The sequence below is a fragment of the Erinaceus europaeus genome, chromosome 16, assembly GCF_950295315.1.
Source record: "Erinaceus europaeus chromosome 16, mEriEur2.1, whole genome shotgun sequence".
NCBI lineage: Eukaryota > Metazoa > Chordata > Mammalia > Eulipotyphla > Erinaceidae > Erinaceus > Erinaceus europaeus.
This window is the reverse complement of record NC_080177.1, coordinates 27,827,318-28,115,675: the sequence shown is the minus strand read 5'-3', so window position 1 is coordinate 28,115,675 and position 288,358 is coordinate 27,827,318. Positions and strand designations below refer to the sequence as shown.

The 288,358-nt window shown below is 43.0% G+C and overlaps 7 protein-coding genes and 1 pseudogene across 15 annotated transcripts in view; 3 read left to right on the top strand and 5 right to left on the bottom strand.

Annotated features, from left to right (window-relative positions):
* SPTB (spectrin beta, erythrocytic) overlaps positions 1–7,424 on the bottom strand; it is a 191,124-nt gene extending 183,700 nt beyond the window's left edge. The window contains exon 1 of the mRNA XM_060175718.1: positions 7,170–7,424. The gene's annotated coding sequence lies outside the window, so the exon portion shown is untranslated. The remainder of the gene's footprint in view (positions 1–7,169) is intronic.
* Positions 7,425–60,812: 53,388 nt separating this feature from the next.
* Positions 60,813–73,906, top strand: CHURC1 (churchill domain containing 1). 2 transcript variants are annotated; one of them, XM_007531726.3, is made up of 4 exons: positions 60,813–60,968; positions 64,133–64,268; positions 68,343–68,413; positions 73,623–73,906. In XM_007531726.3, the coding sequence occupies exons 1-4, from the start codon at positions 60,930–60,932 to the stop codon at positions 73,713–73,715; spliced, it is 339 nt and encodes a 112-aa protein (XP_007531788.1). In that variant the 5' UTR covers positions 60,813–60,929; the 3' UTR covers positions 73,716–73,906. The 2 variants fall into 2 exon arrangements, with proteins under 2 accessions (XP_007531788.1, XP_060030807.1); XM_060174824.1 differs by lacking the exon at positions 73,623–73,906 and adding an exon at positions 69,346–69,557.
* Positions 73,907–83,841: 9,935 nt separating this feature from the next.
* GPX2 (glutathione peroxidase 2) lies at positions 83,842–89,321 on the bottom strand. Its single transcript, XM_007531725.3, has 2 exons — positions 88,977–89,321; positions 83,842–84,521 (listed from the first exon to the last, which is right to left on the bottom strand). Exons 1-2 carry the CDS (start codon positions 89,196–89,198, stop codon positions 84,171–84,173), a joined length of 573 nt encoding a protein of 190 aa, XP_007531787.2. The 5' UTR covers positions 89,199–89,321; the 3' UTR covers positions 83,842–84,170.
* Positions 89,322–93,107: 3,786 nt separating this feature from the next.
* Positions 93,108–123,683, bottom strand: RAB15 (RAB15, member RAS oncogene family). Of its 3 annotated transcripts, XM_060174821.1 has the most exons (8): positions 123,287–123,420; positions 101,093–101,221; positions 100,714–100,774; positions 99,687–99,747; positions 99,165–99,242; positions 98,400–98,489; positions 95,871–95,936; positions 93,108–95,684 (listed from the first exon to the last, which is right to left on the bottom strand). In XM_060174821.1, exons 3-8 carry the CDS (start codon positions 100,758–100,760, stop codon positions 95,526–95,528), a joined length of 501 nt encoding a protein of 166 aa, XP_060030804.1. In that variant the 5' UTR covers positions 100,761–100,774; positions 101,093–101,221; positions 123,287–123,420; the 3' UTR covers positions 93,108–95,525. The 3 variants fall into 3 exon arrangements, with proteins under 3 accessions (XP_060030804.1, XP_007531785.1, XP_060030803.1); XM_007531723.3 differs by lacking the exon at positions 101,093–101,221 and having other exon boundaries at positions 123,287–123,671; XM_060174820.1 differs by lacking the exons at positions 99,165–99,242; positions 101,093–101,221 and having other exon boundaries at positions 123,287–123,683.
* Positions 95,943–98,300, bottom strand: LOC132533429 (small ribosomal subunit protein eS28-like). Its single transcript, XM_060174822.1, has one exon. The coding sequence runs from the start codon at positions 97,150–97,152 to the stop codon at positions 96,943–96,945; it is 210 nt and encodes a 69-aa protein (XP_060030805.1). The 5' UTR covers positions 97,153–98,300; the 3' UTR covers positions 95,943–96,942.
* Positions 123,684–143,813: 20,130 nt separating the features above from the next.
* LOC132533648 (U11 spliceosomal RNA) lies at positions 143,814–143,924 on the top strand (annotated as a pseudogene).
* Positions 143,925–147,419: 3,495 nt separating this feature from the next.
* On the top strand, positions 147,420–236,502 carry FNTB (farnesyltransferase, CAAX box, beta). 2 transcript variants are annotated; one of them, XM_007531722.3, is made up of 12 exons: positions 147,420–147,769; positions 162,854–162,918; positions 180,234–180,306; positions 185,749–185,840; positions 194,336–194,482; positions 194,584–194,667; positions 200,567–200,653; positions 216,134–216,263; positions 220,977–221,109; positions 232,328–232,439; positions 233,160–233,274; positions 234,811–236,502. In XM_007531722.3, the coding sequence occupies exons 1-12, from the start codon at positions 147,626–147,628 to the stop codon at positions 234,940–234,942; spliced, it is 1,314 nt and encodes a 437-aa protein (XP_007531784.1). In that variant the 5' UTR covers positions 147,420–147,625; the 3' UTR covers positions 234,943–236,502. The 2 variants fall into 2 exon arrangements, with proteins under 2 accessions (XP_007531784.1, XP_060030806.1); XM_060174823.1 differs by lacking the exon at positions 200,567–200,653 and having other exon boundaries at positions 147,536–147,769.
* Positions 236,503–252,374: 15,872 nt separating this feature from the next.
* MAX (MYC associated factor X) lies at positions 252,375–278,551 on the bottom strand. 5 transcript variants are annotated; one of them, XM_060174817.1, is made up of 6 exons: positions 278,408–278,551; positions 278,203–278,262; positions 277,451–277,477; positions 267,986–268,093; positions 255,087–255,210; positions 252,375–253,893 (listed from the first exon to the last, which is right to left on the bottom strand). In XM_060174817.1, the coding sequence occupies exons 2-6, from the start codon at positions 278,236–278,238 to the stop codon at positions 253,706–253,708; spliced, it is 483 nt and encodes a 160-aa protein (XP_060030800.1). In that variant the 5' UTR covers positions 278,239–278,262; positions 278,408–278,551; the 3' UTR covers positions 252,375–253,705. The 5 variants fall into 5 exon arrangements, 4 of the variants coding, with proteins under 4 accessions (XP_060030800.1, XP_060030799.1, XP_060030802.1 ...); XM_060174816.1 differs by lacking the exon at positions 278,408–278,551 and adding an exon at positions 272,848–272,905 and having other exon boundaries at positions 278,203–278,401; XM_060174819.1 differs by lacking the exons at positions 278,203–278,262; positions 278,408–278,551 and adding exons at positions 272,848–272,905; positions 277,820–277,889.
* Between the last annotated feature and the right edge of the window lie 9,807 nt (positions 278,552–288,358).

Sequence of the window (288,358 nt, the reverse complement as noted above, 5' to 3'; positions counted from 1 at the left end):
TTTCTTATGGCTAAGAGCTGGCACAAAGGGTTGAGTACTCACATTACTATGTACAAGGACCCAGGTTCAGCCTCCCCCAGCACACACACACACACACACACACACACACACACACACACACACACACCGCCGGCTCCCATCTGTAGGTGGGAAGCTTCACAAGCAGTGAAACAGTGATTCAGGTGTCTTTCCCTATCTCCTCCTCCCGTCTCAACTTCTCTCTGTCCTGTCAAATAAAAATAGAAGGGGAAAAAAATGGCCACAGGAACAGTGGATTTTCTGTGTAAGCACCAAGCCCCGGGAATAACTTTGGGAGCATTAATTAATTAATTAATTAATTTAAAAATCAGATTTCTCATCACCCCACACAGCATCATTATTTTCATTCTTAATTCTCCACAGTTAATTGATAAATTTTAATCTGTAGATCTGGGGTTACAAAAAAAAATCATTATGGATAATGATGAAATGTATTTCATATCATGTAAAAAACGCCCACCAGTCCTGTTTCCTACCTTTTCAGGTCTTGAACAAAGAGAAAAATTTTGGTTTTGATCTCTCTTATGTTTTTTCTTTTGTTTTTCTAATATTTATTCATTTATATATTTTTAAATTATTTTATTTTATTTTATTTTATTGAATACAGAGAGAAACTAAGAGGGAAGTGGGAGGGAGAGAGGGAGAATGACTTCTGCAGACCTGCTTCACCGCTTGTGAAGCTTTCTCCCTGCAAGTGGGGACCAGGGGCTTGAATCCAGATCCTTGTGCACTGTAATAGTTGTGCTTAAGCAGGTGCACCACCACCCAGCCCCCCTTTTTTATTTTAATTTATTTATAAAAAGGAACCCTTCTTGCTTTTTAACCAGAGCACTATCTGGAGATTTTACCAGGGATTGAACATGAGACCTCAGAGCCTCAAGCATTAAAAGTTATGCTTGGGGGTCAGACGGTGGCACAGCAGCTTAAGTGCATATGGCGCCAAGTGCAGACTTAAGGATCCCCGTTTGAGACCCGGGGGGGGGGGGGTGGAGGGCCGGGAGTCTCTTCACAAGCGGTGAAAGAGGTCTGCAGGTGTCTATCTTTCTCTCCCCCCTCTGTCTTTCCTTCCTGTCTCAGTTTTTGTCCTATCCAACAACAATGACAACAATCAACAACAACGATAAAACAAGGGCAACAAAAGGGAAAAAATAGCCTCCAGGAGCAGTGGATTTGTGGTGAAGGCACAGAACCCCAGCGATAACCCTGGAGGCAAAATAAATAATTTTTAAAATTATGCTAGGGAGTCCGGTGGAAGCACAGCAGCAGGTTAAGCGCACGTGGCGAGAAGCCCAAGAATCCTGGTTTGAGCCCAGGGCTCCCCACCTGCAGGGGAGTCGCTTCACAGGCGGTGAAGCAGGTCTGCAGGTGTCTACCCCCACCCCCGCTTCCCCTCCTCTCTCCATTTCTCTTTGTCCTATCCAACAGCAACGACATCAATAACAACAATAATAACTACAACAATAAAACAAGGGCAACAAAAGAGAAATAAATAAATTAATTTTTAAAAAGTTAGGCTATCTCCCTAGTCCCTGGTCAGTGTTTGATTTTGAAATGTGAAACAATACACTTCAAAGCGCAATTTGGTGATTGAGTTTAAACAGTAGTCGGTATTTGGGGGTCCAAGAAATTCCCTGAGTCCTTTCTTTCTCTACTGCACCATAAACGCTAAATATTTGTCTATCTTAAGAGCTGTACTGTCAGGGGCCAGGCAGTGGCACACCCAGTTAAACGAACACTAGTAGTAAGTACAAGGACCCAGGCAAGATACAGGTTTAAGCTCCCTGCTCCCCACCTGCAAGGGAGTCAAGTCACTTCACAAGTGGTGAAGCAGGTGTCTTTCTCTCCTCCTCTCTGTCTTCCCCTCCTCTCTCCATTTCTCTCTGTCCTATCCAACAACGACATCAATAACAATAACTACAATAATAAAAAACAAAAAGGGAATAAATATTTTTAAAATGCAGTCCTCTATAAATCTAATAAATACTGGGAAGATAGTAGAACAGTTTAATGTTGTTGTTTTTTTCAGATTCCTTTTTTAAATTTCTGCGTCATTTTATTTTATTGTCTGAAAATATTCTTACTTTTTAAATTTACTTGGGGATTAATGTTTTACATTTGACAATAAATACAATAGTTTGTACATGCACAGCACTTGTTAGTTTTCCACATAACAGTATAACTCCCACTAGGTCCTCTGTCATCCTTTTTGGACCTGTACCCTCCCCCTGCCCCCCACCAGCCACCCCAGAGTCTTTTACTTTGGTGCAATACACCAACTCCAGAACAGTTTAATGTTTAATGCCTACAATTTAATGTCTAATGACTCCTCTCCTGCCTACTTCTAAAAAAAAAAAAAAATTGCCATCATTGCAACACTGGCCAGCTCCTCATGGGGCGTGAGCGCTTCCACACTACGATCATCATCTCTGGCATTATGCTATTCCACTGCAGAATACTGTGCCCCAGTATGGTTCCGTAACCCCCATGTCCACTTGGTCGATTCCAAATTATATTCCTCCATGAGGATAATTTCTGGAACCATCCGTTGCACCCCGGTTCCATGGCTGCCAGTTCTTAGCAACATCGCCCCGCCAGATATTCGTCGGGATGCGGCATCATCTAAGTTCATCTCCCACGTCTACGCTCGACCGGACCTGCCAATATACGCGGATATCTTCGCCCACCCTGTCCAACACTTGACGTCTCGTCACCCAATCTGGTCCCCTACGCCTACACTGAACTTCTCTGTTCCAGTCTCTTGGAAACAGAGTTGGCAGTCAGCTGAGGTAAAGAACAAACACCTCATCACAGACCCCTGCAAGCGTCAACCCGGCTTTGACCTAGCACGTTATGATTGGGCCCTCCTCAATCGCTATCGAACAGGCCATGGCCGGTGCGCCGCTATGTTCCATCGCTGGGGAGCCAGAGACGACCCAAACTGCCCCTGCGGCTACAGACAGACTATGACCCACATAGTCAACGACTGCCACCTCTCCAGATTCAAAGGAGGTCTCGAAACTTTACATCAGGCTCAACCTGACGCTGTTGACTGGCTACGGAAGAAGGGCAAACGCTAGAAGAAGTGCAATCACTACAAATCCACTGCCTCTGGTGGCCATTTTTTCCACTTTATTGGATAGGACAGAGAGAAATTAAGAGAGATGGGGGAGAAAGGGCCTCTTGGCCCTAACTTTTCCCTAACAATCTCTTCTCAAACTCCTTCAGTGGCTTACAACAACCACCATGGAAATAAATAAAGGCCAAACTCCTGTTCTTGTTGAGTGAGGGAAGAAAACAAATGCATCAATAGATACTTAAATCTATTTTGTAAATAAGAAAAAAAGAAAAAGAGGGCGGGACAGATAGTATAATGGTTATACAAACAGCCCTTTTGCCTGAGGCTCCAAAGTCCCAGGTTCAATCCCCCACACCACCATAAACCAGAACTCAGCAGTGCTCTGGTAAAAAACAAAAAAGAAAAGGAAAAAAGGTGGGGGGTCACCGGGTGGGGTGGTGGTACATGTGGATGAGTATACATGTTACAATGCACAAAGTCTCATGTTCAAGTCCCCAGTCCCCACCTGCAGGAGGAAAGCTTCACGAGTGGCGAAGCAGTGCTGCAGGTGTCTCTCTTCCTCTCTGTCCCCCCTTCCCTCTTGATTTCTGGCTCTCTCCAATAAATAAATAAAGATAAAAAAAAATTGCCAAGATAAAGCTACATATTCTCACAACCTCTCTAGAAAGAAAATTTTAGTGGTTTAATTAGGCAGAATTACAGGGGATAAATCCAAAACTGATGTTGAGAAAGAGCAACAGGCAAGTACCTGCACAGTGGGCCAGACTTAGTGACCTCCAAGTTCTGTTCCCACTCTAACAGCATTTGCCTCATGCTTCTTTTTTTTTTTAATACAGTCATTGCTTGTCCTATCATATTGTTCCCATGCATCATCAAGTCCTCCTAGCTACTTCCAGGGCTGAAAGGAAAATCTGTTTTCAAAAAAATCCATGCTTTGACTACTGCCAAAATTATATAGTTCTGTCCTTGAAACAATGACCTGGACATAATAGGCAAGGCTAACATCCTCTCAGAAAATGTGCCCAACATCCCCCATCTTCAGGCAACATTTTTAAAGCATCTAAGATATAAAGCGAACTGTCTCCCAAAGTCTTGATTAGGGAACTAAAAGACAATCCTTTAACCAAATCTTTCAAATTCAAACTTCTGAATCTCCTGCTCAATGTCTAACCCTAAAAAATTGGGTGGAGCTAGACCGCTAAGTTTGAATCCTGGCTCCACCTCTCATCTGCTATGTGATGGGAGGCAAACTAATCTCCTTGGTCCTGTTTCCTCATTTATAAAATGCTGATAACAGGAGCTACCTTGAAGAGCTACTGTGACAGTTAAACAGGAGAATACTCTAAGCATGTTTGTTCAGTTCTTCATTTATTCACCAAATGAGTGATTAACGGTGTGCCCACAACCAACTAGACATTCAGGTAGAACTAGTGCATAAAAGAAAAAGAAAAAAAAAACTTTCCAATTACCAAAAACAGTATGTGTGGCAGATACAGACAAAACTGTGGCAGAACTCTCAGGTTCTGACTTCAGTTCAAAACTTTCAGTCACACCTAGTTTGTCTTAAAAAGTCATTTTTGTTTTGTCAAATATCATCCCAGGAGGAAGTCTGCCACCTGTCATAACTTCACCTGTCCTAAAGCCCCAAAGTAGAACACCCAGCAGGTGTTCTGCTAAAGGACACCTTCAGAACCCTTGGAAGAAGCAAAGACCAGAGCAAAAGGTGATTTTCCAGCTCTCAGCTAAGCAAGCCACTGAGGAGAACTTGATAGGCCTGTGCCACCAGGCCTACCCTGGATGCCTGGGAGGTCTGGGGTGCTTACAATTCCACCAGTGTACTTTAAGTCTTCTGAGAACTTGGGATTAACTGGACTGCATCATCCCTCCAGTTACTGTTGCTGAGCCACTGGTAAAGCTAAGAACAACAGTTAATGGATTTAAAGGCCACAATGCCATAACGTAGGGTTTGTGTCTCTCAGCTCTGCTTTAGAACTTCTTGGGTTCTGCATAAATGGCCCATCTCTGTGGGGTCAACAGGTTTCAAGGCTGGTGGCTTCTTCATCATTGTTGACCTAATATTCTTTTTCCTAACTAACCCACAATCACCAGCAAAGTGCAAGCCTAGCTGTGGTGAGTGTTGGGCATACTGTGGAAAACAAGCATTTTTGCATTTGCAAAAAAGAATCTTCAAAGACATGCTGGAATCCAGGGCTCCTAACAACAATAAAAGTCTAACCCTGGAAAAGGAAATAGCCTGCATGTGATCATGGGGTGGTGGGAATGGTCAAAGAAGGTATCCTAAAATAAAACTCAGAACTATCTGTGAAGCTAAAGATTGCTTATTAGTGTGGCCCCAGAAACTCAGGCAGGCAGAATGCATGCCTGAGACCTCAGGCTTAATATCCAGCACAGCATATGGCAATTTTCCTCTCAATAAATAATCTAACTTCTTTTAAAGCAAAGTGGGATCATGGACACAGAGGTCACTAAGGGGGGCTAGGTGGTGGCACACCTGCTTGAGCACACATGTGACTATGTGCAATGACCCAGGTTCGAGCCCCCAATCCCCAACTACAGGGGGGAAAGCTTTGTGAGTGGTGAAGCAATGCTGCAGGTGTCTCTCTGTCTGTCTGCCTATCTCTCTGAAGGCCCTCCCTCTAGATTTCTGGCTGTCTCTATCCAATAAATAAAATAAAGATAATAAATTTTTTAAAGAGTTAACTAAAATTTTTGATTTGTAAGAACCTCTCAGTCAGAGTTACCTGAATCACTGTCCTTAGAAACTGAAGCACAGGTCATGAAGACCTCAAGGCTGTAGGTTTTGTCAGGCTGCCTCCTACCTAGAGGTGACAGCCTGGCCTATGCGAGTCACAGGAGTTCTTAGTGCAAAAAATACTGTCACTATACTCTCCTCCCCCCAACCGAGGCATCTAAACTGTACAAAAAAAAAAAAAAAAAGAAGCAGCAGCAGCAGTGGCTTCATTTTTCTTCAACGATTTAAGTGTGTTATTATTAACTCCTGGCACCTCTAATTGCTCACTGAAAATAGTAGTTTGGATATTAATAGGCTACAAATCAAGGTCCTACCTGGAGCTTGTTGTCACGGAAACAGTACTCAGCCTGCAACTACTTCCCCACCCTCCAAGTCTGGATGAGTTAGTGGGAGTTAGGAATTCTTTTTTTTTTCTTTATTGGGGGATTAATGGCTTACAGTCAACAGTAAAATAAATAGTTTGCACATGCATAACATTTTCACGTAACAATACAACCCCCACTAGGTCCTCCTGGGGATTCTTTAAGTGTTATTTCTCCTATTCTGCTATTTGTCAAGGCCAAGTTGTTGGAAAAGGCAGGGGTAGGGGATAGAAGACTGGCCCATTCAGAGGCTGTGGGATTCTCTGGGAGGACGAGTGGGGGTTCCTGGAGTATGGCTTGGGGCACTGGTATTTCCCATCCCCGCCCCCTTGGATGTGCACCTGGGTGCCCTCCCTTCAGAGCGCTCCTAGCGCCCAAAAACCAGACCCCCCCCCCTCCGCCGCCTCGCCCTGCGCCCCCAGGCCGGGCTGCCCGGGAGTGCGCAGCCAAGTTAGCAGAAGAGAATCTGAGCCGCCCTGAGACAGAGAAACCCCGCGGCGGGGGAGAGAAAGTGGGCAAGCGCAGAAGCCAGCGGGACAGTGAAGTCCTGGAGAAGGCGGCCCCTACCAAATCGCGCACCTCCCCGCTCGCCGCCCTCGCAGCGCCCCAGGGCGACGCTCCACGATCCCACTCTCCAGAGCTAGCGCCCAGCTCGCCCTGCGCCTCCGAAGCTCACACGGGTTCCCGCGCCCCGGGGTGTTCGCTGCCCCAAACTCAATGGCCTCCCAGACCCCGTGGGCCCCTCTTCAAACCCCACACCGGGGCTGAGTCCCCAGTCGGTCCCCAGGGCCCCGTGCGTCACGCGCCCCTGGGCCCAGCGCCACCCCTGCGCTGGCGCCGCGCGCCTCAGGCTTGCGCACCCGCACCCGCACCCGCACCCAGTCCCTCGCTCGGGCGGTCGGGCCCTCCCCGGACTCACCTGCGCTGGGGCTGTAGCGACGGCCACCCGGAGCCCGGGGGCGACAGCGGCGGCGCAGGGGGAGGAGGGCAGCGCGGGGCTCCTGGCACAGCGGCCACCGGGCGCCTGGTGCTGCCGAGCCACGGACCCGCCCAGAGATATAAATAACATTATCTGAGGAGGGACATTCCTGCCGGGGGACATCGCTGCTGCCGGGACCAGATAGTCCCGCGGCGGGGGCGGGGAGGCGGGGCCGCAGCCTCCCGCAGCGCCAGGCCCAGCCCCCACCTTCCCCAACCACTCCCGCACCTGCCAATCAGCTTCGGCGCTAGGGGGCACCTGCCTGGCCTCCGCCGAGCTCCTCCACCTCTCGGCAGACCTCGGGGCTCCCGCACTCCAGAAGCCCGCCCGGACCTCCAGCTGTGCCCCTGAGGCGGCTCACCTCCCGTGACCGCACGCCACCCCGAGCCCCCCGTGGCGGGAAAGGGGGCGGAGGGGCTCTGCGGCTCGGGCCTAAATAGAGCCTCAGGAGCGGCGAGGCGGGCCGCGGCGTGGATCCCTCCACTCTTCCGTCCCCACTGTGTGCAGTTAGGTTTAAAAGATGTAAATATAAATTAAAAGGCGCGCTTAGGCTGGAGGGCGGCAAGGTGGGAGGGTGGGCGAGGCGGGTTCCCGGGCCGTGCACCCCCACCACGTCAGGTTGGTTTTGGGGTACAAAGTGTTCGACTGGTGTGCGAGCGGCTAGAGGACCAAAAGGAGCAGCCTAAGGCCCCTGTCCCCAGCCTGCAAGCTCCGTGGCACGGCTGTTCTGTCTGCAAATCCCTGTCCCGAGCCAAGCTGGCTATGCTGGGGGCGCGCACTCTGCAGTCCCTTAGCGCTCACACGTTGCTGGGACTTTATCAACAGGCAAACTGCCACACCAGCTCACTGACACCTCCTGGCGGGTGCGGGTCGTCAGGTCTGCAGGGGCTTCCTCACTGCCAGCCAGGGAGGAATGAGGGTCTGTAGGCCTGCTACAGAGAAAGACAGGCACTCCACTTTGCATTGGCAATCCACTTCTTTGACTTTTTTTCTTTCCTGGATGCAAGGTTATTTTCCTATAAGCCTTAGTGGTACACTTTGTAGCTTTCATCTCTTTTCTCCATATGCCAGGGATGGTTTCGCACCAGTCAGCACCCCAGGTAATCTCAGGTATTATGGAGATGGTGGTAGAGATTGCAATTACATAGATGCAAGAAATGAGTTTTAACTGTGATACTGCCTGGTATTCTTAACAACAATGCTCTTACTCCTGAGTTATTTGCCTGGGAGTATAATTATCAGTTTTCTTGGATTCACTCGTAAAAAGATCTTTAATTGCCAGATGTGTGTGTGTGTTTAGAGCATATATTGAACATATTCAAAGACATTTCTGCTTTCTACTTCTACCACACTTCCTGAGAGTAAGCAAATTTAGACGCTGAGATGTACTAAGTAGGACAAACCCTATGGATATAACAAATGCACAAAATATTCACCCCTACCCCCAGTTAGCTGAACCCTTATTACAATTCAAGTTCCCAAGAGACGTAGTAATATCAGAAAAATAAGAAATTCCCTGGGCAGACGACCCCCCACCTATGTGTCCTGGAGCCCCACTTCCCCAGAACTCCGCCCCACTAGGGAAAGAGAGAGACAGGTTGGGAGTATGGATAGACCTGTCAACGCCCATATTCAGCAGGGAAAGCAATTACAGAAGCCAGACCTTCCACCTTCTGCACCCCATCATGATCCTGGGTCCATAATCCCAAAGGGATAAAGAATAGGAAAGCTATCAGGGGAGGGAATACAGAGTTCTGGTAGTGGGAATTGTGTGGTATTGTACCCCTCTTATCCTATGGTTTTGTCAGTGTTTCCATTTTATAAATTAAAAAAAAAAAAAAAAGACTCATGCCTGAGGCTTCAAGACTCCAAGTTCAATCTCCAGCACCTTCATAAGCCAGAGGTAGCAGTGCTCTGGTCTCTTTTCTTCTGTATCTTCCCCTCTGTATTTCTCTCATTAAAATTAAATAAATAAGATATATAAAAAGAAAAAGAAGAATGTTAGTGACTATCCATTAGATCAGCAATGATTTCACACACCCCCATTCTGATAACATTTAAGAAGTTGTGTGTTTATTACTGTGGTAGAAATAGAAAGGACTTTTTTCATTTAAAATTTATTTAAAAACCAGTTTCTATCAAAATAAGCACAAGAAAAAGCAAGACAACTTCAAAAGTAAACGTATATCTGAAATAAAAAATCTTTTTTATCTATTTTGAGAGAAAGGAATGGAGATAAAATATGTATTTGTGTTTTTAAAAACCTTTGTGAATAAATTTACTAAACAAATTCATAATTTCCTAGAATTGTAGCTCTGCAGTTACTTAATTATAGACTACATGAAGCAGAAAATGCCTTAGCAATAGGTTTGTGACACTGAACAGAAAACTTACATACATCTTTTCTTTGTAGGCTTAAAATTTATAATTTTCAACCAGAAGGAAAAAAATTAATGTGATAAAAGCACCAAATCATTGAACAGATTACCCCAGGATTTTACAAACCAGCTCAGCTGCTTTAGTTATCTCCACTTTAGCTGAAAGCTAAATAATTCAATACAACCTCATTTGCTACAAAGCCTGTTATCCTGACAGCATCCTCAAATTCTTTACAGCTAATAGAGTTACAATGAAGTGATAAATCAGAACTGAGGGAGAAAGGATGTGTAGAAGCAGAGAGAGAAAGGGCACTGTCAAATAAGAAGAAAAAAATGGCAGATCATAAGGAGTGGGGATAATACTTTGAGGAGAGTGAAAGAAGGTAGAAGAAAAGCTGATGTAAGAGTTCAAAATCAAAGTCATTGTTGTGGAGCGAGAGGAATTAAATCTTCAGAGACTTTCTAAGATGAGTATGGAATGCCTCCAGAATTGTATGTCTGAAGAGTGGGAGACTGGCCTTCATCTAGGGCTGTCCTCTAAGGAGTTCTACCTATGTTGATACCTCCGTTTTCTTTTTTTTTTTTATTGTTGTAGTTATTATTATTGTTGTTGTCATTGTTGGATAGGACAGAGAGAAATGGAGAGAGGAGGGGAAGACAGAGAGGAGGAGAGAAAGATAGACACCTGCAGACCTGCTTCACCGCCTGTGAAGCGACTCCCCTGCAGGTGGGGAGCCGGGGTTCGAACCGGGATCCTTATGCCGGTCCTTGTGCTTTGCGCCACCTGCGCTTAACCCGCTGTGCTACAGCCCGACTCCCTATACCTCCATTTTCAAGCTCCTCAGTGAGTCCCCCAACAAGCAACCTGCAGTTCTGAGGTCAGAAGGGAAGGTGTGCATTTGAGACTAGATGTTGCCAGTTAGGAAGTTAAGGGAACCCCTCACAAAACTGTCTGCCTGACTCCAGCTAAAAATCAATAGTTGAGGCCACCATAATATGAGTCAATATGTGAACAATCTAAAACACGAGGGAAATTTCACTTTCCAGATCTGTGTTCTCTAAAAGTTTCACATAGAGCTTGTACTATTTGATGATTAGTAGAGATAATAAAGATATTTGAGGTTAGATGGAGATAATAGATACAGCATGCGCAATTACCTTCTCTTCCTCCAAAATATCATGAAGATACATCTTTTTGAGGGGGCTGGGTGGTGGTGCACCTGGTTAAGCGCATGTAGTACTAAGCTTAAGGAACCACTCAAGGATCTGGGTTCGAGCCTCGAGCTCCCCACCTGCTCTGCTATAGATGTGACCCAGGTTCCAGCCCTGGCCCCCATAGCATTGAAAGAAGCTTTGGTGCTCTAGTCTCTTTCACTGCTTTCTCAGTTTCTATCTTTAAAAGGGGGAGGGGCTGGGCATAATGATTATGTAAAAGACTTTCATACCTGAGGCTTTATGGTCCCAGGTTCAATCCCCAGCACCACCATAAACCAGAGCTGAGTGGTGCTCTGGTCTTTCTCTCTTTGTATTTTTCTCTCTGTATCTCTCTCATTAAAAAGTGAAATACATTTTTAAAAGTTACAAAAGGGGCAGAGTAGAAGATAAGAATGAAAAAGAAGAATAAAATTTCTCAGAGTTGGAGGAAAGTTCCACTGCATTTAGAGCAAGATGGAAAGTTTTAAATTTAGTTGCAGTCTTACGTACAGTTTAAAATTTATGCATTTATTTATAAAATTCAAGAACTTGAGTAAAATTAAATCATAAATCAAAACCTATAATGAAGTAGACTCATTTTCTATGCCTTGAATTAAATTAATTCTGTAAATTTATCTTGACTGAGTCACAGAACCAAAGTTATTTATTTGGATTAAATTTTAAAACCACTTTGAATGAGAAATGAACACATATATCAGAAAAGTGCCAAAAAAAAAAAAAACAAGAAACACCAAACCAAATAAACTTGAACCTACCTGATTCATTCAAATTCCTGCTAGTAACATTAAAGGATTTAATAATTTCAGCAGCCTGGAGGTAGCATAATAGCTGAGGGTCAGACTTGTACGTATGGGGTCCTGAATTCAATCACTGGCATCACATGCACCACAGTGGTGCTCTGGTTCCTTCTCTCTCATTAACATACACGTTTTTAAAAAAAAGAAAATGGAAAACCAGGCACTGGCACTAGTTCATCCTGTAGAGAGCAAATATTATCAAGGACCCAGGTTCAAGCCCCCAGCAACCACATGGGACTGCATGCATGGACCAGGGGAGGGGAGGCTTCATGAGTGGTGCCTCTGTGTCTCCCTCTCCCTCTCCCTCCTCCCCTCCTTCCCTATTTCTCTCCATTTCTTTCCCTCCATGAAAAAAGAAGTGACTACACAGGGAGTGGTAAAATCTTGCAGGCACTGAACCCCAAAGATAACCCTAACTGCAAAAAGGGAAGGAAGAGAAAGGGAGGAAAGGGGAGGGGAAGGGAAGGGAGAAGAGGAGGAAAGGGAAGAAGTAAATGTCATCAATATTAAATTTCTCTCAGCTAGAATAAAATTTTCTCTCAGTAGAATAAAGCAGTGAGCAAATCTTATTTCCTGTTATCCACTACATGAAACAACTAAGTAGACTTTCAAATGATTAGGCATCTTTACTTCAGAGGATGTTTCTGAACTTTTCCTCCCCTTTAAGGATTCAATTTCTTATTACTTAAAGGATACAAGCTTCTTCAGATACATATGTAGTAGTGACTTGGTGATAAACTGATACCTTTTATATGGTCTTGTTCAGGTTGTATTAGTTTTTCAGAAACACCATAGCAAATATTACATATTGGATGACTTAAGCAACAGAAACTGTTTTCTCTCAGTTCTTAAGGCAAGAAGTCTAAGATCAAGGTATCAGCAGTATTATTTCTTTAAGGTATTTCTGGGTCTGTATATATCTTTTTTTTTTCTTTTTATCTTTATTGCCACCAGTATTATCTCTGGGATTCAATGCTAGCATGATGATTTCACCACTCCTGGAGGCTATTTTTTTCTTTTCTTTTTTTCTTTTATTTCATAGAATAGAGAGAAATTGAAAGGGAAGGAGGAAATAAAGAAAAAGAGACAAGGAGGAACACCTACAGCCCTGTTTCACTGCTCTTAAAGTCTCCCTCCACCCCTGCAGGTGGGAAGTGGGGCTTGAACCTGGGTCCTTATACATGTAATGTGTGCACTCAACTGAGTGTGTCCCTGCCTTGCCCCTGTAAATGTCTATCTCCCCTCTATATCTGCATATGATCTTTCCTATGTATCTATATTCTAACCTCTTCTCCTTATAAGGACACCATTTATATTGGATTAGGCTACTCACATCACCTCATTTTCCCTAAATTGCCTTCTTAAAGGCCCTACCTCCAAATAGGTCACTTGTGGAGGCTCTAGGGGTTAGGATTTCAATATATGAAAGCCAAGGTGCCTTGGATGGGGAAGGGGATAATTCAGCCAAAAACAAAGACCTTCTCTTTCTCACATTGCTTCTGTAAAACTTCTTTTTTAAAAAAAAAAAAAAGAATTTATTTATTTATTCATGAGAAAGAAGAGAGAGAAAAAAACCAGACATCACTCTGGTACATGTGCTGCTGGGGATTGAACTCAGGACCCCATGCTTGAGAGTCCAATGCTCTATCTACTACGCCACCTCCCACACCACAGTAAAACTTCTTAACAGCTCTCCCATTCCCTAGTCTGAATCTTCTTCAATTCTTCTATCACATAGTAACTAAAGTCTACTCTCTAAAAAAGAAATCTGATTATGTACTTTAAACTATCCAATGGTTCTCTATTGCTTTCAGGATATAATTTTTATTTATTTATTTATTTATTTATTACCTTTTTTGTTGCCCTTGTTGTTTTTATTGTTGTTGTAGTTATTAATGTTGTCATTGTTGGATAGGACAGAGAGAAATGGATAGAGGAGGGGAAGACAGAGACAGGGAAAGAAAGACACCTGCAGACCTGCTTCACCGACTGTGAAGCGACTCCCCGCAGGTGGGGTGCCAGGGGCTGGAACAGGGATCCTCACGCTGGTCCTTGCAGTTTGCGCCACATGCACTTAACCCGCTGTGCTACCGCCTAACTCCCCAGGATATAATTTTTAAGTGTCCCAGAACTTAGCACAGTACCTGATAGTAAGATGTGCTTGAACTTTTTGACTACATTTATTATGCAGAGGAAGACCAGAGTACCACTCTGGTATGTGGCAGGAAACAGACCAATATTCCCCAAAATAACAAATATCTACAACTATTGAACTTAACAAAACTCACCAACTACAGCTGAGACATCCGCAGAAGCACTACAGCCTTGGGAGGGGGGTATGTGGAGAATATATTTAATACTTCTCTAACTGCCTAGACCATAGCTCTGAGTATAAGTATTTTCTTTAAAAAGGGGGCAGTTATGTACAAATGTAGACAGATAGTTGTAGAGATGATAGTTAACCCATGTCTGCAGCCTTGGGAGAACTGCAGTGGTTTGCAGTGGGGGGACTGGGGATTCAGAACTCTGGTGGTGGGAATGATGTGGAATTATACTCCTGTTCTTCTAGCATTTGCCATTCTTCCGTAGCCAGTCAACCTTGTCAGGTTAAGCCTGATGTAAAGTTTCGAGACCTCCTTTGAATCTGGAGAGGTGGCAGTCATTGACTATGTGGGTCATAGTCTGTCTGTAGCCACAGGGGCAATTCGAGTCATCTCTGGCTCCCCAGCGATGGAACATAGCGGCGCACCGGCCATGGCCTGTTCGATAGCGATTGAGGAGGGCCCAATCATAACGTGCTAGGTCAAAGCCGGGTTGACGCTTACAGGGGTCTGTGATGAGGTGTTTGTTCTTTACCTCAGCTGACTGCCAGCTCTGTTTCCAAGAGACTGGAACAGAGAAGTTCAGTGTAGGCATAGGGGACCAGATTGGGTGATGAGACGTCAAGCGTTGGACAGGGTGGGCGAAGATATCCGCGTATATTGGCAGGTCCAGTCGAGCGTAGACGTGGGAAATGAACTTAGATGATGCCGCATCCCGACGAATATCTGGCGGGGCGATGTTGCTAAGAACTGGCAGCCATGGAACCAGGGTGGAACAGATGGTTCCAGAAATTATCCTCATGGAGGAATATAATTTGGAATCGACCAAGTGGACATGGGGGCTACGGAACCATACTGGGGCACAGTATTCTGCAGTGGGATAGCATAATGCCAGAGATGATGATCGTAGTGTGGAAGCGCTCGCGCCCCATGAGGAGCTAGCCAGTCTTGCAATGATGTTATTCCTCGCGCCCACCTTTGCTGCAGTTTTTATGAGATGTTCGTGAAATGACAGAGTGCGATCGAGAGTAACGCCAAGATAGACTGGCTGGGCTTCATGCCGGATTCTCGTATCGCCAAGCTGCACATTAAGCTCACGCGAGGCTGAGGCATGGTGTAGATGGAAAACAGATGATACTGTTTTTGCAGTGCTAGGGATTAGTCGCCATTTTTTACAGTAATCAGATATCAGAGACATGTCTTTCGTGAGTGTTTCCTCGAGGATGTCGAACTTGGATGCCTGAGTTGCACAGCAGATGTCATCGGCGTAGATGAACTTCCTTGAAGAAGTTTCTGGGAGGTCATTGATGTAAATATTAAATAGCGTAGGAGCCAGAACAGAGCCCTGGGGGAGGCCACTTGAGACAGGTCTCCATCTGCTAGACTTGTCACCCAGATGCACCCAGAATCTTCTGTTTTGGAGAAGAAACGATACAGTGTTGGCCACCCATGGAGGCAGGCATCTTGAGATCTTGACTAGGAGACCACGGTGCCAGACCATGTCATAGGCTGCTGTGAGATCAACAAAAACAGCACCTGTCTTTAAAATTCTTCTGGAATCCATTTTCAGTGTAAGTTGAGAGGGCCAGGGCTTGTTTGCAGGTAGATCTTCCTGGGCGGAAACCAGCTTGGGCGGGTGATAGGAATTTCTCTGTAAGAGGAGAAATACGTGACAGAAGCAGCCTCTCAAGGAGTTTGTAACACACGGAGAGGAGAGAAACTGGTCTATAGCTGGCGGCCAGTGTTGGGTCTTTCTTTGGTTTCAAAACTGCTATAATCTTCGCACAACGCCAAACTTTGGGCATAGACTCAGATTCCAAGATGTGGGACAGGAATGAAGTGAGCCACTTCTTTGCCGCAGGACCCAGGTTAAGAATGAGTTTTCGGGTGATGTTATCATAGCCAGCAGCTGTTCCCGGTTTAACCCTCTTCAAAGCGTCTTCCAGTTCAGACAGTGTAAAGGGAGAGAGTTTTGGAGATGGACAAGATAACCGGAAGTGGGATGACCACTCATGGGAAATTTCTCTTTTCCAGACTGGGTCGATCTTAGCACGTCCAACTTGAGTTAGGTGACTGGCCACTGAGTTTGGAGATACGGGAGGATGGGAGATGGGAGGGGGTTGGCTACTGGCACCCAGTCTGTGAAGAAGCTTCCAGGCCTTCCTACTTGAGTGGGTGAAGTTCAGACTTTCCGTGAGTTGTTGCCAGCGGGCTTGGCGTGCTGCATCCAGGGAGGCAATGAGATGGTCAGCCACATCTGGGTCGCCCGACTCATCATACTACTTTAGTAGTTGCTCGCATTCAGCATCAAGACAAGGCGTATAGTTAGCACGTCTCCCACGAGGAATGGCTTGGGAAGCTGCTTTGAAGATGGCTTGGCGGAAGCGCCTGTAGGAATCTTCAGAGGGGATAGAGTTAATTGGAATTGCAGGAATAGATTTGTTGGTAAGATCACTGAACAGACGCCAGTTTGCTTTCCGAAAGTTCTATCTTAGTTTCTCGAGCACAGAATCAGTGGGAGCTGGAGACCAATGTGGATGATAGCTGGGTGGTGATGACTGTGCGGGAAGATCTTGAGAACTTGTCTCGTAGCGGGAGAGGCTTGGCCGTTGACTGTGCTAATCCAGCACAGGTCGGGTGACGAGTCTTTATTCTATCTAGCACTGTGAAAAGAGCCTGGCTGTTTGGGATCGTATAATAGGGAGAGGTCATTCGCTGAAGCCCAGTAGGCTAAGATAGAGCCGTCAGCACGAGTGGAGGAATATCCCCAGCCTTGGTGATGACTATTAAAGTCTCCAACGTAAACGGCTGGGTGATTCGGGCTAGGCAGGACCTCATTATCCCATGAGGCACTGGGAGGCTTATATACGTTGACGAGCTGAATAGTTCCAATAGTAATGGAGTCGTAGAAGGTCGAAGAGGCCGTGTGGTAAACGTCCGCAAGACACGATTTGGCGTAGATGGCTCGGCCGTGTTTAGGATGGAGATTATAGCATATTAAATCGAATCCACTAATGGTGAATCGAGCAGCTTCATCGACTGCTATATGTATGGGATGCATTGGATCGACCTTCCCATGGTGCATCCCGTGAGTACCCATTCATTGGGGAAACTGACGATCCTTCCTAGCCGACTGAATCCACATGGATCCCAGTCACTTTCAAAGCCAGCAACAAGCAGCTCCTGACAGCTTTCAAGCTGTTGGTCCTGCTCTTCGAGTCCTCCAACTTAATGTTGAGGGGTTGTCCTTTGCCAAATGCGTTCTTATACCCCTGTAATCTTGTAAATCAACATTACATCACTAATAAAATTATAAATAAATAAAGTTTTTAGCCTAAATAGTTAATGTTTCAGATGTGTAAGATGATCAAATCCTGATACTGGACTTAAATTATTCAAAGAACTCTAAAAAATTATATATATATATATATATATACTTATATATATATTAATATCTAAGTTAACTATAACCTTAGGCCAGATAGATCAAAACCATTTGGCCCTGTCAGTATCTAAGATACAGTGATGATTAAATAACCCAAAATGGTACAAAAATGAGCTCATGTATATTTCTGTAGATCCTAACCTTTGGATTTCCATAGAAAAACAAATGCCCACCTAATTTGGTTGTAATAATAATCAGCTATTGCTGTTTTAAACTTTTTCTTTTTTTGTTTGTTTGTTTTTTGAACCTGGGACTTTAGAGCCTCAGGCATGAAAGCCTCTTTGCATAACATTATGCTATCTACCCTCTCACCCTCTTAAACTCTTTCTAAGACAACACTGAACCCTTCCTATTCTCTTTAAAATCCTCATTTCTCCTAGCCCTGGAACCTCTAGGATTATGCCTCTATTTCTTGATGTTTCTTCTCTCTAATTCTTACTGCCATACTACTTCTGTTGACCTCAATGCTACCAGTGCTGCTATTCCACATTATGCTACTACTAATTTGTTACTGCAGATTGTTGTCAGAGACACCAAGCCTAAAACATCAATTCCCTAACTCCTCTAATCTGGTGAGATTTTTCCTAACTCATGGGGCTACCTAGTTCCATTTCAGATAGTACATTATCTAGCAAAGTTACAGATACTAGATACAGGCTAGGATTTAGGGTACTGGATACAGGTGTACATGTATCCATAAGCAAGGGACAATTATGTAACTCAAAGTAAAAGTGCTTAGTAGCCCTCCATGAGTAGACTTATACCTAATAAGTCTGGACTCCTAACGTAAGGACCTAAAGCAGGTATCATAATTTCTCTAATTGATCAAACTTAAACCAAACAAGCTTGGCAGTCTAGTAGAAAGGACCAAAGAAGACAGACCCCAAAACCTAGTATTGGTTGGATACAACAAATGACACTCAACGTTTTAACAACTGGGAGAAAGTCTAAGCACTAGATAAAGAACTATAAAAACTGAATAAGGGCAAGAGGCTGGCTCACTTAATAGTGGTATTTTTGGTCAATACCGGACCACCCCATCCTCTAGGGCCCTCGTTAGGGAATCCTTGGATTCCAACACAGATATATTGGGCCTAGACCTCTTTTCACCATGACTGGCCACTTACATCAGGAACATCAGCATAAACCCTTTAGTGAGCTTATCCAGGACCTTGCCCTCACAATAAAATAGCAATGATAGGAATTTTCCCACTCTTTGAAGGCTGGGTCATCCTACCCTGCCACTCAAGGAAGTCTGGTCCTGAAATGGGTGCAGCCTAGAATGTTCCCAGCTGTGGCCATAAGCTTTAAGCTCAGACTAACAGGGACTCAGAGGTTACACAGGGGAGTCGGGCGGTAGTAGCACAGTGGTTTAAGCGCAGGTGACACAAAGCACAAGTACCCGCGTGAGGATCCCGGTTCAAGCCTCAGGCTCCCCACCTGCAGGGAGGTCACTTCACAAGTGGTGAAACAGGTCTGCAGGTGTCTTATCTTTCTCTCCTTCTCTCTGTCTTCCCCTCCTCTCTCCATTTCTCTCTGTCCTACCTAACAACAACATCAATAATAACTACAACAAAAAAACAAGGGCAACAAAAGGGAATAAATAAATATTAAAAAATCAGAGGTTACACAGGCTCCTGTGTTAAATATAAATATATATGGGCCCTGGGTCAGGTACGTGGGGTAAACAGTTAATTTTATTCATAAATTTTCTTCAAGATTGTGTGCTACTCTCTGCCCTAATCTAACTTTCTAGCCCTATTCTCAATTCTGACACTATTTTCTCAGATAATATTCTTGCCCAACTCCATGTTAGCTATCAAACTCAAGCAAAAACTATGATAGTCGTCGACCCACTGCAAACTCCAACTCCATCAAGACCTGGAGAGAGAAGAGGAAAAAGGGAGGGACATTTGGAAATAGGAATAGGTGTAGGTGAGCCTTGGAAAGAAAGAGAAGATGGGACCAGGGGGTTGGGGGGTGAAAATGTGGATAAAGAACTCTGGTGGTGGGAATGGTCTAGAATTATACCCCTGTTGATTTATAATTTTATAAATCAATATTAAATATTAGTAAATTAAAAAAATTTGAAAACATGAAGGTTGCAGTCTTGGAGATCAACCAAAGAAATAGGCTATTTAAAATAATTTTTTACTTAAAAATACATATTTGTGGCATTTTCTCCCAGAAGACTCAACTCAGTGTCTATGTTTGAGTAAGTTTAAAATAGGGGGAGATAGCATAATGGTTATGCAAAGAGATTAGAATGCCTAAGGCCCTGGAAATCCCAGGTTCAATCCCCAGCTGAGCAGTGCTCTGGTAAAAATAAATTAAAAAATAGATATTTTTAAAAATATTTATTTATTTATTCCCTTTAGTTGCCCTTGTTTTTGTTTTTTTGTTGTTGTAGTTATTATTGATGTCGTCGTTTTTAGATAGGACAGAGAGAAATGGAGAGAGGAGGGGAAGACAGAGAGGGGGAGAGAAAGACAGATAACTGCAGACCTGCTTCACTGCCTGTGAAGTGACTCTCCTGCAGGTGGTGAGCCAGGGGCTCGAACCAGGATCCTTGTGCTTTGCGGTCCTTGTGCTTTGCGCCACATGCGCTTAACCCGCTGTGCTACTGCCTGACTCCCTAAAAATAGACATTTTTTAAAAAAGAAAAAAAAAAGTTTTCTATATGAATTATCCTTCCCTGGGACACCTGAATCTGAATATCAGCAGTTCTTCAGTCAGCTTGACATATTCATACTTAATTGTTGATCAGTAAGAAATGGGGCCAATTGTGGCCTGGGAGGTGGTACAGTGGATAAAGCATTGTACTCTCAAGTATGAAGTCCTGAGTTCGATCCCCGGCAGCACATGTGCCAGAGTTCTTTCTGTCTCCTCCAATCTTCCTCATTAATAAATATAAAAGCTTTAAAAAAAAAGAGAGAGAAAAAGAAATGGGGCCAATTAAGTAGGTTATATGTTTGCACCTACCACCAAGTTCACTTATCAAAATAGAGCCTGTCATCTCCCATAATCTAATTCATAATAAGTTAAAGACAGTAGCACATGGGGATGCTACATGGGCTTTTGTTTCTCTTCTACTTCTTACTGTCTTGTCCTGCTCCACTCCTCATACTCATATGCCAAAGCCTGGGGCACAGAATTAGAACTTAGAAAGGAGGATCAAAAATCATTACAAGCAATGTGTTGATGCTGTTTTGATATTAATATGCCATCTTGAGTACTCTACAATGTGGATAATATATATGTGGATAATCAAGAGCACCTAATTTAGCCCAGAGCCTTTGTTCTCTTACCTTATAAATATGTATCAAGTGAAGGGGAGAAATTTAATTTAAAAATTAAGTTTGTTAATAAGAAATGACAGAGTTCTATGAATTCAACCAATTAAATATGTTTGTGTTTATATGGTAATTATTGTCAGCAGAGATAGTCTTTTATTTGCTGTCAAGCAAGTTTTCAAATTCAATGTATTTTTTCATAATATTAACCAAAACCTTTGGGAGATTTTGAATAAAGTTAGGAGAGACATTGCAATAATAGACTTCATTTTCTCTTCAAATTCATCTTATTTTCTTTTTAAAAAATATTAGTTATGTATGAGAAAGATAGGAGAAGAGAGAAAAAAAACAGACATCACTCTGGCACATGTGCTGCCGGGGATTGAACTCGGAACCTCATGCTTGAGAGTCCAAAGCTTTATCACTGTGCCACCTCCCAGACCACTAATTCATCTTATTTTCTATGCTGTGTTTTATTTCCACAGCTTTTCAACTTCTGTTTTAATATTTCTTCAATGCTTTGAGGTCTCCAACAAACTACAACTCAATTCAAATGTGATTTATTTCATAGACCAACCAGTTCTTACCAAATATATGATTTCCCTTGTTTCCTATGTGTTAACAAATTTTACTTTTAAAAGACTATAAAAAAAGACATTTTATTATTTTCTTTTTGCCAAAAGACATATAATCATTTTCATTTAGTTTCATAAAGCAAATTGCTATCATTAGCCTTATCACTAGATAAACCACAAAATTCAGAGTTTAAACAATTTTCCAAAGATCATATAAACTCCAAATTTCCTGCTTATTCAGTAACTATTTATCCATGAAACAATATTTCATGAATTTAAAAGAATAGATTCTCAAAATATTTAATGCAGATTACCTCTACTAGGTAGTCTAATATTTAAGTCAAAAATTTAGTCAATAAGCTCCAATATACAAAAATTAATTTGACTTTAGCAGTATATGAAAGCTTTGTGTCAAAGATAACTACAAAGTAGAAAGTTAAGATTAAATTATTAAGACACCATGAAGTACCTAATGAAATAGTCTCTACTTAGACCTAGATACCCTCCTCACCTACCTTCTATTGCACATCCCTCAATCACTCCAAAACTAACCTTGTCAAAGTAAGGACTACAAAAGCTGAATAAGGGCAAGAAACTGGCATACTTTAATGACTCTTTAGTCAATAACAGGCCACCCCATCACCTGGGGCCCTAGTCAGGGCGTCCTGGGGTTCCCACACAGACATGATGGGCCTAAACCTCTAACAGATCCCTCTCACCACTGTCATGGGTCATCTCCATCAGGAACGACATAATGAACCCCTCTGTGGGCCCCTATCAGACTTGGCCCTCAATGTGAATCAACAATGGTAGGGAATGTTCTATTCTCTGAAGGGAGGTTGGATAGCATACTCTACCTCTTACCTGAGGAAGATGGGTCCTGAAATTGGCGCAGCCTGGAATGTTCCTAGCCATGACCACAGACTGTGAGCTCAGACATACAGGGATGCAGAGGTTACATAGGCCCCTGTGCTGAACATGGGCCCCAGATCAGATCACTGGGGTTTACAGTTAACAATATTTATATACCTTTCCCATATTTGGGAGCTACTCTCTTCCCTGATCCAGCTTTCTGGTCCTTTTTCAAACTATGACACCATCTCTCCAGACAATAGTTTAGGTCACCTGCACATAAGATGTCAGGTACAGGCAAAAACTAGTAAAACCATGGGCCCCTTGGAATATACCTAAAATAGAACTACTAGCTTTTTCCAAAATCTCCATCCCAAATATTCTTTCCTTTAGGTTCATAATTAGTCAACAATTTGCTCTGCTTTCTATCTTAACTCTTTTTTCAGCCACCAGGTTCCAGATGATACCATGATGCCAACCTGACTTTCCAGGACAGACAACTCCATCATGTGTCCTGGAGCCCCACCTCCCTAGACTCCTGCCCCACTAGGGAAAGAGAGAGACTGGGAGTATAGATCAACTTTTCAGCTCTGGTTTATGGTGGTGCAGGAGATTGAACGTGGGACTTTGGAACCTCATGCCCCTGTTCCACAGGGAAGTAATTACAGAAGCCAGCCCTTACACCTTCTGCACACCATAATGAGCTTGGGTTCATATTCCCAGAGGGTTAAAGAATAGGAAAGCTATCAGGGTAGGGAATGGGATATGGAGTTCCAGTGGTGAGAATTGTACTGCTCTTATCCTGTGGTCTTGTCAGTGTTTCCATTTTATAAATAAAAACTTAAAAAAAAAAAAAGAGAGAGAGATAGAGAGGGAAAGAGAGAGAGGGTGGGGTAGATAGCATAATGATTATGCAAAGAGGCTTTCATGCCTGAGGCTCCAAAGTCCCAGGTTCAATCCCCTGCACCACCATACACCAGAGCAGAACAGTGCTCTGGTAAAAAAATAAAAAGAGAGAGAGAGAGAGAGATTACATTATTATGGGGGAGATAACATACATAATGGTTATGTAAAAGACTTTTGTGTCTGAGATTCTTAAATCTCAGGCTCAGTCATCATAAGCCAGAACTGAGCAGTGTTCTGATTAAATAAATAAGTAGATAAATAAATAAATAAATGCTTGCTACTTCCTATCCAAGACTGTTTGTCTCTATATAAATGGAAATCAACTCTGCCCTCTACTGTCTTGTGATAGTATTATGACATCATGAATGAAGCACTCTTTCAGCTGTGTTGACAGAAGCTGATTCTATTAGTTTTGTTGATTACTTTAGAGGGTTGGTCTTCAACCAGCCCTGGTTCTGCTTTATATCTTAGTGCTTTTCAGCCACCAAGTTGCAGATGCTACCACAATGCCTATTTGACTTCCCTGGGCAGACAAATCTCACCAATGTGTCCTGGAATACCACCTTCCCAGACCCCTGCCCCACTAGGGAAAGACAGAAACAGGCTAGGGGGTGTGGCTCGACCTGCCAACATCCATGTCCAGTGGAGAAGCAATTACAGTAGCCAGAACACTCACCTTCTGCACCTCATAAAGATTTTGGTCCATACTGTAAGAGAGATAAAGAATAGGGAAACTTCCATTGGAAGGGATGACATACAGAGCTCTGGTGGTGGGAATTGTGGGCAATTGTACCCTTCTTGTCCCAGAATCTTGTCAATTATTATTAAATCACTAATAAAAAGAAAAGAAAGGAAAAGGAAAGGAAAGGAAAGGAAAGGAAAGGAAAGGAAAGGAAAGGAAAGGAAAGGAAAAGAAATCCCTCACTGCCTACATTACACCCTGACAAATTAAATGAGTATTTCTGGGAATAAGGCTCAAATACCAATTTTTAAAGTACCCAAGTGGTGAAGCAGGAGGTGGTTTAGTGGGTAGAGTGTTGGACTCTCAACCATGAAGTCCTAAGTTCAATCTCTAGCATCATATGTGCCAGAGTGATGACCTGGTTCTCTCTATTACTATATATTTACAATCTAAGCACCCAAGAAGCTAACAATGTGTAGTAAAGGTTGAAAAGCAAGTGGTGAAGCAGTGCTGCAAATGTTTCTCTCTCCTTCTTGATTACTCTCTATACAATAAATAAATAAATAAATAAATAAATAAATAAATAAATAAAATATTCTTAGAATCATTCTGCAACCCAGGAGGTGGTACAGTGAATAAAAGCTTTGGATTCTCAAGCACAAAGTTCCAATTCATTCCTGACATTTCATAAGCCAGAATAATACTCTAGCTCTCTTTCCCTCTCCTCTTTCTCTTATAAATGAATAAATAAATCTTTTTAAAAATAATTGTAGGGAGTCAGGCAGTAGCTCAGCGGGTTAAGTGCATGTGGCGCAAAGTGCAAGGACTGGCGTAAGGATTCCGGTTCCAGCCCCCAGCTCCCACCTACAAGGAAGTTGCTTCATAAGCAGTGAAGCAGATCTGCAGGTGTCTATCTTTCTCTCCCCTTTCTTTTTTAGAATTTTTTAAAAATTATCTTTATTTATTGGATAGAGACAGCCAGAAATCAAGAGGGAAGGGGTGATAGAGAGGGAGAGAGACAGAGAGACACCTGCAGCCCTGCTTCACCACTCGTAAAGCTTTCCCCCTGCAGGTGGGGACCAGGGGCTTGAATGTGTGTCCTTGCGCATTGTAATACATGCGATTAACCAGGTGCCACCACCCAGCCCCTCTCTCCCCCTTTCTGTCTTCCTCTCCTCTCTCCATTTCACTCTGTCCTATCTAATGACGATGACATCAATAACAACAACAATAATAACTACAACAACAATAAAAAACAAGGACAACAAAAGGGTAAATAAATATAAAAATAAAAATAAATAAATAAATAAAATAAAAATCCCAGGTTCAAGACCCCACACCACCATAAGCCATAGCTGAGCAGTGCTCTGGTGTTTCTCTCTCTCTCTCTCTCTCTGCATCCCTCTAAAATAAAATAAAATAAAATAAAATAATAATTGTAAAAATAAATTTAAAAATCATTCTAAGAAGTTGTTCTTCCTCGACCATAAAAGTACCATTTTAGCAGCCATGTAGATGGCTCAGTAGGTAGAGAAATACACTTTACATGCATGAAGCCCTGGTTTCTATCCCTGGTACTGCATATGACAGATGGGTGTTAAGGTTTCTCTTTGCCTCATAAACATTAAAAAATGTATTTATGTGATAATATAAACAATGCCTACCAGAAGTAAGTTAATCCATCAGCTTTAATACCACAGCTCAGAATTAATTCTCTGTTGATAGAATTTTCTGCTGAAGAAGCTCTAAGGTAGCCAAGAAAGCTGGTCCAAAAGATGGGACAAATGAGGTACACTTCGTTGCATTAAACAATTGTTTTCTTTTTCTTTAGGCCTTATGGGCCTGTTAATAGAGTTTATGATATGGAAAAGCACTGATGTGAAAACCTAGGAAATCTACTGGAGTTGAAGTTTCACTAATTGGAACATTAACTAAATTAAATTACTGGGTGGGTATGAATCCCAATGGGAATAAGAAAGGGGAACTATAAGAAGACTGTGTGATAGTCAGTAAAAGAAAGTTAGCTTTTGCAAGAAACTATGAAGCAGGTTTGTAACAACAACAAAAAAAGTTTGCATCCTGGGAGCTGGGTGGTAACACACCTGGTTGGGTGCACATATTATCATGCACAGGGACACAGATTCAAGCCCTGGCTGCTCACCTGCAGGGGGGAAGCTTCATGAATGGTGAAACAGTACTACAGGTTTCTCTCTCTCCCTTTCTATCTCTCCCCCTCTCAATTTCTCTCTGTATCTATAAGAAATATATAAATAAAAATGTTTTTTTAAGTTTGCATCCTAAATCCCTTTTCTTTTTTAATTTTTTATATTAACTTTATTTATTTATTGGATAAAGACAGAAGTGGTGAAGGGCGGAGTCGGGCGGTAGCAGTGGGCTAAGCACACATGGTGCGAAGCGCACGGACTGGCATAAGGATCCCGGTTCGAGCCCCGGCTCCCCACCTGCAGGGGAGTTGCTTCACAAACAGTGAAGCAGGTCTGCAGGTGTCTCTCTTTCTCTCCCCCTCTCTGTCTTCCCTGCCTCTCTCCATTTCTCTCTGTCCTATCCAACAATGATGACATCAACAACAACAATAATAACTACAACAATAAAACAACAAGGACAACAAAAGGGAATAAATAAATATTTTTTAAAAATTAGAAAAAGAAAAAAAGAAGTGGAGAAGGGGGCGATAGAAAGGGAGAGAGACACCTGCAACACTGCTTCACCACTTGTAAAGCTTTCCCCTTTGCAGGTGGGGACCGGGGGCTCAAACCTAGATCCTTGCACATTGCATTGTAGCATGTGCACTCAACCAGGTGTGCCACCACCTGGCCCCCTAAATCCCTTTTATTTTTTTTTCTTTCTTTTTTTCAATTTATTTATTTATTTATTTATTTATTTATTTATAAAAAGTAGACATTGACAAAACCATAGAATAAGAGGGATATAGCTCCACATAATTCCCACCACCAGATCTCCGTATCCCATCCCCTCCCCTGATAGCTTTCCTATTCTTTAACCCTCTGGGAGTATGGACCTAAGGTCATTGTGGGTTGCAGAAGGTGGAAGGTCTGGATTCTGTAATTGCTTCCCCGATGAACATGGGTGTTGGCAGATTGATCTATACTCCCAGTCTGCCTCTCTCTTTCCCTATTAAGGTGGGGTTCTAGGGAATCGGAGCTCCAGGACACATTGGTGGGGTCATCTGTCCAGGTAAGTCTGTCATCTGTCCAGGTCGTCATCATATTAGCATCTGGAACCTGGTGGCTGAAAAGAGAGTTAACATACAAAGCCAAACAAATTGTTGAACAATCATGAACCTAAAGGCTAGAATAGTGCAGAGGAAGAGTTGGGGGGGGGTCCTCCATTTTGTAGATAGCTAGTAGGCATATTTTAGTTATATTCCAAAGGGCCTGTGGCTATACTAGTTTTTTTTTTTTCCCTGAGCCTGAAATCTGATATGCAGGTGGATCCAAGTTATTGTCTGGGGAGATGAAGTCATGGCTAGAAAAGGGACCAGAAAGCTGGATCAGGGAAGAGAGTAGCTCAACAATATTTATACCCCTTCCTCATATTAGGGAGCTACTCTCTTCCCTAAATCCCTTTTCTAAGGGTCATCAGGAGAAGCTAATAGATCTAAGTCTCTGAGATTGGCCCTGTTAGGATAGATTTTATCCCTCTTAAACACTGGAAAGTGTGGAGTTGGTGAGAAATGTGGACATGAGCAAGAAGGGGTCTATTAGAAATTTTGATAATGAGCATCAGGGTAAACATCCCTTATGAAAAGAAGCTTCCTGATACTCAAAGGAAGAGAGAAAAATATGTATGTGACAGATAGTAAGGCCCTTATATACCATAAGGGGGGTTACATTATTAAGCTTCAATTCACCCAAAAGAAAGATTCATAGTTTAAGTGCGGACAGAGTAGAAGTTTGAAAGCACATCAGGAATTATTCAAAGCAATTTTATCTGTACTGGTTCTGTTGTTTGTGGAATGACTGTGGATACAGTAAATAATTTCTGTACCAAAAAAAAAAAATAGGGACATAGTAAAAGGCATTTCCACAGGTAGAGGGATCAATAATTCATTAAGAATGATTCTTAGTCTTCTCTGAGTAACAATCCCTAGATGCAGTAAAAGATGTGGACCAAATTCCCAGAGGAAAATGAAAGAAGGAATGGAATGGAAGAGGACATGGACAGCTAATGGCACTGGAACTTTGGTGGTGGGTATAATAGTGAATTATATACACATATATGGTTGTGAAAATGTATCTCTAAAATTTCATAATGCAAACTCACGTTAGATCAATAATGAAATAAATCCCATATTTAAAAATAAGATAATGGGGACCAGGCAGTAGCACAGCAGGTTGAATGCACATGGCGCAAAGCACAAGGACTGGCGTAAGGATCCTAGTTCGAGCCTCCGGCTCATCACCTACGGGGGGGGGGGGGGGGGTTGGTCACTTTACATGGGTAAAGCAGGTCTGCAGGTGTCTTATCTTTCCTCCTCTCTGATTTCCCCATCTCTCTCAATTTCTTTCTGTCCTATCCAACAACAACAACAGCAGCAGCAATAGCAACAATAACAATAACAGCCACAACAAAGGGCAACAAAATGGGGAAAATGGCCTCCAGGAGCAGTGGATTCATAGTGCAGGCACTGAGTCCCAGCGATAACCCTGGAGGCAAAAATAAACAAATAAATAAATAAATATAAGATAATATAATGCTGGAGAATGAACTCAGCACCTGGTGTGTGCATGACGCCACTGATTTGCCTCTCAGACCCCATTTTTTCTTTCTTTCTTTCTTTCTTTCTTTCTTTATTATTATTATTATTATTATTATTATTATTATTATTAGAGAGAGTGATTGGGGGCAGGGATAGATAGCATAGTGGTTGTGCAAAGAGACTTTCATGTCTGAGGCTCTAAAGTCCCAGGTTCAATCCCTGCACCACCATAAACCAGAGCTGAGCACTAATCTGGTGAGGGGGGTACAGAGAGAGAGTGACTGGAGTGGTCCAGGGAGGCGGTGCAGTAGATAAAAGCATTGGGCTCCCAACCATGAGGTTATGGGTTCAATCCCCAGCCACACATGTACCACCAGAGTGATGTCTAGTTATTTCTTTATCTCCTCCTATCTTTCTCATTAATAAATAAAATGTTTAAAAAGAAGAAAGAGAGAGTAGAAAGACAGACACAAAGAAAGAAGAAATACTTCAGCTCCCCTAGTGCCATTCATGGTGCTCCCATGTGTTGCCTGGGTTTGAACTCAGAGGCTTTTGTTTAGCATATTAAGGCACAAGCTCTACTCTGTATGTTATGCCAACTAAGTATTATTATAAAACATTTATTGAAAAGAAAGTTTTAAAATATTTATTAAGAGCTTATGTACACAGTATTTTAATTAAATATGCCATCCACACAAGATTAAAGAGTAAAAATATCCTGTTTTCTAGCTATTTACAACCCAGCATACATAATGTTATCATAACTATGTGAGGGACACACAGACACTACACTGAAAGTAAAAGCACTTGCATCTTCACAGGAAGGGGACAAGGACATGCTGAGAACTGTTGGCAAAGGCAGAGATAATTAAGAACCCACAACTTCCTTTCAGTAGTATAATCAGAAATTATTTTAAAAGTGTATTGAGCTACTGAGTTGGTGGCTGAGCAAATAGCATTCCTAACATTCACAGGGCCAGGGTTTGAACCCCGACATCTCATATGTAGTGGTACTCCGGACTCTGTTTCTCTCTCCTTCCTTCTTTCTCTCATAAATAATTTTTTAATTAATTAACTTTTTTTTGCCTCTAGGGCTATTGCTGGGGCTCAGTGCCTGCTCCATGAATCCTGCTCCTGGAGGCTATTTTTTCCCCTTTTGTTGCCCTTGTTGTTTTATCATTGTTTTGGCTGTTATTACTATTGTTATTGACGTCATTGTTATTGGATAGGGCAGAGAGAAATGGAGAAGAGAGAAAGAGACACCTGAAGACCTGCTTTACTGCTTGAGAAGCGACCCCTGCAGGTGGGCAGCAAGGGGGATGGAACTGAGATCCTTGCTCTTCGCACCATGTGCGCTTAGCCTGCTGCGCTACCGCTCCGCCCCCAAATAAAAACTTTAAATATATCAAAGGGTGGGTGGTGGCTCACCTGGTTGAGCATGCATGTTATAGTGCCCAAGGACCTGGGTTCAAGCCCTTGATCCCCACCTTCAGGGGGAAGGCTTCATGAATGGTGAAGCAGGGCCGCAGGGCTCTCTTTCTCTCTCTACCCATTTCTATCTTCCCCTTCCATCCTTATTTCTGTCTTTATTCAATATAAATAAATACAATTTTTTTAAAAATGTAAGTCTATTGAGCCTCTATGTGTAAAGAATTGTGCTAGACCCAGGAGGAATCAAAGATGAAGTACTTAGGGAAAAAAATTATATATATATAATTATTATATATAGTATTATATAATTATATATATATTCTAATCAGAGCACTGCTACCTCTGACTTATGATGGTACCTAGCTAGGGTTGAACCTTGGGGACTTGGAGCCTCAAGCATGAAAGTCTTTTGCATAGCCATTATGCTATCTTTCCAAACTCAGGCTACATTCACTCTGTGGGAAAGAAACAGAAGAAGAGGGAGTCGGTGGTAGCGCAGCAGGTTAAGCGTACATAGTGTGAAGCACAAGGGACCGACTTAAGATCCTGGTTCAAGCCCCCGGCTCCCCACCTGCAGGGGAGTTGATTCACAGGTGGTGAAGCAGGTCTACAGGTGTCTGTCTTTCTCTCCCCCTCTCTGTCTTACCATTCTCTCTCCACTTCTCTCTGTCCTATCCAATAACAACAACAATAACGGCAACAAAAGGGAATAAATATTTTTTAGAAATTAAATATATATTTTTTTAAAAAAGGGGGCGGGGTAGATAGCATAGTGGTTATGCGAAGAGACTCTCATGCCTGAGGCTCCAAAGTCCCAGGTTCAGTCCCTGACACCACCATAAGCCAGAGCTGAGCAGTGCTGATATTTCTCTCTTTGTTTTTTCTCTCTCTCCATCTCTCTCAAAAATAAAATAGATAAAATACTTAAAAAAAAGAAACAGAAAAAGAAAAATGAGTTTAATAGAAGAAAGAATTTGGAAATATAAACATTACAAACAAGCAAAACACTTGAAGGGAAGATTCCGACAGCAAGACCACATTTTGGGGGGGTTTTCTAGGGTTTTTTTAAGTACTTATTTATTTATTCCCTTTTGTCGCCCTTGTTTTTATTGTTGTAGTTATTATTGTTGTTATTGATGTCGTTGTTGTTGGATAGGACAGAAAGAAATGGAGAGAGGAGGGGAAGATAGAGAGGCGGAGAGAAAGACAAGACACTTGCAGACCTGCCTGTGAAGTGACTCACCTACAGGTGGGGAGCCAGGGGCTCTAACCGGGAGCTTTACTCTGGTCCTTGCGCTTTGCGCCACCTGCACTTAACCCACTGCACTACCGTCCGACTCCCAGCAAGACCACTTTTAACAAAGTGTGGGGAAAAGATGACCTCAGAACCTGTGTCTTCCTTCCTCTGTGAACCTCTATTGTTTTCATAGGTGTCATTTCATATTGTCTCTTTTTCACTCATACATACCAGTTTGAATATAAGAAAATTATAGAAATAAAAACACAGAAGGTAGACCAAAGTCATATTATATCTATCTTTAAAAGCCAGGTTGAAAAGCCTATAACTAATTCAGTTGACAATGGAAATTTGTTCAGGCCTTTTAGGGACGGCAGATAGGATCAAAACTGCACTTTAGGAAAATTAATCTGACAGTAATGTGTAATATAACTGAAGTGAGAAGACACAGGACACAGGCTATTACGATAGTCAAGTGTTGTGGTGGTGGTCTGGTGTCGGGCTGCACCGCGGAGAAGATAGCGGACGTCCAGAGCAAAGGGGTACACAAATCTTTATTATAGGATGGGGGGGGTTGGTTCAGACCACGTGGATCCAGCCAGCAATGGCCGACTATGGGGGGAGAGCAGGGAGCAAGACCTCAGAGAGGGAGAGCTGAGAGCCCAGAGAGAGAAGGGGGGGGTGAGGGGGGCTTTTTATTGGGCGACAACCAGAGGTGACGTGTAGGGCCAGGATTGGTTGAAGGGGGCAATGCTAGGGTTTCGCGCTGCGTGGTAAAACCTGGGGGCAGAGACTGCATCAGAATAACTCCTCAGCAACATCTCCTCCTATCCCTTTATATCTAAATGGACACAGTAAAGAAAAATGGAATGGAGCAGGCTTAAATGTTTTAGAGGAATGCCATGCTCAGGTGGGAAGATGTAGGACTTTCTGTGGAGGATGGAAGGCTTAAATGGCTGTGAACCTTGTGAGATTTATGCATCCTCCTGTGCTCAACCCCTCTTTAGAGAGAGAGACTTACCTGGAGAGACTCATCTCATAGGTTTAAGCGCAGCCTGCTCAACCATCTCTTCACAATATCTCTACATCTTTTCTATCTTTCTATCTAGTAATTGCATAAGATGTACAAAGTCTGTAAAAGACTATCATGGGGCAGAAACCTTTTGGGCATAAGCCTAAATGATATAACAAAATAGGAAGGGACAAGTAGGGGAGAAGTAAAAGCCAGTGTGGTCTGAAGGGAGGGATTGGTGTGTAAAGGAACATTCCCTGCTTGGGTGGGGAAAGGGGCAAGGGTACATAATGAGGGGGAGGCGGGAGGCATGACCCACCAAACAGAGGGGCTATTTGGCATTGTATAGTCCTCAAGGCAACAGTCTGTAAAGTCTATGAATTACTCAGGATCAGTCTATGAAAAACCAGCAGCGTGAAGGGAAATAAGCTGCTTCAAAATTGTGTAAAATGTATATAGGGTATGTCAGAAAGTCCGATACAAGTCTCAGTCCGAAGTAGATGGCTAGGGGAAGAAATTGGCAGGGGATGCAACGCTGCATGAGGGAGGTCAGCTGCTGGAATGTTGCTTTTCTGTAGATAGCCAGCTGGAACTGCCAACACGTAACAAGCAGGTCAGAAGCAGTAACGGTAACCAGGCATGAAGAAAGTTCAGTCCTTGGAGTCTGTGTATCAGGTTCTTCAGATCGCGTTGAGTGACTTCTAGGGTTTCGGGGGGTGTGCCACGGTAGTCGTGCCATGTAGTGGGTGACGTCAGGGTGTGCAGGGGTTCAGATGGTTTTTCCGGGATTCCTGTGAAAGAAACACAAACAATCTGCTTCTCGTGGTTAATTTGAACTTGTAACAAGTTATAGGTTTGTTATAGTTGATACCTCGATGATTATAATTGGTTTAGAATCTCTTTATGATTTTATTTAAAGGTCATCTAATGTGACCTCCTGTAGCAGCCTCTACCGCAGGATCTTGAGACCAATTTTAGCTAAAATATGTATTTTAAACAGACTCAAATTGCTTAGAGAGTTAACGCATATTCGTGACAATGATTTTAACGTTTACAGTGCCAGATTGATGCCAGATCTGTTGTGGATTAATTTCCACAAGATAGTTTACAGGGCACCTTTGGGGGCCCTTCAAAGGTGTCCTGTATATAAAATTTATATAGTTTAGTTTTGGGAATGAATAGTCACGTTGAACATTTAGACTTTTACCTAAATAGTAAGTTACCTTAACAAATTAATTTTTACCTAATCTGGTAAAAGTGTAGCTGTAGGGCTACACTTTTGACCGTTAAGTTAGTGTTACCAAACTTGAGACATACCCGTAAACATTTAGTTATAACAAACTGGAGGCAAAAGAACTTTTGTTATAAAAACACATTATTTAAAAACAAATTTAAATCTGTCATTAGTCACACAGTTTAAGACTAAACACTTACATATATACCAAAACTATATATAAAATTCAAAAGAGGGAGAAAGAAAAAAAAATTTGGAATGTTTCTGGACGTCTCCAGAAACTTTGGCTGCGTCCAGCATTTTTATATAAAGCCAATTACCTTTTAGAGTACTCCAAGCAGATGGGTCATGCAAAAAAAATTTTTTGTCATTCAACACACTCACTCACAAAAACAACTGGTCAGTTATAACATAAGACATACAGGGAAAGGGTAGGAGAGAGGTCTCTGTGAGCCAGATTTTGTAGGTTCTGCCATGTTGTATTACGTGTCCTGGGATGTATCCTGCAGTCAAGAGGAGAAGTAATTTGGCCACAATTAGGGTGGTGACTGGGAAAGTAGAAAGCAGGACAGATGTCAGTTAGTCAGGAAATTTGTAGCCCACTGAGGATTTTAAAAACAATGACCAGGGGAGTCGGGCGGTAATAGCTGGTTAAGCGCAGGTGGCACAAAGCACAAGGACCGGCGTAAGGATCCTGGTTTGAGCCCCCCTAGCTCCCCACCTGCATAGGAGTCGCTTCACAAGTGGTGAAGCAGGTCTACAGGTGTCTACCTTTCTCTCCCTCTCTCTGCCCTCCCCTCCTCTCTCCATTTCTCTCTGTCCTATCTAACAACGATGACAGCAATAACAACAATAATAACTACAACAGGGCAATAAAAAGAAATAAATAAATATTAAAACAAACAAAGATCAGAAAAATAGCTCACTTGCATGATGTGTTACTTTGCTGTGTGTGAGATTCAGGTTCAAGTCTGGCCCCCAACTCATTGAAGGAAGCTTTGGTCCTGTGGTCTCTTTCACTTTCTATCTCTCTGCTTCCCTGAAAACAAGTAAACACAAAATGGGAGCTGACTGGGAAATTTAGAGAACATCAAAAAACTACTACTACTCAAGCTCCTTATTGTTTCAGAGATAACTTCTCCTACCCTAATACATATATTACTATAGATATATATATATAGATAGATAATTTCTGCCTAAGTAGAACTACTAGGTCCATTTTAATCACTTGTGGATAGCTAACTAATGAATCCCCTCACAGTTCTCTTCCTATCTGTAATTTTTTTTCTCCCTGATGCTAATAAACTTCTCATCTGGATTTTGGAAAAGGAAAGCACTGTGAGACTGAAGTGATAGTATAATGTAAAAGACTTTCATGCCTCTTCAGGCACCAGAGATGAGTGGCACTCTAGTTTAAAAAGAAAAGGGGTGGGGCCAGGTGGTGGCTCACCTGATTGAGTGCACATGTCAACAATGCACAAGGACTCAGGTTCTAGCACCTGGTCCTCACCTGCAGGGGGAAAGCTTTGCAAGTGGTGAAGCAGGGCAGCCAGTGTCTCTCTGTCTCTCTCCCTCTCTATCTCCCCCTACCCTCTTGATTCCTGACTGTATCCAATAAATAAAGATAATAAAAAAAAATTTTTTTAAAGAAAAGAAAAGGGCTGGGTGGTGGCACACCTGGTTGAGCACACATATTACAATGTGCAAAGACTAGGGTTCAAGCTCCTGGTCCCCTCTTTCAGGGAGAAAGCTTTGCAGGTGGTGCAGGTGTCTCTTTGTTCTCTTCCTATCATCACCTTTGGCTATCTCCATCCAATAGATAAATAAAGATGATAAAGAAAGAAAGAAAGAAAGAAAAAGACACTAAACAACTTGAAAAAAGTCAGAATATATATATTTTAATTTTTTTAATTATCTTTATTCATTTATTGCATAGAGACAGGTAGAAATCGAGAGGGAAGGGGATGATGGAGAGGGAGAGAGACAGAGAGACACCTGCAGCCCTGCCTCACCACTTGTGAAGCTTTTCCCCTGCAGGTGGGAACCAGGGGATCGAACCTGGGTCCTTGGGCATTGTAACATATGCGCTCAACCAGGTGCACCACCACCTGGTCCCTCAGAATATATTCTAACCAAAACCAAAGTACTATTTATAGTCAAACACTGAACACAAATTCTTTTTCATATACTAAGTTTCTTCCTTAATTCTGTCCATTTCTTAATATATCATAATTTTTCAACTTTTATAGTCACACTTCTGACAAGATAAGCCTCTGTTCATTATCTTCCTTGACTCATCAGCTCTCATTCCTTAATTCAAATAATATGTAACCAACCTCTACAACTACATTAAATTGTACCCTCCAAAGACTCCATATCATCCTCATCACCAAAAATTGAATTTTCTTTTAGTCTTCTTAAATTTCTTAGTCTTCTTTTTCCAACATTTGCTTCCATACTTCAATCTCTCAAGCTTAAAGCCTTTTTCTTTTGGTTCTCTTGGTTTCCCACTGTCCTTTTTCACTCCACCTCTGCAATCCCTCTTCTATAATCTTTTCTCTCTGTATTCCTTTCTTCTCTAAAAACAAACAAACAAACAAAAAAACACCATTACATTTGGACTGGAGTTAGTGTATTGCACTAAAGTAAAAGACTCTGGGGTGGATGGTGGGGAGAGTTCAGGTCCTGGAACAGGATGGCAGAGGACCTAGTGGGAGTTGTATTGTTGTGTGGAAAACTGAGACATGTTATGCATGTACAAACTATTATATTTACTGTTGACTGTAAGACATTCATCCCCCAATAAAGAAATTTAAAAAAACAAACACTATTACAAGCCAACTGATAGTTTTGGACTGTTTGCTACCTATGATCTTGAAGAAGAAAACTCTTTTTAAAATTTTATTATTGGGGAATCAATGTTTTACATTCGACAGTAAATACAATAGTTTGTACATGCATAACATTCCCCAGTTTTCCATGTAACAATACAACCCCCACTAAGTCCTCTGTCATCCTTTTTGAACCTTTATTCTCCCCCCATCCACCCACCCACCCCAGAGTCTTTTACTTTGGTGCAATAAGCCAATTCCAATTCAGGTTCTACTTGTGTGAAGAAAACTTTTTCTTTTTTTGTTTTTTTTGTTGTTGTCCGGTTTTTTAAAATTCAGAAACTATATATGCCATTCTCATTCTGTAGAATGTTTTTCTTTTTTTTAGTTGTTTTATTTTTTTATTAATGTTTTACATTCAACAGTAAGTACAATAGTTTGTACATGCATAACATTTCCCAGTTTCCCATATAACAATACAACCCCCACTAGGTCCTCTGAATCCTTCTTGGACCTGTATTCTCCCCACCCACCCACCCCAGAGTCTTTTACTTTGGTGCGATACGCCAATTCCATTTCAGGTTCTACTTCTGTTTTCTTTTCTGATCTTGTTTTTCACTTCAGCCCGAAAGTGGGATCATCCCATATTCATCCTTCTGCTTCTGACTTATTTCACTCAACATGATTTTTTTCAAGGTCCATCCAAGATCAGCTGAAAACAGTGAAGTCACCATTTTTTACAGCTGAGTAGTATTCCATTGTGTATATAGACCACAACTTGCTCAGCCACTCATCTGTTGTTGGACACCTGGGTTGCTTCCAGGTTTTGGCTATTACAAATTGTGCTGCCAAGAACATATGTGTACACCTATCTTTTTGGATGGATATGTTGGGTTCCTTTGGATATATTCCCAGGAGAGGAATTGCAGGATTATAGGGTAGGTCCATTTCTAGCCTTCTGAGAGTTCTCCAGACTGTTCTCCACAGAGGTTGGACCAATTGACATTCCCACCAGCAGTGTAAGAGGGTTCCTTTGATCCCACACCCTCTCCAGCATTTGCTGCTATTACCTTTTCTGATGTATGACATTCTCACAGGAGTGAAGTGGTATCTCATTGTTGTTTTTATTTGCATTTCTCTGACAATCAGAGACTTGGAGCATTTTTTCATGTGTTTCTAGGCCTTTTGGATCTCTTCTGTGGTGAATATTCTGTCCATGTCCTCCCCCATTTTTGGATGGGGTTATTTGTTGTCTTGTTGAGTTTGGCAAGCTCTTTATGTATGTTGGTTATTAAACTCTTGTCTGATGTATGACATGTAAAGATCTTCTCCCATTCTGTGAGGGATCTCTTGGTTTGGGTAATGGTTTCTTTTGCTGTGAAGAAGCTTTTTAATTTGATGTAGTCCCATAGGTTTATACTTGCCTTAGTCTTCTTTGTAATTGGATTCGTTTCATTGAAGATGTCTTTAAAATTTATGTGGAAAAGAGTTCTGCCAATATTTTCCTCTAAGTATCTGATAGTTTGTTGACAATTTCCCAGCAGTTTGTGGTCTAACATCCAAGTCCTTGATCCACTTGGAATTTACTTTTGTATTTGGTGAAATACAGTGGTTCAGTTTCATTCTTCTGCATGTTTCAACCCATTGTTTCCAACACCATTTGTTCAAGAGACTCTGCTTTCCCCATTGAATAGTCTGAGTCCCTTTGTCAAAGATTAGATGTCCATAGGTGTGGAGGCTCACTGAAGAAAACTTTTTATTCAATAATTCAGAATTCCACAGAATTTCCAAATATCCAATACTAGCATGACCACCTTTCTCAGCCCTAGTTCAGTATTTATTGCTGTGCACTGCCAAAAAGATATCTCAAACTCAGCATGTCCGAAGAAGAGCTTTTCTTTTTCTCCAAAAGATCTAACCTCTTCTCTCAACTCACCTACATTCACCAACTATACCATCATTTTCTCAGTTATTCAGTTTTTAAAGCTTGAATCATTCTTGATTGTTTCATCTCTGTGCAAAGATAGCCACCCCACCACTCCTGCCTTCCTGCCTTTGAAAACGCTCTCAACTTCATCTTTCATAACCCTTCACTCTGTCTTACTATAACTCAAACTCTTCTATTTTTTAATATTTATCTATATATTTCCTTTTGTTGCCCTTGTTTTATTGTTGTAGTTACTATTGTTGTTGTTGTTGGATAGGACAGAGAGAAATGGAGAGAGAAGGGAAGACAGAGAGGGGGAGAGAAGGATAGATACCTGCAGATCTGCTTCACCACCTGTGAAGCAACTCCTCTGCAGGTAGGGAGCCAGGGCTCAAACCCAGATCCTTACTCTGGTCCTTGAGCTTTACGCCACATGCACTTAACCCGCTTCACTACTGCTCTACTCCTTATAACTCAAACTCTTATAATCTCTCTCTTAGACATTTGCAAAGCTTTTCAAATTGAACAAGTTCTCCCCTCCTTTTTTTTTTTCCTTCTCCTTTTTAGCACATTGAACACTGTAGTTAGGAATATCAGTCTTCCAATAACATGTTGTTGTAGATATTATTGCCTTAAATATCTATTTAAATTACAGGATAAAAAATTAAATATCTTAATCTGACATTTAACAGCTTCCACTATCTGTTCTTTTCTTGCTATTAATATCTCATACAAGTCTCTAACACAACTCTCTTATCCAGCTAAAGAAAATCTTCCAATTATTACCCAAATACAAAATGCCCTGAGAACCAAATGTTTGCACAAAACAGAGGCACCATTCATAGACAACATAATGTAAATAGTCTCCCCTGGACCTAGGCTATGAAAATACTCTACTCCATATCCATTTGGATACCTTTGTTCTTGATATTCCCCTTGTCAAATGGTCTCCTTTTTCCCTCAAACCTAATTCTTACAAAAAGACCCAACTCAAATTCTACTGGTCCATGAACTTACTGCCTACTGCCCTGATCACTGATAATCACTCTCTTTCCTTAATTCCTAGACCACTATTCTGAGCATAGGGAACCATGTAAGTCTTCATCCAAAGTGTAAAATTTGAGAGTCAAAGGGGGCACAATTATTCTGGGATAGCAGGTACAAAATTAGATTGTCACAACAAATTGAAACATATTTAACCTACATATGTAGCATTTATTTGGCACTTAATGTGTTACCTGAAGGTTTTTACTTGTTACTTAGAATATATGTATGCATTAAAATATACATTTCAAGACTTCCGGAGGTGGGGCTACGAGCAGCAGCAGATGTGTTCCTCTCCTCTCCTCTCCCGGATCAACTAGGAATACCAAAGGAGGCCACCTGGGACTTAACCCAGACAGAACTAGAAGGACTTCAGGAACCCATCAAATAACCTGAGTCAGTGATTAAGCTAAGAAACCTATTCATAATTTAAAAGCCCTCAGGCTCCCATAACCTACAGGGAAGAAAAAGCACAAAAGAGGCTTTTAAGCCACTGAGCTCCAAATCAGGGATTAAAATATTATTGAAACAACGGTTAACTTCCACAACTATGAACCATTTAATTACCTTACTTAGACACAAGTCAATCCAGGCAATAGTGATCAGTAATTTGAAAAGTACTGAGAGAGGGAACTCATAACATAATATATAAAATGGTTAAACAAACAAGAGAAATGAACCAAGACAAGAGTCCAGGTTCATTTAAAAGCCCCCAAAGGGTGAAGCACAAAATAATGAGGTCAACATCCAAACACTTATTAAGGAAATAATCAAGGAGTGAGTAAAGAGTTTGAAAGAATTGCCATCAGAAATGCAGAAAAAGATCTGTTTCTCTCCTCTCCTCTCCCAGATCAACTAGGAATACCAAAGGAGACCACCTGGACAGGACTAGACACACATGGCTGGTGACAGAGAGGAGCCTAGGGAGAGACTAAGTAAAAGTCAGAGAGGCTGGTAAAAGTCTGGCGGTTTATGAGTTGAGACACCACCTCCAGTCTGTTCCACCAAAAAGGGGACAGCTGAAGGGAGGAGAGGACTCCCTGGAGACTCACCAAGTGCAACTCTGAGTCTCCATTGCTACTGCCCTCAGAATCTGAAGCAGCGGCAGGGAGGGACACCAGGGGACAGAGATCTAACCAGGAAACTCAGGAGAAGACCTATACCTCAGTGGCATAGCTTGTGGGGCTGTGAAAGTCTTTTTCCATAACCACTGAACTATCACTGCCACACCCTGCCTTATCTCTTGGTCAGTAGTCAATGATTAAGCTAAGAAGCCTACTTATAGTTTAGAAGCCCTCAGGCTCTCATATCCTACAGAGAGAGAGAGAGAGAAAAAAGCAGCTTTTAAATCACTGAGCTCAAACTCAGGGGTTAAAATACTATTGAAACAACTGTTAACTTCCACCACTGTGAACCCTTTAATTACCTTATTTAGACACAAGTCAATCCAGGAAATAGAGATCAGTAATTTGAAAAGTACTAAGAGAGGGAACTCATAACATAATATATAAAATGGTTAAACCAACAAGAAGAAATATTGGAGAAATGAACCAGGACAACAGTCCAGCTAAAAACCCTCCAAAAGGTGAAGCACAAAACAATGACTTCAACATCCAAAATTAGCTAAGGAAATAATCACAAGAGTGAGTAAAGAGTTTGAAAGAATTGCAATCAGAAATACAGGAAGAACAAATGAGACTCTGGAAGAAAATGCTAACTATCTCAAGGTTATTAGAGAGCTGAAAGCTGAAATAAGAACACAACTAGCTGAACAAGCTAAAACAGTATCAGAACAGGGTAACAAAATAGATGAATTCCAGAAAACACTATAGGGCAGAGAGAATAGAATCAATAGGGCTGAAGACAGAATTATCAAGATAGAGGATGAATTAGAGACAACTAAAAAAGAGGTAAGAGATCTCAAAAAGAGATTAAGAGATGCTGAAAACAACAACAGAGACCTGTGGGATGACTTCAAAAGAAATAATATACGCATTATTGGCCTACAAGAAGAAGAAAGAGAGGGAGAGGAAGAAAGCATTCTTCAGACCATAAGAACTGAAAACTTCTCTAGTCTAGACAACATCAAAGACATAAAGGTTAAAGAAGTCCAGAGGGTCCCAAACAGAATTAACCCAGACTTAAGGACACCAAGAGACAACATATTTAAAATAGAAAGGAATAAGGATAAAGAAAGGATCCTGAAGGCTGCAAGAGAAAAACAAAAAGTCACCTACAGAGGAAAACCCACAAGATTAGCAGCAGACTTCTCCACACAAACACTACAGGCCAGAAGAGAATGGCAAAATATCTATCGAGTGCTCAATGAGAAAGGTTTTCAACCAAGAATACTATATCCTGCTAGACTGTCATTCAAACTAGATTGAGGCATCAAAGCCTTCTCAGACAGCAACAGTTGAAGGAATCAACCATCACCAAGCCTGCCCTGAAAGGTCTTCATAAACAGTCAGATCATCATAAATAGGACATATATCAGAATACTCTAAAACTCTACAAGCATGGCTTTAAAATATCTTCAATCTTTGATATCAATAAATGTCAATGGCCTGAATTCACCTATTAAAAGACACAGAGTAGGTAGATGGATCAGAAAATATAACCCAACAATATGCTGTCTACAGGAAACCACCTAACTCAATAAGACAAACACAGACTTAAAGTGAAAGGATGGAAAACTATCATACAAGCCAATGGCCCACAAAAAAGGGCAGGAACAGCTATTCTCATATCTGACATGATAGACTTTAAAATAGATAAGATTTAAAAAGATAGGAATGGACACTACTTAATGCTCAGAGGATGAGTCAATCAAGAGGACTTAACAATTATTAACATCTATGCAACCAATGAGAAGCCATCTAAGTACATCAAATGTCTACTGAAAGAGCTACAGTAATATATTAACAACAACACAGTCATAGTAGGGGATTTCAGCACCCCACTCTCTGAACTTGATAGATCATCCAGACAGAAAATCAATAAAGACATGAGGGAGCTAAATGAAGAGATAGAAAAACTAGAACTATTGGACATTTTCAGTTATTCATCCCAAGAAACTAGAATACACATTCTACTCAAGTCCACATGGGTCATTCTCAAGGATAGACCATATGTTAGGACACAAAGACAGCATCAGCAAATTCAAAAGCATTGAAATCATCCAAGCGTCTTCTCAGACCACAGTGGAACTAAACTAACACTTAACAATCAACAAAAGATTACTAATAGTCCCAAAATATGGAAGTTCAACAGTACAATTCTTAACAACATCTGGGTCAAAGAGGAAATCAAGGAAGAAATCAAAATGTTTTGAGAGTTCAATGAAAATGAAGACACAGGCTCAAAATATTTGGGACACAGCTAAGGCAGTACTGAGAGGGAAGTTCATAGATATACAAGCACACATTAGGAAACAAGAAAAGGCACAAATAAACAGCCTGGTTGCACATCTTAAAGACCTAGAAGAAGAACAACAAAGGAACCCTAAAGCAACCGGAAGGACAGAAATCACTGAAGTTAGGGCAGAAATAAATAACGTTGAGAATAAGAAAACCATACAAAAGATCAACGAAAGTAAATGTTGGTTCTTCGAAAGAGTGAACAAAATCGACAAACCTTTAGCCAGATTCACAAAACAAAAAGGAAGAAGACCCAAATAAATCGGATCATAAATGAAAGAGGAGATATCACAACAGACACCGCAGAATTTCAGCATATCATGAGAGACTTCTATGAACAGCTATATGCCACCAAGCTAGAGAACCTGGAAGAAATGGACAATTTCCTAGATACCTACCAACTTCCAAAACTAAGTAAAGAGGAAGTGGATAACATGAACAGGCCCATCACAGCTAATGAAATTGAAACAGTTATCCAAAATCTCCCCAAAAATAAAAGTCCTGGACCAGATGGTTTTACAAATGAATTCTACAAAACCTTCAAAGAAGAACTAATACCTCTACTTTTAAAAGTCTTCCAGAAGATTGAAGACACTGGAATACTCCCTGCCAGCTTCTATGAACCCAACATCACTCTGATACCAAAAGCAGACAGGGACACAACCAAAAAAGAAAACTACAGACCAGTATCTCTGATGAACATAGATACTCAAATATAGAACAAAACTTTAGCCAACCAGATACAGCAGGATATTCAAAAGATTGTTCATCATGACCAAGTAGGGTTTATCCCAGGCATGCAAGGTTGGTTTAATATACATAAATCAATCAATGTGATCCACCACATCAAAAAAAGCAAGACCAAAAACCACATATCAACAGATGCAGAGAAAGCCTTTGACAAAATCCAACCTGCCTTTATGATCAAAACACTACAAAAAATGGGAATAGATGGAAAATTCCTGAAGATAGTGGAGTCTATATATAGCAAACCTACAGCCAATATCATACTCAATGGTGAAAAACTGGAAGCATTTACCCTCAGATCAGGTACTAGACAGGGCTGCTCACTATCACCATCACTATTCAATATAGTGTTGGAAGTTCGTGCCATAGCAATCAGGCAGGAGCAAGCAAGGAATTAAAGAGATACAGATTGGATGAGAAGAAGTCAAACTCTCCCTATTTGCAGATGACATGGCAATATACACAGAAAACCCTAAGGAATCCAGCAATTATTTTTTGGATATCATCAGACAATACAGTAAGGTGTCAGGGTACAAAATTGACATTCAAAAGTCAGTGACATTCCTCTATGCAAACACTAAGCTAGAAGACATTGAAATCCAGAAATCAATTCCTTTTACCATAGCAACAAAAAACAATAAAATATCTAGGAGTAAACCTAACCAAAGAAGTGAAAGACTTGTTTACTGAAAATTATGAGTCACTACTCAAGGAAATTGAAAAAGACACAAAGAAGTGGAAAGATATTCCATGTTCATGGGTTGAAAGAATTAACATCATCAAAATGAATATACTACCCAGAGCCGTCTACAAATTTATTGCTATCCCCATCAAGATCCCAACCACATTTTTTAGGAGAATAGAACAAATGCTACTAATGTTTATATGTAACCAGAAAAGACCTAGAATTGCCAAAACAATCTTGAGAAAAAATAACAGAACTGGAAGAATCACACTCCCAGATGTCAAATTGTATTATAGGGCTGTTGTCATCAAAACTGCTTGGTACTGGAACGTGAATAGACACACTGACCAGTGGAATAAAACTGAGAGCCTGGAAGTAAGCTCCACACCACCTATGGACATCTAATCTTTGACAAAGGTGCCCAGACTATTAAATCGGGAAGGCAGAGTCTCTTCAACAAGTGGTGTTGGAAAAAACGGGTTGAAACATGCAGAAGAATGAAACTGAACCACTATATTTCACAAAACACAAAAGTAAATTCCAAGTGGATCAAGGACTTGGATGTTTGTTGGTATGCTTCTGAATTTTGCTTCTAAGACCCCTTCTGTTTCATTGGTTTAATCCCCCCTGCTTAACACTGTATTCTATTTACATAACCACTGTTAACTAAGCACCGCCCTGCCGCCAGGGCATTGGTTTAATCCTCACTGTTTTGCACGATTTTTCCTTCTCCCAACCCTCTATCCTACGTACATCCTCTTTGGACCTGACACTTCCGCCTCAGGATATATAAGGACAGGATTGTGATTAGAGATAGCTTAGATTGCGCTGCGTTCCACATGAATAAAGACTGAACTGCGTACCACTCAACCATGAGTCTCTGGTCGTCTGTCTCCCGTCCGCGAAGCTAAACCGGCAAATGGAGCCTAAACAGGGACTGGCAGATGTTAGACCACAAACTATCAGATACTTAGAGGAAAATATTGGCAGAACTCTTTTCCACATAAATTTCAAAGACATCTTCAATGAAACGAATCCAATTACAAAGAAGACTAAGGCAAGCATAAACCTATGGGACTACATCAAATTAAAAAGCTTCTTCACAGCAAAAGAAACCATTAGCCAAACCAAGAGACCCCTCACAGAATGGGAGAAGATCTTTACATGTCATACATCAGACAAGAGTTTAATAACCAGAATATATAAAGAACTTGCAAATCTCAACAACCAGAAAACAAATTACCCCATCTAAAAATGGGGGGAGGACATGGACAGAATATTCACCACAGAAGAGTTCCAAAAGGCCAAGAAACACATTAAAAAATGCTCCAAGTGTCTGATTGTCAGAGAAATGCAAATAAAGACAACAATGAGATAACACTTCACTCCTGTGAGAATGTCATACATCAGAAAAGGTAACAGCAGCAAATGCTGGAGAGGGTGTGGGCTCAAAGAATCTCTCCTGCACTACTGGTGGGAATGTCAATTGATTCAACCTCTGTGGAGAACAGTTTGGAGAACTCTCAGAAGGCTAGAAATGAACCTACCCTATGATCCTGCAATTCCTCTCATGGGGATATATCCTAGGGAACCCAACACATCCATCCAAAAAGATCTGTATACACATATGTTCTTGGCAGCACAATTTGTAATAGCCAAAACCTGGAAGCAACCCAGGTGTCCAACAACAGATGAGTGGCTGAGCAAGTTGTGGTATATATATATACTATGGAATACTACTCAGCTATAAAAAATGGTGACTTCACCATTTTCAGCAGATCTTGGATGGACCTTGAAAAATTCATGTTAAGTGAAATAAGTCAGAAACAGAAGGATGAATGTGGGATGATCTCACTCTTGGGCAGAAGTTGAAAAACAAGATCAGAAAAGAAAACACAAGTAGAACCTGAACTATAATTGGCGTATTGCACCAAAGTAAGACTCTGGGGTGGGAGGATGGGGAGAATACAGATCCAAGAAGGATGACAGAGGACCTAGTGGGAGTTGTATTGTTATATGGAAAACTGGGAAATGTTATGCAGGTACAAACTATTGTATTTACTGTCGAATGTAAAACATTAATTCCCCAATAAAGAAATTAAATATAATTTCACGGGGGCTGGGCAGTAGTGCAGCAGGTTAAGCCCACATGGTGCGGAGCGTAAGGACCTGGGCAAGGATTCTAGTTCAAGCCCTTGGCTCCCCACCTGCAGGCTGGTGAGGGGGAGAGAAAGATAGACACCTGCAGACCTGCTTCACCGCCTGTGAAGTGATTCTCCTGCAGGTGGAGATCCGGGGGCTCCAACCGGATCCATACTACGGTCGTTGCACTTCAAGCCACCTGCACTTAACCCACTGCGCTTAACCTTTTCTCTCAAATTTTTGGTGAGCTGGGTTTGACCTCTGCAATATTGTCCTGCCTTAGTACTTAGTAAATTATTACCTTATTACCTAATTATTACCTTATTAGTTAGTAAATTATTACCTTATTAGTAAAACCTTTAGTCTCTGTCTTTTTTAAATGTCTTTATTGAGGGATTTATGGTTTACAGTTGACAGTAAAATACAATAGTTTGTACATGCGTAACATTTCCCAGTTTTCCACATAACAATTCAACCCCCACTAGGCCCTCCTCTGCCAGTGTTCCAGGAACTGAGCCCTCCCCCCACCCCCAGAGTCTGTTACTTTGGTACAATACACCAATAGTCTCTATCTTGACAGCATCCTTATTCTGTTGCTGTCATGACACCACACAGAAAAAAGCTAACAGCCCCAATAAAAGGGCTTACATAACTCACATCAAAAGAAAGCTGCATCAAAGAAAATGCTGCTGTGGCTAACTATCCTGAAACCAAATATTTGGAAGTTTTTATTTGCTTGACTTATCTTGCTTAATTAACATCTGGCCCCTGTTTAGAATTATCCCTGCTAGTCTAGCAGTATCCAAAAGAGAAAGAAGTAGACCTAAGAACAGAGAAAGACAGCAGGCAGTGATGATAGCTTAGGCTCCGAAAATAAACTAGAACACAAACTGAAAAATGAAAGACATGTGGGAAAGAAGAAAAAATTAGGACAGACTCGTCTGTCAGAAGTAAATAAGTGACAGCATGTTACCAAAGCACATCAAGTCAAAATCAAGTGGGGGTATGAATGGACGTTGAAAAGCTCCTGGAAGTAAAGGCATTTTGTTCAAGCTAATGATGAATTAGCTCTCTTTTTTTCTTTTTCTTTTTTTATATTTATTTTATTCCCTTTTGTTGCCCTTGTTTTTATTGTTGTAGTTATTGATGTTGTTGCTATTGGACAGGACAGAGAGAAATGGAGAGTGGAGGGGAAGACAGAGAGGAGGAGAGAAGGATAGACACCAGCAGACCTGCTTCACCGCTTGTGAAGCGATTCTCCTGCAGGTAGGGAGCCAGGGGCTCAAACCGGGATCTTTCTGCTGGTCCTTGCACTTTGTGCCACATGCGCTTAACCCACTGCGCTACAGCCCGACTCCCCCTTTTTTTCTTTCTTTCTTTCTTTCTTTCTTTCTTTCTTTCTTTCTTTCTTTCTTTCTTCCTTTATTTTATTTTATTTTTTTAAATTTTATTTTAACCAGAGCACTGCTAACCTCTGGCTTATGGCGATGAGGGGCACTGAGCCTAGCATTTGAGAACCTCAGGCAGGAAAGTCTTTTCACATAACCCACCCTTGAATTAGTTCTTACTAAAATCTCTCCTACCAAGGAGGAAAATAGCACTGGCCAGCTTCATTATTTTTATATGGAATAATATCAGAAATGTGTCCTTGACAATCGCTCTAAAATTTGGTCCGCAGTCAGATTTTATCTGTAAACCTTTGATTTTAATGGCTTTGCTTCAAGTAGCAATCTCTGAACACTACCTGGCATCAGCAGTCTTAATAAACACAGTAATCTCTTTAGAGATTCTCTTAATAGTCTCTGGAGTTTGATTAGGAGCTCCTTAAAAACACTCCCAGAGGAAGCTTTCTTCCTTCTATTTATAATCTTTTTTGTACCTAGACCTCCCTTGGGTTGTTGAACAGATGACTTTTAATTTGGCTGGGGTTTTGTTGTTTCTTTTACACCTCTAGGCAAGCACTGCTCTTTCAGATAGAAAGAGACAGAGTCAGAGGGGAGAGGAAAAGACATCACAGCACCAAAACCTCCTCCAGGGCTGTGGGGGCCAGACTCAAACTTGGGTCATGCACATGAGAAAGCAGGCACACTATCTTAGTGAGCTATCTTGATGGCCCAGGTTTGTTTGCTGTTGTTGTTTGTTTTGTTTTGCTTTTTTCATTTTGAATGAACTTTAAGCCAGAAATAGCCAGCTAATGGCAGACATGCCACTGATGTACATCTTACTAAGGGAGATAACATCTGGCCTGTATTTTTAAAGTCTATTGAAATATCAACTTTTCTGGAAAATCTCTGCTGACAGTGTGTCCCTCATCTCTCTAATCTCTCCCTCACTGAAACATCTTCCCTTTCTCTGGGTTCTAGTACTATCTCTAAGAGCAGTTATTACATATATTGTGATAATTGGTTTTTCTTTCTCTTGGAATGTGCACTGCATGAAAGTAGGAATACAGCATATACTTTATTTTTTATTTTTATTTATTTTCCCTTTTGTTGCCCTTGTTTTTTATTGTTGTTGTAGTTATTATTGTTGTTGTTATTGATGTCATCATTGCTAGATAGGACAGAGAGAAATGGAGAGAGATGGGGAAGACAGAGATGGGGAGAGAAAGATAGACACCTGCAACTCTGCCTCACTACCTGTGAAGGACTCCCCTGCAGGTGGGGAGCCGAGGGATTGAATCAGGATCCTTACGCCAGTCCTTGCGCTTAGTGCCACAGTGCACTTAACCCGCTGTGCTACCGCCTGACTCCCACAGCATATACTTCAAACATTATAGAAAATAAGTCAGGGGCCAGGTGCTGGCGCATACGCGCATACACACATACGCACATCACTGTACACGGACTCAGATTCAAGCACCCAGTCCCCACCTGCAGGAAGGAAGCTTCACAAGCAGTGAAGCAGTGTTACATGTGTCGCGTCTTGTCTCTTCTCCCTCTTTCTCTCTCTCTTCTTCTTCCCTCTTAGTTTCTCTCTGCCTCTACTCAAACATAAATACATGTAAATGCAATATTTTTTAAAAGAAAATAAATCCTATTGAACGTTTGAGTCTTAATATATAACCTCTTCTGGGTGTATTTACATTTTAGCCACCATTTTAAATTTTGTAATTAAATACTCACTGATATATCTCAAGTATTGTATGAATGAAACTGATGAAAGAGGCCTAAGAAGCCACACTGAGGAGAAAAAAAAAAAAGTCATGGGACCAGGCAGTGGCGCACCTGGTTGAGTGCATGTATTACATGCACAAGGATGCAAGTTCGAGCCCCTGGTCTCCACCTGCAGAGGGAAAGCTCTACAAGTGGTGAAGCAGTGCTTCAGGTGTCTCTATGTCTCTTTCCCTCTCTATCTCCCCCTTTTCTCTTGAGTTCTAACTATCTCTACTCAGTAAGCAAATAAAGGCAATAAAAATTTATGAGAAAAAGAAAAAGAAAGTCACCACCCTCCTCCAAATCAACAACCCATTATGAATCTAACTGCCTATAAATGAAAAATGCAAAGTAGTGGTATAAAAACAATTGAAGTAAAGAAGGTGTTGCTAAATTTTCAGGAATGAAGTGACAAGCTGAACTCTAAGTTTACAGATCATTTCCTAGATAGCAGTGAGGTGTTAAATTGAATGATATTAGGGTGCGTTGCTCTTGTTGAGTCACCCAGGCCTCAGGCAGAATATTCCTGTCGGTAGGCACAGCATGAAGATGTGATTTAGCAATCAATTCCTGGTGAGTTATTGAAGAGGAAGGATGTTGAATTTAAAGCATTTTTTTCTTTTAGTTTTTTTAAATTTTGATCTATTTATTTTGAAAAGAGACAGAAATTGAGAGGGAAGAGGGGTTTAGAGAGGGAGTGAGACAGAGAGGCAAGTATAGCCCTGCTTCACCACTTGTGAAACCCCCACCACCCCCACTGCAGGTAGGGGGTTGGGGCTTGAACTCCAGTCCTTGCACTCTATAAAGTATAATTAAACAATTAAAAAAAAAAAACTAAAACTTTGTTCTCCTCAAATTTTAAAACCTTTGGGCAGAGGGTAGATAGCATAATGGTTATGCAAAAAGACTCTCATGCCTGAGGCTCCAAAGCCCCAGCTTCAATCCCCCCGCACCACCATAAGCCAGAGCTGAACAGTGATCTGGTAAAAAAAAAAAAAAAGAAAGAAAGAAAGAAAGAAAGAAAGAAAGAAAGAAAGAAAGAAAGAAAGAAGGAAGTAAAAAAAAAATTTAAACCTTTAAAAACAATGACCTAGACTGAACAGGACAGAGTTTAAATGAGATAAGTAGAAAGGTTGTTGCTCCTGGCAGAGGCATTTGGGGTAAGGCGGTAGAATGGGTAAAATTATGTTTTCAGCTTTTGTAATCGATCAAAAACATGTTATGAGTGCTCACTGTGCCACAGGCATAATGCTAAGTGCTGGGGAAACAAGCATAATTCTCAGAGAGTTTGCAGTCGAGAGGTGACTAAACATTCCATAATAGGGAAAGGAATAAAGTATCATTATAGGAGCTTAGAATAGGAAACCGATACCCAGTGTTTGTAGAAGAGTGATGACGAGTGATGACTGTATCATGTCTGAGAAAGATAGACCATTCTTGGCAAAGGGGAACACACACACACACACACACACACACACACACACACACAATGGAAATATTTGGTGTAGATAGGGTCATGAGAAGTTTTGGTGAGTCTATAGATAGTGTGTGCTGATAAGGAAATGGAAGCAGAAGAGGTAGAAAGCTGTAGGGCATCAGGCAAGAGAAATGATTTGAGGCCAAATCTTAAAAGATTTTGAATTCTGTAGTAAGAAACTTAGTTTTTTATTCTGAAGGTAAGAGGGACTCGTGGAACCTTTCAAGCAGCAACAAGAGACTTACTATGATGGCTACTGTCTTATGTAGTTGCCTAATAATGTACCCCAGTTCTCTTAAGACTTGGAATGTACTTTCATATTAGTATTCTCTCTGCATATCTATTTATCTATCTATCTCTCCCTTATTAGCAGGGCTTCACCTTTTCAGAGACACAAAGAGAAAAAACAGGCAGAGATAGAGAGGGAAAAACAATGACACCACCAAAGTTTCTTCCTATGCAGTGGAGGGTGGACTCTAACCTAGCTGCAAAACTTACTAGTTCTCAGAGAAGACCTTGTCAAGAGAAAGAACTACAAGGAACCAGAAATATGGCTGGCAATCTGTGACTAGGTATGAACCCAAAGCAGGACTTACACAGACATCTCTATTTCTTGGTGCTGTTAGGTAGTTTTCAAATTCTGCTACTTAGACAAGCTTGGCTTTTTTGCTCTCTGGCCATTTGGCTCTGTTACAATTCTTTCCCTCTAGTATGTGTTCATTCGTGTCATTGTTTTACAGACCAGCCAATATGGTCCTACTGCTATTAAGGTGCCATCAGGACCAGAATCTAGCATTTTAGTTTTAAGTCACTAAGTTATCCCCCCCAAAAAAAAAATGTGTTTGTGTGTGTGTGTAACCAGAGCCTCATGTATGAATGATCCCACTGCTCTGGGGCTATTTTTCTTCCCCTTTCCTTTTCCTTTTCCCTTCCCCTTCCCCTTCCCCTTCCCCTTCCCCTTCCCCTTTCCCTCATCCTTCCCCTTTCCTTTCCCTTTCCTTTCCCATTCCACTTTCTTCTTTCCTTCCTACATTCCTTTCTTCCTTCCTTCCTTCCTTTCCTTCTTTCTTTCTTTCAATGTTCAAAAGAGATAAAAAGAAAAGGCAAGGAGGGAAAGAAAGGTACCATAGCACAGCTCCACTATCCATGCAGCTTCCCCCAGTACCATGATGTTCCCATGTGGTGTTAGGGTTCCAACTGAGGTAAAGAACAAACACCTCATCACAGACCCCTGCAAGCGTCAACCCGGCTTTGACCTAGCACGTTATGATTGGGCCCTCCTCAATCGCTATTGAACAGGCCATGGCCGGTGCACTGCTATGTTCCATCGCTGGGGAGCCAGAGACGACCCGAACTGCCCCTGTGGCTCCAGACAGACTATGACCCACATAGTCAACGACTGCCACCTCTCCAGATTCTAAGGAGGTCTCGAAACTTTACATCAGGCTCAACCTGACGCTGTTGACTGGCTACGGAAGAAGGGCAAATGCTAGAAGAAGAAGGGTTCCAACCAGGACCTTGAGCATGGTGAGGCAATACACACTACCAGGTGAGCTACCTCTCAATCCCTCAGAATATTCCTGAAAACTTCTACATACCCCTTTCCCATTCCAAATCAGAACTATAATTTGCTAAATTACCCAAGCTTCCTTATTTCTGTGGATTTTGAATCCTTGAAGTAAACCCTCCCTTCTGACCATATTCCTGGACTAATAGGAGCCTCTTGACTGCACTTTCCTTACTACCTTGGCTTCTCCAAAAATTCCAAATTCTTTCACCTCTCTGAGTAGATTCAGGTGGTAAACAAAAGTCTGCTCTGTGGTAAAAATGAAATGAAATGAAAGCCTACTCAGAATCTTAATATACCCTAAGGGTACACATTGAAGAGACAATAAAAGTCTGTGAAACAACCAGTTGTGTTTAGATTATTAGATCCCATTCATGTAAATTGGAAAAGCTACTTCCCCAAAGGCCACTCCAACAGAGTTTGACTCATGTGAAGAAAACTGTATATGGAGCTGACCATCTATTTGAGAAAACAAAACTGAGGAGATGGGAACAAAAGCAAAGGGGAACAGTGGCTAGTCCCTTATTATTTTTTAATGACATGTAAACTGGAAACCTAGAGTTATCATTTGAATAATATGAGAATCCTAGAAGGTAGAAAGTCCAAATTGGCTACTGAGCTAAACAAAGAATAATAATGATGATGATAAGACTAACCCTGAAGTCTTAGGGACTCTTTTATCCACCCTTAGCCAGGCTCATCTGTGCTGTTAACTTAGAATTGCTGCAGGTGACACCAGGTAAAGACAGCCACTCCAATTTCACACAGTGGAAAAAATGACACATATCTTCACCAAGCAGATGAGCTTCCCTCCATCAGTGCAGCAGACCTGACAGTGATACCAGAAAGAAAAGACTCCTGAGTATTGCTTTATCTCTTTAAGCAAAGGATGAAGAGTCTTGGGTAGGTGTGCTCAGAAGTGTATGTATGGCTCCTGCCTTTTGAGTAACATTAAAGGCTGAAGCAGAAAAAGTGTTAGGTGAGGGTGTTTTAAAAAAAATGGGAGTTAGGCGGTAGTGCAGTAAGTTAAGCGCAGATGGCTCAAAGTGCAAGGACCTGCATAAGGATCCCGGTTTGAGACCCCGGCTCCCCACCTGCAGGGGAGTCGCTTCACAGGTGGTGAAGCAGGTCTGCAGGTGTCTATCTTTCTCTCCCCCTCTCTGCCTTCCCCTCCTCTCTCCATTTCTCTCTGTCCTATCCAACAACGATGACATCAAGAACAACAATAATCACTACAACAATAAAACAACAAGGGCAACAAAAGGGAATAAATAAATAAATACATAAATATTAAAATAAAATAAAGCTGCCCTCATGAGAGAAAATTTTAACCCTGCCTCAGGGATGTTGCTTAACACAAGTAATTGAACAGTTTTGTTTTGTTTTTAACATTTAGAGTCTCCTAAATCTATTCCTTTTACCAGGAGTACTCTCATGCATGAACAGCAGTGCGTGGGTATGTTTGCTATATACTGACACTGACACTGCATGTTTCTTAAGAGACTATTGTGGGCAGGGTATTGTTTCAGGGAACTTTTTTTATTGAAAATAGCCTTAAGTGGTTCCTGAAAACTGTATTGTATGTAATTACCAATAAGACAAAAGAAAACAGTGACTAGAGAGATAGCTTACTGGGTGGGTTAAGGCATGCCTTGCAATGTGTGTGGCCCAGCCTATAGTCCCAGTACTACACGGGAGAATATTACAGCACTAGGGGAAGCTCTGGTGATATGGTATCTCTTCCCCTGCCTTTGTTGCTTTTTGAGTCTCTTTAATCTGAATGAAAGAAAAATTGGCTTGACCCAGGCTCAAAAAAAAAAAAAAAAAAAAAAAGATGAGGGTAGAGAAAGAATTGATTTTTGAGTAAAATTTTTGCTTATTTTTCTTGTTCATCCTCTCAGGTGCTAATCTGCTTTGTAATGGCTCTTTCTTCCTTCCACCTGTCAGTCTCAGATTTTCATATTGCCACAATCACACTTTCATTTTTATCCTCTCTACTTCCTCCCACCAGTCTCGTTTGCTGCCTCTCTTCCCCAAATGTGGCTAGATTTGAATGATAAATACCACAGGATGGATAGCCATTACCTCTGGACTTTTTTTCTTATTTATTTATTTATTTATTATTGCACAGAGACTGAGAGAAATTGAGAAGGGAGGGGGAGGTAGGGAGGGAGGGAGAGACTGAGAGACACCTGCAGCCCTTGCTTCACCACTCATGAAGCTTTCCCCCTGCAGGTGGAGACCAGGGGCTTGAACCTGGGTCCTTGCACACTGTAATGTGAGTGTTTTAACCAGGTGCACCACCACCTAGCCCCTAGCTCTGGAAATTTTGTACACATGTGTGAGAGCATCTTTTCATTCACTTTCTTGCTTAACAAGTTGCCCTACTATTCTGAGAAAGTAAAAAAGATGCTTGTAAATATGTCAATTGTGTTTCATGTCTCAGAACATAAAATCTGATGTAAAAGAACCTACTCTTTGAGATCATTGACTGAAGTATACTTAAAAAAAACTAGGGGAGGGAAAAAAAAACTAAACTACATTATTTAAGGAGTTGCTTTTCATTTCACAGCACTATTAGTATTAGTCTTAACATTATTTAGCATCACACAATTCAGGCATGGACTCCTTTGCACCCCCCCCACCCTTTTTGTTGTTTTTGATGGTGGTGCTAGGGATTAAAACTGAGAGCTCAGAGTATCAGGCTTGAATGTTGTTTGCATAACCATTATGCTATCTCCCCAGCCCTGCAGCATAAGTTTTTATTCAATTTTTTTATTTCTGCATATTCACTAATAGTTTTTTGTTTGTTTGTTTACCAGAGCACTGTTCAGCTTTGGCTTATGGTGGTGCGAGGGATTGAAGCTGGGGCTTTGGAGCCTCAGGCATGAGAGTCTGTTGCATAACCATTATGCTATCTGCCCTCAGCCCTCACTATTAGTTTTGAGGCTGAAAGTTATATATCTCCCCCTTGTGGTTCCTGTTAGTGCATGAATTTCACACATATAATTTCTTCCAGTTTGAATCAGTTCCAACAAAAAGCTGCTGAAATAACTATAGTAAACTACAAATTTCGATATCACTCTCCTGCTTCTTCTTCTTCTTCTTCTTCTTCTTCTTCTTCTTCTTCTTCTTCTTCTTCTTCTTCTTCTAGCGTTCTTCCGTAGACAGTTAACAGCGTAGCAGGACCAACAGCTTGAAAGCTGTCAGGAGCTGCTTGTTGCTGGCTTTGAAAGTGACTGGGATCCATGTGGATTCAGTCGGCTAGGAAGGATCGTCAGTTTCCCCAATGAATGGGTACTCACGGATGCTCCTGCTCAAACTGAGTAACTCCCTATCATCTGCAGGATAAAATTCAAACTCCCTGAAATACTGATACTAAAACTTTGCTTTTTGAAATTCTGTTTTTCTTTTTGTATATATGTATTATTGGATAGAGATAGAAATTGAGAGGGGAGGGGAGACAGAGAAAGAGAGACCTACAGCCCTGCTTCACCACTCATGAAGTTTTCCCCCTGCAGATGGGATCTGGATCCTTGAACCTGGATCCTTATACACTGTACTGTGAGTGCTTAACCAAGTGAGCCAACACCTGGTCCCAAAATTCTGTTTTCAAGATTCAAAACCCTCTTCCCCAAACCCCAAGATTTTGTGCCACTATCCTGAAATCTGCCAGTAGGTATCTCAGACTCTATTGAGATTTCTATATGGATTCAGACTCTATATGGATTTCTCAGATTCTATTGTAAATATCTGGAACTTATATAAGGATAATATATATATATATATATATATATATGTATATATATATGTATATAAACTAATTTATTCCCTTTTGTTGCCCTTGTTGTTTTATTGTTGTAGTTATTATTGTTGTCGTCATTGATGGATAGGAGAGAGAAATGGAGAGAGGAGAGGAGACAGAGAGGGGAAGAGAAAGGTAGACACCTGCAGACCTGCTTCACCACCTGTGAAGTGACTCCCCTGCAGGTGGGGAGCTGGGGGCTCGAACCGGGATTCTTACACTGGTCCTTGGCACTTTGCGCCACTTGAGCTTAACCCACTGTGCTACCGCCCAACTCCCCCTTTTTTTACTTTTTTATTTATTGTTGGATAGAGACAGAGAAATTAAGAGGGGGGAGGGGAGATAGAGGAGAGAGACAGAGACACCTGCAGCCCTGCTTCACCACTCATGAAGATTTCCCCCTGCAGGTGGGGACCAGGGGCTTGAATCTGGGTCCTTGCACGCTATAATGTGAGCACTTAACTAGTTGCACCACTGCCTGGCCCCCGAGAAAGACAGCATTTTCATCTTCCTGTTGCTCAGACAAAATTTTTTCACAGTGAAGACATTAAACAAATACCTATGCAAATGGGTAAAAAAGCTAACAGTGGTTAGCAAAATTCAAGTATTCTATTGTTGCAGGAAAAAAAAAAGACGCTTTTTTATTGCTGCCCTCATTTGTCAGCTAATTTTTTCTTACAAACTCCAACCCTAGTTACATGTAATCCATTCTGTATCTTATCATGATTCCTGTAGATAAAAATACAAGACAACCTGTAGATGTCTTTTCTTTCTATGAAAGGAGCTGCTATATACACATGAGCACACGCACAACTGGGAATCAATGAGTTTATTGTTCATGGTAGATAAAAATTAAGCTTGCATAAAAGTTGGGCTAATTGGTCCTGGACTCCAGACTCTGTTGCCTTGACTATAATAATACAGTTTGTCATTTACTCTGTACCAGGCTAAAATGAGGAAAATCTATTTGAAGGTATCTTGTTTGTAAACATTTGTCAGATTCTAATTTTTTCCTTTTTGTATTAAAATTCAACTATGGTGTATACGAAACAAAATAGAGATGATTTTTCTCCCACAGATGGTGTCTTTGAAAAAAAAAAAAATTCAAGTATTCAACGGCTGGGAGACAGCATAATGGTTGTGCAAAAGACTCTCTCGTGCCTGGGCTCTGAAGTCCCAGGTTCAGTCCCCAGCACCACAGAAGCCAGAGCAGTGCTCTGGTCTTTCTCTCCATGTCTTTCTCTCTGTATCTTTCTGTCATTAAAATAAAATATAATATTTTAAAATTGTTAGCGAGCATAAATCAAACCACCATCCACTGTAAGGAAGCAAAGATGTTTATTGACGAATTGCAATCCGGGCCGAGATGGTGACTGGTGTTAGTCTACCAAGCTCGACCCCGAACAGGGCTCAAACAATACAATTTATAGGAATTCAGACTACACTCAGGGAGGGGGAGCACATCACCTTATCAACCTACATCCAATAACAGGCTATAGCAAACACAAGATCCAATCATTTCAAACTTAGCAAAAAGCAGGGTCCATACAAAGCAAAGCGCGGGCTAGTTTCAAATATAGTAAGATCACACAACCAATAGAATTCAACCAGGCAGGGTCGCCACATCCTCCTGCCATCAGCTATGACCACCCATCCGGTAGACAGCACACCACAAAGTCTGTTCAAAGGTCCTGATAAGGCTTGTCCCCAGGCAGGGTCCTTCGAACAATGGGTGGCCTTACTGATTAGGTCCTGTTTATTCAAGGGGGAAGGGGCAAGGAATTTTCCACCTCATACTACAAGCAACTCATACTAAAAGCACTTAACAAACAACTGCATAAAAAGGGAATTTCAAGGCTACTGCCTTTTACAAAAATATTAAAAGAAAGAAAAGGAGGGAGGAAGGGAGGAAGGAAGGGAGGGAGGAAAGAAGGAAGGAAGGAAGGAAGAAAGGAAGAAAGGAAGAAAGGAAACTCAAGTCTTAAAAAAAAAGTCTTTGAGACCTCAGTCCCCACCTACAGTGGGAAAGCTTCACAGTGAAGCAGTGCTGCAGTTCTCTCTCTCTCTCTCCTCTCACTCTTCCCCTTCCCTCTCAATTTCTCTGTCTCTATCCAATAAATAATAAGTATTTTTTTTTAATTCTAAGTATTTGTCTTTATGGAGAATTATTTAAAATGTGCCAAGAGAATCAGCTCAGCCCTACCCAAGTACAGATGTAATGAAAGCAACATGTACAATTTAAAGTGTTTTGGTTGTCAGATTTTTTTTTAAAGGTTACGTTTTTAAACATACTTTTATTTTAGCTCAAGCATTCAACATTCAATCAACATAAACATTCTTTTTTTTTTTTTTGAGATTTTATTTATTTATGAGAAAGACAGGAGGAGAGAGAAAGAACCAGACATCACTCTGGCACATGTGCTGCCGGGGATCAAACTCAGGACCTCATGCTTGAGAGTCCGAAGCTTTACCACTGCGCCACCGCCCAGACCACTCAACATAAACGTTCTTGATGAAATACTTCACATCATTTTTTTCATGTCATGCCTTCTAAACCTAGTGTGCACGTCGTACTTACAACATATCTCAGCTCATATTTTCCTCATTAAAAGTGCTTTATGGGGGCCAGAAATATGGCGCGAAGCATAAGGACTGGCTTAAAGATCCAAGGGTCCGGTTTCAAGCCTCCCCCCTCCACCTGCAAGGGGGTCGCTTCACAAGGTGAAGCAGGTCTGCAGGTATCTTTCTCTCCCCCGCTCTGTCTCACCTTCCTCTCTCAATTTCTCTCTGTCCTACCCAAAAACAGAAACAGCAATGGCAACAATAACAACAACAACAAGGTTTAAAAATGGAGAAAATAGCCTCCAGGAGCAGTGGATTAGTAGTGCAGGCATGGAGCCCCAGCGAGAACCCTGGAGGCAGAAAAAAAAAAGTGATTTATAGGGTTGGCAAAATAGCCCACTTTTTGTTTTGCCATGAGAGAGAGACTCAGGTTTGAACCTGGCCGTGACTGCATTGCAGGAAGATTTGCTACTGTTGTTTTTATATATAGCCACATTGTGGGTACTGGCTATTTCACTACAAAGAAGACTAGTAGAAGGCATGGACTGATTCCTACTTTTAGCTGACTACAGAGAGGTTTTGTTACCATAGACAAATTTTCTTAGTCTATGTTACCATAGACTATTTTCTTGTTTTCCTCATCTGAAAGCAGAGGGCATGCTTTTCTTACCAATTGGTTGTAATAGGACAAAATTAGAAACTGAAATGAGGACACTTTGAAAGGTTGAAAATGTCACATAAACAGAAAATGAAATTATTCCAACAATAGCATGATCTCTGATGCCATTAGTTCCTGCAGTATATATATCTTAGCATACCTATGATTTTTATTACTGTTGCAGATTCTTACCAGAAGTTGAAATATTAAAGATTACAATTTCAGTACTCAGTGGAGATGTAATTCCCATATTATCAAACTCAATTAAATTGACTTGCTTTGAAATGATTATTAATCTCTTAAAAATCTGAATCCCGGGAGTCGGGCTGTAGCGCAGCGGGTTAAGCGCAGGTGGCGCTAAGCACAAGGACCGCATAAGGATCCTGGTTCAAGCTCTGGCTCCCCACCTGCAGGGGTGTCGCTTCACAAGCGGTGAAACAGGTCTGCAGGTGTCTATCTTTCTCTCTCTCTCTCTGTCTTCCCCCTCCCCTCTCCATTTCTCTCTGTCCTATCCAACAACAATGACAACAATAATAACTACAACAATAAAATAACAAGGGCAACAAAAGGGAATAAATAAATAAATAAATAAATAATCTGAATCCCAAAGTCTCATATGCTCCCAGATTTTTCTTGCTCTTACTAGTCTGTAGTAAATCAGTTAAAGGATGATGCCAATGGTCCCATTAATTATCTCCACTAGAGTAGCTGGGTGAAATAAAGACAGGTTACTCAGAAGCTAAAAGACAGATTTTGGAGACTTGCGTGGTTTAGTTTTATTACTGTGGATAATAATACGCTTTTCATATAGAATGGAAGGAAGAGGCAGGCATTAATCACTACGCGTTTTTGAAATCCACAGGTTTGGGAAATGACGTAGGAATAGTAGACCTGGACAGTTTCTATGTACACAGTGCTTGTCTGACTTGGAGGACACACCGGGGTGGGGCATGGATCGCTTTATTATGGTTTCCAGAGGTCCCAGAGGTGGTTATTTATTAACAATTTAGCTTCTTTGGAGCCTCAGGCATGAGAGTCTGTTTGCATAACCATTATGATATCTACTCTCCGCCCTTACAATTTAGCTTCTTTTTAGATTTTTTGCAGAGCTATTAAGTGCCTCTCCCCAAATACTTAGGTTATGTTCACTCACCTGCTGAGTTTTCATCAATGCCTTAAGAAATGGTACCGAAAAGTATTTACTATTAAATTTTCACCTTTATATATGGAATAAACCGAGCGAGATCTGCCTCTCTGTCACCCTCCACTCAGGTAACCTCTATGCCTTACAAGAGTTCCTTCCCTTCCCTGCCATCGGGGGAGCGGGGGGAGCTCTCCTTCCCAGGTTTTCGAATCCTCAACCCTTGGGCGCCACGTTACCCGGGAGATGGGCAGGCCCTAACAACAGTTGCTAAGGGGGGCGGAGCCTTCGGAAAAGTACCCGAAACCCAAGATTCCAGGGTCGTAGAGTTGAGGCGCATGCGGAGACTTTCTCTTAGATCTCGCGATGTTGTTGCCTTCCCGGAAGTGCTGAAGAATCTTCCCTGTTGACAGGCGTCGCGATGTGTGGGGACTGTGTGGAAAAGGAATATCCCAACCGGGTGAGCGAGTGCGGTGCTGAGGACTTCCCGCTTCTTTGATCCCTGGTCCCCTCCTAGGGCTTCTCATGCCTGCGTCTGGCCTTCCCCGAGGAGAGGGGCGGACTCAGTGACCCGCCCTGTGGCTGCATTTAGACGCTTGACAGCAGGGCGGCCCGTGACTGTCTGTCCTGTAGCAGCGCCTGGCTTCGGCCCGGGGGTCACCCCACGTCTCTTAGAATCCAGGCGACGACCAGGGGAACCCTGCCACGAACGACAAACTGTCCACACACCCCCACCCTCCTCCTGGCCTTCTTCTCAAACTTACTTTGATGAAGCTCCAGTTGTCTTCCTTCTAGCGCTGGAAGAAAACTCTATGGTCATTTGTTCCAACCCAGTTTTTTCTTTCTTTCTTTCTTTCTCTCCTCCTCCTCCTCCTCCTCCTCCTCCTCCTCCTCCTCCTCCTCCTCCTCCTCCTCCTTCTTTTTTGTTTTTGTTTTTTGTTTTGGTTGGTTATTACCAGAGTATTGCTATGAAAACATAAGCCTCTTCATGCGAATTTAGCAAAGAAAAAGGTGATAAGATGGTGGTAGCAATACAGTCTTCTCAGTCAGAACTCATTTAAAAAAATTGGCAGAGAAAAATAATGGATTAGAATGTCTACTGCATGAGTAGGTTATAACTACTTAGTTATGTTTGGCTTCACAACATTTTCTGCAGTTTTGCAGTCGTTTTTGTTTTTATTTTTCCATAGACTAGAAAGACACAATACTGAATGCCTGACTGAGCTGTGGCCTATTTGCTTGTAACTTAAACTCAAACATGAATCAGATTACTATTACTCTTACTATTCAACTGTATTTGGCTTACTCACGTTTTCCCCCAAGAATCATCTCAAATCAGTACCTTGTTCTTATAAGATGGAAATTTTATTTACCAAGAGGCTTTTCTCCTTTTTATAGTTAAATGAATGTACTATCTGCTAGCTATCCAGGTACCTTCCTTCCCCCCTATTAGTATTAACTTCTTCCCTAAAGCATAGTACTGAGGAGCCACTCTAAAGAGAGAGGGTGATTGTGGTTCTAGAAATACAGGTAGACTTTGTTCGGGCATCACTTACAGTGGACCTTAATTTCCCTGGTACTTTATAAGCTCCTTAAAGGTAGAAACATTTTGTAACTCATTCTTTAGTCCTCCACTGTGCTTTACACAATGTCAGACACATAACTGCATTAAAGGACTGCTCATTTCGATGGTTTTAACTCATATTAACTATTTAAAATATCCTTAAATTTGTTGGTGAGAATGAAGTTGAGCTAGATTACATAATAAAATGACTTAGTTCTAAACAGTTATCAGTAAGCCTTCAGCAAAGAGCTCCCTTTAAGTCAGGAGCATAAGTTATTTATAGTTTCACAGTGATGAAGCAAAACCCTTTCTCCTTTGAGAAAAGAGTTGCAGAACTTGCCTTCTCTGCCGGAATCACACATTTCCTGAAAGACTGACATTTGTAAAGCTGACATTTTTCTTTATTTTGTAGTATTTGTAAGGCTCAATATAATGCTATTTCATGGGGCCGGGTGGTGGCACACCTGGTTGAGCACACATGTGACAATGTGCAAGGACCTGGATTCAAGCCCCCTGACCCTACCTGCAGGGGGAGCTTTGTGATTGGCGAAGCAGGGCTGCAGGTGTCTCTCTGTTTCTCTCCCTATCTCCCACTTCCCTCTCAATTTCTGGCTGTCTATCCAATAAGTAAATAAAGATAATTTTTAAAAAATGCTATTTCATTAGTCAACCGAGCATCCTGGTAAGATCATTTTTACCATTGCTCAGTGTTTCCACTTTGATTGGATTTTAACTCTAGTTTTACAATATGATTCATTTAATACTGTTGGTTATTGGACTTTCTAGTTTTTCCTTTTCAGATTTTATAAATTAAAGCTTCATTAAGTTGTTTCTAAATATCCATTTGCATTAGTCCTCTCTCTTAAACACAGATACAGTCCACAGAGACTTAAGCTCTAAACACTGCTTTAATTTTATTTACTATAAATAATCCTTCTGAAGAAAACCTAGTAGTCTCAAAATTCATTTGTTATATTCTTTTTTAAAATTTTATTTATTTTACTTTTGAGAGAGATGCAGACAGAGAGAGAGACAGAGAGACAGAAACACCAGAGCACTGCTCAGCTCTGGCTTATGGTGGTATGGGGGATTGAACCTGGGACTTTGGAGCCTCAGGCATGAGAGTCTGTTTGCATAACCATTATACTGTCTCCCTCACCCTCATTTGTTATATTCTTCAGAAAGTAAATTCTGGACATTTTTTTACCATTAGATATTTTAAGTTAATCATTTACACCAAGATTTTCCTTCTTTTTTTTTAATAATGTTAAATCACTTTTTAAAATATTTATTCCCTTTTGTTTCCCTTGTTGTTTTATTGTTGTAGTTATTGCTGTTGTTGGATAGGACAGAGAGAAATGGAGAGAGGAGGGGAAGACAGAGAGGGGGAGAGAAAGACACCTGGAGACCTGCTTCACCACTTGTGAAGCAACCCCCCTGCAGTTGGGGAGCCAGGGGTTGGAACCAGGATCCTTATGCCTTGAGCTTTGCACCACCTGCACTTCACCTGCTGTGCTACTGCCCAACTCCCTAAATCACTTTTTTAAAAAGTATTTTATTTTATTTTTGAGAGAGATGCAGAGGGAGAAAGACACAGAGAGAAACACCAGAGCACTGCTCAGCTCTGGCTTATTGTGGTGCAGGGGATTGAACCTGGAACTTTGGAGCCTCAAGCATAAGAGTCTCTTTGCAGAACCATTATGCTAGTTACCCCCGCCCTTTTTTTTTTTTTTCTTTAGCCAGAGTACTGCTCACCTCTGGCTTATGGTAGTGCTGAGGATTGAACCTGGGATCTCAGGTGCCCCAAGTTGTTGCACTGTTGATGTTACTAAGTCTCCCCAGCCCTTCAAAGATTTTGAAACATAAGAAAATTAAGTTCCACAGCCAAGAAAACAGCTCAGCAAATAGAGTATAGTACTTGCCTGAGATTCTTAGTTTGCTTCCTAATGCTTCAGGTACTAGAGTAGTGCTGTGGCTTTATCACTACCTCTTAGATGCTTTAAATAGTAAGCCTTCAAAAAAAAAAAAAGAAAATTAAATTCATATTTTTGATATTTTAGGGTACCATCTGCCTGGAAAGTGGATCTTTCTTGCTGAACTTTACAGGCTGTGCAATATGCAGTAAACGAGATTTTATGCTGATCACAAACAAATCTTTGAGAGAGGAAGATGGAGAAGAAATAGTTACCTATGACCGTAAGTAGATATTTTTTTTTGCTCTTGTGAGTCTGCTCATGTCATTTTGGAAATTGTTGTATTGTACATGTACTATAAGGTCTTTTTTTCATATCATACTTTAATACTGCAACATGTTAAATTTTTTAAAAAATATTTCTTTCTCCCCTTTTGTTGCCCTTGTTGTTTTATTGTTGTAGTTATTATTGTCGTTGTTGTTGGATAGGACAGAGAGAAATGGAGAGAGGAGGGAACGACAGAGAGGGGGAGAGAAAGATAGACACCTGCAGACCTGTTCACCGCCTGTGAAGCGACTCCCCGGCAGGTGGAGAGGCTGGGGCTCGAACGAACGGGATCCTTAAGCTGGCCCTTGCAATTTGCGCCAGGTGTGCTTAACCCTCTGCGCTACCGCCCGACTCCCTAACATGTTAAATTTTTAAGAGGAAAATACATGTAAGATCTCATTCATCTGGCATCATCAGATAATCTAAATAAATGCTGATAATGGAAGCTAATGATTTAGGTACTCATTTTCTTTGTTTTTTTTTATTATATTATTTATTATTGGATAGAGACAGAGAGAAATTGAGAGAGGAAAGGGAGATAGGGAGAGAGACAGATGGACACCTGAAGACCTCCTTTACCACTTATGAAGCTTTCTCCCTGCAGGTGGGGACCAGGGGATTGAACCCGGGTCCTTGAGCACTGTAATGTGAGTGCTTAACCCAGTGCACTACCACCAAGCCCTCTAGGTACTAGTTTTTTTTTCTTGCTGTTCTTTAATATTTATTTCTTGTTGTTTTATTGTTGTAGTTATTATTATTTTTTTAATTTTTTAATAGTATTTATTCCCTTTTGTTGCCCTTGTTGTTTTATTGTTGTAATTATTGATGTCGTCGTTGTTGGATAGGACAGACAGAAATGGAGAGAGGAGAGGAAGACAGAGGGGGAAAGAAGGATAGACACCTGCAGACCTGCTTCACCACCTGTGAAGCGACTCCTCTGCAGGTGGGGAGCCAGGGGCTCAAACTGGGATCCTTACTCTGGTCCTTGCGCTTTGCACCATATGCGCTTAACCTGCTTTGCTACCTCCTGACTCCCTCGTTATTCTTTATACCATCTAAAACAGGATGCAGAGACTTTTTTTTCCTTTGACCTTAGCGTCACATAAATCTTCACTTTCTGCTGTAATGTCATATAGTGATATCCTCCAACAGCTGTGTTTAGGGCTGTTTGCTTCCCTACTGACGACCCTGAGTTATTATGGTATTTGGGGTCCTGATTTCTGCTTTTGTGGTTTTTCTTCTGTCCTTATCTCACTGTTAAGTCTGTTGATTCTTTATTTTGCTGTTGTAAATATGCTACTTTTTAATTTTATTTTATTTCTTTAGTATTTTATTTTAATGAGCAAGACATTTAAAGCAATAGAGGCCAGAATACTGCTCAACTTTGATTTATTGTGGTGCTGGGCAAGATTACTATTGTGCTATATCTCCCTAGCCCAAGTCTGCTACGTCATTTCTTCAGTAGTGGAGAATTGCAGAGGTAGATAACATAATGGTTATGCAAAGAGTGTACTGCCTGAGGCTCCAAAGTCCCAGGTTCAATCCCCTGCACCATCATAAACCAGAGCTCAGCAGTGTTCTGGTTAAAAAAAAAAAAAAAGTAGAAGAGAATCAAATAAACTATAATAAAAATGAATCAGTTATAAGATTGACTCTAACCATTTCTATGAATAAGTAAATAAATAAAGTGAATAACACGGTCATAGAATGACAAAGACATAAAGAACACTTCTCATCCTGCTTCTCTGATGTATTCTGAATATATGAGAAATACAAGTGCAATAGTATTTTGAAGGAGGAATTTGAAAGATACTAAGTCTTTAGAATAGTCATACAAAGACCTGGCGGTGGCGCACCTGGTTTAGTATACATGTTACAATGTCCCCAAGGACCTGGATTTGAGCCCTCCAGTCCCCACCTGCAGGGGGCAAACTTCACGAGTGGTGACACAGAGCTGCAGGTGTCTCTCTGTCTCCCCGTACCCTCTCAATTTCTGGCTATCTCTATCCAGTAAATAAAGATAATGATAAAAATAATAATAATGAATAGAGTCATACTATAAAAACTGATCAAAATTAGAAGATTTTTTTTTTCTTTCTTTTAGCTTATTACCCTTTGAACTCTTTTTCACCTAAGTAGTAGGGAATAGTCATTAAAAAACAAGGGATCAGCAAGTTGCAGATGCTATTACAATTCCATCTTGAACTCCCTGGGCAGCCAATCTCACCAGTTTGTCCCAGAGCCCTACCCTACTAGGGGAAGATAGAAACAGGCTGGGAGTATGAATTGGCCTGCCAATGCCCATGTGCATCAGAGAAGCAGTTACAGAAGCCAGACCTTCCACCTTCTGCACCCCATATTGATCCTGGGTTCATACTGTCAGTGAGTTAAAGAATAGGAAAGCTGGGGGTCCCGCAGTAGCGCAGCACTTAAGCGCACGTGGCCCAAAGTGCAAGGACCGGGTGTAAGGATCCCGGTTTGAGCACCCGGCTCCCCACCTGCAGGGGAGTCACTTCACAGGCAGTGAAGCAGGTCTGCAAGCTGCCTTTCTCTTCCCCTCTGTCTTCCCCTCCTCTCCATTTCTCTCTGTCCTATCCAACAATGAATGACATCAACAATAATAACCACAACAAGGCTACAACAACAAGGGCAACAAAAGGGGGGAAATGGCCTCCAGGAGCAGTGGATTCATGGTGCAGGCACTGAACCCTGGAGACAAAAAAAAAAATAGGAAAGCTATCAGGGGAGGGAATGGAGTTCTGGTGGTGGGAATTGCACCCTTCTTATCCTGCAGTCCTGCTGATCATTATTATTTTTTAATTATCTTTATTTATTGGATAGAGACAGCCAGAAATCAAGAGGGTGATATAGAGGGAGAGAGACAGAGAGACACCTGCAGCCCTGCTTCACCACTTGCAAAGCTTTCCCCCTGCAGGTGGGAACCAGAAGCTTGAACCCAGGTCCTTGCACATGTAATATGTCCACTCAACCGGGTGTGCCACCACCCAGCCTCCGATCATTGCTAAATCAATAATAATTTTTTTTTAAAAGCAAGGGCTCTAGAGCCTTAATGTTTGAGGCCCTGTTCTATCATTTCCTAACTTGGTAGTCTTCTAGTTACATAACTAGAATGTACCTTTGTTTCCTTATCGATAAAAAGGGGGTAACAGAGTCGGGCGGTAGTGCAGCAGGTTAAGCGCAGGTGACACAAAGCGCAAGGACCAGCTTAAGGATCCCAGCTCAAGCCCCCGGCTCCCCACCTGTAGGGGAGTTGCTTCACAGGCGGTGAAGCAGGTCTGTAGGTGTCTGTCTTTCTCTCCCCCTCTCTATCTTCCCTCCTCTCTCCATTTCTTTCTGTCCTATCTAACAATGACGACATCAATAACAACAACAATAATAATAACTACAACAATAAAACAAGGGCAACAAAAGGGGAAAATAAATAAATATATATATATATAAAAGGGGGTAACAATAGTCTACCTCATTGGGTTTTTGAGAAGATTAAGTAAATAAATATATTAAAAATATTTAAAATAATATCTGGCAGTTAATCCTAGTTCAGTAAATCACAAGCCCTAAATAGGTAAGTTATTATACTGTTTTTTTTAGTCTTGCCACCACTCAATTCACTTCAATACCTAGCTTCTTTTTATATGATTGATTATAGTAGCATAATTTCAACCACTCCTGAGAATAAAAGAATAAGAGGTTTTTTTTATAGTTAGATCCATCTAGCTAGTTTAAAAAGCATATTTGACATATCTATTAACTGATGACCTTAGAGAACTTACAATGAGAACTAATACCTGCACTTTATGTCTCTTAAGATTGGATCCTTGACTTTGTAGTATTGCTTTGTGGGAAATGCTGGATTTTTTTTTATCAAGGTAGATAATTATAATGGGCTTCCTGCTGTATTAAGTGTGACAGAATTGAGATCCTTTTAAAGCAGTGCTATGCTGAGAATAGAAAATTTTCTGTCTTAATTCATATTCCAAGACTTAATGAAGTCTCTTTGTTTCTGCAGATCTCTGTAAGAATTGTCATCATGTAATAGCCAGGCATGAGTATACATTCAGTGTCATGGATGAATTTCAGGTAAATGTATAAAATTAGTATATTTTTAAGGGGGAAGGGATAAAATGAGTACCCTTGAAAATCTAGATTTAATCTTCATAAATAAAATCTTAGCAAATATTTGACAAAACCATCCTTCCCTTCTACCTGTGTATGTTGAGAGCAGACACGTTAGATATGGGTGAATCTGTTTAAAGCCTTCTTCACACGAGTCAGAAATCAAAATGGGGGTGGGAGGAAGGCAGAGCATGGCAAGGCAGAGGTGCACCCAGTAAAACACACACGTTACCATACATAATGACCCAAGTTCAAGCTCCTTTATGGAAGGAACGTGCTATAAGTGACTTTCACTCCCTGTCCGTCCCTCCCACCCCCTTTCCTTCTAAATTTCTGTCTTTATAAAAACTAAAATCAAATTGGGTTCCTCACAAATGATATTGGTCTTGTCATTTCTGTTTATAAAGAATAATATGCTATATGACTTCTTATATAGTTTTGTGTTTGCTTTTTCTCTACCCAATTACATAGTTACATAATATCATTTGTTAAATAAAATGGCATGTTGAAAGAGAGAAGTTGAATCACTATTAGGATAGAGAATAAGGATTTATTATAAGGATTAGACTTTATTTGGTTATGAAAGCATATGAAGAATTCCACAGCCAGGGGAGTCGGGCTGTAGTGCAGCGGGTTAAGCGCAGGTGGTGCAAAGCATAAGGACCAGTTTAAGTATCCCGGTTTGAGGCCCCGGCTCCCCACCTGCAGGGGAGTCGTTTCACAAGCCGTGAAGCAGGTCTGCAGGTGTCTATCTTTCTCTCCCCGTCTCTGTCTTACCCTCCTCTCTCCATTTCTCTCTGTCCTATCCAACGACAACAATAATAACTACAACAATAAAACAAGGGCAACTAAAGGGAATAAATAAATAAATATTAAAAAAAAAATTCCACAACCAGGTCCGGGCGGTGGCACACTGGTTGAACACACATGTTACAATGCACAGGGACCCAGGTTCAAGCCCCCGGTTCCCACCTGCAGGGGGAAAGCTTTGCAAGTGGTGAAGCAGGGCTGCAAGTGTCCCTCTGTCTCTCTCCTACTCTATCTCCCCCTTCCTTCTCGATTTCTGGCTGTCTGTAGCCAATAAATAAAGTTAACTTTAAAAAAATAAGGACAATGATTAGTACTTAAAAAAATAATTCCATGGAAGATTGTTCTAGGTTGAGGTTGCTGGTGATTCAGTTTTATTGTTCAGGAAGAAGAGTTGTACAGAGAAAAGCTGGGAGAAGTACAGTCTGAAAACCACAAAGACAATGGAACCTTTGTTTTTCCCTCTCTGCCTCTGCTTTTCAAATCTTCAGATTCAGTTACTTATTTAAGTGACATGGCAGTCCAGGAGGTGACACACTGTATAAAATGTTGGACTCTCAAGCATGATATTCCAAGTCAGTCCCTGTCAGTTCATGTACCAGTATTACATTTGTTATATTACGTTTATTTCTATCACTTATTTCTTCCATAAAAAATAAAAGTATTTGGGGCCAGGTGGTGACACACCTGGTTGAATGCACAGGTTACAGTGCATAAGGACCCAGGTTCGAGCCCCCCTCTTTGGCTGTAGGGGCAAAGCTTTGCGAGTGGTGAAGCAGTGTTGCAGGGGTCTCTCTGTCTCGCTCCCTCTCTATCACCCCTTCCCTCTAGATGTCTGGCTGTCTCTATCCAATAAATAAATAAAGATCATAATTTAAAAAAAATAAAAATAAAGTATTTAAAAGATAAATGCTGAAGTACTTTTAACAATCAAGAGTTGTTTTTTTTTAATTCTTCTCATTCAGGCATTACAATAATGAGGAAAAAGTCTTATAGAAATATTCTTATAATAATAACTGTGGTCCAGGAGGTAGTGCAGTGGATAAAGCACTGGACTCTCAAGCATGAAACGCAGGTAGGGACTGTGGGTTGAATCCAGGTCCTCAAGCATAGTAACATGTGACATGTGTGCTCTAAGAGCGACAAACCACCCAGTCTCTCAAGGGTTTTTTTTATTTGGACCTCACCATTCCCATTTCTCCATACAAGATTAGTTTGAAGAAATCCCAAACATCTCACTATCTATGTGAACATTTCAGTATGTATCTCTAAGAGACAAGAATTCTATTTTTAAGTAAGCCTGATATTATTGGACAAGGTAGGATTTCTGTGGCCAGGAGGGAAAAGTAGAGACAGAAGTGCATGTTTTAAGTGGGAAATATAAATAATCTCGGTGTCTTTTATTTTTTCATGTTACCCTCACAAAAAAAAAGCCCTCAGAAGGACTATATGCCTAGGAGTCGGGCAGTAGTGTAGTGGGTTAAGCGCAGGTGGTGCAAAGTGCAAGGACCAGCACAAGAAGGACTATATGCCTGTTGCAGGAAGCAAGAGGGGAGTTACGAGATTATTTTCTGTTTCTCTGTGAAACAGAATAGAGGGAAAGTTAGGGTCATGGTCAGATCGTAAGAGAAGAAAAAAACTGAGAATCCCTCAGGATAAAACAGAATCTTTTTACCTAAAGGTGACTGTGCCCATTCATCTTTGCTTCCAAAAGCTTTTGAGGGTCTCTGTAAATGATTAGTGTGGGGGAGAGGGGATTATTTTTCCCTATTTGGCTGGATTTGATAAAAAAGTATCCTAATTTCATTCCTGGAAGCACAGGGAGACAGACATATATATTCCTGGCATCCCAGCTTAGAATGCTTGACATATTTTCCTCCAGACTTGCCATATATGGTCAGATTCTATAGAACTTAGACAATGTAAATTTAAGAGAGACCCCTGCCCTGTAGATTTCCCTGGGAGCCTGAATTCCATGCACAGCATTTCTTCTGTGAGAAACCAGTTCTGAATTCCTAACAACTGACCTACAATGAAATTTAGATTCCAGACTGCCTATAAATCACAGATTGCAGATGTAAACACTTGACTGATTTAATAATCATACCAGAGTATATCATGTGTAGGTTTTTCCTTTCTCACAAGCTAGATGCTAAATTTTGCAAGGTAATGTTAAACATTACTTTGCCTTGTCATGTCTTTACCTAGCACACTGCAGAGAACTGAGGCACTTGATAGCAAAGTTGCCAGTGGAAAGATTGGTTGAAACTCACATATGTCTCTAGTTTCATGCATTTTCTCATTATTGCTTTTTTCCATCTTAATTTCCAGTGAGATGCTGAAATTCTACTAGTAATGTCTGGTGGGTAAAAGCAGAAGTATAAGAGACCAGTAAATAACCTTGAAAAAAAAAATAGAATTTTTGGGAGTTGGGCAGTAGTGCAACGGGTTAAACACACATGGCACAAAGCGCAAGGACCAGCTTAAGGATCCCAGTTCGAGCCCTCGGCTCCCCACCTGCAGAGGAGTCGCTTCACAGGTGGTGAAGCAGGTCTGCAGGTGTCTGTCTCTCTCCCCTCCTCTCTCCACTTCTCTCTGTCCTACCTAACAATGATGACATCAATAACAACAACAATAATAACTACAACAACCATAAAAAGAAAGGGCAACAAAAAGGAAAATAAATATAAAAAAAATTTTTAATGGAATTTTATTTTTCATTCATGAAACTTCTATTTGATTGCTGAACTCTAACTCCCACTTATCTCTATACTGCTAAGTATATCTACTATGTGTGTAGACTTTAAAATAGTGTGGTCTTAAGAGGTTTCCTGCTGAACTCACTAGTAGGAAATGGATAGTTGCCTGCTTCTGAGTCCTTTTACTGTAGTCATTGTTTATATCTGTAAGACTTTTTTTTTTTAACCAGAGCACTTCCCAGCTCTGGTTTATAGTGGTGCAGGAATTAAACCTGGGTGCTTGGAGCGTAAGGCATGAGAGTTTGTTTCTTTGTTTCTTTCCTTTTTTTTTAACCAGAGCACTGCTCAGCTCTGTCTTATGGTGGCACAGAAGATTGAACCTGGGGTTTTGGAGCCTCAGGCATGAGAGTTTCTTAGCATAACCATTATGCTATCTTCCCCTGTCCTGTGAGACTATATCTTTTTTAAAATTTATTTATAAAATAAAAAATATTAACAAGACCATAGGATAAGAGGGGTACAGTTCCACACAATCCCCACCATCACAGTTCTGTATCCCATAACCCTCCCTTGAAAGCTTTCCTATTTATCTATATGGGAGTATGGGCCCAGGATCATTATGGGGTGCAGCATCATGAAAAATGGAAGCTTCCTGAGCTGTGGTGTAGTATCTATCCTCCTCTCTCTGTTTCTCATCTCTTCTCTTGAGAAAGGAAAGGGAAAGAAAAAGAAAAAGGCCAACAGAAGCCATGGCATCATTTAAAGCACAAAACCTCAGTGGAGTCTGTCATAAATAAGTAAATAAATAAAACTTTGCCCAGGGAGTCGGGCTGTAGCACAGCAGGTTAAGCACACGTGGCGCAAAGCGCAAGGACCGGTGTAAGGATCCCGGTTCAAGCCCCCAGCTCCCCACCTGCAGGGGAGTCGCATCACAAGCGGTGAAGCAGGTCTGCAGGTGTCTATCTTTCTCTCCCCCTCTCTGTCTTCCCCTCCTCTCTCCATTTCTCTCTGTCCTATCCAACAACAATGACATCAGTGGTGACTACAATAAAACAACAAGGGCAACAAAAGGGAATAAATAATTAAATAAATAAAAAGACTTTGCCCAAAACAACATCCCTCCTGTCACCAATCTGGACTTTTGTTAAGTCCAATGAACATAAAATTCCTTAAATAGATCAAATTTTAGACAACTAGCTATCTAAATTTGAGGGATAACACAGTAGATAAAAAGAGAGAGGGGGAGAGAAAGATAGACACCTGCAGACCTGCTTCACCGCCCGTGAAGCGACTCCCCTGCAGGTGGGGAGCCGGGGGCTCGAACCGGGATTCTTACGCGGGTCCCTGCGCTTTGCGCCACGTGCCTTTAACCCACTGCACCACCGCCCGACCCCCTAAGTGTGTTTTTTAAGAACAAGAAATAGCTATGCATTTCCAAGATGCCATGCTTGTATACATGCTAAATAGAGTTTCAACATAAACTCAGTTCATAGAAACAAAAGGTTCTTAGGGAAAAACCTAAGACATTGTTGATTAGGTGTTGAAGAAACTGATTTAATGTATGGAAAGAATTTGTGGAGAACAGGAGAACAGCTTTACTACAGTTAAGTTACAAAGCATGTTTCTCCTTGTTCCTCAAGATAATTATGCACTTTATCTTGTCCTAGGAGTACACCATGCTGTGTCTGTTATGTGGCAAAGCTGAAGATACTATCAGTATTCTCCCTGATGACCCCCGACAAATGACTCTGTTATTCTAAGGATCCTTCTGCAGTTCTGTTGTAACTGTGTTGTAGTGGTTTACAATACAACAAGTCTAATGGTTTGCATCTCTTCATTTATGATGAAAAATACTTGCATTTTTTTTCTGTATAAATTTACCTATTATTTGAAGGGAAAAAAAGTGTTTTCCAGGACTGCTTGTCTCCAAATAAACTCTTCTGCTTAAGTTCCCAATTCATATCATTACAGTGAGATTAGCACATTATTGTTAGAAGTTATGTGGCTAAAAATAACTAGAATAAGAGTACACCTAGTTTATCATTACAGTGAGACTAGCACATTATTGTTAGAAGTTATGTGGCTAAAAATAACTAGAATAGGAGTACACCTAGTTATTAGATCTTGGTTTCAATAAGAGAAATGACTGATTCTAGTGCTGGGTAGGGATATACAAGATGAGTTCAGAGCATGTTTTATCATAAAAGGAATACATGCACAGAGACAGCAGTTATAAACAGTTGGGAATAAGTCAGAGGGACAGAAGAGTTCATGAAGGAGTTCACAGTGAGTAAAAAAACAGCAACAAAAAAGTAGTAATGGATTATAGCCCAGACTATAAAATACATATTCATGATTTCATACTGATGTAAGTGATTAAAAAAGTACATGAACTGGAAATAATTGATAAATTTCCTATTTACCAACTTCAAATAATCACATAGATATGTCCTTTTCCTTCAGGGTGGGGTAGATGTAACAATTTCTTCCCTAGGTGTATAATTTGGAAAGAGGGAAACAGTAGCCTTTAGTGAGGGAATCCTGAAATACACTATGTCTGGTGATCAGGATTAACAGCACTGATGACAAGCCATGTTGCTAGAATGTATCTATCCTTGATAGAAGATGGTCAGAATGGCCTTTTTATTTATTTATTTTTTTACTATGAGTAATTGATGGTTTACAATAAAAAGGAAATACAGTTGTTGGTACATGTGTAAAATTTCTGTTTTCTACAAAACACTGTAACCTCTCACCTAGGTCCTCCTCCACCATAGTGCACCAGGACCTGAAAGCTCTCTCCACCTCTCAAAAATGGCATTTTATCTCTGTAGCCTCTGCAAAAGCCACCCATAACCCCAATCTAATCATGAGAAAAATATCAGGCAAATCCCATTTATGGAATACTGTACAAAACTGAAAACAGTTAAGGTTATTAAAGTTTGAGAAACTCAGCCATAAAGGAACTTAAGGAAATGACAACTTAATATAGCGGTGGTGTATCCTCAGATAGAATAAAGAGCCTTTGGCGGCCAGGTGGAAGCACACCTGGTTGAGCACACATGTTACTGTGTGCTAGGACCCAGGTTTGAGCCCCAGGTCCCCACCTGCAAGGGAAAAGCTTCATAAATGGTGAAGTAGTGCTGCAGATGTCTGTCTGTCTCTCTCCCTCTATCTCCCCTTCCCTCTCAATTTCTGGCTGTGTCTATCCAATAAATAAATAAAGATTAATTTAAAAAAATGTGGTCTGGGAGGTGGTGCAGTGGATAAAGCATTGGACTCTCAACCATGAGATCCCGAGTTCAATCCCCAGCAGCATATGTATCAAAGTGATAACTGGTTTTTTTTCTCCTCCTATCTCTCATGAATAAATAAATTCTTTAAAAAAATAAAAATAAAAAGATAGTGGTCCGGGAAGTGGCACAGTGGATAAAGCATTGGACTCTCAAGCATGAGGTCCTGCGTTCAATCCCTGGCAGCACATGTACTAGAGTGATGTCTGGTTTTCTCTCTCCCTATCTTTCTCATGAGTAAATAAATAAAATCTTTTTTAAAAAAGATTTTTAAAAAGTTTTCAAAGGGCCTTTGTACAGACTGGATAAATTTGAATAAAATATAAACTTTAATTAATATAAATGGTAATTTCAACTGCTCCAAAGAGATCTTAGTATTATCTTTCTTTGCATAATTGGAAGAACACTGGCTTGGGTATTGTAAACTGTGGCATGTAGACCTTTCTGCCATTTTATCACAATATAACTACCAAGCAAAGCATTACTCTGTATTATTTCTATAAAGTTGAGCTAATAAAAATCAATATTTTGATTTTTATTGGGGAGTCGTGCGGTATGGCAGCGGGTTAACGCAAGGCGCAAAGGCCCGCGTTAAGATCCTGGTTCGAGTCCCAGGCTCCCCATCTTCAAGGGCGTTGCTTCGCAGGCGGTGAAGCAGGTCTGCAGGTGTCTGTCTTTCTCTCCCCCTCTGTCTTCCCCTCCTCTCTCCATTTCTCTTTGTCCTATCCAACAACGACGACAACAACAATAACTACAAAATAATAACAACAATAAAACAACAAGGGCAATAAAAGGGAATAAATAAATAATTTTTTTTTAAATCGATATTGGGGCCAGGCAGTGGCACACCTGGTTAAGTGCTCACATTACAATGCACAAGGACCCAGGTTCAAGCCCCTGATCCCCACTTGCAGGGGAAGAAGCTTCACAAGTGGTGAAGCAGGACTGCAGGTGTTTCTGTCTCTTACCCCCTCCTCCCTTCTCAATTTCTCTCAGTCTCTGTCCAATCATAAATAAATAAAAAGATTTAAGAAAAGTTAATAATATGCTGCCTTCAGAGAATTGTTTAAAGATCTAGTTTAGTAAAAAAATATAAAGTTCATCTGTTTGTTTTCCAGAGCACTGCTAAACTGACCTCTGGTGGTATTGGGGTTTGAACCTGGAACTTTGTTGCCTCAGCCATGAAGGTCTTTCCATAAGATAGCATAACCACTATGCTATCTTCCCTAAAAATGGAAAGTTCTTTAGAAAGAATATGAAGTAGGGAATCGGGTGGTAACGCAGTGGGTTAAGCGCACGTGGCGCAAAGCGCATGAACCAGTTAGGATCCAGGTTCCAGCCCCCGGCTCCCCACCTGCAGGGGCGTCGCTTCACAGGCGGTGAAGCAGCTCTGCAGGTATCTCTCTGTCTCTCTTCCTCTCTATCTCCCCGTTCTCTCTCAATTTTTCTGTCTCTATCCAATAACAAAATAAATAATAAAAAAAGAAAATATGAAGTGATTTTTCTTTACATTTTTAATAGCGATTTACGAAATTATAAGATAGTAGGGGTATAATTTCACACTATTTCTACCACCAGAGAGTTCTGTGTCCCCACCCCCCCTTCAGCAAAAGCTTCAATAGCTCTCCCCAGGTCACTTTTTGCCCATATTCATTCAACAAGTACATCATAATTGTGGTATTGGATGATGCCAGGTAAGTTGAGACCAAACTTGAAAGCTCAGGCATTAGAAACCAAATTGTTTCTTCTTCATATATAAGAACTTTAGAAATTCTGACCTAAGACTTTGCTATAAGGAAAAAAATGGCTGAGCAAAGCATTCATTGCTGATACCAAGGGAGAGCTTTGTATTAACAGGAATAACAGGTGAGGTTTATTGAGTACTTAACTGTGTTACATCCTTGTGAGTTAATTCTCATTCATAACCCTATGGAGCTATTCCAGTTTTCAAGCCAAAGAAACAAAGGCTCAAAGAAGTTAAGGAACTTGCTCAAGGTCACATAGTATAGTGATCCTTTCTGCAGTAGTGGTGAGTACACATGAAGTATAAAGGTCTGGTGGGGGAGGAAGAAGTTGAGAATATTGCTGATAGCACTCTGAGAAATCTGGGCATGTCAGACCAAGATTTATTATTCTGAAATTTTAAGTCAGCTGCACTCCTTAGGGATCAGTTGGTTTATTCCTGGAAAATGCTTTCTACTCTTCTGCAAATCTATATCTGACCTGCTGAGGAAATCATTTGGTAAAAATGAATTCAGAAAGCAGAGAAAAATGTTTCATTACTTTAAATAGCGACACTAAACCCATTATAGCCTTTGAATTGTCCCTTCTAGGAGTTTGCTAATGTTCCTGACATAAGTCATTTGAAACTCAAGAGTACAACTTTCTGTGCCCCTACCAGTGTCTTCATCTATTGTGGACTGTATATTGAAAGAAATTTAACTCTAGCAATAACCCTGGAAGCAATATATATATATATATATATATATATATATATATATATATATATATATATATATATATATATATGTATGGACGATAGAAGGGAGAGAAAGAACCAGACATCAGACATCAATCTGGTACATGTACTCCCAGGGATTGAACTCAGGACCTCATGCTTGAGTCCAGTACTTTATCCATTGTACCTCCTGGACCACTATACATACTGTTCTTTATGTCAATGTTTCAAGAACTCTTTGGGGAGACTAGAAAGTGGCTTACCTGTTGAGCTCCTAACTACCACATGAGAGTGGCTGCAGGGGGGAAGCTTCACAAGCAATGAAGCAATGCTGTTATCTACCCTCCACCCACATCTTTCACCCTTTATCTAAAATAGAAGAGAGAGAAAAAAAAAAAAAAAAAGACCACTGGAAGCAGTAGAGTCATGCAGTCACCAAATCCCAGTGATAATTCTGGTGGGGGGCAAAAATAGTTCTTTTGGTTTCATTCTTTGAGTTTATAATGTACTTGGATGAAATTGAGGCTCTCAGTACTAAAATGTGTCTATAGTATAAAGCTCTAGATGGCGGGTGGTGGTTCACCTGGTAGACTGCACACTTTACCATGTTTGAGTTCCCAGCTATCACATGGGAGTATCTGCAGGAGGGAAGCTTCACTAGCAGTGGGGTGGTGCTGCAGTGTCTCTCCTTTCTCTGTTTCTCTTTTCTTTGTCTCTCATCTACTGGAAAGGAGGAAGGAGCACACCAAAGATGGAATAATTGTGCAGGGTGGTCTGGGAGGTGGCTCAGTGACTAAAGCATTGGATTCTCAAGCATGAGGTCCCAAATTCAATCCCCGGCAGCACATGTACCAGAGTGATATCTGGTTCTTTCTCTCCTATCTTTCTCATTAATAAATAAATAAAATCTTTTTTGAAAAAAAAAAGAATTGTGCAGGTATGAGGTCCCAGTGATAAACCTGGTGGCAAAAATAAGGGGGAGGAGGGAATATGGTATAATTGTTATGCAAAGTAACTCTCATGCCTGAGGTTCCAAGGCCCCAGGTTCAATCTCCTGCACCACCAGAAGCCAAAAAGCTGAACAGTGCTGTGGTATAAAATTAACTAAAAATAAATAATGTTCTTTTAAAAAAATAATACACCAAAGTAAAGGACTCTGGGGGTCCACCCAGAGTCCACCCAGGAGTTTAGGTTCTGAAGAATGGTGGTGGAGGAGGACCTAGATGGGGCATTAGAGTGTTAGACAGAAAGCTGAGAAATGTTACACATACACCAATTACTATATTTACTGTTGACTATGAACCATTAACCCCCCCCCAATTAAAAAAAAATTTAAACTAGAAAAGAAAAAGAAAAATACTCTGGGCTGGGGAGATAGCATAAATAGTTATGCAAAAGACTTTCATGCCTCAGACTCCAAGTTCCCAAGTTCAGTCCCCAGAACCACTGTAAGCCAGAACTAAGCAATGATCTAGTATCTATCTTTCTCTCTCATTAAAATAAAATAAATAAAATACTTTTAAAATAGCAATTAAAAAACTATTGCAGAGAGTTGGGTGGTAGCGCAGCGGGTTAAGCGCATATGGAGCAAAGCTGAAGGACCAGCATAAGGATCCCGGTTTGAACCCCCGGCTCCCCACCTGTAGAGGAGTCGATTCATAGGCGGTGAAGCAGGTCTGTAGATGTCTTTCTCTCCCCCTCTCTATCTTTCCCTCCTCTCTCCATTTCTCTCTGTCCTATCCAACAACAACGACATCAATAACAACAACAAATACTAACTACAACAATAAAGCAAGGGCAACAAAATGAAATAAAATAAAAAAAAAACTATTGCAGTACCATGCTGGTATGGCTGGGGAGAAAGAAAATCAAGAGACTATCCAGAATTGAATTGCTATGTGGAAAACTGGGAAATGTTATGTGCATGTACAAACTATTGTATTTTACTGCCAGTTATAAACCATTAGTCCCCCAATAAAAAAATTTAAAAAAGAAAAGAAAATCAAAAGACCATCTAAAGTGAGCTTTGCCACCTGCTAATGGTAAGACATTGGGTAAGTTACTTATCTGACTGAACCTAGGTTTCTGGAATGGAAAAATAACCATACCTCTCCTTAGGGTATATAAGTCAAATGACATAACATAAAGAAAAATGTTTAGGTTATGCAGTGCTTGTTCAGATGGCTGTCAGAACTCGCGAGGAAGCACTGTTTTGCTGTTTGGAGTCAGACCACACTATTTACTAGTTCTTTGTCTCCCCCCCCCCCTTTTTTTTTGTTTCTGTTTTTTGTTTGTTTCACTCTCTTTCTGGCAGTCGTCTTGCTCCTTTTACTTTCTCTCTTTTTTTGTTTTTGTTTATTTGGTTTGGTTTGGTTTGGTTTGTCTTTGGGGCTTCACCACTCCAGGTTAACATTTTTCAGATAGACTCAGAGACTGAGACAGACAGAAAGTGACAGACTCTACAACACCAACACGCCCTTCAATACTGTTGGGAGTCAGTCTCAAACCTGGATCATACTCATGGAAAGCAAGCCATCTATCTAAGTAAGCTATCTCCCTGCCCAGTTGAGTGTTTCTTAAACTAAGGAGATAGTTATGGGAACACAGCTATGGAATAATCATCAATTTTAGTCTTAGTCCTCTAAAAACCACTTACTCCAAACTCTATTTTTTTGCAAAAGCCATCAGGAAATTATTCTCTCTGTATCCCTACTCTAAATTAAGTAGCATTATCTCAGCACTTCTGGGAAAGCTTGTTTATGAGGCTTCTCCTCACTTCCTGAGTGCCCTTAGGGAAATTTGATTAAAAAATTGTGTTGATCTAGGAAAGCGAGTGGTTATATTAAGCTCCGCCTTATCTATTTATGACCATAAGCTGATATGTCTGAGGAGGTAAGAGGGAACAAACAAGATGAGGAATAAAGGGACAGAACACTTTCTCATTTCTCTTAGTTTCCATTTACAACTAAAGAAAAATGCTTTTGTAAAACAAGTTTTTCCAGCTCTGCCTTCCTGATCTCCTCTGGAGCCAAATGGGACAGGTGATCTTCTGGCCAAATGAGGAGCCCTCTGTGTAGCAATGTCACCCTCTCAAATACTCTGAAGGAAAAAAAAAATCACTTACACTGTAATCACTTATACTTCTTTGAGAGTCTCGAAATACTTTTTCGACTTAAGCCTCAAGGAAAAGCCCTAGCAGTTTACTGGCCTATCAATCCTTAGAGTCTCTAAGTTGTCTATAAAATAATGCCAACATCCAGGATAGCTGATTCTGTTTTGGGGTATAAGAACAGGCTATTAGCAAAATTGAGATGATGAACAACTTAGGCTGGGTAGACAGCATAATGATTCTGCAAATGAGTTTCATAACTGAGGCTCTGAACTCCCAGGCTCAAATCCCAGCACCACTATAAATAAGCCAGAGCTCTTGTTGGTCTCTCTCTTTTAGATGTTAAAAAAGAAAAATGAGGGACCAGGTGGTGACACACCTGGTTGAGCACACACATTACAGTGTGCATGGACCCAGGTTCAAGTCCCTGGTCCCCACCTGCAGGGGGGAAACTTTACGAGCAGTGAAGCAGGTCTGCAGGTATCTTTCTGTCTCTCTCCCTCTCTATCTCCCCCTCTCCTTTCAATTTCTCTATGTTACTATCCAGTAAATAAATAAAAGGAAAAAAATTAAATGGTCCAGGAGGTGGCACAGTGGATAAAGCATTGGACTCTCAAGCATAAGTTCCTGAGTTCGATCCCTGGCAGTACATGTACCAGAGTAATGTCTGGTTCTTTCTCTCTCCCCTCCTAACCCTCTCATTAATAAGTAAAATGCTTTTTTAAAAAATGTGAACAACTCAAACAAAAAGTAATATTGTTTTATTTCCTCAAGGACGTAATTTATCTCTGCAGTTCTTGCTCTGAAATTTGGGAGTGATTGATCCTGCTTACCACCACCACCACCCCATCCCCATCCCCCCTAGTATTGACTTCAAGAGCAGGAATCTTGCAAGGCTTGAGTTTCCAAGGGTCAAGTTAGGAGCAGTCTTAATTTAGCAGAAAAGGATGCCAAGGGATTCCCACTGTAACACTCAGGTTACCTTCTATAATAAAGCACTGTAGATGGCATGGCTTTAGTTGAAGATCAGTGAGGATACTTACTTTCTGTTCCATATGTACTCCTCAAATATTCCACATGTACTCCTCCAAACAAGTGCTAAGAGATAATTACGGGAAGATTATAGGAAAAGCATTTTCCCTACAGCATTGGAGTCGCCAAGCAGTGGGTCCAGAGAACTAGCTCTGCAAAGCTACACTGAAGAGAAGTAAAATGTACCATCTAGTGGTCAAAAATGGAAAAATAAAATGAGAATGTTCCAGGAAATGGTTTATGGTGCAGCTGACAAGGTGTCTTTCCAGAACATGATAGGACTCAACCTTAGTGGTTGTGAGTGATTTTTTAGTATGTCCGTACTTGTGAGGAATCTAGGGCACTGTCTTTACAAAGCCACTTGGCAGAACTCAGCTTCCACAAACAGCTATCATGCTGACCAGTAAAAAACGATCTGTCTGGGGGCTGGGTAGTGGCGCACCGGGTTGAGCGCACAGGTTACAGTGTGCAAGGACCCAGGTTCAAGTCTCCAGTCCCCACCTGCAGGGGGAAAGCCTCACAAGTAGTGAAGCAGGGCTGCAGGTGTCTCTCTCCCTCTCTATCACCCCTTCCCTTTCAAGTTCTGTCTGTCTCTATCCAACAAATAAATAAATATAATTTAAAAAACATCTGTCTGAAGGGAGGTCTTCTCTTATCCCTACCCTGATGGAAGAGCAAATAATGAAACAGTCTTTTCACACCTCAACTTGCTTGTCTGGGGCTTTGGACTTTTGAATTTATGAATGCGTGCATTTGAGGGGATAGACTGGATAGAATTCGGAACTTTAAAAGAGGAGGGAGGGAGCCTGGCAAAATAAATTGCCTGAAGAGTGTACCCAGGTAAAAGGCTGGGCCCCACAGCCTTGGAGGAAGCTTCAGTTCTATGCTATTTTTCCCTTTTTCCTTGTCTCTGTCTCACTCTATCTGAAAAAGTCAGCCTGGAACAGTAGTCTGGCTGACAAAAAAAAGAAGAAGGAGAAGAAGGAGAAGGGGAAGGGGAAGGGGAAGAGGAAGAAGGAGAAAAGTAAAAGAAAGGGAGAAAGAAAGCGGGAGTAAATGGCATAATGGTTATGCAAAGACTCTCATACCTGAGGCTCCAAAGTCCCAGGTTCAGTCCCCTGCACCACCAGAAGCCAGAGCTGAGCAGTGCTCTGGTTAAAAAAAGAGAGAGAGAAGAAAGAGAAAGAAATAAAAGGAAAGTAAGGAAAATAGAAACAAAATAAGAAAGGAGAGTCAGTCAGTCTAGCAAAGAATCAAAAGCATATATTACTCCACAAGATGATCAGGAAAAGGATAAAGTACTCTTTGTGTTACCACTAACTGCATCCTCCACTCCCTTGCTATCAGTAAAAGTTGACCATATTTACATTCTAGGAATGTCTCAAGGTACAGGTAATATTTAATTAACCACAGTGATGGAGACATCTTCCTGACTGCAATTTTTTTTTTCCTCTAGTATTATCACTGGGGCTCGGTGCCTGCACTATGAATTCACTGCTCTGGGTTGCTTTTTTTTTTTTTTTCTTCTTCCATTGGATAGGACAGAGAGAAATTGAGAGAAGAGGGAAAGATAGAGAGGGGGAGAGAAGGCTAAACACCTGCAGACCTGCTTCACCACTTCCGAAGCGACCTCCTTACGTGGATTCTTGTGCTTTGTACTATGTGCACTTACCCCTGTGCACCACCACCCAGCTACCCCTGATTGGAACTCCTAAATTTATTTTCCAGTACTCTGAACCAAAGGGCCCACTAGCCCTCCTCTATTATCGCTTCCGTGTCCCATTTTAGAGAAGAATCTTAAAGTAATAATACAATTCACATTTCTTAAAATTCTACCTGCAACTGTAGACCTTGACCAGAGTCTGCTTTCCAGACCATAATTTTTTCCCCTTACACATAAGCCTCCCTTTCTTAAACCTTTGTGTGCTGCCAGATCCTCTGTCCTGTCCACATTTTGGTACCTCTGTCCATGAAGAAGACACAGAGACGCTGGCCATTCTTACATCAGCCCTTTATTGGACGCACCTAATAGGTTTACTTCAGGCCCTTCACATTTCTCAGACACCATCCCTATAGGTTTAGGAAGGTGCTATCATTCTGTGAAGGTCCAGAAACCACCCAGCTTTGGAGGCCCAAGTTTAATCTCCAGCCCAAAGGCTTAGTAGGGGAAGGAATGGAAAGGAAGACTGGAAAGGGAAGACTCTCCAGTAGAGGGGGCAGATGCTAAGGGAAAGCTTAGCAGTGTCTCCTGAAGGCACACTGAGTCCTGAGGAAAGGTACCAGGGGTTGGGAGGAGTAGATCTGTGTGCTGAGCTGCTCCTGTCTAAATGGCTACTTTGAGGAGGCGCTTGATGTCTGCCTCTATGTTGATGGTGGGGAAGGTACGGCTGTAACGTCGGAAGGGCTCCCCCTCCGGCCCAATGAGGAACTTCTCAAAGTTCCAGGCCACATCTGAGCGACGCACGGGGCTCCAAATGATGAACTTGGGATCGGTCAGGAGGGAAAATGGGTCATCGTAGGGGTAGGGGAGCTTGTCCTTCAGGTAGGCGAAGACAGGATGCTCATTCTGACCATTCACCTCACACTTCTGGGCAAGGGTGAAGGTGGGCTGGAATCCACCCCCAGGGCGGACATACTTGAGACTATTCAGGATCTCCTCATTCTGACAGTTCTCCTGGGGGAGGAAAAAGACAACATGGAAAAGAGAATAGGAAATGAAGGGGTTACAACATGCAAATGTTTCATTCTTCTGTATTCCCTTCCCAGGATCACTCTGTTTTTAAATATATGTATTTTTTAATTTGGTAGAGAAATTGAGAGGGGGTGAGGAGATAGGAAGAGAGAAACACTTGCAGCACTGCGTCACTGCTTCTGAAGCTTTCCTCCTGCAGGTGGGGGTCAGGTGGGCTGAACCCAGGTATGTGCTCACTGTAGCATATTCTCTATCAGGTGTGCAACCTCCTGGACCCTCCCAGGATCATTATTTTCTATGTATTTCTTTTTTTCAATTTTTTAAAAATTTATTTATTCCCATTTGTTGCCCTTGTTTTTTATTGTTGTAGTTATTATTGATGTCCTTGTTTTTTCTCAGCTCTGGCTTCTGGTGGTGCAGGGGATTGAACCTGGGACTTTTGAGCCTCAGACATGAGAGTCTCTTTGCATAACCATTACGCTATCTACCCTTCACCCCTATATATTTCTTTCTTTATTCCTTCTCATTCTTTATTTGCCTTGCCCTACCCTTAGAGGTTTCCCTCTCACAACTATTGCTTGGTGGTTTTCCAGGCCATATCTGAACATTCTTAGTCCATAGCTTGACTATTAGACTGAAACATTTAGATCTCTTCAGTTATTATTTCTTCAATATCTCCTAAACCTTTTTATTATTATTATTATTTTTTTTTTTTTTTTAACCAAAGCACTGCTCAGCTTTGGCTTTTGGTGGTGCAGGGGACTGAACCTAGGACTTTGGTGCCTCAGGCATGAGAATCTCTGCATAACCATTTTACTATCTACCCCCACCCAGCCTTTTATATATATGAATGATAGGACAGAGAAATTGAGAAAGATAAATATCTACAGGCCTGCTTCACTGCTTGCGAAACACCCCCCTTGCAGGTGGGGAGCCAGGGGTTCGAACAGGGATCCTTGCTCGGGTCCTTACGCTTCATGCTATGTACACTTAACCCGGTGCACCACTGCTCAGCCTCCAATCCGAAGTCTTTTTTTAGGGCATCTGTCTGAAGCTTCAAGGGAACCTCAAAGTACAAGGCATTAGAAAGTGAAAAGAAACTTGGAAGATACAGCCTAAAACACCTTTCCATTTACATCTACGCATATATATTTAACTTCACATCTACATATAGATATTTACACACACATCCTGCCATCATCTTCCCCACCCCCCATACTGATTTTGCCTCCATTACTTTAATTATATGTGAGTGCCCAGTATAGTCTTTGCTTTTGTCACACTCTACTCCTTAAACTATAGGTGAAATTGAGGACTAGACGGTTGGCATGTATATAACACACACACACACACACGTGAATGACAATTTCATGTTGTCTCATCTTAGAACTGAAGTTCAAGTGGAAAGAAGATCTGACAAAAAAAGATGCCGCCCTCCCTTCCTTTCCATTCCCCTTCCTTCCTACCTTCCTTCTTTCCTTCTTCTCAAAAAAAAAAATTAAAAAAGGAAAAAAAAAAAAAAAAGAAGATGCCCATCCGAGGAAGTAGAGATTTTATATGTCACAAAGGCAAAGTTATAGATAATAATAAATGGGGGCTGGGTGGTGGCACACCTACTTGAGTGCACATGTTACAATGCACAAAGACCTGGGCTCAAGCTCCCAGCCCCCACCTGCAGGGGGAAAGTTTTGTGAGTGCTGAAGCAGTGTTGTAGGTGTCTCTCTTTCTCTCCCTGTCACCCCCTTTCCTCTCAATTTCTGAATGCCTCTATCCAACAAGTAAGCAAACAAGCAAATAAAAGATAATAATGAATGCACTCTTGAGCTGATGAAACAGCTCACTTGGATAGTGTGTTGCTTTGGCTTGTGTGCATCCCAGTTTTGAGCCCAGTCCCCACTGCTTTGAAGGAAGCTTTGGTGCTGGGGTCTCTTTCACTACTCTCTCTCTCTCTCTCTCTCTCTCCCTCTGCCTCTCTGTCTCAAAAAGAATGCACTCTAAATAGAATTATTCAGAAATCAACAGGAATGAACTAAATAGAAGATTTACATCATTGTAGAATAGATCAAGGGAAGGGAAAGTTGAAGAAATAAATGCTTGAGGAATAAAGGTTGTGAATGTGTAATTACCATTCCTTTTACTTCTAGACTATGTACCAAGTCTCTTACACCTCATACTCAGGTCATACTTACACCTCATACTCATACTCAGCTGTGACTACCATTGTCCTGAACCTGCCACCTAGCTTTCCCTCCCACTGTCATTCTTGTCTTATACCCATTCAGAATCCCTTACCCCTTGACAGCCCATGGAAACCTTTATTTTCCACTGTTTCCTAGGCTGAGTGTCAGATATAATCTCCAGGGAGAGAAGTCCCTGCCTCTGCCTCCTAGAACCAATTAGTACAGTCAGTTCCAGGCCATCATGACATCTTGAGTCCTCTGTAGACCTCTATTAGATTTCTTAACTCTTAATGTAAATGGATGACTGACTACTGGTAGGTGGTGGAATCTCTCTAGCAACTAGCTAGTCTGAAGTGATGGTGTAAAGTTGGAAGCACCCAGATAATTGGGGAGACATCTCCAAAAAAGGGTTTGCCCTTTGGTCAAGCCAGTAAAAAGAACCGAGACAGTAAATGCGGTGACAGTTTGAACTCAGATTTATTACAAAGCACTTCCTGCTTTGCTCTCTGTGAATCTCTTCCTTGCCTTCAAGCCACTATGTATTGAACTAGAGGGATTATAATTAGAGAGTTCACTTGAGAACATTTTGCCTGCTTGTACTATTGAAATCCTAAAGGAAAACAGAAGAATTCCTAGACGGTAGCTTGAGGTGTACAGACTGAAGTCTTTTTTATATATATATATATATATATATATATATATATATATATATATATATATATATATATTTATATTTATTTTTCCTTTTGTTGTCCTTGTTATTTTTGTTTTTGCTGTTTTTATTGATGCCGTTGTTGTTGGATAGGACAGAAAGAAATGGAGAGAGGAGGGGAAGACAGAGAGGGAGAGAGAAAGATAAACACCTGCAGACCTGCTTCACCGCCTGTGAAGCGACTCCCCTGCAGGTGGGGAGCCAGGGGCTCGAACCGGGATCCTTATGCTGGTACTTGTGCTTTGCGCCACGTGTGCTTAACCTGCTGTGCTACCGCCCGACTCCCCAGACTGAAGTCTTGTAACAACTTGATCTATAAATCAGAGATGGAGAGGAGCATGTGATACCCAAAGGAGACATATACACATTGCAAAACCTCAGCCTTCCCTTACATTCTTTCTTTTTATTATTATTATTATCATTATTGGATAGAGACAGAGAGAAATTGAGAGGGGAGGGGGAAGATAAAGAAGGAGAGAGACAGAGAGAGACACCTGCAGCACTTGCTTCACCACTTGAGAAGCTTCCCTCTCCAAGTGGGGACCAGGGGCTTGAACCTGAGTCCTTGTGCACTCAACCAGGTGTACCACTGCCTGGCTCCCCTACATTTACTTTCCATGTAGCTGACCTTTCTTCTAAATCATAAAGTTGGGACTGGTGGTACTGCAACATGTGGAATAAAAATAAAGTTGCTTTATTATTTGCATAGGACTTTTTTATTTTTCAAGTTACTTTTGTATATCTTAGCCCCTGACCTTCACAGTAATCCTGAGATAAATAGTAGCATCTCCCCACTTACAGATGAGAAAACTGAAACAGAAAAATGAGTTACACTTCCTAGGGCACAGAGTCCTTAAATAGCAGAACCAAAAACTACCTAGAAGTAGGATTTGGTTAACAGCCATGTTGGTCTAGAAACATTAAACATAATTTTTTTCCATTTGTACAGGGGTAACACACTGTATTAAATATGTAAGGTCTTATCTACATGGATTTGATTACAGAAAACTAATAAAGTATTCTCTAAATAATGAAAAAAAAAAAGAAGTAGGATTTGGGTCCGCTCGATTCTAATTTGATGATTGATCTTCTATTTTCTCCATCCATCCATTCAGCAAATACTTAATGAATTCCTCAATACCCTGGGCACCGAGGATATAGTACAGGGAAAAGCAGACTTGGTACCAGCCTTCACAGAATATTTTAACAATAGAAAACAGTAAACAGAGGGCAGGGATAGATAGCATGATGGTTTTGCAAAGAGACTCTCATGCCTTAGGCTGCAATTCCCAGGTTCAATCCCCTGCACCACCAGAAGCAAGAGCTGATGAGTGCTCTGGAAAAGGGAGAGAGGAAGGAAGAAGACAATAAGCAGTAAAATCTACACTCTCAGTGTTGAAGCACAGAATCATATGCATACGTCCCCTTGTGTACCTACAAACTTAGATGACTCCGGATACTCCAGCACACAGCTGCATGCTCCCTCTCCCCTTTAGCCTAGTAGAGCTGCCTCAACCCAGCTCCTTGGATAGAGGATCCTCTCACCTGATGTCCAAATTGGTTGCAAGGGAAGCCAAGAACCACCAGGCGCCTGGGAAAGCGGCATTGCAGCTCGTTGAGTTGGGTGTAGTCCCGGGTGGTTGTGCCTCAGAGGGAAGCTACATTCTCAATCAGCACGGCCCTGCCTCGAAATGTATTGAAATCTATCTTCTCCCCATCCAGGCTGATAGCACTGAGGTCGTAGAAGGACTTGGCGATGTAAGCCATGGTGAAACTGCAGTGAGCCCAGCAGTGTGGTTATGAACCCACTTCAGGGTCTATTAAAGGGGTGGGGAGGAAGGAGGAGCCTAGCAGGGGGGACTGGGAGGCTCTCACAATAGGGCTTTGAGCATCCCCAGGATGACTTAGCAGAAAAGAAAAAAAAAAAAGCCACCCACCTGCGCAGTTTCAACAAGGCTGCACCTCTATTTACGTAAGACACCTGAACAAAGTGACCTCCCAGCCCCACCCTGCTGGCAACCTAGGAAGTACCAATTTGATAGCTATGAACAAACATGAATAATTCACTGCTAGCTGGAAACCAGAGCCTCAAAGGTCAAAGGGGGAAAGGAAAAAGGGGAGGGGGTAGCAGGATTGACTTCTACCTGCCCTAACAAGTTGCTTTCATTTGGCCTAGACTTTTATTGAGTGTCTGCTGAATACTAACCTCTGAATTGCACAATTGAGAGGTCGGAAGAGATCTAAGAAATGAGGAAGAGAATGGGGGATTGTTCCCTTGATCTACAACTGATCTGGAAAGAGTAAAATCAAAGGGACAGTGTGTACTTTTCTTTTTTCTCTTCTTTATTTATTTATTCCCTTTTGTTGTCCTTGTTTTATTGCTGTAGTTATTTTTGTTGTTGTTATTTCTCTCTGACCTATCCAACAACAATGACAGCAATAACCTTCATCCACTCAGCTAGGCCATCCAGGACATTTTTAACTCATCATGCAGTGCCCTGCAGGACCTCTAAAAACATGCTAAAGGCTTTCATGGGAGTCAAGGACACAATAAAGCAAAAATCACAACACTAGTGTATGAATCAGAACCACTTGGAAAACTAAATCATTTTACTACCAGAAACTGCTGTGTGTGAGTGGTGAGGGTGTGCTCTTCACTTTTGTACTGTGCACTGTCTACTTGGTCACTGTTTTAAAAAACACTACCCATAACCACCAGGTAATCAACTTCAAGGACTGAATGCCCCAATCCCACCACCAAATAAATGCAAAATTGTTTCATTTGTGAAGTCTTATGTCTGGCACAAGCTTTGTTTTACTCTCTCTCTCTCTCTCTCTCTTTAAACCAAAGCACTACTCAACTCTGACTTATGGTGGTACAAGGAATAGAACCTGGGACTTTGGAACCTCAGGCATAAAACTTTCTTTGCATAACCATTATTATGCTACCCCCCAAAACACCCCTCCTCCTTCTAGCTGACTGAGGTCTAGTAAGCAGGTTTTTCCTAGGTTTGGAATTTCAGAGTGAAATTTCAGTAGCAATGTAAGTATTTACTAGAGTGTTTTTATATGTACCTGTCCATTGGGAATTGTCTCCTAGAACAAAGAATAAGCAAGGTTGGGGAGCAGCTGGTCTTGAGAATCTGATTTGTTGAGAGGATAGAGGAACCACTGGCAAGAGAGTGCCAGCTTCTGTGTTTTGTAGCCTGTTCTATGGCTGTTTATAAATCACATGGGGACACATATGTCTCAACTGACTGCTCCCTAAAAACAAACCCCTATTATCTAAGCGGGACGGAATCTTTTGCCACAGGAAGAAGTGAGAAATGCAGAGTGAATGGTGTCTCCTGCTGAGGCTGGGAGAAGTTGCTGAAACAGCCAACAAAACACCCTTCACAATCACTAAGCAGGAAGACTGAGCCCTGGCCTGGACTAAACTTTAACAAGAACTGGCCAGATTTATCTGCATACCAACAACTTCCTTCTTCTAGACATCTTCCAGGAAGGCCATGGAAGTTCCTGAGCAGAGGACTGGGGATTTGGGGTGGGGGTGGGGGGGGTTTTCCCTTTCTCTGGGTACATGTCATACCTTTTCTCCCATGTGCAACCTATGACCCAGTGAGTCAGGCTCTCACCTTTCACAAGTGAATAAAATTGACAAGATTCTCCTAAACTATCCATCTCCAATTTTACCTTGAATTGACATGTTTTCCAGAAACTTGTAGCTTTGCTTATGCCCTAGAAAATAAGTGTGTGATTCTTACAGCTTTCCACAGAGACAGTTGTTTAGGAAACAGCATTAACTTAGAAGATAAAAAGCTTGGGTCCCAGTTCTCAACTCTGGCTTCAAGTGAGAGGAGTATTTAGAGATTTTTCTAAGTAGAGATGCCAAAATTGTCCACTCTAGAAATTTCAGCTCAGTTATTTCTAACCATGGCATTACCACTACTACTTGTTGAGCATATATTGTTAATTCTGAGTATGTATTTCCTTGTCTAGATAATCACTTTTCTTATCTCACACAGATAGGACCTTTAGGATGGAGGAAACAGTGTTATAAGTGTTCTATAAACTTAGAAAGTGCCAGTTAGGGAGTTGGGCAGTAGCACAGTGGGTTAAGTGCACATGGTGCAAGGTGCAAGGAACGGCATAAGGATCCCAGTTCAAGCCCCCGGCTCCCCACCTGCAGGGGAGTCGCTTCACAAGTGGTGAAGCAGATCTGCAAGTGTCTATCTTTCAATCCCCCTCTCTTTCTCCACCCTCTCTCCATTTCTCTTTGTCCTATTCAACAACAACAATATCAATAACAGCAACAATAACTACAACAATAAAACAAGGGCAACAAAAGGGAATAAATATTTTTTTAAAAAAGAATGCCAATTAGGATCTTAAGCTACCCTTGCCCTGCTATGCTTTATTCCTTCCTCCTCATTCTATTTGGATCCCCCTTTTTCTGTCCCTCCCACCAGTTGTGTTGAATACCCTCCAAAACCCTAAAACTCAAGCCTGTGCCCTTCAGGACAAAATGGATGGTGATTATGATAAACTAACTAAAGGAAGTGGAAAGAAAAAAAACTACCTGACAGTTTGACTCATATATGTGGAATATAATAACTAGAACAACTTGCAAAAAAAAATTAATACCCCAAATGACTCTAAAGCTGTGAAAACTATGACGGTTATTGGAGGGAGCAGAAAGGAGAGACAGAGGAATCTCTGGTGTGATGGCACAAGAGCTTTGGTGGTGGGTATGCTGAGCCTTATACACAGGTAAGCAGATGTGAAACTATACTCCTAAAATCTCATATTATAAATCAATTATTTATTTTTTTAAATAACTATTAATTATAGAGGAGAGAGAGAACCAGATCATCACTTTGGCAAATGCCTACAAATTGATTTAAATTTTTTTTTTCCTCCAGGGTTATTGCTGGGCTCGGTGCCTGCACCATGAATCCACCGCTCCTGGAGGCCATTTTCCCCCCTTTTTGTTGACCTAGTTGTTGCAGCCTCGTTGCGGTTATTATTGCCATTGTTGACATTGCTTTGTTGTTGGATAGGACAGAGAGAAATGGAGAGAGGAGGGGAAGACAGAGAGAGAGGGGAGAGAAAGATAGACACCTGCAGACCTGCTTCACCGCCCATGAAGCGACTCCCCTGCAGGTGGAGAGCCGGGGGCTCAAACCGGGATCCTTACGCCGGTCCCTGCACTTTGCGCCACGTGCGCTTAACTCACTGCGCCACCGCCCGACTCCCTAAAAAAATTTTTTAAAGAATCCATCCTACCTTGCTCCTCGGAGACAGTAAATCCTAGAAGATGAGGAGGAACTTTTGAGAGATTGTTTGACCTCTCCTCCTGCCTTCAGGAAGACTTGTTACTTCTCAGAGTTATGAGAAACTTCTTGGCTATAAAGAGCCCCACAGACCTATTCAGTGTCCTCCCACTGACTTTACTCAAATCTTATTTCTGCAGTTTAAGACCAGCGAGAGCATTACTTGGAGTTCCCTTGTAGATGGCATTATGAAAGGTACAAGTCATTTGCTGCTTCCACTGTCACCTTTGCTACTGTTGCTTTAGGGCTCTGGAGCCTCTTCCATCAGTACTCTCTCCCACTCTCCTGAACTCTGTGGTCCAGGTGAGACCTGTTCCCAGGGAGTCATACAGGCAGCCATACCTGTGGTTTGAAATATTCTTTATTTTGTAAACATCTGTTTAAAATAGATGAACCCTGCTCACAATTCATATATTGGACCCGAGACACAGTACACAGAGTTCACCCGTCACAGGGAGATGGTGGGGGCTCAGGAGCAGGTGAAAGGCCTGGGGCTGAGCTGAGTCTCAAGACAGCAGGTGCAGAAGTGGTGCAGAGTAAACAGGCAGGAGCGCCTGCTCAACAGTCTGGGCCTAAAGCCACATCCCAGGCTATCCTCTGGACCAAAGAAATTTCGCAGGGAGAGGGCAACTCACACCTGGTAAGCCTAGCTACGTCTCAAGACCCCAGCCCTCCTCCTGTTCACTCGCCCTTCCCTAGCCATGGCGCTTGTGGATGGAGCTAATCAGATCACAGAATCCCAACCCTGTATTTCCCATCAATAAGCACTAGGGTGCAGTATAAAAATATCATCCCTGACCTGAACGGGTAGGAGAGAAAGGCAAGGGGGCTCTGCCTGATCCTCAAGGAACGCAGCAACACAGGCAATGCCCATGACTTCCCTTCCTGAAGCTCCTGGTTGAGGGCAGACCAGAAGTTGGCCTTCCTGAACTCCCCACACCCTGGGTCACATGTCCCAAAACACGAGGAGTCAATCTTTGAGGAAATATCCCCAGCCATGGTCAGGACTTCACCTGAAAGTCAGCTAAGTGTCTCATTAGCGAGTGATCCAGTACTTTCACTCTCCTTTGTCCTTCCACTATGTCAGCCTGACCCCACCTGATCCCTAAATCCTGAGCTATCCTCTCCTGCTATTTCCTAGTATCTAAGAGTCAGGAGGAAAGGTTTTGTAATTCCAGCCCCTGCTCTTATTTGGAGCGGGGGCTCTTAAACCTTCACATGTGTGAACTTTGGTCCTTAAGATTGTGAATGCTCAATGCTTACGTCTTTGTTTTGGCTTCAGCCCCAGATGTGCAATGCAGCTAATGCACATTTTAAGAGTGATCTTTCTACCTAGGGTTCTCCCACCTTGGAGGGGTGGGGGAAACCCAACCAACACTAATAATGATCATATTCTTCCTTAAAGGGCCTCCTTCAATTTACTCTTGGGTTAAGGAACTTCTTCCGGGGGTGGGGGGAAAGGGAAGAGAGGTTTGCTACCCTGGGCCAGTAGCCACAGTGCAGTTGGCAAACCCTCAAGCCTCTTACTCAGGAGCTAGAGGGGCAAGGTGAGTGCTTTGTCTTGAACAGCACCAAGCATTCTCACCCAGGGCCTCTTTCCTTCATCCCCAAAACTCTTTGAGTTTCAGGAAACCCTGTGAGCTGAAGGGTGGGCTCAGTGAAAATTACTGCCAGGAAGTTGTGGGGAAATGCCTCTCTCACAAACAGAAGAAGGGGACTCAGGAAGCCTTGCTGCTGCCGCCATACTGACTTCTGGTTTGCAAGTGTCTGTCCCTGGCTTGCAGTCATGTAGGAAGCTAGTCCTTTCTAAAGACTCCCTTCCCTGAACCATGTGGTGGGCTTGTCACTACCACTGGTCCTGTGTCCCTCCTCATCCTTCAGCACCCTCAGGCGTTGGTCAACATCTTTAAATCCAGGAGCACAGCTGGGGAGGAACTGAGTTCATGCTGCATGGGAGGTAGAGAATGGAAGTGACTTTTCATCCCTGCCACCCCTCATCATTTCTTCTTCTCTGAAGCACCTGCCTCTGAGCCCAGCTCCCCCCCCCCCGCCCCCCGGGAAGCAGGTGGGCAGACAGCCAAACGAGACCAAAGCCAGGAGAGGTGGGGTGGTGAGGTGGGGCAGGGAGATGTACAACAGCCCCAGAGCAGATCATCAGTTTGGCTGCTTCCTTCCAACCTGGGTATTTCATGTTCCTAGACCACTGGTGAAGGTGGGGAGGACAGGCTAGGAAAAAGCAACCCCCACCCTCAATTTATCAGCCCACCCCTCCAACAAAGCAGTTTGCCCAGAGGTCGACATGGAACCTCCCCACCATAAGCCTGAATCTATTCTCCTGGGCAGGACTATGAAGGAAGGGAAAGAAGCAGCTGCACCAGCAGCCACATAGCAGGACACACAGGGAGAGGGGAGTGAGGGGTTGTGAGATAAAACACACTGGGGGGGGGGGGAGGGGCCAGAGAAAGAAAATGAGAAAGGAGAAGCCTCAAAGTGGTCTTGGCGCTAGACTCAGCCATTGTCTGGGGAACTCAGGTGGTAAGACGTTGGGGGAGGTCAGAGCAGGCCTGCAGCCAGGGAGACAGGCTAAAAGGCGCCCCCAAGAGGGCAGAGGCTGCTCTCAGAGCCAGGCAGGGGGAGTAGCAGCTACTGATATTCCACAGGGTCACCCAAATGAGGAGGAGCAGGGCAGAGCCCCAGCTCCTATCTGCCCACCAGCCTCCTGGCAGGGGTAGGGGTTGTGTGGGTGCTCCATGCAGGCCCATCAGCACCAGCAGGTTTTTGAAGTGTTTGCTGGGCCCTCTGGTTTGCGGTCATCCTCCTCCAGCTCTGCCAAGGCCACCTCATTGTTGGCACGCGTCCGGACACCATCCAGCTCCTTCCTATGGGCCTGCAGCACCAGCTCCGTCAACCGAGTAAAAGACTGGGGAACCAAGGGCCACAGGTCAGTCTGGAGCCTCTGCCTCTTCCCTTGGTGCCCCTGTTCCCACCCAAAGGGAGCAATCTCAGCTTGTCTTGGCTCCTATCTGCTGCTTTCTCTCACCTCTCACCTCTCCACTCTTCTGGACACAACCATCAGAAGAGGGCTAGTGGGTTTCCAAGCTCTCACCTCTTTAATGTTGAGGTTGGTGCAGGCACTTGTTTCATAGAAGTCCATGCCATACTCCTTAGCCAGCTGCAAGAGAAGAGCACTTTGAAAGGGGGGGTCACTGAGCAAAGGAAGTGCCCATAGCATCTGGCACAGACTTCTGCCAATGCACTCACAGCCATGCTCTCATGCCTATGTTTGAGAGAGGGTAGCCTTTCCAATGAGACAGAGGGATTGTTCAAAGACAGGCTCACACATCATATATAAAAACACAAAGCTACCAGGGGTCAGGCGGTAGGTAGCGCAGCGGGTTAAGTGCACATGGCGCAAAGCGCAGGGACCAGCAGAAGGATCCCGGTTCAAGCCCCTGGCTCCCCACCTGCAGGGGAGTCACTTCACGGGCAGTGAAGCAGGTCTACAGGTGTCTGTCTTTCTCTCCCCCTCTGTCTTCCCCTCCTCTTTCCATTTCTCTCTGTCCTATCCAACAACGAATGACATCAACAATAACAATAATAACCACAACAAGGCTATAATAAGGGAAACAAAAGGGGGGAAAATGGCCTCTAGGAGCAGTGAAGGAGGCAAAAAAAAAGACAAAGCTACCAAAATGATGCAGAGGAACAGCAGCATGACCTTGGACAAGTCATTTATTTTCCCTGAGCCTCATCTTCATCTTCTGTTCAAAGTGGATGGGGCCAGGGAGATAGCATAGTGGTTATGTAAAGGATTTTCAAGCATGAAGTGCTGAGGTTCCAGGTTCGATCCCTACCATCACCATCACTATAAGCCAGAGCTGAGCAGCAGTGCTCTGATTCTTCTCCCATGAAAATAAATATTGGGGGGGGGGAGAAGCGGCAGATGACAGTGTCACCCAAGGTTGTGGGATGCTAAAGTGGGTTTATGCATCTGAACGCACTTGCTCACTCATGTAGTACTTAACGAAGACTAGTATTCCAGCAGGGTTTGCCTCTCCTTTCAGGTTTTATTATTATTATTATTTTTTAATACAAATGGTTTATTGACAGGTTTAGTGGCAGGTCATCCTGGTGAGGGCAAGTGGTAGAGCAGACATCTGGGACCTGGAAGCGAGGGGCTAGCGCAGCCTGTGGGCCTCTAGCTCCAATTCCAGGAGCGTGAGCACGTCGCCCTCACGCATGGTACCCTTGATGTTGTGGATGATGGAGCGGCTGGCGTTGTCCATGAACTCCACGTGCACCTGCGTGCACTGTCCCTGCGAGCCGGTCCGGCCCAGCACTTTGGTGACCCTGGCCAGTTTGATGGGCTGCACGTGGCTGTTGTCCATGATGGCAGTGCGGTGGCGGCGGTGGGACTGGAGAGCTCAGGTTTTTTTTTTTTTTTTTTTAACTCACTCTATACTTTTATTTATCTGTTTAATTATAGGAACATCCGTAGTAGCGTCACTGTGGCTTATATGATTCCAAAGATTGAACTGGGGATTGCATGTAAGCAAGTCCTATGCTCTACCACTGAGCCAGCTCCTTGCCTGTTTTAAGTATGTGCATATTTAATTACAAAGAAAGAGCGAGGAGAGCACCACTCTGGCCTCTGCAGTGCTGGAATGGATGTTTCATGGGCGCAGCTGCACTCTGCTGCAGAGCCACCTCCCCATCCGCACCATGAGTTATTCTTCATACAGAAAAATGGATTTTAAGCACTTCTGGAATATGTTAACTGAAGAGGGAGAAAAAACACAGGCTCCTGAGGCTCTTGGAATGGGTGGGGGTGGGGGTGTTCCTGTTACATTATAATTATTATTGTTATCTTAATTCTTTATTTTATTTTGATAGGACAGAGAAACATTGAGAGGGAAGGGGGAGATAGAGAGGGAGAGAGACAGAGAGACACCCGCAGACCTGCTTCACTGCTTGTGAAGCTTCTCCCTCCCTGCAGGTGGGGACCGGGGGAACCAGGATCCTCATGCCCTATAATGGGTGCATTCTACCAGGTGTGCTACCACCTGGCCCCATAATATTATTAGCATTATCATCATTATTATTATTCCTCTTCTTTTTTTTTTTTCCTGTTCCCTCAAAGGATGATCTCCCTTTAAGTTTGGGCATTTCCTCTGTGCCATCCTCAGGATTCTCCAACTGGGTGGCCCTTCATGCCCTCATTCCTCACTTCCCGGCCCCCAGCCATTTACCAGTTTAGGGCAGACAGGGGTGGGATGGCTACGAACTGGCTGCCATGACAAGAGACTATTAGCAAAGTCCATCCTCATCATTCACACCAGATGTGCTCAGCAGCAGAGGGGCATCCTGCTTCAGGGGGTTTAGACCACGGACAGCTTTGTTTCAGAACCCCAAACCTCTATCCAGAAGAACAGAAAGCAAATATTCAAGGATGACCCCTTGCCCGGTGCTTTAGGATCCTGTGTGGGAGGTATGAGTGCCTGGTGATGAGGCTAAAACCTTGAGCCCAGCTCTCAGGACTGGCCCTGGAAGGCAGAGAGAGATGAAGTGGTGGATTCAAATACTCCCCTTCCCCCAACACACACACACACACACACACACACACACACACACTTACCTGTTGTCCTTGCTCTCTTCCCACTTGCCGCTTCTGCTCTTCATCAGCCTTATTCCCTATAAGGATCTTCTGGACGCCTTCTGGTGCATACTAGGAACAGAGGACAGGCAAAACTGCCAGTCGATGCTGCTGCCTTTTCCCCTTTCCCTCACACAGTCTACACTGGCCACACCAGCACAAGCTTTACAACCTTAGGGACAGAGTGGGCTGACAGGGTAGAAGTGCAAGGCTTCTCAGAGGGTTAGGGTTTGGGTTAGGGAAAGATTAGGGAAGAAGACACTCTGGCAACTGACTACCCATGATTCCTTGGGTTGGACCATTAGTACTAGAGTTGGAAAGGACACTGGACTTAAGTCCAATCTCTCATTCTATAGATGAGGAACTGAGGGATCAAGAGAGTTGAAATAGTTGGCCCAAGACTCCCAAGACTCCACAGCTATTGTGGCAGAGCTAGGGCTAGAACCTCAGTCTCACAATTCCACTTGGTCGTGAAATCTCAGGGAAGAAACTGTTCACAGCATGCATAGCCTTTGATTTAATTCACTTCCAGGAGAAAGACAACTCTGAAGGCCTAGCATGTATAGAGCCTGGAGGGCAGAGCAGCTCTAGCTTCTGCCCCATGTCTATCTTACTCAGGCATCTTCACCCGGGGCTATGGAAGGCAAGCGATCCTGAGAGCTGGGGCCCTTCCCACCTGGCCCTCACTTTGCTGTCCCCTCTGAGGTACCCTTTTCCCACCCCCAAAAGAGAGGCAGCATCTCTTACCTCATCCACATCACTGACCCACTTCATGATGTGCTGGTACGATCGCTCGCTGCTAATGTCATATACTAAAAATATTCCCTGAGAGAAAGAAAGGAGAGAGATGGGGGAAGTGGATACATAAAAGTCGGTGTATAGTCACGGGCCAGAAGCGGGTATGACACCTTAAATGCTGGGTCCCATTCTTTCTTCTTCCTGTTTAGCTCTCAACACACATCTTTCCTCTCCAACCCCCAAATTGCAGCTGCTTCCAAGTTGAGGCCAGAAGACACCAAATGCCTTGATTTGGGGTTTTCAAGCCAGGTAGAAGGTGGAAAAGGTGGGTGACAGTGCAGGACCTGTCTGTGGTGAACACTCAGAGAGTATCTATCTGGTGAATGAGTGCTCAGTGAACAATGGAAAGGCTGCCCTGGGGCTCCCCACCCTGCAGGCAACCAGTTTGGGGGGGATCTGTGAATAGATGTGCACTCATTGTGTGTATAAGTAATAGCATCCCACCTCTAGACCCCGGAAGTGGTGACTCACCTGGGCCCGGCGATAGTACTGCTTTGTGATGGTCTGGTACCTCTCCTGCCCTGCTGTGTCCCTGCAGTAGAAAGCCAGGCCCTCAGAGCAGGGGCCAGAGAGCAGCTAGGGAGGGGGAGAAGTAGGGACTGGGAGAGCCTGTGCCCTGGTAGGACAAATAGGGGTGAATGTCTAATGGAATTTCAAGTCTGCCAGGGGATGGGAACACACCTGATTCTGTAGGAGGGAGGGCTGCTTACCTGTAGCAGACAGGGTTTGTAGGGCCTTGTCAACTCTACCTGCCCCCCAAAACCATAACCATAACTTTACCTGCCCCCCAAAACCTTAACTAATGGTCTTCCACAGCTCTTTCTGGAATTCGACCACTGTGGCCAGACTGGCTGGACCACTCTGTTTCTAGCCCCTATGGAGTCTGAGTGTACACACCACTCTGAAGTTGGAAGGCAGCTCCAGTTGATAGAGCTTCTAGAAACTGTGGGTCAGAGAGCAGAGCAGCCCCATGAGGCTACTTATGGGAACTGCACTGTGCCGGACAGACTCTCAGCAGGGTGACAGAGCCTATCCTCCCTTCCAAAACTTTCCAACCCTACTGCAGTACAGCACTAAAGCCTTTTAAAAGACACACCTTAAGCTCTGCCTCACTGCTCATGAAGCTTCCCCACTGGAGGTGAGCACTAGGGCCTTAGGACTGAGTGGGCTTGAATCCATGTCTTGTGCCTGGTAAAGTGTGCACTCGACTGGTTGCACAACTGCCTAGCCTCTAAAGCCTTATTCTGAGACAAACCGAGAGGGAACAAACAATTGACCAATTCCTTCTAAATCCTGCCTTTGTTGACTTGTGGTCAGTCCCATAAAATTTTCTTAATAAAGGGAGATTAAGGGCCCTTGATGCAGGAAATAGACATTGAGATGTCTGATTATCTCCATGAAAGAGGTGGCCAGTCATCACACAAGAATCTTGGGATTTTACACATGACTAGTGGCAGTGAGGGAGCAGCCCCAGGCCCGCTTCTCCAACCCAACTTACCAAATCTGTATCCGCACTTTGATGCCATCTACCTCTATTGTCTTCATCTTAAAGTCAACACCTGGAATAAGGAAGAAAGTAAGTCAGGAAGGGTGCCTGATAAGAAGTGAGTAAGGAAGACTCAAGGCATTCACATAGGAAGGGAATTTCCTTTGGTTTGATTGGGCAGAAAGATGGCATGAGGTAAGGGTCTTCTTGAACCAAAAACTGACTCCAAAAAGTGTTTAGAGCTTTGAATGGGGCTTCCTTTCCTCCTCGAGCTGCCAGCTGCCAGCAGTAAAAAGCTTGGGACACAGGAGGTGGAATGATAATGAGATAATCCATTCTACTCATGTCTTGTTTAGTTCCCAAATGTTTTATCTGCATGAATTTAACTTACTTATTTATTTATTTCCACCATGGTTACTGCTGGGACTCTGTGACTGCACAGCTCCACTATTGCCAATAGTCTTTTTTCTTTCTCCACTACGAATCCACTGCTCCTGGCAGCTTTTTCCATTTTGTGTTGCTATTATTGGGTAGGACAGAGAGAAATTGAGAGAGGAGGGCAAGAGGGAGAGGGAGTCGGGCGGTAGCACCGCAGGTTAAGCTCATGTGGTGCCAAGTGCAAGGGCTGGTGTAAGGATCCTGGTTCAAGCCCCCAGCTCCCCACCTGCAGGGGAGTCCCTTCACAAGCGGTGAAGCAGATCTGCAGGTGTCTGTCTTTTTCTCCCCCTCTCTGTCTTCCCCTCCTTTCTCCATTACTCTCTGTCCTATCCAACAACGATGACATCAATAACAACAACAATAATAACTATGACAACAATAAAGGGCAACAAAAGGGAAAATAAATAAATAAATTTTTAAAAAAGAAAGAAAGAGAGGCAGAAAGACAGAGAGACACCTGCTTCACAGCTTGTGAAATGACCCCCCGCCCCCGCAGGTGGGGAGCTGCATCTCAAACCAGGATCCTTGCATGGGTCCTTACAATTTACACTATGTGTGCTTAAACTGGAGTGACACATCCCAGCCTCTGTCTATTTATTTATTTATTTTTTTGTTTATTTATTTATTAATGGAAAGTGCGAAGCGAACGAGAGACACCTGCAGCACTGTCTGTGAAACCTCCCCCATCACATGTGTCATGGGAAAAGGAGAGGAAGCTAGACTTGGTCATATCTGGCCAAGGGTTTGAGAAGCTAAGCTGTCACAAGACACAGGAAACAAAGGATGTGGCAAACCAGCCCAGGCAGGAGCACTTTTGGAGAAATATGCAGCGAGAGAAACCAGCATGTGAGCTGAAGCCTGAGTGGTGACAGAGGAAAAGGGAGCTGCCCTTCTGCCTGCCTCCCCCATGCCCCATGAGCCCTGACTGCTCAGGCACTGTGCCCAGTCATTCAAAAACTTTGTTTAGTGGGTTAGTGAAGCTTAAAATCTCTGTGTAGTCTGGGGAGACAAATCAGAAAGGGCACTCCTTAGGCAGTTTTCAGGTGAAAAACATGGGAGAGGAAGCATTCTGGGCCACATTCACTAGGCTTCTGGCCCCAAAAGGCTAGAAACCCCAAGGCCACATTCTGGCTGGGCATGAGTTCTTAGGCATATAGGATTCTACCCCCCCAGTCCTGCCTGTTTCCATCTTCCTACAAATACAAGCAGTTTTAATCCAGCCTCTTCCCTCTCACCGTTGAGAAGCAACCGCCATCTAATTAGAAGGGGAAAACAGATTCAGAAAAGACAATCTGAACTAAATCAAGCTGGTTACACATGAATCATTTTTTGCTACCCAAGTTGATTCATATCTATTGAGCTGTACTTTTCCAAATGGGCAATGTCGGGCAACCATTCTTCCCAGTGTGCTGGAAAAGTGAAGAGAAGAAGGTGGCAAGCGGTTTGGAGTAGGCACCTGGTCTTGGTGGGTAGTATATATCCACTTCCTTTCCAGACAACGCTGTCAATAAGCCCAATACCTGGCATGGGGGAGAATCACAACACTCTCACCCTTTTGTGGTACTGTGTACTCTCTTCCCAGGAGAAGCAGTAGTTTTGTTCATTTTATGCTAAATATAGCTAGCTAGGATGAGAGAATAATTGCTATGCAAAAGACTTTCATGCCTGAGGCTTGGAGGTCCCAGGTTCAATTCCTAGCACCACCATAAGCCAGAGCTGAGCAGTGTTCTGGTAATAAATAAATAAATAGCCTAGTCCGTCCTCATTCTAGCCTGACAAGCCTAGGCAAAGACAGTGCCAGGTGTAAAATGGTCACACGCGTGGTGGGGGCTAGAAGGTAATACTTCCTTATTCTACAAACTTCCAATGGGAAGTTCTTCTGTGTCCTGCCCAAGGCTAGGTGCAGCTAGAGTGACAAGAAAAAAACTAAAGCAGATGGTCTCTGCCCTTATAGAGTTTAGCTGGGGAAAACAAAGGCTCAGCAAGGTAAGGTATCTAACCCAAGGTCAGCACAGCAAATAGTGGCTCCTGATACCAGAGCCATGTTAACTCTCTGCAGTGCTTTTGGGGAGAATGACAGGACAAATGTTCTGAGGGCATAGAACCCTCAAAGCTATAGAACTGTCTCCCTGTAGTTCTCTGAGAAGGGTTCCCCTGTAATACATGGGAACTCTGTCCCCAAGAATGAAAGCAGGCTGTCAGACGAGGAAGGACTGGCAAAAAGACACACTAAAAGCAAGCATTAAGTCTCAGTCCCTTCTTCCTCTTCCATCACTTCTCAACTTCTCAGCTGTTTGGCAAGAACCAAGGCTGGGAAACTTGGGGGGCTCACAGTTTCCCCTAGAACCCACCATCTTGCAACTTAAACCTGAACACCTGGTAGCACTTGTCTTAACATCGCTGAGAAATGAAATACTTCAGTTCTGACTATTCATGTGCACTCATATACAATGGAAGAAACAGAGTAGGTCTATGTCTTGGGGGGGTATACAAACAGCATAATAGTTCTGCTAAAGACTCATGCCTGAGGCTCCAAAGTCCCAGGTTCAATCCTCAGCACCACCTTAAGCCAGAGCTGAGCAGTGCTCTCATTACAAAAAAGTTAATGTACAGCTTCTGCAGCCTTTTTGCTCTCCTAACCACTCTCTTCTCCCCCCTCCCCAACCCACTTAATTTAAGACTAATAGCCCAAGGATCCTCTAATCTAATTGATTCCTTCCACTCTGCTCTCACACACCCTGGAGTATCCACTCTACCAATCCTTCTCTGGCCTATGGTGACCTGTGCCTACTCATGCTCCCCCTCCATCTCACTGCCAAGTACCGTAGGGCAAAATCAAAACCCTCCAGGTAAGGCAGATGCTACTGATCAATGCACAGGAGTGACATCGCTTTTCAGTGTGGTCCTCATATCTGCAGCAGTAGTAGCAATAGCAATGGGCCTTATTATAAATGCAAATTCTTGCCACCCCCACCCCATTCTGAATTAGAAACTATTGAGGGTGGGGCCCTGACGACAGCTCCAACAAGCTCTGTAGGTGATTGTCCCAGTGTACTTTGTAGATGTTCAGCTTTAGAATCACCTGTTGTGATAGCTTAAAAGGCTACTATTTTGACCTACACAGAGCAAGACCCAGAAACCTGCATTTTACCAGGAGTGTGGCGATTTTAGAATAAAGTCTGAGAACTGTAACACAGTGGAAGAGATGCCCACTGGCAGAAAATCAGAAAGACCTGGCTCTACATCTTGATTCTGGCACTTGCTATATGACTTTGGGGCAAATCTCAATTTCTCTGAACCTCAGTTTTCTGATTTGGAGAATAGCCTTCTAGATGCTTTCTGAGGAGTAGCCAAGAAAAGAAGTCCAGTGCACCCCTGACGTGGGCGGAGTTATAAAATCCAGTTCCTTGCTACTCCAACACCCTTGCTAAGCCAGGGACCAGCAGCATCAATATCATCTGGGAGTTTGTTGGAAGGCAGATTCTCTGGGCTCATCAGACCTGTTAACTCGTAGACATTCTAATGGTTGAGAACCCCAGTCTTGACCATCCCAGGACAGAAGCAGACCCAAGTCTCAGGATAATATGTATAATTATAACACAGTCCTCAGCTAGAGAATCCAGAGCCCTCTATTCTTGTGCCAACCCAGGAGGGTGGCTGGGATTATTGGGTGAACAGAGAGTAACCTTACCTAGGTCCCCACAACCTACGGCTGAGCCAGATCCAAAAACTCTAGGGCAGGCAAAATAGCTTGCTTAGATAATTTGCTGCTTTGCTATGTATACAACTCAGGTTCAAGCCATCCCAGTGTATTCAAGGAAGCTTCAGTGCTATGGTCTCTTTCACTCTCTCTGCCTCTGTGCTTTCTGTCTTTAAAAAGACAAAAACACAACAACGAGTTACCACATCACTCCTGTGAGAATGTCATACATCAGAAAAGGTAACAGCAGCAAATGCTAGAGAGGGTGTGGGGTCAAAGGAACCCTCCTGCACTGCTGGTGGGAATGTCAATTGGTCAAACCTCTGTGGAGAACACTCTGGAGAACGCTCAGAAGGCTAGAAATGGACCTACTCTATGATCCTGCAATTCCTCTCCTGGAGATATATCCTAAGGAACCCAACACATCCATCCCAAAAGATCTGTGTACACATATGTTCTTGGCAGCACAATTTGTAATAGCCAAAACCTGGAGGCAACCCAAGTGTCCAACAACAGATGAGTGGCTGAGCAAGTTGTGGTATATATACACAGTGGAATACTACTCAGCTGTTAAAAATGGCGACTTCACCATTTTCAGCCGATCTTGGATGGACCTTGAAAAAATCATGTTGAGTGAAATAAGTCAGAAACAGGATAAATATGAGATGATCTCACTCTCAGGCAGAAGTTGAAAAACAAGATCAGGAAAGAAAACAGAAGTAGAACCTGAAATGGAATTGGCATATTGCACCCAAGTAAAAGACTCTGGGGTGGGTGTGAGTGGGTGGGGAGAATACAGGTCCAAGAAGGATTCAGAGGACCTAGTGGGGGTTGTATTGTTATATGGGAATCTGGGGAATGTTATGCATGTATAAACTATTGTACTTACTGTTGAATGTAAAACATTAATTCCCCAATTTAAAAAAAATAGTACTAAAAAAACAAAAATAAAATAATAAAAAGACAAAAACTCAGTCTCTGAATACCTACCCACAGAAAGGGGCTGGGAGCTCACCCAATACAGCACATAATTTATCATGCATAGAAGCTGGGATTCAAGCCTCTGGCCACCATATAGGAGCAACTGTGCAGGGGGTGGGGTGGGGTGGGGGGAGCGCTATATGAGTGGTGGGGCGGTGATGTGCTGTTTCTCCTCTCTTTCCTTTTCTGTCTCTTGCCCTCTATCTAGGAAAAAAGGAAAGAAAAAGAAGAGTCTGTTGGAAGCAATAGAATCATGTAGGTTCGAAATCCCAGAGATAACCCTGGAGGAAAAAATATAAGCAAGACATGTACCAAGGGTACTCTTCCATCAGCCAGGGGGTTCACACATATGGGAGCAAGCCCACCTTAAGTCTCCTGGGAACCCCTTGCTCCTTGAGGCAATTCATGAGCCCTCTTGGCTCAGGTATATCACACCCTGATGTGGGCTACCTCTGCGCTACACAAAAGCCTCCTTCTTTTCCTGAGAACAAAGTACACTCAGTTTGGGAGAAGAAGCACACCTCCTCCACACAGCTCCAGCAGAGGTTCTCAGAGATCTTGGAGCCCCAGGAAGAGAAAGTCAGGAAGAAGGAACATCAGGACCCTTGCTCAAACAAATGGGGGCCTGGCGGTGGCACACCTGGTTGAGTGCACGTGTTATAATGCACAAGTGCCTGTAGTGTGACAAGCAGCTCATCGGTTGTTCCCAACATCTCAGACGTGTCAGCCAGGGCATTTGCCACACCCAGTATTCTTTTCTGGCTGCAAAGACTCAGCCCCAAGACTCTGCTCAGGGAAGCAGGGCTGGGTACAGAGTGTCCTTCATGGAGAAGTAGCCCCTGTCTGGGCTGGAAATGGATGGCTGACCTGATAGATGCCCATCAGCAGGCTTGCTGGTGACCCACAGTGGGGCCTGGACAACAGGAGCATGGAAGCCAGTTACGCCTATCAAACTGCTTCCAGAGAGGAGCCTGAGCAGCAGATGTGCAGATAAGCGGAGAGATCAACTTACAGCAAGCCTGCTGGCAGGCACAGGGGCTGGGGCCAGTCCACAATGGAGGCCCCGCTGTGGGTATCCTCATGGCACATCCTCCTTTTTAAAAAAATATTATTTATTTATTCCATTTTGTTGCCCTTGTTTTATTGTTGTTGTTACTGATGTTGTTGTTGTTGGCTAGGACAGAGAGAAATGGAGAGAGGAGGGGAAGACAGAGAGGGGGAGAGAAAGACAGACACCTGCAGACCTGCTTCACTGCCTGTGAAGTGACTCCCCTGCAGGTGAGGAGCCGGGGGCTCGAAGTGGGATCCTTATTCCTTCCTTGTGCTTTGCGCCACCTGCGCTTAACTTGCTGAGCTACTGCCTGACTCCCTACATCCTCCTTTTTAGCAGCGCCTTCGACTATACTGTATGGCCTGTGACTGTCCACTGCTGCCCACATCTTCTGATAGCCAGGGTATGTCAACTATGGGACTGGCAGGAAGATTTCTGAAATGATAGCCTAGGAGGCAATGTAGTGGATAATATGTTAGACTCTCAACCATGAGGTCTGGAATTTGATCCCTGCCATCTCAGGTGCCAGAGTGATGCTCTGGTTCTCTTGCTTTCTCTCATTAAAGATAAATAAATAAACAAATATACATATTATGGAAGAAAGTGTCCTATCCCATAGTTATGCCCTGAGCACTGCTTAGCTCTGGCTTATGGTGGTGTTAGTGACTGAATTTAGGACTTTTGGTGCCGCAGGCATGAAAATCTTTTTCGCATAACAACGAAGGTATTTCCCCAGCCCATTATAAATAAGTCTTTTCTAAAAATAAAATTATTGTGAGCTAGGAAGATAGTATAATAGCAAAAGACTTTCATGCCTGAGGCTGTGAGGTCTCAGGTTCAGTCTCCAGCACTACCATAAGCCAGAGTTGATCAGTGCTCTGGTCTCAGTCTCTCTTCTTTCTGTCTAACTCTCTCTCATTAGAATGTTTAAATAATAATAAAAAAAAAAACTGACTTCTGCTTCTGACTGATTCCCACTCTCATTTTTTTTTCTTTTTCTTTTTTTTTTTTTTTACCAGCTCAGCACCAGTTTATGCTGTGGTATGGGGTGGGGGGGACTAAACCTGGAAACTTGGAACCTCAGGCATGACAGTCTTTTTGCTATATATGCTATATACCAGTATGCTATATATCCCCACCCCCACCCCTTTTTTTCTTAAATACCAGAGCACTGCTCAGCTCTAGCTTATGTGGTGCAGGGGACTGAACCTGTGACTTTGGAACCTCACACATTAAGAGTCTCTTTGCATAACCATATGCTGTCTATATCCTTACCCCCTCCACTTTTTTTTGTTTTTTGATCTTCTAGAGATAAATACTAAAGGGCAGAGAACATATGGGTTTTTATCCTTTTTTATTTATTTATTAATCAAAGAGAGGATCAGACCATCATTCTGGCACATGCAATGCTAGAGATCGAACTGTGAACCTCATCTTTCTAGGTCCAATGCTTTTGCCAATACACCACCACAAGAATATAATTTTATATATTATTTTCAAAATCTCTGTCCATATACCAGCATGGTGCCAAGCATACAGCAGCAAGTCCGCTAATGGCCTCCTCTTGCCCCAGAGAGCATAAGGAGAGGTCAGTGTCCACGGCTCAAGAGCAAGGACTGTGTCCTGCCATCTGAATACCTTGCAGATACTGGCAAAGAAGACTTGTGACAGTGCCAAGTCCTCCTACACTGGGGACACAGAGCAGCTCTCACCATGGTCCCTGGAAGGCCTCTGCCTCTTCCTGCTGGGAGTCTGGCTGCGTGGCCTCTTCTCCTGAAGTCATCCCCAGCAGATGCCAGCCTGACACTATGCCAAGCTGATGTCAGACAATGCAGAACACAGGTCAGGCTCTCTGCATACTGCCCAGAGCTGAGGGGGCAGGCAGGGAAATGGCCCTGACATTCACTCCACTCTAAAATAGCTTACCTTGGGTGATAAAACAGACAAACTTGCTGCCTCCTCAGTTCAGCATCAGAGAGGCTGTGAGGATTTTAGAAAGGAGACAGGGGGTCGGGCAATAGCATAATGGGTTAAGTGCACATGGCGTGAAATGCAAGGACTAGCGTAAAGATGCTGGCTCAAGCCCCTGGCTCCCCACCTGCAGGGGAGGTGCTTCACAGGCGGTGAAGGAGATCTGCAGGTGTCTCCTTCTCTCCCCCTCTCTGTCTTCCCCTCCTTTCTCCATTTCTCTCTGTCCTACTGAACAACGAAGACATCAACAACAACAATAATAACTACAACAACAATAAAACAACAAGGGCAACAAAAGGGAAAATAAATAATAATTTAAAAATTTAAAAGAAAGAAAGGAGACAGGGCAAATCCAAGGGATAGAACACTACTTGCTTACAAAGAAAGTTCTGAAACAAGTGCAGCTCAAGAAACAGTGGTGTGTGTATGTGTGTGTGTGTGTGTGTGTGTGTGTGTGTGTGTGTGTGTGTTTGTGTATTGGTTATGGAGGCTGGGTTGGCAACAGCATAATGATGATACAAATGCCTGAGGCTCCAAAGTCCCAGGTTTAATCCCCCGCACCACCATAAACCAGAGTCGGAGCAGTGCTCTGGTAAGAACAACAATAATAATGTTAATTTTTAAAAATAAACTGTGGTGGGGAGTCGGGCTGTAGTGCAGTGGGTTAAGCGCAGGTAGCGCAAAGCACAAGGACCGGCATAAGGATCCCGGTTCCAGCCCCGGCTCCCCACCTGCAGGGAGTCGCTTCACAGGCGGTGAAGCAGGTCTGCAGGTGTCTATCTTTCTCTCCTCCTCTCTGTCTTCCCCTCCCTCTCTCCATTTCTCTCTGTCCTATCCAACAACGACAACAACAATAATAACTACAACAATGAAACAACAAGGGCAACAAAAGGGAATACATAAAATAAATTTTTTTAAAAATTTAAAAAAATAGATAAATAAAAACATTTAAAAAATAATAATAAATAAACAGTGGTGTAGGCTTTGTGAGGTCAGAGTTTACCACCACTGGCCTGCGTGGTTTTATTTATTTACTTATTTTTACAAAAACACTGCTCAGCTCTGGCTTTTAGTGGGACTGGGGATTGAACCTGGGCCTCAGGCATGAAAGTCTGTTGAACAACCATTATACTATCTCCTCAGCCCCTGTGTGGTCTTGAAAAAGCTAGTGAACTTCTCTGTCTCAGTTCCATCATCTGTATAATGGGAACGATCAATCCAGCTGTCAGAGAGTTTTTATGAGGGTTATGAGATAAGGCATAAAGCCTGTAACACAGAGCCTGGCACACAGTTCCTTATTAAATGTTAGCTGAAGAATCAATCTCTCAGACAGAGGGTAGATAGCATAATAACTATGCACATTCTCATGCCTGAGGCTCCAAAGTTCCAGGTTCAATCCCTACCCACCCACCCCCATCACCATTAAGTCAGGGCTGAACAGTGTGCTTTGGAAAAAAAAATATCTCTCTCTCTCTGTTTCTCTCTCTCCTTTAGGGAAGGATCAATCAGAGAAACAACTTGGGGAATGGAAAGAGGAAGGAAGTTGTGTTGGGAAGAGGAGGAAGACTGGGATAGAGAGATACAACAGAGCTCCAGCACTAAGATGGAGTGTTTCAAGATGAAAAGAAATTTTCTCCTCACATTGTGGCACCTGGATGGTCCCCCAAGTCCAGCTACAGCCTAAATCTTGGTGCAGCTTGGTTATGCCTTTGGGCAAACCAGTACCTCAGAGGCTACCATCAGGTCCTAGCTTACCTGCCTGCCAAGTGTCACATACTTTAAGTGGAAACAGGGTTCTGCTGGATGGCTAATGTTATCATCATGATCCACTGCAGTCCAAAGGAGCAGCAACAGTAACCTGAGCCTTCTCATTAGCAGTGAGACACCACAAGGAACAACTTAATACCTCCGAAACCCAAGGAAGACACCTGATCCCTAAAGCCTTGCAGGTGGAGATGCCAAGCCCTTAGTCCCCAAGACCGCACCTCTCAGGCAACCAGCATGTGCTGGGTGTGTGGAGCTCATGCAGGTTGGGGGGGGGGGGCATCACCTCTGAAAGGTCACCCTGAGTAACCCCAGAACAACTTTAGGGAAAGGCAGACTCTGAGTTTGCCAAACCCAGACAAAGCATCACAAGTCCCCATTTCAAAATCCTCTTCTCTTGGCAAAACATTTATCAGGACGCTTTTAATGTCATTTCCCACTGGTTAAGGGACAGGGAAGGACGGGGAAGGGGGGAGTTAAGCAATATGATCCAAGAAACAACTCCAGATACAGGCTCCTGGCACACACAAACGCCCCTCTGACTGGGTAAGGGTCCAGGTAGAGAAGGCTTTACCCTCAAGCCTGCCACTTATTGCTTCCTTCTCCCTCCCTTGGGTTTGGGGACTCTTGGGTTCACTGTCTGCTGGATGACATGCTGACCAGCTTCTCCTCTTACTCAGCTGCAGACTCATGCTGGGAAGAGATGCATCCAGCTCCTTGAGCGAACACATTAGTCTGCACAGGAATGCTGGGGAAGCAGGAAACAGGAACAAAGAGAGGCTTGGTCTTCAGCAGAGAGCACTTTGATTCATCCTCTCCCTCTCCCTCTCCCTCTCCCTCTCCCTCTCCCTCTCCCTCTCCCTCTCTTCTCTGTCTCTCTCTCTCTGCCATGATTCAACTTCCCACCCACAGAAAGACAGCTAGTCTAGATTTCCTTTTTCCCCAAGATACAAGCAGATACCGACCCAAGCACGGCATAGGTGTGCATACCTTCCATGTGGATCAACAGTGATGATAATGGGTCCTGAACCCCAATGGGAGCTACCTCCTTTGTATAAAATTTTAAAGGGTGAATCTTTGGAAATTCAGGCCTCGAAATCCAGGAATTGTTTATCTTATTTGATAGCACAGAGAGAAATTTAGAGAAAAGGGGGATAAAGAGAGACACCTGCAGCATTTCTTCACCACTTGTGAAGCTTCCCCCTTGCAGGTGGGGATGGGGGCTTGAACCCAGGCTCTTCTGCACTGTAATGTATGTACTTAATCAGGTGTGCTGTTGCATCCCCCCCCCTTTTATTTTTTCTACCAGAGCACTGCTCAGCTCTGGCTTATGATGGTGCAGAAGGTTGAACCTGAGACTTTGGAGCCTCAGGCATGAGAATCTCTTTGCATAACCATTATGGTATCTATCCCCACCCTCAGGAACTATTTTCATGGAGGTTTTTCCAGTCAGCAGACTTTCATTAGGCTGGAAAGCACGCATGTCCCAGAGTAGAGCCCCAGAAGCAAATCCAAGCCAAGAGGAGGTCCTAAAAAGTCATTCCAGCAGCCTGGCTGAGCTGTTGGACATGATCTGGTACTTGTAGCAAACCCAGGTGACAGGCATCATTGACCTTAGTCTAAGGCACTGACCTCTTTCTATACTTACTCAAGAGGCCTCACTGGAGTGACTCCCATTTGTCTGGGTATCTCCTGTGACATGCATTAAACAGAAGGGATACATGCTACTGGAAAGAAATCATCTCTCAGTGTCTCCCCCTCTTCTCACAGTTCCAAACACCTGTGTCAGAGTGAGGGTTTTTGTTTGTTTGTGTTTTTGTTTTTTGTTTTTCACCAGAGCACTGTTCAGCATGGCGGTGCAGGGGATTGAACCTGGGACTTTGGAGCCTCAGGCATGAGAGTCTCTGTATAACCTTTATGCTATCTACCCCTTCCCAGGGTGAGATTTTTTTATATATATTTATTTTATTTATTTATTCCCTTTTGTTGCCCTTGTTGTTTTATTGTTGTAGTTATTATTGTTGTTGTCGTTGGATAGGATAGAGAGAAATGGAGAGAGGGAGGGGAAGACAGAGAGGAGGAGAGAAAGATAGACACCTGCAGACCTGCTTCACCGCCTGTGAAGCGACTCCCCTGCAGGTGGGGAGCCGGGGGCTTGAACGGGATCCTTATGCCGGTCCTTGTGCTTTGTGCCACCAGTGCTTAGCCCACTGCACTACAGCCCGACTCCCCCAGGGTGAGATTTCTATTGTCTCATGAGGTCCAGGAAACAACTACTTCTAGGGAAATGCATATATACATGCATCATTTATCCATTCATTCCTTTATTCATTCATCCAAATGATATTTGAGTGACTACTAGGTACCAGGAACAAAAGCAGGTCTTTGAAAATACAGTAATGAATAAGACAGAAAGATCTTTGCCTTCTGTGAGCTCCTACTCTAGTGAAGAAGACACAAAAATAAGTAGGGGATCTGGGAGACACCTTAATGGTTATGCAAAAGACTTTCATGTCTCAGCTCAATCCCTAGCACGACCATAAGCCAAAGTTGAGCAGTGCACTGGTAAAACAAACAAATAAACAAATAAAAGCAGAGTATAATTAGCACTAAAAGGCAAAGGCAGAGGGGACAGGCAGTAGCACAGCAGGTTAAGCGCACATGGTGCAAAGCACAAGGACCAGCGTAAGGATCCCGGTTCAAGACCCCAGTTCCCCACCTGCAGGAGTTCGCTTCACAAGCAGTGAAGCAGGTCTGCAGGTGTCTATCTTTCTCTCCTTTTCTCTGTCTTCCCCTTCTCTCTCAATTTCTCTCTGTCCTATCCAACAACAACAATAATAGCTATAACAACAGTAACAATAATGACTACAACAAGGGCAACAAAATGGGAAGAAATGGCCTCCAGGAGCAGTGGATTCATAGTGCAGGCACTGAACCCCAGCGATAACCTTGGAGGAAAAAAAAAAGAGAAAAAAAAAGAGACCGGGCTTTGTATGCAAGCTGCCTTTGATTGGCAGATCAGAGAAGACCTTTGGAAGAAGGTGACATTTGAGCCGAGACCTAAATGACAGGAAGGTACTTTGGTGGTAGTAGAAGATCTGAAGGTTCAAGAGCCCCAGGCCCTTCAGAGATGTAGCAGGCATCCCTCCCCAGGAAGTCAATTCAGTTAAACTTGCAATTCCCTCTCAAAAGGATCCACCCCCATATGTGCACATGTGTACACATATTTACATATAAGCTTCTCGGGAAGCACTAACCCGAATAATGCACCAAGATACAAGAGCCAGAAGCTGGTACATCTTGTAGATCACACACATTACTATGCACAAGGACCAAAGTTTAAGTCCCAAGTCCCCACCTGCAGGGTACAAATTTCATAAGCGATGAAGCAGTGCTGCAGGTGTCTCTCCTTCTCTTTTCCTCTGTTTCTCTGTCTCTATCCAAAAAAAGGAGGAAGAGAAGGCAGAGGGGGTGAAATACAGTAAAAAACAATAATGCACCAAGAAATTCCTCAGATATTATTATGACCATGCTGGAGTCTCCTTATTCCCACTCATTTGAATGGTTCCTATAAGTAAATCACACTATTACTGTGCACACAGTAGGTCCACAGCAAAGGTACCTAGGAAATATCAGTTCCATTCTAACTGCCACAACCACACACTTCCACAGATCATTCCCAATTTGGGCTCTGCTCCAGCAATCCTACTCCACTCCTTGTGAGAGGCAGCCCTGTGGCCTAAGCTTTATCTCCCCAAGCCTGTGGCTGTGTGGTCAATGGAAACTGACCCCTCACTCCCCCTGTCACCTTCCTTCTGTTATCACCTGTCCCAATACAGGGCTATATTAATATGCAACAGAAGGTTCTGGAAGGAAGAGACTAAACTAGAAGCCAACATCTTGGAGAGACAGGCTGTACAGATGACTTTGTCCTCACAGAGCTGGCAATCTCCCAGCAAGGATGGGACTAGACCTAAGGTGGTATGACCACAACATGGTCACTACCAACTGGCCTGCCAGCGAGCTCCAAATCTTAAGCTCTTTTCTGTAGCACTTTCTCTCAACCCCTACTTGGGCTTCAAGGTGCCACTCAAATGTCTTTTTCTTTAAGAAGCCTTCAATAGTCTCCCCAGAAAAAATTGATCAGTCCTCTCTGATTTAAGAGCATTTCGACACAGCTTTGACATCATATTTCTAGCTGTCTGTTTAGATATCTGACTCCTCACCTGCACTGTGAGCTTCCAAAGAGCAAGACAGAATTGGGATCACTTCACAGTCTCATCAAAGAAGGTAGACACTCGGGGGCCGGACAGTAGCGCAGAGGGTTAAGCACACATGGCGCAAAGCACAAGGACTGGTGTACAGATCCCAGTTCAAGCCCCCGGCTCCCCACCTGCAGGGAGGTTGCTGCCTAGGTGGTGAAACAGGTCTGCAGGTATCTGTCTTACTCTCCCTCTCTCTGTCTCCCCCTCCTCTCTCAATTTCTCTCTGTCCTACCCAACAACAACAACAGCAATAGTAACAATAACAACAACAGCAACAATGATAAACAAGGGTAACAAAAAAGGAAAAAAAATAGGCACCTCCAGGAGCAGTGGATTTGTAGTGCAGGCACCGAGCCCCAGCAGTAACCCTGGAGGCAAAAAAAAAAAAAAAAAAAAAAGAAGATAGACACTCATATATATTATTGAACAAGATTGAATAAATGAAAGAAAGCATGAAAAGAGCGGGTCTGTGAGTGAACAAATGAGTGAGTGAATGAATAAAGCCAGCACCTTCCAGGAAAAAAAAAAATCAGTAGAGAGAACCTCTTCATCAGGGAAGAAAGAGGCAAGACCAGGCAACATTTCAAAGTCAACTGACAGCTCTCACAATAGATCACAGTACCCCACCCCAGTCATAGACTTCACAGTAAAGATATCATCAAGAGGGGCCGGGTTGAGCACACATGTTACAGTGCCTAAGGATCCAGGTTCAAGTCCCTGGACCTCACCTGCAGGGGGGAAGCTTTGCAAGTGGTGAAGCAGGGCTGCAGGTGTCTCTCTGTCTCTCTCCCTCTGTATCTCCCTCTTCCCTCTTGATTTCTGTCTCTATCCAATAAATAAATAAAATAAATAGATATAATGAAAATTCAAATATATATCATCAAGATTTGTAATAGAAGGGCCACACTCAGAGTTTATCCTCAGAGGTTCTCCAGCCAGTCTCCTTAATCCCCCCCGAGAGCCATGTCAAGGTACAAACTCAGCCAGAAGCAGAGACACAATTGCCCCTTCAAGCCTAAGTCCTCAGCTAAGGTCAGGAAGATACACACCTTCTCCCTGTGGACCTCCCTGAGAGAGAGCTTCCCTTTCTCCCCCCCACCCCTACCACGCACACACACACACACACAAACACAAACACACACACACAGGGGAGGGCCTTTGACAATGAGCAAGGGCACATTCAAAGCTAGTTCAGAGAAAATAGAAGGAATGGTTTGACTTTGGCCCTATTGTATTACAAAGTAAGCCATGGCTAGTCTGGGGCCTCATTTTCCCCAGGTACAACAGAGAACCAATGGTTAGCCTTTTCTTACTCAATTCAAGAAAATTAAATGTGTAAGAAGCTCTGTGGGCCTCTGGACAAAGCACAGAGCCCAAACAGAAAGCCCAGGAGAGGTCAAAGGCCTGTGCAGAAAATTGGCAGTTTTACAGGCCAACAGGTGCAAATATTGCATTACAGGAGAAGGCACTCTGAGAAGACCTGGCAAGCAGGGTAGAAGGGTAATGGCCAAATATCGACTTTCAAGTTATAAAGCTCATCACCAAGCTGTCTAGGGGTGGGGAGCAGGGTGGGTGGAGGAGGGAAAAAAAAAAAAAAAGCAGAAACCAGGGCACTCAAAGCTGTGGGTGAATCTGCAGAGCTGGGAGGGTGGCACAGGTGCATCAAGCAGCTGAAATCTACCCCCCAGGGTGCCAGAGCCATTCTTAGGGATCATATTTTTGGGAGAAGTAAGTGGGTGAAAGGAGGATCTGAATGTCTGTGAGCAACATCCGTGAGAGGGCTAAGTCTAAAGACAGAGTCACCCTGTTCTCTTGCTTGGAGCACCTCTCCTTCTCACCTGCTTTTGCCACCTTCCCAAGTCACTCTTCCTTCTCAGACCCTGGCACTTGCAGGGCTAGGGGGACTGGCACAGAAACAAAGTCCAGAGCGCACACATGACTCCCCTGGAAGGTGAGCCAAGCCTGCTTCTTGTCTGTGCAGGGCCCTGCTATGGGCCCAGCTCCTCCGCAACATCTGGTATGGAGTGTTCAGGAAAAAGCATCCCATAACTGGATGCCCACATGATGGACAGGATGCCCTCAAAGATTATTAATCGGGAGTCGGGCAGTAGCACAGTGGGGTAAGTGCAAGTGGCACAAAGCGCAGGGACTGGTGTAAGGATCCTGATTCCCCGCCTGCAGGGGTGTCGCTTCACAGGCAGTGAAACAGGTCTGCAGGTGTCTATCTTTCTCTACCCCTCTCAGTCTTCCCCTCCTCTCTCCATTTCTATCTGTCCTAACAATGACAACATCAATAACAACAACAATAATAATTACAATAAAAAAGCAACAAGGGCAGAAAAAGGGAATAAACAAATATTAAAAAAAGATTATGAATCACTCTACATTTCTTCAGAGTCAGGAATGATGATAATGATAATAGCATCTACCACTTTATTGCTGGCTAGGCCAAGTGCTTTGTCTCCATTAGACTCTGTAATCTTCATAACCTTTAAGAAAGATTGTCACTATCTTCCATTTACAGAAGCAGAAACTAAACACAGAGATGCCAAGTATGTGTCTAAATTAGGTGGCAGAGCCAGTAAGTCCATGGGGACTGTCCTGCATTGTGTCCATATGCTCAGTCACCCTTCTTTCCTTTCTGTGGGGCGTAGAGGGTGGGTTGGGGACAGCATGTGCAGACATCTCTCAGGATGCCCACTTTCTACACAGTGGGGAACTCAGACCCAGTCCTGACCTTCTCATAGTACTGCACAATCTGAGAACCCACAGACTGGGGTGGGGGGGGGATACCCAAGCCCAAGCATTGGCCCTCTGTTTGTTAGGTCAACAAACTGCAGGCTCAGATCTCTACTCCCATTCCTCCCTCCCTTCACCACCCACAAACCCTTGCCCCCAGGCAGCCAGCACCAGTTCAAACAGGACTTCCTGGAAAGGTGATACTATAGCAAAAACCCAGCTTGAGAAAGCAGCCCTGCAGCACCACAGTTTAACCTGTCCAACCGGAAAGTCACAGGCCACAGCAAGGGTGCAGGGGAAAGGCTGCCTTTATTTATTCATTTATTAATTTACCTATCTTTAAGATAGAAACACAGGCAGAAAGAGTGAAAGAGGCCATACTACCTTCAACGTGGTAGAGGCCCAGCTCAAACCTGGGTCGCATACACAGCAAAGCAGTGCACTATCCAAGTGAGTTATTTCACAAGGCTGGAAAGGAGGTCTTTAAAACAAAAGGTTCAGAGACCAGCTGGCAGAACTACTCGGGGAAACAAAGACTAAGCGTGGGAAGCAAGACACCAAAGCTGAGGTTAGTGGCTTACATGTCACCTGTGACTACATGCAAAGGTCCCCTGCATGTAGATGTCCAGGTAGGACAGGACACCTTCTCTCTGCCTCTCCCAGCAGCATAGGTCACATGAGGACCTTTCTGAAGTTGCCACATTGTCAGGCTTGAATCACTGCCCACTTCAAGCAGGGAAGAAGAACAGCTGGCTGAGTAGAATATGGTGTTGGTGGTGCAGAAGGAGGTGGGGAGTACAAGAGAGGGAAAGGTCAACTGAGAGGCTCCTTCATGCCCAGATACCACCACAGTCCTGAACAGGTTTCCCTGCTTCAGTTCTGTTTTATTTATTTAAATTTTATTGGTGATTTAATATTGATTTACAAAATTACATGTCAACAGGGGTGTAATTCTACACCGTTCCCACCACCAGGGTTCTGAATCCCCTATCCCTCCATTGCAGGCCTCAGCAGTTCTCTTGAGGTTGCAGACATGGGTTAACTATTTGTCTACATTTGTACATAACCGCCCCCTTTTTCTTCCTGGTCCAGTCCTCTCTTCCCCTCCAAGCTACACATCACCCTATTATCCCTACTTCAATTCTTACCCTTCCTAGTCCAGCCCTTCCTTGTTCTAAATGTCACTGCCTTATGTCATCTTCCTGCCCAGAAACCTTGTAGACTAGTGTGAAGTCTCAAGTCCCACCTCCCCAGCCAGACCCTCAATGCCCCCTGCCAATTAGACCCAACATTTATCCATTCATTCATTTAACAACATTTATGGAAATCACATACGAGCCCCACTCATTGCACTTGTACAATGAAAGCAAAAAAGGAATTGATTTAGTCTCACCCTCAAGGATCTTATAGTTTGGAGACAGAGATAAAAAGGAATATTCTCACTCTCCCCAAATACTCTCTTCTGTTCTAGCCAGACTGCCCTGAGGTCCATGAACACCCACTGAATTCCTACCTCTGTCATTTCTGCTCCTTTTCTCCATCTGCTCCCTCCAACATGAACTGAAAAGCAGCCCACACTGGAAGGCTTGCCTTCAGCTTTCTCTCCCTCTAAGACTTCCCTGCAGCTTCTAGCCTAAAGACCCCAACCTACACCAGTCAGTTTCTGCTAACCCCTGGGAGACCTCCATTAATAGTAACAATGGGGAGTCGGTTGGTAGTGCAGTGGGTTAAGCACATATGGTGCAAAGCACAAGGACTGCATAAGGATTCTGGTTTGAGCCTCTTGCTCCCCACCTGCAGGGGAGTCATTTCACAGGCGGTGAAGCGTCTGCAGGTGTCTATCTTTCTCTCCCCCTCTGTTTTCCCCTCCTCTCTCCATTCTCTCTGTCCTATCCAACAACGACAACATCAGTAACAACAACAATAACTACAAAAAAAAAAAGGGCAACAAAAGGGAAAATAAATAAATATTAAAAAAAAATAGTAACAGCGATGGCCATAACCAGCCGCATGCATTGAAAGAGTGTTTCCCCAAGTGTTTTCAGACATTTCCTTGTGGCCAGAGCTCTTTTTCACTTATGTCATGTCTCCCAAACTAGGTTACTGCCTTCTTTGTGTAGAACACACAGAACATGGTAAACTGCAGTATATCCCTAAAATGCTGGGCACAGTGCCATGTAGAGCTGGTCAGTTAGTGTACCAAACACATCAGGAAACAGCATTGGATCGACCTTCTCGTGGTGCATCCCGTGAGTACCCATTCATTGGGGAAACTGACGATCCTTCCTAGCCGACTGAATCTACATGGATCCCAGTCACTTTCAAAGCCAGCAACAAGCAGCTCCTGACAGCTTTCAACCTGACGCTGTTGACTGGCTACGGAAGAAGGGCAAACGCTAGAAGAAGAAGGAAACAGCAGAGAACATTAGGTGCTGACTTCCACCTCTGCACTTCATCCAGCCATGTCAGCAGGGCTGCATGGGAAAGGAATGCTGGTGACCCAACTCCAGCTCAGACTCCTTGTCTACCTGCTGAGTAGAAAGATGTCTCGGACTACTTGGGAGGTCCCCTCACTGCTCCTTGACAGGTTCTTTTTTGGAATGCCATGGGCATTTGGAAGGGGGAGGGAAATGGCATAAATCATGAATCCCAAGTGCCAGCTGAAGTGACATCAGCATGATCCAGAAATCTGAACTCTCAGTCTTGGCCGTCACTGGTGAATTGCTTCATTTTCCCCATTCACAGAAGCAGCCCTGGGAAAGATGCCTGGGATCTATGGCTCTTGGACAAGGAGCAGCTTCAGAGGTGGCTGTGTACATTATTCATCTTGGAATCTCAGCACCATACCTAGCCGCAGGATCCACACATTTTAGTGAAGGGAGAAATGAATGATTTTGACGTAGGAGGATTGACCTTCTTGGCCCTTTGCTTTATCTCTGGGTTGCTCCTTCCAACTCTGTGGGACACTTTCTCATTGCCAAAGGGAAAGCTTTTCCCAACTCTCCAACTCCTTCCCTGAGTCTTAGTTAATGTTGAAAAACATACCCTAGTTGAAGTAGATTCACAAGTGTCTCTGGAAACTTTAAATAAGAATTCACTTAAGAAACCCAGTGGGGCAGATTTTAAACAGCTGGCATGACAACAGTTTTTCTCTTGTGCAGCATCTAAATGCCTGAATAGTCCTGTGCATCCTTGGGGAAGAAGGGGATCTAGTTATCAGATGTGAACAAAGAATTATGAAGAGCTGTTTCAAGCTTTAGGACAATAGACCAAGGGCCCTGAGGTACACAGAGAAGGAGGATGCCAAACCTCACCCACTCCCCAAGTTTACTGACTTACCTTTGCCCCCAAAGAGCTCTGTCTCAAAGGCTTAGGTGGGGAAATTGTACATTCACCTATTTTGCAGGAAGAAGATTTCTAAATGGGACAAGACATGATGGAAGAGACCTACAGAGAAGATCCAGTGATGAGCATTGTGGGGTGAGGGACTTATGGAAAGCTAAAGCCTCAGGTGGGGTCCCTCATCTGTCCACTGGAAAGGGGAGGGTATGTGTTTCCTATGGGATTCTAACTCCCCCTAAGATGCTGAGCTGTCACCTCATCGTGGATGGAGCTTGAAGGAATCATGTTAAGTGAGATAAGCCAGAAAGAGAAGAATGAATATGGGATGATCTCACTCATGGACAGAAGTTGAAAAATAAGATCAGAAGGGGAAACACAAAGTAGATCATGGACTGGGTTTAGTTAGTTACAGCAAAGTAAAGGTGGTGGTGGTGGTGGTGGTGGTGGTGGTGGGCTTTCAGGTCCTGATGCACGATGGTAGAGAAGACCTAGGATGGGGTGAGAGGATTGTTTTGTTTTTTTTTTTTTCTTTCAGAAACTGAGAAATGCCTCCCCTCTCAAAAAAAAAAAAAAAAAAAAAAAACACTAAGTGGAAGTTTTAGAAATGATGTATATAAAGAAAGCTTTCAAGGGAAAGACCTAGGGTTCCAGGATGCATACTGCTGCTCTTCAGGCTAGAACCTAGGGTACCTGGATAGCCCCCAGCTCTCTGCAGCTCCTGGCACCAAGTCCATCACAGGGCCACTGCAGGTTGCCTTAAGTACTCACCTGCTGCCCTGTCTCCAAACCTGAAACCTGTCCCTATAAGCCCCCTGGCTCACTCCCTCATCCCTTCCCCAGTGCCTGCTCCTTCCCTGATCCTTCTCCAGTACATGCAGACCTCCTTGAGTGAAGTTGGGCTCTGTAGCCTAGTCAGCTCTCTGAGATGTCTCTCATCCAAACTGCAGCCCAGCCCAAGCTTCCAAACATCCTCGAAGCCTAGCTCCCTTGTGAAAGATGACGGTATCTATCCTTGACCCTAACTCCCTTCAAGACAATGAAATAAAGAGACTGGATGATGATGTCAACAGTAACAATGCCCAGCATTTACCCAGCCTTGCCATGCCTTTGTGCTATGTGCTTACACAAACATGATCTCATCAAATCTTGAAAACAGCCCAACAGGCAGGTATTGTTACTACCCCCATTTTGCAGGTGAGAAAAGTAAACTTCAAGAAGCTCCTGTGATAGTCAAGGTCACGCTGCCCCAAGTGAGGCCTCCAGACCTAACAGTGGTGACCCCTGGACCAAAATGCTTGGTTCCTCTTAGCTGCACCTTTTCTCCTGGCTGGAATGTGTGGTGGAAGGGAGAGCAGAGGCCTCAAGAGGAAGCTGAGTGCTGATGAAAGGAAGGGACTGAGATCAGTGGGCAGGGCTGGAACTACTCCAGGGCCTCAAAGGGGTGGGGGGGAGCATGTGTGCTAGAATGCCGATGGGATTCCCTCAGCCCAGACCTGGGGGACGATAGATCCTCAGGACACAAGAGACCCTGAAAGGAGACTACACACCCCTTCCAGAACAAGTGATGCTATCACAGTCCTATCGAGGGTGACACCAGGCCTGGTCCCCTTAAGCACAGACTCAGACAGGGCAGTTCGAGGAGGTGAACTCGGAGGTGGGCCCCGCGGCCTTTCGCCCCCCGGTCTTGACTAGCCTTCACATTCTTTTTTCCTCAACCTTCTTCAAAATAGATACTTGGGGGGACTACTCTAGCGCAGCCAATAAGCGCCTCTCACAAGCGCCTTGACCTCTCACCTCCTCTAGGCCCTCCTCCTGAAGTCCCCCAGCTTGGCGGCTTACCTTCACCAGTCCCGTAAATTCAACCACTTTGCCCCTCCCTTCGGCCTCTCTCCCCACCCCCAGCTCCCCAGAACCAACCGAGCACCCCAGAACTGAGGGTACCAGGATCTTCACCCTAACCCTTCACTCCCAGCACACGCTTTACTTCCCCCACCCTTCTCCTTTTGGAGGTGTCCAGAAGGCATTTCAGAAGCTCTGAGCACTCCAGCTCAAGGTACCCAGGCCTACACCCGCCCCCGTCTCTCAGAACAAGGAGAGAGATCCCCAGCACGAAGCAGGGGAGCCCCTCCGCCCCCAGACACCCACAGTAGCTGGGGTCCCCCCACCCACCCACGCACCTCCAGAAACTGAGGTTCAAGTCCCCAGCTGGCAGCCCCGGCCTCGCGCGCCACCGGCAGGGCTGCATTCTCCCGGGCCTGGGGATGGGGCGGGGGTCCCCGGACAGGTGGTGGCGGGCGGGGCAGGTGAGGTGCCCCTCGGGCCGCCGCCCCTTACCGATGGTGGAGATGTGCGAGGAGTGGAACTCATTGTCGGTGAAGCGGCACAGCAGGCAGGTCTTGCCCACCCCGGAGTCCCCAATCAGCAGCAGCCGGAACAGCACATCGTACTGCTTCGCCATGGCTGGGGCCAGAGGCGCCGGGGCTGCGGGTGGGCAGGCGGGCGGCGGGCTCAGCCCAGGTCCACCGCTGCCATCGCGGCGCGCGTCCGCCCGAGACGCCGCCGCCGGCGACAAGGAAGCGGGGCGGCCCCCGCGCCTGCCTCGCCTGCTCGCCCAGAGTCGGGAAGCCGCGCGCGGCGGGAGCGAGGTGGGAGGAGAGAGCGGCGCCCCCACCAGCCCGCCCCTTCCCCTGCGCCGCCGCGGCTCCGGCGAGGGGGCGGGAGCGCGCGGCGGGAGCGGCGACCCCAGAGCCCTGCGCGACCGGTGCGCGCTCCCTGCCCTTTGGGTGCGAGGCAGCTGCGGGGGTTCATCCCCCTGTCGGCTCCTTTGTGCCAGGACCCTGGACTTGAGACCCGGGACCTAGAAGGAGATGTTTTTTTATTTGTATGTTCTGTATTTGTATTGCAGGTATTCTGAATGAGGGAGTTGGAGTGAGATCCTACCAGCCCACCTCTATCCATCACTTACCCCCAAATCTCATCCCAGCACCCCACTCCCACCCCCTTTGCAGGAGTCCATTGGGCTCCCCAGTGGTTGGCTCCCACCTGAGCCCACCTGGGTCCTCAGGACCTGTATTCAAACTCGTGTCAGCCCCTGGTCGTCTTCATCTTCAAGAACACTTGAGTGTGTTCTTACTAGATGCTCCTTCTCTTGCCACCTGGCATTTCCGAAACCCAGTTTAGCTGTTTCCAACTCTACACCTCACCACCACCATCCTCACCCGACTTTTCCTTTAAACGGGGTATGTGTCTGCTGACCTAGCCCAGGGTGAAAAGAGCTGATCTTGAAAACATTTCCAAATGCAAAATCCTTTTGGAAATTCTTGAGCAGTCTTTTTGCAAGGTGAAGTGACTTTGGGTCACTCTTTTTTTTTTTTTTAAGATTTATTTACTAATGAGAAAGATGAGAGAATGAGAGAGAGAGAGAGAGAGAGAGAGGCCAAACATCACTCTGTATATGTGCTGTCAGGGATTGAACTCAGGACCTCATGCTTGAGAATCTAATGCTTTATCCACTGCACCACCTCCCTAACCACTTTCAGATCACTTTTCTGCTGTAGTCTACACCAACAGCACTGAGAATGACTGGGCCTCTCTTAAGACCCAGTTTACTAACATTGGATGTGTCAGCACTGGGGAGAGGCAAATCCATGCTTTCTGGAGAGTCAAGAATTTCTTCATTTTCAAGAAGGAGTGTTAGGGGACGACAAGTTTAGTCCACCATATCTTTAGAAAGTCATGAGAAGGTGTGTTTCACTGAGGTTTGGCTGGAGAATGTGCTTTTCAGTAGTAGGTCAAGCAAAGTAGTAAGTTCATTTCTTGACTTCAAGAGCTGTATTTCAGGCAATGGCTAACACTTAGAAGGGGGAAGGGCAGGAATCCTGAACCTCATTGGCTGTGTTTGAAACTATGGAAACTGATCCTGTGGATTCCATTAAAGTTCCTTGATGTGTGTGGAGCTGGAGAGATAGTACTAGGAAACAGATTTTCTTTTAAAACATTTATTTATGTGGGGCCAGGCAGTAGCGCATCAGGTTAAGCACACATGGCACAAAGTGCAAGGACTGGCTTAAGGATCCTGGTTCAAGCCCCCAGGTCCCCATCTGCAGGGGGGTCGCTTCACAAGCTGTGAAGCAGGTCTGCAGGTGTCTACCTTTCTCTCCCCCCTCTGTCTTCCCCTTCTCTCTCCATTTCTCTGTCCTATCCAACAACAATGGGGCAGCAATGACAACAATAATAACAACAACAACAACAAAGATAAACAATAATTGCAACAAAAGGGAAAAAATAGCCTCCAGGAGCAGTGGATCTGTAGTGCAGTCACAGAGCCCCAGAAATAACCCTGGAGGCAAATAAAAAATGTTTTTAAAAAGCATTTACTTATGAAAGAGGGGGGACTGGGCAGTGGCACACCTGGTTGACCATACATGTTGCAGTGCTCAAGGACCCAGGTTCAAGCCCTCAGTTCCCCACCTGCAGAGGGAAATCTTCGCGCAAGTGGTGAAGTAGTGCTGCAGGTGCCTTACTGTCTCTCTCCCTCTCTTTCCCCCCTTCCCTCTCGATTTCTAGCTATCTCTACCCAATAAATAAATAAAGGTAACAATTTTTTTAAATTATTTTTTTATTTATTCCCTTTTGTTACCCTTTTTATTGTTGTAGTTATTATTGTTGTCATCATTGTTGGATAGGACAGAGAAATGGAGAGAGGAGGGGAAGACAGAGAGGGGGAGAGAAAAATAGACACCTGCAGACCTGCTTCACTGCTTGTGAAGGGACTCCCCTGCAGGTGGGGAGCCAGTGGCTCAAACCGGGATCATCCTTACTCCAGTCCTTGTGCTTTGTGCCACGTGTGCTTAACCCGCTGCACTACTGCCTGACTCCATATATATATACCATATATATATTTAATGAGAGCAGTGAGAAAGAACCAGAACATCACTTTGGCACATGCAGTGTCAGTGATCTCAAATTTGAGACCTTGTATTTATTTCAGTGTTCAACTTTTTATCCACTGCACCAACTTCTGGCCTGTGACAATGGACTTTAATGCCCGAGGAAGGCACCAGAAGTCCGAGGTTCAGTCCCCAGAGCCACCATAAACCAGAGCTGAACAGTTAAAAAAATTAAGAAAAAATCCTGATGTATTTCTCTTCATTGGATTTATATTGAGTTTCAGATGTATACTGAAGGCACCAGAATTGGGCATACTTGAGTTTCAGTCCCAGCCCTTCCTCTCACCAACTATGCAGACTTTAGAATGCTATTCTACTCCTCTGTGCCTCAGTTTCCTCATTGGTGAAGTAGGCATATTCTAACAGGATTAGTGGTAAAACATAACAGTGAGCCCAAAGGACTTAGCACGGCTCTTGCCACAATACTCTGTAAAGGCCAAGGGAACAAAACCATCCTGCTTGGCTACCCTTACACATACACAGATGGGTATTATTTCTCACAGCAACTCACAGATGTTTTTGTGGAGTTAAGTCTGTCCCACTGTGATTTTCCTCCAGACCACCACACACAATTCAGAGAATGGGTTCCACTCTGCCTCACCCCATTAGGGCATCAGCTTTCCACTGATCATCATTGCACCATACTCTTCTCAGGCTTTATTGGAAGGAACTTGGGCGACTTTGCTTGAAAATGCAAACTGAAGTGGGGTCTGAGTTCAAGAAGGAATTTTGCCTTGTGGATATGGCTTTTTTTTTTTTTTTTTTTTTTAGGCAAGGGAGCAAAGGGAAAGAGGTTTCCTGAATGAATTTAGGGAAACAAATGTTCAGGTTCATGAAATATTAAAGATAATAAATCATACTGGGATGACCTTAAATTCAGTTCATTGCTTTAAGACAAAAAAAAAAAGAGGAAGAGGGAAGAGGAAGAGGAGGAGGAAGAAGAGGAGGAGGGTTAGACTAGAAGTTCAAGTGTTTAGCCTTTCCATTTTAGTCATGGTTCAGCTATTTTCTTTTTTTTTTAGTTTTTTTTTAATTTATTCCCTTTTGTTGCCCTTGTTGAGTTCAGCTATTTTCAAAGCCATTATTCTCTCTCTCTCTCTCTCTCTCTCTCTCTCTGTCTGTTTTTAAGATCTGAGGTTTTGAGAGAATGTTAGCAAAAGGACCACATAAACTAGTAAAGACAGTAGTGTATGCTTCAGCCAGGTCTTTGGAAAGGATATACTTAGTCCCGCCCCCTACTTCCATCATTCAGTGAAACATTTTGGCCTCCTCCCAGTGTGATCCCCTGAACTGGGAGACATCTGAGGATTGGTTGGTGAATGTCTCTTCCAAAAGAAGCATTGAATGAGTCTCTCAATGATGTTATACTAATTCTTTTACTAGGAAGACAGTTGCTTGCCCCTGATCCCAACCACCCCCAGCCCAGCCCAACTGAGCATGCTCCCTGTTTAAATAGCCAGCCAGAGCACCACTGCAGGATCTGCCATAACAACAGCAAAATAGGGGGAGAGATGCACTGGGAGGTAGTGCACTTAGTACAAAGTGCAAGAACCTGTGCAAGGATCCCGGTTCGAGCCCCAGCTCCCCACCTACAGGGATGTTGCTTCAAAAGCAGTGAAGCAGGTCTGCAGGTGTCTTTCTCCTTCTATATATTACCCTCCTCTCGTAATTTCTCTGTGTCCTACCCAAAAAATGGCCACAAGAGCAGTGGATTCGTAATGCGGGCATGAAGCCCCAGTGATAATCCTGGAGGCAGAAAAAAAAGAAAAGAAAAAGTGAGAGACTCATTCCTATATGAAACCGGAGTTGAGAGGTATGACTAGCAACTACCAACAAAGCAATATGTATTCTAGTAAACGTCCCTGACGGTGTTGTCTTAGAGCACATGATATGACCTGCAGTCTGGATCTACGCAGGAATGAGTCACTGCACACATTAGTCACAGCAATGCTCGTTATCAGAGCAGATAATCCCTTGCACCTCAGGAGTTCACAAATAAAGCTTGCATTCCAAGTCATCTAGACACCCAGAGTGAGAGAAGCTTCCCCATCTTCAACAAGAACTCCCACTGTGGGATTCAATTTAAAAGTAAGATATACTGAACTGAGGAGATAGTAATAACAGTGATGTAAAAAGGCTTTCGTGCCTGAGGCTCTAAAGTCCCAGGTTTGATCCCTAGGCAGAACTGAGCAGGACTCTGGTCTCTTTGTGACTACTCCCCTCCTCAAATAAATAAAATAACTTAAAAAAAATCTTCTTCATAGGAAGGCTGTAGCAATAGAATGCCCACCAAGCAAGGACTGGAAAACCACACCCAAGCACTCTCAAATCAAATTTATAGCTATGTGGGGGTCGAGAGGTGGTTCATCTAGTTAAACACACATGTTATAATGTGCAAGGGCTGAGGTTCGAGTCCCTGGTTCCCACATGCAGGGGAAAGCTTTGTGAGTGCTGAAGCAGTGCTGCAGATGTCTCTCTCCCTTCTCTATCTCCCCCTTCCTCTTGACTTCTGGATGTCTCTATCCAAGAAAAAAATAAATATAGGGAGTCGGGCAGTAGCACAGTGGGTTAAGCGCACGTGGCGCAAAGCACAAGGACCAGCCTGAGTATCCTGGTTCGAGCCCCTGGCTTTCGAGCCCCTGGCTCCCCACCTGCAGGGGAGTCGCTTCACAGGTGGTGAAGCAGGTCTGCAGGTGTCTATCTTTCTCTCCCCCTCTCTGTCTTCCCCTCCTCTTTCCATTTCTCTCTGTCCTATCCAACAACGACATCAATAACAACAACAATAATAACTACAACAATAAAACAAGGGCAACAAAAGGGAATAAATAAATATTTTTTAAAATAAATATAGTAGTAATAATATGATTATAGATGATCTCATTTATCTAAATGTTCATCTAAGATCTTCCTTCCATCTAAAATTACATTGTAGATGGTGTGAGGGAGGGGACTCTGTGCCACTGTACAAGGGAGGATGACACTTTGGGGCTGTCAACTGGGAGAGATGGCTCTGTAATTATAAGCTAGAAAACTTTAAAAAGGCCACTTGAAAGGAATGCTAATACTATACATTGAAAAGAGGTCACTTAGGACCAGGAGATGTGTTGGGAAATTGTGAAGATGTGGTTGAGCTGGCAGGGCTCACAAAGTACCCTGCATTACTGATACTATGGCCTGTCTACATAATCATAATCATAACCATATTAACATTATAACATGTGTTTAACCAGATGAACCACCACCCGACTTTTTGCCTGAAAGCTCCCCACCCATTCCATTCCTTTGATCTATCTTCTTTCTAGCCTCAAGACCTTTCCTGCCTCCAGGGTATTAATTAATCCTACAAGTTAAAACCCTTGCAACACTTACTAAGGAAGTTCCTACATTTCCAGCTCCATTTTGCTTTTCTCTGCCCCTTTCCTAGCCATTTCTGTTTCTGACTTGCCACTTCCGGGTCAGACCTTTAAAAGCTTTGGCTCTCTGATCAAAAAAGGCATTGCATTGTCTCCCTATGTGTTTGGTTCCTGAGTCATCTCCCTCGTGTCACTGAGTGAGTAGCAGCCCAGGCTGGCTCCGGTTGAATTCTCTCCAGCCCAGAGAGTACGAGTCCAGGAAGAGGCACCCCCACACTAGTCCGGCAGAGGTGGTGCATCTGGTTGAGTGCACATATTACAATGCACAAGGACCCGGGTTTAAGCTGCTGGTCCCCTACCTGCAGGGGGAAACTTCACAAGTGGTCAAGCAGTGCTCCAGGTGTCTCTCTCACTCTCTTTCTCTTTCCTCTCGATTTCTGACTGTTTCTATACAATAAATAAAAATAACAGAAGAAAGGCAGGAATGCAGCAGGTTAAGCGCACATGGTGGAAGCGCAAGGACCTGCTCAAGGACCCCGGCTTGAGCCCCCAGCTCCCCACCTGCAGGGGGGTTGCTTCATAAGTGGTGAAGTCGGTCTGCAGGTGTCTCTCTTTCCTCCTATCTTCCTTCCCCTCCTCTCTCCATTTCTTTCTGTCCTATCCAACAACTGCAACAACAATGACAACAATAACAATAATAACAAGGGCAACAATAAATGGAAAAAAATGGCCTCCAGGAGCAGTAGATTCATAGTGCAGGCACTGAGCCCCAGCGATAATCCTGGAGGCAAATAATAATAATAATAAATTAAGAAATAAAGAAAGAATAAAAAGAGGTCACTTGGTGTATTGCACCAAAGTAAGACTCTGGGGCTGGGGGGAGTGTTCAGGTTCTGGAACATGATAGCAGAGGAGGACCTAGAGGGGGTTGAATTGTTATGTAGAAAACTGAGAAATGTTACACATGTACAAACTACTGAATTTTACTGTTGACTGTAAATCCTTAGTCCCCCCAATGTAGAAAAAAAAGAAGTCACAATATTTGTCCAGAAAATAATTCTGAAGCTGTAAAAGGATTATACCATCTGTCCACTGGGTTAAAACACAAAATATCTTTGTTTTTTATTTATTTTTTATCATCTTTATTTATTGGCTAGAGACCGACAGAAATCAAGAGGGAAAGGGGTGATAGAAAGGGAATGACACAGAGAGACACCAGCAATACTGTTTCACCACTTGTGAAACTTTTCCCCTACAGGTGGGGACTGGGGACTTGAACCTGGTTCATTTATAACGTGCACTTAACCAGGTGCGTCAACACCCAGACCCAAAAATATCTTTGTTAATCAGGATTGTTTTTTTAATTTTTCTTTCGTTTTTTTTTTTTGTCTTTATTTAATTATTGGATAGAGACAGCCAAAAATTGAGAGGGAAGGTGGGGATAAAGAGGGAAGAGACAGAGAGACATCTGAAACCCTGCTTCACCACTTATGAAGCTTTCCCTCTGCAGGTGGGGACTGGGGACTCAAACCCCACTCCTTGTGCACTGTAACATGTGTTCAACCAGGTGCGCCATCACCAGGCCTGCTAATTAGGATTTTTAACTTTCTTATTTATTTATTTATTTAAAAAAGGAGACATTAACAAAACCATAGGATAGGAGGGGTACAACTCCACACAATTCCCACCACCAGGTCTCCATATCCCATCCCCTCCCCTGCCCTGATAGCTTCCCCATTCTTTATCCCTCTGGGAGTATGGAGTATGACCCAAGGTCATTGTGGGTTGCAGAAGGTGGAAGGTCTGGCTTCTGTAATTGCTTCCCCGCTGAACATGGGCGTTGACTGGTTGATCCATACTCCCAGTCTGCCTCTCTCTTTCCCTAGTAGGGTGGGTCTCTGGGGAAGAGGAGCTCCAGGACACATTGGTGGGGTTGTCTGTCCAGGGAAGTCTAGTCGGCATCATGCTGGCATCTGGAACCTGGTGGCTGAAAAGAGTTAACATACAAAGCCAAACAAATTGTCTAGGTTTTGGGTCTTTGTTAGAAAGTGAACCGCCTGGAATGGAATTAGAGATTACTATGAAAGGAAAGGTCTCTTCTGAATGATGAAGCTGCAGAGTTGTCATTCCATGCCTGAAGTCTCTGGACACACTCTGAAGTGATGCATGCTGAGGTGGCACTCGTTGTGTTGATTAGGTTGGAATTGGTGGATGCAATATTATTTGGTGTGAATTGAGAGAAGCATGCAGGAAAGTGCACCCCACCCTAAGGTTCCAGGACTGGGGGAAATATAGGCTCTATAGTGGAAATGTGAGGTTCCTGCTGTCTTAGGGTTCAAGAAGACAATAGTTATTGTTATCATCACATTATTTGGTAATTGGGTTAACTTTGAAAAGTCCCTTTGTTAGGATTTGCTGTATAATACCCAACATCTTGTATATAGCTGTGCCACTGGTTGCTTCTGTTCTTCATGGTCTAGGCTTTTGAGAGAGTCATTTTTTTTTTTAATTATTTTCCCTTTTGTTGCCCTTGTTGTTTTATTGTTGTAGTAATTGACGTTGTCATTGTTGGATAGGACAGAGAGAAATGGAGAGAGAAGGGGAAGACAGAGAGGGGGAGAGAAAGAGAGACACCTACAGACCTGCTTCACTGCCTGTGAAGCGACTCCCCTGCAGGTGGGGAGCCAGGGCTCAAACCGGGATCCTTAAGCCGGTCTTTGCACTTTGTGATTGTGCCACATGCGCTTAGCCTACTGCACTACTGCCTGACCCCCAGGATTTTTAACATTCAGAACACATGACACTGAAGTGAATGAGAAACATAGGAGGGTCTTGCCATTCAGTATAAATAAAATTTCTTTTTTAAAAAATATTTATTTAATTTATTCCCTTTTTGTTGCCCTTGTTTTATTGTTGTAGTTGTTGATGTCATCATCATTGTTGGATAGGACAGAGAGAAATGGAGAGAGGAGGGGAAGACAGAGTGGAGGAGAGAAAGACAGACACCTGCAGACCTGCTTCACCACCTGTGAAGTGACTCCCCTACAGGTAGGGAGTCAGGGGCTCGAACCCAGTCCTGTTGCCAGTCCTTGCACTTTTTGCCACGTGTGCTTAACCCGCTGCGCTACTGCCCAACTCCCATAAAATTTCTTTTAAGGCAACAATTAAGTTCATGTATATGAAGTCTCACCTTTTGAGCAGCTGGGTGGTGGAACTCTTGGATCAGGGTTCGAGTCTCTGTTCTCCACCTGCAGAAGTGAATGCATCACAAGTAGTGAAGCAGGTCTACAGGTATCTATTGGGATGCATTGGATCGACCTTCTTGTGGTGCATCCCGTGAGTACCCATTCATAGGGGAAACTGATGATCCTTCCTAGCCGACTGAATCCACATGGATCCCAGTCACTTTCAAAGCCAGCAATAAGCAGCTCCTGACAGCTTTCAACCTGACCTGTTGACTGGCTACGGAAGAAGGGCAAACGCTAGAAGAAGAAGGTATCTGTTTTTCTCCCTCTGTATCTCCCCCTCCCCTCTTAATTACTCTTTGTTCTATCAAATAAGATAGAAAAAAAAAGGAAGGAAGGAAGATGGGGGAGAAAGTAAGAGTGGTCTGATGTTAGACCTTAAGCCAGCCCCTCTCGCCACCCCCACCCCCCCATTGCTGACATTATGGCCTAGCCTGAAAGATTCCCACCCATTGATCTATATTCTTTCTACCTTGAGACCCGCCCTGCCTACAGGGTACAATAATCCTGCCAGTAAAACCCTAACAACCATTGCTACGGACCATTGCTTTCTAACTTCCTGCTCTTTCTTTTCTCCACCCCCTTTCCCATCCATCTCCGGTCCCAACTTGCCACTTCCGGTTTTACCCTATAAAGCCCACTTCTGTGCTGGGAAATTGTGCAGATGCAGTCACATCTGCCATGTTGTGCCCTCAGGGCACTGTTGATTCCCCGAAATAGTTGGAGTGCTTTGGTTACTCCTCCCCCTTCCCATTCTCACAAAAGCTATTCCCATAAAAGCCCTTCTTCTTCCACACCTCACTCTCTTGCCTGCCTTTCACTTCGGTGGTTAGACGCAGGGAAGGTTGTTGTGCGAGGCGGCCATTTTTGCTACCTCCCCTTGGCCCAAGCTGCTTCTCTCTCACCCAACTCTGAGGTGCCAGGGCAAATAAAGGATTGAGTTCTCTTTCTGCTCCAAACCTCCTTTTTCTGTGTCCCACCACTGCAAGTGGCACTTCTGTTCCTTCTGTTGCTCTCTTTTTTTCTCTCCCGCCTCCAGATGTGGAGAAGGGCTGGTGTGCAGAGCAGGAGGTGGCCATTGTGGTTTGGTGCCACATGGCTTAACCCGCTGTGCTCACTCCCAACTCTGGAGCTCCCACATGAATAAAGATTTGTATTGCTACCACCACGAACTTGGTCCCTGTATCCTCTTTTCTCGCCCACTACGCTAGCCCGGCAGTCTGAGAGGTGACATAGTGGATAAAGCATTGCACATAAAAAATAAAGTTCTGGGAGTCCGGTGGTAGTGCAACGGGTTAAGCACATGTGGTGCAAAATGCAAGGACCCTTGTAAGGATCCTGGATCGAACCTCTGACTCTCCACACGCGGGGGAGTCACTTCACAAACGTGAAGCAGTTCTGCAGGTGTCGATCTTTCTTTCCCCCTCTCTGTCTTCCCCTCCTCTCTCCATTTCTCTCTGTCCTATCCAACAACGATGACATCAATAACAACACTAAATACAACAGAAAAACAACAACAAGGGCAACAAAAAGGAATAAATATTTAAAAAAGGAAGACTTTCATAAAAAAAAAAAAAAGAAAGGGAGAAAGTTCAGGGAGTCGGGCAGTAGTGCAGCAGCTTAAGCACACATGGCACAAAGCACAAGGACCTGTGTAAGGATCCTGGTTCAAGTCCCCGGCTCCCCACCTGCAGGGGAGTCACTTCACAAGCGGTGAAGCAGGTCTGCTTCTTTCTGTCTTTCTCTCTATCTTTCTCTCTGTCTCCCCTCCTCTCTCCATTTCTCTCTGTCCTATCCAACAACAAAAACATCAATAATAACAAAAATAATAACTACAACAATAAAACAAGGGCAACAAAAGGGAATAAATAAATAAATAAATATTAAAAAAGAAAGAAAGTTCATGGTGGCTACTAATCCTGCTTGTATACTAGTGTCATGTGTGAAGCTTTAAAAAAAAATGCCTGTGGGGAGCTGGGCGGTAGCACAGTGGATTAAGCGCACATGGTGCAAAGCACAAGGACCTGTGTAATGATCTGGGATCCAGTCCCCAGCTCCCCACCTGCAGGGCGTCACTTTGCAAGTGGTGAAACAGGTCTGGAGGTGTCTATCTTTCTCTTCCCCTCCTCTCTCTATTTCTCTCTGTCCTATCCAACAACAACAACAGCTATGACAACAATAACAACTACAGCAAGTGCAACAACAAGGGCAACAAAATGGGAAAAATGTCCTCCAGGAGCAGTCGATTCATAGAGCAGACACCAAGCCCCAGCAATAACCCTGGAGGCAAAAAAGCCTGTGCCTAGGGTCCAGCCCTCTACCTTCTGATTCAGTAGGTCTGAACTGAGGCATGAGAAAATCTATTTATTTTTAAGAATTCTTATTTTTTTATTGTTGTTGTTATTGATGTTGACATTGTTGGATAAGACAGAGAGAAGTAGAGAGAGAAAGGAAAGACAGAGAGAAAAAGAGAAAGATAGACACCTGCAGACCTGCTTCACTGCTTGTGAAGCAACCCCCTGCAGGTGGGGAGCCAGGGGCTCAATCCAGGATCCTTATACAGGTCCTTGTGCTTTGCACCACATGCACTTAACCCACTGTGCTACCGCCCTACTCTGGAAAATCTATGTTTTTAAAGTGTGATTTTGGGGCTGGGCAGTGCTGCACTAAGTTAAGTGCACACATTCCCTTGCAGAAGGACCCAGGTACAAACCCCTGGTCACCACCTGCAGGGGGGAAGGTTCACAAACTATGAAGTAGTGTTACAGGTGTTTCTCTCCCTGTCTTCCTCTTTTCTCTCAATTTCTCTGTCCTATAAAAATAAACAAATAGTTTTTTTAAAAATATTTATTTATTCCCTTTTTGTTGCCCTTGTTTTATTGTTGTAGATATTATTGTTGTCTGTCTTTGTTGTTGGATAGGACAGAGAGAAATGGAGAGAGGAGGGGAAGACAGAGATGGGGAGAGAAAGACACCTGCAGACCTGCTTCACTGCTTGTGAAGTGACTCCCCTGCAGGTGGGGAGCCAGGGGCTCAAACCAGATCCTTAACATCAGTCCTTAACCCGCTGCGCTACTGCCTGACTCCCAAATAAATAGTTTTTAAAAAGCCACCAGGAGCAGTGGATTTGTTATGCAGGCACTGAGTACCTGGAATAAGCCTTGTGGCAAATAAATAAATAAATAAATAAATAAATAATAAACGTATGACCTGAATGAGAGTCATCAGTATGCTTGGAAGTGTACAATCCTGGCACTAATTTGCAACAGTTTTAAAAATCATTTTTTAAATTACTGTTTATTTATTGAGTAGAGACAGTAGGAAACTAAGAGGGAAGGGGGGAAATAGAGTTGGAGAGAGACAAAGAGACATCGGCTTTCCCCCTGCAGGTGGGGATCTGGGACTCAAACTCCGTTCCTTGAGCATTGTAACATATGCACTCAACTAGGTTCACCACCACCAAGCTCCATTTTTAAAATAATTCTTCAGATTTGTCATTCTGAGCAATATATTAGGTTTTATTTCTTTTAAAAATATTTAATTTATTTATTAATGAGAAAGATAGGAGGAGAAAGAACCAAACGTCACTCTGGTACATGTACTGCCGGGATCAAATTCAGGACTTCATGCTAGAGAGTCCAATGCCCCATCCACTGTGCCACCATGGTCCAGGGACCGTGGTTGGTTTCATTTTTGTATCTGCTAGTGAAATACCCCAAATAGAATGAAGGGTCAATATTTTTGTACAGGTTTTTATAATAGAGTCTCTGTAATAATCTATATCAGTGTGGTACACATTAAGATAGTCATAATGAATTGATGACATTGATTTCTGAGGAGCTCACAGTTATTCTCTATGTCATAAAATCATTGTTATTCAGAAGCCATTCTCTTTCGAGTGATTTAAAACTCTTTTAAATTTTTATTTATTTATTTATTTTTGGCTTCTAATGTTTTATTGTTTAATTTTTTAATTTTTTATTTATAAATAGAAAACAGTGACTAAACCATAGGGTAAGAGGGGTACAACTCCACAGAATTCCCACCACCGGAACTCCGTGTCCCATCCTCTCCCCTGATAGCTTTCTTATTCTTTATCCCTCTGGGAGTATTGACCCAAGGTCATTGTAGGTTGCAGAATGTGGAAGGTCTGGCTTCTGTAATTGCTTCCCCACTGAACATGGGTGTTGACAGGTTGATCCATACTGCCAGCCTGTGTCTCTCTTTCCCTAGTGGGGAAGGGTTCTGGGGAAACAGAGCTCCAGTACACATTGGTGGGGTTGTCTGTCCAGGGAAGTCTGGTCAGCATCATGTTAGCATCTGGAACCTGGTGGCTGAAAAGAGAGTTAACATACAAAGCCAAACAAATTGTTGAACAATCATGGACCTAAAGGCTGGAAGAGTACAGATGAAGTTGGGAGGGTCCTCCATGTTGTAGATAGCTAGTAGGCATATTTTGGTTATATTCTAAAGGGCCTGTGGCTATACTAGTTGTTTTTTTTTTTCTTCTTTTTCTTTTTTCCTCTGAGCCTGAAATCTGATATGCAGGTGGATCCAAGATATTGTCTGGGACAATGATGTCATGGCTGGAAAAAGGACCAGAAAGCTGGATCAGGGAAGAGAGCTCCCTAATATGGGAAAGGGGTATAAATACTGTTGACTGTAAACCCCATCGATTTGATGTGATCTGGGGCCCATATTCAGTTTAGGAGCCTATGTGACCTCTGCATCACTCTAGATCTGAGCTCACATTCTGTGGTCATGAGTAGGAATATTCCAAGCTGCTCCAATATCGGCCCATCTTCCTCAGGTGTAGCATAGAGTATATTGTCCATCCTCCCTTGGAAGGATGGAGCATTCTCTACCATTGTAGATTCAAGTTGAGGGCAAGGTCCTATGGGGGCCCACAAGGGGGTCTATTGTGTTGTTCCTGATAGAAATGATGGATAATGGGAGTCAGGCTGTAGTGCAGCGGATTAAGCACATGTGGTGCAAAGCAGAAGGACCCACATAAGGATCCTGGTTCGAGCCCTGGCTCCCCACCTGCAAAGGAGTCGCTTCCCAAGCGGTGAAGCAGGTCTGCAGGTGTCTATCTTTCTCTCCTTCTCTCTGTCTTCCCCCTCCTCTCTCCATTTCTCTCTGTCCTATCCAACAATGAAGATAGACAACAATAATAACTGCAACAATAAAACAAGAAGGTCAACAAAAGGGAATAAATAAATAATAATAAAATAAATATTTAAAAAAAAAGAAATGACGGATAACAATGGAGAGAGGGTTTATTTGAGGTCTAGGCCCATTATGTCTGTCTGGGAGTCTCAGGACTCTCCAAATAGGGCCCCAGTTGATGGAGTGGCCTGATAATGACTAAAGAGTTATCATTAAAGTATGCCCATCTCTTGCCCTTATTCAACTTTTGCAGTCCTTGCTTTGCTAAGGTTAGCTTGGGAGTGAGTGAGAGAACTGTAACAGAAAGTAGGTGAGGAGGGTATCTAAGTCTAAGTAGACACTATTTCATTATGAACTTGATACTGACTCACTACAGACTATTGTGTATTTTTGCTTTCAGGTATATATTTTGCCCTAATTTATGGATACATGTGAACATATGCTCTATCTTAGAGGAACTGGTCTATATCTAGGTTTTGGGATTTTGTCAGGAAGTGAACCTCCTGGAATGGAGTTAGAGAATACTATGAAAGGAAAGATCTCACCTGAGTAATGAGGGTGAAGGGTTGACATTCCATGCCTGAGGTGTCTGGACACAGTCTGAAGTGAAGCACGCTGAGGTGGTACTCGTTGCGTTGATTAGGCTGGGATCAGTGGATGCAATATCATTTGGTATGAATTAAGAGAAGCATGCAGGAAAGTGAGCCCCACCCTAGAGGTTCCAGGACTGGGGGAAATACAGGCTCTAAAGAGGAAGCTGGAGGTTCCTGCTGTCCTAGGCTTTCGGTAGTTATTGCTACAATCACATTATTTGGCAATTGGGTTTACTTTGAAATATCCCTTTGTTAGGATTTACTGTATCATACACAACATCACCATAATTTATATCCTTTGAAATTATTTGTATATATCTATGCCACCGGTTGCTTCTGTTCTCCCTGGTCTAAGCTTTTAAGAGAGTCAACATATCAAAGACTCAGCCTATGTATTGAAAAGATTCAATCTGTGCTTTAAAAAGTTTGAGACATTCAATCAATTTTTCCCCTCTCATATTAATTAAATAGTGATTTAAATGACTACAAATTAATAGGAGTGTACATAGACACCATTCCCACCACCAAAAGACTGTGTCCCATTCATTGCATCCCCCTCCCCCCAATGAAGCCCAACATCCACCCTCACCCTTAACCCAGGGCTTTTACTTTGGTGCCCTACTCCAAGATTTAAAACTTTAAAAATATCTTTTCTTGTGTGTGGAAATTTGTAATTTCCAAATTCTTCTTTTTAAAAGATTTACTTATTAATATGTGAGAGACAAGGAATAAGATAAAGAATCAAAGTAGGGGCCAGGTGGTAGCACAGTGGGTTAAGTGTACATGGTGTAAAGGGCAAGAGCTGGCTCAAGGGTCCGCGTTCCAGCTCCTAGCTCCTCACCTGCAAGGGCCGCTTCATGAGTGGACAAGCAGGTCTGCAGGTGTGTTGTTAAAATTTGTAGGCTCTTGCCGGCCTGGCTTGCTTCACAGCAGGTAACAGAGACGCGGAGACAACGGCTGGGCAGGGAAGCTGTATTTCTTTATTCAGGATCAACGATTCACAAACTAAGACAAACTAGTCACCAAACAGAACTCTGCTGTCTCTTTGCGGCGGCACAAGCACTCTCTCTCTTACTCTGGAACTCAGGAACTCTCCAACTCTGGAACTCTGGAACTCTCGTACTTGAGAACCCTCTGAAACTCTGGCACACTGGAACTCTCTCTTACTATGTAACCCTGAAACTCTCGAACTCAGGAACTCTGTCTAACTCAGGAACTCAGGAACTCTGGCTAACTCTGGCACTCTCGAACTCAGGAACCCTCTCCCTTACTCTCGAACTCAGACACTCTCGAACTCATGAACTCAGGAACCCTCCCTCAGGGTTCCTTGGGGCGGGGCCAAGCAGGCCCGCGAAATTAATTGGACTGATCCAATTCTCTTGGTTTGGGGAGGGCTAGAACAAACCAATGTAATGCATACGACAATTCCTTTGGTTGGTGCACGGAATGCACTGCCTGCGTGACTAGAACTGCTGTAGGATTTACTGTATCATACACAACATCACCATAATTTATATCCTTTGAAATTATTTGTATATATCTATGCCACCGGTTGCTTCTGTTCTCCCTGGTCTAAGCTTTTAAGAGAGTCAACATACCAAAGACTCAGCCTATGTATTGAAAAGATTCAATCTGTGCTTTAAAAAGTTTGAGACATTCAATCAATTTTTCCCCTCTCATTTCTGTGCTTTAAAAAGTTTGAGACATTCAATCAATTTTTTCCCTCTCTTGTCTGACCTGCAGACAAGCAGGTCTGCAGGTGTTTATCTTTCTCTCCCCCCTCTGTCTTCCCCTGCTCTCTTCACTTCTCTCTGTCCTATCCAACAACAAGGACAGCAATAACAAGAATAGTAACAACAACGGTAAACCACAAGGGCAACAAAAGGAAAAAAAAATGCCTCCAGGAGCAGTGGATTCATAATGCAGGCACAGAGCCCCAGCGATAACACTGGAGGCAAAAAAAAAAAAAAAAAAATCAAAGCAACACTCTGGCACATGTGGTTCTTGGGCCCTCTTTTTTTTTTTAATTATTATTTTTTATTTCTTTCCTGTTGTTGCCCTTGTTTTTTTATTGTTGTTGTAGTTATTATTGTTGTTATTGATGTCGTCGTCGTTGTTAGATAGGACAGAGAGAAATGGAGGGAGGAGGGAAAGAGAGAGATAGACACTCACAGACCTGCTTCACTGCCTGTGAAGCGACTCCCCTGCAGATGGGGAGCCGGGGCTCTAACCAGGGTCCTTATGGCAGTCCTTGCGCTTTGCACTTAACCTGCTATTCTATGCCCAATTCCTGGGGCCTCTTGTTTTTAAATCCAAAGCTCTAGCCATACCAACACCCTTGAGGCTATACTTTACACAATTCTAATATAATAAATTCATTAAAATTTTTAAAATATATTTATTTATTCCCTTTTGTTGCCCTTGTTTTTTATTACTGTAGTTATTATTGTTAGGATAGAGAGAAATGGAGAGAGGAAGGGAAGACAGAGAGGAGGAGAGAAAGATAGACACCTGCAGACCTGCTTCACCACCTGTGAAGGGATTCCCCTGCAGGTGGGGAGCTAGGGGTGGGGGGTGGGGAGCCGGGGGCTCGAACCCGGATCCTCATGCCAGTCCTTATGCTTTGCACCACCGCTGGACTCCCTTTTTTTTTTTTTTAAACCAGAGCACTACTCAGCTCTGGTTTATGGTGCTTGAACCTTGGACTTCAGGCAGGAGAGTCTCTTTGCATAACCATGATGCTATCTATCCCCACTCTCCTCCCTTTTCTCTTCTGAGTCCCCAAACCAGCCATTCAACCTAGGATTCACCCTATACTGGCCTCAGGCAGGAGTGTCTCTTTGCATAACCATGATGCTATCTACAATTTATAATGTAATAAATTAAGAGCTATCATTAAAGAATAGTTACTTAAAGAACTACTAAATAGAAATGTTACATATTAAAAGACCACTGTCTTTTTAAAAAATTCATTAGCTTTTTAATATTGATTTACAAAATTAGAAGATAACTGGTATAATTCCACACTTTTCCCACCACCAGAGTTCTGTGTCCCCATTCCCTCCACTGGAAACTGCATTACTTCTTCCAAGATCACAGATAGGTGTTGACTATTATTTCTGTAACTATCTACTTATATTTATATATATTTGTACTTTTTCCCCCCTATGGTCCTGCCTTCTCTTTCTTTCTAAGTCATACCTACTACTTCTCAGTTTCTTCCCCCTTCTCTCACCCCCCTTTTTTCTCTTCTCTCTCAGTCCTGATAGAACTGCAGTTCAGAGCCCTCTGATCATCTTCTCCTAACATTTACTTCTCTGGGAGTGTGGACTATAATTCTTCATGAGAAGACCATTGTCTTTAAATAATATAGTGACTCCTTTCCTAGTCTGTCACTGCATTTTATATACTATATCTTGCTTCATATTTATTTATCATCTAAATTTATTTAAATAGATTTATTCAAAACATTAACTTTTATATAGTTTCTGATTTTTATAGCTAGTGAACCCCTTAATGGTAATGAAGAGAACCATAATCTTTTCTTTAATTTATTAGTGAATTAAAATGATTAAATAGATTATAAGATAACAAGATTACAGTTCCATAGTTTCCACCACCAGAATTGTGTCCCATCCCTTCCTTTTTTTTTTTTTTTTTTTTTTTGCCTCCAGGGTTATTGCTGGGTACAAATCCAATGCTCCTAGCGGTCATTTTCCCCCCCTATTTTATTGGATAGGACAGAGAGAAATTGAGAGAGGAGGAGGAGATAGAGAGGGAGAGAGAAAGATACCTGATAACTGCTTCACCGCTTGTGAAGTGAACCCCCAGCAGATGGGGAGCCCCAGAAGCAAGGCTGCAGGTATCTCTCCCTTCCCTCTCAGTTTCTCCCTGTAACTACCCAGTAATAAATAAAGATAATAAAAAAATAAATAATCAGCTGGTGGATAAAAATTGGAGACATTGATTTGGTATATTGCACCAAAGTCTTTACTCAGGGTTGGGGGAGGGTTCAGATCCTAGAACATGATGATGATGGCAAGAGGACCTAGTAAAAAAAAAAAAAAATTGGAGACACTGGTAGGAAGGAAATGAATAACAGGGAGTGTGGTCTGGGAGGTAGTGCAGTGGATAAAGCATTGAACTCTCAAGCATGAGGTCCTGAGGTTAAAGCCTGGCAGTACATGTACCAGAGTGATGCCTGGTTCTTTCCCTTACCTCCTATTCTCTTCATGAATAAGTAAATAAATAATATCTTTTTTAAAAATTAAAATAACAGGAAGGTAGCTGGAGGAGTGGGAACAAGAGGGCTAAAATGTCTTACCACCCACCTCAAGAATGGAGAAACAGCCTGTTTGAAGCATAAGCAAAAACAGGAGCAATCTGACCTTTTAGGAGATATAAAAGAGAATTGTTGGAGTAACTTTCTCAGTGTGGAGAGAGGGAAAGGTTAACCTAGGTAAGAGCTGGCAAAAGTGGGGACAGGACCAGGGGCTGGATGGTGGTAGTATGTTGTAGAGCGCGGGCCGCAGAGAAGAGAGAGAGAGAGGGTCCGGAGCGAAGAGGAAACACAAATTTTTATTCGAGCTGGCACCTCAGAGTTGGGTGTTAGAGAAGCAGGTTGGGCCACGTGGAGGTAGAGAAAATGGCCGCCTCACGCAGTAACCTTTCCTGCATCTGAACACCAGACTGGAGTGCCGGCAACAGAACCAGGTGCGGAAAACGAAGGGTTTTTATAGGAGTAGCTTTCGGGAGAATGGGAAGGGGGAGGAGTAACCATAGCACTCCAGGATAGGATGATAACTCTCGTGAGAATGGGAGGGGGGAGGAGTAACCAGAGCACTCCAGATATCGCGGGGATATAGACAATGTCCTGAGGGCACAACATGGCTGAACAGGCACTCCGAGAATGTCCCAACTCTCCAGGGAACTAGCAGTAGCCTGAGGGGACAACATGGCAGATGTGACTGCATTGGCACAATTTCCCAGCAGTAGTACACCTTGGTAGAGTGCACAATTTACAGTGTGCAAGGGCCCAGGTTCAAGCCCTAAGTCCCTATCTGCAGGCTGGTGAAACAGTGCTACAGTTTTCTCTCTCTCTCTCTCTCTGCTTCTCTATCCCCACTCTAAATTTCTCTCAGTCTTTATCCAAAATAGGTACATGCATACATACATACACAAAATATTAAGAAAAGAAAAAAAGAGGAAGGTCAGGAACAGTAGAGTAAATGGCTTTAGGAGACTAGTGGAGAGTAAATGCAGGGGAGGAAATTATTTGCCTAGTGGAATAATAAATGATTTCTTTCCATTTCCCAAACTTTCCAAGATATATATTATTACATAGTTTCACAAGATATTAAAAGAAACAATTAATGCTGACAGATGTGTTTGTGTGAGTAATGCAATGAGAGCAGTTTTAAAACCTACTCCGGAGTTAGAAGTGACCTCTAGTGGTTCATTTAGGCTACTAATATTTTTCCTGTTTTCTGGTTCTTAAAAAATCCATGGCTGACATTAAAAAAAATATATATATATTTTTTTTTAAAGAAACAACTAAGGGCTTCTTTCATAAGTGACACATGTAGGGCAGCTTGTTTGCTCTACGTGCAGAATAGACATCAAGAGATTTCAGAAGCAGAATTTTTGTTGTTTGTGGAGCCCTAAAAAAAAAAAAACTACATTTTCTAGTTTAATTTAGAAAAAATATCAGACATTTCAATTAATAAATCTAAACCATCTGTAGTCCATGCTGGAGCCACTATTAATAAATTGTTCTCACAAAGACTTTGCAGCTCCAATTTAGCAGGTCAAGTGTGTGTGTGTGTGTTTAATTCTTTTACTATTCCATATATATATGCATCACTTTCTGCAATACTGTATTTATTGGTTCTTAAACATGTGTTTTATAAAGCCCAGTGAAAGGATGATTAGTCATTATCAATAACCTAGTGCTGAACAATCTCTTCACGGCTACATAGATAACAGACTCCTCTTATTTTTTTCATTCTTTGCCTCGCTAGGTTTTTGATTGTTCATTGGTTTCCTCTGCCTGGGATGTCCCTTCACCCTGGGTTAATTAACTCATTTCCTCCATCAAGTCTTTTCAATCTTCAAGACTACCTATGCCTCCTCTGTTATTCAGTCTCACAAAGCTTGTGCAGCTTCTCCCTCATGCTGTTTCTCCTAACTGTAATCAAATAGTCAATTCTGTAATGATTGTTTTAAATTTTTTAATCTTTATTTGTTGGATAGAGACAGTCAGAAATTGAGAAGGAAGGGGGTAATAGAGAGGGAGAGAGACAGAGAGACACCTGCAGCACTGCTTCACCACTTGTGAAGCTTTCCTCCTGCAGGTGGGGTCTGAGGGCTTGAACCAGGGTTCTTACGCACTGTAACAAGTGCGCTCAACCAGGTGCGCCACTACCTGGACCCTGTAATGATTGTTTAATGTCTTCTTCTACTGGTAAATCATAATTCCTGTAAGGGCTGAGGCCATGTCTGATTTGTTCCCTACTGTCTCCTTAGCACGCATCTCAGTACCCAGCACATAAGGGGTACTTAATAAGAATTTACTGAATGAATACACAGTACTCTGTAGGAGACATTTGCCATTAACATCTCTCAGATCCTACTGTATTGGAGATTATATTTCAGAAATGGATTTCCATTTCTTGAAGGTAATTTGCAATTGCTTTAGGTGCACCTGTAACAGCTGTAACAATTTGTTATAACACTGTTTCAACTACTCTTTCATCAGTGTAATGTAAATTTGTACTCAGGGTGCTGAAGAGATGACTCATGATGTAGTGGGCTTGACTTGCATATCAGGGCTCCAGGTTGGAGCTCCAGCACCACATGGGAGTAGGGATGGGGAAAGCTCCAGGGCTATCATGTCTCTGTCTTTCTCCGAATAAAAACAGCAGCCTGGGAGTGGTGAAACTGTATATGCAAGTGAGGCCCAGCTCTGTGAAACAAACAAATTTCTAGTCATAAAAGCAACTCTTGGGCTGGGAAAACAGCTCACTTGGATAGTGCACTGCTTTAGCATGTGCATGACCAAGGTCTGAGTCCAGCCCCCATTGCATCAAAGGGAGCTTTGATTTATTTCACTCTCTGTGTGTGCTTCTCTCTCTCTTAATATGTTTTATTTATTGATTGAATCCTTTCTTTCTTTATTATTGGATAGAAACAAAGAGAAATTGAGAGGGGGGGAGATAGAGAGGGAAAGAGACAGAGAAATACATGAAGCCCTGCTTCACCACTTGTAAAGCTTTTCTCCTGCAGGTGGGGAACAGGGGCTTGAGCTTGGGTCTTTGTGCACTGTACTGTGTGCACTTAGCCAGGTATGCCACTGCCTGGCCCCCTCTGTATATCTCTTTGTCTCTAGCTCTATCTGAAAAAGTCACCCCAGAATGGTGAAGTCCCAGTGATAAAAAAATAAAAAACCTCTTTGCCAAAAAAAAAAAAAAAACTCACATGACACAGATCACATCAAATCATTTCAAAACTCCCTCCCCCCAAAACAAAGAGATAATAAAATTCCAGGAAGGAAAGTATAGTGCAGTCACATCTGTGGTCGCAACTACAAAGTGTCATTTATTCATTTGATAACATTTTGCCACCAACAGGAATTCTCAACAGTACACTCAAAAGATGACAACATTTACCCACTTGTGACTGTTAGACCATCCCAGTCAAATCCTTAGAATCTGGGAGTTGCTATTTGACACTGGGTGCTGAGGACAGGATTGTGACAAATCATACCATGGATCCCTGGGTCCTAGATATGTCACCTGAAACTGAATGCCAACAGTGTAAAATGTTCTGAGCAGGAAGTTGACTGTCTCTAAATCTATCTGGAAAGTCTTATCACTGATATTTTATCTGTACCCTCCACTCTCTGCATTTTATTTTTGGTATAATTGTTTTGATATGGACCCTGAAAAAGCTTCTCTTCTAGTGCTTGTCCAAAGAAGTAGGATTTGGGGCTGGAAAGAGAGCATAAGGAGTATGCAAAAAAATGCTTGAGATACCAAAAAGCCAGAGCTAAGCAGTACTATAGTTGAAAATTAAAAAAAAAAAAAACCTTTTTAAAAAATAGAGGTTTCCCTAAAATCACAATTTTGACATTACTTTTGTAGAAGCAAACATGACTATTGACCTCATTCAGTAGGCATTTAATTCCAAACACTGTCAGACTAAATATCAAGAGATACAAATCATGTGTGTGTATAGTGCTGACAAATGACCTCCAACTTGTTCCTTCCTTCCTTCCTTTCAGAGAAGCTCCCCTCCAATTATTTGTGTAGATGGCTTCTTCTTCTTCTCCTTCCCTCCTCCCCTCCCCCTCCCCTCCCCCTCTCCCTCTTCCTCCTCCTCCTTCTACCAGAGCACTGCTCAGCTCTGGCTTATGGTGGTGCAGGGAACTGAACCTGGGACTTGAGGGAGCCTCAGGCTTGAGAATCTGTTTACATAACCATTATGCTATCTACCCCCACCCAATAGATGGCTTCTTGTCATGGCACCCGTTTCAGCTTAAAAGTCACTCAGAGAAGTCTGGTTTGACTTATCTATGGAACTAGTTTCCTCCTCCTTCAGTCTCTCTTATACAGTTATTTTCTTTCACACTTCTTATCACAAGTCTTCATATATATTTACTATGCCTGTTTATTCCACTAGACTTTACAGTCCCCAAGGGTTGGGATTGTGTTTGTTTTGTTCACATTTGTAACCTCAGTGCTCCATAAAAACGGACAAAAACAAAACACTGAATAAATAATGATTTCTTTGGTTATTTCATTTCATTAAGCATTTTAATATCCATGATTGCATTGTCACTTAAAGTGGGTAAGAGAAAAATGACAATACCAACCCTCTCCATCCCTGAATACTAAAATGAGTTTCTTTGTCGAAAAGCTCCTAGCTTCTCCAGGGTCACTGAGGCAATCAGGAGAGCTGGAAGAAAATGTTTTTTTAGCATTATACTCATTGGAATCTCAGGCACCTGAAACCGCAAATTACCGCCATTACAGCTAAGTAAGAATTAGCAGAATGGTGAAAAGAAGCGTGTACTTATTTGCATAACGAACAGTGGGAGCTATATCATTACTCTGAAATGAAATTCAGTTGTATACATCAGTGAGCTCCTGAAGTAGAGCCTCTTGCAGCAGCGCCACTGCCCAATGGGGGGCGGCAACTTCTCAGTAACTCGTTCCCTGAAGATTATATAGGTAGAAGAGAGATTCGCGTTCAAAATACTTTTGACTCTCTCCGCTCTCCGTAGTGTCTTAGCCCGCTCGAGTTTCAATACGCGTTGTTGTTTGACGAAGCTGAATCCTATACACCATCTGCTGCTCTCCTGATCATGGCTTCTCCGAGTTCTTTCACCTACTACTGCCCTCCATCTTCCTCCCTTGTTTGGTCAGAGCCGCTGTACACTCTGAGACCCGAGCACGCGCGGGAGCGGTTGCAGGACGACTCAATAGCAACAGTCACGTCCATAGAACAGGTGAGGTGACAGGACCAGGCGAGGCGCCCGCGCGAGGGCTTATGGGAGCGGGAGTCTAGTTTGCGGGACCGCACGGGCGCGGAACTCACCGGGGAACTACTATTCCCACAGTGCATCGCGGCGCACCCCCTCTGGGAAACTCTTGGCACCCGGGCTTGGTCTTGGGAGTGGAGTGTTTGTGGATCTAGGTTGTGGAAGGGGTCGTTGTCAGGGTTGGGCTTAGGAGAGAGTGCTGTACAGGTTCCCTTCTGCTTTAGGGAGCCGGAAGAGCTGTGTTCTGCTCCTGGGTGACCCAAGAAATGCAGGGGCGAGTCAGACCTTTTCCTTTCTGCCGGGACATTTGGAGGTTCTCGCGTGGATAGTGCACTTTCCCCAACCCGCTCGTAGTTTTGGCGACCTAAAGGGAAAGAGAAGCTCCCAGGCTGCTGTCATGTCCCTGTGCAATCGGTTTGATTTTTCTGATCTCCAGTGCCATGTTTGGGCCTACCTCGTGGGTGGACATTCACTAGTCAGTCAGTCACATGAGCACCAGCCGTGTGCTGGACACAGTGTCAAACTCTGAAATACAAAGGAATAGACCTTCACTGTAAGTATGGCTGGCACAGCCTGGCTGTTGAAGACGGATAAGACATAGTTTGGAAAGTGCTGTAATCAAAGTATGAATCGAGAACCATTTTTCACCAATGGCGGCCTTTAAGTAGGGTGTTGAAACCTATCGCCTTGAGACATGTTTGGAGGAATGAGTAATGTTTTTTTCGTCTTATTCCCCAGTTGGATTTGTTCCTAGGTTAGTGTGGAAATCTTTATCCAGGTCAGGGAGCTAGCACCAGTGGTAATGCAACAGACTCTTAGACCGGAGGCGCTGAGGTCCCAGGTTCAACCCCAGCACCACCATAAGCCAGAGCTGAGCAGTGCTTTGGGAAAAAGAAAGAGACAGCGAGCAAGAGAAAGAAAGAAAGAGTTTACCCATCATTCACTAGGAGAAATATTCAAGCTGATTCTTTTTGGCATTAACAAACCTCAGGCTGCTTACTAAAAATAAGTTGGATTAGTAAAATCAGTCTGAAGACTTTATCTTGGAGCAACTTGCTTTGGCATACCTTAAATCTGGAGTCTGCATTTAAATGGAATTACTAGGGAATCGAGCAGTAGCACAGCGGGTTAAGCGCATGTGGAGTAAACGTAATTAGTTGTGATTATTGTATTTGCACATTTATGACTAAATTAATGACTAAAACAAGGCCTTGAAAATACACAGTAGCAGACTTTTAAGGAGATTTCTGTTTCATGGACTTTAAAGTAGAAAGGAAGTACCATTTGAATCTATCTCCCCAGGGTTATTAGCTACCACTGTGTCCTTTAACAGAAGTCTTTTGCAAGAGATTGCAAAGAAATCTCTCATCGATGAAAATTTTACATATGTTTGCAGTATTCTTAAGCAGAGTTCATTTGAATTAATCATTGCTTTTTATCCAACCTAAGTCTAAAGGGTCACCTTTTTATAGTTAAGCAAACTGACATAGAAGGTAGGGATGGAATGATAGTGGGTACTAGTGGAGAAAAAGCAATCAGGAATTGGCTTGTTAATTTAGAAGCTAGAATAGAGACTTTCATATCTAGAGAGGCTAGTCAAAACTAGGAGTATTACTTCCTCCTTTATTTATTTTTTAAAGCTTTTTAAAATTTATTTATTTATTCATGAGCAATGATAGGAGAGAGAGAAAGAACCAGATATCACTCTGGTACATATGCTGCCGGGGACTGAACTTGGGACCTCATGCTTGAGAGTCCAAAGCCTTATCCACTGCGCCACCTCCCAGATCACTATTTTATTTCATTAAAAAAAATTTTTTTTCTCCTTTTGTTGCCTTTGCTATTTATCGTCGTTGTTGTTATTGTTGTTGTTATTGCTGTCGTTGTTGGATAGGACAGAGAGAAATGGAAAGAGGAGGGGAAGACAGAGAGGGGGACAGACACCTGCAGACCTGCTTCACCGCCTGTGAAGTGACTCCCCTGCAGGTAGGGAGCCAGGGGCACGGAACCGGGATCCTTAAGCTGGTCCTTGGGCTTCACACCATGTGCACTTATCAGCTCTGGTTTATGGTGGTGCAGGACTGAACCTGGGACTTTGGAGCCTCAGACATGACAGTCTGTTTGCATAACCATTATTTATGCTATCTACCCCTGCCCTTTCCTTTTATTTATTTATTTTTAAAATTTTATTATTATTTTTTTTTAACCAGAGCACTGCTCTGATTTATGGTGGTGCAGGGGATTGAACCTGGGACTTTGGAGCCTCAGGCATGGGAGTCTGTTTGCATAACCATTATGCTATCTACCCCTGCCTGCCCCTTCCTTTTACTTACTTATTTATTTTAATTTTTTTATGGTGGTGCAGGGGATTGATCCTGGAACCATGTAGTCTTAGGAGAGAAAGTCTGTTGGCATAACCATTATATTATATCCTTCATTTTTTTTTTTTTTAATATAGTTTTCTATGTGAACGTAGAAGATTCTGAGTGGAGTAGATAGCACAATGGTATGCAAAGAGACTCTCAAGCCTAAATCCCAGGTTCAATCCCCTGCATCACCATAAACTAGAGCTGAGTAGAAGATTCCTTATTACATGGAAAAAATGTCAGCATTCCTAGATTTTCCTAAATAATTTACCAAATAAGAATGTTCTAGTTTCAAATAGAGGGGAAAGCCTGTAATTTTTTTTTGTTTGTTTTAGAGTACTCTGCTTACTTTCTACCAGGAAAACATCAGCATTTATATTCTAAATACTTGAAGCAAAAATTAGCAAAATACGTAGATACAACATAGTTCTGGTTTGCAAAAGGGTTAGTTAAGATCTAGGCCTATGGGGATGATTTCCCCAGAAGAACCAAATAGGCTTTTCTCAATATGCCCAGAATAGGCCTTTTCCAATAAATATCACTTGGGTATAAGAATCTAACAATGGGGTGGGGTGGGGAGGTAGTGCCGTAGGTTAAGCGCACATGGTGGAAAGCGCAAGGACTGACTAAAGGATCCTGGTTAGAGCCCCCAGATCCCCACCAGCAGGGGAGGGTCGCTTCACAAGGCAAAAAAAAAAAAAAAAGAATCTAACAATCTGGGGCCGGGTCGTGGTGTGTACCTGGTTGAGCACACATGCTACAATCTGTAAGGACTGGGTTTGAGGCCCTGGTCCCCACCTGCAGGGGGAAAACTGGGAATGGTGAAGTAAGGCTACAGGTGTCTTTCTATTTCTCTCCCTCTGTACCTCCCCTTTCCTCTTGATTTCTGGCTGTCTCTATCCAATAAAGAAAGAAAAAAAATTTTTTTTAAGAATCTAAAGATTCATCTAACCCCTGTAGACCTGAAGAGTGGGTGCAAGGTTACTCTTATTTAGCAATGCAGGTTATCTAAGAACCATGAAGGCCTTGGAAGGAATTCTTCCCCTTTGCTGTTTTAATTTTAAAAAGCAGGCACTTTTTTTCTCCCTCCCTTCCAACCATTATCACCTCGAAGAATAGGAATATCAATGAATGCACCCTCTTTATCTTAGAAACTTTTTACCTTTTTACTCTCAGAGTGAAAATATGACGTTATTTCTCCTTGTCAAGTGAAGTCTCCTCCTTTTGTCTTCTTGATGCCCAGATCTCCTGGCATAGGATATATATCACTGATCCACCCCATTTTTTATTTAAAAATATACAGCTACATAAGTTTACTATACTCTTGTTATTCAATTGATTTTCCTCTGTTAATGTGTTTTATGCTGTTTTGATTACTTTTCTACCTGTAGAAGAATCCATAGGAGTTGGGAATTTCCCCCTGTGTCCCAACAGTTCTGAAATAACACTTTTTATTTATTTATTTATTTATTTATTTTTTATCAGCACTGCTCAGTTCTGGTTTATAGTCATGCTGGAGATTGAACCTGGGACTTTGGAACTTCAGGCATTAAAATCATTTTGCATAAACATGCTATCTTCTTACCTATGACACATTGGTATTATAGGATGTCTTTCAAATTTAGTCCCAACTGTATTGTAGATAATAGAACATATTTATTTCCCATGTTATTCCAGCTTACATTTTTTTTTGTTGTTGTTGTTGTCACCAGGCCTTTATCACCCTGGGCTGACTTTCAGATGGTGCAAGGAGGAAAGAGAAGGAAGGAGAGGGAGAAAGAGAGAAAGAGGCTACAGCACTGAAGTTTCCCCTGTGCTGTAGTATTCCCATGTGATGTGTTAAAGAGGATATACCTGGGTTGCATGCATGACAAAGCAGATGCCCTGCCAGATGCCCTCATTGGGCACCCCATCAGCTCACATTTAATTAATGTATGTCTTCCAGCTCACATTTCAAAAGTCTAGGAAGAATAGTTTTAGATAGTAGGAAGAATATAGTAGCCCACTCACATGGCTGCCTGTTTTTTTTATTTAAAATTTTTTAATATTTATTTATTCCCTTTTTTGTTGCCCTTGTTGTTTTATTGTTGTAGTTATTATTGATGTCATTGTTGGATAGGACAGAGAGAAATGGAGAGAGGAGGGGAAGACAGAGAGGGGGAGAGAAAGACACCTGAAGACCTGCTTCACTGCCTGTGAAGCAACTCCTCTGCAGGTGGGGAGCAGGGCTCGAACCAGGATCCTTAAGGCGGTCCTTGCGCTTTACGCCACCTGCGCTTTATGCCACCTGCGCTTAACCTGCTGTGCTACCGCCTGACTCCCTTTTTAAATTTTTTTTTTTTATTGATTGAATAGAGACAGTGAGAAATCGAGAGGGAAGGGAGGGATAGAGAGGGTGAGAGAGAGACACCTGCAGCACTGCTTCACTTCTTGTGAAGATTTCCCCGTGCAGGTGGGGACTGGGGCCTCAAGCCCAGGTCCTTGCCCATTGTAACATGTGCACTCTACCAGGTGCACCACCACTCGGCCCTGGCTGGCTCTATGTTTTAATAAAGACCATAGTGTCCATTTACTGGTTTCAGCACTAAGTTAAAATGCTCTCCGTACATTGTATCATGCAATCTTTACACATTTACATACCAGGAGACTGAGGCTTAGTACTAAACTGGATGGCTAAAACTAATATCTGTATAGGAAACGCTAACTTCACTAGAAAGTGTTATTTGTAAAAGATACTACTGTTACTCTTTCAGTTTTCACCAGACTATTAAAAGATATTTCCTCACAGATCTGTTTAGTGCCAGTGCCAATGAAAACAAATGTGTCACCTTCTGCCAGATTAAAAGGTGACTTTATTTGTTAAGCAACAATATTTACAGAGATTTACTTTTTAAAATATTTTATCTATTATTTATTGGTTAAAGACAGAGAAATCAAGAGGGAAGTAGGAGATCGGGAAAGAGAAAGAGAAACCTGAAGCACTGCTTTACCACTTGTGATACTTTGTCCCTGCAAAGCCTTGAACCCAGATCCTTGCTTATGGTAAATGCGGGTGCTCAGCCAGGTACACCAACACCCGAGCCCACCCCCCGCCCCCAAATAAATACTTGAATGCCTTTTGTGTGCCAGGCACTGTTCTAGGCAGTGGACATAAATAAGGCAGTGAACTAAAGAAGCCAGACCGTTGTCTTTATGAAGCTTTTGTTCTAGATTAGGGAGATAGTCAATTTTTAAAAAGGAGCAACTGCGGGAGCCGGGCAGTGGGTAAAGCGCACATGGCGGAAAGCACGGACCAGCATCAGGATCCCGGTTCGAGCCCCCGGCTCCCCACCTGCAAGGGCGTCGCTTCACAGGCAGTGAAGCGGGTCGGCAGGTGTTTTATCTTTCTCTTCCCCTACTCTCTGTCCTATCCAACAGCAATAACAATAATGACAACAACAACGACGATGACGATAAACAAGGGCAACAAAAGGGTGAAAAAAAAGGAGGAACTGTATCAATCACCTAATGTTAAGTAGTGAAAAGTACTGTGAAGCACAGTAACATAGGGTAAGGAGATAGTGTGTGCTAGAGATGGGGGTGAGTGGAAGCAGTCATGCTTAAACATAAGGCGGTAAGGGAAGGCTTCTGATGATGAGCCATTTGAGCTGAGACCTGAATAAGTGAGGGGGCAAACCAATCGTATATGGGGGCAAAAGCATCCTGGGCAGAGAAGGACCTGAGGCAGGGGTGTTCTTGGGAATGGAGAGCTCTTGTGAGTAGCAAGATCTGCAAACAGGAGAATTGGAGATGAGATGATTCACACAGGGCCTTACTGTGGTGAGTAGTCATTTCAAATACCCTGACTCAGACGGGCAACCGTTTGTCTGGATGGCCTCTGTTGATCCCGGCACCGTACACTCCCACCTCCAGATTCACTTTACCCTTTTCTCAGCTTCCTCTGTAAATCTGCCCCAGGTGCAGACATATATTGACAGATTTCCCTTGTCTTATGATTTCTGGTTATATTTGACTATGGAGTAGGGAGAGGATTGATAGGAGATGAGAGAGAGGGGGAAGAATGTGAGCAGTGCGTCCTACAGGATTGTGTGGGCTAGCTTGTCTCTAAAGGTCACATCTTAGATCAGGTGCTTGCTTGCTTTCTTTCTCTATCTCTTTCTTTCTTTCTTATACTTATTTATTTATTTTCCCCTTTTGTTGCCCTTGTTGTTTTTTATTGTTGTTGTGGTTATTATTGATGTCGTCGTTGTTAAATAGGACAGAGAGAAATCAAGAGAGGAGGAGACAGAGAGGGGCAGAGAAAGACACCTGCAGACCTACTTCACCACCTGTGAAGCGACTCCCCTGCAGGTGGGGAGCCAGGGGCTTGAACCGGATCCTTTTGCCGGTCCTGGCGCTTTGCGCCACCTGGGCTTAATCTGCTGCGCTGCAGCCCAACTCCTTTCTTTCTTTTTAAACCAAAGCACTGCTCAGTTCTGCCTTGTGGTGGTGGTGGTGGGGGGGGTTTTGAACGTGGGCCTTTGAAGCCTCAGGCATGACCATTATGCTATCTACCCCCATCCTCAGGTGCCTTCTTTGTGGAGTACTCTATCTCCCCTCTTACTTCTTCACATCTTCAGGTGTAGGAGAAGATCAAATACCCAGAGTGTATATTTTTCTTTATGGTTCCTCTACACCTGCTCACAATAGCTAGTTCGTTTCTAAACTCTGCTCAAATCACCTACTTTGAATGTGCCATCTGTTTCCTACCAGGACTAAGAGAAATCCATCAGTGGGCACAGTTTAACTAGCATTTTAACCAGCTCATTTAAGTCACTGTTGAGAGTAGTCTGTGATGCTGTGAGTTTGGGTCAAGGAAACCAATTAAGAGGTGGTTACTCCAGATGAGTCTAGTTTAGCTCAGGACTATGGTAGTAGAGATAATGAGTGGTCAGATTGTGGGCAATTCTTTTTCAGAAGGTCTCTCTTGATAAACTGTTTCATTAGTTTCATTACTGAACTCAGTGCATAGAGAACCACTTCTGACTTTAGAAAGCACAGTGTGGCTGGGTTGTTAGTGGTCATCTTTAAAAAAAAATTTTTTTTTAATACTTATTTTCCCTTTTGTTGCCCTTGTTTTTCTTTTTATTGTTGTTATAGTTATTGTTGTTATTGGTGTCATCGTTGTTAGATAGGACAGAGAGAAATGGAGAGAGGAAGGGAGGACAGAGAAAGGGAGAGAAAGATAGACATCTGCAGATCTGCTTCACTACCTGTGAAGCAACTCCCCTGCAGGTGGGGAGCCCGGGCCTCCAACCTGGATCCTTACGCCGGTCCTTGCACTTCACGCCAAGTGCATGCGCTTAACCCGCTGCACTACCACCCGACTCCCAGTGGTCATCTTTTTTTTACTGAGCAGTTATCACATTGCTGATGATCTGTGATTCAGGCCAATAGACTGATACTGATACAACCCCAGCAGTCATACCCTTCCCCAAAATAGTTGTTTATAGGAGAGTCTACTATTCTTTTAGTTTGCCCATGAACAGAGATGAAATAATCTTCCATTTGAAATCACATGTTATATTAGACAGCATTCAGTTAAGTGACATTTATCTTCAGCGACTATAGAAAAATGATTAATCTTAGTCCCTACCTTCAAAACATTTTTAAGGTTTATGTATTTGTTTTATTTGATAGAACCAAGAGAAATTGAGAAAAGGGAGACAGGGAGAAAGATATATCTGCATCAGGTAGGGGCTGGGGGCTTGAACCTGGGTCCTTGTCCAGAATTTTTTTCTCTTGGATAGAAAGGAAGTATATGTCTGAAGCAATCACAGAATAATTGACAAAGTTATATAATTAAGTGCTAAATTCTGACTGAATTGAGTGCGAATTTGAGGGAGTAGAATGGTTTCTTATAGGCTGAAGCTGTCAGGACTGCTTCATGGAGACTGGAATGGGGTTGGGCTCTAAAGGATGAAGATGGGGGCAGCCATCCCAATCCCAGTAGGAGAGGCCTGTATGAGAAGAATCCAGTCTAGTGGGAATAGCGAATGCAGGGTTGTTGTTTGGGAAGAACTTGGGCCAACTGGATGGGTGGGGCTGATGGAAGTAGGGGTGGAAATGAACAGCCAAGCAGAGGAGCTGACTGACTCCAAGTCATAGGCATTGCGACATTGCAGATGCTGATGGCGGGAATGTTAGATGCTCAGGAATAAATCCGGTACTCCTGCCTGTTTCAAGGTATAGCCTTCAAAAATTATTAAATCGAGTGGAGCAAGTTGCTAAATATAATCAAGGTAACCAGTTGTTTTTTTTTTTTGTATTTGTAATGGAAGGGGCCAGAGTTCTACTTAGTTAAATAATCAGTGGGCTAGCTATGTGAGTCCATTTCTTTTGTTAAGCATATGTCCCAACTGAAAAGCAATTCCAGATATGAAGGACTTCCTGTTTTCCCTATTCAGCAGTTCCCAAACATGTTTTTTGTTTTTATGTCAGCTTGAATATATGTGTACTTTTAGGTAAGTGGGTAAACAAGTCAAATGCCTACTTACAAAGTTTGCATTCTAGGGCCTGGGTTGATAGAGCACAGCATTTGCATACCCAAAGACCCCAAATTCAATCCCTAATACCACCATATGCCAGAGCTGAGTGGTGGTCTTAGTGTTTCTGTCATTTTCTAGCTTTCATTAAACACACACACATACAAGAAGACTTTATTAAAGTGGAAACATACCCAACTAGAAAGAAAGGGAGAGGAAGAAAAAGTGGGTAGTGGGTGGACTGTCTCCCAGAAATAAGTGCTATAAATAAAATAATTCCTTAAAAAGTTGCATCTTAAATTTGGTTGCATGCACCTATTTAAATTTAGTTGCATGCATCTACTTTATAAAATTATGCTGATTTAGAAATACTGTGTCCTTTTTCATAAACCACTTGTCTTCAAAATCTTCACATTTTCATCAGCTATTTTTCTCCAGACCATACTTTTACTTTTCTGAGATTCTGTGAGTGAATATTTCACCCCAAAGTACAAGTACCCACTTGCATATCATTAGAATAATTTTGTTTTTGACAATGTCTTATCTTTATGTATCTGCAATCACTACAACTTTACCCTTTTGTCAGTTAAAACAATTTTTTTTTTAATTGCCACAAGGGTTATACATGGAGTTCAGTGCCTGCATGATGAATCCATCACTCCCTGCAGCCACCCCCCGCCACCTTTTTCTTTTTATTTGGTAGGACAGAGGGTAGTTGGGTGGGGCAGGGAGAGAGAGAGACAGAGAAAGAGAGACAGACCTGTAGCCCTACTTCATTGATCATGAATTTCCCCCCTGCAGGTAGGGAGTGGGGGCTTGAACCCTGGTTCTCACACACTATAATTTGTGTGCACTACCAGGTGCACAACCACCTGGTCCCAATTTGCTACTTTTTAAAATGACAGCTTACCATGGAATTCAGGGGAGCTCATATCCCCAGAAAAATTACCACATCTGCCTTAAATTTGCCTTCCTTCACTGATTCCATTAGCACACACACTAGAACCAGATGTTGACTGAGACTACTTCACACTGACTTGTCAACCCCAGCTGGTCCTTTATATTCTACATAAAGAATCAGAAGTACTTCCCACAGCAAGAGGCCTAGCTTTAGGTCTTTATCTGCTTTCCCCATGTCTTCCACACTAAATTTCTTTCTCCCTTTCCCCATCCCCTCCCTCCCCTTCCTCCCTCTCCCTTCCTTTCCCCTCCTTCCCCTCCCCTTTCTCCCTCTCCTTCCCTCCCTCCCTCCCCTTCCTCCCTCTCTCCCTCCCCTTCTTCCGCTCCCTCCCCCTTCCTCCCTCTCCCTTTCCTCCCTACTCTTTCCTCCTCTCCCTCTCAGTCCCCTCCTTTCCCTTCCTCCCCCTTCCTCCCTCTCCATTCCCTCCTTCCCTCCCCCTCCTTCCCCTCCCTCCCCCTTCCTCTCTCTCCCTTCCCCTACCTTCCTCTCCCCCTCCCTCTCTCTCTCTCACACACACACATACACACATCATTACTCCACTACCCATGGAGCCTTCCCCACTGCATAACATTAACCTGGTGACCTCAGGCATAGTAAGGATGAGCTATTATTTATATGCATATAAAAATATCTTTCTCTACCTATCTTAGGTACTTCAGTCTGAAACTAGACAGGCCAAAGACAAGTTAACAAGAGAAAAAGTTAGATGTATTCACATTTGCACTGCACATAGGAGAATTTATTGATGAGTAAGCAAAGGAGATATACATTTGGGCTTAAATTCCGTCTCTAAATGAAACAAAGAAAAGGGGATTGGTACTTTTGAGTCCAAAATTTAAGGGCCCAGAAATGTATTAGGGCAGGTTGTTGAGAAAGGTTTGTTATGCAAATTTAAGTTGTTGCCTTCTCTTCTGTTAACAGAAAGAGGCTTTTACTTCCCTTTAAAGAGTGAAATGTTTTTACAAAAGGAAATTTTCTTTTTTTTAAATGTTTTTTTCAAAGATATTTATTTATTATTGGATAGAGACAGAAATGGAGAAGAGAGGGGGAGATAGAGAGAGAGAGACAAAGAGACACCTGCAGCCCTGCTTCACCACTTGTGAAGTTTTCCCCCTGCAGGTGGGGACCAGGGGCTTGAACCTGGGTCCTTGCACACTGTAATGTGAGTACTTAACCAGGTGCTCCACCAACTAGCCCCAAAAGGAAATTTTCTTTATAAATGTAAATGTTATTTTTAAATATTATATATATATATATATATATATATATTTATTTATTAATGAGAAACACAGAGGAGAGAGAAGGAGCCAGACATCACTCTGGTACATGTGCTGCTGGGGATTGAACTCAGGACCTCATGCTTGAGAGTCTGCTACTTTATCCACTGCACCACCTTCCAGACCACATAAATGTAAATGTTCTTGACTGGAGGAAAATTCAGGCTGTTTTAAGAGCCTTTCCTGTACCTCTTGGTTCACAGTTTTATGCTGAGGTCAGCAAACTACTGACACTGTATTGTGAGAAGAGGGGGGATTCCTCATGGACTCAACTAAAATCAGATCAAAAGCACATACTTGAACCCAGGATGCTTAGCAGTAGAACACCTCCCTTATTTGCTTGAGGTACTGGTTTTGCTCTTCAGCACTGAGCAATGAGAGCAATGAGCAAAAATGAGAAAGAACTCCTTGGATGATGGGTCAATGCGCTGTGCTATGTTGCTCATAAAAAATAAAGTGGCGGGCAGAGGGTAGATAACATAAGGGCGGAGGGTAGATAGCATAATGGGATGCCGGGCTAGCATGGGGTGCTTCTTCCTGGGCGCGTACTCTCTCGGTTGGAGAGAACTTGACCGGAGCCAGCCTGGGATGCTACTCACTCAGCAACACAGGAGATAGATGACTCAGGAACCAAACACGTGGTGTGAGGTAATGCAGCCTTTATTGATTAGAGACTACCCTTTGTTTTTATAGGATAGAACCGAAGTGGCAAGTTGGAAATGGAAATAGCTAGGAAAGGGGGTGGAGAAAGGCAAAAGTGGGCTAGGAAGGTATAAACTTCCTTAGCAACTGTTGTGATGGTTTTAACTGGTGGGATTAATGTTACCCTGCAGGCAGGGCGGGTTTCAAAGAAGCTAGATCAAAGGAATGGAATGGGTGGGGATCTTTCAGGCAAAACAATGATTATGTAAATAGGCCATATTATCAGCAATGCAGGGTGGAGCAGGGGGAGCTGGCTTAATGCCCAGCATCGGTTATGCAAACAGACTCTCATGCCTAAGGCTCCAAAGTCCCAGGTTTAATCCCCCCACAAAACCATAATCCAGAGCTCAACAGTGCTCTGGTTAAAAAATAAAAAAATAAATTAATTAATTAAAAATAAATAAATAAAGTGGCGGGAGTCGGGCGGTAACACAGTGGGTTAAGCACACATCGTGCAACGCACAAGGACCAGCTTAAGGATCCCCCGGCTCCCCACCTGCAGGGGAGTCACTTCACAGGCGGTGAAGCAGGTCTGCAGGTGTCTCTCTTTCTCTCCTCCTCTCTGTCTTCCCCTCCTCTCTCCATTTCTCTCTGTCCTATACAATGACATCAATAACAACAATAAAACAAGGGAAGCAAAAAGGAATAAATAAATAAATTTTTAAAATCTTTAAAAAGAAAACAGTTTAAAAAAAAAAGCACTGATCAGCTCTGGTTTACGATGGTGTTGGGATTGAATTTAGGACTTCAGTGCCTCAGGCATGAAAATCTTTTTGCATAGCTATTATGCTATCTCCCTCACCAAATAAAATAAGATTAAATTAAATTGAATTGGGGAGATGACTCAACACTCGAGCACATACGTAAGATCCTAATTTTAACCTCGAGCACCACATTAAAAAAAGTACAATGCGATTAGGCCTATGATCAGTGGTCCATACATGCAATTTTTCTCTTGTCATCATTCTCCCAAACAATACAGTATAACACCTATTTCCTTAAACATTTACATTGCACTTGGTATTAATCTAGAGATGATTTAAAGTATACAAAATAATGTGTTATGTTGTATGCAACTGCTGTATCATTTTTCTATAAGAGAATCAAACAGCCATGGATTTTGCTATCCCTGAGGGTTCTGGAGCCAGTACCCTTTGCATACATATTGAGAAGTTACTACATTTTGGGATGGTATATTCTGTTTTAGACTTTGACTTCAACAAACATGAAACCACTCTGTATTTTTTTTTTTTCACTGCTACCAGGGTGCCAGCACTATGAATCCACAGCTTCCCGCAGTATTTTTTTTTTCTTTTAAGATTTTATTTATTAATGAGAAAGATAGGAGAAAGAACCAGGCATCACTCTAGTACATGTGCTACCAGGGATTGAACTCAGGACCTCATGCTTGAGAGTCCAATGCTTTTCCCACTGCCATCTCCTAGAATACTCTTTCTTCTTTTTTTTCTTTTTTACCAGAACACTCTTCAGCTCTGGCTTATGGTGGTGGTGCAGGGGATTGAACCTGGGACTTTGGAGCCTCAGGCATGAGAGCCTCTTTGCATAACCATTATGCTATCTACCCTCCACCCATTTTTTTTTTTAAGTAGATAGGACAGAGAGAAATTGAGAGGGAGGGGGAACTAGAGAGGGAAAAATAGACACCTGCAGACCGGCTTTACCTCTCGTGGAGCAGACCCTGTACAGGTGAGGAGCCAGGGCTCTAACCCAAATCCTTGATACCTTAACCGGGTACACCACTACCCAGCCCCCTGTGTTGTTTTTTTTTTTAATTGCCACCAAGATTATTGCTGGGGCTCCATGCCTATACTACTGAACATCCCTGGAGGTCATTTCTTCTCCTCCACCTCCTCTTACTTCCTCTTCCTTTTCTTCTTTTTCTTTTTTATAGGACAGAGAGAAATTGAGAGGGGAGGAGGAGATAAAGAGGGAGGGAGAGAGATAGAAAGATACCTACAGCCCTTGCTTCAACACTCCATGAAGCTTCTTCCCCTGCAGGTGGGGAGCAGGAGCTTGCACCTTGGTCCTTGTACATGGTGATATGTGCACTTAATCTTGTGTGCCACCACCTGGCCCCCAAATTATCTTATTTATTTTGGATCTAGAGAGAAATTGACTAGGAAATAGGAGACAGAGACAGAAAGGCACCTGCAACATTGCTTTATTACTTTTGTAGCCACCCCCCCCCCCACAGGTGGGAACCAGGGGCTTGAACCCAGGTCCTTGTGCAAGGTAACATGTGCTCAACTAGGTGTGCCACTGCCCAGCCCCTCAAAACAACTCTGTGCAGAGACACACTGGGCCTATGCCACGTTAGAAGCAGGGGTAAGATTCAGATGAAACTAGTTTTACCTCATGACTGAAGAACTCCAGAGATGTATTGTTAAGGATTAGCATTTAGTTGTATTATGTATTACAAGGGACTGGGAAGCCTGGCCTAGGGCCCTAATGCTAAGTATATTATTGTTTTGACAGGGAAATAAATAGGGTCTAGACAACTGACTTTTAAAAAAATACTTATTTTCCCCTTTTTGTTGCCCTTTTTTATTGTTGTTGTAGTTGTTGTTTTTATTGATGTTGTCATTGTTGGATAAGACAGAAAGAAATGGAGAGAGGAGGGAAAACAAAAAGGGGGAGAGACACCTGCAGACGTGCTTCACTGCCTGTGAAGTGACTCCCCTGCAGGTGGGGAATCAGGGGCTCGAACCAGGATTCTTATGCTGGTCCTTGCGCTTTGCGCCATGTGTGCTTAACCCGCCTGACTCCCGACAACTGACTTACTAATAGCTTTCAGAACAGCTTCTTTGTAAGTACTGACAGTATGAAGTATGACCCTTGACAGGGATACACTGCATATTTGAGAATGACCAGTTAGGGGGTATTTGAACATCTTCATAGAGCAGGCAAGGATGATTCTTTCAAATGAAATGTTTTTGTCTTCTTTTGCTCCCTAAGTAATTGGTGCTAGGGAGCCAGACACCAAGACTGCCATTAGTTTGAGTATTGTGGACTAGTTATTTGGGATGCCAACACAGTACAGTATATTCCCTTTTTGTCCCAAGTTTGTCATCCTGCAGAACCTCTGCATGTAGTACCATGAAGAACAAAACCACACCAGTCAATCCAAGCCAACAGACATCTGTTGATAGAGGTCTCATCTGTATTTCTTTTCTCTCTCCCATCTCGTTCATCCTTACCAGGCAAAAGTTGAAGAAAAGATTCAAGAGGTCTTCAGTTCTTACAAGTTCAACCACCTTGTCCCAAGGTAAGCTGTGGTTAGAAACCTGGGGTGGTGGTGGTGGTAGGAGACACTCTTTCTTCCTTAAACTTAAGAAAGCACTAGGGTAAGTCCCCTGTGAGACTGGGTTCTGGATAGCTGGGTATGCTCATGGCCCTTCTTCTATGACAATACTATTTGGAGTAGAAGCTCCATTTGAGTGGAGACCTCTGGTGTTACTTGGGATACCCCCCACCCCCACTCCAAGGCCAGAGCCCTGCATCTGAGACTGGGGAGGGGAACATCATGTTTTTGTTGATTTTTAAAAACTATTTATTTGATAAAACAGATAAATTGAGAGGGAAAGAGAGATAGCTGCAGCCTTGGTTCACAGCTTGTGAAGCTTTACCCCTGCAGGTAGGGACCAGGGACTTGAACCTGGGTCTTTACAGCAGGCTAACACATGCACTTAACCAGGTGTGCCACCATCTGACTTCTTTCTGTTGCTTATTTGTGATCTGTTGCTCTGGTGTTCAGGTCAAGACTCTCAAAGTCTTCTTTATTCCTTTATTTTATCTTTTCTTTCTATCATTCTTTCTTTTTTGTTTGTTTGCTTGTTTATTTTAAAGAGAGATACAGAGGCCGAGTATTGCTTAGCTCTGGCTTGTAGTGGTTCTGGGAATTGAACCTGGGACCTCAGAACCTTAGGCATGTAAGTCTTTTGCATAGCCATTATGCTATTTCCTCAGTCCTTTTTCATTTCTTTCTTTCTTTTTAAAATTTAAAAAATATTTATTTATTTATTTTCCCTTCTGTTGCCCTTGTTGGTTTTTATTGTTGTTGTAGTTACTATTGTTGTTATTGATGTTATTGTTGTTAGATAGGACAGAAAGAAATGGAGAGAGGAGGGGAAAACAGAGGGGGAGAGAAAGATAGACACCTACAGACCTGATTCACTGCTTGTGAAACAAACCCCCTGCAGGTGGGGATCCGGGGACTTGAACCGGGATCCTTAACGCTGGTCCTAGGGCTTCATGCCACGTGCGCTTAACCCACTGCGCTACCGCCTGACTCCTTTCCTTCATTTCTTTTTAAAATTTTATTTTATTATTAGTTTTATTTATTGGATAGAGACAGCCAGAAAACAGCCAGAGGGAAGGGGATGATAGAAAGGGAGACAGAGAGGCACCTGCAACACTGCCTCACCACTTGCTAAGCTTTTCCCCTGCAGGTGGGGACCCGGGGCTCAAACCTGGGTCCTTACACATTGTAACATGTACGTTCAACCAGGTGAGCCACCACCTGGCCCCTCTTTTTTTTTATTTTTTAAAAAGATTTTATTTATTAATGAGAAAGGAGGAGAAAGAACCAGACATCACTTTGGTATATATGCTGCTGGGGATTGAATTCAGGACCTCATGCTTGAAAGTCCATTGCTTTATTCATTATGCCACCTCCCAGACCCCTCTCCTCTCCCTTTCCCTCCCCTCTCCTCTCCTCCTCCCCTTCCCTCCCCTCCCCTCCCCTCCCCTCCCCTCCCCTCCCCTCTTTTTTTTTTTTTTTTGCTTCCGGGGTTATTTTTGGGGCTTGGGGCCCGCACCACAAATCCACTGCTCCTGGAGGCCATTTTTTTTCCCTTTTGTTACCCTTGTTGTTTAAGGTTGCTTTGGTTATTATTGTTGGTGTTATTGTTGTCATTGTTATTGGATAGGACAAAGAGAAATGGATAGAGGAGGGGAAGACAGAGGAGGAGAGCAAGATAGACACCTGCAAACTTGCTTCACTGCTTGTGAAACAAACTCCCTGCAGGTGGGGAGCAGGGGCTCTAACCAGGATCCATATGCGGGTCCTTGCACTTTGCACCATGTGCACTGATGGCGCTGCGCTAACGCTTAACTCGCTGCACTACCACCTGACCCCCTCTCTTTCTCTCTCTCTTTTTATATTTATTTATCTTCCCTTTTGTTGCCCTTGTTGTTGTTGTTGTTTATTTTTATTTATTTGTTCCCTTTTGTTGTCCTTGTTGTTTTATTGTTGTAGTTATTATTGTTGTCATTGTTGTTGGATAGGACAGAGAGAAATGGAGAGGGGAGGGGGAAGACAGAGAGAGGGAGAGAAAGATAGATACCTGCAGACCTGTTTCACCGCTTGTGAAGTGACACCCCTGCAGTTGGGGAGCCAGGGCTTGAACCAGGATCCTTATGCGGGTCCTTGTGCTTAGCACCACCTGTGCTTAACCCGCTGCGCTACAGCCCGACTCCCGTTGTTGTTTTTTTAATATTTATTTATATATTCCCTTTTGTTGCCCTTGTTGTTTTCTTGTTGTAGTTATAGATGTCGTCGTTGATTGATAGGACAGAGAGAAATGGAGAGAGAAGGGGAAGACAGAGATGAGGAGAGAAGGATAGACACCTGTAGACCTGCTTCACCGACTCCCCTAGCGACTTCCCTACAGGTGGGAGCCGGGGCTTGAACCTGGATCCTTACGTGGGTCCTTGGGCTTTGCGTCACGTGGCTTAACCTGCTGCGCTATCGCCAGACTCCACTCTTTCCCTTTTTCTCTTTTTTTTTTCTTTTTTTTATTTTTTTATTTATTTATTTTTTTAATTTTTAATTTTTTATTTAAGAAAGGATTAATTAACAAAACCATAGGGTAGGAGGGGTACAACTCCATACAATTCCCACCGCCCAATCTCCATATCCCACCCCCTCCCCCGATAGCTTTCCCATTCTCTATCCCTCTGGGAGCATGGACCCAGGGTCATTGTGGGATGGAGAAGGTAGAAGGTCTGGCTTCTGTAATTGCTTCCTCGCTGAACATGGGCGTTGACTGGTCGGTCCATACTCCCAGTCTGCCTCTCTCTTTCCCTAGTAGGATGGGTCTCTGGGGAAGCTGAGCTCCAGGACACATTGGTGGTGTCTTCAATCCAGGGAAGTCTGGCCGGCATCCTGATGACACCTGGAACCTGGTGACTGAAAAGAGAGTTAACATACAAAGCCAAACAAATTGTTGTGCAATCATGGACCCAAAGCTTGGAAAAGTGGAAAGGTAGTATTAGGGAGGTACTCACTGCAAACTCTAGTATACTTCTGCTTTCTTACTTTGGTGCCATACTCCAAACTCAGTCAATTTCTGCTTTGCGTTTCTACTTTTTTTTTTTTTTTACATGCATAACATTCCCCAGATTCCCATTTAGCAATACAACCCCCACTATTTAATTCATCATTTTTCATGGACCTGTATTCTCCCCACCCACCCACCCACCCCAGAGTCTTTTACTTTGGTGTAATACTCCAATTCCATTTCAGGTTCGACTTGTGTTTTCTTTTCTAATCTTGTTTTTCAACTTCGGCCTGAGAGTGAGATCATCCCATATTCATCCTTCTGTTTCTGACTTATTTCACTCAACATGATTTTTTCAAGGTCCATCCAAGATCGGCTGAAAACGGTGAAGTCACCATTTTTTACAGCTGAGTAGTATTCCATTGTGTATATAGACCACAACTTGCTCAGCCACTCATCTGTTGTTGGACACCTGGGTTGCTTCCAGGTTTTGGCTATTACAAATTGTGCTGCCAAGAACATATGTGTACACAGATCTTTTTGGATGGATGTGTTGGGTTCCTTAGGATATATCCCCAGGAGGGGAATTGCAGGGTCATAGGGTAGGTCCATTTCTAGCCTTCTGAGAGTTCTCCAGACTGTTCTCCACAGAGGTTGGACCAATTGACATTTCCACCAGCAGTGCAGGAGGGTTCCTTTGACCCCACATCCTCTCCAGCATTTGCTGCTGTTACCTTTTCTGATGTGTGACATTCTCACAGGAGTGAAGTGATATCTCATTGTTGTCTTGATTTGCATTTCTCTGACAATCAGAGACTTGGAGCATTTTTTCATGTGTTTCTCGGCCTTTTGGATCTCTTCTGTGGTGAATATTCTGTCCAATTCCTCCCCCCATTTTTGGATGGGGTTATTTGTTGTCTTGTTGTTGAGTCTGGTAAGCTCTTTATATATGTTGGTTATTAAACTCTTATCTGATGTATGGCATGTAAAGATCTTCTCCCATTCTGTGAGGGATCTCTTGATTTGGGTAGTGGTTTCTTTTGCTGTGAAGAAGCTTTTTAATTTGATGTAGTCCCATAGGTTTATACTTGCCTTAGTCTTCCTTGTAATTGGATTCGTTTCATCGAAAATGTCTTTAAAATTTATGTGGAAAAAAGTTCTTCCAATATTTTCCTCTAAGTATCTGATAGTTTCTGGTCTAACATCCAAGTCCTTGATCCACTTGGAATTTACTTTTGTATTTGGTGAAATACAGTGATTCAGCTTCATTCTTCTGCATGTTTCAACCCACTGTTTCCAACACCATTTGTTGAAGAGACTCTGCTTTCCCCATGTAATAGTCTGGGCCCCTTTGTCAAAGATTAGATGTCCATAGGTGTGGGGCCTCATTTCTGGGCTCTCAATTCTATTCCACTGGTCAGTGTGTCTGTTCATGTTCCAGTACCAAGCAGTTTTGATGACAATGGCCCTATAATACAGTTTGAGATCTGGCAGTGTGATGCCTCCGGTTCTGTTCTTTTTTCTCAAGATTGTTTTGGCAATTCTAGGTCTTTTCTGGTTCCAGATAAACATTTGTAGCATTTGTTCTATTCTCCTAAAAAATGTGCTTGGGATCTTGATGGGGATAGCATTAAATTTGTAGATGGCTCTGGGTAATATATTCATTTTGATGATGTTAATTCTTCCAACCCATGAGCATGGAATATCTTTCCACTTCTTTGTGTCTTTTTCAATTTCTTTGAGTAGTGACTCATAATTTTCAGTATACAAGTCTTTCACTTCTTTGGTTAGGTTTATTCCTAGATATTTTATTGTTTTTGTTGCTATAGAAAAAGGAACTGATTTCTGGATTTCAATTTCTTCTAACTTAGTGTTTGCATAGAGGAATGCCACTGACTTTTGAATGTTAATTTTATAGCCTGACACAGTACTGTATTGCCTGATGATTTCCAAAAGCTTCTTGCTAGATTCCTTAGGTTTTTCCATGTATACTATCATGTCATCTGCAAATAAGGAGAGTTTGACTTCTTCTCTTCCAATCTGTATTCCTTTAATTCCTTGCTCCTGCCTGATTGCTATGGCAAGAACTTCCAACACTATGTTGAATAGTAATGGTGATAGTGGGCAGCCCTGTCTAGTACCTGATCTGAGGGGAAATGCTTCCAGTTTTTCACCATTGAGTATGATGTTGGCTGTAGGTTTGCTATATATAGACTCCACTATCTTCAGGAATTTTCCATCTATTCCTATTTTTTGTAGTGTTTTGATCATAAAGGGATGTTGTATTTTGTCAAAGGCTTTCTCTGCATCTATTGATATGACCATGTGGTTTTTGGTCTTGCTTTTGTTGATGTGGTGGATCACATTGATTGATTTACATATATTAAACCAACCTTGCATGCCTGGGATAAACCCCACTTGGTCATGATGAACAATCTTTTTGATATACTGCTGTATCCGGTTGGCTAGAATTTTGTTCAATATTTTCGCATCTATGTTCATCAGAGATATTGGTCTGTAGTTTTCTTTTTTGGTTGTGTCCCTGTCTGCTTTTGGTATCAGGGTGATGTTGGCTTCATAGAAGCTTGCAGGGAGTATTCCAGTGTCTTCAATCTTCTGGAAGACTTTTAAAAGTAGAGGTGTTAGTTCTTCTTTGAAAGTTTTGTAGAATTCATTTGTAAAACCATCTGGTCCAGGGCTTTTATTTTTGGGAAGATTTTTGATAACTGTTTCAATTTCATTAGCTGTGATGGGCCTGTTCATGTTGTCCACTTCCTCTTTACTTAGTTTTGGAAGTTGGTAGGTATCTAGGAAATCATTCATTTCTTCCAGGTTCTCTAACTTGGTGGCATATAGTTGTTCATAGAAGCCTCGCATGATATGTTGAATTTCTGCAGTGTCTGTTGTGATATCTCCTCTTTCATTTACTATCCGATTTATTTGGGTCTTCTCCCTTTTTTGTTTTGTGAGTCTGGCTAAAGGTTTGTCAATTTTGTTTACTCTTTCGAAGAACCAACATTTACTTTCATTGATCTTTTGTATGGTTTTCCTATTCTCAATGTTATTTATTTCTGCCCTAACTTTAGTAATTTCTGTCCTTCTGGTTGCTTTAGGGTTCCTTTGTTGTTCTTCTTCTAGGTCTTTAAGATGTGCAATCAGGCTGTTTATTTGTGCCTTTTCTTGTTTCCTAATGTGTGCTTGTATAGTTATGAACTTCCCTCTTAGGACTGCTTTAGCTTGTCCCAAATATTTTGATAGCTTGTGTCGTCATTTTCATTGAACTCTCGAAACATTTTAATTTCTTCCTTGATTTCCTCTTTGACCCAGAAGTTGTTAAGAAGTGTACTGTTGAGCTTCCACATTTTGGCACTGTTACTAATCTTTTGTTGATTGTTAAGTGTTAGTTTAATTCCACTGTGGTCTGAGAAGATGCTTGGGATCATTTCTGTGCTCTTGAATAGGCTGATGCTGTCTTTGTGGCCTAACATATGGTCTATCCTTGAGAATGAGCCATGTGGATTTGAGTAAAATGTGTATTCCAGTTTCTTGGGATGAATGACTCTGAAAATGTCCAATAGTTCTAGTTTATCTATCTCTTCATTTAGCTCCCTTATGTCTTTACTGATTTTCTTCCTGGATGATCTGTCAAGTTGAGATAGTGGGGTGTTGAAGTCCCCTACTATGATTGTGTTACTGTTAATATATTGCTGTAGCTCTTTCAGTAGAAGTTTGATGTATTTAGATGGCTTCTCATTGGGTGCATAGATATTAATAATTGTTAAGTCCTCTTGATTGACTGATCCTCTGAGCATTAAGTAGTGTCCATTCCTATCTTTTTTAGTCTTATGTATTTTAAAGTCTATCATGTCAGATATGAGAATAGCTGTTCCTGCCCTTTTTTGTGGGCCATTGGCTTTAATGATAGTTTTCCATGCTTTCACTTTAAGTCTGTGTTTGTCTTGTTGCGTTAGGTGAGTTTCCTGTAGACAACATATTGTTGGGTTGTGTTTTCTGATCCATCTTCCTACTCTGTGTCTTTTAATAGGTGAATTCAGGCCATTCACATTTATTGATATCAAAGATTGAAGATATTTTAACGCCATTCTTGTAGAGTTTTAGAGTGTTTTGATATATGTTCTATTTGTGGTGGTCTGGTTGTTTATAGGAAACCTTTCAGAACTTCTTTCAAGGCAGGCTTGGTGATGGTTGCTTCCTTCAACTGTTGCTTGTCTGAGAAGGTTTTGATGCTTCCATCTAGTCTGAATGACAATCTAGCAGGATATAGTATTCTTGGCTGAAAGCCTTTCTCATTGAGCACTCGATAGATATCTTGCCATTCTCTTCTGGCCTGTAGTGTTTGTATGGAGAAGTCTGCTGCTAATCTTATGGGTTTTCCTTTGTAGGTGACTCTTTGTTTTTCTCTTGCAGCCTTGAGGATCCTTTCTTTATCCTTATTCCTTTCCAATCTAAGTATGACATGTCTTGGTGTCTTTAGGTCTGGGTTAATTCTGTTTGGGACCCTCTGGGCTTCTTGAATCTTTATGTCTTTGGTGTTGTCTAGACTAGAGAAATTTTCAGCTATTATGGCCTGGAGAACGCTTTCTTCCTCCCCTTCTCTTTCTTCCTCTGGTAAGCCAATAATGCGTATATTGTTTCTTTTGAAGTCATCCCATAGGACTCTGTTGTTGTTTTCAGCATCTCTTAATCTCTTTTTGAGATCTCTTACTTCTTCTTTAGTTGTCTCTAATTCATCCTCAATCTTGCTAATTCTGTCTTCAGCCTCATTGATTCTATTCTCTCTGCCCACTACTGCTTTCTGGAGTTCATCTATTTTGTTGCCCTGCTCTGATACTGTTTTAGCTTGTTCAGCTAGTTGCCTTCTTAGTTCAGCAATTTCAGCTTTCAGCTCTCTAATAACCATGAGATTATTAGAATTTTCTTCCATATTCTCATTTGTTGTTCCTGCAGTTCTGATTACAATTTTTTCAAATTCTTTACTCACTCCTGTTATTATTTCCTTAGCTAATGTTTGCATGTTGAACTCGTTGTTTTGTGCTTCGCCCTCTGGAGGACTTTTAGCTGGACTCTTGTCCTGGTTCGAGTCTCCATTATTTTTTCTTGTTGTTTTAACCATTTTATATAAGTTAACAGTTTTTTCAATCCCTGAGTTGGAGTTCAGTGGTGTAAAAGCCTTTTTTTTTTCCCCCTGTAGGCTATGGTAGCCTGAGGGCTTTTAAACTATCAGTAGGCTTCTTGGCTTAATCAATGACTCCCGACCAAGAGATAAAGCAGGGTGTGGCAGAGATAATCCAGTGGTTATGCAAAGAGACTTTCACAGCCCTTCAGCTATGCCACCGAGTTATAGGTCTTCTCCTGAGTTTCCCGGTTAGATCTCTGTGCCCTGGTGTCCCTCCCTGTTGCTGCTCCAGATTCTGAGGGTAGTAGCAATGGAGACTCAGAGTTGTACTTGGTGAGTCTCTGGGGAGTCCTTTCCTCCCTTCAGCTGTCCCCTTGTTGGTGGAGCAGACTGGAGGTGGTGTCTCCACTGACAGACTGTCGAACTGTTAGCAGTCACTTAATCTCTCCTTAGGCCCCTCTCTCCTCTCTGTCACCAGCCACGCGTCTTTGTACTCACGGGTGATTTACTGGGTTTCTGTGGTCATTCTAGTCCTGTCTTGTTTCGGTCCGGGTGGTCTCCTTTGGTATTCCTAGTTGATCCGGGAGAGGAGAGGAGAGGAGAGAAAGCGATCTGCTGCTCATAGCTCCGCCTCCGGAAGTCGAATCTTTATCCCTTTTTTTCTTTTTTTTATAATTTTTCTTTTTTATTTTTTTTCCTCCAGGGTTATTGCTGGGCTCGGTGCCTGCACCATGAATCCACCGCTCCTGGAGGCCATTTTTCACCCTTTTTGTTCCCCTTGTTGTTGTAGCCTCGTTGTGGTTATTATTATTGCCATTGTTGATGTTGTTCATTGTTGGATAGGACAGAGAGAAATGGAGAGAGGAGGGGAAGACAGAAAGGGGGAGAAAGATAGACACCTGCAGACCTGCTTCACCACCTGTGAAGCAACTCTCCTGCAGGTGGGGAGCCGGGGGCTCGAACCAGGATCCTTACGCTGGTCCCTGCGCTTTGCGCCACATGCGCTTAACCCACTGCGCCACCGCCCGACCCCTCTCTTTCTCTTTTAACCAGAGCACTACTGCACTATTCAGCTCTGGCATATGGTGGTGTGGGGGATTGAACCTAGGACTCTGGAGCCTCAGGCATGAGAGTCTCTTTGCATAACCATTATGCTATCTACCCGTGCCCTCTTTTCCTTTTCTTTTTCTTTTTTATGTTTTTATGCTTAGTTGGTGTTATCTAAAGATTTCTTTTATAGAAAATGGTTTCATATAAAATGATATATATAGAGATGCTAGAAGACTACTTTAGTGAACACAGAGCTGAGGATTGAACTAGGAGCCCAGGCATGCAAGTTTTATGCTGTACTATCCAAGCTATTTTATCTTGTATTCTCAAAGTTCTTTTTCATATTCACTTTGGAACAGATAGGGTGGTAGTGAGACTAAATAGACTCTTTTAATGTTTATTATTTGGCTGGGAGAAGGTAAGTAGCTTCTCCTAGCCTGGCCCTCACTGGTGATTGTGCAACAAATCCCACAGATGAAATTTCAAGTGAGGGGGGCCAGGTGGTGGTGCACCTGGTTGAGCACACATGTTATAGTGCACAAGGACCCGGGTTCGAGCCCCCGGTCCCCACCTGCAGGGGGAAAGCTTCACAAGTGGTGAAGCAGGACTGCAGCTGTCTCTCTGTCTCTCTCCCTCTATATCATCCCCTTCCCTCTTGATTTCTGGCTGTTTCTATAAAAAAAAAAAAAAAAAAAGAAATTTCAAGTGAGGAATATTCCTTTTGTTTTCCTTGGCACTTAGCAAGTTAAAGTCTTCTAAGTTCTTTGATGTCAGAACTTCCAAAAAGGAGTTTATAAATGGAAACTTATTTAATCTGAACCATTGTTTTCTCTTTTATTTGTTTCCATTTATAATGTATCACTTTAGATTTTCATAAGGTCACTTCATTCCTTTATTACCATTTCTTTTGTAATTACAGATTATTTCTCTGAGGCCATCAGAACTTTTTAGCCATCAGAACTTAGTAATTTGGAGATAAAAAAAGAACTTAGTAGTTCAAAACTGTGTGTGGTCATCATTTTCTTTTAATGATACAGTAATTTCCCTTGACAATCTCTGAACAAGCTGCAGGCTGATTCACCCTGGATTGGCAGCTGAAGAATGTGAAGTTCAGCCAACAAATTTACCATATCCCCTAACTTCCTGAAACCTCCTTATAGATTAATTCCTGGCAACTCTGGGTACTTCTACTAGAACATTAAAAATAGCTCTATCCTGCAGTTCATTTTGCCGCTGTTTCCTTGGTGGGGGGTTATGTGAGCACCTCTCTGAAGATTCTGATTGGTCAGAGTAGAAAACCAGGGTCTGGGTGGCAACACACTCAGTAGAACACACGTGCTATCATGAATGAAAGTCAGGAGTCCCCCTGACCCCTATCTGCAGGGGGCAGCTTCACAACTGGTGGAGCAGTGTTACAGTTGTATCTCCTGTCTGTCTGTCTCTTTCTCTCCCACCTCTCTGTCTCCCACTCTCTATCAAAGTAAAAGGGGAAGAAAAAAAAGACACCAAAAGCAGTGGAGTCCTCATGCAGCCACCAAGCCCCAGCTGGTGGCAGAAAAACCATTGGAAACCAGTGGTAGTAAACCATTAGGAAAGGCCAACTGGAAAAAGGAGAAGGCAGAAGGAAAGGTTATCTTCTTCATCTTTCTTCCCTGAGAAAGGAAAGAAAGAAAACATAAGCCAACTATACTAGAGGAGTCTTTTGCCAAATAGCTAAACTAAATGTCTGCTTTAAAACTCAGACCGAAATAAATGCACCACAGCTGAACATCTGCAAATGATGCCTTTCATTTAAAGTGCTCTGGGAGAAGAAATTTTCTGCTCGGTACAGGCTGAGCTTCCCCAGAGATGGTGGGATTTGGTGATGGTAAGGGGTGTGATTGTTTTGGGGTGGTGGTGGGGTACTTTGTGCATAGCAGGTGCATGCTTAGTGACTCACCAGGTTGGGTTCTGAGTCACTGGTCTACTGTGTGTGACTGTAGACACACATTTCCTTTATGATTCCAGAGACCTTTGATTATTTGCCATTCTTGAACTCACCATCAAATCAGAGCTCTTGGACTTTCCTCTTATTCTTTCTGAGAGGTGAAAGGAAATGGGAGTTTATGTCACTGGAGACACTGTGTTTGGAGAGTGATGGTAGTGATAAGGGAGTAAAATCCTCTGATTCATATATCTTAGTTCAGTGTGGGAGGAAAATAAAGATGCTCCTCTTGGGTTTGAAGCCTATGTGATGTGGCTCAATCACATATCTGTCATCCAGAACATATCAAGAGTCTGGCCATATTTCAGAAATCCGACATTTCCCATTATATCTTTGTTGCCTATGAAAATGAGTGTTTTAAAGGAGGCCAATTAGCATCTTATGTTCCAGCATGGTAATTAATATTAGTGATATTACACATCTTGGCTGAGTGACTAAGACTGTTAATCAACATGTCAATGTTAGGCTGAGACCAAACATTATGGAGTACATTTAAAAAAAATTTAATTAATTTATTTTTATTAATGAGAAAAATAGGAAGAGAGAGAGAGAGAAAGAACCAGACATCACACTGGTACATGCGCTGCCAGGGACAGAATGACCATGTAAATAGACCACAGCGTCAAGCAATGTAACAGAAGGGATCCCAGAAGCAGTACTAGAAGCACACCAACAATATATAAGTCTATTTTGTCACTTCCCAAATCTCAACCACTTTGTTATCCTTTGTACTGGAGAATGAAGAAATTGATACTGGGGGGGTGGGGGGCGGGGGTAGATAGCATAATGTTCATACAAAGAGGCTCTCATGCCCGAGACTGAAGTCCCAGGTTCAATCCCTTGCATCACCGTAAGCCAGAGCTGAGCAGTGCTCTGGTAAAAAACAAAAAAGGTTAAAAAGAAATTCATACTGGGGTGGAGAGTAGATAGCATAATAGTTATGTAAAGAGACTCTCATGTCTGAGGCTCCAAAGTCCTAGGTTCAATCCCCCACACCACCATAAGCCAGAGCTGAACAGTGCTCTGGTAAAAAAGAAAAGAAAAGAAAAGAAAAGAAAAGAAAAGAAAAGAAAAGAAAAGAAAAGAAAAAACAGACTGATACTGTAATCATTTATATTGCTTTTTCCAAGTTTCTTACACATAAGTTCATCTTCCTTCATACTCTCTCTCCACTGACTTAGTATATAAATGTCAGAGGCTTATCTATGGGCTAGAAGTTCCAGGCTTTAGTGAGTTTAAAGCCTTTCCAGAAGCCAGGTTTGGAACCCTTGGACTCTCATCTGTCATAACCAGTCTGAGTTTTCAGTGATGCTCCAAGCTTAGGGGGAGGAAGTATGTTTGCTGTCATTCTGTTCAGCCATAATAAATGTAGACTCATTCATACCCCTCACTTATTTGACAACAATATCTAGAGGGCCTCTGATGGGCCAGACCTCATTAAAGGTCTCTTGACTCCTCCTTATCCTTGTCCATCATCCCCATCCTGCTCTTCCAGAGTCAGCACATATGGAGAGATATTTCACTGATTCACTTATCTCTTTCAGTTCCCTTATGCCTCTGCCTTCTGCTCTTCAGGTCTTGCCGGTCCTGATCTTACCATCGCCCCCCCACCCCCAACCCCACTGCTGCTTCTGCTAAGGAACCCTAGTCAACTTTCCAGGAAGAAAAGAAATCACATAACAGTATCTGCTAAATGACTTCACCAAACACACTATTTAACTAAAGCTAGGTCTTCACCACGGCTTTATAATCCCCTTTATAGTCTGTCCTGTAGATTCCCTAACACATCCACACTGGCCAATTCACAGCTCTCCTATAAGCCTGCTGCCTTGTTCCTGAAAAATGTGGCCTTCTTACATGAACTTCCTTGGTTTCATCCACCTCTACCTCAGAGGTCTGTTTAGCTTCCCACTCTCACCCATCAATTCTGTGTCCGAGACTGTAGACTTCTTCCATACTGCCACTCACTTCTGCTGTACTCTCCATCCCAACCCTGCCCCTCTCTAGTTCTTTGATAGATTTTTTGTGGGCTTCAGTCTTTTCAGCATCTCTTCTTCGCTTTCAGGCATGTCCACCTCTCCTCTTTTTGAAACCTCTGCCTTTACTTCAGTGACCCCCTCAGGCTACCAGCCAGTTGTCTTTCTTAAAAAAAAAAAAAAAAAAGCTTGGATCATGACTTTGGTTTCTTTCTTGTATTTTTTTTTAACATTTTATTAATGAGAGAGCTAGGAGGCTGAGTAAGAAAACCAGAACATTACAGGTCCAAGAAGGATGACAGAAGACCTAGTGGGGGTTGTATTGTTATATGGGAAACTGGGGAATATTATGCATGTACAAACTATTGTATTTACTGTTGAAAGTAAAACATTAATTCCCCAATAAAGAAATAAAAAATAAAAATAAAAAAAGAGAAAACCAGAGCATCACTCTGGTACATGTGCTGCTCAAGATCAAACACAGGCCCTTATGCTTAAGAGTCCAATACTTTCTCCACTGCTTCGCCTTTTGGACCACCCTGCTTGTAGTGTTCTTTCCAACCCAGTCAGTTCAGTGTGTTGTAACAGAATGTGATCTAGAAAAGGCAAATCTGACCTTTTCTTTCCTATGTCTAAAGTACTTAAAAACAAAGATTTGCCTAAGGGTTGGTATGGTAGTTGACCTGAATAGCATGCCTACTTTTTCATGCACATGGTTCAGGTTCAAGTCCAGCCTTCCTCTACAGGAGAGGAAGCACTAGCACTACAGTACCCTCTCTTTCCATGCCTTTCTTTCTCTCTTCCTACTTGAAAAAGTCAGTTCAGAGTATGAGGCCCAAATGACAGTAAAGTATATTTTGGCTCTTTTTGGGGTACCAGTTTTAATGAGATTTACTTATTTATATATATTTTTAAATTTTTTAATATCTTTATTTATTGGATAGAAACAGCAATCAAGAGGGAAGGGAGTGACAGAGAGGGAGAGAGTCAGAGAGACACCTACAGCCCTGCTTCACCAGTCACAAAGCTTTCCCCCTGCAGGTGGGGACCGGGGGCTTGAACCTGGGTCCTTGCGCATTCTAACATGTGCGCTCAACCAGGTGTGCCACCACCTGGCCCAAGATTTGCTTATTTATTTTAAATGTATAATTCACTTACTTTTGGTGCATTTACAGAGTTGTACAGTCACCAAAACAGTTGATGTTAGAACATTTCATCACCCTAAAGAGGCTCTGTAGTGGCCCAGGAGGTAGCACAGTGGATTAAAGCATTGGACTCTCAAGTATGTGGTCTTGAGTTCAGTCCCCAGCAGCACATATGCCAGAGTGATGTCTTTCTCTCTTTCCTCCTATTTTTCTCATAAATAAGTGAGATATTAAAAAAAAGAGAGACGCCGTATAAGCCCTTTGCTATCACTCCAGTTATTTCATGCTCCTCAGCCCCCAGAAACCACTTACAACATGTGAATTTGCTTATTCTGAACTTTTTTTTTTTTTAAAAAGATTTTATTTGGGGAGTCGGGCTGTAGCACAGCGGGTTAAGCGCAGGTGGCGCAAAGCACAAGGACCGGCATAAGGATCCCGGTTCGAACCCCGGCTCCCCACCTGCAGGGGAGTCGCTTCACAGGCGGTGAAGCCGGTCTGCAGGTGTCTATCTTTCTCTCCTCTTCTCTGTCTTCCCCTCCTCTCTCCATTTCTCTCTGTCCTGTCCAACAATGACAACAACAATAATAATAACTACAACAATAAAACAACAAGGGCAACAAAAGGGAATAAATAAATAAAATAAATAAAAAATAAAAAAAGACTTTATAAAAAAAAAGATTTTATTTGTTTATGAGAAAGACAAAAGGAGAGAAAAAGAACCAGACATCACTCTGGCACATGTGCTGCTGGGGATCGAACTCGGGACCTCATGCTTGAGGGTCCAAAGCTTTATCACTGCATCACCTCCTGGACCACATGGACTTTCTATATAAATGGGATTATATAATATGTGCTCTTTTGTGACTGGATTCTCTTATATAGTATGATGTTTTGAAGACTTTTTATGGAATACACTGGCTCCTGTTTGATCTTTGTTTTAAAATTAGATTCCATGGTCCAGAAGGAGGCTCACTGGATAAAGCATTAGACCCTCAAGCATGAGGTCCCAAGTTCAATCCCCTGCAGCACATGTACCAGAGTGATGTCTGCTTCTTTCTCTCTCACCTCCTATCTTTCTCATTAATACATAAAATCTTTAAATAATAATAATAATAATAAAATCGGATTCTCAGTCTAGTACCCAGGGAGATGATTCAGCATTAGAGTACAAAACTTGTATTCAGATTTTTCTCTGAATTCCTGTGCCACCCCATGTCTCCTATGACGAATGACTCTCAGTATGTCTGTGTCATCTGGATCCTGCTCCTGAGTCTCACCTGTGTTTCCAACAGTAGGGTGGACATTCTTACACTGCCTTAAAATTCTGTACATAGTCCAGTGGGAATTCAACAGACGTTGAGTTGAATATCTAGAAAAGAGCTTTCTTTTTTTTTTATTATTATCTTTATTTGATAGAGACAATGAAAAGTTGAGAGGAAGGGGGAGATAGGGAAGGAGAGAGACAGAGAGATACCTGTAGTCCTGCTTCACCACTTGTGAAGCTTTTCCCCTGCAGGGGCTTGAACCTGGGTCCTTGTGCATTGTAACATGTACACTCAAACCAGGTGTGCCACTACCCAGTACACCTCTTCTCTTCTCCCTTCTTTTCTTCTCTTTCTCTCTCTCTCACTTTCCTCCTCTCTCTGCCAGCAAGGTTATAGGTTATTATATTTATTATAATAAACCCACCACTCAGTGACCATTTAAAAAATTTTAAAATATTTATTTATTTTCCCTGCTGTTGCCCTTGTTTTTTTTTTATTGTTGTTATTGGTGTCATCATTGTTGGATAGGACAGAGAGAAATGGAGAGAGGAGGAGAAGACAGAGAGGGGGAGAGAAAGATAGACACCTGGAGACCTGCTTCACTGCCTGTGAAGCGACTCCCTTGCTGGTGGGGAGCCAGGGGCTTGAACCGGGACCCTTACGCCAGTCCTCTCGCCACATGCGCTACCGCCCAACTCCCCGTCTTTTAAAATATATATATATTTTCCTTTCTTTTATTTGATAGTACAGACAAGTTGAGGGGAAGAGAAAGAAAAAGAGACACTTGCATATCTGTTTCATTGCTTGTGAAGATCCCTCTACAGGGGGCTGGGAGTTTGAACCCAGATTTTACACATGGTAACATGTGCTCAACCAGGTGTGCCACTTTACCTTTTCTGTAATCATCAAGCATAGTAGATGCCTTAACATTCTTTTTCTTCTCCCCCCCCCCCCCTTTCTTTCCCCTAATCACACTGGCCCCTTCTGTGAGACCAAGCAAGAGCCACCCCCTCCTTTGCCCTGTCCATGCAGGTGGCCACGGGCGGCACATTCCATCTTTGAACAAACACAGCTGACAGCAGTGCCAAGGAGAGCAACTTGTAGAATTCAAGCTTGACCCTCCGGTCACGCCTGTGGGTCATCATGTGGGCGGTGGAATTTCAGGGAGAGAATAATAGAAGAATAATTGAGGGACAGAGAGGTTACAATCTATAGACCTTAGAGATGTGGCCCTAGAAGAAATGACTAGAATGGTGAAAGCAAACCAAGTCAGGGAGGTGGCCAGGCTCAGATGTAACTTGCTTACGGAATAGGGAGCCACAAGATATTCTCAGTTAGAATCTTGGAGGAACTTTGGGTGATTTGTCAAAGCCTGTCTATGTGGGTTCACTGTAACTTCTCATTTGGCCCCAAGTCTCCTGCCATGAACAGAGAGTGCCTCACCCCCAGCATTTGCCAGCATGGTTTTCAGATACTTTAGGACTTTCACATGCTGATCTCTTTACTCTGCCGTAGACATCCTTGGGAGTCCAAAGCTTTATCACTGCTCCACCTCCCAGACCACCTAGACATCCTTTGGAACTAAAGAGATTGCTGGTTATTCATTGATTGACTGGAACATTAGGGAAGTTTGTGTCCTGAAATTGAAGGAGAATGTGTGTGTGTGAGGGTACTCACATTTTCTTCAGTGAAGTGGAAATATAAGTTATTAGAATAGGGCTGTAAACTCTTATTCTTTCCAGGCTTATTTTGCAAAGGGAAAAGCACTTCCATTATCTGAAAAGAGGCCTTCGACAACTGACAGATGCCTATGAGGTAAGCATGCTGCCCCAGAACTCTTAACTCTTTTTCTTTCTTTTCTTCCTTCTTCCTTCCTTTCTTTCTTTCTTTTCTCTCTCCCTTTCTCTCTCTCTCTTTCCTTATTTTTTAAAAAGATTTTTTCTTTTGTTGCCCTTGTTTTATTGCTGTTATCATTGTTGGATAGGACAGAGAAATGGAGAGTGGAGGGCAAGACAGAGAGGGGGAGAGAAAGATAGACACCTGAAGACCTGCTTCACCACTTATGAAGCGAATCCCCTGCAGGTGGGGAGCCTGGGGCTTGAACTAGGATCCTTATGCTGGTCCTTGTGCTTTGCGCCATGTGCGCTTAACCCATTGCACTACCACCCGACTCCATCTTTCCTTATTATTATTTTTTTAACTTTTTTTACTGAGGGATTAATGGTTTACAGCCAACAATAAAATACAATAGTTAGTACATGCGTAACATTTCTTATAACAATTAGGCCCCACTAGGCCCTCCTCTGCCAGAAACTTTTTCTTTCTTTCTTTCTTTCTTTTTTTTTAAGATTTTATTTATTGATTCATGAGAAATGATAGGAGAGAGAGAAAGAACCAGACATCACTCTGGTACATGTGCTGCTGGGGATTGAACTTAGGACCTCATGCTTGAGAATCCATTGCCAGGAACTTTTTCTATCAGATTATCTGCCACATCTCTCTCTCTCTCTCCCCCCACCATCCACTATCTCTCTCCCATCACTCCCTTTCTCCCTTTCTCTTCCCTCACCTCTCTCCCTATTTGAGAATAAAAGATTTAAGGTTATGGGCAGGAGAGATAGCATAATGCAAAAAGACTTTTATGCCTGAGACTGCAAAGTCCCTGACTCAACCCCCCATACCACCATAAACCAAAACTGAGCAGTGCTCTGGTCTCTCTCTTTCTCTCTCATTAAACTAAAACTAAAACTAAAACTAATAATATTAATAATAAAGATCCAGGGTCTTGGCCTGTTGTGGATTCACGCATGTCATGTGGCTCTGGTATGAATAAGGCACACAGAAGCCAAATCTCACAGAGTTGGGTCTCCTGTTTCCAAATGGGCAAAAACCAGACCTCTTGGGCCTTATCCTCCCCTTAGAAAGAGTAAGGGTTATAGAAGTGTGTAGAAGGGGAGTCTGTCTTCTATCACTAGTTTACAGGTAGGTGGTTCACATGCTTTTTTCTAGACACACTTTGACTGCTAGATAGTTAACTCTAACCCATTGTTCTATAAACTGATCTAATTTCTATGCTGGCCAGACAATCAGTGTATAAATACCAAAGTATTACTGAAGTTTAACACTGTAAAAGTGCTTAGACTTGGACGCCAGGCAGTAGCACAGTGGGTTAAGTGCACATGGTGCAAAGTGCAAGGACTGGTGTTAAGGATCCTGGTTCGAGCTCCCAGCCCCCCACATGCGGGGGGGGGGGGTTGCTTCACAAGCGGTGAAGTAGATCTGCAGGTGTCTGTCTTTCTCTCCCCCTCTCTGGCATCCCCTACTCTCTCCATTTCTCTCTGTCCTATCCAACAACAAAATACTAACAACAATAATAATAACAACAGCAACACTAAACAACAAGGGCAACAAAAGGGAAAAAAGATTAATAAAATTGTAATATATATATGTTTTAAAAATGCTTAGACTTAGGGTGGATTTTTATTTTTCCTGCCACCAGGCTTATCACTGGGACTCAGTGCTGTCACTACAAATCCACTGCTCCTGGTCACCATTTTTTTCTTTTCTTTTCTTTTTTTTTTGTTCTTTTATTTTCCTTTCTATTATACTTGATAGGACACAGAGAAATTGAAAGGGGTGGGGGATTGAGAGGGAGAGAGAAAAAGATAGACACCTGCAGATATGTTCTACTACTAGTGAAGCATCCCCCACTACAGATGGGGAGTGGAGGCTTTAACCTGAATCCTTGTGCATGGTAAAATGTACCACTGCCCCCCCCCCCACACCCCTAGAATGGATTTTAAGTCATATATTTAGAATCCTTGAGTTCCAGGTGGGAGTAAAGAGCATCATGGTTATGCAAAGAGACTCTTATGCCTGAGGCTCCACAGTTCCAGGTTCAATGCCCAGTACCACCATAAGCCATAAGAGGATCACTTCTGGAACCATCCGTTCCACCCTGGTTCCATGGCTGCCAGTTCTTAGCAACATCGCCCCGCCAGATATTCGTCGGGATGCGGCATCATCTAAGTTCATTTCCCACGTCTACGCTCGACCGGACCTGCCAATATACGCAGATATCTTTGCCCACCCTGTCCAATGCTTGACGTCTCGTCACCCAATCTGGTCCCCTATGCCTACACTGAACTTCTCTGTTCCAGTCTCTTGGAAACAGAGCTGGCAGTCAGCTGAGGTAAAGAACAAACACCTCATCACAGACCCCTGCAAGCGTCAACCCGGCTTTGACCTAGTGCGTTATGATTGGGCCCTCCTCAATCGCTATCGAACAGGCCATGGCCGGTGCGCTACTATGTTCCACCGCTGGGGAGCCAGAGATGACCCGAACTGCCCCTGCGGCTACAGACAGACTATGACCCACATAGTCAACGACTGCCACCTCTCCAGATTCAAAGGAGGTCTCGAAACTTTACATCAGGCTCAACCTGACGCTGCTGACTGGCTACGGAAGAAGGGCAAACGCTAGAAGAAGAAGAACCATAAGCCAGAGCTAAGCAGTGCTCTGGTTAAAAAAAAAAAAAAAAAAAAAGAATCCTCGAGGTCCATTGAGGGCATTAGCAGACGATGTGGAAAGAAAGAGTGCTGGGAATAGGGTTGAGTGCCAGGAAGAAGGCAGATGTGACCAGGAGGATCTCAGTCTTTCTGCCTCTGTTTATCCAGAGTAGTCCTGCTTTTAATTTCAAGGTTGTGCATTAATTTAGTTTTGAGGTTGGTCAACTCAGTGCCTACATACCCAAACAGGTAGCATAAATGCAGGAAGTGGGGAGGGGGAGAGAGAAAGCTCTACTAGTTGAGCACATGCTTTGTCATGTGTGAAGAACTGAGTTCAAGCCCCCAGCCACCATATGGGAACATTTCTTTGGGGAAGTTTCATGGTGGACCAGTGCTGTAGTGTCTTTCTCTCTCACTGTCTCTCTTTTCCTCTCTATTACATTCTGTCTCTCTCTTACCCTCCACCTAAAAAAATGTGAGCAGGGGAAGTAGCATAATTGTTATGCAAACATCTTTCATACCTGAAGCTTTGAAATCCCAGGTTCAATCCCCAGTACCACCATAAACCAGAACTTAGCATTTCAAAGGTAACAACAACAAGGAAAACACCAGCCTGTCAGAAGCAGTGGGATCCTGCAGGTATAGAGCCCCAGCTATAACCCTGGTGGCAGATAGAAGAAAGAAAAAGAAAATAGTAAAAGAATGAAAGAAAGAAGGAAGTTGAAGAACAACTGAGCCAAACTAGAGGCCCCATATTTTCTTTTTATTTTATTCTCTTTTGTTGCCCTTGTTGTTTTATTGTTGTAGTTATTATTGTTGTCATTGTTGTTGGATAAGACAGAGAGAAATGGAGAGAGGAGGGGAAGAAAGAGAGGGGGAGAGAAAGATAGACACCTGTAGACCTGCTTCACCACCTGTGAAGTGACTCCCCTGCAAGTGGGGAACAGGGGCTCGAACTGGAATCCTTACGCTGGTCCTTGTGCTTTGCGCCACCTGCGCTTAACTCACTGTGCTAACACCTCTGCTACCACCATATTTTTATTGTTTCTGCCAATCGAAACCCAGTGATGCAGATCTAAGGCTGCCAGATCTTTCTTGTTTTTATTTTTTTCCAAACCAGAAATACATGAATCTCCGAAGGCTTCAATCTTGCCACCAATTCCGATTAAACAAACAAAATCATGACAAAGAGTAATAAACAAAACATGCCCACCTTTTGACCCAGTTCTTGACTTGAGTCTTTCAAGAAGAGAGTCTAGTCAGCCCTGATAAAATCAACACTATAACAGCTAACAAGTCATTGGCTGTGTGCTGAACAGTTTATCAGGCATGATCTCACAACTATGCCTGAGATAGGTATTTTTTTTTTCTTCTACTGGGAATGAAAGTAGGCACAGCAAGATTAAGTAATTGGCTTCAAGGCAAATAGCTTGTGAGAAAGGGGAGCTGGTCAGTCCAATCACCAAATCAACTGTCCCAAGGTGATGGTCCCGTGATCTGGGATGGTCAGCTGTTCCTGTAGAGAGGACAGCTGGGAGGCAATGGAAACTGTGTAGGCACCAGAAACCAGTTTTCCCATCTCAGCTTTGACATTTACTGTCTTTATTTTCAGGGAAAGAAATCATCCCTCTGGAGACTTCATTTATACAGTTTAACCTGCAACACTGGGCCATTGGTACTACCTGCTTGCCTAGCCCTGACTGCTCAATAAATGTTTATGGCTTGAATTAGGATCCAGATCTGTTTGTTTATTTCTTTATTTATACTGGCACAAGTATTATTGCTAGGACTCGGTGACTGGATGAAAAATCTACTACTCCCAGTAACTTTAAAAAAAAAAAAATAGAGACAGAGAAAAATGGAAAGGGGAGGGGGGAGCGAGAGAAGAAGAAACAGAGAGCTACCTGCAGCACTGCTTCACTAATCATGAAGATTCCCCCCCTTGTCGTTAGGAACTGGGGGCTTGAACCTGGATCCTCATGCATCTAGATGTGTGTGCTCTACTAAGTGTGCCACTGCCTGACTAAAGTATCCAGATATACCTCTGTGACACCTGTGGAAGCCTTTCCCAGCCCCCTTACCCCAACAGGTTTAATAAGTCCTTTCCATGTGCTCCCTCAGGATTCTATTTCTGCCCATCATAGCATTTATCCAGGTACATGCATGCATGCGTTACTTTCTACCTGGTTCTAGAAAGACATCAGGTAAGCTGGACTTACGTTCCTGTCTCAAGCCCTCCTCCTCCACAGGCCACCACACGTATTCTGGATCCCAGGGATCTCATGAAGAGAAGCTGAATGTTATTCATTAATGTGCCCCCATTCAGTTCACTGCTTGGTACAGCAGATTCCTACCATTTATTTCTTGAATCAGCAAATGAGTTAATCACATTTGAGGTTGTTATGATTCCTAGGGTCTATATTGAGAAAATAGCAACACTTAGGTTCTTAGCATGTGAGAAGGCCTCAGCTCATTCTTAACTTACTGCCTGGGAATGGCTCTTTAGGTTCAAGGTAAACTTTGATTCCTTATCCTTTTCTCACATATGGTCATTTTGGCTTCTGGCTGAGGCCCCAGAGCAAAGCATCCTTCATTCACTGATTGTTGTTCACAGGGTTCTCCTTGTCTCCCACCCCCACCCCCAGCCTTCAACCAGGCTGCTAAGATTGAAACAGACATCGCCTTGTCAGCAGTATCTTGGAATGATTGTGAATAAAGGGTGTGTTTTCTCCCCTGTCGCTTTCCCAGTGTCTGGATGCCAGCCGCCCATGGCTCTGCTACTGGATCCTGCACAGCCTGGAACTTCTCGATGAACCCATCTCCCAGAATGTGGCCACAGAGTGAGTTCTGGCTTCAGGGCCTCTAAGGTGGTGTCTGGGATTGCACTTTTAAGTTTGAGGCTCTGTTTATTTTGTTTCTGTTTCTATTTATTTTGAATGAGAAACAGTGTCACAAAGAAACCCTTGCCCTTCTCTTGACCCATCAGTAACTTCCTGAAACTCCTCCACATTAGAAGCCCATTGTAAGCTTGTGGGTAGAACAAGACTTTGAACTCCCCCGAGAAGGATTCTGGTTTCTTCTATGGCCTTTGCTTTTTGGCTCTTGCTCACATCTTTAAGAAAAGTCTGAGAGTCATGATTTTACCAGCAAGTACAATGTTCATCTGAATAGCCTCTATGAGGAAACATGTGCCAACCTAGGGAACAAAAATGTCTTTGCCTTCCTTTAAACATTTGACTTCTTTAAAAGCCCCTGTTGAGTGGGGGGGATAGCATAATTATTGTGCACACAGATTCTTATGCCTGAGGCTCCAAGGCCCTGGTTTTAATCCTTCACAGCACCGTAAGCTAGAGCTGAAGAGTGCTCTGGTAACATATAGTAGTAGTAGTAGTAGTGGTAGTAGTGATGATAATAATAAAAAGTCTCTACTTCCTAATGCCCAGGGAATAGTGTAACTTATTTTTAAACATTTTATATATTGTAATAAGAGAGATACAGAGAGAAGGATACAAAGAAAGAAAGAAAGAGAGATACCAGAGCACTGCTCAGCTCTGCCTCAAGGAGGTGCTCAACAGGGGAACTCTTGATTGCACCAGATGTTACCACTTTGGTGTACAAATACATGCACTTACACTCACAATTTTCTTCAACTTCTGACTTATTGTTAGAGATCTAAGCAACTTAGATTCTTACCTAACTTCTGGTAGAGATGGTATTCTCTGTGTCGCACCTTGTCCTCAGATAATTATCATAACTTAAACTTTATTTTTTTATAAATATTTATTTTATTTATTCCCTTTTGTTGCCCTTGTTGTTTTATTGTTGTAGTTATTATTGTTGTCGTTGTTGTTGTTGGATAGGACAGAGAGAAATGGAGAGAGGAGGGGAAGACAGAGAAAGGGGAGAGAAAGATAGACACCTGCAGACCTGCTTCACCATCTGTGAAGCGAATCCCCTGCAGGTGGGGAGCCGGGGCTTGAACTGGCATTCTTATGCCGGTCCTTGTGCTTTGTGCCACCTGCGCTTAACCCACTGCACTACAGCCCAACTCCCAACTTATACTTTAAAGAAGGAATCAGTCATCACTCTAGATTTAGGAGTACCTGACATAGGAAAGGAAAGGTAGGAATTGGGTCTAACAACACAGTTATCACCTAGAAAGGGAGCAACTCTTCAGCATCTTGAGTTCATCCTGGCACTCCTGAGAGAGAGGAGACTGGGGAGAGAGGCCCCTGAGCCAGGTTTGCTTTTCTGCAGCTCACGGAGGCAACCATGCCGGGATGCGTGGAGGCTGACCCGGGCCTCTCCCTGGCCATACTGCCTTTGCCTGGGTCACATTGTCAGGTCAGAAGGACATAAATGTACATTGTCTCATTCATTCTGTCTTAACAATAACCTCTCATTCTTGCCTTCCTGGGCAAGGATGTCTTGTGATGAGTGTGGCTAGGGAAGATAATAAAGAATCAGGCCATTAACCCTTGTAATGTGGATGATGCTTTCTGAGGCAGAGGAAGAATGTGCATTGTCTCCCTCTTCACAATGCAGCTACAAGCCTGGCTGCTTCTAGTTCTGGACCTGGTTTCTGCAGTGATAGGGATTTAATTGTCAAAATAAAGGCCTGTGTGTTTTTGAAATACCAGTTGGAGTTTGCAGATTGTTTAGGAAGTTTCCATACACACACACACACACACACACACACACACACAATCAGAGTGTATGCTAGGGGAATGGGAGAGTTTTGTGTGAGAGAAGGAGAAAGAAAGAGGTTAGAAAAATTCTGTGAGGGTAAAGTCCAGATGCCCCAGAGAGAAGGACCTGGACTTATCTGGAGTGGAAAGGTAGTGATCAGGGCATGCCTGAAGTGGAAGAACTCAGATCAGCTCTAATTCTGATGTCCTTTTTGGATACTGGGTGCTATAGCAGTAAGACTTTTCTGAGGAAGAGAGTGACCCTCTGAAGGGTTTTTCCAAGTGAGCACTTGGAGACAACCTACATATCAACAGTAGGGGGAGGTGCTTTGAAATGTATTTAAAGGGTAAGAGGATTAATATTGTGATTATGCAAAAAAAAAATAATAACTTTCATGCCTGAGACTCCAGTGTCCCAGGTTCAATCCCCTGTACCACTATATGCCAAAACAGTGCTCTGGAAAAAGGGTGGAGGAGAGAGGTAGAGATAGGAAGAAAAACATTTAAAATTTAAATAAATTCTGGTGCAATATGTTCAAGAAAATGTTGTGTAGTCATTTAAAAGTTTGTATGTTCTTTTTGTGCATATTCTTGAAACTGTGACTTTAAATGAAACACTGTATAATGAAACCAGTTTTATCATTATAAGCAGAAGTTAAGCTCTTATATCCTTTCCTGTTGCAAAACAGCAAAATAAAACACTTCCAATAATGGGATACTTTTTTTCCCATTTCTTTTATTTGACAAGGCAGAGAGAAATTGAGAGGGGAGAGGAGAGATAAACAGGAAGAGAGAAAGACACCTGCAGCACTGTTTCACTGCTCACGAAACATTCTCTCTGTAGGTGTGGACCCAGGGGCTTGAAGCTGGGTCCTTGCACACTGTACTGCATCTGCTTAACCAGGTGCACTACCACCCGGCCCCTTCAATATTCCTTATTTTGTGCCTAGCAGACAGTTTATTCTGTGTTATGAACAAAGCCTAGTAGCTCTGATCTTTAAAAAGGAAACAAGCTGTTTTTAATATGCTATAGAACAATCCTAATGATTTGTATAAAAACAATGGGGAATTTTTTTTAAACTATGGCAATACTTATTTATGAAGCTATATGACTTTAGGGGTACGGTTTCACCTCTTCCTGGTATATGTTATCATACCACAGTCCCCACCAAAGTATAAATACCTTCCTACCAAAGTCTATTGGACCCTCTCCAGCCTTATAACTCTTTCCACTTTCTACCATTGGTGACCTTAGTTCTGTGGTCAGAACTTCAACTAGGGCTTGTTTTTATTTGACTTTGTATATTCCTTCACCTTGTTTCTTTATAGCCCATGCATAATAAAGTTCTCCTAATATTTGTCCTCCTGAGTTATTTCACTTGGCACAACCCCTTCCAGTTCCATATGTTGTAGCAAAGACAAGATTTCATTTTTTCTTATAGCTCAGTTTCCCACTGTGGGTATCTACATCTGTTCAAAATCTATATAATCACTTTAAAGAATAGATTTGTTTGTTTATTAACATGAGAAAGAGAACCAGGGGGAAGAGCCAAGCATCATTCTGGCACATACAAAACCGAGGATCAAACTACAGACCTCATTTTTTGAAATCCACTAATCCACTCTAACCACTGTACCACTTCTTGGGACACTATACCACAGCTTCTTAATCCACTCATTTCTTGTTGGACACTTTGATGTTTCCATAATTTGGTTAAAGGTATAGGGATTGATTGTAGACAACCTTATATAGGATGTTAACTTTTGTTATAGTATATAGTGAAAATATATGGTTTTGAAAATGTGGTCATTTTTTAAAAATATGAATATATAGGTGACCTAGAGGTAGAGAGTTTAACTCTGGAATTTTATTTTTCTCTTGGTCTCTTCTCCACTCCCCCACCTAGTGTGCAACACACACTCACAAAAGTTTTTCTTTCTCCTACTCTGTTCACTGTTATGCTTGTTTGTTTAGGAGACAGTTGAGTTCCCTCTAGTGGACAGAATCACTTTTGTCAGCTACTGTGACAGTTGCTGACTCAAGTTAGAAGGCTAGATTTTTGCTACAATTATAAGATCTTTCAAGAATAATATATTCATAAGTAATAACTTTTCTGACCTCTCTTAAGAGATTATATCCTCAGATTCATCTATGTGTTTTCCTAAAGTAAATCAATGGTTTAGAATCAGCCTAAGCATATTTGTATTGCTTAATGTTTTTAGCACTTAAGGGAATATCCTTTAGTAAGAACACCATGATTTGTTATTGAGAGATGCTTTAAAGAAGCACAAAGTAAAATGAAAGTCACAGGGAGACTTCCTGCTCATTTAAAATTAGTTTTTTTAAATTTATTTTTCCTTTTGTTGCCCTTATTTTTTATTGTTGTAGTTATTGTTATTATTGATGTTGTCATTGTTAGGTAGGACAGAGAGAAATGGAGAGAGGAGGGGAAGACAGACAGGGGGAGAGGAAGACACCTGCAGACCTGATTCACCACCTTTGAGGTGATTGCCCTGCAGGTGAGGAGCTGGGGATCAAACTGGGATCCTTACACCAGTCCTTGCACTTCGAGTCACATGCACTTGACCTGCTGTGCTACCTCCCGACTCCCTAAAATTAGGTTTTTAAGGTCCAGGGAGATAGTATAATGATTGCACAGAGGACTTGTATGGAAGTGGTCCCAGTTTCAGTCCCTGGCACCTACCAATAGTTAGAGCTGAATGATAACTCGTTAACACAAACAAACAAACAAAAAGTGGATTTTAACTTTTTCAAGGTTAAAATTGTCTTTAAAAATTGTTCAAGGCTTTAGATAAATTCAGATTTTTAAAAAATTTTATTTGTTCCCTTTTGTTGCCCTGGTTGTTTTATTGTTGTAGTTATTATTGTTGTTGTTGGATAGGACAGAGAGAAATGGAGAGAAGAGGGGAAGACAGAGGGAGAGAGAAAGATAGACACCTGCAGACCTGCTTCACTACCTGTGAAGCAACTTCCCTGCAGGTGGGGAGCCAGGGGCTCGAACCTGGATCCTTAGGCTGGTCCTTGTGCTTTGTGCCACCTGCGCTTAACCAGCTGCGCACTTCCCGGTTCCCCAAATTTAGATTTTTTTTCTTATCATTTTATTGAAGAGTTAATGTATAGTCAGTTGTTGACACATGGGTACAATTTCTCATCTCACTATGACAGGTGTCTACAAAACACTCTCACCTCTTAGATCCTTTTCCATCAAAGTTCAAATTTGTATATGCCAATGCTTTATTATTTCTCTCCTAAAAAGTAATTAGAAGATTATCCCTAAATAGATCTTTAATATTTTTACTTATTATTTTGTTTTTGAGGTAACATTGGTTTACCCCACTGTATGTTTCAGGAGTATAGCTTCCCACTTCCACAAATGTATATACCATACTATGACTACTGCCAAACATCTAGTTTTATCCACCAGCATTCAGTGAATAGTCCCCCCATCCCCAATGCATTCCAACTCCTAGCCACTCTCCCCCCCCCCATCATTTTGTCAGAATCTAAGGGCTTGTTTTGTTTGTTGGTTTTGTTTTTCTATATTCCGCATATGAGTATATAGTGGTATTTCTCTTTCTCTTTCTTTTTTTAAAATTTTATTTATTTATTCCCTTTTGGTGCCCTTGTTGTTTTATTGTTGTAGTTATTATTGGTGTTGTTGTTGTTGGACAGGACAGAGAGAAATGGAGAGAGGAGGGGAAGACAGAGAGGGGGAGAAAAAGACATCTGCAGACCTGCTTCACTGGGGAGTTGGGTCTCGAACCGGGATCCTTACACCGGTCCTTGCACTTCGCGCCATGTGCACTTAACCCGCTGCGCTACCGCCCAACTCCCTTATCTTTCTCTTTCTGTTTCACTCATTGTAACTCTGTCAAGTTCCATTTAAAATTTTTTTAAAAAAAATATTTATTCCCTTTTGTTGCCCTTGTTTTATTGTTGTAGTTATTATTGTTGTCATCGTTGTTGGATAGGACAGAGAGAAATGGAGAAAGGAGGGGAAGGCAGAGGGGGGAGAGAAAGATAGACACCTGCAGACCTGCTTCACCACTTGTGAAGCGGCTCCCCTGCAGGTGGGGAGCTGGGGGCTTGAACCGGGACCCTCACGCGGATCCTTGAGCTTAGTGCCACATGCGCTTAACCCGCTGCGCTACTACCGGACTCCCAAGTTCCATTTTTTTAAAAATGATTTTAAACTTTAATTTGATAGGGCGAAGAAAAATTGGGAGGGGAGGGGTGTCTGTGTATGTGAGAGAGAGAAAGGGAGAGGGGAAGGGGGAGGGAGAGGGACAGGGAGAGGGAGAGAAAGAGAGAGAAGCTTTCCCCATGCAGGTAGGGACCATGGGCTTGAACCCAAGTCCTTGGGCATGGTAACGTGCATTTCAAGTGTGGCTCCGCCTAGCCCCCTCAAGTTCCATTCTTAATTTTTTTTAAATTGAAATACAGCTTGCCTGTCTCCTTATTTTACAACAGGGACACCATATCTAGTCATTTGTCTCTGGGTGTTTTTTTGGTTGCTTGCTGTTGGTACCTAGTAAATAGAGATCCGTGGTACTAACTTGTCCACAGATAGTCCCTATGACAGTTATCCTTCCCCAAATGTTCATATTATCAAGGTGATGAGAACCTCCTGGAAACTAGCCAACTTTTGGTCTAGATCATTCTTCCAAAACCAAAGCACCCAGAGCATTGCCTGCTGTTGATGAAGAGAAATAATTCATCACATGCTGTAAACTGCAGGGCCTAGAGCCCACCTGCCTTTCACTGCTCCATGCTGGAGGTTGCCTAGGAAAGGAATATTCCTCTCCATTGTATGAAGTCAAAGTTGTTTTACAGAATGAAATTTGAAAGTCAGTGTTGACTGTCAGCTGGTTCTTACAAAAGGCCTGATGTCAACTCATTCATTTTGCATTAGCATCTGTTCCAAAGCCAGTCTGGCCAAGGATGTATGCTCTGTTTCCAAAACTATAGGCTTGGTAACTTATTTGCTTTTTTTTTTTTTTTTTTTTTTTTTTTGGTTTTCAAAGTTGCAAAGACTTCTGCTAATGACAGCTGGTTGCTTCATGGTCAATTTGCTAGTTCCTTTAGGTACAAGTTGGACAGCCTCTGGATCAGAATGTTCTGTAATACTGAGGTGTAATGATGCAGAGAGTCAAGAAAAGCCCCACCCCTGTTCCTCAGCATAGCCCCAAAGTCAGATGCAACAGGTCAGCTGAGCGAGGTTGGCATGGAAGGATGAGTTAAAGGTGTCTGGTACATTCAGATCCCAGCTCATTCCAGACTTTAGGCTACAGGGTCAGGAGTGTTGTATTCAGCATGATTCTATCTTGGGAACTGGGAATAGAAGTAGATAACTAGATGACTCTCCAGGTTTTCTTTTTTTTTTTTTTAAATGTGCTGCTGAGCTTTCTATTAGCCAAAACCTTTTGTTTTTATGAAAAAAGAAATGTTGTATGCCAGTGCAATTAAACTTAGGACATGAATTTACTAGCTATTTGTATCTAGGAAATAGGATACAACTTGATGAAGGCTTGGAAAATATATTTGGAGCAAACAATCTCATTTTCTCTATGAAAATCAGTTGCTGTTAAAAATGTGCCATAGACGTGAGGATCCCAGTTCGAACCCCTGGCTCCCACCTGCAGGGGAGTCATTTCACAGGCGGTGAAGCAGGTCTCCAGGTGTCTTTCTCTCCCCGTCTCTGTCTTCCCCTCCTCTCTCCATTTCTCTCTGTCCTATCCAACAACGATGACATCAATAACAACAACAATAAAAAAAAAAGTGCCATAGAATCATCTTCCTTTTCTGGTGATTAACTTTAGCTTGAACTCTTATGTCTCATGCAGTAAAAAATTAGCTGCAAGTAGAACTGTGTGTAGTTTACAACCTGTGAAGTTTATAAGACCCCAGTAGCAAGTCAGTAGAACTTTCTATTGCTGCCTCTGCTCAGATAATGGAAGATCTGAAACCAAAAGCAATAAAATGGTCATGTGGGAACACAGTCATAAATGTGCATCTTTGTGGAGATTAACTAGACTCCATGTGTTCTCCCTGGCAGCAAGAGATAAGAAAGAATGAGCTTAAAGACTCAAAGGCTGTCCAAGTCCTAAGAAGGACACAGGCTTGCAGCCGGTCCCCTTCCATGGAGGTTTGTCCTGATAGAAAGCATGTGATCCCAGCTGAGTCATGGGGAAACAACTTGACTTTGCCCAGGCCCCCTTTCCAGTGAACTTCCGAGCACCATGGGGCAAATTGGCTTCACCTAAAATGAAAATGTAACTTTAGGGCAGCCTGATACAATGATTTGGAGGTCAACCTTCAATAAAAAGGAGGGAGCTATGTCTTCCTTGGATGAGTCTGAAAATTCTCCAAGACATGCATAAGTCTGGGCTGTGTTCCTGGGAACTGAGTCAGCCAGCCTTAAGTTTCCACAATTGAGGTGATGACAACAGGGTAAAGAGTTAAGCCCTTTGCAGGAGTTAACTATATTAAGTTAGATGGTAGAAATGATTTTTTTTTTCCCCTTTTGAGGGAGGGGGAGCATCAGAAAAGCTTGGACTCTAGTGGAATGTGATGTTTTGAATTTAATGCTCTCTGACATTGTTTTTCCCTTTGGCTGTGTACATAGTGTTTGTCATTTCCTGGAGCTGTGTCAGAGCCCAGAAGGTGGCTTTGGAGGGGGCCCTGGCCAGTACCCACACCTTGCACCCACATATGCTGCAGTCAACGCATTGTGCATCATTGGCACCGAGGAGGCTTATAACGTCATTAACAGGTACAGCCAAAGCCAGCGGTGACAGAAGCCCAGAGTGTACCCATCTGCTGACACCACACTGACCCCTGCCCTCTCCTGCCCCTCCCCTGTTTGTTTCTCAGAGAGAAGCTTCTTCAGTATTTGTACTCACTGAAGCAGCCTGACGGCTCTTTCCTCATGCACGTGGGAGGTGAGGTGGATGTGAGGTGAGTGGGGCCTTTCTCAACCTGATGCATCAGTAGACCCTAGAACCTGTCTGCCATTACAGATGCCAAGGAATAAGGTGGAGAGAGCTGATGCTTCTCCTCATAGTAGGACATGTGGAATGGCCTGCGGGTGACACAGTGCATGCTATCACAGATGTGACACGGGCATCCTCATAAGATGCACACTTCTTTCATATGAATGTTTAACTCTCATGGACAGAAACAAAATCAAATGCTCTTGTTTTCAAAGCTGAAAATTCAGGTCAGAGATGTAACTCAATGGTCGAAAGAATGCTTTGTGCATATGAGGCTCTGGGGGTCAGTCCCTGGCACCAAATTAAGTAAATATTACATTTGTTTATATTAAACTGTAAGTGTAGCATAATCTGAAATAGAAAAAGAGAAGAAAGCCCAGAAGGGACTTAGCAAATACTTTCTGAACAAATTTGATGAAATCATGAGGCTGTTAGATGCCTGTGTGAGCACTGCTTTGGGTGGTGTAGCAGAGAGGTATTTTACCCCCAGAGTGAGGTAAAAAAAAACCCTTTCTCTAGTGGACTGGGAGATAACATAATGAGATTGCAAAAATATTTTTCTGCCTGAGGCACTTATAATCCCAGGTTCAATCCTCAGCAACACCATAAGCCAGTGCTTTGATAAAACAAACAAACAGACAAACAAACCCCTTTCTCTATTCATAACATATCTGACATCCATTCTCTTTCCTTTGCATTAAGCAAATTCAACACTAACTACCCAGAGTTCACATGGATCCCACAGGTGAAAGGCTCAGTCAGTCCTACAAGATTTCTGACTGAGTCACAGGTAGTGGCTTCCCAAGTTATCCATGCTTTTGTTCAACTTGACTAGAAACCAGACATTTCTGTGACACCCCCCCCCCCCATACACACACACACACTTCAGGTTCAGTAATTTACTAGAATGGCATATGAAAATAAGGAAAACAGATTTATGATTATGTTTATTCTAAAGAATATTAAAATGACAAATGAACAGAGACATAAATAGTGAAAGATCTAGAAGCTTCTGTCCCTATGGAGTTGGGGTGCCACCCTCTTAGCATGTGATGTGTTCACCAAACCAGAAGCTCTCTAGAACACTTCAGTGGGGAGTTTTATGATGGTCTCAGTTGATAAGCATGATTAAATCTCTGTTCACTGATGATTAGCTCAATTTCCAGCCTCTGTCCTCTTCCCAGAAATTGAGGAATAGGACTAAAAATTCCAACCTTCTAAGCAAGTGGTTGATCCCTCCAACATGCCTCTCCCTTTTCTGGGAGTTATTTTATTTGCATCAACTCTGGTGGAAGAACACTTATTCTGTAATAAAAGTTATGTGAATGAATGGAAGTATTCCAACCAAATAAGCCCATTCTTGAACCTTAGTTGCTTTTGTTATTTCCTACTCCCAGGGATTATTAGGCAAAAGCAAACAGACCTGTATAAGGTCACTTTGATACTTTATCTCATACTTATTTTGGATATACTCATTTCCTATCTTACTTGCTCCAGAACTCATTTTTTTTCTGAATTTTTGTTCATATCTGCTAGACAAATGCTATGGAACTTCTCCAAAAAAATTGGTCTGTTGTGGGGCCAGACAGTGGTGCACTTGTAATATGTGGTGCACATATTACGGTGCCAAAGGACCTAGGTTCAAGCCCCTGGTCCCCATCTGCAGGGAAGAAGCTTCATTAGCTGTAAAGCAGTGTTGTAGGTATAGTGCTCACTTTCCCTCCCTCTCTATCTCCCCCTTCCCATCAACTTTTATCCATCTCTATTCATATATATTTATGTATACATATGATCTGTTGTACTAAAGAACACTGTAGTCATATTCCTCCTCTACCAAGTTCCTCTGGTAATGTTCTGCGATTTGAGCCATTCTTTTCATATATGCAGGATCAAAGATGTGAATGATGGAGAAAGCCTAGCTAATGCTATATGCTTTCCTAGCTTCACCTGATTTCTAGTACCCTGCTTACATTTCTTTTTTTTTTTTTTTTGCCACCAGGGTTATTGTTGGGGCTTGGTGCCTGCACCATGAATCCACTGCTCCTGGAGGCCATTTTTCCCCCCTTTTGTTGCCCTTGTTGTTGTATCCTCGTTGTGGTTATTGTTGATGTCGTTTGTTGTTGGATAGGACAGAGAGAAATGGAGAGAGGAGGGGAAGACAGTAAGGGGGAGAGAAAGACACCTGCAGACCTACTTCACTTCCTGTGAAGCGCTTCCCCTGCAGTTGTGGAGCTGGGGGCTCGAACAGGGTCCTTACACTGGTCCTTGTGCTTTGTGCCACGTGCGCTTACCCTCTGCACTACCGCCCAACCCCCAGCTCCTGCTTCTATTTTTTAAAAATATTTTATTTGTTAATTAATGAAAGGGATAGGAGAAGAGAGAAAGAACCAGATATCATTCTGGTACATGTGCTGCTGGGGATTGAACTTGGGACCTCATGCTTGAGAGTCCAGCACCTTATCCACTGCACCACCTCCCAAACCACCACCACCCCCTTCTTCTTTTTTTGCCTTCAGGGTTATTGCTGGGGTTTGGTGCCTGTACCACAAATCCACTGGTCCTGGAGGCTTTTGTTGTTGTTGTTCCCATTTTGTTGTCCTTGTTGTTGACCTTGTTGTTGTTGTTATTGCCATTGTTGCTATTGATGTTGTTGGATAGGACAGAGAGAAATTGAGAGAGGAGGGGAGACAGAGGAGAGAAAGATAGACATCTGCAGATCTGCTTCACCGCTTGTGAATCGACCCTCCTGCAGGTCGGGAGCCGGGGGCTCCAGCTACGATACTTACGACAGTCCTTGCACTTTGTGCCACGTGGGTTTAACCCACTGCACTACCTCCCAACTCCCTCCCCCTTTTTCTTTTAACTTGGTGGGGGTTTTTTTGGTTTTTTTTGTCCTTTATCTCGAAGTGCCGATTCAGGTGTGTTTGCTGGGTGGGTCTGACCTATAGAGAAACAGCAGTGATAGGGACATTCTGGCATCTGGAGGCCAGCTTGTTTCTTTCTGAGTTAGACAGACGTGGTCTGGTGATTGTTCAGGTCTGTCACAACTGCTAATACCTTCAAGATGAGCTTACTCAAGCATTTACAGCTCCAGTGGACTGCCAATGATAAAACCACAGTGAGCTCATAGCAGGCCTCATTTTCTCTTCAGTTGTCAAGAAAGGAGTAACTTTTTATTCCTGACCTTCTGACCTCAGTTAGAGATTCTGGGGCATTCTGTGGCAGCAGGGAAGAGACACAGGCCCAGCATTTGTAGAAGTTTAGGTTATAGAACATGGAAGTGCCGTATTGCTCTACTGTAAAGGGCCTGGTGGGAAGTGGAAGAAGTGAGTCTGGAAATAGGCTGAGGGACCCTGAAGTCTCCTTGAAGCATCTGGAGTTTATTTTTAGTGGTAGTGGCAAGCCACTGGCAGATTTTAAGTAGGGAGTGGTGTGACCTGATTATATTTTATTAGAAGTTCTCTGGTTGCAGGTAATAGATCATAGTGTTCTAGTAAATGTCCTTTGGTTAGGACTGGTGGGCTAGAGGGAGAAGGAAACACACAGAAGATTGATCTAGGTAATGGTGACTTGGATTCGGGGACATCAGGAAGGAAGAAGAGTTGGGGCCAGGTGGTGGCACACCTGACTAAGTCTACATATTCCAGTGTACAAAGACCCAGGTTCAAGCTCCTGGTCCCACCTCAGGGGGAAATCTTCACAAGCAGTGAAGCAGTGCTGCAGGTATCCCTCTATCTCCCCTTCCCCTCTAAATTTCTCTCTCTTCTCAATAATAAATAAATAATATTTAAAAAGAAATTGTGTATTAAAAAAAGAGAAAATAAAAAGAAGAGTGGTGGGTATTTTTGAGAGATATGACAACTAGATAAAGGGAGATAGGAAGAAACTTCACAAAAACAGTATTTTGCTCCTTCTTAAGATAGAGCTAGGACTAGTGGCTATTGGCATTTCTTCTCAGTGCTTCCATTTATGGAAACTATATATGGAATATGTAGTTTCATATATATATATAAAACTATATATATGTGTATATATATGTATATATATATGAAACTATATTGTTTACCACCTCCCTACCTCAGATGTTACCTTAGGATTCAAGAACAAATACTTTCAGCCAGGATGATAGTTTGGTGATTATATAAAAGACTTTTAATATATATATATATATATATATATATATATATATATATATATATATATATATATCAGAGAGAAACTGAAATGGAAAGGGGAGATAGAAAAGAAGAGAGACACCTACAGTACTGTTCCACCACTTATGAAGCTTTCCCCTTGCATTTAGGGATGCAAGAGACTGATGCCTGAGACTTTGAGGTCCCAGGTTCAAGTCTTGCACTGTCATAAGCCAGAGTTAAGCAGTGCTCTGGTGGAAATGGATAAGTTAATTAATTCCATTAACAGCAAATACTATCAAAATCCTTTGAAAGGCTCAATACCTGAAGGAAACTAGATCAGACTCTTGAAGCTAGCTGATGGTAGGTGGTAATACTTGGCATTGGCACATGTGATTCTTACATAATTTTGGTATTTGCTGGTATAGCTCAGCCTCCCCTGTGCTTTTGGACAACATGAGCAGGCTGATACAAATGTTCGTGTGATAACTTGGAGTTTCCAGAGACATCTCCTTGGAATACTTCAATAAGTTTGACTTAGTCCTAAGTCTATCAAATACTATAGACACAAGACCCTTCCTTTTACATTATTATTTTTTAAAATTTATTTTCCCTTTTGTTGCTCTTGTTTAACGTTGTTGTTATTGATGTTGTTGTTGGATAGGACAGAGAGAAATGGAGAGAGGAAGAGAAGATGGTGGTGGGAAGACAGATACCTGTAGACCTGCTTCACCACTTGTGAAGTGACTCCCCTGCAGGTGGGGAGCCGGGGGCTCGAACTGGGACCCTTAAGCCGGTCCTTGTGCTTTGCACCACATGCATTTAACCCGCTGAGCCACCGCCTGACTCCCTTCCTTTTACATTCTTTAGGAGCCCTTAGAAAAAGGATTCATAAGTAGAAAAACATCACTCTTATCTCTAGCATATAGCTGAGATGCTGGAAAATGTGAAAATGAAGGTGAGGGGAGAAAAGAGAGGATGTGTTTCATAATAGAGGGAGATGTTGAGATCAAATGTGTACTTAGAAGAATTAGAGCTAGCTGGCTGGAGTGGCAAGAGTTATTCCAAATGAAGTAGAGTAGCATTAAAAAAAAAAAAGACATGCTCACTCTTTTTCATATGGAAATGTGTGTATGTGTATTTGTCCTGATGGATGCTTGAAATCAAAGTTCTATTCTCCCTTTAGAGGCCTATGGGCTGTATCTGAGTTCATCTACTCCTGTTTCTCTCATTAAGCCTAAGCAGCCACTAAGATCTGGTGGTCTCCTTTGGAGTGAGTCAGTTGTAGGGAAAACAAAATACCTTGACTGTGTCTGTGCCGTAAGAGACAGAAATCCTGATTCTAAAACAGTGCTGACATCTGAATGAATGAACTTATTAGGCATCCCTGAATGACAGACTCAATAGGCTTTTAAGAGAAGAGTTAAATTCACTTTTGACCTGAATTGATACACCTGTCATTTTCTCTGATGTAGATTTGACCACAGGGAGGTAGGGAGCTAGAATGTCATGTTCTTTCACTGAAGCCATGCCGCGAGCAACTCTAGCCAAACAGAATGTCAGACTTCTCAGCTGGAGACCCAGGAGGACTGACAGGATGCCAAAAGGGAGGACAGGAGGTGATTACAGCTTACTAGGCCAAGAGAGAAATTGCCCAGGAAGTTCAGTGAACCTTATTTAGACTCTTCCTTAAAGCTTAACACCTTTCCTCCTCTATTTTTGTCCTTTCAGAAGTGCATACTGTGCTGCCTCGGTAGCTTCGCTGACCAACATCGTCACTCCAGACCTCTTTGAAGGCACCGCAGAATGGATAGCAAGGTGAGGGAGCTGGGGTTCATCCTGGCAGTGATGGCCAAGACTTCTGAAAAAGAAGTTGTTTAGTTACAAAAAGTTGGTTAGAATTGTAGGGTTGTGGATTTCAAAAACCCCAACAGATTTCTTTCTTTTTTTTTTCTTCCCTATGTTTTTATGTTATAGTTTAGATAGGCAAAGATAAAAAAAAAAAAAAAAAACTTGAGTAAAGATTATCAGTTAGAGTGGTTCGGGAGGTGGTGCAGTGGAGTGGATAAAGCATTGGACTCTAAAGCATGAGATTCTGAGTTCAGTCCCTGGCAACACATATAGCAGAGTGATGTCTGGTTCTTTTTCTCTCTCTCCTCCTATCTTTCTCAATAATAAATGAAATGTTAAAAAAAAAAAAGTATCAATTAGAGTCTAAATCAGATGGGAAACCTTGTTCTTTGCCAAGGCCATTTGGTTATTTATAACATCATTTGTGGGCCATACAAAATTATCCCTTAATATTTATTTACTAATGAGAGAGAGACCAGAGCACTGCTCAGCTCTGGCTTATGATCATACTGGGGATTGAGCCTGGGACTTCACAGCCTCAGGCATGGTAGTCTTTCAATAGCATTATGTTGTCTCCCCAGTCCTCAAATTATCAAATTAAATGTCAGCACTTAAAAGGTTTAAGATTAGAAGGTTTAAGAAGAGAGGGGTTGAGGCCAGGTGCTGGCGCACCTTGTTAAGCTTACATGATACAATGTGCAAAGACCTGGGTTCAAGCCCCTGGTCCTCACCTGCAGGGGGAAAGCTTCACAAGTGTTAAAGCAGTGCTGCAGGTCCCTCTCTCTCTCTCTTTCTCTCTCTCTCTCTTTGCTATCCCCCACTTTCTCTCTCGATTTCTGCCTGTCTCTATCCAATAGATAAATAAAGGTAATACAAAAAATTAAAAAAAAAAAGGAGAGGGATTTCACTCAGAGAGGCCTTTTGGAAACCTTCCAGGGCCCTTGGGGAGTCTACTCCCCAAGTTTTCTCCTCTCTAACCTCCCTTCTGTATCTTGCTACCTCACAACTATTAAAGGAAGACTAAAGATTGAAAAAAAATCCTTGATTTATTGAATTTCAAGTCCCTCCTACAGGGCTTTGGCAAGGTCTAGATGTTCCCCACCCCTTGTCTAAATAATGAACTTGTTTGGATAAGTTTGTTGATATCTGAAATACCCTTGCAGATGAACCAACAATTCCAATACTACAAGAGCCTACACATGTGTATGAAATACATAAGCACATGCTTTGTTTATAATAACAAAAATCTGGAAACAGATTTAGAATAGTCACACTAGAATATAATGTAAAATGAGTGAGCCAGGTGCATAGCATAGTGGTTATACAAAAGATTCCCATGTCTGAGGATCTGAGGTTCCAGGTTCAATCCTTTACATCACCATAGTCAGCTAGTGTTCTGGCTAAAAAACAGGAATAAATGAATAAATAAAATTAATGAGCTAGACCTGTATTTAGCAGTATGACTAAATCTTTATTATTATTATTATCTTTATCTACTTATTGGATAGAGACAGCCAGAAATTGAGAGGGAAGGAGGAGATAGAGATGGAGAGAGACAGAGAAACACCTACAGCACTGTTTCACCACTCTTGAAGCTTTCCCCCTGCAGATGGGGACCTGGGGCCTTGTGCATTGTAACATGCACTCAGCCAGGTGAGCCACCACCTTGCCCCATGACTAATTCTCAAAAACAATATTGAGGTTCTTTTTTCCCCCCATTTTGTTGTTGCCCTTGTTGTTGTTATTATTTTCTTTTACTTATTTATTTAAAAAAAGGAGACATTAACAAAACCGTAGGATAGGAGGGGTACAACTCCACACAATTCCCACCACCAGATCTCTATATCCCATCCCCTCCCCTGATAGCTTTCCCATTCTTTATCCCTCTGGGAGTATGGACCCAAGGTCATTGTGAGTTGCAGAAGGTCTGGCTTTTTTTTTGTAATTGCTTCCCCGCTGAACATGGGCGTTGACTGGTCGATCCATACTCCCAGTCTGCCTCTCTCTTTCCCTAGTAGGGTGGGTCTCCGGGGAAGCAGAGCTCCAGGACACATTGGTGGGGTCGTCTGTCCAAGGAAGTCTGGTCAGCATCATGCTGGCATCTGGAATCTGGTGGCTGAAAAGAGAGTTAACATACAAAGCCAAACAAATTGTTGAACAATCATGGACCTAAAGGCTGGAATAGTGCAGATGAAGTGTTGGGGGGTACTCACTGCAGACTCTTGTGTACTTCTGCTTTCAAGTATATATTTTGCCCTAGTGTATGGATACATGTGAAAATATGCTCTATCTCAGGGTACCTGATCTATATCTAGGTTTTGGGACTTTGTTAGGAAGTGAACCACCTGGAATGGAATTAGAGAATACTATGAAAGGAAAGGTCTCACCCGAGTAATGAAGTTGAAAGGTGATCATTCCACACCTGAAGTCTCTGGACACAGTCTGAAGTGAAGCATGCTGAGGTGGCACTCGCGTTGATTAGGTTGTGATCGGCGGATACAATATTATTTGATGTGAATTGAGAGAAGCATGCAGGAAAGTGCGCCCCACCCTAAAGTTCCAGGACTGGGGGAAATATAGGCTCTATAGTGGAAATGTGAGGTTCCTGCTGTCTTAGGGTTCAAGAAGACAATGGATAGTTATCGTTATCATCACATCATTTGGTAATTGGGTTAACTTTGAAAAGTTCCTTTGTTGGGGTTTGCTGTATAATACCCAACATCTTATATATAGCTGTGCCACCGGTTGCTTCTGTTCTCCCTGGTCTAGGCTTTTGAGAGAGTCAACATATCAGAGACTCAGCCAGCCTATGTATCAAAAAGACTCAGTCTGTGCTTTGAAAAGTTCAAGACATAGAATCAATTTTTCCCCTCTCATATTAATTAAATAGTGATTTATATGACCACAATCTAATAGAAGTGTACATAAACACCATTCCCACCACCAAAAGACTGTGTCCCATCCTCCCCCAACCTCCCCCCCCCCCCCCCCCCCGCTTTCCCAGGAAGCTGAATGTCCACCCTCCCCCTCACCACAGGGTTCTTACTTTGGTGCCCTACTCTAGTTGTTGTTATTACTGTTTTTGCCATTGCTATTGATGTTGTTGGATAGGACAGAGAGAAATCGAGAGAGAAGGGGAGATAGAGAGGGGAAGAGAAAGATAGACACCTGAAGACCTGCTTCACTGCTTGTGAAGTGACCCCTCTGCAGGTGGGGAGCCGGGGCTTGAACTGAGATCCCTACTCCAGTCCGTGTGCTTCAGGCCGCTTAACCTGCTGTGCTACTGCCTGCCCCCGTTGAGGTTCTTTTTTTTTTTTAATTTTTATTATCTTTATTTAGTTGGATAGAGGTAGCCAGAAATCAAGAGGGATGGGGGAGATAGAAGAGAAACACAGAGAGACACCTGCAGCCCTGCTTCACCACTCATGAAGCTTTCCCCCTGCAGGTGGGGACCAGGGGCTCGAACCTGGGTCCTTGTGCACTGTAGTATGTGCGTCCAACCAGGTGTGCCACCACCACCTGGCCCTGAGGTGCTTTTTTAAAAGAACATTAAAGAAAGTATTTTATTAAAAATTTCAAATTTTGAAAATATTTGAGACAATTCAGTGTGTTTATGGTAAGAATTATATATAGTAATAGAAAAACGTGCATGGGGATAAAGACCAAATTCAGGATGCTGGTTATTTCTAGAGAAAACAAAGGAGATCAGATTAGGGAGGTTCTAAATATCAAATTGTTCATTTCTTAAAAAACAAAGCAGAGAGACTTGAAGTGTATATGAGTAAATCCAAGTGTTCAGTACATACATGCTTTATTCATTACTTGTCATACTTCCTCGCATGTTTCAAATACTGCATAATTTTTAATTGGGGAGAGTAATGGTGTATAGTAAATAAAGTTGTGGCTACATGTGTAATTTTATTTCAGTTTTCCATTGCGTAATTTTAATGGTATAGTGTGAATACATGTAGTATTGTAAAATGTTATCCAAACTGTTGATTTTTTTCACATTCTTATCAAAGTAGTGCTTATTATTAAGCAAGCATGATTTTTGCTAAGCCAGAAGTTATTCTCTGATTATCTGATTTCATAATCATTAGCTCTTTCTTTCAATATATACATCATGAAATCACTGCTAGATTTCCTATTAGAGTTCCAAAATTATTCCCCCTTTTTCTTTGTAGTGCTGGGGCTTCACACATGTGAGAATCTACTGCTGTCAGGGCAACTTTTCATTTTTAAAATTTCAGAGAGACAGAGGCAGAGAAAGCAAGAGAGACATGAATAATACCTGAGCTTTCCCTGGTGGTGTTATGCTCCCATGTGGTGCTGGGGTTCAAGCCACTCCTGTACATGGGAAGGCATGGCCCCTAAAGGTTCACCCAGTCCCTAAAATTATTCCCAATATAATAAAATATTGGGTGTCAGAAAAATCACAACACATTTTTGCATAGAAAAATATGCCATGGCATTTCTGACAACCCAGTACTTTATTCAGTGTATCAGTTCTGTTTGTATTTGTGTACGTGTGTGTATGTATTTGTGCCTGTGTGTTTTGGGGTCTTACTACCTTTTTATGTTATGCATGTACAAGTAGTCTGGACAGATTGTTTTCATTTGATGCACAGCAGGCATCCAGAAGCTTCCATTCAGTATGAAATTTACTTCTCTCCTTTGCTGAAGCCCTTGCCCACCTTTTTCTTGGTTTACTTGCCCATTTTAAAGAAACACATACTTCCCTGTGAGATATGTCTTTAATATCTTGCATATATATATATATGTGTATATATATATATATATATATATATACACACACATGCATACATTTGGATAGAGACAGAGAGAAATTGAGAGGGGAGGGAGAGGAATACTGAGGGAGAGAGAGAGAGACATCTGTAGCACTACTTCACCACTCTTAAAAGCTTTCCCCCTGCAGGTGGGGACCAGGGGCTTGACCCTGGGTCCTTGTACACTGTAATGTGTGCGCCTAATCAGGTGTGCCACCATCTGCCCCCCTCTTGCATATATCTTTAATCTCCTACCTGATTGATAGATGATTTGGTTAGAGTCTTCTAAATTAGAAACTATGAATTGTATTTCTCCAGGGTTTCTAAGCATTACTCCATTATCTTGTAGCTTTTAGTCACTGCTAGTAAAGCTGGTGACAATAATAGCCAACATTTATTGAGAATTTTGCATGAGATATTCAGTAATAAGGTAACTGTTGTTTGGAGACTGGTATTTTTAGGTTAGACTGCCTGAGCTTATTTAGCTGATTTTTAAAAAATTTTATTTATTTATTTTCCCTTTTGTTGCCCTTGTCTTTTTATTGTTGTTGTTGTTATTGATGTCATTGTTGTTGGATAGGACAGAGAGAAATGGAGAGAGGAGGGGAAGACAGAGAGGGGGAGAGAAAGACACCTGCAGACCTGCTTCACCGCCTGTGAAGCAACTTCCCTGCAGGTGGGGAGCCAGGGACTCGAACGGGGATCCTTATGCCGGTCTTTGTGCTTTGAGCCATGTATGCTTAACTTGCTGCGCTACCGCCCGACTCCCTTAGCTAATTTTTTTATACCTTCTCAGTTGAGATGTCTCATCTTTTTATTCAGCCCCTCTTCTTCAGATCCCTGCCCCACTAAGGAAAGATAGAGACAGGCTGGGAGTATGAATTGACCTGCCAACGCCCATGTTCAGTGGAGAAGCAGTTACAGAAGCCAGATCTTCCACCTTCTGCATCCCATAATGATGCTGGATCCATGCTTCCAGAGGGATAAAGAATAAGAAAGTGGGAGCCGGGTAGTAGCGCAGCGGGTTAAGCGCAGGTGGCACTAAGTGCAAGGACCGGCATGAGGATCCTGGTTCGAGCCTCCAGCTCCCCACCTGCAGGGGAGTCGCTTCACAGACAGTGAAGCAGATCTGCAGGTGTCTGGCTTTCTCTCCCCCTGTCTTCCCCTCCTCTCTCCATTTCTCTCTGTCCTATCCAACAACGACGACATCAACTACAACAACAATAAAAAGACAACAAGGGCAACAAAAGGGAAGATAAATAAATAAAAATTACAAAAAAAAAAAAGAATAAGAAAGCTTTCAAGGAAGGGAATGGGGTATGGAACTCTGGTGGTAGGAATTCTGTGAAATTGTACCCTCTTACCCTATGGTCTTGTTGATATTTTTTATTATATAAATAAATTTAAAATATATATATGTATATATTTTTTTTCTGGGGATGGTCTGTGGTGTACCTGGTTGAGCGCACATGTTACAGTGTATAAGGACCCAGTTTTAAAAAATTTTTTATTTATATAAAGGAAACATTGACAAAACCATAGGATAAGAGGGGTACAGCTTCGCACAATTCCCACCACCAGACCTCCATATACCATGCCCTCCCCTGATAGCTTTCCTACTCTCTAACCCTCCAGGAGTATGGACCCAAGATCATTGTGGGATGCAGAAGGTGGAAAGTCTGGCTTCTGTAATTGTTTCCCCGCTGAACACTGGCGTTGACAGGTCAATCCATACTCCCATCCTGTCTCTCTCTTTCCCTAGTGCGGAAGGGCTCTGGGGAGGCAGAGCTCCAAGGCACATTGGTGAGGTTGTCTGTTCAGGGAAGTCTGGTCGCATCCTATTAGCATCTGGAACCTGGTGCCTGAAAAGAGAGTTAATATACAAAGCCAAACAAACTGTTGGACAATTATGGACCTAAAGGCTGGAATAATGCAGGTGAAGCGTTGGGGGGGGTCCTCCCATATTTTAGTTATATTTCAAAGGGTCTATAGCTATACTAGTGGTTTTTTTTTTTGTTGTTGTTGTTTTGTTTGTTTGTTTTTTGCCTGAGCCTGAAATCTGATATGCAGGTGAATCCTAATTATTGTCTGGGGAGATGATGTCATAGCTGGGAAAAGGACCAGAAAACTGGATCAGGGAAGAGTGTAGCTCCCTGATATGGGAAAGGGGTATAAATATTGTTGACCCCATCAATGTGATGTGATCTGGGGCCCATATTCAGCTTAGGAGCCTGTGTGACCACTATATCCCTCTAGATCTGAGCTCACATTCTGTGGTCATGAGTAGGAACATTCCATGCTGCCCCAGTATCGACCCATCTTCCTCAGGTGTATCATAACAGTATGTTGTCCACCTGAACTGGAATTGGTGTATCGTACCAAAGTAAAAGACTCTGGGGTGGGTGGGTGGGGAGAACACAGGTCCAAGAAGGATTCAGAGGACCTAGTGGGGGTTGTATTGTTATATGGGAAACTGGGGAATGTTATGCATGTACAAACTATTGTACTTACTGTTGAATGTAAAACATTAATTCCCCAATTTAAAAAAAAGAGAAAAAAATACAAAAAAATTGAAAAAAAAAAAAAAGAGTATGTTGTCCATCCTCCCTTCAAAGGATGGAACATTCTCTACCATTGTTGATCCAGGTTGAGGGCAAGGAAGGACCCAGTTTTGAGCCCCCAGTCCCCATCTGCTGGGGGAAAGTTTTGCAAGTGGTGAATCAGTCTTGCAGGTATCTCTATCTCTCCCCCTCTCTATCTCCTCATCCTCTCAATTTCTGACTGTCTCTACTCAATAAATAAATAAAGATAATAATTTAACATTTTAAATATATATATATATATATATATATATATATATATATATTTTTTTTTTTTTTTCTTCTTCAAGCAGAGGAGATAGCATAGTGGCTATACAAAAAGACTTTCTTACCTGAGGTTCCAAGGTCCCAGGTTCAATCCGAAAATCCACAATAAGCCTCAGAGCTAAGCAGTCCTCTGGTCTCTATATATTTTCCTCTCTTTATCTCTCCTTAAACTAAAACAAAATATATTTTAAAAAAGTGAAATTAAAAATAAAAGTATGTGTTCCTCCAATTCACTGAGGTAAACATATACTATTACCTGCTTTAAAATCCTCATGTGGTAATTTCAGTATCTGTGTGTCTTAGAATTGTCCTTTTGCATGTTTCAAGTAAATTTTGGATTCTACCCTGGATATTGTGATGGTTCATTGTAGAGACTGAATGTTGTTAAATTGCTCTGGAACATTTGAATGTGTTTAAGTAAGTTATCGTGGTTAAACCCAAATCCCCAGTTTGCATACCTGCAGTGGGCAGTGCTCAGCTTTTAGTCTATTCAGTTCTTGTATGAGTCAGGCAACAGGCAAATATAAGAGTAAGGGATTTGGGGGGTTTCTTTCTCTGTGTTTCTGGGATTCCTCTTCACTTTTTGTGAACCTGTTTCATACTGCCATAAAGAAGTCTCTCAGAGTTTCAGCTGTTCTCTCCTGACCCCTGACCTGCTGCTGTCAGTCACCACTGGGGGGTAGGGGAGTGGAGGCTGCAGCATCCTCAGGGGAACCAGGAAGGAAGTAAACAGGAGAGGGGAAGAGCTGAGGGACCGCCTTTATTTGTTCCAAATTTCAAATCCTCACCCAAACAGGCCTGTCTTATTTCACAGAATTGTTTTTGTGTATTTTGTCCAGAGTGTTTAGCTGTTATTTGCAGGAGGATATAGTTGTTAGGCATTTACTAGGTGTGGAGCTCTGACTTCCTGGGTTTGAATTCCAGTTTTGTTTTTCATTAGCTTTGAATATTGTTTATCTTCTCTGTATCTGTTACCTTATATTTCAAATGGTGGAATATTTAAATTTGTTACTAAGCTGAAATACAAAGAAAGTGTCTCAGCCTTGTAGGTAACCATTGAATTACCTCTCAGTCCCTTTTTCCACCTTTTCTTGTGTCTTTGTTTGTTTTTTTCTTTTTTTTTCTCTTTTATTTTTTAATTCTTTTAATAAATGTGAGGCCCAGAAAGTGGCATATGGGATGGGGTATTAAAACTTCCAACATCAGGTCCTGAGTTAAATACCCAGCATCACATGTACCAGAGTCATGCTCCAGTTTTATGGCTCTTCCTCTCTCTTTCCCTAACAAATAAATATTTAAAAATAAAAAAGTGTCGGGAGTCGGGCTATAGAGCAGCAGGTTAAGCGCAGGTGGCGCAAAGCACAGGGACCAGTGTAAGGATCCCGGTTCGAGCCCCCGGTTCCCTACCTGTAGGGAAGTCGCTTCACAGGTGGTGAAGCAGGTCTGAAGGTGTCTGTCTTTCTCTCTCCCTCTCTGTCTTCCCCTCCTCTCTATATTTTTCTCTGTCCTATTCAACAACGAACGACATCAACAATAACAATAATAACCACAACAAGGGCAACAAAAGGGCGAAAAATGGCCTCCAAAGGCGGTGGATTCATGGTGCAGGCACTGAGCCCCAGCAATAACCCTGGAGGCAAAAAATAAAATAAAATTTAAAAGAGTCAAAGATTTATTTATTTTAGTAGAGAGAGAACTGGAGTGCCACTCAGTGTTCAAGTTCAAACCCAGGACCTCATGCATACAAGTCCCATTCTCTATTGCTGAGCTATCTTATTGACCCCTGTTTTTCATGTCTTACTCTTTCTTGTATCTTTTTACAGACATTCCCCTACCCTTTAATCTTTCTGTTGAGTTTTTATTTCTGTAGTCCTCTGAAAATATTCAGAGCTCACTAGGGAAAGATAGAAACAGGTGCAAGGGTATGGATCTGCCTGCCAATGCTCAAGTCCAGTGGAGAAGCAATTACAAACAAAACCGATGGATAACTGTTTGCCAGGGTAGAGTCAACCATTCACTGGGGAATGGGGAATTCTCAGATATCAATATCTAGAGGTTTTTCTCCAGCTTTGTGAGATATAGGAGGGAATGGGGTTGGAATTATTTGTAGCCCCTCACTTACTCCTCTGTGCAGCAGGGAGCCTTCTTCTTGCCCTCACTATGCTGGGTATCCAGGAATTCAGATCCTTGTTAACGCCCCCCCCCCCAAAAAAAAAAAAAAAAAACCTTCCCATTTCCTGCCAGGTTTGAGTCCTTCTGATGGGTACCTAGTGTCTAATTGATTCTTATGTTAACATGCACCAAATCAACTTGATATAAACACATCTCACTTTTAAAGATTTGTTCTATTATTTAAATCACATAAGAGAGTTTTATGTAAGAGAGATAATTTCATGAGAGGGAGAGGGAGAGAGATCTCTCTAGCACATGCTGCATTGGGAATTGAACCAGGAGCTTCAAGCATGCAAATCTCAGGCTCTACCAACTCAGCTATTCCCTGGCAACTTTTTTTTTTTAAATTACAGTAATCAGTTTTGTTTGTTTAATTTATTTTCCCTCTTGTCCTTGTTTTTTTATTGTTGTTGTAGTTATTATTGATGCTGTCATTGTTGGATAGGACAGAGAGAAATGGAGAGAGGAGGGGAAGACAGAGAGGGGGAGAGAAAGATAGACACCTGCAGACCTGCTTTCACCACCAGTGAAGCGACTCCCCTGCAGGTGGGGAGCCAGGGGCTCAAACTGGGATCCTTATGCTGGTCCTTGCGCTTGGCGCTACATGCGCTTAACCCGCTGCGCTATCGCCCAACTCCCAGTAATCAGTTTTAATTAATGCTTTCAAATGACTTTTTGTAAAATGAAAGGAGAAAAAACTAGGTCAGTTGAAATGATATCTGCCTTCCTTCCTTTCCTTCCTTCCTTCTAGCCAAACACTTCTTGGCAAATTCAGCTTCATTTGTGGAGTTGCAGTCCTAAGATTGAATGACATTGGATAAATGCTGCCTCCTCTAAGGTCAAGGTCTCCACTTAGAGATGGAGAGTTCTGGGAAAAAATTTTTTTTCTTTAAATATTTATTTATTTTCCTTTTTGTTGCCTTTGTTGTTTTATTGTTGTAGTTATTATTGTTACTCTTGATGTCATCATTGTTGGATAGGACAGAAAGAAATGGAGAGAGATGGGGAAGAAGAATGGAAGAGGAGGGGAGAGAAAGATAGACACCTGCAGATCTGCTTCACCATTTGTGAAGTGACGCCTCTGCAGGTGGGGAGCCGGGGGCTCAAACCCGGATTCTTAAGCCTGTCTTTACATTTTGTGCCACGTGTGCTTAACCCGCTGCGTTACCGCCCGACTCCCCCCCCCCCCCAATTTTTTTTTTAAAGATTTATTTGAGAGAGAAGAAAAGAGGAACCAGAGTGCTGCTCAGCTCTGACCTATGGCAGTGCTGGGAATTGAACCTGGACCATCAGGAATACAAATCCTGTGCTCTAACGTGCTGAGCTTTCTCCATTACTGAACACATTCCCCCTCCTGCACTGGCTTAGGTTTCTGTATTCTGTTACCTCAGTTACTTCTTTTCTCACTCATTTTCTAACCTTAACTATTTTATCTTGCCATCTCCTGTTCTCTTTACTCTTGTGGGTTTACCCCTCTTTAAAATGTCTTTCCTCTTATTTTACCAGGCTCTTTTGTTTAACTTATTATATTTAGATAGAAAATGCTCCCAAAGAATTTTAACTTATTAATGTACTGGGTAGAGACAGAGAAATCGAGAGGGGAGGAGGAGATAGATAGGGAGACACAGAGAGAAACTTATAGCCCTGCTTCACTACTTGGAAGCTCCCCCCCGGAGGTGGGGACCAGGGGCTTGAGCCTGGGTCCTTGTGCACCACCTAGCCACTACTCCTGAAGGGTTTTACTAAGTAATGAAAATTAACAAAATATAGAACAGTGAGAATCATATGCTTCCATGCATGTAAAAATAAGAGGCAAGGGCTGGGGAGCTAGCATGATGGTTATACAAAAAGTCTTTCACAACCGAAGCTTCTAGATCCTAGGTTCAATCCCCAGCACAGCTATAAACCAGAGCTAAGCAGTTCTGGCCAGGATGGGAAGAAAAACACACCTGCAGGCAATGTGACTGTACAGATTTGGAGATGGTTTGGAGTAAAGTTCTCCACTGCTGTATGAAAATATCTGAAAAGAATATTTCACAAGATAAAATATGCTTTTGTTAACAGGCAAAAATAAGGAAATCTGAGCCTCCTGTAGTCCACCACTAAGAGACAGTCATTTGTTTTTTGGTGTATGTCTTCCTAGAGTTGTGGAAATGAAATCATATAATACATTATTATTTTGTAACTTTTTTCATGTGATATATTTGGACCATCTTTAAGGAACATTATTTCAAATGATTCTGTAGTACTATGTTATACCATAGTTATGTAACCAGTGTCCACTGCTGAGCTTCTGGATTGCTTCTGGAATTTGCTTTTATACATGAGACTACAGTAAAAAGAAAAAAGAAAGAAAGAAAGAGAAAGAAATTTAAAAAAATTGAGGGGGACTAAGGAGATAGTATATTGGGATTATACAAGATTCTCATGCCTGAGACTCCTCGGTCCCAGGTTTAATCCCGAGCACCACCGTAAACCAGAGCCAAGCAGTGCTCTGGCTTCTCTCTCTCTCTCTCATTGCGTGTGTATCTCATTAAAATATTTAAAAAATTTATTTTCTCTTTGTTTAATGGGGAGTGAGAGAAGGAACTGGGTAGTGGCATTTCTGGTTGAATGCACATGTTAGAGAGAGAGAAAGAGACTTGCAGTTCTGCTCCACTGCTCATGAATCTTCCTCCCTGCAGGTGGGGGCCAGGGTTTGAACCTGAGTTCTCGTGCATGGTAGAATGTATGCTCTCCTAGGTGCACCACCACCCAGCTCCTACAGTAAACATTCTTAGAATTTGACTTGCATGTAATATTCATTTTGTAGGAATAACTCTTAGACATGACTCTATACTGCTGGTTCAAATATTATACATATTTAGGGATCAGAAGATAGCTTACCTGACAGTATATGTGTACTGCCATGTGGGTAACCTATGCTTGAGCCCCAGCATGACATAGGAGTGCCATGGCACTGGTGGAAACTCCAGTGCTGATATATGTGTATATATGAAATAAAAAGAATGAAGAAGTTGGCCCCACAGAGAGAGCACTCACTGGGTAGGGTGCATACAGCCCTGACATTACATAGGAAGCTTTAATGTTGTGGTGTTTCTCCATCTTTCTGAATGGAAAAGCAACCTAGAGTGGTGAAATCATGTATGTACAGGCCCTGGTACCACACACCAAAAAAAAGAGAGATTATACTTTTTTTTTTTCATCCAGGGTTATTGCTGGGGCTTAGTGCCTGCAGTATAACTCCACTGCTCCTGATGGACATCTTTTTCCATTTTTATTGTTGTATAGGACAGAGAGAAATTGAAAGAGGAGAAAAAGAACGGGGGGGGGGGAGAGAAAGACACCTGCAGACCTGCTTCACCACTTGTAAAATGACCCTCCTGCAGGTGGGGAGTTGGGGGTTCGAACCGGGATCTATGCGCTGGTCCTTATGCTTCGTACTATGTGCACTTAACCCAGTATGCTACTTCCCAGCTCCCCATACACATTTTAATAACTGAAAAATGTTCTCAATGGCTATCCCAATCCTAAATTATAGTAATTGTACTACTAATAAATACTTTAATATATTGTAAATTAAAATTTTTAAAAATAGGGCTTGTTTTAAATAGTTACAAAAGTGTAATATATATACATTCATTGTGGATACTTCAGATACTTTTTGAAAAAAGAAAAGATGAAAAATATCAGCAGTCGATTTATACTCAAAAATAAGATTTAGCAATTATTTTTAATTATATTTATTTAACTTATTTAGTTTGGTTGTCACTTTGAGAAAACTTTTTTTTTTTCAGATAGAGAAGTAGATAACATTTTGTGAGAACTATGGTGGTTATCATTAGGACAGTGGAAGCACAGAACTTGGATGGTGGATGTGGTGTGGAACTATACCCTGTAATCTTAGAATCTTGTAAGCCAGTGTGAAATCATTTATTAAAAACAAAACAATGGGGAGTCGGTGGTAGCGCAGCGAGTTAAGCGCAGGTGGCACAAAGCAGAAGGACTGGAGTAAGGATCCCAGTTTGAGCTCCTGGCTCCCCACCTGCAGGGGAGTCGCTTCACAAGAGGTGAAGTAGGTCTGTAGGTGTCTGTCTTTCTCTTCCCTGCTGTCTTCCCCTCCTCTCTCCATTTCTCTGTGTCTTATCCAATGACGACATCATCAACAACAACAATAATAACTACAACAATAAAACAACAAGGGCAACAAAAGAGAATAGGGGATAAATAAATAAATAAATAAATATTTTTTAAAGGGTTGCGTGGTGGCACACCTGGTTGAGCGCACATGTTATAGTGCTCAAGGACCTGTGTTCAAGGCCCCGGTCCCCACCTGCAGGGGAAAGCTTTGCAGGTAGTGAAACAGGACTGCAGATGTCTCTCTGTCTCTCTCCCTCTCTGTCACCCCCTTCCTCTAGATTTCTGGCTGTCTCTATCCAATAAATAAATAAAGATAATAAAAATTAAAAAAAAACACAGAAGGAAAGATACACATGACTGAAGCTTCCTCCAGTGTGCTAGGGGCTGGGCTCAAACCTGGCTCAAGCACATGGCAAGGCAAACATACATCCATGTGAACTGTTGACACATCTCCCCCGCCTCTCCTCTTCTCCTCACCCCCTTGTTTTGGTTTGGTTTTTGCTACTAGAGTTATTACTGGGGCTTGGTGCCTACAAAACAGAACTTCACTATTCACAGTGACCTTTTTTTTCCCCCTCTTCACTTGTAGAGGATGAGAAACAGATACAGAGAGGGAGAGACTGAAAGAAGGTGGTACCTACAGCAGTGCTCCACCAGTCATTAAGTTTCCCTCTCTGTGGGTGGGAACCGGGGACTTGAGGTAACCTGGTCCTTACTCATGGTAAACCAGCCCTTTCAGTTTTGATTTAACCCGATGATTACCATACAGTAATTTTTTTTCTTTTTTGATCATCACTAGGACTCATTGCTTCAGGCCAGTTTTTTCAGATAGAGACAGAAACAGAGGTAGAAAGAGATAGTCATTACAGCACTGAGGCTTCTCCCCAGTGCTTTGGAGGCCAGAGAGCTCATTAAATAGGATTCTTGCTTTGGTATGTACATGAACCAGATAGGAGTCTCTGGACACCGTGCTGGGTCTCACACATGGGAAAGCAGACACACTCCTAGGTGAGCTATCTGACCAGCCCTGTGTGTGTAATTTTATAGCTTTTTTTTTTCCTAAAAAGTAAACATTTAATTTACAGTATATCTGTTACATAAATAAACTTTCTAGGGATTTTAATTTTGTGTTTATGTTTTGGGAGAAGGCAGCATTATTATTATTATTATTATTATTTTATTATTACCAGAGCACTGCTCAACTCTGGCATATGGTGGCGTGGGGGGATTGAACCTGGGACTGTGGAACCTCAAGTGTGAGAGTCTTTTTGCATAACCATTATGCTATCTACCCCTGCCCCAGGAAAAGGCTTCTCCAAAAATTCATTAGCCATCATCATCCTGTTCATAGCTGTGATGGTTTATGCTTTAGTAAACTTATTCTTTGCCACCCCAGCTGGTCTTGCCCTGCCCAGCCACTCAACTGTTCACCCAGTGGTTGGCAGTAACCACTCGGTTTCCTTTACTCAATCTCCTCCTAGGTGTCAGAATTGGGAAGGTGGAATTGGAGGAGTGCCAGGGATGGAAGCCCACGGTGGCTACACTTTCTGTGGCCTGGCTGCGCTGGTCATCCTCAAGAAGGAATGCTCCTTGAACTTGAAGAGCTTATTAGTAAGTGCTGATCGGACCTCCTCTCAGGCCCCAGGTGATGTGACTGCTCAGACACACAGGCATCAGGGAAGGCTTCTGTGGAAAATGATTAACAAGGTTCCTGGCTTAGTTCAAAAATGCAAGTCCTAGGACAAAAGTTTAAATATAGTTGTGAAGGAAGTGACTATCTGCTCTTAGTCTGTTTTTTTGCCACCAGGTTTATTATTGGGGCTTGGTGCCTACAGGATGAACCCACTGCCCCCGGCAGCCATTGCTCCCACCATTCATTCTTCCTTCCTTCCTTCCTTCCTTCCTTCCTTCCTTCCTTCCTTCCTTTCTTTCTTTCTTTCTTTCTTCCTTTCTCTTTCTTTTTTTTTAAAATTTTTTATTTATAAAAAGGAAACAGTAGTGGTCCGGGAGGTGGCACAGTGGATAAAGCATTGGACTCGCAAGCATTGAGGTTCTGAGTTCAATCCCCGGCAGCACATGTACCAGAGTGACGTCTGGTTCTTTCTCTCCTCCTATCTTTCTCAAAAAATAAAATATTAAAAAAAGGAAACACTGACAAAACTATAGGATAAGAGGGATACAACTTCTCAGAATTCCTACCACCAGACCTCCATATCCCATCCCCCCCTGATAGCTTTCCTGTTCTTTAACTCTCTGGGAGTATGGACCCAAGATCATTGTGGGGTGCAGAAGGTGGAAGGTCTGGCTTCTCTAATTGCTTCCCCGCTGAACATGGGTGTTGATAGGTCAATCCATACTCCCAGCCTTCCTTTCTCTTTCTTTTCCTTTTTTTCTTCCTTTTTTTTGCCTCCTAGGTGACCCACTAGCAGTGGGTCTACAGATCCACTCCTCCCCCTGGAGTTTGTTTGTTTTTTTTTTTTCAGTAGGACAGAGAAATTGAGAGAGGACAGGGAGATGGCGGGAGAGAAAAAGATAGACATCTACAGACCTGCTTCACCACTCATGAAGCAGACCTCCTGCAGGTGCAGAGCAGGGGCTCAAACCTGGGTCCTTGCGCTTGGAAATATGTGTGCTTAACCAGGTGTGCCACCACCTGGCCCCCTTCCTTTCTTTCTTCCTAAATAAAGACAAAGAAACAGAGGGAGAGGACATAGAGAAGGAGTGAGAAGGAGACACCCTGCCCCCCCCCACACACACACATGCGCATACTACCGCAGGTGTGGCCCAAAACTTGAACGTGGGTCTTTGCTCATGATAACATGCACTCTACCAGGTGTGCTACCACCTGGCCCCTATTCTTGGTCTGACTCCTTTCTTCCTGCTCCAGACTTTCTACATGCCATGTTAGGAGAACTCTAGGGTCCTCTTGAGTCCCTCAGATAGCCTGTATAAGTTGGAGAACCTTCCTCAGACTTCCAAGAAAAGTGTAGCTTTTTAGAATTATCTGAGATTGCGTCTTAGAAGAATCTCATAATAGAAGTCACGAGAAGAGTTTTGAGGCATTTTTAAGTGGAGCTCATTCTTTTTTTTTTCCTTTTTAAATTCTATTTATTTATATTATGAGAGGGAGTGTGCAGTACTGAGGATTGAAGCTGGGGCCTCAGGCCTGTGCTCTACTTGCTGAGCTACCTCCCTAGCTGCTGAACTGAAACTTTTATCAGCTAACACATTCTGTGAATATTTAGTACCTTCATTGAAGTGACCTGGCAGAGCTAGATTATTGCATTGAGAACGTGACCCAAGAATTTAATATGGGGAGTCAGGCGGTAGCGCAGCGGGTTAATTGCTGGTAGCAAGGACCAGCATAAGGATCCCAGTTTGAGCCCCTAGCTCCCCACTTGCAGGGGAGTCACTTCAGATTTGCAGGTGTCAATCTTTCTTCCCCTTCTCTATCTTACTCTCTTCTCTCCATTTCTCTCTGTCCTATCCAACAATGATGACAACAATAACTACTACAACAATAAAAAAAAAACAAGGGCAACAAAAGGGAGTAAATAAATATTTTTTAAAAAGTTTATATATGGACTCTAAATTCCTAATCAATATTCAGAATGAACTGAGTGAGAAATAACTTCAGGGAGTCATAATAAATAGACTGTGATTGGAAGCCTACTACTGTATGTATAACCACCAAGGAGAAAGTGTCTTGTAGGAAAAATCTTAAGATTTTTTTTTTTCCCCCACCAAATCCCTAGTCAGCTCTGGTTTATGGTAGTACTGGGGATTAAAGCTGGAAGCTCAGAGCCTCAGGCATGAAAGTCATTTGTTTAACCATTAAGCTGTCTCCCTGGCCCTAAATATTTATTAATGAGGATGGGGGGGGGGGAAGAACATCACTCTGGCATCTGTGCTGCTGGGAATCAAACTAAGGACCTCAAGCCTGAAGATCCAACAATATCCACTGCACCATCTCCCAGCCTTTGAGCCTTAGTTCTTTGACCATGAGCCCAAAGCAAACCTGCTACAATTAATGTTCATCTCCTCGCCCCAAAATCAGATGTCACGTTCCCATAGTGGAACTTCTTGTTATGAACTTACAAGAGAGTGTTTCTATTATATTCCAGGGAAATATAACTAGCTGAATTTTGTCCACATACTTAGGAAGGCTTTTACAATACACTCTTCAAGTTTTTCTTTTTATTTTTTTCAAGTGTGTGTGTGTGTGTGTGGGGGGGCTTTTATCCTTTATTGTAGGATTTAAAAAAAAAATCATTATTAATGATAGCATCATTCTGGCACTTGTGATGCTGTGTCAGTGTTGGTGGAATTTCATGTTTGCAAGTCCAGTGATCTAGCCATTCATTGTACCACCTTCTGGAAGGGCCACATTTTTGAAAGTTCTTAAGGGATTAAAAGTTTATGCCTAAATGGCCAACTTTATACACTAGAGTTAAGAGTTTGTCAGGCATTTGAAAATCTGGTCACCAACAAGTCATGACATAAAAGCCCCATTCTCCCATATAGAAATAAGAATACAGAGCCTTTACAATAATGATAGTGTTTCATATTTGAACAGTGTCTCTATTGTTTTCTTTTTTTTTTTTTAGATTTTATTTTTTTCATTAGTGAGAAAGAAGAGAGAGAAAGAACCAGATAGCACTCTGGTACATACATGTTCTGCCAGGGATTAAACTCAGGACCTCATACATTGAACTCAGGACCCTAGTGCTTTACCCACTGCACCACCTACCGGACCACTCTATTATTTTCTAGTCATAATGGCTTTGGGAAAATTATCAGTTTTAGCTTCAGGTTTTTTTTTTTCCTCTATAAGGTAGACATACACTTTCTTTGCAGGTTAAAAACAAGAACATATATAAAACAGTCCGGCACATAGTAGATGTTCAAAAAGTGTCATATCCTTCTTACCCAAGGTATTCTCTCCCCTCCACATGCTTTAGACAAGGATCCATTGCTATAAGGTTTTTTTCTTTAATTTTTTATGTATTTTATTTTAATGAGAAAGAGTAATTAGAGAGAAAGATCCTGAGAAACAGAGATCAGAACACTGCTCAGTTCTGGTTTATGGTGCTGCTTGAGATTGGACCTGGAGCCTCAGGCCTGAAAGACTTTTGCATAGCCATTATGCTGTCTTTCTAGCCCTTTTCTAAAAATAAATTTTTATTTGTCTTTTATTTTATTTTTTTGCCTCCAGGGTTATTGCTGTGGCTCGGTACCTTCACTATGAATCCAGTGCTCCTGGAGGCCACTTTTCTTTTCTTTTTTCTTTTCTCCTCTCTTCTTTTTTTATTGGATAGGGCAGAAAGAAGTTGAGAGGGGAGAGGAAGATAGAGAGGGAGAGAGACAGAGAGACACCTGCAGACTGGCTTCACCACTTGTGAAGCGACCCCCCCCTGCAGGTGGAGAGCCAGGGTTCGAACCTGGATCCTTGCACAGGTCCTTGTGCTTTGTACTATATGCACTTATCCCGGTGTGCTATTGCCTGGCCCCTGAAATACCTTTTCTATACCCATTTGGTTGGATAAGGCAGCTCTCTAAGCCCATAAGTGATTACTGGAACTTCTTTGCTGGACTGGGGAGGGAAATAGAAAGGTCTTTATCTGTCTGGCCAGTTGGTTCTGCTCATTCCTATGAGTCAAACCCAGGACTATCTTGATCTTAGTAGCAGAGTGTGCATAGAAAAATTAGAGATAAGTGAAGAATGGTGGTTATCATCTGTGACCACTGAGTGACACTGAGAAGCCACTTTGCAGGTTCAAAGTAAAAGATTTTCTTTTATCAGTCAACCAGGTTCTCCTGGAAAGAGAGAGGCTAGACAGGATAGGACCCTACTAGGCACTTGCTGAAAAACCCTAGGTACATTTCCTTAGGCACCGAGTAAAAGTCAGAATAGTTTGAGATCCTTTAATGAGATGGAGCACAAAATTCTACTTAACTGCTTTCAGTAAACATCCCTGAGCAGGGAAAGTGACTGTTAGTGAGTCACAGGTGGTCTTGCCTTAAATTTCCCAGGTAACCTTGTTTATTAAGAGGTCAGCTTGACTTCTTTATTCTCTGGCACCAGAATTCATTTGGAACCCAGGAGAAGGTGGTTAGTTAGGTCTGTTAGGTTTTGAGCAGAGATCCATATTGGTTACCTTGGGAGGGTTGGTCTCAAAGCTCCACTCTAGGTCTATGGCGGGGAAGAGAGAGAGAGAGAAGCAACAAGAACTTGAATGCCAAGAAGCCTCGCTTGTCTTGTTGGTTTTGTGTCTGTGTTAAGCTTAAAACTAACTGCCTCTCCTGTATCTGTGTCATTCTCAGCAATGGGTGACAAGCCGGCAGATGCGGTTTGAAGGTGGATTTCAGGGCCGTTGCAACAAGCTAGTGGATGGTTGCTACTCCTTCTGGCAGGCGGGGCTCCTCCCACTGCTCCATCGTGCACTGCATGCTCAAGGTGAGCCCAGGAGCTGCTGGGAGCGGGCTGGAAGATTATTCTCACTGCAAGCCATAAAGCCAGGATGTTTCTTGACTGGGGTTGAAATGTCAGTCTGTCTGCCCAATGCCCAGTGGACACCCCTGCCTTAGAGCATACATGTGGAGTCTTGGATTTATTCCTATATATGGCTTCAGGGTCATAGCTGCTTCGTTCTGATCATGGCCAGGAGGAGCCAGGAGTCTGTCTCAGGCCCCACAGCCACTGCCACCAAAGCTGGGTGTGAAACCACAGTTTCCAACCCTGAGCTCCAAACTGGTCTTGTCAAAACTGAAAACCCTCATCACGTGTGGTTGCAGCAGTGAAAGGAAAGGCAGTTGCATAAGGGCAGAAAAACCGGAACTCATGGAGAAAAGGCCTGCCATGTTTGGCCATCTTGATAGTTATCACCATTAGAAAAGCTGTATTTTTTCATTTATGGAAGAATCCTAAGGTTTGTTCCCCTCAAGCCTCTGGGGTGGGGAGATCTGTATTCCTTTCTGTGGAGCTTCAAGAGAGAATACAGAACCGAAGGAGTTAGCAGAGCAAAAGTTCTGGGAGCCTTCCTTTGTTAACTTTTGCAACCTCAGGCCACCTGCTAACCCCTGAATCATCCTCACTTGTTTTGTGTGAGAACAGGGTGTTTCCAGGAAATCAGTAGGACACCTAAGTCACAACTGCCCTGCTGTGTGTGTGTGTGTGTGGGTGGGGGGATGGGGGGTGGTTCTTGCCTTAAGAGGCCTTGACCCTAGTGAAGCTGTTCTTTGGATTTCATAGTCCTTCCTTTCTTTCTTCCTTTGTCTTTCTCTTTCCTCCTTTTTTCCTTCTTTGCCAGGAACTTCTGCCAGGTTGGACCTGAGAAGGCCATGCTAACAATTTTCTTAACTATCTGATAATTCAATTAGACAATAAACCTTATGAAATGTCATGACTGTTAATTTTGCTGTTCTTAAAAAATTAACTTAGGAAGTCAGGTGGTATATTAGAGCCCCCGGCTCCCCACCTGCAGGGAAGTCGTTTCACAGGCAGTGAAGCAGGTCTGCAGGTGTCTTTCTCTCCCCCTCTCTGTCTTCCCCTCCTCTCTCCATTTCTCTCTGTCCTATCCAACAACGACAACATCAGTAACAACAATAATAAAAAACAACAAGGTCAGCAAAAGGGGAAAAAAAAGTGGACTTGAGGAGGCCAGGTAGTGCCACATCTGGCGCAGCTGGTTGAATGCACATATTACAATGTGCAAAGGAAGATGACAGAGGACTTAGTGGGGTTGTATTGTTGTGTGGAAAAGTGAGAAATGTCTTGCATGTACAAACTATTATATTCACTGTCAACTGTAAAACATTAATTCCCCAGTAAAAGAAAAAAAAATTCAACTGATTAAAAAAAGAAAGAAAAAAAGAAAACAATGTGCAAAGGACCCAGGTTCTAGCCCCATCCCCCCATCCTGCAGGGGGAAAGCTTTGCAAATGGTGAAGCAGTGTTGTAGGTGTCTCCCTGTCTCTCTTCTGTCTCTCTCTTCCCTCTTGGTTTCTGACTGTCTTTATCCAGTAAATAAATAAAGATAATAAAAATTAAAAATAGGGAGACGGGCGGTAGGTAGCACAGCGGGTTAAGCACACATGGCGCAAAGCGTAAGGATTCCAGTTCAAGCCCCTGACTCTCCACCTGCAGGGGAGTCACTTCACAGACGGTGAAGCAGGTCTGTAGACGTCTATCTTTCTCTCACCCTCTCTGTCTTACCCTCCTCTCTCCAATTCTCTCTGTCCTATCCAACAATGACAACATCAATAACTACAACAACAATAAAAAACAATAAGGGCAACAAAAGGGAAAATAAATAAATATTAAAAAAAAGAAAAAAATTAAAAATAAAACAAAAACAAAAAGTGGACTTGAACCAGGCAGGGGTCTGAGAAGAAGAAAAGCATATTAAATGTGGGTAAAATGCTGGCAGTTCTAGTTAAAAGTAGATACAATGTAGATCAATATTTATAATGCATGTGGGACGAGAGGATAGCTCACTCAGTAGGGTGTCTGCACTGCTTTACATGTGACCCAAGTTTATGCCCTGGCACAACATGCAAGGGGTGATGGCACTGGAAAAAGCTCCAGGTGGTGGAGAGTTGTGTATTCCAGTGCACAAGAACCCAGGTTCAAGCCCTGGTCCCACTTGTAGGGTGTAACTTCACTAGTGGTAAAATGGTGCTGCAGTTCTCTCTCTCTCTCTCCACCCCCCTCACCTCTTAATTTCACTCTATGTCTGAAATAAATAATAAACAGGGTGGGGGTTGATAGCATAATGGTTATGCAAGGAGACTGTTACGCCTGAGGCTCCAAAGTTCCCAGGTTCAATAAACCAGAGCTGAGCAATGCAAGTTAAGAGAGAGAGAAAGTGGTCCAGAGAGGTAAAATCACACATACATGAGGACCTTGCTCTACCATAAATAATAAGAAATAAATGTAATTACTATGTGTGTGTATTATGATTAAAGTTAGGTTTCAATTTGCATACAATTTCATTGTCTATGGAAAAGGAGCTCTATGCACAACGAATCCACCACTCTGCTCCTGGTAGCCATTTTTTCTTATTTATTTTGATAAGACAGAAAAATTAAGCAATAGGAGGGAAATAGACACTTGCAGCACTGCTTCACAACTCATGAAACTTCCTTCCTGCAGTTGGGGACCAGGGGCTTGAACCCTAGTCCGTATGTGTGGTAACGTGTGTGCTCTACAGGGTATGCCACTGCCAGGTCCCAGGGTTGCATTTTTTTTTTTTTTATAAAAAGGAAACATTGACTAAACCATAGGATAAGAGGGGTACAACTTCACGTGGTTCCCATCACCAGAACTCCGTATCCCATCCCCTCCCTTGATAGCTTTCTTATTCTTTATCCCTCTGGGAGTATGGACCCAGGGTCATTGTGGGGTGCAGAAGGTGGAAGGTCTGGCTTCTGTAATTGCTTCCCCACTGAACATGGGTGTTGAACAGGTCAATCCATACTCCCAGCCTGTCTCTCTTTTTCCCTAGTATGGAAGGGCTCTGTGTCTCCAAAACACATTGGTGGGGTTGTCTGTCCAGGGAGGTCTGGTCAGCATCATGCTAGCATCTGGAACCTGGTGGTTGAAAATAGAGTTAACATACAAAGCCAAACAAATTGTTGACCAATCATGGACCTAAAGGCTGGAATAGTGCAGATGAAGAGTTGGGGGCCCTTCCATTTTGTAGATAGCTAGTAGGCATATTTTAGTTATATTCCAAAGGGCCTGTGGCTATACAAGTGTTGGGTGTTTTGTTTGTTTGTTTGTTTATTTTTTGCCTGAGCCTGAAATATGATATTCAGGTGGATCCTAATTATTGTCCGGGGAGGTGATGTCATGGCTGGTGGAAGGACCAGAAAGCTGGATCAGGGAAGAGAGTAGCTCCCAAATATGGGAAAGGTTTATAAATACTGTTTACTGTAAACCCCATCGATTTGATGTGATCTTGGGCCCATATTCAGCTTAGGAGCCTCCGTGACCTCTGCATCCCTTTAGATCTGAGCTCACATTCCGTGATCATAAGTAGGAATGTTCCAAGCTGCCCCAGTATCAGGACCCATCTTCCTCAGGTATAGGATAGAGTATATTGTCCAGCCTCCATTCGGAAGATGGAACATTCTCTACTGTTGTTGATCCAAGTTGAGGGCAAGGTCCTATGGGGGCCCACAAAGGGGTCTATTGTGTTGTTCCTGATAGGAATGACCGGTAACAATGGAGAGAGGGATTTATTTGAGGTCTCATCCCATCATATTTGGTTTGTTTTAAGTGAAGACTTGACTCCAAAAATTAGTATCAATAGAAAGTACATGGCAATTATCAAGGGTGCTTTAACTTTTCTTTTTTAGTATTTATTTATTTACAGAGAAATTGATAGAGAAGGAAGAAAGGGAGAAAGAGAGACACCTGCAGCACTGCTTTGCTGCTCATGAAGCTTTCCCTTTGTAGGTGATGCTGGGGACTTGAACCGGGGTCCTTTCGTGTTCTATAACATGTGCACTCCACTGAGTGCACCACTACCTCGGCCCCTTGGCTGGTTGGTATTTTCTGAAATTAACATGTTCTTCTTGCATAAAGAAAAACAATAAAAGTAATAATAGAAGAGACATTCTATAAACAGAACAAATAGCATTTGTGACAGATGATGGACCCTTCTTGGAGTAATTGAAAAATGTATTTTATTGGGGGGTTGGGCGGTGGCGCAGTGGGTTAAGCGCATGTGGCGCAAAGCGCAGGGACCGGCGTAAGGATCCCGGTTCGAGCCCCCGGCTCCCCACCTGCAGGGGAGTCGCTTCACAGGCGGTGAAGCTTGTCTGCAGGTGTCTATCTTTCTCTCCCCTTCTCTGTCTTCCCCTCCTCTCTCCATTTCTCTCTGTCCTATCCAACAACGAATTGCATCAACAAGGGCAATAATAATGACCACAACGAAGCTACAAAAGGGCAACAAAAGGGGGAAAAAATGGCCTCCAGGAGCGGTGGATTCATGGTGCAGGCACCGAGCCCAGCAATAACCCTGGAGAAGGAAAAAAAGAAAAAGAAAAAAAAAAAAAGAAAAATGTATTTTATTAATGACAGGTGGGAGAGAGAAAGACAGTGAAAGAGAAACAGCATTACATGTGATGCTGGGGCATATGCTTGAGAGTCCAACATTGTATCAAGCATACCACTTCCTAGACAATGAGAAATATATATTTTTAACCAGAGCACAACTCAGATCTGGTTTATGGTGCTGCGTGGGGGATGGGGGTGGGGGGGTTGGACTTGGGACTTTGGAACCTCAGGCATGAGTCTCTTTGCATAACCATTATGTTATCTACCCCTGCTGGAGAAGTAATTATTTTAAAAGCTTTTTACTAATAAGTAAGAAATAGTTGAACAATTGAAAACTATACAAAGGTTCTGAATAGACAGAGAAGAACAACTACTATTATTACAATCTCTACTACAACTTACTGGCAATTGAGTCATAATTAAGTACTTACCTTAAGCCAAAGCCTGTACTGAATATGTCTTGTACCTTTTCTTACATGATGCCCAGAATATCCCTATAAATTGGTTACCTTTGTTATCCCTACTTAACTGATGTGGGGAAAAAGTACAGTGAGGCTAAATGACTTGCTTGGTAATACCTGCTTGCCACTGCAAGGGTAGCAGCCTTACTGTAACCACTGCAAATGACCACGAATCCCATGAAAACATGGTAGAGAATTACAAACAAAAACAATGGGTCATATATACTTTTTACTATCAGACTGGCAGAGATTAGAAGTTTAATATCTTCAAACAAACAAACAGAAATATAATACCCTCTACTGGGGAGAATGTGGATGAAATAGGCACTGTTATGGTATTAGCAGGGATGAAAATAGGTACATTATTTTATTATTTTTTAAAATATTTTATTTTATTTATTTATTCCCTTTTGTTGCCCTTGTTGTTTTATTGTTGTAGTTATTATTGTCGTCGTTGTTGGATAGGACAGAGAGAAACAGAGAGAGGAGGGGAAAACAGAGAGGGAGAGAGAAAGATAGACACCTGCAGACCTGCTTCACCGCCTGTGAAGCGACTTCCCTGCAGGTGGGGAGCCGGGGTTCGAACCAGGATCCTTATGCCGGTCCTTGTGCTTTGCGCCACCTGCGCTTAACCCACTGCGCTACAGCCCGACTCCCGGTACATTATTTTTTGAAGGATGGTTTAGACACAGCTGTTTAAATTATTAGAACCCAGCAGGGCTGGGCAGTGACACATCCAGCAGAGCACATGCTACCTTGCATAAGGAACCCTGTTCAAGTCACCGATATCCACTTGATGAAGCAGTGCTGCAGGGTACCTGTCTATCTATATCTATATATCTCCTCTTCCACTCTCAATTTCTCTGTTCTATCAAAGTAAAGAAGGTAGGTTGGTAGGTAGATAGGTAGGAAGGAAGGAAATGAAGGACCTTGTTCCAGCAAGTCCACTGCCAAGAATTTATCCACAGAGATATTAGCAAAAGATATATATATATATATTAAAGATTTTTTAAAATATGTATTTATTTACCCTTTTGTTGCCCTTGTTGTTTTAGCTATTATTGTTGTTGTTATTGGTGTCATTGTTGGATAGGACAGAGAGAAATGGAGAGAGGAGGAGAAAGAAGACAGAGAGAGGGAGAGAAAGACAGACACCTGCAGACCTGCTTCACCGCCTGTGAAGTGACTCCCCTGTAGGTGGGGAGCTGGGGGCTAGAACCAGGATCCTTCGCAGGTCCTTGAGCTTTGTGCCATCTTCGCTTAACCCGCTGCGCTACTGCCCAACTCCCTAAAGATTTTTTTAAAGATTTATTTATTTATTTATTCCCTTTTGGTGCCCTTGTTGAAGGGCATATTTTAGAGTGGAGTTTTAGTAGCTAACAATCCAACTGTCCATCAGAAGGCTAGCAGAGAAATAAATTATAATCTCTTTTACAATAGCTATACACACTAGGCTGACAGGAAAAACTACAGGATCCAATATGAAGCATACGAGGCCACACTGGAGCAGTCGGTGTGTCCACAGACTGCCAGCCACCAGTGTTTCCTGGAAGTATACACAGAACTTTAACAGTGGGTATCTGGGAGAAGAGTAGGAAATAGAATGAGCCTTATTGTAAAATTTTATATCCTGGGCAGGAGAGAGAGTTCACTATGTAGTACACCCACCTTGCCATGTATGTGGCCTGGGGTACCACATGTGAGGTGCTATGGCATTAGAGGAAGGTTTTGTGCTGTGATGTCTCTGTCTCCACTCTGTCTGAATGGGGGAAAAAATGGCCCAGAGACTGTTCATAAATGAAGCCCTGGCTCTGGAAAAAAAATAATAACACACATAGACATATCCTTCTGAGCTCTAGTCTGCTTTTAAAAATATTATCATGTGCACTACTACTTTTTTTTTTTTTTTTACTACTACTTTCATTTTAGTAGATGAGCAAATACATTTTTCAAGGTGATGGCCGCCTTGCCAACAAAGATAACAAGGGCCTGGCACAGCAGCACAAGAGCCCTGGCTGGTCTAAGATGGCAAGTGATTGCCCATAGAGCCATAGAGTCACTAGTGTGTGCTTACTGAAGATGGTGTTTGATTAGATGAGAGAATTATTATCATCTTAAACATAGCAAACATTTTGTTGTTCTAGAGCAAACATAAAGCGGCAGGCCTGTGAGTTTCCATTTGGATTTGATAGTTACTAGTTTCTTGCATGTTCCTTGGGACGTAACCCCAGGCCTGTATTTGTCTCCCTGTGAAGCTGAGCCACATGTGGCTGCACCTGCTTGTTATTGCTTGGAAAGAGTTTTAATTTCTTAAATAAAAGGGACCCTTAAGGGTGGTGGTGCACCTGGTTGAGTGCACATGTTGTAATGTGCAAGGACCAGGGTCTGAGCCCCTAGTCCCCACCTGCAGAAGGGAAGCTTCAAGAGTAGTGAAGCAGTGCTGTAGGTGTCTCTCTCTCTCTCTCTCTCTCTCACTCTCCCCCCCATCTCTGTATCCCCCCTTTCTTTAGATTTCTGGCAGACTCTATTTTTCTAAAAATAGAAAAATCAAGGGGACCTTTGAAATTTACAAACTCATTATGATGGGGCTCTGTAATTTAAGGGAGAGGTGTAAAAACTTTAAAAGGTTACCCATAACAATCCTGGGTCCATACTCCCAGAGGGATAGAGAATAGGAAAGCTTTTAAGGGAGGGGATAGGATACAGAGTTCTGGTGGTGGGAATTGTGTGAAATTGTACCCCTCTTATCCTATGGCCTTGTCAATATTTTCATCTTATAAACAAAAATTTAAAAAATTTTAAAAGGCTAATGATTCTAGTGCAGCTATCAACCTCTAATCATAACTCTTACTATAATTATGTGTGATGGAGTATAAAATTCAAGTTCTCTGAATGTTCCTTGTCCAGTTTATGGACTCCAGGTTAGGCTTTAGTAATATAGGAGATAATAAGCATCAAGTTTTCTTTTCCAGACATCAATTTTAGTAAGAGCTTATCAATTACCTTTAAAATAACTTCATTTATTGATGGAAAAGAAATAAAGGGGGGGGGGTCAGGCAGTGCGCACCAGGTTAGGTGCACATAGTACGGAGTTTGAGGACCTGTACAAAGATCCCAGTTCAAGCCCCGGCTCCCCACTTGCAGGGGAGTCACTTCACAAAAGGTGTCTTATCTTTCTCATTCTCTCTTTATCTTCCCCTCCCCTTTCTCAGTTTCTCTCTGTCATATCCAAAAAAAAAAAAGAGAAAAAATTTGAAAAGATGGCATGGCCACAGAAGCAGTGGATTTGTAATTCAGGCACCAAGCCCCAGCGATAACCCTGGAGGTAAAAAAGAAAGAAAAGAAATGAAGGTATATTTTGTACAGATGTTTAATGTAGTCTTCCTAAAATTCAATAAATATGATTTTAAAATCACTTTTATTGAGATATACATCATCTACTGTATATCTCACTCATTTAAATTAAGTTTAGTATTTTTTAATGTATGTACAGAGTTGTGGTGGCTATCATAATAATCAATTTTATAATTTTCATAACACTCTAAAATGCCTCTTTTAAAGAAAAAAACAGGCCTTTCTTTTAAAAAAAATTTGGGAGGCATTTTCTTTATTTATTTATTGGGTAGAAACAACCAGAAGTTGATAGGAAGAGATAGAGAGGGAGAGAGACAGAGAGACACCTGCAACCCCCTGCTTCACCACTCCCAAAGCTTTTTCCCTGCAAGTGGGGACTGGGGGCTCAAACCTGGGTCCTTGCGCATTGTTTATTTTATTTTATTTTAATTTTTTGCCTCCAGGGTTATCACTGGGGCTCGGTGCCTGTACTATGAATCCACTGCTCCTGGAGGCCATTTTCCCCATTTTGGTGCCCTTGTTGTTGTGCTTGTTATAGTTGTTACTATTGTGGTTGGATAGGACAAAGAGAAATCTAGAGAGGAGGGGAAGACAGAGGGGAAGAGAAAAATAGATACCTGCAGACCTGCTTCACTGCCTGTGAAGCGACGCCCCTGCAGGTGGGGAGCTGGGGGCTCAAACTGGGATCCTTATTCTGTCCCTTGCGCTTTGCGTGTCCTTGCACATTGTAGCATGCACTTAACCAGGTACACCACCACCCAGCCCCTAAAAAATTCCTTAAACTATTAAGTATACTTTTTTCTTTTATTATTATTTTTTATTTATAAAAAGGAAACATTGACAAAACCATAGGATCAGAGGGGTACAACTCCACACAATTCCCACCACCAGATCTCTGTATCCCATCCCATCCCCTGATAGCTTTCCTATTCTTTATCCCTCTGGGAGTATGGACCCAAGGTCATTGTGGGATGCAGAAGGTGGAAGGTCTGGCTTTTGTAATTGCTTTCCTGCTGAACATGGGCACTGACAGGTTGATCCATATTCCCAGCCTGTCCCTCTCTTTCCCTAGTGGGGAAGGGCTCTGGGAAAGCAGAGCTCCAGGACATATTGGTGGGGTTGTCTGTCCAGGGAAGTCTGGTTGGCATCATGCTAGCATCTGGAACCCGGTGGCTGAAAAGAGAGTTAACATACAAAGCCAAAAAAAATGGTTGACCAATCATGAATCTGAAGGCTAGAATAGTGCAGATGAAGAGTTGGTGGGTCCTCCATTTTGTACATAGCTAGTGGGCATATTTTAGTTATATTCCAAAGGGCGTGTCGCTGTACTAGTTTTTTTTTTTTCTTCTTCTTTTTTTTCCCCTGAGCCTGAAATCTGATATGCAGGTGGATCCAAGTTATTGTCTGGGGAGATGATGTCATGGCTGGAATTAAGTATACTTTTTGAAAGAACACATTACAAAGGGAAAAGAATCAGTAATGTGATTACAGCATGTGAAATACATACATGTAGCAGAATAAATGCTTATACTTACTGTGCTAAATGAAAAGCATGAAATACAACATTAGAACGCCCATGTTCAGCAGGGAAGCAATTACAGAAGCCAGACCTTCCACCTTCTGCAACCCACAACGACCCTGGGTCCATGCTCCCAGAGGGATAGAGAATGGGAAAGCTATTGGGGAGGGGATAGGATATGGAGATTGGGCGGCGGGAATTGTGTGGAGTTGTACCCCTCCTACCCTAGGGTTTTGTTAATGTCTCCTTTCTTAAAAATAAAAAAAAAAATTTAAAAAACTTCCCCCCCAAAAAAAAAGAACAGCTCCTTTGGAGCCTCAGGCAGGAGAATCTCTTTTGCATAACCACTATGCTATCTACCCCCACCTGATACTGTAGGAAAATGCATAGGGAGAGGTCAAGCCAGGCAGTGATGCAGTTTATTGAGAACACATTATCATGCACAAGGACCCAAGTTTGAGCCCTACTCCCCATCTGCAGCGGGGACGTTTCACAAATGGTGAAGCAAATCTGCAGATGTTTATCTCTCTCCCTCAATATCTCCCCATCCTCTTTGAATTCCTCTCTGTCCTATCAAATAAGAAATAGAAAGAAAAAAAAGGCCACTGGGAGCAGTGGACTCATAGTGCTGACACCAAGCCCCAGCGATAATCCTGATGACAATAAATAAATAAATATGATATGAATTCTATCTCCCCAGCATTTATTCATATATATATAGAGAGAGACAGATAGACCGAACCTGAGACCCCAGAGCCTCAAGCATTGAAGTCTTTTGCAGAATCATGCTATCTCCCCAGCCCTAAATGTATGTGTGCATGTGTGTTTGTTTGCCACTAGGATTATCACTGGGGTTTACTACTTGTGTGGCCATTCCGCACCTCCCTTTTCTTCTGTTTTTGACTGAGGGTAAAAGACACACAGGCGGAGAAACAGGCAAGGAGAAAACCTGTAGCACTGCTCCACTGTTCATGAAGCGTCCCCCTGCAGAGACATGAACCTGGGTCTTCATGATAGTAGGCGGCATGTGTGCCACCACCCAGCCTCATAAATCTTTCTTAAAAAAAAAAAAAAACTTGCCAGAAAGAACATGTCACTGGACATGGATGAAGATACTAAATATACCAAGAATGTGATTTTCATAATTAGTTCAAGGGGTGGAAGAAGAGGTGAAAGCTTGGCTGTCCCCATTGGGTAGTAACTACAAAGACACCACTGATGGTCAGCTGGACTCCCAGCAGGCCAAGACCCACACGGACCCTTTGCCTTTCACCAGGTGACCCTGCCCTCAGCCTGAGCCACTGGATGTTTCATCAGCAGGCCCTGCAGGAGTACATTCTCATGTGCTGCCAGTGCCCCGCTGGGGGGCTTCTGGACAAACCTGGCAAGTGAGTGCCCTCTCTGGGGTCTGGGAAGAGGGAGAGGGGGGTGTACATCTCAGACCTACCCAGGTGCTTTTAAAAGCCAGAGTGTCTCAGTCCACCCAGCCGCTTAATGCTGGTGTGGTGTGGAGCAAACACCCCATTCCTGGCACCTCCAGTGCTCAGCTTGTCGTGCTGTCTACATGAACTCAGGTAAACATTTTGCTGGTTGGTAGCTTCTCTTTCCTCTTTTTAATGACAATCTGATTTAAATAGAACAGGGTGCAGGATTTTCAAACCAATGGATATTGCAGAGACTATAAATCACAACTGTTAGATTAATTGTCTTCGTATGGCATCATACAAGAGAGACATCACTTAAGTCCTCTTCCCTTTACTGCTTACCCTTGTTTGTGCCCGTGCACGTGCACACACGCACGCCTCTGCTGCTGCCAGCTCCCAGGGCAAGACCCAGCTGAAGGCTGCTCCTGCCTCATTTAGCAGGAAGCATTTGATCCATTGCTAGACATCTTGATGTTTTTTGTTTTGTTTTTAAAGAAAAGTTGTAATTTAGTACAGATGCTACCCTAGAGAGCCCTTCAGGAGGACAGCTAGAGGAAGCCTTCTCTGAAATGAGAGTAACAGCCTGAGAGATAGTATAATGGTTATGAGTCTATGGTTGGAGGCTGTGCTGGTGTGACTTGGGGAGCAGAAGAGCACCTGCTCAGAGCTTTGCTGTCTTTGCAGATCACGGGACTTCTACCACACATGCTACTGCCTGAGTGGCCTGTCCATAGCCCAGCACTTCGGCAGTGGAGCCATGCTGCATGATGTGGTTCTGGGGGTTCCAGAAAACACTCTGGTAAGTGGAGGGGAGAGGAAGAGCTTGACACCTCTTCTTCATAGGACTCTGGGTTGGGGCTTCCCAGGAAAGCAGACAGCCACATGGCTCTGCAGAGACATGTCTTTGTATAGAGACAGGCTTCGAGTTTGCTTTCCCTCCTCAATATGCATCACATTCAAGAAAGTGCTACAGGAGGAAGTGCACCTCTAGGCAAATTCTAGGTGGGAGAGTCCAGTCTGTAGGAAGTTTTCTGTCTTTGTGAGTCCAGGGCCTGGACCACCTACCTTTAGTTCCTCCTCTGAGGAAGCTGCTGCCCTTGCTCAGAGCAGTGGGGTTCCTGAGGTCAGCAGCTACACAGCTTGGGCTGCACGCTGGAAGGGCCGGGCTCACATGTATCTCTCCATGGAAGCCTTCTGCCCAGAAACACTCCACCACAGCACCTTGTTTGTGCCCTTCATCGTGCTCATCACGATGCATGAAGTGTGTTTGTGTCTGCTTCTTTCAAAAACTTTCAGCCCAGCCCTATGCGGGCAGAGTTTCCACCACCATCTCCAATCTTAAATCAGCCTGACCACAGGAGACACTCCTGAGCCTGGATGTGAGCCTGAGACATGAACTCAACCAAGACTGTCCACACCACCAAATAATGGGCTGTGTGCGTCTGTGTGCTTGTGCCTGGTGGTCCTGTTAATATGAATGGTGCAGGGCTAGCAAAATAGCTGACTTGGATAATGCACTGCCGTACCATATGAACCCAGGTTCAAGCCCAGCCTCCACTTCATATAAGGAAGTTTCAGTTCTGTGGTCTCTCTACTTCTGTGTTTGCCTGTCTGAAAAAGTTATCCTGGAGAGGTGAAGCCTGCCCTAGTGATGACTTCGGTTTACAAGTATTTTTGGTTAAACACACCTAAATATTTGAAGTCTTTAAAACCTATGTAAGATTACTCTGTGCTACATATACTATAAAATATTTTTACCAAAAAAATTATATATATATTACCAATAACCCTATTGAATATTAGGACCTATGTGACAAATCTCTGCCTCTCTTATTTCCTTAGGTAAAATTCTTTTTTCAATGTTATATTATTTTTAAAAAATATTTTATTTATTTATTGGATAGAGACAGAGAAATTGACAGGGGAGGGTGAGAGAGACATCTGTAGCACTTCTTCACCACTTTTCTTCACCACTTGTGAAGCTTCTCCCGTGTTGTAGGTGGGGACCAGGGGCTTGAACCTGAGTTCTTGTAGACTAGCAATGTGCACTCTATCAGATGTGCCACTGCTTGCCCCCACCTTCTGTAAAATTCTTAGACATGTATTTAGGTCAGGTTTAATTACAGTTGTTGAAACTGAAATCCACTAATTACTGAAACCATGTCAGAAAATTATTTTAATGGCTAAGATTGTTTTGTTGGTGCCTTTGTTTCTACAAAATGATGGTTCTCATTGTTTGATGGGAATCTTAGACATGCATTTAATGAGTCAGGGGCCACGCACATTTCCACGGACCACTGGGGTGATTCACTGACATCCGTTCTTCTCTTTGCAGCAGCCCACCCACCCTGTGTACAATATTGGGCCAGAGAAAGTGATCCAAGCCACCATGCACTTTCTGCAGAAGCCAATCCCAGGTTTCAAGGAACATGAGGACCAGGCAACAGCAGAGCCTACCACCGACTAGAGGATGTGGGGTCCTGCAGCTCAGTGTCCACCTGCCCTACCCCCCAGTCTGACCCAGGTTTATACATTTCAATACTAGAGCATTCTGTGCTACACATTGCCTTGGCCACGATGGAGTGGTGGTTTTTTTTTTTTTTTTTTGGTCCTTTCTTGTTAAACAAAACATAACTGATGGTTTTGGGTTTGGAGAAGACAGTGGCGTGGTTCTAAAAGTTTCTTTCCATACCTGCCAAACCAAAAATGTATCAGCCCATGAAGCCTGGCCAGGATGGCTTAGGGAACAGTGCATGCTGGGAAGACCAGTCCCTCACCGCCAGTTTCTCCTCAACTCCCCAGCCTGATAGTCCTGTTAAAGCAAATGGCACAAGGCAAGCAAAATAGCTCACTCAGTGCTCTGCTTTGCCATGTCCGAAACCCAGGTTTGAGCTCAGCTTCCATTGCACTGAAGAAAGCTTCAGTGCTGTGATCCCTTTCATTCTCTCTCCCTCCCCTCTCTCTCTCTCTCCATCCCTTCTTCTTCCCCCTTTGTCTCTGTCTCTATCTGAAAAAGGCATCCTGGAGCAGTGAAGCCATAGTGATGGCAATAAAAAAAAGGTATCTGTGAGTATTACAGCTTCCTGAGCCATGCTACAGTTCTTACTTGCATACCACCACCAAATCCCCCAGGGAGCTCCCTCCCATGAGTGGAGATAAGTCTGCTCCCTGTGAAGGGGTACTCGGGTTCCACTAAAAATGAATCCTCAGAAGAAAACACGGTGGAACTTCACTGAGAGGTGCCAGAGGCTCTCACCTCCTTCCCTGGTCACTTTCAAGGGAAAGGAGCTGGTGGGGAGCGGGGAGGGGAGTCAGGAGTCCTCCCCCCACACTGGAGAACTGAGCCGCACAGCTCTCCAAGGTTGGGCTAAGTGCCTGGGCAGGATTTGCCTCAGCCCCCGCTTGTGGAAAACCTGGAAAACTAATTATGAGTGGAAAATGAACTTCTGGCTCAATCTGTGCCAGAGGAAGCAGCACCGGCACCCACCCCATCATGCACATTGATGTACCCCTCTGATCCTCAAGGCAGGGTCTGCAGCCCATAACCATTCTGTGTTTCCATCTTTATTCCACCAGACTCCCAGCCCACCCTCCTCCAAGACAAGTATTGTCTTCTCTCACCCAACCCAGAGTATTAACACTACTAAGTCTTTCACCTTAATTTCTGATTCAGGATATATTCACGTCCTGCCCACTCCAGGCTCACAGAAACAAAAATCAAGTGCTAGACAGGCTGACTGCTGCTGAGGCAGTGGCCCGAGTGCTGCCTGAGTGCTACCCAACCTTTTCTCAGTCAGTAGGGTGTCAAGTCGGGTCATCCCTCTGCTACTGTGGTCACAGCAAGCTCCATGTTGCTGATGGGGCCTTCATGTCAGCAACTGTGGGCTGCAGGGAGACAGGCGCTCAGAGATGCAGCATGAGGCTCTTCTCAGAAACTGACCATTTGCTGCCTCTAATTCCCTATCGCTTTGGCTTATTGGACTCTGTATTACCTCCTTGAAATAATAAAAGAGTAACATTTTTTTTACGATGTCTCATTTATGATCAGTACCAAGAAAAATCCCTCTAGAATGCCCCCTACTTTGGGGAGTTTTTGAATGCTGCTCAGAGATAGCCAACCGCCTGCACGTAAGATTAACAGGCCATGCGTGTGATTGCAAAGAGGTCTGATGTGGGGCCCTTCTCACGAGTGCCTTCTCCAGCTGAGGTGTGGTGGACCTAGCAAGTGGGGAAAAGTCTGTGTTTGAAGGCTCCCTGGAGCAGTTTGGCTTTCTTCTAGTACTCTACACACATTTTATGGCATCTTCCCAACCTTTAACTAAAGACTCTGCTCCCTGGCTCTAAAGTGGGCATTTGGCAATGGTTGGGTATGATTAGTAAAACAGGGCACCTGCCTTTCCTCATCTGGTAAGATACCTTTGCCCAAGGGAGCCTTAGGTGGTGGGTATCCCAGTTAGACCCTCATAGAAGGTCACCTCAGAAGTAGAGCAGAGGGCTGGGGAGATAATGATTCTGCAAAAGACTTTAATGCCTGAAGCTCTGAGGTCCCAAATTCAATCACCAGCATCACTGTCAGCCCAAGTTGAACAGGTCTGGTCTCTGTGTTTTTCCTTCTGTATTATTCCCTCTCATTAATATATATGTGTGTGTGTGTGTGTGTTATGTATGTATGTATATGTATATATATATTTTAAAGAATTTTATTTATTAATGAGAAAAATAGGAGGAGAGAAAGAACCAGATATCACTCTGGTACATGTGCTGCCAGGGATTGAACTCAGTCCCTCATGCTTGAGAGTCCGATGCTTTATCCACTGCACCACCTCCCAGACCACTAAAATATATATTTTTAAGTAAGGCAAAAAACAAATCTGCATTTTGGGGTGTCTATTTCTGCCCCCCACCCTGACATTTTTGCTGTAGCAACAGACTCAGGCTAGCTGAGTACATATTGAAATGCATCCTTTCCATCAGTATAACCAGGCAAAATCCTCACATTCCAGTCATCACAAGGAATTATGAGAGTAATTGTAATGGTCGTGATTAAGACAAGGGGTTGCATAGTCTAAATCAGCTTTATACCAAAAAGGGAAGATTTGAGGTGGGATGCCAAAAGGTTTGTCAAGTGTGGCCAGGTAGAGAAGGATCTTTTGTGTCTCAAGGGAATTACCTGGCCATATCCATCAAGTCCCTTGCTGCTACCAGCTGGGTCTGAAGGGTTTCCTGACTTAAATAGCATTCCGAATGGGTTGTACCAAATAAGTATTTCCCCCCTCATTAAGGAAGTACAAAGTTACTATAGTTCTTTATGTAATGATAGGTCCAACTTCCCCCTTAGATCCACCTTAGACTGGCCTTTTGAGCGCTGTGAAAGTTGGAAAGCCTTCCAGATCCACTGGCAGTGGACGGGAAACCTCACTGATCATGAGTATATACTCCCCTGAGATAACACCAGTCAGTAGTATTCTGAGTGGTAGCTCAGTCAGTGGAGCACAGGATACTCATACACTAGGCTCCAGTTTTGATGCCAGCAGCACATGTGATGGAGTAGTGCTCTGGTTCTCTCTCATAAGATAAATGAGTAAAAAAAAATATGTAAATTAATTATTCCTAAACTGCCATCTTCATATTATTTCTTAGGAAGCCACAAGTTAGATTCTGATCACTGTGTTAAAAACAATGCAGTAGTTTCCCTGACAGAGCCTCTTCACATGAGGCCCACACAAGAAAGCAGAAGCCATAAGAAGTAACAATTCAGTGATGGCCTTCCACTGAGAGCTTAGTTCTTGGTCTGTTGATTCGTGGTGATTTCGTTTAGAAAGGAGATGGGGGTGGGGTGGGCTCAGGTGGTAGTGCAGCTGGTTAAGTGCACATGGTGCAAAGCGCAAGGACCACTGTGAGGATCCCGGTTCGAGCCCCCGGCTCCCCAATTGTGGGGGAAGGGGGTCACTTTGAAAGTGGTGAAGCAGGTCTGCAGGTGTCTATCTTTCTTTAACCCCTCTTTTAAATTATTTATTTATTTATTAGAGAAATTGATGAAGGAAGGGGAAATAAGAGAGGGAAGGAGACAGACACCTGCAGCCCTGCTTCACCACTCATGAAGCTTTCCCCCTGCAGGTGAGGACCAGGGGCTTGAACCTGGGTCCTTGCACACTGTAATGTGTGTGCACTTAACCAGGTACTTCACCACCTGGCCCCTCTCTATCTTCCACATCTCTCTCAATTTCTCTCTGTCCTATCCAATAACAATGGGGGGAAATGGCCACCAGGAGCAGTGGGTTCGTTAGACACCGAGCCCCAGTGATCACCTTGGAGGCAAAAAAAAAAAAAAAAGTGCTTTTTTGCTGTTGGGGAGATGGCTCTAGTGGTAGAGCACAGACTTGATGCCTTACATTCCCAGTTTGATCCCTGGCACCACATGTACTGGAGTGGTGCTCTACTTCTCTCTCTCCTTTCTGCCTCGTGTGAAACTCACTCTCATGTCTAATAAGTAAAAATAAATATTCTAAAAATTGGAGCTGAGTATACTGTATTATTGTTAGATGTGGAATCCAGTTGTCAGATGTACAGACAATACTGACATTCTATTATGAAAACTGAAGAACTGTCTGTTATTCCCACCACGTTTACTTTAATTCCACCTCTACCACCCCCCGTCAGTGGGGCTTCGCTTCACTGCTCTGGGATGACAGTCTCAGAAACAGTGTAACAGTGACAGAGAGGCAGAGGAAGAAAGGGAATGAATGATACCAGAGCACTGAAACCTCCTTCAGTGTAGTGAGGGCTGGGATTGTACCTGGGTTGTATGTAAGACAAAGCAAGTGCACTACCCAGGTGAGCTGTCTTGCCAGCCTCATTCTGGAAGTGAGTCACTGAGGTACCTGTAGGAGTTTGCTAGTAGCTTCAGAATCCTGCCTAGAGGAGGGTAGTGGACTGGGGTGGGAAAAGTATGCTATTATACCTACAGGTTTCCTGTGTGGCCAGTGCTACTGAGGTACAGTAAGACACAGGATGTTTCTTATTCACTACCTGGAATTACATCAATGCAAGCTTTGCTTTCCTAGCATTGAATAGTAAGACCTGGTACAAGTCCCCCAGATCTGTGGGGAATATATTCTAAGACATGCAGTGAATGTCTGAAGCTACAAATAGTGAACCCTACAGGCACTGTTTTATTTCTATACATACTTGAATTTATAAATCAGACACAGTAAGATTAATAATAAATTCTAATAAAAGAGAGGGGGCTGGGTGGTAGCACACTTGGTTGAGTGCACACATTACCATGCACAAGGACCTGGTTTCAAGCCTCTGCTCCCCACCTGCAGGGGGGGAAGCTTCATGAGTTGTGGAGCAAATACTATAGGTATCTCTGTCTCCCCTTCTCTCAATTTCTCTCTGTCCTATCTAATAAAATGGGGAGGGTGATGGCCACCTGGAACACTGGATCAGTCGTGCAGGCGCAGAGTCCAAGCAATAACCCTTGTGACAATAAAAAAATAAGTGCCAGTAAAACAGAAAATTGTAACAGTAGGCTGTAGTGTTATATAAATGTACAGTCTCAAAATATCAGACTGTACATATTTTCAAACTTCATTGCAAGCAGGTAATGAAAACTGCAGAAAGCAAAACTACAGAAAAAGGGAAACTACCATATTCACTTATGAGAAAAAATAGTGAATTGCAGTCTTCCAGCCTCTACACCAAGGGGCAACAGCCTTTCCTGTTATTTTGTGTGAAGTACTAAATATTCCAGGCATTGTAGGCCACACGGTCACCATTCCTACTCAGCTCCCATTTAGCATGAAACACGTGTGGCTGGGTTCCAGATTTTATTTTTGAAAACAGGTGGTGGCCAGATCTGGTCTGTGGACTATGGTTTGCCTACTCCTGATTTAGATTAAATCTCAACCATATTCTCAGCATTCTTCCACATCTTTCATGGCTGGGATGCTTTCCATGTAATGTTAGTGTCAAGTGTCAAATGAACTTAAGTCAATCAAGTTTGGACCAAACATTCTAGTCAACCAAGTGTACTGCTCAGGAGAGGCATGAAAAAAAGAGGATGATTTAAGTGATTATTGCAGCTGAAAGAAAACCTGACCTAAACTGGCTTACAGCAAAGAGGAAATGTGTTGTCTCATAAACGGAGACAGGAATAAACAGTAAGGATTAGCTTGGCTGTGTGGATAGCTTTAATTAGGTTTCTTCCGCTCTGTCTCTGCACTTTCAAATTCAGATTCTCTCCTTGTTTTAAGGCAGCAGCAGTAGCTGCAGACCCTGTATCCCTTCAGGGTCAAATCCAGAGCAGTCCTAGCCTTCCTTCCATCAGGTGAGGTTCATTGATCTTCACTGGCTTTGATCTAGCCTTTCTAAGAGGAGCAGTCCAGTGGCCAGAATACAATGTACCACCTGGCTTAAATCTTCATCACATGCTTCTGCCATGAATGGAAGATGGGGATCATAAAGATGCAAATGCAAATTAGGATTGTAGCCAAAAGAAGGAAATAAGTACTAGAGAGGCGAGTCAGTGCTGTTCTCTATGACAGTGGTTTCTTCCCAGACCTGCAGTGAGCACAGCTGAATGCATTTTTCCCAGTCCAACTGTGGCGGCTAGAGGCCTGCATGGACTAGACACCCCTTCCTACTTCCTAGGCCAGACCCTGATAGGCCCGAGTTAATCACTTTAATCTGTCTCTGTTTGCTTATAATCTTCAGTTGCTACTAGCCCAAGCCAAAACCAATCAACACGGCTTATCCTAGCCTCAGTGATTGACTCAGTCAAGCATGTGACCTAAAATAGATTAGAGAGCCTGATGGAAAGAAAACAACTCTCCTATTAGGAATGGTGGGATGTGTAGCCTGGGACTCCTACATTTACTTATTTATCTATCTATCTATCTATCTAAATGCAGAACTTAGCACCTAGTTGGTAGGTGTCAGTTTCTTTCTTTTTAAAATTTGTTTACTCTTGGATAGAGACAGAGAGAAATTGAGAGGGCAGGGAGAGGGAGAGAAGGAGAGACAGAGAGACACCTGCATCCCTGCTTCACCACTCATGAAGCTTTTCCTTTGCAGGTGGGAACCAGGGGCTTGAACCCAGGTCCTTGTGCACTGTAGTGTGTGTGCTTAACCAGGTGCGCCACTGCCTGGCCCTTCTTGTAGTTATTTTTGATCTAAAAGAAAGTAACACAGGGTTGGGGGGTGGCACACCAGGTAAAACACACATAGTACAAAGTGCAAGGATCCTTGCAAGGATCCTGGTTTGAGCTCTCCACTCCCCACCTGTGTGTGGGCATAAGCTTCACAAGTGGTGAAGCAAGTCTGCAGGTATTTTCCCCTCACCCCTTTTGTTGCCCTTGTTTTTTTTTTTTTATCATTGTTGTAGTTATTATTATTGCTGTTATTGATGTTGTTGTTGGATAGGACAGAGAGAAATGGAGAGAGGAGGGGAAGACAGAGAGGGGGAGAGAAAGATAGACACCTGCAGACCTGCTTCATCGCTTGTGAAGCGACTCCCCTGCAGCTAGGGAGCCGGGGGCTCGAACTGGTATCCTTACGCTGGTCCTTGTGCTTTATGCCACATTCGCTTAACCTACTGTGCACCTGACTCCCGTCTTTCTCTTTTTACCTCCCCATTTTTTCTCAATTTCTCTTTGTCCTCTTCAATAAAAAGGGAAAAATGGCTGCCAGGAGCAGTGGATTAGTAATGCTGGCACCAAGACCCAGTGATAATCCTGGAGGAGAGAGAGAAAAAAAATTCAACACATTTCCTGAGACATGACCAGAACACTGATCACACTGCTCCCACAGCTTACTCTGCCTCTGGACTTTTCGGTCGTGAGCCAGTTTGAGTTGGATTTACCATTACTTGCAACCCAACACATCTTGATGCCTACAACTGTATCCCAGGTTAACCCTCAGGTCATAAAGCTTCTTATCTGCAACCTGAAGGCCACAGGCCACTCTTGAAACATTCATTCCAACAATGACCTCCTGGTCTACTGCCTCTCATTTGATCCTTGAATCAGCCTCATGAGGTGGGTGAGGCAGTTGTATTATTTGTATTTTATAACTGGAGAAACAGGTCAGAGAGCTTACTTGAGTGAATCACTCAAGGTTCCCTAGCTAGCAAGTGGTGGAGTCTGAACCTGAGCCTAGATCTGAAGTCTCCAAAGTCCATGCACTCCCACCACTCAGGCCTCTAAAGAAAGGTACACAGAGAAAGAAGTGTTCCTCAGGGAGGGGGGTGTAGGTTTCAGCGGCTGCATATTCTTGAGTTATCTCCAGGGAAGCCAACCTACTCTGTCTTTTACCAGGATGGGAAGGTGACATAGACAGCAAGGGCAGGCTCACCTCACCCTGCTAATTCATCTCTTGCCTGCCAAGTCTTTGACTTTTGAGCAGTGCCTGTTGTGTGCCATATGTGTGATTCAACAGTGAGGCCATGATGAGTCTGTCTTCCCAGGAGCTGACCAGTCCTGATGGCAGTCAGCCTTGCCCAGCCCAACCCAGTCACCTAACTGGTTCCTGGACAACCTCTTTCACTGCTCGGTAGTAACCAGTATCTACCTCACCTGTTTTCCACCAGCTATCGTAAAACGTTCAGAGGACAGGCACATTGGTGTTCCTCTCTCATTTTTGTTGCTCAAATCAATTATTAGGAGCTTTGTGTCCCCTTTGATAGGCTCATGTGTTCTTAGTTTGAATAAGGTACAGTTGGGATCAGTATATTGTTCTTTCAGTTTATGGTCGCATGAAATTTTTTCCATCATGGTGAAATGTTGCATAGGTTACTTTGGACATTAGTTTTCATGCTGCCACCTGCTCTTGTACCTGTGATGGATGAGTGAGGCCAGTGTGACCAAAGGCATGACAGGAACCTGGGCCTTTGGCTGAAGGTTGAGCCAGAGGAGGGTGACTCAATGTCACAGCTTTCTTGTGAGAAAGGCTTGATGTAGCCTTTCATGCAGGGGTGAAGTGGCCCTGCTCCCCAGGAAGACTAGTGCCTGTCAGGATAGTGGCAGGTGTCCTGCAAGTGGTTCCTGTGAGGAGGAAGACAATGGTGATGCCACGGACACCCAGGAGACCTAGGCCAGGCGTGGAAGGCTGCTGACATGTTGCTAGCTTCTGCATCCCCAGAGTCTCTTCTCTCCATCTCCAGATCAGTGGCTGCCAAGGGCCTGGATATCAAGGAAGTCAGTGAAGGTGGCCGAATGCATATGGAACCCAGTCCATGCAGAGTGGAGGCTCTGGCCCCAGCTCCCTTTCTCCAAATGCCTCCATGGACTCTGCCAGCTACAATGGGGAACCCAAAGTCAGGCTTTTGAGAAAAGAGAAAATAGAAAAAACTTGAGAAGTCATGAGCTGGTTCTGCTCCTTGCCCGCCCCATGCACCCATACTCTCCAGAGGGCCCTGACGTCTCAACTCTCTGGGATTTGGAGCCCAGGCATGAACAGTCATACTATGTGCATGAGTCTTGTTTCTTGAAAGCAGGACTCGGGTTTCATATAGCTGCCTTGAATCTCCCCATTGCTGGACTGAAAATGTGCTGCTTCAACACCTGTTGGTATGACTCCTGTGGAGCTACCCCCAGAGCTGAGCTAGAAGTTCAGACATAAATGCAAACTAGGAGTGAGGGTAGGAAGAGCCTGCAGTCTATGGGCAGGCTACACACTTATTTGACTGGCCTACGTACTGTTAGAGGTGTAGCAACAAGCATCTCTGGCCTTATGGGAATTCCCATTTGGAAATGTCTATGAAAGTGGGGGTGGGGAAGATAGCACAATGGTTATGCAAAACAACTGTTGTGCCTGAATCTCCAAAGTCCCAGGTTTAAGCCCCTGTACCACCATTAACCAGAACAGTGCAGGGTTCTAGTCCTTCTCTCTGTATCTTTCATTAAAGTAGGTAAATATATATATTTAAAAGTCTATGAAAGTGTTCAGGGCTGGGGGTGGGTGTTGAGGGATAGCATAATGGTTATGCAAAGGGCTTTCATCCCTGAGGCTCTAAAGTTTCAGGCTTAACCCCCAGCACCAACATAAACCAGAGTTGAGTAGCGCTCTGGGGGATAAAAGAAAGGGAAAAAAAAGTGTTCAGAGTTCTCTGCTGGGGAAGGGGGTGGAAGGGTTTGTTTACTGGGGACATGACTTTTTCCTGCTGGCTGGCTCTACTCTGGTCCTTTGGCCCAGACTTCAGACACTGTCCTTCAGCCCTAGTCTGCCAGTGTCGCCAGCTGCTGGTTGCACTTGCGAGATCTGAACTAGTGAAGCTCTCAAGCATGTGCACAGGTGCCACAGCAGTTGGGGCTCCTGCAGCTGGAGGTGAGAGACTGGGCGGTGTGAGTAGCACACCCACTGTTATTTCTTGAATCAGATTTTGCTTCGGTTGTGGGCCCTTGCATGAACTGGTGTGTGACATGTCTGCCTTTATCAGCCTACTCAGCGGCTGTCAGGTTTGTTTTTCTAGACAGGTGGCTTAACTCCCCCCCCCCCCCCGCCCACCATGTTTAGCACTGGATGGATCCTTCTGGCTGGTTTCTTAGCTTTGGACCCTTGATTATTATTACATGTGTCCCCCCCCCCACCCCATCTTAATTTATTAGAAGGAAAACAACAACAACAACAAACAAACCGAAAGCAGACTAGTGGGTAACTCTGCCCAGCGAAGGTGGGTGGTGTATAAAGGCCCCACACTACAATGGACATCGGAGGAAAACAATCCTAAGTGGGGGCCTGACTGTCAGAACAGGCCTGCTGGTGCTCCTGGCATGCAGTACAGGGTGCAGGAGGAAACTCACACAGCCAGTTGTGAATTGTCCCAGGCCACCTGTCTGGCTCTCCCAGACACACCCAGCCTGCTGGGCATAAGTGTGCTTGCAAAGGGCATGCGTACATATACACATAACATATCTTAGTCAGCCAACATAAGCTTGAGCATGTGAGGCTGAGGGTCTAGTCATCAGATCACACTGGGCCTATGAGCAGATCTGGCTCTCATCTCACCCCAAGGGGCTCTTGTTAGGGCTGAGAAACAAAGGCTCAAATATTGTAAACAAGACCTGGTGGGAAATGCTGAGGAGGCACAAGACTTGCGGCCACATGGCGGTGTAGGAACACAAATATGAAGCTGTGATGGGGAGTGGGATGGAAAAACCAGTAGAGGTTCTGATCCAGAAAGCAATCTATTTCACCTTCCAAGCTCGGTATTATTATTTTTTAAAGGTTAACAGGTTCGTGGTCTTAAGTTCCTTCAGAAAACAATCTGTTGAGTGGAGGGTAGATAGCATAATGGTTATTCAAACAGACTCTTAGGTCTGAGGCTCCAAAGTCCCACGTTCAATCCCCTGTACCACCATAAGCCAGAGCTGAACAGTGCTCTGATAAAAACAAAAACAATCTGTTATTCTTTGGTATTAAAATATTGTATTTACTTTGAGACTTAAGTGCCCTAAACTCTCATTGTATCAGAGACGATGGGATTTATTTACTCTGTATCTCAACACCTAAAAAACAGTTGCATGGCCCAGGACCTATGATCTTAGACACATCTAAGAACTGTCTACTTTTACTAAGTATTCTCTGAAATGTAGGCTCAATTCAAGGCCTTTCACATTTAAGATTTTATTCCAGGGGAGTCGGGCGGTAGCGCAGCGGGTTAAGTGCATGTGGCATGAAGCGCAAGGACCAGCGTAAAGATCCTAGTTGGAGCCCCTGGCTCCCCACCTGCAGGGGAGTCGCTTCACAGGTGGTGAAGGAGGTCTGCAGGTGTCTCTCTCTCCCTGTCTTCCCCTCCTCTCTCCATTTCTCTGTCCTAACAATGACAACATCAATAACGATAACTACAACAACAATAAAAACAAGGGCAACAAAAGGGAAAATAAATATTAAAAAAATAATTTATTCCTACCATTGACACTGCTATGATCATCCTTTTCATAAGGCTCAGGAAACTGGAGCAGTGCTACCCAGAGCTAAAGGCCATATCTGGGATGTCATATCAGACAGGCAAGCTCTAAGCCTGAGACCCAAACCACTCTGGCACTTTTAAGTTCCTCGGGCTTCTTCCTCTACTCCAACCCTGGATGAAGCATTTATCAATTGAGTGATGATAGTTTGCTGGGACAGTTTCAAAACCCATATGGGGCCTGCCTCTTGCTGTCACTCCAGTCTTCATACAATTAGACCTGCTTCTCTAAACTGGATCAAGAATAGACTATTTGGTCAATCTGATTTTCTGAGGAACTAACTTGATTTTTTTTTTGGTCCATCCCCTCCTCAGAGACAACTTGAGACCATTACAATTGGCCTATACTTTAGTAATCCTCAAATATGGAAACATTTTTTTTAACTAGAGCACTGTTCAGCTCTGGCTTATGATGGTGTGGGGGACTGAACCTGGGACTGTGGAGCCTCAGGCATGAGAGTCTCTTTGCATAACCATTATGCTATCTACCCCTGCTCCAAATACCATTCATGATCTAGTAGTGCCTCAACTGTGCTCTCTCATTCAATGATGGTTTTTCCATTATACAGCTACTGTGGACACTGGTAACCTCCCCACCTAGATTCCTCTTTATGCTAGAGAAACCATTCTGAAAAAAGGCTATAGGTTCACATTTTTAGAGGATGTTCACACAGGAGCCTAGAAAACAGGCCTGAGCAATAGTCTTTTAAAAAATATTTATTTATTCCCTTTTGTTGCCTTTGTTGTTTTACGGTAGTAGTTATTGTTGTGTGTTGTGATTGATGTCATTGTTATTGGATATGACAGAGAGAAATGGAGAGAGGAGGGGAAGATGGGGAGAGAAAGACAAGACACCTGCAGGGTGGGGAGAATACAGGTCCATGAATGATGACAGAGGACATAGTGTGGGTTGTATTGTTATTTGGGAAACTGGGGAATGTTATGCATGTACAAACTATTGTATTTACTGTTGAATGTAAAACATTAATTCCCCAATAAAAAAAAAAAAAAGGAAGAAAGACAAGACACCTGCAGACCTGCTTCACCACTTGTGAAGCGACTCCCTTGCAGGTAGGGAGCCGGGGGCTCGAACCAGGACCCTTTGCGCCATGTGCGCTTAACCCGCTGCCCTACCACCAGACTCCCAAAGCAACAGTCTTGTTTTGGCTGTCTTATAGATTTGCCTGGTGACCAGATGACAGCCAGAATATGGTTATAATAATAAAAAGGTTTTGCCCCATGACATCACTCTTGCTGGGGGCTTTAAAATCAAGTGACAGAAGAGGCTCTCAGCCAGCCCTCAAGAGTTTGGGTCCCCTGGGAGAAAGTAAATATGGGCAAGTCAGCCCTGTCAGTTGGACTCAATCATGAGCCACTTTGCCTCACTTTTCTCCAAGTGCTGCCTTAGAGAACTAGCTCAGGTTAGGGCCCTCACAAAGGAGCACTATGGCACTGGGGAAGTTTAAGTGCTGTGTTATCTCCCAAACCCCCATCTGAAGATGGAGCAATGAGGGTCAAAAAAGAGAACTGACTCAACAGTATCAATGCATTTGAAAACATTCATAGTGGCAATAGTTTCAAAATAAGAGTCTGTTCTCAGATCCACTTGGGCAATTCAGTAGGGCCTCCCCTGAAAGGATGAGAAGCACTTGGGAGGTTTGTTAAAGTCTGACTCTGGCTGCTGGACCACAGAAAGCATGCTCTAAGAGAGGCTGTAGTCCACGGCCCAAAGTCTCAGGCATCTGGGGGCATCTGAGTAATTCTGCCTGGAAAGAACGTGTGCCTATGACTCTAGAGATGCCACTATCTAGCAGAAGGAGGGAATGGCTGAACTGCCTGGGCTGACACAAGAACTCACTCAGGAGCCTGGGGAGACTTCTTCAGTCTTGAATGTCAATCTAGGTCTGGGGTCCCCTTGCAGTCTCTATTCATCCTTCCTCACAGACAGCATTTTATGGGAAACATTTATGAAACACCAAATCCTTTCTCAGCTCTAGGGAAGGTTGTAGGAGCTGTTTTTTTTTTTTTTTTTTTTTTTTACCTTGCAGACGTAGTCATGATCATATGCTTTATGTAGATAAGAGCAGCTGACATCTGAGTATGTACTTGGGTCCCAAGGTCAAACGTATTACAGGCATTATCTCACTTAATCTCACAACCACTTATGAGGTTAGTACTATTATTATCCTCATTTTAGAAGAGGACACTGAGGCTGAGAGCAGTAACTCTTCCAAGATTGCCCAGCTATCAACAGACAGTTCTGTACTCAGGCAGTTAGAGCCAAAGGATAAAACAGTAACTAGTTAATAGAAATAGAATGTTGGCTTCTCCAGTCCTAGAGCTCCATAATTCACCAGCCACTCTCAATCTGGATTGACTTCTTTTTTTTTTTTTTCCCTTTAATCTTTCCAGTTGATTAACAATGAACCTAGGTAAATCTCTGCTGAAAAGCTTTACAAATGGGATTAGCCTATCAATGAACATAAACTGGGCCACTAAAATATATTTTTATTTATTATTGGATAGACAGAAGTTGAGAGGGGAGGGGGAAATAAAGAGGGAGAGAGAGACATCTGCAGCCTTGCTTCACTTTTTTTTTTTTTTTTCTTCCTCCAGGGTTATTGCTGGGCTGAGTGCCTGCACCATGAATCCACCGCTCCTGGAGGCCATTTTTTCCCCTTTTTGTTGCCCTAGTTGTTGCAGCCTCGTTGCGGTTATTATTGCCATTGTTGACGTTGCTTTGTTGTTGGATAGGACAGAGAGAAATGGAGAGAGGAGGGGAAGACAGAGAGAGGGGAGAGAAAGATAGACACCTGCAGACCTGCTTCACCGCCTGTGAAGCGACTCCCCTGCAGGTGGGGAGCCAGGGGCTCGAACCGGGATCCTTATGCTGGTCCCTGCGCTTTGCGCCACGTGTGCTTAACCCACTGCGCCACCGCCCGACTCCCGCTTCACTACTTCTGAAGCTTTCCTCCTGCAGGTGGGGACCAGAGGCTTGAACCCAGGTCTTTGTACACTTTATTTTCTTTTCTTTTAACCAGAGCACTGTTCAGCTGTGGCTTATGGTGGTGCGGGGGATTGAACGTGGGACTTTGGAGCCTCAGGCAAGAGAGTCTGTTTCCATAACCATTAAGCTATCTACCTTCTGCCCTCTTTGTACACTTTAAAGTGCTTGACCAGGTGTGCCACTGCCTGGCCGCTTGGGCCATTTTTAAATACTTTTGCTCTTGGAGCAACTATAAAGATAGAAAAATAGCAAGTTCACCATTGCCAAAGAGAGAAGGAAGATGTGCTTTCAAAAAGGAACCAGCGGGAAATCACCTGCTGCAGTGACCAAGCAAATCACCAGGTTCTTTGGCTGTGTAGCACCGGGAGGGAAGCACACCCCAAGGTAACACTGCTTTAAGAGTAAGCCCTGAAGGGCCAGGGAGATGGCATATCTAGTAATGTGTCTGGCCTATGAGCACAAGGTCCTGAGTTTAAGCCTGGCTTTGCATATGTCACATGCACTGGCATACTAGACCCACAAACCAGAATTGAACTATTTGCCCATAACCCTTCTCCCGTTAGCAAGCATTCTTTTTTTAAAAAAAAGTATTTGGGGAGAGATAGAGATAGAACACGAGAGCACTGCTCAGCTCTGGCTTATGGTGGTTCGGGGGATTGAACCTGGGACTTTGTGCTATGTATGCTTAACCTGGTGTGCCACTGCATGGCCCCTGAACCTGGGAATTTGGAGCCTCAGGCATGAGAGCCTCTTTGCATAACCATTATATCTATCTTCACCCCCCCTTTTTAAACATTTATTATTGGATAGACAGAGAGAAACTGAGAGGAGAGAGATAGGGAGAGAGACAGAGAGACATATGCAGCCCTGCTTCACCATTCATGAAGCTTTCCCCCTGCAGGTAGGGACCAGGGACTTGAACCTGGGTCCTTGTGCACTGTGATGTGTGTGCTTACCTAGGTGTGTCACCGCCTGGTTCTGCAAGCATTCTCTAATTCAACATCTCTTACCTTATTTTCTTTTCCAGGCAGCTTCTCCCAGCAGCACCACCCTCCACCACTGGTCAGTTGTTGTCAGGTGACACCGCTTTTCATGGGTAAATAGCTATCAGTTGGGCCCCTTCACTTTCTGAGAAGCCTAGATAGGACTCAGCCAATAAATATGGTGCCAGGAAATAGCTGTGTGAAATCACCTATTTTATGCTGACTGGGCTGCTCTTCTGCCTGTTCCCTGCCTAGTGGGAGCCCCACTCCACATTCCTTCTGCTTCATCATCACGGCTTCACCTACAGCTCATTCTAATGCCCACCCTGCTCAAGTCAATAGTGTGCAAAAAGGATTTTTAATTAAGGTCAGATATACAAAAAGGTCAATAATCAAGAAGCATACCACTGAAGGTTTATGGACTCACCTGACTTTTTTTTTTTTTTTTTTAACTGGAGACAGAGAAATTGAGAAGGATGAGGGGGAGATAAGAGATGGAGACAGGCGATACCTGCAGCCCTGCTTCACCACTCGTGAAGCTTTCCCCCTGCACATGGGGACCAGGGGCTTGAGCCTGGGTCCTTGCGTACTGTAATGTGTGTGATGAACTGGGTGTGCCATCACCTGCCCTGACTCTACAATACTAAAACTTTTCTTATTTTTTCCTGAAAAGTAGCACCTTTCATGAATGGAATGCTGCCCTTCCAGCATCTTTATGTTTCCTGATGGAATCATGATAGTTACAAACTATCACTTAGAAAAATGACCTGCCTGTTGACTCCCACTAACCAGACTATGGGTTTCACATCCAGTTGATTTCCAACTCTGTCATGCTGACGAGAATGACAAAGTTTTAATTTCACTCCCTTCCTTGGTGTGGGAATAGCAATTATTTCCTACTCATTATACAGGAGAGTAAAAAATTGAGCTTTCTTATGTTGGCCATAGATTTCTCTCCTTTCAAGGTGAACCAGCTGAGGTGGGTATTGGGTATCTAGTCTGAATAGTTGACTTGAATGGTGTTGAAATTTCCTTTATCACCAACTCTGGCAGCAATGCTGCCTGCTTTTAATATGCTGGGAATCTTCAGAAACTGAAAGGTCCAGGTGAACAGTCACCTGTGAACCGGGCATTCTTTACTAGAAGAAACCCAAACCCACAGTTCTGAGCTAGCGAGCCCCACAAAGGTCATTTACTGAGCAGTAACTGGATCTAGGCGTTGCAGAGTCAGGATGTGGCTCAGTGGTGACACATGCTTCACTCACATGCATGAAGCCTTGGGTTCCATTCCTGGGATCCTCCCCACACAAGACAAATGTTGCCCCTCCCCAAAAACAAAGACGGAAAAAAAAGAGGGAAGAGGGGGCCAGGCAGTGGTGCACAGGTTAAGCGCACATAGTATAAAGTCTAAGGACCCACAGATCCTGATTTGAGCCTGTGGCTCCACACCTACAGGGGGTCACTTCACAAGCAGTGAAGCAGGTCTGCAGATGTCTCTCTCTCCTTCTGTCTCCCCCCCCCCTTCCCTTTCAATTGCTCTGTCCAATCCAAGAAGAAAAATAATAATGATGGTCACAGGAGCAATGGATTCACAGTGCAGGCACAAAGGCCCAGCAATAACCTTGGGGGGAGGGGGAGAAAAAGGAAGGGAAGGAGGGATGGAGGGTGGGACAGACTTCCCAGGAAAACCCCCTCCCTGTTGAAAACAAAAGCTTTCATTGAATTAGCAGAGACACTAGCACTGGACTTCTTGCCCATCCTTAGCTGAGCTGAGCCCTCAGAACAAAAATAGAAGCCTGATAGTTGTTTCTAGTTTTACAAATCCATTAATGAAGTGACCTCTGCTTTTCTCTTGGGCTCCACACAAGCCCAGTGGCCTCCAAAGGGTTTTTTCCTTAAACGCCCTGGTCTTGAAAGAGCAAAAAGACACCACCACCAAGAAGGATAAAATAAGTTTTTATTTATAGTCTTATAGTAAAGGGGGAAGCCTTAACTTGCAAGACAATTCTTCGGCAGTATGTACAACATACTTTTTATTTCCATGGAATGGAATCAAACACGGACTGAGACTACAGAGTATACACTAGAAATCAGCAAATGCCAGAACAGAGTAGGAAAAAGACAAAGAAATGAGGCCTAAACACACAAAACCCTTCACTGGGATCTGCCGACCACAGCCAGAACCAGGGCTGGATCATATAACAGGGACAGGTTCCAGGGCAGTCAGAAAGGGAGTGGGATGAGGGCAAGGAAGGGTCCGCACTGAAGTGCGGGTTTAGTACCAGGTAAATCGCTCTTGGTATTTACATACAAGATCAGTTGGCTCTATTTCTTAGAAATACACACGGAAAGAAAGATTTGATCATTACTTTATGAATCTGTCGCTTTGCAATAACCGACATCATCAGAGATAGGGACAATTCACTCGGATTCGAATTTCAGTAGCAGGAAATAAATATCAAAACATCATCACTGGCCCTCAATATAAAACTTCTACCCCACCCAATCCTCCCGCCCTGACCCAACCTCTTCCACCCTCTGGTGGCTACGGCTTCACTGCTGCCTTCTGTACCCATCGCAAACCACATGAGCATCATGAGGCCCTCCCTAAGCCTGGCTGAAGAAGCAGGAGTGAAACAGGCCAAAGCCTCTGTGCTGCAAATCTGTCCCCACTTCCTTTTACACAATAATGTTCTTCAAGGATCTGGTCTTTCAAGGAGCGATAAACAGCTTTTCAGAAGGAAAAAATCCTGAAGAAGGGGGCTATTCTGATCACTCCAAACTGGTTGTCTTCTTCAAGTAGAGCTGTCCAGATTCACAAAGTCTATCAAACAGAGGTGAGGGTGGCCCAAGAGGAGAGGCCTGAGAGGGGCAGGAGTCCTCCGGTCCTGTGCCCGGCAGGGCAGGAGGAGCTGGTGGGTGGTCAGGACACCATGTGCTCAGAGGTCCGGCCGGCTGTCTGTCCTCCACAGAAAAAAGCTGCCAAGTTGGGGTGTTTTGGTTTAAAAATTCCTGGTGGGGACAGGGAATCCCTGAAGGGAAATTAAAAAAAAAAAAAAAAAAAAAAAGTGAACCATGGGAAGGAGAACGAGAGCTGTTGTCCAAGAGCTTCTATGTAAAAATAAAATTAAAAAGAGAGAGGGGAAAAAAAAAAAACCAAAAAACAAATAGAGAGTCTCTTATATAGGTTTGAGGGTTCTAAGGATGAACTGAAAGGAGGATGAGACGACGGAGGAAACAGACAGTTTTTATTGCTGGCCTGCCCCACAGCTTAGCTGGCCTCCATCCGGAGCTTCTTCCTGCTTTGGGGCTCTTCAGGCTCTGACTCTGAGCTGGAGTCTGAGCCTCCATCGAAGGCAGAGATGGTGCTGCCCTTGGCGTTGGTGTAGAGGCTGTTGTCTGAGGAGGGGTAGTTGGTCTGCAGTTGGGCACTTGACCTCGCCTTCTCCAGTGCACGGACTGAAAGGCAACCAAGTGAGCGGGTTACAGTCTTCTGGAGACTGGGGGAGCAACCGAGTCTCAGCTCAGGGTCCAGCCTGTTCTTCCGAAGGGCTTGCTGGCCCCCGAGGCTCAGGATTAACTCCTGCCTGCTGGCTGGTCCACCAACACATTCCACTTCCCTCTTTTCCCAGTTAGACTTGGGGACTCTGTGGACAAGGCCAACCACTCTGCAATGCCACCCAACCCTAAAGAAGAGACTTGTGATGTCACTGTCCCACCTCTGAAGCCCACTGTAGACACAGGAGCACAAGCTCCCTGTGGGCCTCTGCCGCACAACCACCACGAAGGTGGCCTGGCATCTGCCAGGCGCCACGGGGTGTGAAGGACACACAACAGCAGGAGAGGATGACATAAGATGCACCAGCCAAAGAAAAATTTTGGCTTAGCTCTCATGTACAAGATCCATTTGGAAAGACAAGCTGGACACTTGGAAGCAAGTCACCAATACACACAATACCTGGGCTTTTCGACACATAGCCCCTTACATGCAGGCTTCTCGGCCCAGTAACCAACCCGCTGCCGCCTCCCACTGCCCATCCCTTGGTTCAGCTCATTTTGAGCCTAGGAGGTCAACCCATTTAATTCATTTCATTTCATTTGAGGTGTTCTAACCCAAGTGGTTACTTGCATTTCCTTTTACTTGCATCTTCCATGAGGGAGGAAGAGAAGTGAGTTCCCCAGGAACAAAGAACTTGATCAGCTCTCGCTTTCCCCTGTGGTTGTAGGAAAAGGCGGGTGTGAGCGTTGGAGAACAGCATGGGCCTGGCCCATAGGCTGCCCTGATTGGACTACCATTGACAATGGGGAGGGCTCACTGTCCCTGAACACCTGGAGCTCCTGGTACTTACACAGCACACTCCAATCCAAGGACCTCAAAGCTCTTTTCAGACACCTGATGCTAGGTGTGACCCCTAGTGCAGGCAGAGCATCTAAGCCCCAAGAAGGGGAGAAATCAGGTCAGAAAGGTTAAAGTCTCCAAGTGTCCAACCCCTAGATTCCACTGGTCCCTTACTGGCAGCTCAAGCCTTCTTCAGTACGGCTCTAACACTACTCAGGGCCCAGGAAGCAGGGCTGCCGCTGCTTGGGAGCATGTGCTCCCTAACTGGTGCTGACTCTGCAGGGCCAGCTGCCCCACAAGCTCAGGTGCTCACCTTGCTGCTCTAGAAGAGCATTCTGCCGCTTGAGGTCGTCAATATCTTGCTGGTGTGTGTGGTTTTTCCTTCGCATATACTGGATATATTCTGTGGCTTTGTCTAGGATTTGGGCCCGGGATGCCTGTTGCAATATGAAAAAAAAAGCACAGGGGACAAAATAAAGACCTAGCCTAGGCAGTGAGGAAATTATACCTTTCTTCATCAGCAGACTGGGGGAATGGAAGCAGGAGGATGAGGGGCAACAAGGCTGAGGAAATAGGAACTGCTATTTTTCTTTTTTCCCATTTTGTTACACTTGTATTGTTATTGTTGTTATATAGCTATTGATGTTGGATAGGACAGAGAGAAATGGAGAGGAGGGTAAGACAGTAAGGGGGAGAGAAAGATAAGACACCTGCAGACCTGCTTTACTGCTTGCAAAGCAACCCTCCCCATGCAGGTGGGGAGCTGGGGGCTTGAACCGGGATCCTTGCGCCAGTCTTTGCACTTTGTCACCATGTGCACTTAACCTGCTGCGCTACTGCCCAGCACCCCCCGCCCCCAAACTGCTATTTTAAAGTTTTTGTGATAGTCAAATTACCAAGTGTTTCACAGTTTACCTCGCCAGCATTCTTTGTCAATAGGTAACTCCACCAGCAATATGAGGTCCCAAGAAATTTACTGATCCATTCAAACCACCAGTAGATATATTGGCTGAGCCATGATTCAAAAGCAGGCCCAGATGACTCCTAAATTTGTATTCCTTCCATCCCCCCATTACCTCTTAAGATTGTTTTCAAGTCTTCAGCCTGGCTAGGTCTGAAAACATTTACTATTTAATTGACAGTTTAGATGACTCATCTTTTTCAAGGGCCTGACTATATGCAGTTGGTCTACAAAGATGAGTACAAGATCTCTTATGGTTGATTCAGGATGGGAAAAAGGGCACACAATTTTTTCTCAAGGCCCCAGATTTCAGCCCCATTCTCAGATTGTTAACTAATTACCCACCCAACTGAGCCATGCTGCTGTGTCACTACTTTGGTCTTTCCTGACCAGAAATGCTTTCATGAAAGCTACCAGTGCTTGATGTCAACACAGGAAGAGTGCGAAATAGGGCCATTTCAGGAAGCAACCACACCTTTACTATGGTCATGGGAGAAACTGCCCTGTGGGAGCAACAAGTTAATAAATGAGCAGAATGAATAATGAATACCAGAGTACCCTGCCCACTGGAGGGCAAACTTGTCAGGAAGGTTCCCTCCAGGTTGTAAAGAGCTGGCCATGTAGTCAACCAGTTAACTGGTAGAATGGTATGAAGCAAACAGAACTAAAGCCTAAGGCAAAGCATTCTTGTAGTTTAAGTGTAGCATTCATGCCATGGAAGCTCACAAGCAGTAAGAAGAAAGCTTCTTACTCAGGCTAGGCCAGTACTCAACCACCCCAGTAGGCCCCACACAACCAGAACAGTGGGAAAAAAAGGGAAAAATAGTATTCACACTCAGGCCAGAAAAATTAGGTGCAATGGTACTTAAGGCTGACAATCTCAGCTTAAAGACCTCAGGTTGGGTTAGGTATCAGAGAAGTTTGCAAGGCCTAGATTTATCTATCAGCACTCACATGTGCTAGAATTTCCAAACTTTCCTCTTGGTGCATTTAAGGCGATTTCCTCAAAAGGAAATGGTTTGTATTCAACCATTTTTATCTGATACAAATAATGTGTGGAGCAGACATGGTGAGGAAATAAAATGTATTAATCATGGTTTCTTTTGCCCAGAAGTTTACTATCTATTTGAGAAGATAAACATCTTATATTTATTTATTTTTCCAAGATTATCTCTGGGGCCCAGTGCCAACATTACGACTGCACTGCTCCTGGTGGCAATTTTTTGCCTTTTCTCTCTCTCTCTCCCCCGAATTTACTGGGTAGGACAGAGAGAAATTGAGAGGAGGAAATAAGAAAGGGAGAAAGATAGACACCTGCAGACCTGCTTCATCACTTGTGAAGCAGCCCTGCTGTAGGTGGGGAATGGGGGTTCAAACCCACTTCCTTGTGCTAATCCTTGTGCATTTAACCAGGTTTGCCACTGCCCGGCCTGAAGATGTATCTTTATACAGACAAATCACAGGGCAGAAATGACAAGTATAACTTGATAGTACAGATTAGAGAGACCACAGAAAAGACAGCTTCTGGCTGGGTGATTGCCTATTATGTGCCAGGCCCTGGCCTGATCTCTGTGTGTGTAAAAACGTGTATGTGTGTGTACACACACACACACACACACACTCTCTCTCTCTCTCTCTCTCTCTCTCTCACCTCTCCCCATCTGAATTGTAAACTACAGTTAAGACTGGAACGGAATCTGTGGGAAAGTCAGTAGGCAAGGAAGAAAACTGAGCAAGGGTCTAAGGATGGGCATAACAGCAGATGTATTTCTGTAGTGGAGTTAGGCGGCTCATGCAGAGGGCACCTAGTGATAGCAGCTGGATTCAATGCCACTTCAGATACCATTTGCCATTTCTTTTTCAAAAGATATTTATTTATTTATTTATTTATTAATCACTGGGGAGAGGCAGTTAACTACAAATTCTCTAGGACCCCAGTCCTTCAAACTATGCACTCTATCACTAACTTAACTGCTATGAACACTTACAGACCAGTCTTTAAATCTGCGGGGTTTTTTTTTTTCAGCTGACAGTTCAAAGAAGCAACTTAAAACAAAACAACAACGAAAAATTAATTGTGTGCATGTAGGTAAAGAGAGAGAGAGAGAGGAAAAAAAAGGCTTTTCTTTCTTTTTTAAATCATGTGACTAGTCCCAGGGCTGGGTAGGCTCTGGCTCAGTGGGCAGTGTAGAGCTTGCATGGGTGAGGCTGCAAATTTGATCCTGTTTTGTATATGCCAGAGCAGTGTTCCTATCGGCCTCTCTCACATGAAATAAATCTTATAAAGAAGAAGGAAAAAAAATGTGAGCAGACATTCCCTTGCCTTTATGAGTTTATACTATGTGAACAGTAAGCACGAAGCCATCAAAAGCCCTGGAATTTATGGGTGAAATGTGGAGTGGCCCCAGGTTTTATGGCACAGACTACAAAGTGGCCTGGACTTTCAGTTTCTACTTTCTGAAATGTGGAACCATGCTCAGTGAGCTGAGTCAGTAATCGCTAAGTGAATATGACTGGGGCAGATAGAACTTGTTAAGACTACTGCCGCTGAGTACACAGTAATCTGAATGTCTTTTCCTGCTAGTTTTGGAAGGCGCTAATTCTGATTTTTTTTCCTCCAGGGTTATTGCTGGGCTCAGTGCCTGCACCATGAATCCACCGCTCCTGGAGGCCATTTTTTCCCCCTTTTGTTGCCCTTGTTGTTGTAGCCTCGTTGTGGTTATTATTATTACCATTGTTGATGTTGTTCGTCGTTGGATAGGACAGAGAGAAATGGAGAGAGGAGGGGAAGACAGAGGGGGAGAGAAAGATAGACACCTGCAGACCTGCTTCACTTCCTGTGAAGCGACTCCCCTGCAGGTGGGGAGCTGAGCTGGGGGCTCGAACCAGGATCCTTACGCTGGTCCTTGCACTTTGCGCCACTGCCCAACCCCGTTTGTTTTTTTTAACCAGAGCACTGCTCAGCTCTGGTTTATGGTGGTACAGGGGATTGAATGTGGGACTTCAGAGCCTCAGGCATGACAGTCTCTTTGCATAACCATTATGCTATCTACTTCTGCCCAGAAAAAAAAAGGTTTCTTTTAACAGTTTGGGGACAGTTGTGCCACAGAATGGCCTATGGCTGAAGGGACCCAATAGGCTGTAGGCTCCAGTTATCAGCAGGAACTAATGAAAAGGCTCCTTAGGCATCTTGTTCATTCTGGACAGCACTGCCAGACCTCACACAAAGCCATGGTTGCACAGAGCAACACCTGTGATGATGCTATAATGTCAGCAGCTGACACTCACTAAGTACTTATTAAATGCTAACCATCCTTTGTCTACAGCCCTCCGCTCTACCAGCTGAGCTACAGAAGGGTGCTTAAATGCCAACAATCCTCACACGACTTTCTGACATGTTATTTCCTCCCATAGCTTGTTTAGTGTTAAGTAACTCTCTGCACAGTAAGGGGTACAGAGTAAGTTGAAGATGAAGTGATGAAGACAATCTTATAGAATTGAAAAAAGAAATAAAAGACAGTAGCTTGTAACAACAGTAGTGCTGAAGGAAAGCTTTTTCTCTCAGAGACAATGAAAAGCAAGTGGGCTTCCAGCAGAGAGAAACAAACAGGGGGCCGGGTGGTGGTGCATCTGGTTGAGCGCATGTTACAGGTTCGAGCCCCAAGTCCCCACCTGTATAGGGAAAGCTTTGCAAATGGTGAAGCAGTGTTGCAGGTGTCTCTCTACCTCTTTATCAACCCCTTCCCTCTAAATTTCTAACTGTCTTTATCCAATAAATAAAGATAATAAAAAAAAAATTAAAAAATGAAGAAGCAAATAGAGGAAAAGCCTGAAACCCAAGTCAGCTTGAGAATGGACTGAACCTGGACACCAGGCCCTGGTGACAGGAAGTACGAGTAGAGCTGTTGGCTTCATTACCTAGGAGGGCAAAACCAAAACCGAAAATATAGAAGATCTGAAAGTGGCTGAAGGGCCCTGCAGGTTCCTTTCTCTTCTTTTATTTGCCCACTTGCATCCCCGCCCATAGCAGCGTGCAAAAAGAAGGGCCAACTTGGCCTTCAAAGACAGCCACTTGAGCAGTACTGCTTCATCCCATGTGCTGCAGCAAAAATCGACCACATATTTCATGAAAGGCTCTACACCTAGAAGAGCTTAATTCCAATTATTACCCTTTAAGCTCCCAAAGGATTTCTGAAGTAGTTAACACTGATTAGTTGATAATTAATTTTAAAAAAAGGTCACCGCTAAGTTGTTGGAAAAATGACACATTTTTGCTTCGAAAAACATGTCGTGACTTTTCCAGCAACCCAACAGGCCCCATTTCAGGAAGTAGTTATTAAATTTTGTTTGTGTAAGATAAGAGTTCTACACATAGGGAATTGGTAACCTGGAGTTGTGTGAAAATCCAAGTTGTTGGAGAAAGCAGGTAGGGATAATGAGTAAGAGAATAGTACTAGTTTGTTAATACTAGGAACCCCACTGCAGTTCCCTAGGGTCTTAATGTAGATTTGTCTAGCTATATTTATGATTTTTCTTCTCCTCACTGTCAAAATCAGTGGGATGATGTTACAGCTGCCTGTTCCCAAGAATGCCATATCCTGAGGAATGAAAAATGAACTACTGTCTGACTCACCAACCAACATCTGTTTTATTTTGCACTAGATATTACAAAGAAATAAAACACATTATTTTTTGAAGAAATCTCCATAGCTTTTTTTTTTTTTTTTTCCCCTCCTCCAGGGTTATTGCTGGGCTCGGTGCCTGCACCATGAATCCACCGCTCCTGGAGGCCATTTTTTTCCCCCTTTTGTTGCCCTTGTTGTAGCTTCATTGTGGTTATTATTATTGCCCTTGTTGACACAATTCGTTGTTGGATAGGACAGAGAGAAATGGAGAGAGGAGGGGAAGACAGAGAAGGGGAGAGAAAGATAGACACCTGCAGACCTGCTTCACCGCCTGTGAAGCGACTCCCCTGCAGGTGGGGAGCCGGGGGCTCGAACCGGGATCCTTACACCGGTCCCTGCGCTTTGCGCCACATGCGCTTAACCCACTGCGCCACCGCCGACCCCCTGCTTTTATAAACACTACAGTAAAGATGGGTTACGACAAAGCTGGTATAGACTTCCATTTAAGAAAGTAAACTTCTAAAATCACATACTAAAGAATATATCACTGATGTCAAGGATCTTTCTCTATCCCTACCTCAGTCTCATAATTAAAAAATTTACCGATGAGAGAGAAAACTAGGGCACCACCTGGGGATATGCCACACTGGGAATGGAACTCCAGACCTCATATTTGAGTTCAACACTTTATTCACTTCCCCAGCCCAGTAGAATTTAAATACAGTTAATCTTCTGACAGATGAGGGATAAAGTCATAGGAGTAAAAAAGATAAAATTGTACTCTGGCAGATGGCATTAGACTCCCAGCCTGAGGTCCCAAGTTTGATCTCCAGCACCATATGTGCCTAAGTGATCTTCTGATTTTCTCATTAATAACATAAATCTTTTGTAAAAGATCTTTCAAAGTATGTTTTATTCCATTTATATACTTACAGAAGTATGACTTCAATATGTAAACAAATGTTAAAAAATTAGGTATTTTGTATTATTATAACTTTATCCATTGTACCACCTCTCCTAAAGCATTTAAATTATGTAAGTAAAATCAAATTAGAGAGGTGGTTCCGAGGTACAGTGCAAGCACAAGAACTTGTGTTATCTCTCTAGCACCACAAAAATTATATTTAAAAGATATCTGTAGCTCACATTAATCTTCTATTGAACAACACCTTAGAATCTTAGCAGTAGATTAGAGAAGGAGGGCACTTATTATTTTCCCCAACTTTCATAATCCTTTTTTTTGTCAGAGGGAACTAGTAACAGAAAGGACTGTCCTTCCAAACATCAGTGTGTAAAAAGCATTAAGTGAAAACCTGCTGGCTTTCTAGTCTCCTCCACATAATGTGCCCTTCTTTGCCTTTACATTACAAAGACTCTCAAGAGGATAAACAAAACTTGTGAGTCCCCCCCTTGGGGTTTAAGTGATAAACTCTTAACAAGAAGGAAGAGGGGGCTGCATGGTGGTGCCTTTGGTTGAGCACACACATTACAAGACACAAGGACCTAGGTTCAAGACCCTAGTCCCCACCTGTAGGAGGGACACTTCATTAGTGGTGAAGCAGTGCAACAGGAGTCAGTTTCTGTGTGTGTGTGTGTGTGTGTGTGTGTCTCCTTATCAACCTCCCCTCTCTCAATTTCTCTTTGTCCTACCCAACAACAATAACAATTAAAAATAACAAGGGCAAAAAAAAAAGGAAATGCTGGCTTCCAGGAGCAGTGGATTTGTAGTGTAGGCACTGAGCCCCAGCAATAACCCTGGAGGCTAAATAAATAAATAAATAAAATGCTATGTCATCTAGGTGGCAAGGCTGGAATAAGACCACAAGGAGAGGAAAGAACTTAGATAAACAGAGAATAACATTCTTGGGGAAACAGGAGGACATATATCCTGTAACAAAGGGAGGTTAAAAAAAATCAGATCAGGAGGGAAAGCTGGGCACTTTATTTATTTAGAGGTACGTGAAATAACTTGCAGATTTCCATAAATAGTTTACAAAGAATTCAATACATCAGTACATTTATAGTTACCGAGACTTGAGCCAACTATGGACAATAATTTGAAAGATGGAGATTTTAAGAGAAGAACTGCCTCTGTTGGAACTACAGCCAGGCAATAACAGTAATGAGGTCAAATGGGCATGGTTTTACATTTAATTTATATGATGAACCCCTCCCCCTGATATGATGCTGAAAGTGACGCTGAATAACTGCCTGCATTAGCAGGTAGGCATTTACCAAAAATGAGTTTTTCTCACTATAATGTAGCTGAGGGGAGAGGGACTTCCTATCTTTTAGTAAAGATTCAGTCTGCTCCCCAGGTGTCACACATGTAAGGAAGAAAATATGACCCAAGGAAGATGCTCTCCTTGCCCTCATGGTACTTCTCTATGGTGTAGTGTGAGAAACAGCTGCACAAATATATCTACAGTTATCGCTGGGATAAGCACACTGGCCACAGGGCTAGAAATAATGGATTTAACAGACAGACTGCTCTTCAGCCACAGGAAACACTGTGTTCCCTGCTATAAGGAAAATATTCAGTTTCAATATCAAACTATAAATGAAACCAACCTTTAATGGAAAGGGAAGCAGACTCAACATTTTAACCTCTTCTTTGATGCTCATAATTTAAAATATCAATAAATTATCTTATTGTTGTTTTGTAAAATAATTATTTATGATAGAGAGAGAAAAGGAGAAAAGAGAACCAGTTATTACTCTGGCATGATATCAGGGATTGAACTTGGAAGCCAATGCTTGACAGTCCAAGGCTCTAACCACTGTACCTAAATAACATTTAGGAAGAGACTTAAAAGATGAGAAATTACTATAAACTACTGTACAGCTACAATGGCAATTGAAACAAAGTCTAAAAGTGCACGATGTTAAGGGAACAGTATGGTTGTGTATAATCACTTATAATTAGGTGCTGAAGTTAACTTATGGAACTAAAACTACTATCAGTAAAGGCTGATATGGGCTGGTCATAAGTCTTGCTCACCACATAAACAGAGTGGCAACAATAAGCAATAAATAGGGTGACAGGACCCTTTAAACAACAGTTCCCAGGAGCCAGGTGGTGGCACATCTAGTTGAGTGCACATGTTACAGTGTGCAGGACCCAGGTTCGAACCCCTGGTTCCAACCTGCAGGGGGAAAGCTTTGCAAGTGAAGCAGTGTTGCAGGTGTCTCTGTCTCTCTTTCCCTATCAACCTCTGCCCTTTCGATTTCTGGCTGTCTCTATCCAATAAATAAAAATTAAGAAAATTAAAATAATAATAAAAGTTAAAATAAAAAAGTTATCTTGGACTGGTGAGAGTATAATGGCTATGCAAAAGACTTTCATGCCTGAGGCTCTTAGGTCCCGGGTTCAATCCAAGCACCATGATAAACCAGAGCAGAGCAGTGCTCTATTCCTTTCCTGTTTCTTTCTCACTGTATCTCTCTCATTAAAATAAACATTGAAAAAATAGTTCTGTTCAATTCCTCACCATTTTTTTCCAGTGAGTTCTAGCTAAAGAACTAACTACAAGGGATACAAAGACCTCAAATAACAGAGTTTAAGAGTCAATTTGCTAACTGTGGAGCTATGGCAAAACCCAATTGTTTTGCCAACTATAGTGTTCTATTTCTCAAAGCAACTATATGAACCGAGAAAAATTCATAAACCTCAAATGACTCAATTCCCTGCACTCTGGTATAACCTATATATACTACACCTCAAAGAAGTGCTGTTATTATGACTGTTGTCATTTATTTTGAATAGAGACAGAAAAATTGAAAAGGAAGCAGTAGACAGAGGGAGTCGGGCAGTAGCGCAGCAGGTTAAGTGCAGGTGGCACAAAACACAAGGACTGGCACAAAGATTCTGGTTTGAGCCCCCCGGTTTCCCACCTGAAGGGGAGTCGCTTCACAGGTGGTGAAGCAGGTCTGCAGGTGTCTTTCTCTCCCCATCTCTGTCTTCCCCTCCTCTCTCCATTTCTCTGTCCTATCCAACAATGACGACATCAATAACAACAATAATTAACTACAACAATAAAACAAGGGCAACAAAAGGGAATAAATAAATAAAATATTCAATAAATAAATAAGTAAAATAAAAAGAATGATGAAGTCATATTCTTCACCGCATCATGGATGGAACTCAAAGGAATGATCTTTTTTACTTTATTTTTTTAAGGAATAATCTTAAGTGAGACAAGCCAAAAAGGAGGATAACTATGGGATAATCTCACTCACAGGCAGAATTTAAAAAATAAGAAGAGAAAGAAGAAACACAAAGTAAAACTGGGACTGGATTTGGTTTATTGCATTAGAGCCAAGGACTCTGAGGAAGGAGGGCAGGGAGAGGGGGAGTACAGGTTAGGCTTTTAGGTCCTGGTGCCTAATGATGGAAAAAGACCAAAGTTGGGGGGGGGGGGAAATGTGTTTTTGAAGTCACCTAGCTTAGCAAGTTGAGAATTCCATCCATGTGTCCATAACTATAAACCACTAAATAAATAATTTAAACTTAAAAAAAAAAAAAAAAAAACAGAAGCAGTACTAGTAATAATTATATGCAACAGCTCACAGGATGAATTGTTCTGCAGATTTAATTTTACACTGCAATACAGATGCTAATTATTACTGATGTTTTTACTTAAGTAAAAGGCGACCATTCTTTATATATATGCTATAGCAGAAATAAAATAAACAAGGGATAAATGGAGTTTGGGCCTCATGTTTAAAGCTACCTTAATAAAAGTATACTTATTCTTGGATGAAATTTGATGCACACCTTTTGTTTTATCATCTTAGGATATTTACAGTTTCACACCTTAACTACTGCAGTCCAAATCAAGAATCAGTCCATTTTCTTTGATCCAGATACCCGCTAAAAAAACCTGTGACATTTAGTAAAAACGCAGAAGTCTGAGAAACCAAAATATTTTGTTAGACTCCCTGTGACACCTGTAAAAGCTGGCAGACAAGGAGAATCATGAAGACTGTGGAGTTTAGATGGAGAGATGTGGGACTCGGCCACACTAACCGCTTTTATTTTCTGTCAGTGTGAAACATTTGGGTTGCAACACAGGACAAGATTCTGAACTCAGAAGTGGTAAATCCCTTTAGTGGGCAATACGAAGGCTGGCCCCTGATGACTTCTACCCTAGTCCTGCTACCTCTCTGACCTCACCCTACCACTGTTTCTTCACTTACTCCACTACAGTCATCTGGCTTGTTTTCCTTCACTGCCTTTGCTTTGCCTGGAATGCTCAGCACTAGGCAGATGCAGGATTCTCCTCTTGTACTTCAGAGCTCTGCTCAAATGTTGCTTACCCTATAAATCTTCTTGTCTGCCGTAATAAGAAATTGCAATCTTCCTCTCCTGATAATTTTTCCATAGTACTTACTCAGTTTTTATTTTGTTCACTAGTATATTCTGGGTTTCTAAAACAGTGGCTTGGTATGCAACAATAAAGAACTGCTAAATGGAGTGAATGACTCAATAAATAGGCAAACGAAAAAACTACTCGGTTTACAAGCCTACTAAATTCAAACTGTTATTTGTAGGAGATGAGAGAATTTAGGATAATGTGACTTTTACAAACTTTAAGGACGAATGTTATAGCAGTGTAAAATAGGTTGATAAGGGGACAGAAAGATATACTTGAGTTCCTCAGTTGAGTTAAGACTAACCAAGAGTTACCTGGTGGGATTAGAGTCCCAGGTCTGCCTCTATGAGGTAAATTCTATAGTGATTCTGTTTTAAGTGGTCCACAGGCCACCTTTTGCCATGGTACCATTCCTGGGTAGATGTGAGACTTAGAAGACAGCTCTTGCCTAGTTCTCTAAAGTTACTTTTATACCACAGTGTATGATTAAGCATTGACTATTGATAGTACAGAGAAGCACATGAGATAATTCTTTGTACCTATGTACTTTGACTAACGGTGAACCCATCATAAAGATTCCTTGTGGTGCCTAGACATGCTGGGCCCAGGAATATTGTTATTTCTCCTAGGTACCTTAGTCCAAGGCCATTAAACCAAGTTCACACTAAATAGGATTAAATCATGATGAATTCTAGTTTTGTAATACTAGGTATTCATTCATAAAGCCTTTTTTATCTTTTTCCTAAAGGTCAGACCTACTCCATGCTTCAGTTACATAGAATGCCACACCTAAGATAAGGTATAAAGCAGATGACTTACACAAATGGTAGTAAAAACAACATGATACCATTAGGAATCTTAATGTTTCCTAATTTGATCCTGGATAAATGAACAGCCTTACCCAGAACTCCCATAACACAACTAAACCAAGAGTTAGTCACATCAAACCTGAAAGGACTGGAGAGACAGCACAATAGCTATGCAAAAGGACTCCCAGGAGAGCCTGAAGCTCTGAGGTCTCATGTTTAATCCCCGGCACCACCACAAACCAGAGTTGAACAGTGCTCTGGTAAAAAAATGAACAAAAACCAAAACAGTATCTGACAGGCTAGGGGGTGGGGGGTGGCTCAACAGTATAAAGCCCATGCCTCTTATATGTGAGACCCCTCTGGCACCTCCCTAGCACATGTATTAATTATTATAATTTTGCCAATAGGATGATGGCTGGGACTCTGCCTACACAACTCCACTGTTCTTGGCAGTCTTTTCTTTTTTTTTGGGGGGGGTCACATCCTCTTTTTATTTTCTGATAGAGGGTAAGAGAAAGACAAGTTGAGATGAAAGAGGCAGAGAGAAGGACAGACAGTTGTAGCACTGCTTTACCGCTTTTAAAGTTCCCCAATCCCAGTCTGGGGTGGAGCCTGGGGTTTGAACCCAGGTCCTCAAGCATAGTAACATGTGACATCACTTAGCCTCTGGCATATTTGGAAAAGAGAAAATGTTTGAATCAAATGAGATGTCACAACAGTGAATGTTCTTAACAAAATGGCTGTTTCTGAAAAGTAGAGCACTGAACCAGAAAAAAAGTTTTCTTTCAGTTTACACTTAAACCATGGAGTGTTACACTCTGTGTCAAGGAATAAGTTAACTGTAATTATGTTTTCTCCAAATGTTAAAAAAAGAACCTATTATATATATATATATATATATATATATATATATATATATATATATATATATATATATATTATTCTTTTATTTTAACAGAGAGGGAGACCTATAGCAGCGCTCTACCATTCATGAAACGTCCCCCCTGGGGCTGAGGGCTAGAAAGTGGGCCCTTGCACATCTTAATATGTGAGTTAATGGTTCTACCAGGTAAACCATGGCTCAGCTCCCTAGGAGGTTTCATTCAAAGTACTAACTATAAACCATACAAAAAAACAAAAACAAACAAAAAAACACCTCTCATGAGGTACTGACCCAAGGAATCTTTAGTATTCCAAACTATGAGGTGCTCTATTTTAGTGTAGAGATATAATAATATACTGAGTGAATAACTTGTTACAAATAATGGCATTTTAAAACTGCCCAGCACTTTCTGAAACCGTGCAGGACCAACTAGAGTAAGTCAAGTCAGGAAACCATGCCATCTGACTTCAATTCTTCCCAGATAGGTGAGTCCCCTTGCTAAGCTCCAAAATGCATCAGATTCTAAACAAATGGCGGCCAGTTTTCTCAGCAAACTCACCTTTTCTCCTTGGAGTGATGGGACCGAGTCCCGCAAACTGTGAAAGCTGTCTTTGATGTGGTCCCTACGTTTTCGTTCCAGTGCATTATGATGAGCCCGTTTGTCAGCCTAGAAAAATAGGAGAAAGGAAACATTAGCAAAGTTACTTCTTTTTCCTAGTACAGGTGGATAGGATACAGCCTGGAAGCATATGCTGTCAGCGCTGTCCCTGGCGATTAGACTGGGAAGGATCTGTCCAGCTGGGCAGTTAGGAGTCTCCAGAATTAGGCTCTGTTAAAGGAGGGAGAAAGGGGTAAGCAAGTTGCGACAGGAACATCCAAAGTAGCTCGCTGCATCCAGCTCATGCATAAGTAAAATAAAAGTTATTCATGGGAACAAAGTATGACTCTCCTAGAACATCAGTCTTTCTCCACAACTTATTTATGTGACAGACTAGTCACTTGTCCATGGTTGGGAGGTAACCAGGAAAAAATTGCAATGGCTCCCTTCATACAATGTGGCCAATCATGCTGTAAGAGATTCCCGCCCCCTCCCCCCCATGGTAGGTAGCTCAGAGAAGGAGCCAGGTCACTGACTGGCGCAATGTTTCTTTCAAATACCAAATCACCAAGATTCTGTTCTGGTCTCAATAAGGTGCAAGTAAGTACAAGACCATCTCACCAAACCATAAATAGAAATAAACATTTCTAGAAAACCCAGCCACATGAATCTGAGAACATTATGACAGCTGGTATAGACACCAACTTCATTCTGCATTCTTGTTATCTTAAGCGGGATCCAAGAAGCTATCTTGGCAAGGGCTTCCCTGTATAGAGTTTGTGTCAGAGAGGTTAGCTTGCCACTTTGGAGGTGGTGCAGTGGATGAAACGTTGGACTCTCAAGCATGAAGTCCCGAGTATGATCCCTGGCATCGAACGTGCTAGAATAATGATCTGGTTCTCCCCACACCAACCCCAAATCAACTTTTAAAAAAGAAGGAAATAGAAAACTGTCTGCCATCCATATGCTCTAAGTAAGTTTCCTCAGGTACCTGTGGCAGGTCAAGCTTATCTGTTAATATCTAAAGAAACCCCAGACCAAAGTCTACATCCTGTCCTGCTTAGAATCCCAAAGAACAATCAGAGAGAAAAGAAGACTGCCAAGAAGTCAAGAATAGCACTGTACAATGGCTTCCGGTAGTACAAGAAAGCACTGTAAGGAACTTTTGCAGGGCCCCACCAAAGAGGTATTTCCTCAAAATGGAACAGAGTAAGAACATCTATACTTTGATATTTACGTAAAATACTCTGAAAATCTACCCCAAAGGCACAAGATGGCACTGAGCTAACCTAAAGAGTCTGTACATTAGAGATTCAGGAAGCTTTAATCTACTACTCAGCACCAGGAATTCTAAAACTGAAGTAGTCAGAATAAGTGACTGGCTTTGCAAAGAGATGCCTAAAAATGAATCCTTATACTAGATAGGATGTAAGATGAAAAAAATTATTATAAAAATAATAATCGTGGGGGAGAAGAGAACTATTATCTAGCCCTGAAGTTCCATGTTTTTATAGAGAAAGAGGAGGCTTTAGTAGTTTAGTTACCTCAACTTTCCACCTCAACTACAGCTCGGTTGAATTGGACGTGTGGTTCTTGTAACAGCTATGGCATCATACTCATTCTTAGGGCATATTTGTACAACAAATTCTATTACAAATTTCTTCTAATTTTGTTAACTCTAAATTCACTATGTTTGCTGAACTTGAATGATATATAAACTTTATGGAGAAACTGAGAGAGTAATCAAGTATGAAAGACCACATAACTTCAGGCTAATGGTAGGTAAGCTTTACCATACACCAGAGCAAGAAAACTGCAGATACTTCAAAGGGCTGTACGAAATAGCTTCAAGTAAGCAAGCATATTTAAGTATCTAATTCTTTTTTAACCTACTGTCCTCTCTAGTCATACACAGGTAGACTGGGCTGAGTTCCACCTTGGACTATACCTAATGAACTTAAAAGGCTTAAAAATTACCTTCCTTCCTGTTTCCTACATACTCCCTAAAATGACTGATTTAAACACAAATCAACCACCCTGCTTTGGTCTCCAGCAGTCGCCCAAGATACTCCTGGTCTCTCAAATCACTGATTCCTGGCCTCACTCCCAGCTTACAGCTGCGCACAAAAGCAGTGAGGACCAGAATAAACCACAATCCCTCCTGCTGGTACAAATAAAATTCTAATTTGTTTTCTTTTGGGAAGATTCCTGCAAATCGCAGCAATCAGGCTAGGCCCAAACTAGATCTGGGTTTAGACAGGACTGTGCTGGAAGGGTGAAACTAGGTATAAGCTAACACAAAAATCATTCCCAATGCACTGCCTCTTTCCCATTCACTGAGCTCTGAAAGGACTCAGATGGACAGGTCTTTCGGTTAGAGGACTCTAAGTGAATTTGGCTGGGGACCATTAGCAGAAATTTTGGCTTCTCATCTGGGGAGCCAGCCAAGTTTGAGAAGTTGGCTCAACAAGCGAAGGCAGCAGTACACTGCCTGGTAAAAAGCCTGAGCTGGGTACTGTTGTTTTCAAAGAAGTAGATGGAATTTCTGTGGTGGTTCCAAGTCCAATTTAACTAGTATATAAGAGTGGAATCTTAGAACAATCCCTGCTGCCATGTCACCCCCCCAGCTACTACACTTAACCAAATTAAATTTTAAGCTCTCAGAGACAATGGTAATGGTGTATTTTTCCTCCTTCGTAAGTCACATTTGAAAGAGCAAGTTTAAAATATGCAGTTAACATGACTAAATCCAGGCAACTCTAAACTAAATGATACCTCTAGTGGCTTGAAAGACAGTAAGTAAAATCTTTGCAGGAGACTGAGAATTCTATTTGGAAGACATTTCCAAACCACAGATCCGTCTAGTTTGATAACACAGCTCTCCTCTCTGGCTCCTGCACACTCCCACCCCCATTCATACAAACATAGTGCCAGATGCCAAGCTTATCACTGCTTTGCTAACTGTCTTCACTTGCCTGCAGTGCTTTTTGAAATGTCCAAGATTTCAGAGCTGAAAATGAAAACTGGGTGAAGATCCCTGGTGTAATGCATCTGAGAGTCTCCTACAAAATCAAAATGAGTTAAAAAAAAAAAAAAAGTAGAAAGGATCAAACAACTGTGTGTCCTGACTAAATAAAACTCAGATGAACCATCACTTTCCCTCACCTACACTGACAAGCACATTTGATAATGAAAACTGGTGGCACTGAAAGTAACCTTGTGAAATTAATTAGGCACAATTCTCAGAGATGAAGAGAAGTATTCTTGGCTTTCCAGCCAGTCTCTAAACATCTCTCCCCACCCCACCCGCACGCACCCTATAGTAGCAGTGGCTAGATGCTACTGCTCTTTAAGCACACTGGATTTGCAGTTACCAGAAAAATCCTTCTTTCAGGGCACCCCAGGCTAACATAAATACTAAAGGGATGTGTGATATTCTAGAGTGGCCCACAGATGCTCAACAGGAACCCCAGAACAAAATCATTTCCAGCTTTGCCCTCTCGGCCAAGGTTTTTCTTCAGCCTCTCAGTTTCATTTCCACCAAACTTTCCATACTGGCAGCCAAAATAAAAATCTTCACCTACAATTTGTCCATCTTGACATGAACAGCCACACATAATAACTTAAGAGTTGCTAAATGCTGAAAGCAAACAGTTTTGTGTTAGCCAAGAAGCAGATAAACTGACAGGTCATTCAAGCAAGGAGGTCTGTTCAAAATCGAGCTACAATCTCTTTTAAATTATTTCCTTCCAACGCATTGCATAGAGAATGTATTTCATTTAAGGCATTACATCAGTTAGCAATCTTATTTTCTACAAGTTTTATAGGTAGGCCAAATATGCACAATGGCTTCCAGCACAAGGTCATTTCCTTTCTGCAACTATCTAACACCCAAGTCTGTCTTCACAGAGGATCTCTTCAATTCCAATATAGAAAATTCTCAGCACAAGAAATTAGAATTGAAAAAAACAAAATTAGAATTTCCCACTAGGTATTTACTGCTGTCTTTAGCAAACACAAAAATTATTCTCTTTGGAGGGGAAATAGTATCACTTATAATTATTAATAAGCTATTATTAAATACTAACAAGACATATGCAAGACTCAAAACATGAGATCTACTGATATTTAAGCAACACTAAAATATTAGTTTTAGCAGTCAGGAAAGTGGCTCAGTAATAAGAGTGCAGGACTTACATGCCTAAGGTCCCAAATTCAACTCCCAGCACTGAATTTGCCTGATACTCTGGTTCTCATTAATAAATAAATCTTAACAAATAACATTGAGTTTAAAGTTGGGAAGAAAGCATAATGGTTGGGCAAATGACTTTCCTGACTGAGGCTCTGAGGCCTCAGGTTCAATCCCTAGCACCACTTTAAGCCAGAACTGAGAAATACTCTAGTTAAAAAAAAAAAAAAATTAGGGGGCCAGGTGGTAGCCAATCTGGTAAAGGACATACAGACAGTGCATGTGGATCCAGGTTCAAGTCCCTAGTGCCCCACCTGAAGGGATAGGTGGAAGCTTCACAAATGGTGAAATTGTGCTGCAGGCCTCTCTCTCCTCTCTCTTTTCCCTTCCATTCCCTCCCTTCCTCTCTATTGCCGCGTCCATTTCTATTTCTCTATCTCTATCTAAAATAAATAATAAAAAGAAAATATAAATTAATGTTAATCAATATGAAACCTGCAACATCAAGTAAGGGGCAGCTAAGATAACTCACAGGGAGGTCCTTAATATAATGTAAGTTTCAACTTTTCAACATCTAATACATGCATGTCTAAAGTTTTTAAAAATCAGTTGGTGGGTCCTGGTGGTGGCTCACCTGGTTGAATGCACACACTGCCATGAGCAATGATGCAGGTTCAAACCCCAGTCCCCACCTGCAGGAAGGAAGCTTGCTTCATGATTGGTAAAACAGTGCTGCAGGCATCTCTGTCTCTCTCTCTGTCTCTCTCTCTCCATTACCTCTTAATTCCTGTCTCTATCCAATAAAATAAAAGTAATAATCATTTGGTGGGGTTGAATAAGTATAGCGATTATAAAAAAAAAAGACCTATATGCCTGAGGCTCCAAGGTCCCAGGTTCAACCCCCAGCATTACCATAAACCAGAGCTGAGCAGTGCTCTAGTTTAACAAAACAACAAAACAATTAGGAGGACCAGTTAAACAGCTGACCTGGGAGGGTGCCTGCTTTGCCATGAGTGAGGCACCCGTACAAGACCTTACAGCCCAGGTCACCTGGGGAAGCTTTAGCACTGTGGCCCAGAGCCATTAAATGAAGCCACACAATGAAAGAAAAAAAAAAGTCACTAGGGAATGATATTATTCAAGTACTTAATCACAATACAGCCATTCAGGAAAGTAAGATGCCTTGTGATTAAAACTAAAAAAAAAGAAAAATTGAACTGAGAACTAAGTTGGTTTCTTCAATCAACTATTTTACCATTCACAGCATTTCGAAAGCAGGCATATATATACACATATATATATATTTACTTTACTCAGCATTTGGCTCCTACCAAACCTGGCATTTTTGCATCTGTATCAAAACTCTAAGCAGACACAAAGCATATATGCAGCACTTAGGTAGCAGAATTAATTTAAGGCAGGACACACAGCAGTTCTCTGAGTAAACTACAATCTCTTTTTTCCAGAGCACTGCTCAGCTCAGGTTTTTTTTGGGGGGGGTGTTTGAACCTGGAACTTTGGAGCCTCAGGCATAAGTCTTTTTGCATACCCATCATGCTATCTACTCCCCACCCCCACGTAAATTGCAATCTCAAAGGCAACCAAATTCATTCCCTTCTGAATACACTGCAATTCTTAAAGCAAAGAACTCTGAGAGGTTAAAAACTTGATTTTTTTTTTTTAAAAAAAAGCTTTTTTAAACTTCACATTACAGTTGCAACACACTCTGGTGTCATAAAAGTTCAAAGACACTATGTGTTTCTTGACACCAATGTTATTTCTCATGTAATTTTCTCCAAAAGGAATTTCCCAAACAGAAATAAAAGTATCATTTACATGAAACATACCTGTTATAGAGAACTAGCCTTTACACCAGTTAGGTTCTTAGATGTAATAAACTTAAATATAAAAATATTGCTTAGGGCTTTACCTCTTTTAACAAAGCTTATTGGTTACTGGATTTGTTTTCCGTCTGCACAGAAGCAGCAGAAAGAAAAAAAAAAATCCTCAAATCAGTTTCACTTTCTGTTGCAATTAGCCTCACTTCCTAACTCTGTCGTTACAGCGAATTCTATAAAGCCAGAGCTATTGTAGTGACAGTTATAAAGCCTGAATGTTTTTATATTAGCACCCATGGAATAATTTAAAAGTTTTTCTTTTGTTCTAATATTTAGTTGTTCACAACCCCTATCTGTTTCTTAACTAAGCAAAAGCTATAATTTCTCCCTCATGAAGTAAGGACAGTAAGGAAGAACATAGGGTGAAACTTGGACTGGGTGTGGTGTAATGCACCAAAGCAAAGGACTCTGGGAAAGGAAGAAAGGGATGGGATAGAGGGACACTGGGGAATGGGGCATAATGATGAAAAAGGACCTACGTTGGGGGGGAGGGTGTCTTATACAGATACCTATTATGGGAAGATGAAAGACTGTACCTTTACCTAGTTACCTAGATCAGTAACTATACTAGAAACGCTACCTCCCCAATAAAGTGGAAGAAAACAAAAGAAACCTAAAATAAACTTACGATTTTAGAAAAATGTTTTTTAAAAAATAATTTCTTCCAAAAGGAAAAAAACAAAAATACACATTATCTATTCTAAGTATTACGAAGTAAACAGGGATATTTACAGAGAAAAAAAAGTCCAATATTCTTTCTACCCTACATGTTCACAACTGATTGACAAACTATAAAATTTGTTTATATCTCTTCTCTAAGTTACTCCAAAAAATATTTAAGTCTCAGCAATTCAAACTAAAAATAGTCAAACCCACTCCTTTGTCAATTCCCCTCACCCCCCCCCAACCCCCACAATTAAACGGAAAATCTTGGGCCTCTTAACCAGAATATCTACACAAAATATTGAGATTACCATACTAGAAGGGTGGAACAGTTTAATAATTTAATAAATCAATTTATAATCAACATCCATGTGTTGATGGGTATTTTGAAAAGCAGAAAGCTTTTAAGAACTGTGAGCCGAAATTCCAAAGGAAACCTCTCTAAGTGGAAAGTCAACAATAACTTTCCAAAGGAAGCTTAACTGATTCTTACCTTTCAACCTTGATCAAACTGAGGCAGATGATCAAAGACTTGAAGGAAAAAAAAATTTTTTTTTTAATAAATTCGGTCAGAAACATGAAACTTCATGTTCACATTAAATATGATAGTACTGGGAAAATGATTGTATATAAATTTAAGTGAAAGTATCTCAATGGAAAATTAAAAAAAAATTTTTTTTCAGTGACCACTACACAGGGGTTCTTTTATTGAATAAGGGTGAGAGACAGAGAAAAAGACTGAAAGGCTGGAGAGACAGCATGATGATTATGCAAAAGACTCTCATGCTCGCGGCTCTGAGGTCCCAGGTTAAACCCCCAACATCACCATAAACCAGAGCTGTGCAGCGCTGTGGTCTCTGTGCATCTCTGTATCTCTCATTCAAATAAAGTATTTTTAAAAAATAACTAAGAAGAGAAAGACTGAATGCTTCCTCCCTGCAGGTGGGGTTGGGGCCTTGAACCCAGGTGACTGGCATGTTAATGTGTGTGTTCAAACTGGTGAGTCTGGCAACAATGGCATCTACAGATTTTATGGCAAAATCAGTTCTCAACAAATAATTTTTTTCTTAATGCATATATGCTTGGAAAGCATGCAGAACTTCTCTGCCTGCACCAATGCAAAGCAGGTACAAACAAGGGGGCTTGTTTTATTTATTAATTTTTTTTTTTAGTGGAACCTAGACCTCATACATGTGATTTCACTGCTCTGCTTATTTCATCCAGAAAGAGAGGGGGAGACACCACAGCACCCAAGTTTCCTCTGTTGCCACTGGACCTCCCATGTGGTGCCAGGGCATGAAACTGGGCCAGCACCCTCCCTGGTGAGCTACCTCTCTGTCCCATAAAAGGGTCTGCTTTTATCTTATCATTATTAAGTTCCTAGACTGGAAATATCAGTGACACTCTGAAAATTCTAATGTGCCACCAAGCAGCTTAGATGTCCCATACATCATCTTAAAAAGTCTCTTTCTTGACAATCAGGAAAATCTTGCATGAATTCTCACTCTCACATGAAGAGTTTTGTGGATTCTGTTTTAGAAGAGTCAGATAACAGTGGTTATGCAAAGAGACTGTCAAGCTTGAGGCTCTGAAGTCCCAGGTTCAAGCCCCAACACCACCATAAACCAGGACTTAGCAGTGCTCTGGTAAAAAAAAAAAAAAAAAAAAGTTTAGAAGAGCAGCACATGCTCTGCAGTATCCAGTTCTCCTGTCTCTATCCCTGTCATACTGCCCATCTCTCCTCATTGCCAGAAACATCTGGATTTTTGATCCCTATTTTAAGAGTACTAGCCACATCTGCCAAATACTATCCACTAATATATGTTAAATTTCCCGCTTTAATTATAATTTATTTTGTCTATAGTCTATAGTCTTTTTCATTTCTGGTCTATTCACAGATCATCCATCCACTGCTGCCTTAGATTTCAAAGACATGAGATTAGTATCCATCTAAATCCAAAGAACCATGTACTGAGAACAGAAATATTGACACCCTGAGAGATTACTGACCTACTGTCTTATCTCATACATCACCTTAGTAAATGTGTCTCTGCTATGCCACTGCAACCATCTCTCTCCTTTCTATGCACCTCTCAAGTGCAGTCCAGACCACAATAAGACCATCGTGTCATTTTGACATTCAACCTTTGGCTCCCCTATGTTTCCAATATCTGCATGAGAACACTGCACCTTATGTCAGATTCTACAGGTCTACAGGAGTCACATGACTCCTAGCGAAAGGTGATTATTGCAAGTGCCTTTGACTTCGCATTAACATGCAGGTATGATTCAGAATCTATGTGCTTCACAGCAAATTTTCTGTCCCACTCAACTCTTGAAAAAATACAAATTTACTTCAGAATGATATATTTATTCCTGATCATGTACAGTGTGACAACTAGATTCCCCCATCCAAAAACTACACAAGGATTCAGCTCTTTGCATACAACTCCTCTCACCTACAGTCACTGGAACTCACTGCCTGAGAATCTAGAATTATGAGATTTGTAAGCCCGCCCTCCTTGGAACCCCAGAAGGCCCCACCTCACCTTAGCGGTTACGAGGAGGGTTTACTACATTATCACAATAACAGAACGATCTTTCTTTCTCCCTGACCCCCCAAAAAGGACTAGAACTGAATGGAAATGAAAATGAAATGGAGAGTAGGAGACGTACCGCAGATTGAAACCTCGGTTGCTCTTCCTGGAATAAGAGAGAAAAAAAATAGAAAATATAGGAGTTATTTTTACACTTCACATCCAATAATAAGAAAGAAAATGCCGGCGGTAGAGGAAGCGGCGGGTGGGGGAGTCAGCCCGGCCCCCTCGCCCCCCTCCCCGCCCCGCGCCCCCACCCCCCTCCGCGGGATCCCGTAGCTGGGCCGGGGATGCGGAGCACCGCCCCTCCTTCCGGGATCCGACTCGGGCTGGAGGAGTCCGGAGCGCAGACTCCCGAACTCGGGAGCAGCTCGGGCCGTCGGGGTGGCCCCGTGCCCCCTCCGCCCTCCCCAGGAGCCGCGGGTCCCGAGAGAAGGGGGTCGCACACCGAGAGGCCACGTCTGGAGCACCGAACCCTTCCTCTTCCAGGGTCCGGACAATGGGATCCCGGGCGCACCCCGTCTCCGTGCCCCGGATCCTGAGCAGGAGAGGGTGGGGACGGGGAGGCCTCTGCACCCCTCTCCACAGGGGAAGCTGGGGGGGGGGGTCCCGAGGCCGCGTGTCTTCTCCCCAACTCTAGTCCCAGAAGGCCGCTCCGGTTCGGACTCCGGAGAGAAGAGAGCCGGGCGCGACGGAGGCGGTCCCGACCCGGGAGGGAAGGAGGCGGTGGCAGCGACTGCCCGGCCCCCTCCTGCCGTCGCCCCGCTCAGAGCCCCGATCGCTGTCCCCGCCTGACAACCCGCCCGGGAAGGAAGAAGCCCCGGGACTCACGTCGCTCTCCACCTCGATGTCATCGTTATCGCTCATTTCCTATGGCCCAGGGAGCGGCCACTGCAGCTGCGGCGGGGGAGGGGGAGGGGTGGAGGGGAGGGGGAAGTCACCGACAACAACAAGCCGAGTCCCCCCACACACACACTCACTCACTCACTCACTCGCTCACTCACTCACTCACACACACAACACGGGCGAGAACCACCTCCTCACTGCAGCACCGGATCAACGGCGGCACGCACGCCCGGTCGGTCCCCAGCCACGTGACCGACTAGTCACGCCGGGGCCGCCGAGACTTGTAGTTCTCGTTTCCTTGACTGACGGCTCTGACAGCACCCAAAAAACTACAAGTCCCCGAAGGCCGTGCACCCGACCTCCGCCAGCCCGGCTTGTTGACGAAGCCCAGAGCGCCTGCGTTTCCCGTGGAGGGGGCGGGGAGAGAAGCGGCGCGGGCCCTGCTGGGAGTTGTGGTCCACAGACCTCGAGTTGTCAGGAGATTTTCCTCCCCAGGCAGCAGAAGAGGCTGCCGGGAAGACCGGACACGTGGAGCGAGCTTGGGTTCCTGGAGCCGAACGCCGTCTGAACGCCTGGCACCGGGCCCAGAGCACAGGGTGGAGGCTCTGGGCGGGTAGCCGGCTGCCCAAATAGCGCCGCCTCTCCTCGGTGCGACTAGTTTTAGTTTTCATGCCTGTGTTGTGGCCTTGGGGCGTAACCCGTCTGCAGGGGGCGGGGAGTAAGGACGGGGCAAGAGCCCCCCCCCCCCCCCCGCTGGGGGATTAGGGGGCGCGGCTCTGGGTGCCCACGTGAACGCGGACGCGGAGACTTAGCTGCAGGGAGACATCAATAGCAGGTGGTAAATGCTGTGACTGGACAAGCTCTGCCAGCCGCTCATACCCCCTGCAGCCCAGCAGCAGTGCTCACCATTGCTACTCTAGTGAGCTTATTCTCTTACTTTCCGAGACCCCGACCTTCAGCAACTGTTCACAAGGAAGACGGACTTCTGAGTTTAGGGAGTGTCCCAGTTCAGAGATAAAATACCTAAGAGTTGCAGATCAGAAGGACAGCGGAGACAGTATGACGGTTCTGCAAAAGACTTTGAGATCCCAGATTCAGTCTCCTGCACCACCACCATAGGGCAGAGTTATGCAGTGTTCTGGTAAAAAGAAAAAAGAAAAAAAGGAGATGGAGCCAGGTAGTGACACACCTGGTTATGTGTGTTATGTTCAAGTCCCCAGTTGTCACCTGCAAGGAGGAGGTTTCATGAGCTGTGAAGCAGTGCTTCAGGCGTCTCTCTCCCTCACTATCTGCCCCTTCCCTCTCGATTTCTATATCCAATCAATTAATTAATTCAGAAATAAAAATAAAGGAAGGGAGAGTGTTGCAGAGAAGATAAAAATGGGAAATTTGTGCAGCATCTATACGGTTAAAATGGTATCTTAAGATTGGAAATACAGGGACACTGTGATGTATAAGACTAGGACAGTCCCTGCCTTCATACCCCAGCTGACTTTTTTTTTTTTTTTTTTTAGCATTGTACATCAAGTCCCATAGGAAGAAAGCAAAATGAAACAAGACCTCCATCCTGAGACAAAGTGACTAAACTGCTCTTCTGAGCTGATTTTTTTACTTATTCCCTCCAGGGTTATTGTGGGATTCGCTGCCAGCACTATGAATTCACCATTTCTGGTGGCCACTCCCCCCCCCCCCCCATTTCATTCTATAGGACAGAGAGAAATTGAGAGGGGAGGGGTAGGTGGAGAGGGAGAAAAAGACAACTGCAGACCTGCTTCATTGCTACCAAAGCGTCCCTCCACTGCAGGTGGCGACCAGGGGCTCAAACCTGGGTCCTTGCGCACGTCCTTCCGAGTACACTTAACCAGGCGCGCCACCACTCCGTCCCTAAAACTGATATCTTTTTTTTTTTTTTTTTTTACCAGAGCACTGCTTAGCTCTGGCTTATGGTGATGCAGGGGATTGAACCTGAGACTTACGAGCTTCAGGCATGAGAGTCTCTTTGCATAACCATTATGCTATCTACCCCTGCCCCATCCTAAAATTGATCTCTAATGTGAATGTAATCTGAACTTTTCCCGTTAAGTTACTGATTCCAGTAACAAAATGACCATTTCATTTTACTTTCAGAATCTGTTTTATCCCTGACTTTCTCTTTTGTTCCCCTCTTCATCTCCCTCTTCCTTTCTCCCTCTCTCTTCCTTTCTTTTGTACTACATGCCTCTCGCTTATGATGTGTTAGTGTGTGTGTGTGTGTGTGTGTGTGTGTGTGTGTGTGTGTGTGTGTGTGTGTGGAGGGGAGGGGGTGTTGAACCTGTGACTTAAGAGCCTTAGGTGTGCAAATCTTTTGCATAAACATTGTGCTATCTCACTGCCCTTATCCCTGACTGGTAAATATTTGGCCATGTTTCCTTATGGGGCCCTGAGGAGATTTTTTAAAAGATTTTATTTATTTATTAATGAGAAAGATAGGAGGAGAGAGAAAGAATCACATGTGCTGTCGAGGATGGAACTCAGGACCTCATGCTTGACAGTCCAAAGCTTTATCACTGCACCACCTTCCCGACCACAGGAGATTTTTTTGTTTGTTTATTATTGGATAGAGTCAGAGAAAATTGAGAGGAGAGAGGGAGATAGGGAAAAAGACTGAAATAAACCTACAGTCCTGCTTCACCACTTATGAAACTTTCCCCTTACAGGTGGGGACCAGGGGCTTGAACCCTAGTCCTTCTGCACTGTAACATATACACTTAACTAGGTGTGCCAGTGCCTGGCCCCTTGAAGAGAGATTTTTTTTTTAATGTGGAAAATTGCCTTCTGAGTTTGTTGTAGTCCAGAAAGTTTAGGGAGTATTTATTTATTTTACTAGAGCACTGCTCAGCTCTAGTTTATGGTGGTGTTTGGGATCGAACCTGGGAGTTGGAAGCCTTAGTCATGAAAGTCTGTTTTTTTTCTTTGAAAATTAATTTATTTTTTAAGTATCTTATTTATTTTATTTTGAGAGAGATGCAGAGGGAGAAAGACACAGAGAGAAACACCAGAGCACTGCTCAGCTCTGGCTTATGGTGGTGCGGGGGATTGACCCTGGGCCTTTGGAGCCTCAGACACAAGAGTCGCTTTGCATAGCCATTATGCTATCTACCCCCGCCCTTTATCTTTCTTTTTTTTTAAATTCTGTTATTTCTTTTTCTCCTCTTTTCCACCATAAAAGTCTTGTTGCATAATTATTATGCTATCCCTCCCCCCCATCCTAAAGAGATAAATGTAATCATGATAGTCTTCATTATATATTTTCCTTTAATTATGTACTCATTTGTCTTACCAGAATACTGCTCAGCTCTGGCTTATGGTGCATACAGAGAATTGACCTGGCACCTCTGAGCTTCCAGCATGAAGGCCTTTTGAATAACTACTATGCTAGCTCCCCAACTCCTCTGTTGTATTTCATACTAAATATGTCAGCCACACTAAAGTCTTCATGTGTTTGTAAATAAAGTTTTAATTTTTATTATTTTTTTTATTTTCCCTTTTCCTTTTTTTTTTTTTTTTTGCCTCCAGGGTTATTGCTGGGGCTCAGTCAGTGCCTGCACTACGAATCCACTGCTCCTGGAGGCCATTTTTTCCCATTTTGTTGCCCCTGTCCTTATTGTTATTGTTGCCATTGCTGTTGTTGTTGGATAGAACAGAGAGAAATCGAGAGAGGAGGGGAAGACAGAGGGGGAGAGAAAGACAGGCACCCACAGGCCTGCTTCTCTGCTAGTGAGGCAACCCCCCTGCAAGTGAGGAGCCGGGTCCTGGAACCGAGATCTTTCTGCGGGTCCTTGTGCTTTGCGCCACATGCGCTTAACCCACTGTGCTACTGCCTGCCCCCCTTTATTATTTATTTTTTAAAATTTATTTATAAAATAAAAAATATCGATAGGGCCATAGGATAAGAGGAGTACAATTACACACACTTCCCGTAACCAGAGTTCTGTATCCCATCCCGTCCCTTGAAAGCTTTCCTATTCTTTATCTCTCTGGGATCATGGACCAAGGATCATTATGGGGTGCAGAAGGTGGGAAGTTTAGCTTCTATAATTGCTTCTCTGCTGAACACGGGCGTTGGTAGGTCGATCCATACTCCCAGCCTGTTCTTATCTTTCCCTAGTTGGGCAGGGCTCTGGAGAGGTGTAGTTCCGGGGAACATAGGTGAGTTTGTCTGCCTGGGGAAGTCAGGTTGGTGTCATGGTAGCATCTGCAACTTGGTGTCCGTAAAAGCATTAAGATATACCCTGTCCCCATAAATAAATAATCTTTTAATTTATTATTATTATTATTACTTAACTAGAGAAACCAGAGCACTCTCAGCTCTGCTTATGGTGGTGCTGGGGATTGAACCTGGGACCTTGGAGCCTCAGGCACAAGAGTCTTTTGTATAACCATTATGCTGTTTCCCCAACCCAATAAATATTTATTTATTTATTTTGCCTCCAGGGTTATTGCTGGGCTCAGTGCCTGCACCATGAATCCACTGCTCCTGGAGGCCGTTTTTCCCCCTTTTGTTCCCCTTGTTGTAGCCTTGTTGTGGCTATTGTTGTTGTTCGTTGTTGGATAGGACAGAGAGAAATGGAGAGAGGAGGGGAAGACAGAGAGGGGGAGAGAAAGACACCTGCAGACCTGCTTTACCCTTGTGAAGTGACGCCCCTGCAGGTGGGGAGCCGGGGCTCAAACCAGGATCCTTTCGCTGGTCCTTGCGCCATGTGCGCTTAATCAGCTGCGCTACCGCCCAACCCCTCCAATAAATATTTTTTTAAAAAAGTAAATTTGACCCAAGAGACAATAAATATCACTGAATTTCACAGGATATATATTATTGGTTTTTATTTTTGATACAGAAGTGGGAGACAGAGGGAAAGAGGAGAAACACAGCATTTCTCAACCATTCATGAAATTGCTTCTACACATGGGGGGGGGAGACCAGGGGCTAGAACCCAGGTCTTCATGCATGGCAACATGTACTCTGCAGGGTAAACCACAGCCTAGTCCCTAAAAAAAAGTAGTTCATAGGCCTGTGATCTTAGATTGCTTGTTCTTGGATCAAAAGCAATTCAAGTAGAAGAATAAGTAAGATAGTTAGAAAGTGTGTGGGTTTTTTTTTTGTTTGTTTTTTTAGATGGAGACAAACAAAGAGAGAGAGAGACTGAAAGAGACCACAGCACTGAAGTTTCTGTGAACCCTGGTTCTTGCACATGGTAATGTGTGCTTTCTACCAGGTATGCCACTGCCTGGCCCCAACTAGAAAGTTTTTACAAGTTTGGAATTGGAATATTTTGAAGTGATCCAAATGGGTCATTTAAAATTTGTGAATGCTGAGCCCTGGCGATAAGCCTGGAGGCAAAAAATAAAGAAGGGGGGGAAGCTACATGGACACTAAGCCTCCTGGTTCTATGTCCAGACATTTCTCTGTTTTGCACTCCTTCTTATAGTTAATTGATTAGGTACAAGTTTCCAGGTTGAAAATATTTTTCTCCAGGATTTTGAATGTAGTATTCTGGTTATCTCCTGATATATTGAACTACTATGAGAAATCTGATCTCAATTTGATAATAAATAAATAAATAAATAAAATTTGTGAATGGAGGCTGGGCAGTGGTGCACCTGGTTAAGTGCCCATGTGCAAGGACCCAAGTTTAAGGCCCTGCTCCCCACCTGCAGGAGGGATGCTTCACGAGTGGTGAAGTAAGTTTGCATGTGTCTCTTTTTCTCTCTCCCTGCCTATATCCTCCTCCATTTTTAATTTTTCTCTATCAAATAAAATAGAGGAAGAGAAAGTGAGGGGGGGTGGAGGCTACTGGGAGTGGTGGATATGTAGTGTTGTCACCTAGCCCCAGTGATAGCCCTGGTGGCAATAAAATAAATGAATTGTGAACAAAGCTTGTATACAGGAAAATAACTAGAAATTAAGAGATCAGAAATGTCCTTTTTATAATAATGATTTTTTATTAGTGATTTAATAATGATTGACAAGGTGTGGAATAAGAGCAGTACAACTCCACACAATTCCCACCACCAGAGTTCTGTACCCCATCCCCTCCATTGCAAAGTTCACTATTCTTTATCCCTCTGGGAATATGGACCAAAGATCTTTATGGGGAGCAGAAGGTGGAAGGTTTGACTTCTGTAATTGCTTCTTCACTGGACATAGGCTTTGACAGGTCAATCCATACTCCTGGCCTGTTTCTATCTTTCCCTAGTGATGCAGGGCTCTGGGGAAGTGGAGTTCCAGGACTCATTGGTGAGGTTGTCTGCCCAGGGAGGTCAGGTTGGCATCTTGGTGGCATCTGCAACTTGGTGGCTGAAAAGCATCAAGATATAAAGCAGAATAAATAGTTTAATAATCAAGAACCTAAAGGTAAGAGTATAGCAGGTGAGATATTGGGTCTTCATGTAGAAAGAAGCAAGGGATTCTATTTTAGGTATATTCCAAGGGGCCCATGACTTTACTAATTTTTTCCTGAGCCCAACAGCTAACATGTAGGTGGGTTAAAAGTATTGTCTGGGGAGTCTGGCGGTAGCGCAGCAGGTTAAGCGCAGGTGGCACAAAGCACAAGGACCGGTGCAAGGATCCCGGTTCGAACCCCTGCCTCCCCACCTGCAGGGGAATCAATTCTCAGGTGGTGAAGCAGGTCTGCAGCTGTCTATCTTTCTCTCCCCTCTCTGTCTTCCCGTTCTCTCTCCATTTCTTTCTGTCCTATCCAACAATGATGACATCAATAACAACAACAATAACTGCAACAAGGGCAACAAAAGGGAAAGTAAATATTTTTTTTTTAAAAAAGGTATTGTCTGGGAAGATGGTGTCAGAGTTGAGAACATAACTTGAAAGCTGGATCAGGGCGGAGAGTAGCTCCCAACTATGGGAAAAGTATATAAATACTGTTAACTGTAAACCCCATCAATCTGATCTAGGGCCCAGGTTTATTCATATTTAGCACAGGAGCCTCCTGTGTAGTCTCTGCATCCCTATCAGTCTGAATTCACAATTCATGGTCATAGCTAGGAATATTCTAAGCTGCACTCATTTCAGGACCAGTCTTTCTCCAGTGGCAGAGTATGCTAACCCAAACTCCCTTCTGAAAGTCAGGTAGTTTCTTCTATTGTTGTTCTACGTTGAGGGCAAGGTCTTCTAGAGGCCCACAAGAGAATTTATGATGTTGTTCCTGATGGAACTGACCAGTGATGTTGGAGAGAGGGATATGTTAGAGGTCTAGGCCCATCATATCTATATGGGATGGGGTGGCCTGGTAGTGACCAAAAGGGCCTTCAGACTGTGCAGGTCTCTTTCCCTTATCCCACTTTTGTAGTCCTTATCTTATCTGACAAGTTTAGACTTAGAGTGATTGAGGGAAGTAAATAGGAAGTAGGTGAGGAGGGTATGTAAGTCTAAGTAGAAAATATTTGATTAGTACTTTATGGTGTCTTTTTTAGGTCTGTCTGTTTGCTTGCTGTGCTTATTGAGTCACTAGACTACTGCGCCCTTTTACTTTAAGGTATGCATTTCCTCCAACTTATGGATACATGTGCACATGTGCCCTATCCCTTGAGCCCTGGTCTCTATCTAGGTTCTGTAATTCTGTTGAGAGGTTCACCGCCCAAAATGAAACTAAGGAGTACTGTGAGCTAGGAAAGCTCTCACCAGAGTATTCGAGCTGGGAGGTTGACATCCCAGGCCTGACATCTCTGGACCTAGTCCAAATTGAAATAGTCGAGGTGGCACTGGCTGCATTGATTTGGCTGCGATCAGCAGATGCAGCATCAAATGGTATGTATGGATCAAGAGAAGCGTGAAGGAAAGTGAGCAAAACCCCAGAGGTTCCAGGACTGAGAGAAATAAGGGTTTTAACAGAGAATTTAAAAAGTTACTTGTGGGGCCGGGTGGTAGTGCACCTGGTTGAGCGCACATGTTACAGTGCACAAGGACCTGGGTTCGAGCCCCCAGTCCCCACCTGCAGAGGAAAAGTTTTACAAGTGGTGAAGCAGTGTGTCTCCCTTCTCTACTGCCCCCTTCCTTCTCAATTTTTGGCTGTCTTTATCCAATAAATAAATAAAGATATAAATTTTTTTACTTTATTTATTAGCTAGAAACAGAGAAATTGAGAGGGGAGGGGAGGAGAGAGAGAGAGAGAGAGAGAGAGAGAAAGACACCTACAGCATTACTTCACCACTCGTGAAGCTTTCCTCTTGCAGGTGGGGACCAGGGGCTTGAACTTTCGTTTTTGTGCACTGTAACATGAGTGCTTAACCAGGTGTGCCACCGCCTGGCCCCTAAAAATTTTTTTTAAAAGAAGAGTATATACTAACAGCATTCCTGCCACCAAAAGTCTGTGTCCTTACCCCCACTCCCCTACAGTGGAGCTAAAAAATCTATCCTCCCCACCTCCCAAAGTTTTCTACTTTGGTGCAATTCTCAGTCAAACTCTGTCAAATTCTGCTTTGTGTTTCCATTTATGTTCTTCCTCAACTTATGTTTATGAGTAGGATCATCCTGTACTTGTCTTTCTCTTTCTGGTTTATCTCACTTAACCCAATTCCTTCAAGCTTCATCCAAGATTGGTCAAAGAAAGTGGATTCATTATTCTTTTTTTTTTTTTCTCCTCCTCCAGGGTTATTGCTGGGCTCGGTGCCTGCACCATGAATCCACCGCTCCTGGAGGCCATTTTTCCCCCTTTTGTTGCCCTTGTTGTTGTAGCTTCGTTGTGGTTATTATTATTACCATTGTTGACGCAATTCGTTGTTGGATAGGACAGAGAGAAATGGAGAGAGGAGGGGAAGACAGAGAAGGGGAGAGAAAGATAGACACCTGCAGACCTGCTTCACCGCCTGTGAAGCGACTCCCCTGCAGGTGGGGAGCCGGGGGCTCGAACCGGGATCCTTACACTGGTCCCTGTGCTTTGCGCCACATGCGCTTAACCCACTGCGCCACTGCCCGACCCCCGGATTCATTATTCTTAATAGCTGAGTAGTATTCCATTTGTGTATATAGATCACAACATTGTCAGCCTCTCATCTTGTTGTTGGACACCTGGGTTGTTTCCAGGTTTTGGCTATTAAGAATTGGGCCACTGTTGTGGATAAGGCACTAGACTCTCAAGCATGAGATCCTGAGTTAAATCCTCGGCAGCACATGTACCAGAGTGATATCTGGTTCTTTCTCTCTCTCCTATAATTTCTCATGAATCAATCAATACAATTAAAAAAAAAAAAGAATTGTGCTGCTATGAACATAAGTGTGTACATTTTTTTTGGATGGGTGTATTTGACTCCTTATGATATATCCCTAGGAAAGGAATTACTGCGTCATAAGAAAGGTCCATTTCTAGTATGGCACCAAAGTAAGAAAGCAGAAGTATACTAGAGTTTGCAGTGAGTACCTCCCTAATACTTCCTCTCCACTTTTCCAAGTTTTGGGTCCATGATTGCTCAACAATTTGTTTGGCTTTGTATGTTAACTCTCTTTTCAGTCACCAGGTTCCAGGTGTCATCAGGATGCCGGCCAGACTTCCCTGGATTGAAGACACCACCAATGTGTCCTGGAGCTCAGCTTCCCCAGAGACCCACCCTACTAGGGAAAGAGAGAGGCAGACTGGGAGTATGGACCGACCAGTCAACGCCCATGTTCAGCGGGGAAGCAATTACAGAAGCCAGACCTTCTACCTTATGCATCCCTCAACGACCCTGGGTCCATGCTCCCAGAGGGATAGAGAATGGGAAAGCTATCAGGGGAGGGGGTGGGATATGGAGATTGGGTGGTGGGAATTGTGTGGAGTTGTACCCCTCCTACCCTATGGTTTTGTTAATTAATCCTTTCTTAAATAAAAAAATAAAAAAGAAAAAAGAAAAAAAAAAAAGAAAGGTCCATTTCTAGCCTTTTGAGGGTTCTTCAGACTGCTCGCCACAGGGGCTAGACCAATTGACATTCCTATCAGCTATGTAGGAGGGTTCCTTTGTCCCCACAACCTTTCCAGCATTTGTTGTTGCTGTCATTTCTAATGTATGACATTCTCACAGGGATACGGTAGTATATTATTATTATCTTTATTTGCATTTATCTGACAATCAGTGACTTGGAGCAATTTTTCATATGTCTGTTGGCCTTTTTAAA

Excerpts from the sequence above, each read along its gene's own strand:
- FNTB (XM_007531722.3), top strand. The coding sequence starts at position 147,626 with ATGGCTTCTCCGAGTTCTTTCACCTACTACTGCCCTCCATCTTCCTCC. Across the intron at positions 185,841-194,335 it reads TCCCAGAATGTGGCCACAGA|TGTTTGTCATTTCCTGGAGC; the intron begins GTGAGTTCTGGC and ends CTGTGTACATAG. Across the intron at positions 221,110-232,327 it reads TCGTGCACTGCATGCTCAAG|GTGACCCTGCCCTCAGCCTG; the intron begins GTGAGCCCAGGA and ends GCCTTTCACCAG.
- RAB15 (XM_007531723.3), bottom strand. The coding sequence starts at position 123,410 with ATGGCGAAGCAGTACGATGTGCTGTTCCGGCTGCTGCTGATTGGGGAC. Across the intron at positions 99,243-99,686 it reads AGTACTATCGCCGGGCCCAG|GGAATATTTTTAGTATATGA; the intron begins GTGAGTCACCAC and ends TCTTTCTCTCAG. Across the intron at positions 95,685-95,870 it reads CCAACCTCAACATTAAAGAG|TCTTTTACTCGGTTGACGGA; the intron begins GTGAGAGCTTGG and ends TTGGTTCCCCAG.
- MAX (XM_060174816.1), bottom strand. The coding sequence starts at position 278,225 with ATGACATCGAGGTGGAGAGCGAC. Across the intron at positions 268,094-272,847 it reads CAGTGTGTGCATTCAACCAG|GCTGACAAACGGGCTCATCA; the intron begins GTGAGCCACCAC and ends CTATTTTTCTAG. Across the intron at positions 253,894-255,086 it reads TGCTCTTCTAGAGCAGCAAG|TCCGTGCACTGGAGAAGGCG; the intron begins GTGAGCACCTGA and ends GTTGCCTTTCAG.
- LOC132533429 (XM_060174822.1), bottom strand. The coding sequence starts at position 97,152 with ATGGACAACAGCCACGTGCAGCCCATCAAACTGGCCAGGGTCACCAAA.
- CHURC1 (XM_060174824.1), top strand. The coding sequence starts at position 60,930 with ATGTGTGGGGACTGTGTGGAAAAGGAATATCCCAACCGG. Across the intron at positions 60,969-64,132 it reads AAAAGGAATATCCCAACCGG|GGTACCATCTGCCTGGAAAG; the intron begins GTGAGCGAGTGC and ends TTGATATTTTAG. Across the intron at positions 64,269-68,342 it reads AGAAATAGTTACCTATGACC|ATCTCTGTAAGAATTGTCAT; the intron begins GTAAGTAGATAT and ends TTGTTTCTGCAG.